Source organism: Perissodus microlepis, chromosome 7 (assembly GCF_051167445.1).
Source record: "Perissodus microlepis isolate ML-2025 ecotype Zambia chromosome 7, ASM5116744v1, whole genome shotgun sequence".
In the NCBI taxonomy this organism is placed as follows: Eukaryota; Metazoa; Chordata; class Actinopteri; order Cichliformes; family Cichlidae; genus Perissodus; species Perissodus microlepis.
Genome location: NC_140467.1, coordinates 51424282 through 51698451, shown reverse-complemented (window position 1 = coordinate 51698451; position 274170 = coordinate 51424282). Strand labels below are relative to the sequence as shown.

The 274170-nt window shown below is 40.2% G+C and overlaps 5 protein-coding genes across 12 annotated transcripts; 4 read left to right on the top strand and 1 right to left on the bottom strand.

Moving 5' to 3' along the window:
• The first annotated feature begins 107450 nt into the window (after positions 1-107450).
• On the top strand, positions 107451-111724 carry LOC146384056 (zinc finger protein 703-like). The gene is made up of 2 exons (XM_084935801.1): positions 107451-108199; positions 108988-111724. The coding sequence occupies exons 1-2, from the start codon at positions 107957-107959 to the stop codon at positions 110539-110541; spliced, it is 1797 nt and encodes a 598-aa protein (XP_084791927.1). The 5' UTR covers positions 107451-107956; the 3' UTR covers positions 110542-111724.
• An 11851-nt stretch (positions 111725-123575) lies between these two features.
• LOC146384055 (GRAM domain-containing protein 2B-like) lies at positions 123576-132340 on the top strand. 2 transcript variants are annotated; one of them, XM_084935799.1, is made up of 14 exons: positions 123576-123881; positions 124418-124552; positions 125024-125111; positions 125252-125321; positions 125396-125499; positions 125590-125685; positions 126217-126288; positions 127249-127329; positions 127479-127590; positions 128005-128121; positions 128670-128760; positions 128919-129023; positions 129166-129250; positions 131482-132340. In XM_084935799.1, exons 1-14 carry the CDS (start codon positions 123787-123789, stop codon positions 131518-131520), a joined length of 1290 nt encoding a protein of 429 aa, XP_084791925.1. In that variant the 5' UTR covers positions 123576-123786; the 3' UTR covers positions 131521-132340. The 2 variants fall into 2 exon arrangements, with proteins under 2 accessions (XP_084791925.1, XP_084791926.1); XM_084935800.1 differs by having other exon boundaries at positions 123580-123881; positions 124418-124543.
• A 4343-nt stretch (positions 132341-136683) lies between these two features.
• On the top strand, positions 136684-233761 carry LOC146384053 (TNF receptor-associated factor 2-like). 4 transcript variants are annotated; one of them, XR_014800800.1, is made up of 12 exons: positions 136689-137044; positions 138602-138811; positions 139650-139728; positions 140121-140219; positions 141908-142069; positions 142182-142256; positions 142635-142709; positions 143069-143647; positions 144232-144409; positions 144632-144780; positions 148020-149404; positions 149685-151047. XR_014800800.1 is itself a non-coding variant. In XM_084935798.1 (11 exons), exons 2-11 carry the CDS (start codon positions 138624-138626, stop codon positions 233744-233746), a joined length of 1683 nt encoding a protein of 560 aa, XP_084791924.1. In that variant the 5' UTR covers positions 136684-137044; positions 138602-138623; the 3' UTR covers positions 233747-233761. The 4 variants fall into 4 exon arrangements, 3 of the variants coding, with proteins under 3 accessions (XP_084791924.1, XP_084791923.1, XP_084791921.1); XM_084935798.1 differs by lacking the exons at positions 148020-149404; positions 149685-151047 and adding an exon at positions 233648-233761 and having other exon boundaries at positions 136684-137044; XM_084935797.1 differs by lacking the exon at positions 149685-151047 and having other exon boundaries at positions 136685-137044; positions 147683-148032.
• Positions 193471-228375, top strand: tnca (tenascin Ca). Of its 4 annotated transcripts, XM_084935794.1 has the most exons (29): positions 193471-193917; positions 200040-200601; positions 201105-202418; positions 202778-203041; positions 203133-203248; positions 203772-203925; positions 205470-205739; positions 205936-206121; positions 206233-206322; positions 206465-206728; positions 207222-207620; positions 208397-208846; positions 210352-210627; positions 212653-212925; positions 213076-213351; positions 213457-213729; positions 216602-216910; positions 217966-218238; positions 218498-218620; positions 221142-221285; positions 221391-221510; positions 221597-221740; positions 222946-223076; positions 223888-224020; positions 224413-224564; positions 224760-224856; positions 224944-225105; positions 227274-227437; positions 227634-228375. In XM_084935794.1, the coding sequence occupies exons 2-29, from the start codon at positions 200124-200126 to the stop codon at positions 227742-227744; spliced, it is 7146 nt and encodes a 2381-aa protein (XP_084791920.1). In that variant the 5' UTR covers positions 193471-193917; positions 200040-200123; the 3' UTR covers positions 227745-228375. The 4 variants fall into 4 exon arrangements, with proteins under 4 accessions (XP_084791920.1, XP_084791917.1, XP_084791918.1 ...); XM_084935791.1 differs by lacking the exons at positions 212653-212925; positions 213076-213351; positions 213457-213729; positions 216602-216910 and having other exon boundaries at positions 193476-193917; XM_084935792.1 differs by lacking the exons at positions 207222-207620; positions 208397-208846; positions 212653-212925; ... (1 more) ...; positions 213457-213729; positions 216602-216910 and having other exon boundaries at positions 193482-193917.
• A 16506-nt stretch (positions 233762-250267) lies between the features above and the next one.
• Positions 250268-270984, bottom strand: pik3r1 (phosphoinositide-3-kinase, regulatory subunit 1 (alpha)). The gene is made up of 15 exons (XM_084935790.1): positions 270729-270984; positions 269070-269703; positions 260572-260664; positions 260408-260482; positions 260069-260200; positions 259202-259403; positions 258808-258890; positions 254274-254475; positions 253998-254178; positions 253769-253894; positions 253542-253684; positions 253275-253451; positions 253086-253160; positions 252829-252999; positions 250268-252675 (listed from the first exon to the last, which is right to left on the bottom strand). The coding sequence occupies exons 2-15, from the start codon at positions 269407-269409 to the stop codon at positions 252486-252488; spliced, it is 2190 nt and encodes a 729-aa protein (XP_084791916.1). The 5' UTR covers positions 269410-269703; positions 270729-270984; the 3' UTR covers positions 250268-252485.
• Positions 270985-274170: the final 3186 nt, after the last annotated feature.

Below are 274170 nucleotides of genomic sequence, written 5' to 3'. Positions count from 1 at the left end.
AGCCACCTGATGAGCATAAAACCAAAACAATAAGGAGTACTATGCCAAGGCGCAGACGAGGACGGCCTGCCATACACACCGGCGCCATCTTGAATAAACATCACCTCATTCAGCCTGCAGTAGAGGTAGGCATGACATTAAACACTATTCATTTAAGATGTGATGGAATCAAAGTAATTATTTTCAATCAAGACAACAAAAGACAAACATAAGAGAACACAGGGCAAGCCTATAGCAGCATAACAGCATAACTAAGGGAAGGGTCAAATGCATGTAGTGTTTTCTAATGTTGTCTAAGGCGGACATGTAGGACATGAAAAGCATCACAGCTCAGAATTCAGAACCAGGCTCCAGTGGAAGGTAGTTTAGTTCTGAAGTTTTTTTTTCTTTATTAGCTTATGCACAAGGTGAGGATTTTTAAATCAAACCACTATCTTGGAGTCAGCATCCAATCAGCTATTGGGTCAAATCATTGCAGATGGCACAGTAAGATGAACAGTGTTTTGTGTAATGCATTTCAAAGTAACGCGTTACTGTAATTACAAGTTTTCCTTGATGCAGTAATGTAATGTGTTTTAGTACTAAATTCGATTAAATTCACTTTTATTTATATAGTTCCAAATCACAACAACAGTCATCTCAATGCCTCAATTTATATTGTAATGCAATAATACAAAGAAAACCCCAACAATCAGACAGCCTCTTATGAGCAAGTGCTTGGCAACAGCAAGAAACCTCCTGCAGAACCAGACTCAGTAATTGCATTACAGTTTTGTTGTTTCTTGAGCGCCAAAGAATAATCAGTTATCTGCATGATGAGTGGATAAAGAAAAACAAACCAAAAAAAAGCAAAACAAAACATCAAATATGTTTTTTTCTTACTGTGCACTTGTGCTGCAATCAGCTGATTTCAGTTCTTGTGCAGGAAGGAGAAAAATATTGGAGCACTCAACAACTTTTGAGACATTGCTTTTATTTTTTATCGCATAAAAGAACAAGAGCATAATGGTAAAATGTAAAGTGTGTACAGGCTAGAAACCGCTGCATTACACTCCCAACAAAAGTTTGGCTCTTTGCAGGAATCTTCACAAACAACATGTTGACAATAAGCTAGAGATAAACCTAGAGTAATGTCAAAGCTGAGTACATGCCGACATAGAAATTACTCCAGCGCATAATTAAGTAACATACTGGATTATTTTCCCGTTTCTCCAACTGAAAACGCTACGTCCAGATGAACAGAATCAACTTTTGGGAACATACTGGATTACTTTAAGAAAAGTAATAAGTAATACATGACTTTTTTGAGTAACAACCCCAATACTAAAAATGATATAATCAAAGAGTGCTTGTTTCTATGATGTAGAAAACTGAAAGAATCTTTGAGAAACTTCACATTTTAATTTTTTCTTTTAATTTCTGAAAACATTTTCTCAAGTTTTGAGTCCATCAACCGGTGGATGGAAACTAACTTGTGAGCATGCTCATTCTAGCATTTAGCTACAGACTTGCAGGGATTTTAGCACAGATTTACTAGACACTGTTCTTGTTTTAAGATACCCACCAATCACATGGTGAGCTGAAACATCTAGGCTTTTGATATAATTACAGTTATCCAGACATGTCCCCGACCCCTTTTACAGTTACCCTTTTCCTCTCCGTAATCTCTTCAATCAGCCTCTTCGCTGATTCCGTCTCTTTTGTCTTCTTCCATTGGTTTTTGCTGCAGTTTCCTTTGCTAGCGACCCTTTCATTACCCCACTTACACCTCCTCTGACCCTGTGTGGACTCATGTCCCTCCCACCCCTTGCTCTTTTTGCCCAGATGAATCTATGCCATCATCCTCTCTTCATCTATCAGGGTGCTCTCATTGTTTTGACGTCTAGTTAATTCTCGGCTCATGATTTATCAAATTCTTATTACCGCTTGGTGAAAGCCTCATTCATTGTCCTGATGTATGATAATGATAGTCCTGGTGTAGCTGCCTGAATCGCAACAAACCAGCTCATTTTTTCTTCTTCTTCTTCCCCTGTTTCCTTTATGATTGCCTTTCCTTTGTAAACTGTTTTCGTTTTACTTTTTATGTGCTCATCTCTCAATTATGTACATGAATCTAAAGCTGTCCGTCCATTCATTTTCTTCTGGGTGTAATACACAGAGAAAGACAACCAAACACACCTATGGCCAATTTAGAATTGCAAATTAACCGAATTGCCATAAATTTCTTTGGACTGTGGAAGGACACACAGAGTGTCTGGAGTGAACCTGTGACAGTATGGGGAGAAAGTGAAAACTTCACACAGAAAGGCCCCGGCCAGATGGTGGAATCAAATCCAGGACCTGCAGTGTTGACCACTACAGCTCCCTGTTGACCAGTAAAACTGGCTTCTGGCAAAGCTGACTCCACCGTAACCTTTTATGAAAATGTCAAAGCCTTCCAAACAGTTTTGTTTGCTATAGGTTGTCAGTAAGGTTGGGTAAACTAGAGTGTTTCTGGTGTTCGTAGTTGCTAGTCTTGACGCCAAGACATCAAACAGAGTGCCCCAACAATGTATTTGTTAGGAAATGGTTTACTGTTGGTCAAAATGAGTGAACATAAACTTTTGTGTTCTATAAAAGTAATTACTATCCAGAAGAATACAAATAGACTATAAAATACATGACCTCAGTGGGAAAGAATTGGGAGTATGCTACTTCTAGATGGAAAATTCCCAAGGACTCACAGCTAAAGCACCTCTATAGTTTGGATCAGTACAAACTCCACTTGAAGATTAAAGACTGCATTTATTAAAAAAAAAAAGTAAAAGTTTTCTATTCATAAAAACTTTATGTAGATGTTAGCTCCTTCTGGAAAAATGTTGCCTTTCATTTGTCCATAAGTATCCAAGCACCAGCTGTATAATTCTGTTTAATGTGGCTAATAAGGGCCAGAAGTTACCATCACCTGGATTCTGACACTAGAATAAGTGGTTGAGTAAGTGCCTGAATGGTGGTGTGTGTGATAGTGAGGTTCCAACCTTGTGTTTCCGGGAACCCAGGAGTGAGGGCAGACAGGATTAGGCAAATTGTGGGTAAGAGAACTAGGGACACAAAGAGATGAGGGTAAATACGAGGCAAGAACATGGCCCGCGAGTGAAGAGGAGGCCTAGTTACCACCGTGAGGTTGCTGATGAACTGGCAAAGAGTGGAGGACTGAGCTGGCCTTAAAAGTCGCTCTGCTGATTGCTGTCGATGGATTACAGGTGAGAGAAACAGGTGAGGAACCACATGGGCGGACACAGGAAAACCACAGGACTCAAATGGAAAAACACCAGACACTCACTCGGATCATGACAAAGGGGTAACGATATAATAATAATAATAATAATAATAATAATAATAATAATAATAATAATAATAATATAATTTTAGGTACTGTATAACTTCATATATTTTAGAGGAAATGAGCAATAATTACATTTTAACTAAGTTTACATTATAAGTAATTCTGTGTATTTTACAGGAAGGGAGACAAATGATGCTCTAAGTAATTTTCAGTACTCTGGAATATCTCAGTCATTTTGTGGAAAAACAAAAATATTTACACATCAAAGTAAGCTGTACTTTTTAGGGCCCTGGCTGGTATTATAGAATGGCTTGGCCTTGCCTAACTTCAAGGTATTTTACAGGATGGGAGACTGTAAACTCCTTTTTAAAGTTATATTTGAAGAGTGATTAAAAAAAAAAAAAAAAGATATTAAGTTAATTTAGCCAGGGAATGAGGGAGCTCACGACAAGGAACTAAGGAAAACAGAGGGCTTAAATACACAAAAGATCATAAAGGAACTGGACACAGCTGGGAAGACAAGGCACAGGTGGACAGAATCAACTAACAAGCAAAACTGAACACAACACACAGGGAGTACAAGACTACCAAAATAAAACAGGAAACACTACGACCGAGACTAACACATACTAACACATAACAAACACAGACATGGGGGAACAGAGGGCCAGAAACACTTGAGAATGACTAAGGCAATGATGAGTGAATGAAAACCTAAACAAAGCAATGGTAATGCTTAAATTAAAAACTACAACAAGGTCAAATGGGAAACATCAGACAGAAAACAATGGGTGCAAACCCAGGATCATAACAATTTATGTTGGTTAAATAAAAGGACAGTTGAATAATGGAAAACCCATCATGAACATCAGCACAGTAAATATTAAATAAAGATGTAAAACAATAAAGAAGTAAAAAGGTAAGTTTAATCTACTCCATAATACGACACAAATTGCACAGAATAGAATAGAATAGAATAGAATAGAATAATCCTTTAATTGTCCCACAAGGGGAAATTTGATTGTAACAGCAGCAGAAGAAAAGCACACATACAAACACAAACACACACAGTTTTTACAGGAATTGATATTTACATCATGGACAATAGTTACAAAAACAGAGTACTGTACAGTTATTAAGATTAAAGGACAGGTTGTTTTTTTTTTTTATATAAACTGAGAAAAATAATGTGCAAGTTAGGACAGTAGTAGTTGTTCAGTTGATTAGTGCAAATTACAGCGCTGATGTAAACATCTATGTTTGTTGGGGGCAGCTTTACTTACTTGATTTACTTACAGTATAATAATTTTTTTGTTTACTGTAAACTTTACCCCTTATTCAGTGTGTCTCACTTTAACTTTACCTTTCATTTTAATTTAGATTCCATTTTCAAACAAAATACTCTGAAATGACATTTAATTACAGGCACTTACGCCCTTAGTGCTGTATTAGAAAGAGTTACCAGACTGTCCTGAGTGGATAGGATTTTTTTAATGACTAATCTGACAGTTAGAGGTTTGACTACTTTGACTGAAAGGTGTCTGGAAAAGGCAGTTCAAACCAACTGGTTATTCAGCGTCACCTTGATTATTTACAGTCACTGAACCGAGCTGGGCACTGTGTCATGTTTTAGGGCAATTTAATGGAATTATCTGACATCATGGCTTCCAAGTAGTTTGTTCTTGTGTTCTGGTGGCTGAAATTCTAGTGTTGTATTAGTCTGTCACGTAGCGCTAATTAGCAGGTATCTATATGTGTGCATAGTGCCTGTACAGTTTATAGATGCCACTCACTAATCAAGCTTTTTAGCTTTAGCCGATGACCCCACTTTTTCATCTAAATGTGGGCACTTAACCCACACAAAAAAACAACATGGCAGCAGTGAAAAAATGCTAACCCGTGGGTGATGACCAGCAAGCTAAGCTAAGTCCAAGTAATTTGATGATACTACTTTTTTAGTTTTGCGTAAAATATTGGCATAGAATACTTTTACTTTTCAAGCGGTATTTTTAACATGGTACTATAATACTGAAGCAAAGTTATATAGTAAAATCTGACTGCTTATTTGCTTCATTGTATATCATTTCATTTGTAAAAATGCTATATTTGTTTCAGCCCAAACAAAGTGCTAATTGAGTGTGCTCACAGTTGGTTATCCTCCCACCAAAAAAATCAATTCTCATCCCTTCATTCTCTCCCTTGTTCTTTTTTTTCCTTCCCTTTTCCCCTCTTGTCCACCCCATCTTCAGTGCCAGTGAAGGACAGGCGCCGGGTTAGAGGAGGTCAAGCATTAGCGAAACTATCTAATCACTAGCTCTACTCTTTCTCTTCCTCCTCTCCCCCCTTTCTCCTCTTCACTGACAAGTCATCTGTCAAACGGGTTGGCGGCTCTGGCCTCTCCATTAGAGCTGTGGCACCTGAGTATTTCTCAGTCCTGCGCCCGCACACACACAAAAACTCACGCACACACAGTTTTCCACGCATCTCCCTGCCCAGACACCCTCCTTGTGAGCGGTGAGATCAATGCAGCCAGCTCCATGCATCATTTGTCACACCGCTGCCCTCCCTTTAATGAGCTTGTCTGGCTTCAGCTCCTCCTTTTTCATTCTCCCTTCTTCTTCTTCACCTTTCATCCCCTGTTCAGCTGACTGTTTCAATCTTTTAACTCGGCTCGCCTGCATGTAGAACAACTTCTCTTCTTACTTGTCCTACTGTCAGTCCCCCCTGACTTACTCTCTATTTAGGTAATGATACAAGCAGCATGCTTTATAGTGGGTGGAGATTACAGCAGCCAGTCTGTGGGCAGTGGTGAAGGAAGTCCTTGAAAAAAAGCACCAAAGTTTCAATGATTTTGATGATTAAGATCCTACTAAAAATGCAGCTGCAGCAGTGTAAGCAGTTTAGTGTCTTAGAGCCTGTAAAGATTAAATCTGATGAAATGATTAGTAAAAAAATAAAGTTGTCTATAAACTTTTGAAATTTATTTTGGACTTTTGAAATTATCCATGAAACACTGATAATTTGAATTGCGGATAATTTAGGGTGGTACAGCGGTGGAGTGGTTAGCGATGTTGCCTCACAGTAAAAGGGTTACTGGTCTGATACTGCTGGCTAGCTTTGGCCAATGTGGGTTCTCTCTGGGTACTCCAGCTTCTTTCCACAGTTTAAAGACCTGCTTGATGGGTTAATTCATGTTTCTCAATGGCTTTAGCTTTTATTTCACATTATTTATTTGCTAAAATCATTTTGGTAAAAAACAAATTACACAGGCGGCTACAACCCTGGTGCCAGTCCCAAGGCTGTGTTGCATTATGAATGTCAAATCAAAGATGCAGATCATAAGTAAGATTTCTCCATGGTCTATGATGTTCACGGACAGCATTATTATCTGTAGTGAGAGCAGGGAGCCAGCAGGAGAAGGCCTGGAGAGGCGGAGGCATGTACAAGAGGAAAGAGAAATGAAATGCAGTAGTAGTAGAAGCAAGGCAGAACACGTGTGTGAATGATAGAGACACAGGTGCAACGATGAAGATGCAAGGAGCAGAGATAGTAAAGGTGGAGGAGTTTAAATATGTGGGGTCAACCATCCCAAATAATGGACAGTGCAGAGACAAGTGTCAGCAGAAAGACAGAAGCGAGAGAAAATTTAGACAAGAGCGAGACCTGCTATGATGTACGGTTTGGAGACGGTGGCACTGACTAAAAGACAGGAGGCCGAACTAGAAATGGCAGAGCTGAAGATGCTCATATTTGTGTTGAGAGCGACTAGAATGGATAGCATTAGAAATGAGTACCTCAGAGGGACAGCTCAGTTCGAGTGTTTCGGAGAGAAGCAAGGCTGAGATGGTTTTGACATTAGCAGAAGAGGGATAATGGGGAAAGGATGATGAATATGAAGCTGACAGGCAGGAATAAAAGAGGAAGAGGACAGAAAAGATTGATGGATGTAGTGAAGGAGGACAAGCAGAGGGTTGGATGCTCGGAATAGGTGAGATGGAGGCAGATGATCCATTGTAGAAACCCCTGAAGAGAGCAGCCAAAGAAGAAGAAGCAAAAATACGCACATACTTACTGGACTGTGTGGACTGCACTTTAAAACCTCTATAATTTTGAGTTAACTGAACAAACTGTGATTTTTTTATACCATGCAAACACAAGTTATTATAATTATTATAGTTAACTAAAATTTAAGTAAGAAAACTAGCTGAAGTGATTTTGTGAACTTGGAAAAGTGTAGTCATTATGTTGTAATAAACAAGTAACCTTAAATAAATGACATTTATACACATGCGTTAATTTTAACATGTTTCATGCCTTACTTCCATGTATGATCTTTGTGCTGTTAGTGCAGGGTGATGATTGTCTAAAGACTTGTTGTTATATGATGATCCTCCAGTGTTCAAAGATAGAAATGGGCTGTCATAAACAAGACTGACACAAAAAAAAGCATATTTTTTGTGTAAACTGCCATTTTTCTCCTGATCATCATCGGTCTTCCCACGTTTGCTTGAATAAACACGAATTCTCATTTCTCCACAACAGCAGCTTCTTTGCTCTCTTTGTCATCCGTTGGGTGGCACAACCTGTTTGTCTGAAAGTAGCTGCCATTAGTACTGGATCATTTTTCGAAAATAACAATAACCGACAACAACAGCAGGTGCAGCAGAGCGTCATCTGGATCTGTACGCTGAATTCTACTTTGTGTTGTCACATGTTTCACATCCTGAAATGTTGCTGTTGTTGTTTGTCACCTGTAGCAGCACCGCTCCACACACAGGGGCCACAAAGGTTCATGTACGCCTGTTTAGGTCAATATAGCAACAGCTCATGATGTGATATGCTGCAGGGATCAAAACTGATAAGGGAAATTTTAAAGTTTATCTCATAGAATCAAACTAATTTCTGGTATTATGAAATCCATACCCCAAATTCAGTCAACACATGCACACACCAGAAAGTCACCTTTAGCATGAGCCGGTCAAGGTGGTGAAATAAATAGCTATCTGTAAAATGAAGTGGTAGTTGAAAGTACAATGATTCCCTGAAATATGTGATTTTTTTGACACTTTATTATACATAAAACTACATAACCAGTTACACAAATAGAGGTGTAACATTTAGTCGGTGGACAGAAAATTATTTGGCAGCAGAAACAATTTCTTCACTGCAAAAATACCAGAAACATTTTACAGTGTTTACACAGTCTGTGTTGGAAGTGAATGTGATAGTAAATCATGAAAATCTTATTGCAGTAGATTCAGAAACAGTCTGTTTGAGGACAGAGGATAAAAAAAAAGATCAAGATGGATTTAAAGAAACCTAAAAAAACAAGTGAATGAAAAATAAACTTTATGCGGCAAGAAGGCGAAAAGAGAGTTTTATCTTCTTGTAAAACATGAAGAAAATGTGCTTCCATTTCTAAATCAGAGGTATTAAAATACAAGCCCTGGCAGTTCTTTTTCACATTAATGAAAAGAGTTCTAACCTTGATGAAGGAAGGTATAACATTCTTCAATTTAACAAGGTTACCGGGAGCACTCTTATCTCTGTAGTGACAAAAGGAGCCGACACAGCTTAATGTTAGATTAATATCTATAATAATTCAGGAGTAATTAAAGAATTGAATTATACAAAGCTTACTTAATTAATGTGAAACAGATCAAAACAACCACCAAATACAAAAATAAAACAACTACTTTAATGTTTGCCTTAATTGTTTTTTCAGTTATTCAAAGGAGGGAATAGATGCTGCATGGCTGCGAGAGCTAATATCACAAATAAGAAAAAGCATAGAAATAAAATCAAGGAATTTCAGTTGCATAATTACATTTATCAAGCTAATTTAAATTTATAACTGTACAAGTGCATGGCAAAAATTCATCTTATTAATTTATTAACTAAACTAGTTTACATAAAAATACATATAATATGTATGAAATAGTTGTTTTGTTCATCTAGTTTATATACAGACATTGTCTCTTTGTACACCGTACACTTATTGAACTTAAGGGCAAATTGCTAATCAGGTCAACACAGAAAGATGAACAACCACACACACTCACTCCTACAGCCAATTTCCAATCATGCTGAGCAGGAGGTTCAAACCTGGAATTTTCTTGCAAAGCCGATAGCAATAACAGCTGCTCCACTGTGCCAGGAATTCCAAAAACAGTATAATGTTTTGGTACCAAAATGGCAAATAGCATTACATACAGGTTAAAGTGGGATGCCTACTAGGTGTCAGGTAGGGCTGCCACAAACAATTATTTTGATAGTCGACCAGTCACCAATTATTTTTGTGATTAGTCGACTAATCAGATCATGCATCCATTGGACATAAAACGTACAGCTTATTGCACCAGCAGCATCTGCTCTTATATAACTATCATTAGCTTACAGCTTTAAGTGTTTAAGGTATGTGCTAACTAAAAATAAAGACAAGATGATAGTTTGTTAAATTTTAATGACATTTGCAGATTGTTTCGTTGGAGTTTAATAAACTCAGCCGTCTGCTCCTTGCTATCTAAAATATAACAGGACACTGGAGTACATTCTCGAGCATCTCACACTTCTGATAATCAGTCGTCTGCTTGACGTTTATTCAGCTGTGTAAAAACTATAACTTTAATCTCAGCCAAACCGATTTACTCAGGAACAAATAAAATACTGAAAAAAGCCAAACAATAACATTTTTAAGTTATCTAAGTGACTTATATTACATGTTTAACCTGAGTAGCGAAAGACGGCGTTGGGTTTGAAAACGATTTGCCGGGAGTCCGGTGTTCTCACCGGCTCTAGTGAGCCTGTAACCCCAGCTAGCTAACGAGCTAGTGGCTAACAGACGTCTCCGAAAACGTTGGAGCGCTTTTGAAAATATGTGGTGTCTTGATAAACTGAGCAGATATTTCAAGTTTACACAGCTACATTCTCGGCTGAAAATATGTTAAACGTTTATTTTATGACCCAGAAAAAATAATAAGAGTAATATTAAAACTAACTAGCTGCTGCCGTTGTTGGAAACTGAGCAGGGATATGAATTCCGGGATAGGTTGGGCCACGAAGTATACACCTGACCCATTTTCCCCCCGCCCTTCATTTCCTCAGATTTGAAATCTGGGGAAATGAAGGGCGCATTTGTCGGCCGCATTTGTCGAATATCTGTCTTCGAATATGGACAGTCTTTGTCGTGTCGCTGTAACGTAATCGGCTGATCAGTGATCTCTATTCCTTCAACTTTTAGCTCCGGCTTGTAGTCCAAATGTTCACCATCTGGTAGCTAACTCTGTCTAACTGCTTACTTCTAAAGTTACTGCCTAAAAAAACAAAACATCTGAAAGACACCCACAGTGCTAATGGGACTGTTCAAATTACTGGTTCTTATATATCCGAAGCGGAGTTGTTCTTGTATAGTGCTTTGCTACTCAAGCACTCAAAGCGCCGTATACGACACGCCTCATTCAGCCATTCACACCCATTCATTTAAGTACGTTTTTCTACACCTAGGTGCTCTCTATCTAGCATTCACACTTCAGTGAAATCATCGGAGAGCAACTTGAGGTTTAGTATCTTTGCCCAAGTATAATACACCTGCTCTACTGTAACTCCTGACATACAGCCACCCATTACCCAGTTATTTGATCCATTTCTAGTGTAAAAAGGGTCTTCCCACCCAACAGTCAGGAAGGGAAGACAATAAATAAACAGCCCCTGAAAAAGGAACCATTCATGCAGTTGATGTGAGCCGTGCACGACTTGTATTCGATGTTCTGATGAAGAGCGATTTTGTTTGCACTCTGCAGCTGTGTAAAGATGCCAACATTGAGAACAATGGCACCACAAACAAAAACCAAGCACACATGTGCTCACCACACATCGCAGCTGACTGGAGTTGAGAGATGCTTAATAGTATTAGTCCTCAACCTCCTCAGCAGTGCAGTACTTTACTGCTCTTTGTGGAAACTTAAGGTAATGCTTAGTCATACTAAGGATTCTCAAACCTGGGATTGTTCCACAGACTGCTTTTAAAATTATGCTGGATGAGACACAGTCTGTTGTATTTATGGTTTACTGTCATTTTGGCTCGGAACGAGTCCCAACCAGTGATTTATGATACACGTGAGGGGCTCAAAGGATGAGAATCACTGCTATAATGTATGATGTCCTGTGGATACAGATACATAAAGACCAGCAGAGCAGGATACCAGATCCACTCGCTGCAGAGGAGAGAGACTTAAGGGAAAGATTTATTATGCAACTCTGTGCTAAAAAAAATGTTTGCGTGATTTAGCTTGTTTTTACTGGAGCCATTTTTTATATTTATTGGTAGATTTATCTTCACTAATACCATTAAATGTGCCTGACATGATGTCATACTGAGATATTTTTTGAGCTCAGTTAATACATTTTTTTCTGCTTCCAAATATATCAGTATTTGTGAGCTGTATCGCAAATGCTTCCCTTTGTAGTTGGATTTGTAGCGATATGAAAAATAAGGAAATAGATATCATTGCATGCATTCATTACAGGACAAACAAGCAATTTGAGAAGAGTGTCCAGAATAATTTGTTATTACTAGGCAACAGTAGATGAGAAGGATTTGGGTGTTATTCTCCCAATATTTCCTAAATCCTGTCTGGCTGTTATCTCTAGCTGAATGTGCTCCTCCATCTCTCTTTCAAGAAATAGCCAGTCAAACTTTTCTTTTGCCAAACTAAGCACTCCTTTTTTTGTCAGCCTGAATCGCATCACATTGCTGGCTATCTAAGGACAAGCTGTCATCTTTTTTTTAAGTGAAGCTTGGAAAATTGTTGTTGCATTTGGTACTCATAATTTTTGTTACAGCTCCCTCTTAATGAGCTTCCTCTGTGTTTGGCATCGCCTTGTCTTTTCCAGGCTGAGACTCACATTTTGTTCCCACTCATGCAACAGGCAGCTGTATTTACCAGAAGAAACCTCGTACTGTGTGCAGTACCTGCTCAGCACCAAATAGCAGATAGACGTAGCTAGCAACTAGCTTGGAGCATTTAGCTGCTAAACTTAGCAACCACAGCTAAACAAACCTATAAGATATGACCGACCTGAACTCTTCAGTTAGACAAACACACGCCTACCAATCACTGCTAAAGTGATTACATATCTGTATAAACATGTATCTGTTTGCTAACATAAAGTTTTTTATGTCTCTCCTGTGCCACAGTGCCAATGTGCTAGTGTCAAAAAACTGTTAGCATTGTACGTCTTTGGATGGCAGTGTCAGTCAGATTGCTGCTTTTGGTCAAGACTATTTAAACATAAATAGTCTGTCAATAATAGTACCGCGTTTTAAAGACCAATTTTATCATTGTGAATTGTTGGTCACATCTCTGGAGTTCATATATAAGTCACAGGGACAGAATTCCTTCTGTACTTCCATGTCTTTGTGTCAAAGTACCATTAGCTAAAAAAAACAACAACAGGAAAAAAAGAACTTATATGCAGGTGCAGATGTTTGGAAATGGGGATCGTAAAAAGCTGGTAACTGTTCTCGACACCTGCTACAAACACCCTGAAGGTCCCTGAAGTAAAAATAGTCTGAGACATAATTTAGACCCAAGGGACAAAGGCACTCTGCCCTTGGGTCTAAAAAAGCCTGGCTCTAAATGCTAAGTTTTTGTTTCTTAAGATAAAATATATTTGAAGATATATTTTTCTTACCCAACGGTGGACCTGAGGGGCCAAACGGACTGCAACTTAAAGAAACACCAGCAAAAAGAAAAAAAGAGCAACACTAAGCAGGGCATGTACTGTTTAGGTGGTTCAATCCCTGAATGCTCCAGTCTCCATGACAAAATATCAATGGGCAAGATACTAACTAACCCTAAGTTGCTCTCCAATGCATCCATTGGAGTGTAAATGTAGATAGAAGGTACTTATATTTAGAAAAAGCAAGGTGTATAAAGCGTATGGTGTGTTTTTACCTCTTAGGGCGTCCCACAGTTGTAATAAGTTGGGAAATTACTGTGTTACAGCAAGACATTAAACACAACCTTTAACAAAATCATTACATAAAGTAGAACAGCTCAATAAATATATAGTGTTTACAACCCCTTACAAAATCAGAAAAAAACAGAATCTGTTAATCCGCTTCTCGTTGTTGTTTCCAGTGGATAAAAAACATCTCACCGTTGTTACCTCATGTCTGAAATAAAAAAAATATATGTGTATATATATTTGAATATTAGAGCTTTAAGTCACCAAACACTGTGATTGGTAGTAACAGTAATATATCAATTCAGCTATACTGACTTATGGCCATTTAGCATTGGCCTCAGATGTTTTACATGGTAAGTGCTAAACTGTAGCATGCTAATACGAGAAATCGAGGTGGTTGAAATGAGAAATTTTTCATTATACTTAATGACAACTACACATTGTTGGTTTTTAGCCCAGTACAGCCTTACAGGGTTAGCTGACATGCTATTAGACTAGAGTACGAGAAGAAAATGATATAAAAAATTAGAGATTCTGTCACAGCTCAGCTTCTTACTGTATTAGCTAGCTTATTATCAAACTTTTTTAGTATTTTTGAAAAACAGTATCCAGACAAACTGGAGCAAAAGCAAAGCCGAATATTGATTTGAATGAATAATATTTGCATTTACTGAACTTTGTGTGGGATTAGCTTAACACCTATTCTTTGAAAAGACACTTACTGTGCATTCCCACAGAAGTGTATTTCTCAGAGCTGTGAGCCTCTCTGCTGCCCCTGCCTGGTCTTCATTCGCTGCTTCCTATAAGTGCTCCTTCCCTCCCTCCTCCCCCCTCCCAGTCCACCAGCTGGCCCATTCCTCAGTGTTATTATTGGATTTCAGAAAGCCGGGAGGGGGCATATATCACATCTCCCTTCGTCACCCCTCCGCTCGTTCACACTCATTCTTTCATTCATCTTTTTCCTTTTTAATAACTCCCTCTCTGCTCTTTGGCCATTAATAAAGATGAACTCACTCTGCTGTCGCCTCTTGCACTCATCTCTATCTCTGTCTCACAGTCGTCCTCTTTCTCTTTGCGCTTTATTGACCCCCCCATCCTAAAATCTCACCCCCCCATCTCACGTGCCTTCCTCCTTACATTTTCCTTTTTCTCCCCCACTCTTCCTTTTCGTCTGCCCTCTGTAAAAAGCTCTTGTCTTCCCTCCATTCCCCTCACCTCTCTTTTCTCCTTCAATTTCTCTCTGCCTGACACAGCAGTCCATCATGTGCTGGGCTCTGGACGCCGGGCCTCCCTCTGACGCCCTCATTCATCAGGACTTTGAAAAGCAGAAATCACTCACTCCTCTCCTCCGCTGGCCGCTGCCACTTATTGCGCTATCCATCACACCTGGCGGATGATCAATACGAGCCCTTCCCCTCTGCTCTCTCCCTCCCGCTCCTCTCACCCTCACCACCTCTCCCTCCTCCTCCTTTACTGCACACTGTATTTCTCTGATGACTTGCTCTCTGCAGCCTGGGTTTATGCGAGAAAACTGAACTTGTTAGCCCTATCTGAAACAAGGAGCAAGGCCAGAGTAACAGACAAGTTCTCGTTAATGTGAAAAATTAATTTAATTACCGCTTTTTTAGGTGGAAATTCACTAACAAGTTATTATCACGAACATTCTTCCTCAAATTTTGCACTGCAATTGAGCATCTGGTAATGTCCACCACTGAGAGATGTAAAGAAATGTGACAGCAAACTGATCTAGCTTCAAAAACCCAGAGAATAAAATGAATCCGATATCACAGAAGACATTGGTTTGTAGACCTAGCATTACAGCCTTTGGTTTAAAGGTAGAAAATCTCATCTATTCCATAATTATAGGATGTAAATTATTCTGGATACAGAAAAATCTTGAGTCATCTTATACCAAACTGGGACTGCTGGAGAAGACATCTGAAACAGATATCTTATCCAGGACCGTGGTTAGTATCAAGATAATCTGGCTTTATATTGCAATTTAATAGAGGTTGTTGATGCAGTCCGAAATGCAAATTCCTCATTGCAAACAGACAGTAACACATAAGCAAAGCTTAACAATGCCACAACAAAGGACAAAGGAAAGAAAGAACTATTCAAACACAAACAGGGTAACCAGGTAAGTGAACACAGATGGAGAAAATGAACCACGTGCAAAAGTAATCAGGGAAAATGACAAAACAGGAAGTCAAACTTGAGGCAAGATGCAAAACACAAGCAATAACAAAATAAAACAGGAAGTGACAAATAAAAAACAAACTCAATATAAACACAGGCACAGCAACTTGACACCAAGGAATGCTGGGGAAGGCTGGATGAATAATTCAAAATAACTAACTTGCAGATCCCAACATATCGAGACTCGTTCAGCTTTCTGCTGGTGTTTTTTACTCACTGCAAATTACAGGTATTACAGCCAGTTGTTTTACTGCAGTCTCCTCCTCTTGTTCTGCAATGAGATCAGAAAATGTGGTGCATTGCTCCCTCTGGCATCTTAATATCCTGTTATGTGATGTGGGTTAAGAAGAAAATACAAGGAAAGGGAAGGAAAGAAAAGCAAAGCCTTCACTGCTAAATTGTGTGAACAATAAGAACGAGTGCCAGGTTCTGTCCTCCACCTGAAGCCACCAAATGACTACAAACTTTAAATGAACAAATCTTTATGTACAAAGCTTGAGAAAAACTTTAGCTTTGGAATCCCTATGTCAAAGCTCGAGAAAGCTTTGTCCCTGTTTTCTTTGACTTAGATTAACGATACCTAACAATATGGTGGCCAAAGTGGTTTGTAAAACAAAAACTATTTGTTAAGATGCTAAATTTGACAAATGGATAAGTTAGAGAGGGCTCAGTTACTTGCTGAGAACAGTGAAAGCAGAGCAACTGGCAACTTGTATAGCATTCTAGTCCAATCCATCTCCCATCAAAGACGCTAAGTTTATCCACAATGTGCATGCATAAACAGTCTAGTTCCTGTATGTGTCAACAGGTCATGGGTACACCCATCAAAATGACACAAGCTTTATATTTCGGTAGAACAGTCAAACAGAGTTAAGCCTGCTTTCAGAGACAATAGCCAACTGTGGCGACTGTGGCAGCCCTTTAAATGCAACTAACTGAGAAGCTTTATGACAGAATACTATTTGACGTTTAAGGAGAGAGAGGCTTTAGTTTTTTGTTGCTTATTGTTAGATTTCACCTGACAAGCACTGTTTGTCCTGCTTGCCCCTTTGGTGGAACAGCACTGGTCTAAGGTTACATTATTTTAAAATGCTTGCATGCACAACACGAACAACTTTTGTGAACCACGTATTGTAATTAATCTAAACTTCTTATGCAGGACAAAGTTTAGGAGTAATATTTGTAATATTAGTTTATATTTCTATTAGTTAATATTTGTTTTCCCAGTGAATTTATAATTCACTAATAATAATGTCCCTCCAGGACATCTACAGGAAGCGGTGCCTGAGGAAAGCGGGGAGGATCATCAAGGACTCCAGTCACCCCAGCCATAAACTGTTCAGACTACTTCCATCAGGAAGGAGGTTCTGCAGTATCCGGTCCCGAACCAGCAGACTGAGAGACAGCTTTTTCCATCAGGCCATCAGACTGCTGAACACTTCATAGACGCCTCACCTTCACTTACCAGAACTTCTACATTATGCACTCCATGGTAAATGGTCTGTATTTGTATAGCGCTTTACTTGTCCCTAAGGACCCCAAAGCGCTTTACACATCCAGTCACCCACCCATTCACACACACATTCACACACTGGTGATGGCAAGCTACATTGTAGCCACAGCTGCCCTGGGGCGCACTGACAGAGGCGAGGCTGCCGAACACTGGCGCCACTGGGCCTTCTGACCACCACCAGTAGGCAATGGGTGAAGTGTCTTGCCCAAGGACACAACGACTGAGACTGTCCAAGCTGGGGCTCGAACCGGCAACCTTCCGATTACAAGGCGAACTCCCAACTCTTGAGCCACGATCGAAATAAATGCCACTTGTTTTGCACATTTCCAACCGCCAACCTCTGTATATTTTATTTTATTGTTTATTCTATTTAATTTTTAAAATATGTACACGCACACGCACGCACGCACACACACACACAGGTAGATATACATATTTAGTATACACATTCAGTAATGCACATACACTCTTATATTGTACATATATTTATTCATATAATTCTCAGATTTACCCATTCTTATAGTTTGCTTGTTCTTATGTTATTGTATTTTTACACACCTCTGTTGCTTGTGAAGCTTGCACACAAGAATTTCACTCGCATGTACTGTACCAGTGTACCTGCACATGTGATGTGACAATAAAAGTGATTTGATTTGATTTGAATTTGATGAATGGCATTAGTCTGACATTGGTATAACTGTTTTAGTAGACCATATCAAAAATATTTATAGAGGTTTATGTATCTTGTGAACACTGAAGTGAGCAGAGACGGACTGTGCAGTAAAACATATTATTTTTGCATATTTACCAGAATTTGCAGTAGATGGACAAAAAATCATGCAAAACCAGGTTCCACTGAAATCTAAAGCTTATGTCAACCATTGTGTATTTATCTCATAGCAAAGGCGTATCTCTAGGTCAGGGATTGATTAGAGCAGCGGTGCCCAACCTTTTTTTGTGCTACGGACCGGTTTATATTCGACAATATTTTCACGGACCGGCCTTTAAGGTGTGGCGGATAAATACAACAAAATAAAACCAGTACCAATACCAAAAAAAGAGAAGATTTATTAATAACACACTAGGAAAAGACCCAGGGAAACCGAGTTAACGATAAAAACTATTTTAAAAAACAACGATAAAAACCATGAAAACCATAAATTTCACACACGAGCCTCAACTCTCGTGGCCCAGTACCAAACGACTCACGGACCGGTATCAGTCCGTTGCCCACGGGTTGGGGACCGCTGGATTAGAGTGTAAGGGAGCAATGGCTTGTTGTACTGAACTTGTGAGCAGCAGTAAAAAGCTACTGATATAATGATATCAGTCATTACCAAACTGGTGGAGCAGTGGACTGACACTATCATCCATAGGACCAGGCTGTAAGTATTCCTTCTGAAAATATGAGGGAAGTAAGTTGAGCTGTAAGCTATAAACGGAGTGAAACTTTTTTCCATGAACCAACTTGTTACGCAGGGGTCTGAATTGATGGTGATATTCCACCGATCCCTCTTCAGGTAGGACCCAGTTAATGGGGGTAGGCAATAAGAGTGGCTAACAGAGGCTATAATTCTGCTGAGGGCAGCTTTACTTAGTAAAACTGATTTGTTCAGGACAGAGTAGTCGTTAAGCACCGCGGCCAAGATTCCCAGATCCTAATGCCTTTCTAATCTCCTTTGGTATTGCTAATTCTTTTCGTTCTATACCGCCATTAAACTTCTTCACAGGTTCTTGGCAATGGATTAAATTACACTGGATGTATTGAGCAAACTAACCACAGATTGGCCTGTGCTGCCCTCGCTGGTGTAGGTGGAAAGCTGAGAATACTTTGGTTAACTGGCTGCAGCTGCACAGCAAATATAAATGGTAAGAAAAATAACAAAAAACCCTTCACTATGCGTCACCTCAGTTTGCACCGCTCATGTATTATTATTAAAGTCAGCATCTACTTAAAGCATCTGGTTCTTTAGGATATAATTACCTTGTGATCTCCGACAAAGCAGTTGTTTATTAATCCTTGGAGACTCCTCAAACCAGCTGGAAGAAATAATTTTTGTCATTTGCATTACGAAAAACACCATTAACTCATTTTCCACTCAGTTTCCTTACTTTCTAAATGATGCAAATAATACATACAAGTAAGTAAAGATGTACCTATTTGGAAATCATCATTGTTTGGATTAGAAAATAAAGGCAGTGCACTGGGGTTAAATCTTTTTGGATTGTGTAGGGAACATGTGCCTACCTCAGTTTGTAATCACAATTTGTTATCTGATATTTTCATATACAGAAGAATGTTTGTGTTTTTTAATCTAAAGAATTCAGTACTGTCCAGTTAAAGGAATAATTTGGAAAAGGATCCAATCAAAACAAGAAAGAGACAAAAGAATACATGGGAAACACAAGAAGGTAATTGGGTGACCAACAAGACTGACAACAAGACGGACGCAACACCAACAACAAGAGAAATAAGCAAGATACACAGTTACAGAGGGTGATGGAGGGCAACAAACAAAGACAGGAAGGAAAACCTGCCAAAACACACCAAGAACATGACAAACAAAAGACATGATTAAAAGGAAAAGAGACAAGAACTGCACACATGAACACGAGGCACTGGGGAAAGGATAGGCAATAAACAACATGAAACAGAGACTACGAATATAAATGCAAGATCAAAACTCAAAAATAGACTTAATCTGGGATTATCTAAATGGACAAAAGATACTTAGTGGAACCTTCTGCCCACTCCCTTATAGGAGAGTCCATGCTGGAAGTGATTTGCTTGTCCCATATTTAATAGTTGGCAGGTTCTGGTAGCCTGTGGTACCCTCTAATGTATTTACAACCCTGTCATATGTCTTTCAGTAGTTTTGCTGGTGGTCGTTTCCATCGCTCCGTCACTTCCAGATGAGAAAGTTTAACTAGTGATCCACACATTTTGTGTTGCCAGCTGTTGCTTGTAGCCACAGAAAGTCACAACTCTCCATGGTCAGCTGCTTCCTGTATGGATGCCTCTTAAGGTTTGCTGATTCTATTTTATTTCTATTTAGTCTTGTACTGTTAATCATTTTCATATTTCAATTTTCGCCTGTGATGCATTAGATTTATGTAAAACACTCAACACACTGACACTCTTTTCTGTAAAGAGATGCGTGAAACCTTTGAGTAATGCAGGCTACCACCACAATGTGACATAATGAGTCAGTGTAACCTTTAATTTAGCCAGGCAAATCATGAAGACCGCATTCTTATTTAAAAATGTCAGCATAGCAAAAGACAAAAAAGGAAATATCAAAAGAACAAACAACAACAGGACACGTTGAAAAACATCTCCAGATGCTGCCCACAAGTTTCAGTTAAGTTCTGCAGAGAGTAATTATAAAATGTGCCTTTAAGCCAGTGCAGTCTGTTTTTTTCAGCTTAATTTAAAACCTTTAAAACTGCATGGTTGTAAAAGTCTAAAAGGGCCTTGTGAGCAACAGTAACTGACAAAAGAGCTTTTGATTTTCAAACATTGCTGAGAACAAATGATGCCTGCGTTTAGCTTTAAAACTTAAATCTAATGGAAGCACACAACAGGCTTAAATTAAAGCTACTTTCGCCCTACTGACACACACTCAAAGCTATGTAAACTGACATGACCCCAGAGTTGCAGAGATGCAATAGAGGTTTTAGATCTTGACATAAAACCAAGCAGGCGGACCTGCCAGCAGCTCAATTATCTGTCATTAGCAGGCAGCGCAGCACAGGAGCAGGGTAATTTGACAATCTAAACTGATGCTCTTTCATGCTGGACTGCTCCACTGGACCAGAGTAAATATATTCTCGGGCTAATGCGTATGAATAGAAGAGCTGTGTTTGAACAGCTGAGAGAATGTAAAGGGCCAGAGAGATCGAAATGAGAGGCTAGATTTGATAGGAAATGGTGATGCGCTCTGACAGCCTGGCTTAGAGTTTTCCTGCAGATTGTTGTTTCAGCGTTGTGAAAAAGGCCAAACCTTCTGATACCATCTCAGCAGACACAGAGGGATGACCAGGGGTTAATCTCCTCTGGACCCCTTGTCTCAGAAGACAGCTTGTTCATGCTGATTGGAAGCTTTTGAACTGAAATAATCCCAGCGTCACAGCCTTATCTCTCTGGTCCTCTCTGTAATTTATTCAGGATTTGTCTCTGTGTGTTGGACAATACCAGGCAGGTGCTAACACTCATACCCTTTGCCTCTTCTAGGTCTTTACTTATGCTGGAGGTAAGCCAGAGATAGAACAAATTATAAAGAGGAACTTCACACTTTTCAGTTTTGACACTGCATGGAAGCAGGATTTTGGAAAATCAGGTGGTTTAGGAACACCCTGGGGGCATTTTTATAAGAAATAACGGATGCAAAGCAATGAACACAGAAATGCATTAGCTTTGTCAATCTGTATCACCCTGGCTGCCCTCAGCTTCTGCTGTCTGGCGGCTGTCAGGACCCTGACTTGAGAGGGGCACTTGTGTCGGACACCTGGGGATCAGGTGGAGGCTGTGACATCAGTACAAATAAAGAAATGTAGTGACAGGGAAACAGGAAGTGACAGAGGTGGAGAGATGCTCCTGCGCAACTACAGCTGTGACTGCATCCAGAAGCTGCAAGAGCCCGCCTCCTCATTTATTACCCACCATATGGCTCAAGTCAATGCAAATGCCTCTTTGTCAGCCATGTTTTAATCTTTTAGATGGTATACAGTCTCTTCCTCCTTTACTTATTTCACCTTTTTAATCTACTGCAGAGCAATGTAAGTACACTTACTCATTTATTACTTTTCCATCATCATACTTCACTTCATCTTTTAGGAAAATATGAGGCATTTTGCTGCCCGATGTTCATGTGACACCTTTTGAGGATTTGAACACAAAAAATAAATTTTTATGTTCAAGAAACTAGTTTGAGATGATATCTTGTGAGCCGGATGAAAGCATCCATCAGTAAAATGGGAACATAAAGGGATGGATATGGTCAACAACCATACTCGGGTAGGTTGCGGTATGTAAACAATGCTTCAGCTGGTAGTAAAGGACAAAAAATGTACCGCTATTACATGAGCAACAGCCTGAACCGTTGATACATGGAAGGATGTTTTAATGTTGTTTCACCAAATTCTGACTTTATCATTTGAATGTCGAAGCAGAAATTGAGACTCAACAGACCAGGCAATGTTTTTCCAATCTTCTATTGAACAATTTTGTGTGTGTGGTCTTCTGCTGCTGTGTCCCATCTGCTTCAAAGTTTAATGAGTGGTTATTTAAGTTACTGTTGCCTTCCCATCAGCTTGAAGCCGTCTGGCCATTCTCCTCTGATCATTATTATACGACCTCTATTAATAAATATAAAAAGTCAGGAGAAAAAAGTGGCATACCTCAGTTCTTGAGCTCCATAAGCTTCACCAGTATAACAATGAATATCTTTCATGTTTTCACTCAACCAGTCAGTTATGATAGTGGCGTGATTGATGTGTCTTTTCTCCGTTAGGGACTCCTCATACTGTATGCCACACAGGATCAGTGACAGAGTCACAGACTGACCTGTTGATCCTCACAGTCTTACACATTCCTCTGCACTGAGACATTTGAACATTTGTGCATATATGTTATATTTAACTTGGATTTCTTTGTTCATATTGACCAAAATCAAGTTTTTTTCACTTCCCTCCTTCTTAGAACATATGGCATCAATTGTTTTTTGGCTTGATCCTCTCTCTTTAATCCTTCTTTTTGTGAGACAGAGCACAAAAATGGGAGAAAGAAAGATGGGAGTGTCAGCGAGAAGCACACGGCAGCTGAGGGTCATTAATCACTGTCATCACAGAGAGAGACGGAGGATGAAAGACATGAGAGCTGGAGCGCAGCAGACATGGCAGAAATCTCTCTGCAGAGATGAGATGAATCAGCCTATTCAGCGGCCTTTGCTTTGTTGTTGATATTAAGCTGTGACATCACATCCTGCTCAAGAGCGAATACTGAAGCGCTGGAGTCAGCGAAGCAGGAACATCCTGGTCAAAAGGGAGGGGAAGTGAACGCATCACGCTCTGACCAACAAAAGCATATGGATTTTGCATTGAATTACTGCCAGTCTAGAATCTCCCAAAGGCCCTCAGTACCTGGTGAAGACAGCAGAGTTATGGATCATGAAAATATTCAGACTCCAGTGGGAAAGGAAACATATTTAAAAACCTGACACTGACATGTATACTGACATGTAAAGCTAAAACATGGTTATATTTGGTCAAATCTAATCCTGTGACATCTTGCCATGGAAATAGTTCTTGGGTCAAAAAGAAAAATTGCGTGTAGAAGTTTACAAAGAAACAAAAAGCATGGATAAACTGAAATGGCTAGTTAGCTGTTAGCCCGAACAACGGCAAAACTAATTGATATATTTTACTTTTTTGCTATGAATTAAAGCCTCAGTTTAATGCTCCTATTACTCTACTAGTGGTGCATAAATAAAATAACAGTGATAATGAAAAAATCAACATAAAATAAAGAACATAAATAAATTTGTCTCCAAAAGCTGATTCTGTTCATCTGGATGTAGCGTTTTCAGTGGGAGAAACGTTTCGTCACTCATCCAAGTGACTTCTTCAGTCTCCAAGTCACTTGGATGAGTGACGAAACGTTTCTCCCACTGAAAACGCTATGTCCAGATGAACAGAATCAACTTTTGGAGATTTACTTACCTGGATGATTGAGCATGCATCAAGATGATAAATAAATTTGTTTTCGCTAAAAGCTAACTAGCCTAGCTTAGTTAACAACGCAACATAACCTTTCACGAAATATAAGAAATTATTGTGTTACCTTAGTGGGCGCCATAAAATAAATTATTAGTTTAAATTAATTTGTCTTAAAACATAAAACCTTACCATACATTTATTAAAAGCATGTATACTGCAGAGTAGCAATAACAGGTTTACAGATGTTTTTGCAGTATTTTACTTCCAAGAGTTAAAGATTCCCAAATGTAACTGGTTGCTGGCATTATAAATTTGACAGGCAATTAAAGCCCATTGCTATCTAAGGCCTCACCTTCTGAATTGAGCTTCTTCACAGATTTTATGCTGCTTTTGCCTTTTTTGAACATTTTAAAGGACTCATCGTACAAAGAATGTGAGCTGATGAGTATTACAAGCCACCCACAAAGTTTGTGCTTAAGTTTTGGTGAGTGAAGTGTTTTGTTAGTCTCTTAGCACTAATTGTCATCAAGCAGTCTAGAGTTAGCACTCTACCCTTTCATCTAAACATGCTAGCATCTTACTCCAGAAAAACAGAAAAACCAATAGCTGACACTACAGTGATTCCATTCAAGAAATTTGCCCAGACCAAAGCCATTTATTTTATAAAGCTGACCCTTTTAATGGTACAGTAGTCTACAGGGAATGACTTGCCCTTGGAGTCAGCATCAAGTGTCCACTTAAAGAACTTTAATTATGTGGTATTTTTGCGTTGGCTTAATCTTGTCCTTTCTCACAATATCCTTGTGATATAGGAAACCAATAACATTTTAGCTAGCTGGTAATGCTGGGAGGCCTCCTAAGCTGTGGTTGGTTAGAGGAATGGCAGAAATAAGTGCTATTCCCACAGCTTTTATTTATGAAACAACGCAGTGGAAATGCATTTTCTTGTTTTGGGTCTTTGTAACAATGACACATCACGCCTGTTTTGTGGTTGAGCAGAGGAGCTCATCAATGTTTGATTAACAGCAGCTTGCAGGCTGAACTCAGTTACAGGTGGCACTGCCAAGAAACTTGATCTGTGCCTTACAAAGTTGTGGGCAACCTGCAAGTTGTTAGTGGCACCCAAGGCCAATCCAGCATCAAGCCTGACACTTACAGTAATGCTTACATGTTGTTTCTTCTTCTTTTTCTACAATTGAGCAGCTAATTGGAAATCTTGCAGACGAAATGACATCGGCAGAGTATTTTATCCCAATGAACATGTGTTTTGATCTTCAGGCAGAATGTGTTTTCATTTTTATTACTCAGATACCAAGGAAATGTTACCAAGAGAGCTAATGTGGGTTGTTGTTTCAGATTAACATCTGGTAGTTAGCATGACCGTCTGGTCTGCCACAAGGCTAACATGTCAAGTATGAAATAGAAATTTCATTGATTTCATTTTTATTCTTCTCTCGATGAAAACACAGGGCAAATGATTTAGAGAACTGATATGCACTAACCAAAAAATTAAATAACATTTCAGTTGAATTAAATTATACTAATTTTATAAAAAGACGAAGTGGAAATGGAGAAGGAGAAAGGAAAAGCTGAGGAATGACCATGACGGTAACGTCTCTCTCTTGCCCACATTTCATACCATGGCTCTGGCCTGCTGCACTGCGGTTAACTCATAAATATGAACCAGATACTTGAAATGAGGATTCTTTATTATTCTGACCATCCCGAAAATCTATAACATCCCTTTGCTTCAAAACTGTAACGACCAGATCGCATGTTCTGTATATATTTTTCTAGCCTCCGGCTAAGATGTTATGGTTGGAAAAAAAAAGAGTTAAGAGTATGATGAATGTGTTCTGGCTAGAGGAAAGTGGGTGGTCTACATCTGTCAGCGCTGCTATTAGAGCAGACAGCAGAGTTACAGGCCAATAAGCCTCACTATCATCACCATCATCAGCAGCAGATCTCCTTACAACAGCTCTCAGCTGTCCACATCACAGCCTTGACAGTCCAAACATGTACTTACTTAGAGAGCTCCACAGCTGAATGTTTTGCATTAAAAGACCAGCCTGTGTTACTGTATGTACTCAAAATGCCAGCTCAACCAAATTATAAAAACATGTTCTCACTAGTTTTGTTGTAGAAAACCATGTAGATAGCTTTGGTCGACTCTGCCAATCCAACCAAATATACTGGATGCCAGGGTAATATTTATATTGTTTTTGGTGCTCAGAACACAAATAGCTAATTATGAAGTTTACTAGTTATTCGGTATGATAAGTCCTCATTTAGTTATTTATATTACTGTGTAAAAGTCTCAAACCATGCTTATTTTGCCTCCAAGGAGCCAGACGGTCTTGTAACCTTTTTTAAAACTATCTCAAGCAATAGTTCTCCAGACTTTCTGAAGGCCTTTGAAAGTTTTTCTTTGGACATTGGGTGCTTTTTGGCTCATTTTCAGTCCACTTTTACCACTTTGACTATTTTAGAGGAGTTTTATTCCTCTCAAAGACGATAAACAGAACTTAAAAGTCATGTCTTTAAGAAATAGGAACAAATCCAGCCAGGACGTGACACAGGACCTGAGAGATGCTTCTGACCCTTCAGCTACTGTTGGCTGAAGCCTCATCACAAATCATCTCAGTGGAAGGGTGGCTGTCAAGAGGCCATTCTTAAGAAGGGGAAAAAGGGAGAAAAGGCTGAGGTATGCCAAATTACACAAGAACTGGACAGAAAATCAATGGCAACAGATCTTATGGAGGGATGACTCTCTTTTAAATCACCATCACAGTTGGGCTCTGTTGTGATTTAGGGCTCCATTTCATCGAGTGGTGTTGGGGATGATGCCAAAATTAATGGAATTATGTCTGCAATAAAAGTATAATTAGATTTGTGAAGTTTGCATGTTCTCCTTGTGTTTGTGTGGGTTTTCTTCAGATACTTTGGTTTCCTGCTACAGTCCAAGGACATGCAGTTAGTGGGGTTAGAGCTTTTGTTTGGTGCCCTGTCCAGGGTGTACCCTGCCTCTTTCCCTATGACTGGATAGGCTCCAGCCCCCCATGATCCTCAACTGGATAATTTGAGGAGAATGGATGAATGTGTAATACAATCTGGAAATCATCTGATTTACAACAGCTTCAGTTTTCAGCATGACAATCATCCAAAACATACTGCCAGGGTAGTAAAAGAATACCTGGACAGAAAAACACACAATGCTACACAATCAGCCATGGATGGGCCTCCCCTCAACATGTTTGAAGCAGTGTGGGATCGTCTCAGTGAATGGAACAAAAAGAGAGCCAACATCTGAAGAAAAGCTTTGAACGTTCTCCATGAAGCCTGGAGAACTATTCCTGAAGACTACTTAAAGTAAAGACAATGAGGTTTGCCTACACGAGTTCAAGCTGTGTTGAAGAATAAACGTGGTCATACCATATACTGACTTAAACACTGTATTTGCATTTATGTTTGCATATGTTTAAACAAATCTCTGCACCTATTTCCCATTTTACTAGAACATATAAAGCAGATGAGGGGTGGCTCCAGACTTTTGACAGCACTTATGCTATATAAAGATATAAAAATTATATTTTTAGAGGGAATAATGAACATTTTCAAGCCCTATGTCCTGAAATTAATTAAACGTGTTAATCAGTTCCTCTAGCACCCAGTAAACTAAATGGTCTGCCAGTTTTAAAAGCTAGTAAGAAATGTATCCACTTTGTACATTAAAAATTTGGAAAACAGTCCTTAAGCTTAAACTGGGCATCCTGTTTCTTCCCACAGACTCCACATAAAACGTTGATACAGCCCCGTGACATCACCTGTTGGTAAAGCGCTGCCTCTTTGGGTAGCAATCTGTAAATCACACCTAATATTCTGGCCTATTATCCTTTTGACTCCCACACCATGTTCTTTCGCAGCATCCTCTCCCTGCTCCTCGTTGTTTACCTGTGTTTTCCTGGAGCTGTGACGCTCGTCTGGTGGAATTTTTATGAGAGATTTACTGGAGCAATATGAGCCTGGGTGTTATAATTACTGAGCTAAGCAGGAAAGCTGCTATCAAAACAATGTGACGCTGGTTTGTAGTGCTGATTCATGACTATGAAAACCCGACTCACACACACACACACACACACACACACACACACACACACACACACACACACACACACACACACACACACACACACACACTTAGACGGCAGTTGTGGAAAATGCAGGCAACACTTTGTTATCCTTGAGATTGGGGAGGAGAATAATGAGGTCACCTCTGAGCCAACTCTGCTGTGTTACATTAATGAGGTTGCTGTCTGGCACGTTGGCCAGCCACAAGGACACACACACACACACACGCACAGTAGATCACCTAGCATTATCTGTGCTCTGTCATTTGGCCTGGCACCCATACAGAGCTGAAGAAAGAGAGTGTAGCAGAGCATGGAGCAGACTGCACCGCTGCTCTATTTCTCTTTCCAGCTTATGTTAGACACTCTGACAACGCAGCGTTGATTTATGACTCCTGCAAACACACACAGCCAGCAGACATCGCCAGCGTGCGCGCCCGTGTGTGTTTTGAACTCATGTGATTGATTATCCTGTCTGTCTTGTCTGTGGCATTTTTTGAAATGTAATCTCTTTGAACAGCATGGAAGGTTTTGAGACCCCAGAGACTCCCCATACCCCACCCTACCCCACAGCCCCCTGCCATGTCTGTCCAGGCTCTTGGTGTATCCTTGCTCATATTGTATTTTGCATACCTTTGCTCAGGCTTCCTACGAAATTGAATTCCCTCTCTTCACGTGAAACTCTCCCTGGGATTAAACTGTCACTGTGTGATTTACTGTATCCTTGCTATAAACAGCGTCAGCCCTCTGCGATTGATGCGCCGGCCAAATGTTTTGTGCAGAGCCCATTGTCACGCCAGCAGACATTTGATTTTGCTTACTGCGCATTGACAACAGAACTTAACACCGTGGAGGATGTTTGCTAGGTGGTGACGAGGAATTTTTAGGAGGCAGAAAAAAAAGGAACAGTTCAACTACCAGTCTTCTAGTGCAGGACACGAAGCTGTGAATTGCAAAGTGTGATAACTGTGCAGACTTTTGAACACCTGATTATTTTTAGCACTATGAAAGCACATTAACCTGTTTCATGATCATTGTTTGCTTCCTAGATTTATACAAACACAACACAAAGTAGCCTTGCAATTTCCAAAATGTCCATAATTTCCTCCCCTCACCCCCCAACTGGTCACAGCAGATGGCCCCGCCCCTCCCTGAGCCTGGTTCTGCTGGAGATTTCTTCCTGTTAAAAGGGAGTTTTTCCTTCCCATTGTCACCAAAGCGGTTGCAAATTGGGGTTATACGATTGTTGGGGTTTTCTCTGTTTTCTCTGTGTTATTGTAGGGGCTTTACCTTATGTGAAGCGCCTTGAGACAACTGTTGTTGTGATTTGTTGCTTTATAAATAACACTGAATTGAACTAAATTAAATTTCCTATGCTCCAACTTTTTATTTTAACTTATGACTGACTGAACCAGTGGTGTCAAACATAAGGCCAAAGACTGTACTCTACTGTTTTGGGAAATGTGAAGGCAGGCAAATATTTTTGACTTTTAACTGTATTTTCATGTCATTTACAGCTTTTCCTCCTGATAAAGACCTCTCTCACAGCCACACCAAAGTAATTAGTTTTTCCAAAATCTATTTTTACACTAAATTCCCACTAAAAACAAAAAGCCAGGACTTTTTCTGTTGACTTTCAGTTTTATAATTACAGGACAATTTCGGCAATAAGTTACTGGAAGTTTTACACATTCATTTCTTACAGTGTAAGCCCAAAGAGTTGTGCTGATAGATTAATGTACTACATCAGCATTTCTCTATCATCTAGAAAAACGACCAACTGTCTTGTTTTCTGTCATACTGTCTTTTGAGGGATTAAAAGTGCAGATAACTCCTTTACAGTGAAGTTGACTTTCAGTGGTCTGGCCCGGTGATAATTAAAGTGAGCAGTATTTGGCCCACAATGTACAATGACTTGGACTAAACCATTGGCTTTATCCAATGTTATTCTTTATTTTGTGTTTCCTGTGGCATCAAACTGCAAAACTGCCACTATTCCACATCTCAGTTATTGCCACCGATGGCAACGCCTAGACCAAAATAACACAAAAGTCATAATAAATTGAAATGATCCTTTAAAGCTTCCGATCTGACGCAATCCCATCGGTGACAGCGTCTCATTTTTCTTCCCGTGTTCATGTGTGTGTATGCCGCTACGTAGCGGATGATAAATGAGCGCAGCAGATCCTGAGAGACCTCGCAGAGGAAAGAATAATGGGTATTTAAGCACACTTGTAAATTACCAACACATTTGTCTTAGGCTGTCCCCTTAGGGATGTCTTACAGCGCAGCACACAAAGTATATAAAGCTCACATACATCTGTTCCACATAGCCTTATTGGATCTGCTGACATCACTTAAATACAAACTGTCATGCCATGTACCATAACTCACACTTTGACAAAGCGCATAAAGCAGTGTTTGCACCTGCATGCATGTGTATATATAATAGAGCCTGCCTCAGCAGGTGTGCGGCAGGTCACGCAGAGTGCACACCGATGTTTATCTCTAAGTACCACGGACAGGCATGCCGGACCGCCTGGTGGGAAAATGGGATTACAGCTATCTGTTCCTCTGCGGCGTGCTGTGCGCCAAGCTTGTGAGTTTTGCAGTTACATATTTCCATCAGCCGCGCACATGCTGCCTGCCACTTAGCTATATGCAGAGGTATTTGACCCAGCGAAAAGGTTGCTCACGTGACCGAAGGAAGCTGTCGATCACCATGAAATGTTTGTTTGTTTGTGACAGCTTTAATATTTTTATTCATTATGGATCTGAAGATAAACAGGACCCAACTTCTCTGACTTTGCGTTGACTTCTCGGCGGACTGCAAAGCTCGGGCTTGTTTTGAGCGCTCTGCCAAAGTTGGGATCACGGCGCACAGCTTTGTGTTCTTCCAGCTGTGACCTGCTGAATGGCTTCCAGAGAAGCCGGAGTCCTCCAATTCATCATCGTCCTTCATAAATAGCCATTAATGTTAATGACAGGTGTCGTGACATGTTTACGGCAGCATTATGTCTGCTTTACAAGACCGCTGTCAAGTCAGGTTTTACAGCCGTGGCACTGGAAGGCTGCGAGGGGATGCCTGGCAGCGCGGCCAAGCGGCTCTGGGATGTTACTCAAACACACTCGCAAATAAAACGAGAGCACAGTGTTTGGCAGGGAAGTCGCTCTGTTTGACAGGGATAGCCATCAAACCTTCTCATTAAACTCTCTGGATCCAGGCTCCCTGAGCTGCCCCTGAGAGTTTTTATAGGAAAATCACTATTCTCAATTTGCTGGCTTTTATAAAAGTGTGTCCCAGGTAGTGGCTGTGGATTCTGGTGAGGTTTAACCACAGAGCCCACCCGTCCCTTCCCTCCTGCTTTATGGCATGCTGTAAAGCTGCTGGCAGGCTGACAGTGGCAGTATCTTTTTATCCGGCTGCTAATTTAAGGAAAGGGATTAAGGTTGTAAATAACGCTCACGGCGTTGGCTTTTTCCTATTTGCTGATGATGAGAAAGGGTTTGGTTTGAGGCATGTGCCTCATACAAAATGTTTTAGCAGTGTTCTTATTTTACGCTAGTTGTGTGCCTCTTTAACGCTTTACAAGTGGTTAAATAGCCATGCATAATTGATTCAAATGTTTGTTTATATATTTAACTATTGGTATCACTTGAAATAGTATCCCATAAAGGCTTTTTGCTTCATTTAAAGTTAATAATTAGCACATTAATAATGCTTTCTAAATTAGTAATAAGCCATGATAACAAAGCTCTTTGATGTAGTAGGCTGGTAAAAATAACATTGCCATGTGACCATTACTTCCTTTCTGTGATAAAACATATTTATAAATGATGTATTATTTCAGTTTCTCAGAATTTAGACTTTATCAGCATATAGAACATATATGTACAGACATATTCAGTTCTTTAGGTATAAGGGAAAAAATTACACATCTTTACTAATGGCAGAATGATTTATTTACTTGAAAGGATTTAGAAATAATGCTTTAAAGATGACCTATCTTGAAATAGCCCATCCTTGAGTTGAAACAGTAGCTGTGTGTCAGTAGAGCCTGAACCTGTGCTGCATCCCCCCAACCGCGCCCTAGCAAGCACTTTACAAACAAACGTAAGCAGTTTTATTGATAGGGTAATCCCAGACTGATTAATGGCCCAATAATCAGCCGTAACCAGCAATAAATCAGCTGCTGATCAATACTGCTTGTGCTCTGCAGCCGTGGCCAGATCATTACCATGTCACCGTATATCTACCATTAGCACAGGAAGGCTGAGTGCTAGAGGGAGGAAGAGGAGTGGAAGAAAAAGTGCTTCCTTTCTAATGTGTTAGAAATGGGATTGATAGAGAGGTCATTTTTTTGATTTCATTTGTCTGCTCGGCCACCTCCCTCCCCCTCTCCTTCTTCTTCTCAGTGTGATTAATGACTGTACAGCAAAGGCAGTGATAAAGATGGAGAGGCTAGAGCAGGATGTTAAATTATGATAATGACAGTGCAATTAATGACACTGAGAGACATTATTCTTCAGCCTTTTGGCATATCACAGCTGCCAGGAATGCTGAAGATGTACAGTGAACTCATGCTAATATTGCTACCAAGATAGCCGTTTATTTGACCGTGTGACTATAAAAAAACCTAACTTTTTTACAGGTGTGCAGCTGTACGTAGCGTTACAGAAGTGTATAGATGAGTGTTTGACCAGCATTTTCTAAGTCTGTTACTTTGCACTGCTTAGCACCAATACAATTTGTGAATATAACTTGCTAACCAGGCTATCGTTAGCTATTAAATTAGCCCTCCACCCTGTCATCAATATAAATTACTTCAAAGTTTTAAAAAAAATGCATATCGGTGGCCAGAATGTTAGGGTTGTTTTGAGTGTCAATGGGCGATGCCACTATGATTAAATGCAATATTTTTGCTGTATATGGTTTGTTATTGTGCTCTAGCAACTGAGCTTACAAGCTAGCAAGCTAGTAGCAGTGAAGGATTACGGTACTTAACGAACTGAAGAAGGCTAAAAAAAGCTACACATTTATAGAAATTTCAAAAGTTTATTTTTATTTCTTATATTTATTAGCACTTCTTGTCAGTAACGTGTTACAACAGTATTATTTGTCCTACTGTTCGAGATTTTACCTTATTCAGGTTTCAACATTCGCAGTTGAAACATGCTCTATGCTTTGTGTTGTTAATAGACTGGTCTGGTATATGCAGTGTTGCCAACTCCTCAGTAAGGAAAATAGCTATTGGTTCTCCTAAAAGTCGCTAGAAGTTGCTAAATGATGTCATCGCCTAATTTGCATAATTGGTCATGCTAATGTAATTGTAACCTACGTTGTTGGAGAGAGAAATCTTGGAAGAGACATAAAGTGAGTAAAATACGTCCTAAATGCATTTAGAATTTATTTAGAACTACAAATTAAATTTTTTTTTAGCAATTATTGTTTTTTTTAATGTCACAATTCCAACCCTGCTCCTTTATTTGGGCTTGGACCGGCAAAAGTGACCCGAAATAGGCACTCTGGTGGAGTTACTTTGTGTGTGTGTGTGTGTGTGTGTGTGTGTGTGTGTGTGTTTATAAGTAGTTTTAAACCTTGTGATCCACAAAACAGCATAACAGTAAAAGAAGAACTGACTGCGTTACAGTCAGTGCGGGAGCAGCGGCTTCGCTCATGCGCGATTCATTTGCAGTTTGGACGCATAGGTGTGAACATCTCCTGCCCTGATAGCATCAGGGGGAGAACTATCCTCCGCCTGTGAGCGCTTTGGCACGGGTGAGGTGCCCACGGCACCCGCTGCTTGTTGAGAGTAAAAGCGATACGCGGTTTCACGTCAAAAAGTCGTCATAAATAAGTCTCCAATAACACCAGAAACAGTCGCCAGATTTGTCGCTAGTCGCTTTTTAGAAAAAAAGTCGCTAAGAGGGTCTGAAAACTCGCTAAATATAGCGACAAAGTTGCTAAGTTGGCAACACTGGGTATATGTTAGCCAAACCCAAGCAGGATTGTGGGGAAGAATTCATGTTTTAATGAAACAGAAATTGTAAAGCATTGTGCAATAATATTAATAGGGCGCCACATAATAACAGCAAAATGTTTTGTACCAATTACCCAGCATGCTATCCGTCTCATCATCCTTCGGTATTTTTTATTGTCTTCTGATAGATTTAGACTGGACCTTTATAATGTGTCTTTTTAATGTGTCTGTTTTTTTCACCCTATATGCTGTTCAGCCTTTAACTTACAATAGCCAATAAAGGGATTATGGCAGGTAAGCTAGGATAACACCCCAGTACAGCCCAGTACAGCCTTTAGTTAAATCTTGTTTGGTCTTAGAGTTTATTCATGATTACCTTGAACAGCAACAAGCTGTCAGAGACATGAAACAGTTGATGTGGGCACAGGAATGTGGAGTGAAGAGCCTAACCCTGACCGTTCTTAATAAAAACAGGACCAAGAATGTTGAATATAATAAAACATGAAATCCGTACCACACACAAAATGTGAGTCTAGTTTTGACGTTTGCTAGGTTTACCACAGAAAGCCTCATGTTTCATTCACAAGTCAAGTGAGCTGAGGCCTTGTCAGGTCTGGTCTCTCTTGTGCTAATGCATGAGCATGATCACAGCAAAAATAAAAATGAGACAATTAGCCTTGCTGTCATAAAGTTTTGCCAGCGTCTGTGGATTATTAATGAACAATGTGTCATTTTACAATCAGCTCTGTTGGCTTCAAGCAAAGCCAGCAGAGGAGACAGGCTGAAATAGATGCACCACATTCGAATGAAGTGTCCCTTGAAATCAGAGATGAGATTAGAGGTCAGAATTTGGTCAAAGCGCATCCCATATCCATAGCAGAGCCGTTTGCTGTGACAGATGAAGAGGAGCAGTGGAAAGGGAGGGTCACCAAACAAGGGAGAGAAGGATCAAATCAACTAAGCGAACAGAGGAGAAGATAGGCCAGGGCAAAAAGGAAGTGAAGATGACAAGGTGCAGAGGAAGAGCATGTGGGGAGATAAGATAGTGCAGACACAAAAAGGAAGGGGAGGATGGAGAAGAAGAAAGGTAATTTGAGAGGGAGGGAGAGTAGTAGAAGAGGTTGAGGCAAGGCTGACAGTGGGCCATTCATCCTCCATGCTAGAAGAGACAAACTGCTGGCAGAGGAAGACAGGCCCCATAAATCACTTGGCAGCACACACACACATACACACAGTAAAACACATTCATGGCCACACAAGCACAGAAACCCACATGTGAACAGAAAACTCACATCTCCTACAGCTTATTTCAACCACATCTGTCTCTTTTTTCTTCCTGACCATCTGTGTGTCTCTCTGGTACAGTGCTGGAAAGAAACTCAGTGCTTAAGTGTGGTTTTGAGATACTTCATTTGAGTAAAGTAGAGCACTGCAATTCAGATCAATTCAAATGAAAGTGACAGCTATTTTAGCCTATTGCGGCATTTTGTATATGTAGGCTAAATGAGTATTTAATGTTTGTCTTGCTCAGCATGTAAAACCACAATTACTTTTGGTTTACATATTTCAAAATTGTTTCTTGATTTTATTAATGCAAAAAAAATCCACAAAACAAAATCCCAAATATCGATATCAACATATCCAATTTTATTTAATCCAGTTCATATACTTAGACAGAATGCAATTATATTGACTTTAAATGTAAAAGTTAATTTTGGAAGCTGTAAATACAGAGGGCCAAAAAGAGGATTTAAAAGAGTAAAGTTTAGCCAACTAGCTGTTTGCTCTTCACATTAGAGTTATAACAGTCTCTCAGATTCTTACCCTGTTTTCCTTAACAATACTTTTGTTTCTGTATCGAATTGGATACGATGTTAAAGTTTTCATTCTGATTTTAAGTGACTACTTATAGTTTTTATCATACTTTTGCATAAGTAAAGGCTTGTAATAATTCTCCCAACACTGCTTTGGTAGCTCTATTGATGTTATAATGTAGGAGTGTGTGGGTGGAAAAAAGAAGCTGCAAATATTCCTGTAACCTTTTGGATTTTCCGCTCACAGCCCAGTAATACTTAACTGGTGGTGATGTGGCCAGGCCGTTCTTCCCTTCCGTCTCTCTGCGGCCAATGCTGGCAGCTCTCCGACTGATGGACTTTGTCTCTGTGGGTTCTGTCACTCACAAACCTCCTGCTTTCCTCCCACGCCCAATGAGGGTGAGGAGTGCCAATTCCTCTTTGCCCAGCCCTGACCTCTCCACTGACACGCATGGCGTGTTTTGACAATGGACCACACGCTGACCACGGCTGCCGGGCAGGTCAGGGAGTGGCTGGTCTTATGTTTTCACTGGAGGACATTCATTTTGTTGTTATTTCAGTAATTAAGGTCAGACCTTTTAGACACAATTAATGACACAGGGTGAAGAAGTGAATACAATGACTTCAGCAACTTAATCTGTGGCTGATATAAAAATTGTGCTTGCAACCTTTCAAAGAATCAAACTGTTAAAGAAATGAATAATACCCCACAAAATATTGTCATCAGATCCTGAGTGTGGTGGTGCAGGGAGGTGGGGGGGGGGGGGGGGGGGGGGGGGGGTGTCAAAGGAGTGGTTGAAATGACACAGAAAAATCTTTTAGAACCATTTAAGACTTTGGAAATACACCATGCCCTTTATTTCTATCTCTAAGTTTGAGTTTTGAGTGTAAATCAACGATATTTACACCCTAACCCTTACTACTAAAAGTAAATCCAAAGTTGCAAGTTCACAAAAATTTGTATATTATTATGTATTTGGGTTTATTATTTCTTATAAATACTTATAAGTACTCATAAGCAAACATGTCAAGAATTAAGTTTTTATATATCTTTTAGGCAGTGACAAATATTAGCTTTTATCTTTCTATTATTAATTAGCTTTTTTCACCTTTATTATAATAGGAGCAGTAAAGAGAAACACCGCAAATAGGCTTGGGTGGCTTCAAATCTGGACCTCACAACATATGAGTCACCTGTTTAACCCGATGAGCTAAACGCGATGCTAAGGTTAGGATTCATCTTGACAGATTTAAACAAAAACATTTCTTTTGCTACCAAAATTCAAAAAGGACTGCAGCACTATTAGAAGCAAAACAAAAAATGTAAATACTTCAAGTACAATAATTAGTTTCAGATCCAAGCATCCTTTAAAAAACCCCAGAATAAAACTCTAACAAAGAGAAAACAAAGAGATTGTTATATTGTTAGTTAGTCATAAGTTGTTGGGGTGGTTTGTTTTGGTAAATTGTTTTCCAAAAACTCATGATCCTAAGCTTAATAGGCAAGGAAATTGTTTTTGAACCATTAAAATATTTGGTGTCGGAACCCATTAAAACAACTTGTGAGCTTTAAAAACTTCGCTGGAGGATATTCTACACACGAATAGTACAAATTAAAAGCTGTAGATGCCTATAATGATATCTAAACAGTCTCTGGAACTTTCAAAAAAAATAACCAACAAAAAAAACACAAAAGACCACAGGACAAAGAAAAAGAGCAAAGCCTGGAAACAGAGTTATGCAAAATCAACCTGAATTTCCTGAAACAAGAGAACATAACAAGGGCTCTGTCTTTCTTTGTAGCAGTTTACAATAAATCATTAGTATGACACAGGTCATATGTAACCCTAAACACAACTCTTTAGGCATCAGTGAAGACAGTGAATTATATTACCAATGTCACAGAAGAGAAACCATAGATGATGGTAAAATGTAAGAGAAGTTTTACAAAGCTGCAAAGATATATTTCCCTGTAAATAAACAAGCAGAATCTCAAGAGACCAAACAACAAAGAGCATAAACAACATTGTGCAAAACATCGAAATCCTATTAATACCTCAGGGATTTTATATACAGTAGTCCCATAAATTCAGTTTCATGTGATCTATCTTTACCTTTCAACTAAATGTGCATGAGCCTATTTTTAAACACCCCAAGTAAAGCTGTACTAAGAAAATATATATGCCTATTACGTGATGTGTAATATATCCAGTGTACTAAAAGCTTTACAATGACGAATATAATTAAATAATTTCCAACCACATCATGTTACAGTCCGTTTGTCAGTGTCCCTTTCTTGCTTTTTCTATAACATTTGTTTTCCTTCCCTTGTTTTCTTCTTCAGTGTAGGGCCAGCAGTTTGCCTCTTTAACTTCATTTATTGCATTCAACCTTCAACCCCAAACCATCCAAGACAGGGCAAATGTTCTAACATCACCTCCCCAACTCCACTGTGCCATTCCTGTACCAGTAAGCAAAGAATGATCATGCTTTGGTTGTGCAAAAAAACAAAAAACAAAACAAAACAGAGATAAGTTCATATTATCTTGAAAAGTGGAAAAATTCTTTGCTTGGGAACATACAGACACCTTGTGAGTTTGTGGTTGGACCTCTGTGTTAATCCTTTGTGGCACAGTTACTGTCACCTATCAATCACCTCAAAACAGCCATTCACGTCTGACCTCTGGCATCAACAACACGTTTTTGCCCAGAGAACTGGATTTTTGTTCTTTTCCAGAACAGGTCTTAAGCAGGTCATCTTGACCATGTCTACACACACCTGAATGCACTGAACTGCTCCTATATGAGTTTTCCATTGGATATTTGCAATAATAAGCAACTGAACATTAGTACCTACGCTGTTTTTAGTGGGAAGATGTCACCACCTTCTCAGGTTGCAGATGAGGCCTAGAATCACTAGCAGGACAAATTAGTGTGAGGCCTCAATTGGGGAAAAAAGTGCCAATGGGAGTAGAAAGTTCTGCGGGTAACTATGGGTACAATTAAATAGGAATGATAAGAGGAACAAGTGGAGGTTGTTACAAACACGATACAGGTGTTTGTGTCAGGAAAAAAAGAAGTAAGTTCAGATGAAGGTGAGGTAGGGAGAGATAAATGATAGAATATTGATATGGATAGATTTATCGTCGGGCAGAAATTTCAAAGGATAGGTCTTGGAAAATAGGGTTAGTGAAAACCTTAAATCTGTCAGTAAAGATACTGGCATCTTGACGACTCATAAAAGTAGTTGTTTTTAAAACAGATTGTCATGAAATAACCTCTATGACACTATGTCCAAAACTATTTTTTTTACACTAAAAAGACATCATGGTCTAGAGTCTTAATATGGAGAGAAGTGCTAATTTTACAGATGCAAAATCTGTGGAAAAATCAGATCAGTCATTTAAAGTGTGCAGCAAATGGTTTCTGACTGATTTGTTGTTTGCCGTCAAACACTGAGTTGATTTAAGCTTTTGGTTTATTAGTTTCTTAACACCTCGCCAACCAATGGCAAACAGGAGCGTCGCTGTGATTGTTTGCCAGTACAGTCACCACCAATTACAGGCCTCAAAAGAAGAGGCATTAATCAAATCCTTAGTACGGTGGCAGACATCAGATTGCAGAAGGCTGCAAAACAAATATGTCACTGTCAGTGAGACCATACAGCAGGCATTTAGGAGATTGCATTAAGTCGATGGCTCAGCTGAATAGCAACCCAAGCTAATGTGGAACAGGGCCTCTGGAAACTATTTGCTCAAGATGGTGGGAGGTGGAGGGTAAGAGTGGAGGAGCGGAGCTGCCTTCCCTCATTTTCTATCTCTTCTTAATTCTTTCTATTTTTCCAACCTTTTGTCTTTTTTTTATTTAAGCCGACAGGCTGAACTGAAGGGCGTGGGATGGCCAGTGGAGGAATAAGGATGAGAGAACAGTGAGAGAAGGGAGGAGACAGATGAAATGAAATAAAAATGAGCTGCAATGAAAGAAACAAGAGTGGAAAAATGCCTGTGGAGGAGAGAAAACAAAGAGTGGGACACTGGAAATGAAAGAGTTCCCCTTATTGGATCAGCGTTTGTGTTTCCAGAGAAATGAAGAGGTGGTCATTGCTGTCTTGGAGCACAAACTGTATTAAATTTGTGTTTTGGGACAAGAATTTTGAGTACATTTGTGGCTACATATCCAAATATGACTACGCCAATTGTGATTGAAAAGTGATTTAAAAGCCTTCCCCTGCATAGCACAACCAAGCAGAACTGCTATTTCCATAACAAATCATATTACAGTGCACTCTCTATAGCTATCGCCATGATTTTCAAATATTCAAAAAGTCATCAAGATTTTAAAAAATGTAACAGTTTATGAGACTTTTTAACCCTTTAAAGCCGGTTGGAGCGGGCACGCTCTGTTTTGCGTAACTATTTTTAAATCCCGGTAGCTCTGCAACCACGTAAGCTAGCGCAATAATTTTTTTTGCATATGAAACCGGAGGAGTTGTACTTACATCTTATGCCATCAGCTTGTCCTAGGTCACAGTTTCCTTCCACATATAGCTTTGCAAAAACTGCATAAAAAGCGCTTGCAGCAACAAAAACATAATATTCCAGAAACACGCTTTGCCGATCCGATCAGCTGTTCATAACACTTCCTACGTTGGAATAGACGTCAGCGCGAACTTTTGCATGTCCGCCAAGACCTGTCCGAAACCGGAAGTGACGTCATTTTGCGGAAATGTGGTTTTTTTTACCATCAGGGCCTCATGAGCCTATTCTGGTGTTTTTAAAAGTTTTCTTTGACTTTATGACTTTCTGTGTCGTTTCTGGGATGCTTAGGACTCATATTGCACTGCTGGAAATAGTTTATTTTGATGCATATGCTGCTTTTTTGCAAATTTGCAGTATAATATTTATTTTCGTTTTTCCTGCAGTATATAAAAATTGGTGTATTTCAAAAATAAAACTATGAAGACACTCAAAATAAATTTCCTGTGGTAGGAAACTATTTTGTGCAACTTTTTTGTATTTACAGTTTTGAGGGATAAGCCTCTTAAATTTCTCTAACTAGAAATATATGTTAAAAAAACAAAAACGATTTTCAATTTTTTTGTAGTTCATTGCACTTTTTTGCAATTTATGTAATTACTATGCACTTAATGCAGACATATTATTAAAATCTGGGCTATAATGGTTGTATTGATGTATAGCAACTTGAAATGCTCCCAAAAATGGCACTACAACATGTAAAAATATAATATAAGCTCTGGCGGACTTGGTTCTATGGTAGGTCTTAAAGGGTTAAATACTGACATGCACACAGTTCTCTTATTTTTACTGATGTTTGGTATGATGCAATGTGCTACTAAACATCTACACATATACCAATAGACTGGAGGAGTTGGAACTATAGGCTCTAGATAAAACAGTATTAGCTGTTCAACTGATATCTGTCAACTTATTTTAGATACTTGGCAAACATTTTGACTCTAAATATATTTAGAAATGCTATATCTGCATTTGAATTCTGTTAAGTACACAAACAGTTTGCTCTGATTGTTTAGCAGATCGGATTATACTGATAGACGGTGTTCTTGGTGATCGGAGATAGCTTGCCAGTCAAGGCCATTTATGCCTCATTTCCCCATGAAATGAAATGAATATTTTCATTATCGTGAGATTCATAATATACGGAATCTGTTCCACTACAGGGAGTGCAGAATTATTAGGCAAGTTGTATTTTTGAGGAATAATTTTATTATTGAACAACAACCATGTTCTCAATGAACCCACAAAACTCATTAATATCAAAGCTGAATGTTTTTGGAAGTAGTTTTTAGTTTGTTTTTAGTTTTAGCTATTTTAGGGGGATATCTGTGTGTGCAGGTGACTATTACTGTGCATAATTATTAGGCAACTTAACAAAAAACAAATATATACCCATTTCAATGATTTATTTTTACCTATGAAACAAATATAACATCTCCACATTCACAAATATACATTTCTGACATTCAAAAACAAAACAAAAACAAATCAGCGACCAATATAGCCACCTTTCTTTGCAAGGACACTCAAAAGCCTGCCATCCATGGATTCTGTCAGTGTTTTGATCTGTTCACCATCAACATTGCGTGCAGCAGCAACCACAGCCTCCCAGACACTGTTCAGAGAGGTGTACTGTTTTCCCTCCTTGTAAATCTCACATTTGATGATGGACCACAGGTTCTCAATGGGGTTCAGATCAGGTGAACAAGGAGGCCATGTCATTAGTTTTTCTTCTTTTATACCCTTTCTTGCCAGCCACGCTGTGGAGTACTTGGACGCGTGTGATGGAGCATTGTCCTGCATGAAAATCATGTTTTTCTTGAAGGATGCAGACTTCTTCCTGTACCACTGCTTGAAGAAGGTGTCTTCCAGAAACTGGCAGTAGGACTGGGAGTTGAGCTTGACTCCATCCTCAACCCGAAAAGGCCCCACAAGCTCATCTTTGATGATACCAGCCCAAACCAGTACTCCACCTCCACCTTGCTGGCGTCTGAGTCGGACTGGAGCTCTCTGCCCTTTACCAATCCAGCCACGGGCCCATCAAGACTCACTCTCATTTCATCAGTCCATAAAACCTTAGAAAAATCAGTCTTGAGATATTTCTTGGCCCAGTCTTGACGTTTCAGCTTGTGTGTCTTGTTCAGTGGTGGTCGTCTTTCAGCCTTTCTTACCTTGGCCATGTCTCTGAGTATTGCACACCTTGTGCTTTTGGGCACTCCAGTGATGTTGCAGCTCTGAAATATGGCCAAACTGGTGGCAAGTGGCATCTTGGCAACTGCACGCTTGACTTTTCTCAGTTCATGGGCAGTTATTTTGCGCCTTGGTTTTTCCACACGCTTCTTGCGACCCTGTTGACTATTTTGAATGAAACGCTTGATTGTTCGATGATCACGCTTCAGAAGCTTTGCAATTTTGAGACTGCTGCATCCCTCTGCAAGATATCTCACTATTTTTGACTTTTCTGAGCCTGTCAAGTCCTTCTTTTGACTCATTTTGCCAAAGGAAAGGACGTTGCCTAATAAGTATGCACACCTGATATACGGTGTCGATGTCATTAGACCACACCCCTTCTCATTACAGAGATGCACATCACCTAATATGCTTAATTGGTAGTAGGCTTTCGAGCCTATACAGCTTGGAGTAAGACAACATGCATGCAGAGGATGGTGTGGACAAAATACTCATTTGCCTAATAATTCTGCACTCCCTGTATATACTGTGTTTCATCTTGCAACACAAACGTGTTTGGGTGTATGCGGGCACGGACACACAGATGCTCAGATTTCTGCATGGTTTCAAATGAAGTGTGTATTTGTGGCGCAGCTACACTGGTCCATCATTAGTTTAATAAAACTAAAGGCCTGCTAATTTAGTAAAACTGTAGGTCCAAGCAAATAAGTAAAGAGCCCCAAATTATATAACTTAATGCTGTTTTAGCTGTTCAGCTTACATCCATCTACTTACTTTAACTCCTGGTTGGCTCAAGTAGCCCACGTAGCTATACACAGTCTTCAACATACACATATGCAACTGCAATCCCCAACAATATAGGATTACCTAGCATAACACCTATGATGAAAATGATCTCATCAATGTCTGTCTGAGCTTTTAGATTTTTTTGTAATTTTTGTCTTTTCAATTTCTTTCCCCACACATTGTGTTTTTATTGTTGGAGAAGAACATCTCTACCTTTCTCCTTAAAGCTGTGGGGGACTGTTCCAAAGCTGGTCCAATATCTGCTAAAATCTGTAGAGTCAAAGATCTTCCTTGTTGCTAAAATGCATTTGTAACAGCTAATGAAGCCTCACGATGCCTGAAGACTTTGCTGCTCCTGTGTCAAGCTGGCCTCATTGAATGAAAGTCTCCACATTGTCTTATTCAGTCTCAATGTAATCTTTCAGTTATCTTTTGCACACAGTGCTCTGACTGTATTGTGTGACCATGGCACAATCCCTCTTTATCATTAAAACATGCAGACCTCTGTCATCCTGTCTGTACTAAAAACAAAACAAAACAAAAAATACCTCATAAGGACAACCTGGTTGTGTGCACCTCAATTTATTGCAGATGTCCACAACACAACTTAACAGACCCTCTGCATTTACAGCCCAGTGAACTTTTCACTGATGAAATGTAGCTCTAACTAAATGAAGTCAGTATCAGTGGTATCAACTTGATGACATATTAGTAAGGACGCCATTGGATGAGTCAAAGTGGGAGTTTATGGATCAATAGCTGTCACAGCTCAGGAGTCCTATGATCTGTAAAGCTGCCTGCTTAAAAAGATTATGACTGCAGTGTGGGTGTTGGGTTTCTGTGGTTATACAGTGTGAGAGTGTGTGCATGAAAAAGAATAAATTACAGGGTAATGATATTAAAAGCACAAAGTCGTTAAGATGCCAAGTTAAGACACAATAAATCCAGTCATGGCTTCTACAGCCTATCCCCACACAGGGTAATTAAATTAGATTTATAAGCCATATTACATCAGTGCAAGATACTTCATCCACCCTCAGCTCCTGCACCATCCCTCCATTCTGCCCTGCTTTATTAGATGACCTGACAGCTGGCAAAAAATATGGTGGAATGTTTCAGGTCCTGGGCTGCAAGTGCTCGGCACTGGGCACTCTGTCTTTGGTGGTGTCAGTCGTGTCCACTGATAATATATGAAGCGCTCCACTTCTCTGCAGAGAGGGGTAGTAGCGGGGCTGCTTATGGTGTAGTGAAACAGCTTTATCACCATCCACAGTGGCTGCTGCCACTGCTTCACTGCTACTGCTGCTGCCACCTCACCCTCCTCCACTTCAGCGGTGTACTCTGCAGTTTTGGAGAACAAAGCAATGGAACCGAAAAGAGCAGTGATATCCATCTTGCACATGATTTGCAATGTTTAGTGCCAGTGCAGGGAATGGGAAGCTCAGGAGATATGTGACACATGCGATTACAGGTTGCTTTTACACTGCAAATATTCTTCCGTATTAACAATGTTTTGTGCTTGAAAAATATGGATATGTCGCCATGGCAACCATGAAAGTAAATGCAAAGAAGTTCTGTTAACAGTATAATGCAGCTGTTTTTGTTCTGGACGCAGTTTGCACTTTATCATCATACGCTTGTTCTTTCGTACAATAAAAATTAAAGTAATGTCCTGATTTTCACTCCTGAAATCAGCTGACTATAGTGCAAGTGCACATGAAGAAAAAGTTTTGTCTGATGTCTTTCTGTTTTCTTTTTATCTGTGTGCAGATAACCGAAGAGCCTTTTTAATGCAAGTAATGACACAATTGTAACGGTAAAGTAATTGTTGATTTTAGTAGAGTACTGTTACATTACTACAATACTGTACAATGTAACACGACTACAGTAACATAGTAACATGTTACTTTGTAACATGTTACTGTAACATAGTTGCTACCAACTGTAACATAGTTGGTAGCAAATTAACCTTTTGTAACAGGTTAATTTGCTACCTTACGAACTAATGCTAACTGCTCTTGAATACATAGAAATTTGTAAGGCCAATATTTAACCTAAGCTGTCAGCTTTAGTAGATTGTGCTGGGTTTTAACTATTTTTAAAACTGTGTTGTTTTTCTTTTTGTGTCGTTCACAAGTCAGATATTTCCTCTGATTTAAACAACCATATTTTTTGGACTATAAGGCGCACTTAAGATCCTTTAATTTTCACAAAAATAGACAGTGCCCCTTATAATTCGGTGCACCTCATGTATAAATTCTGGTTGTGCTTACTGACCCTGAACCGATTTTATGTGGTATACGGCACTCAAAAATCTGTCCAAAAATGTTTTAGTTCGACTTTGGTAAGCTACGAAGCCGCACAGCTTGATGGCTTGTCGGAGCATTACGGCTAACGTAGTTGGGAGCTTCGCGGAGTAATCTGGGTCCAAAACTCTGTCCGCTTCAGGTCCCAAAGTCAAACGAACACTGCAGCATCACTGAGAGTTAAAAACTGTCTGCATTCTTTCATCTTTACTAAAATGATCAGCGTTGCTGCTCTACCAGGTGTAAAAATTGAGTTTAACATCCAGGCATCCATGAAAACAGAAATTATTACATTTAACAGAGTTAGAAGTTAGCTGGAAGTTAGCACGCTAGTTTCCACCTAAACATGATATAGCATGTTCTGACTGAGAGATTTCTGAAAAAATTAAGCTCTGCTATCACTTCCAACATAAATGAAGACAGAAAACTAAACAGCAGTGACTTTTCTAGGGTTACTGAAGTTGGACTAGCTGGTGTATAATGATGTGCTACGTGATCGCTAGCAACACAGCTATGTTAGTATAACATAAACACAGTGAAGCTGGAGGATGAACGCAAACTTTTTTCCACTCAATAAAAGTTAATGTGAGGGTTCCCAATTATAATTATATAATAACATTATAATCAACTCCTTATATATGTCAACTTAAACATGTCGTTTCAGGAGTTGGGAACAAATGACCACTATGATCATGTGTGATGAAACTTGCTTTGGAAGCTTCCTTTTCCTAACTGGAAAAATAAATAAAACCTCAAAACAATGGAGTTTAAAAACACCAGATAATGTGCAGAACACACTATGCACAGCTCACACATCTCACTGGTGAGTATTTCAAGATTTCATGAAGAACACGTGGGCAATGCTAGTGATGAAGAAACCTAAACATATAATGAGATAAATGGATGAATATGCCAATCTGAGAGATGACCGTGGGCAGAAAAGAGCTAACATATTATTATTGTGGATGGAGTGTGTGTGGGAAGACACTTATCCGCCAACATCAGAGTTAATTAGTAAAGATAATAACAAGTATAATAGCAAGTGCACGATTAATATGATTATAGCTGACATTTCAGATATCTGTGGGAAAACTTAACAAGAAGCGATGCTAAAATTGGAGATTTTTAAACATGTTAGGCGCTCTCCACAGAACAAAAACACAGAGGTTTATGGGAGAAACAGCGAGTTAAAGAGAGCGGCAGACAAGTTAAAAGGGACTGGAGTTAAGCCTTGTGTGGTTGATTTTAATGAGCTGTGGCACTTTTATTATCATTATTAATTAGTAGTTTTCAACCAGCCGTGTGTGATCAATAAGGTGGAGTGAAACAAATTTCAATGGGCCATTGGAATCAATCAGAAAGAGTTTTTATCTACATAACTGCCACTAAGCCCCGCTCATTAGGGCTAACAGTAGGAGATGAAAGATTTGCAGCATTTTTAATTAGAATGACGTGGCTGAGCAGCCATTTTTCTTCTGCTGCTGCTCTCTTCTAATCCTGGCAATGCTTCGCTTTGTTTCCCATGTACTAGTTTTTGGTTTCCCCCTCCTCAGCTGCAGTTTTCCTTACAGCTACATGCAATATACAGTGCATTTTACTCAAGGATGTGAGTACACTCAGCACACCACACCACACACACTCTAATCCTACTCACCTCTTAATCAGACAACCATTAAAATGGGATTAGAGCCTATGTACTGAAATCCCACATTTCAAAGCAGGAGATGTTGTTCCTGTTTACTAATCTGTGATTTTTCTCTTTGGAAATCGACACAATCCCTTAGAATCGACATGCTGAGAGATTCGGACCATTAAGGCCACATGTGAGATTCTAGTGTGGCTAAATCTGGGAAATGTTGCAAGCACAAAAACACTAAAGCTGTCTATTATCCAAACATACCGCCTGTTTTTTGAATTGTTAACATGATTTTTCCTAAAATGTTGACCCATAGTTGGAGTTATCTGCACATTTGTGGAAGGGAAAGCAAGTCTTCTGTAAACTAGAATTACTGTGGTAATTATGCATGTTTTTGTCCCATTTTATAAAGAGTAAAAATCCACCTATGTTCAAAGAAAATTGATGCCATGCTGCTTGCAGAGTATGTATGCCAAAAAGCTCTGCACTATGTCCTAGGGAACCATTGTTGTGCAACATCATAGTGGCAGCCAAAGAGTGTTTAAACAAACTGTTGTTTGCTAGTATGCAATGGTATTTAATATTCAGTATTACTGAATGTATACTATTTAGAACTGGGAAATGAGTCATTACTTGTAAGTCTAAAATGACCTAATAGCACTGTAAACTTAGGTCTGGGTGAAAAATTACCAGTAGTGATGAGCTTATGGGAATGATGTGTTAGAAAGTTTTCCACGAAATTTTCTATTCTGCTTCAATAGTTTCATTTCTCTCTAAATTCTCGGCAGGTGAGTCTGCATGTGGAAGCCTGTATGGACCCATCTGATGATGAAATTTATGTCACTCTCACCCAAGTGGATCCCAGCACGCTCACAGATGCTGAAAGTATAATCTAAGATTAATGGTGCCCTTTGTGATTAGTACTAATCTGCAGATATTGCAAGTGTACACTGACATATTCAGTCCAAATAGTTTTAGTTGTTTATTGTTAGGGTGCCAAATTCAAAATTAAAACATTTATTTTTTTAATTTTAATTAAGAGGCAACAAGAAGACCTCTTAGGACTTCTTGCTGCCTCTAGAGACAACAGTCACCCAGAAATACCACAAAAAACATAACTTTGTCCACCCTCTTCTTCATCTTTCTCCAAAATGCAGGGTTATAGCAGAGGTAGGGCTAGGGTTACCACTTATTACTACTTAGATCTGCTGCTTCTTTCACGAATCTACTTGGAGACAAAGTTAGAGAGGCAAGGATGAGATGGTTTGGAAGTGCAGAGGAGGGATAGTAGATACGTTGGACAAAGTATGTTGAATATGGAGGCTCCAGACAGGATGAAAAGAGGAAGACCACAGAGAAAATTCATGGATGTAACGAAGGAGGCCATGCAGAGGGTTGCTGTGACACAAGAGGATGCTAGAGATAGGGTGAGATGCAGGAAGATGATCTGCTGTGGTGACCCCCAATGGGAATGGCCAAAAGAAGAAGAAGCAGACTGTGTTGGACTGCTTCTTGGCTGTGAGCAACGACCAGATGATTTAAAATGCTTTTCTGAAAACATTTTGTACCAGACGTGTTAAAAATGAATAGTTTTAGAGGTGCTGGTATGTGAGTTTTATTGTCTTTGGGCATAGTTTCCAGTTTCCGTGCTCTTCTAAGATAACCTACTCCTGGCTGGAACTTTGCAGGACAGTACAAAAGTCTTATCAATCTTCTCAAGCAGTTGTGGAGCATTTATCACAAAAATGCCAAAGTATTCATTTAAACTTTACAAAATGATGTGATCAATTCTCTCCCCACTTCCATCTCTCTTCCGTTATTCCCCGCTATGTTCCTCCTTACTCCTCTCCTTTCATGGAAGTCGGTGGTGGAGGGCTACTTAGCACACAACAGTTAATACCTGTCTAATTTATTAGCCTCCTGCCCCAGCCCTGAAGGGCCATTAGCAACACACACTGACACAGCACACCGGCCTGTGTCGTAATTTATTGTCTTATTACAGTGCTGCAGCAGCATCAATTAATTATCCATTAAAGCGCTGCTGTCCCAGGATTTATGGAGGGGTCTGTGGGGGCTGTGGGAGATACTGTTGGAGAGGAATGGGTACCATGAGGAAGAAGAAAGGGGTGGAGAAGGAGGAGGTTGAGCAGATATACTGGAAAGGATAAAAGATGGATTGTTGTTTTTGGGGTGCGCTTTAGTTTAAAATTCGGGATAAAAACAAAGTGAGCTGAAAATGCTTTAAATAAAAGTCTACAAATCAAACAGATACGGTTTCATTCTGGAATTATGACTCACATTCAAAACTGAAATATAATCTGTGCAAATAACAGTGGTATTGCATATTTTACTGTAAATATCCAGCCCTCTTTATGGTCTAAAAGGAGGGAAGAAAATACCAAACAGTACAGAATGAGGCCAGCTGCTGTGGATATTAGCATTGTTATCGCCTGTGGTAAAAGAGTATATTCACAATATCAATGAAGACAGCTATATCTGTTGGATGGTTTAATAGAGTTCACTTTATAATGTTTTCATAGACAGTACAAAACATGGACACCCTAAACCTGCATTTTATCTGAAGGCCACCAGTTGGCGATAATTGCAGCTGCAAAAGACTTCCGACCCTACAGATGTTTACGGGAAATCTGTCATGTTTTTGCAGTGACCAGACCCAAGGAGGAGATTCAGCTAAGAGCTTTAAATGGTTTATTTAAAGAATGTTAAAAGTGGCAAGAGTCGCAGGTGTACAGTGGCGAGCTGAGGGAGGTGTAGTAAATGACAGTCTGTGAACTTCAGACTGATGGGACAAGCAACAAACTTCCAGTAGGTAACTGGGAGGCAAGTAAGGAGAGAAGATAACACACTGAAAAGCGTGACCACAAAGACTAGACTTGCTGAGCCAATTCACCACCATAGTTTTTGGGATGTTCTGGTGGAGAGAGAAAGCAGCACACTCTTTTGTAGAGTTGGATGTCTCGAGACCACTTTTACGTGGTCTTGGTCTTGTCTTGGTCTTGCTGTCTCAGATCGACATAGTGGTCAGGAGATTTGGAGTCAACAGTATCCATGACACACAACGTAACGTTCGATAATGTGTCATGCGCAAAAGTATCAACTCTAAGAGCCGTGCTTAGAGAGTGCTTTGTAGTGAATCAGAAGAGTCAACTCCCATTGAGCGAGAGCCAGCTCCTCACTTAATTTCCTTTCACTGCTCAGCTCTCACACAGTGGCTCAGCTATGCTCCAATCCCTCCATATTGTGACCAATCACATGCGAGCATATAGGATAATATCATTATGTGAAAAACAGAGAGGGTGAGAGACGCAACAGTCAAGTGGAGCGTGCGTCTGTCCTCTCAGTAAGTGAGTGAGACAGTAGACAGCGGTGAGGAGGGCTGTGCGAGTGCATCGCAAAAACATAAATATGGTACAATTTTGGGTACAAGAGTATTTAAATGATTCATACAAATATGATTTACAAAGGTTTAAAATAGGCAGTTTACTGCTAATTATGCTATAGCTTATGTACAGTGTGACTGTGTCGTCACAGCTCTACACAGTGGTCCAAAATAAAACCTGCACAGCAGATAAAAGCTTCTGTATGTCTTTTCTCAACAGTGTGCACACTCTGGATCATCACAAACTGACTTCCATCCATTGTTTCTCTCTCTTTTACATACCATATTGGAAAGCAAACAAACAATAATCAAACACCTGGTTTACAACAGGTAGCACACTTTGTAATAATGGAGCTCAGCTGAAAGCATACCAGTTCTCCTCTCATCGATGTGAACTGCCATGCTGTTTCTGGAGAGAAACACTTGTGTAAAACCTACATTTTTACTACCGTATTTTCGGACCATAGGGCGCACCGGATTTTAAGGTGCATTAAGTGAAACAAAACAGTCAGATAAGTCAAACTTATCGACTACTACTCAACTCATCCTTCTTGCTTCCTCCATTTCCATACCATTTATTCATTAATGTTGAATTCTCTCACAGTTGTTCTAATCCCGTGTTGTTGCAGTACATTAATAACTAACCTCGTATTGTGGATGGATTATCTCAGTTGTTCTCCTGACTGAAGTTTGGTCCGTTTACAGCATCCTGCCATGTGATTGCATTTGTCCCTAACCATCGGGAACTTTTATTGAGTGGAAAAAGGTTAGCGTTCATCCTCCAGCTTCATTGTGTTTATGTTATGCTAACATACCTGTGTCGCTAGCGATCACGTAGCACATCATTATATACCAGCTAGCCCAACTTCAGTAACCTTACAAACGTCACTGCTGTTTAGCTTTTTGTCTTCATTACCCGCTCGTTGCACTGCTCATGTTAGATTGTGTCTGTCACTACTGAAATTAACTGCCTGTCTTAAAGTGTTCAAGTTAGTGTAGTGTTAGTAAATGTATAGCTATAGTACAGTATCTACAATCATGGCTGTACTAAGGACAACTACATAAGGGATTACAGGATATATACTCAGACTGTGGTACTTGTTCCAGCTAAATTTTAAGCTTCTTCTGTTGTTTACCTGAAAGGATTCTTGGTATGAATTGTTAACTTTATGATTTAAATTGTTTATAATTAATATTCCCAAAATCAAAAGGTAAATGGACTACTTCTTACATAGCGATTTTCTTCTCTTGTTGAACACTCAGAGTATTTTATACAACATGCCTCATTCACACCCAATCATACAAGCACTTTTTTCTATGCTTTTTCTACTTAAGTGCTTTCTATCAAACATTCACACTCCACTGAACAAATCAGAGAGCAACTTGGGGTTCAAGTTCTTACCCAAGAATACTTCAGCACACAGACTGGAGCAGCCAGGGATCAAACCACCACCAGATGTCCTGCTCTACCTCCTGAGCTACAGCCACCACTAATTAATGAGCTGTAGTTTTTAGTGCTAATTACAAACTTTGGCATGCTATAGGAGGCTAAATAAGCAACATGTTAGCACTTAGCTAACTATTTAATGTATTTTCTTGTATTGTCTTTTTATTTTGGAATTTTTACAAGTACGCTGAACATGTTTATTGTTGTTTGGTATTTACATGCACAAAAACAAAATAAACACTTCATACTTATATACAGTATGTGTGCTGGCACATAAATACACTCAGTTATAGAAGGGGTTTGTACAGTTTGGAAAAGACCTTTGTCCTCCTTTGTTTAACTTTCAACCAAACCAACCATGACACCAACAAACCCATCATCAGTGTTTCCACGACAACAGCTTTATCACGCCCAGAGTTCACATACATACAAATGTGATTCCTGTGCTATTGTAATGTCTTTTCATCGGCTCAGTCATGAGTACAATCACAATAGATATGTTTGTCCTTGGGAGAAATAATATATCCAACCATAAAAAAAAGAAGTGATTTTCCTTCACACCTCCGTTGTGCCATGGTCCCTGGGTGGCGTAGACAGGAAATAGGAATGACTGCTTCCTGCCTGAGCCAGCTTTGAAGGCAGTGTATGAGGGACAATCTCATGGCGAAGCAATGTTCCTGCGCTTTCAGCAGGCTCTTTGTAATGTGTGATTTACAGTTTCCCTCTTGCTGTTTCATCTGTGATTTAGTGTTTCCCGGTCAGATGGCTATCAGCTGTCTTACATGTCCGCTCTGGTCCTGCGGGACAGTACATGGAAAAAGAGAAGCATAAGATTACTTAATGCTACAATCAGGATCTTGCTGATCTGCATTTTTAATGGATAACAATATTGATCTACACTGCTGTTAAAAATGAATTGATTTCTTAGTTTTTTTGCACATTTGTCACACTTAAATGTTTCAAATCATCAAACAAATTTAAATATTAGACAATAGTAACTGTACTAAAAACGTAAATAAAAAAATGTAGTTTTAGAATGATTTCATTTATTGAGAAAAGTGATAAATAAATATAAATTACTCAGCCCCAAAACCTAATAACTAGTTGTGCCACCCTTGGCAGCAAAAAAGCAGTCAAGGGTTTTCAAACATAAATGTTTAAGGTCATGCCAAAACATGTCAATCTGGTTAAGTTCAGACTTTGGTTAGCCCACTCCTAAATCTTACTTTCCATGTTATTTTTTGAGCCATTCAGGGGTGGACTTGCTGCTGCTAAATAACCCAAATACACTTGAACCTCAGGCCTCAAACTGGTGGCCGGACATTGTCTCTAAGGAGTTTCTGGTAGAGAGCAGAATCCAATTATGGCAATTCATCCATGTCCTGAAGCAGCAGAGGAGCCACAGACCATCACACTACCACCACCATGTTTGACTGTTGATATTATTTTCTTTTTATGGAATTCTGTGTTATTTTTCTGCCAGATACAACGGGACTCAAACCTTCCAAAACATCCTGCTGTTGTCTCGTCAGTCCACAGAATATTTTCTCGGGGATCATCAAGATGTTTTTTGGCAAATGTGAGACAAGCCTTAATGTTCTTTTGGTCAGCCGTGTTTTGTTTTTACCTTGGAACTCCTCTTATGAACGCCATTTTTGCCCAGTCTCTTTCTTATTGGTGAATCATGAACACTGACCACATGTGAGACTAGAGAAGCCTGCAGTTCTTTAAATGTTGCTTTGAGCTCTCTTCTGACCTTCTAGAGTTGTCAATGCAATCTTGAATGAGTTTTCTCCATTTGTGGATAATGGCTTCTACAATGGTTCAATGGAGTCCTAAAGCATCACAAATGGCTGTGTAACCCCCTTTCAGACTAAAGTCCATCCCTTTGTTTTTGTTATCTATTGTCTGTTCTTGAATTTCTTTACATTGTGGCACGATGTGCTGCCTTTGGAGGTCTTTGAGCTTTCTTTTCTTTGTCAGATAGCCGGGTATGGCTAGTGAAGTTGAACTCAGATTTCCAAAACATTTGATTCATTATTCATAATTTAATGAGGGGGGCATGTTTTTCTTCCCACACAGGGTCAAGTAGGTTTGGATAGTGTTTTTTCCCTAATAAATAAGATTATTATTATTTTAAAATAGTGTTTTATATTTACTCTGGTTATTTTTGTCTAATATTAAAATTTATTTGATGATCTGAAACATTTAATTATGAAAAAAATGCATAAAAGGAAGAAATCAGGAAGCGTGCAAATACTTTTTCATGGCTCTGTGCTTTCTGAGGAATGCCGGAGACTTTAGCTTTACACTGCCTCTTGCTGCCCCTCTACAACACACGTTCCTGATAATACTCAGCACTTTCCCCCAGCTTAACCTCTGACCTTGTCCCTTTTTTAACCCTCAACCTTATTATAACCTGAACCCCAACGTAATTCCCTGAAACTATAAATCTCAAACTAACCTTAAATTAAAGGCTGGGGTGATTTAGAGGTCAGCACTTTTATCCTTCACTTGTCTTCTAGTTCAAATTTCACCTATTGATTTTTCCCCTCAACGTTTCAAATCAGTTTAGAAACAGCATTAAATTCTGTGAGTATTGCATTTTTTTCACTTAGTCTTGACATTAACTTGACATCAAAACAGACTTTTGATTAAGACATAAATGAGTTGACGCTCACATTTGTAACTCCAGGTATAGACTGATCTTTGGCCCCAAAGCTGATTGTACTCACTCGAGACAGTTGTGTTTTACACCAGACAAACTGCAGCTCATATCAGAAGCATCGCAGAACCGACTCTCCACTCAGCATCGATAAAATTTGTACCAGGTCTTTTTTTTTAGGGAAACTGCACTTATAGAGCAGATGAGGAGGGAGGAAATCAGACACAGGAATGAAATAGAGCTGATTTTCAGAATAAAATACTATTGCATACTAAACACTCTGCGTCTAAAATCCTCCTCTTGTGATATAAAGCCACGCATGGAATAGAGCAAACCATGTTGAAGACATGACGTCAGAAACATTGTGACTTGTATTCCCAGGGTATTCCCAAGGCTGCGGAGTGATGATTTCCTGGAGAAGTTCAGAAATGGTAAAGGAAGCACATATGGCAGATACACTGACTTCCCAAATGCAGGACAGTGGAGGCAAAAATGCTGAACCAATAGCTTTTAATATTAAGTTAATGTGAAAGCTTTAAAAACGTCAGGGTCAAAATAAGAATACAAAGGAGAGTGAAGAGCAATCAAACCGGTGAATGTACTTGTATCTTCGGTCCCTAGATAAATATGCATTATAATGATAATATTAAAATATACTTTAAAAGGTTTTATGTTCTTTGATTTTTCTTTGTAATTATTATTTGAGCTTTGGACTTTTTCACACTTCACGTTTTCTGGTTTCAGTGGATTTAGTTTATTATCCACTTTATTCTTTTAACTACTCCTGTGTCTTTTTTGTTTCCTGTGTCATTGTCTTGTTTACAACTGTGTCTTGTTGCCCCAGCTGTTACCACTTCCCTGATTACCTCATGTATATATTACTATTCCTGACCTTCCTCTTAGTCTCTTTCCTAATATCTTGTATCCCCTCTGGCGCTCCGTTTCCTGGCTACCTGTGAAGACTTTTGTATTTCAGTTTGGTCTGGTTTTTGGATCAACTTTATTAAAGGTTTACTTTTGTTTGAATCCTGCACGTTGATCCTTAAACTACGATAGATGAACACATTCACCCCCCTCCCCCTGATGTATAATTCTGTGATTTAATTGGTGTAGGATTTGATTTGAGGTTTGTTCCATTAAATTGCTTTTCCTGAAGTAAAACTTGGTATTTTATTGCATTTTCATTTTCCACTTGGAACAGACAGTAAGGAAAAAGGAACTTAGTTTAAAGTTCTTTTTTCTCTCATCCACAGTCCAAGCTTGCTCATTTTGACCTTTGACCTTATAGCTGTTCAACCAACTTCATTTGGGGATTTATTATTTTTTTCCATAAGAAATTTCAACAATAGCCCAGGGCTTAACTGTTATTCGGTCACATTTCCATGCTTATGGCACAAACATTAGTTAAAGGAGCTGTTGAATGTTTACACAGTAGAACAAACTCAGCAGCAGAGGTCTCATAAACATACGGTGACCACTGAGTCTGCGCTTCATCTCTACAGTTTATCACTCAGTGGAAGGGGATGAATGACAGGAAGGAGCAGAAAGAACGATGACAGGAATGTGAGAAAGAGCGAATGAAAAATGATCTAGGTAAGTTAGAGGATTTGGAGTGAGAAGAAAAGCAACTTTTGGCAGTTGCTGTGATGGTTTTTGAGTCTCTGTTGTTCACCCTAATTATTACAGTGTATACAGTTTCAAACAAGTCTCAGCCATGTTAACAATCAGCTCATTAAAACTGAAAAATAATATAAATAGTTGATATTTTTCCACGGGATACCCTTTACGTTGCACTTTTTTTATTCACTGAGATAGCAGAAGGGGTCTGCAGCAGCAGCAGCACATTAAATAAAATAGAATAAAAATAAAGTTTAAATATAAAATTCACAGCACTTGAAGAAAAAAATATTTTCGGCAGTCCCACTTTTTTCAGTATATATTGGAGGCTAAAAGCGATTTTATTTTCATGAAGAGAAAGATTTGGCTATACTGCTAATGAGGGCGGTGGTGGCTATTTCCTGAGCCGACTGTTTGCTTTTCACCGAGGCTTTTTGGGGACATTACCAAGGTAGAGAAACGAGTTCAGGTCCAGGATCTCTGAGAAGAGACATCCCACTTCTTTCCAAAAAAAAAGCTGAACAGATGGACAGATCCAAGAAATATGTGCCTGATCCACGGAAACCGATCCTCACTCCCACCATCAGAATCAGATTCTTCAAGCAGAAATCTGTCCAAAACAAGGATTTATTGGAAGCCACGTTTCCTCTAATATTACTCTATCAGTTTAGTTTTCCAAGTCTTGTCTCTTGCTGTTGGTTCTTTTTTTTTTCACTAAGAAGAAGTGCATGTATGATTTTACTATAATGCATTTAATATTTTTTAAAGTTTGGACTCTTCACCTCCACCAGATCAGATAAGAGTTTCTGAAACCGTTTCTTTAGCATGCGGTTGCAATGTAACCTAAACCCTAGCTCTAGTGCTTCACTGGTGACCTTGTGAATGTTAAGAGGTTAAGTATGTGAAAATATCTAAACTGTTGAAGTTGGAGCTACTTATTTCCTTTAAAAGAAAAATAAATGGTGGATCAGCACATAAATCCTCTCTGTACAGATCAATAGATTCACATAAACCCTGCAAATTACTTTTATTTCCAGCTGTTATTATTTGGCAAATGTGATGCCTTTCTCTGTCCGTACCTTTGATCTTGTCACGCTGGAACAAAGCATGGATCACTGGATGCTGGCCAGCTCAGCAGTTTTATTTCTCTGTGGAGATGAATTCTTTTTCTCTCCATTCAGTCTAACACTGAGCACATCATCAGTATACAAAAAAAACTAAACAATGAAATGAGGAACTGAAAAATAAATGACATAGTGTTTCACTCTCTTCTGTCCAATCCAAAGTAATAAACACAGAAAAGTACAAATAAACAACAAATAAAACACAACTGGACTCATTTTTCTTCAAACAGCTGTTCTAACTGAAATTTTTTTTTTTTTGACATTTCAGCATTCGTATCAATATAAAACCTGTACTTTATGCTTTTTTTTTTAAAAAACAAAAAACAAAAAGTAGAAAGACTAATAGCTGACCTCTTGCATCTGGAAGCAGCCTGTTAACAGTTTTGAGTGTTTTAATGGTAGCCTGTTTGGAAAATGTTTTTTGTCCTGCCATGACTTCTCAGTTGCTGTTGCTCTTGCAATCCATGAGTGACCAATCACGGATCAGAAATGTGCAGCAGTCTTTGGACTTCTTTATTGTTGCTTTTCAATAGTTTGCCTTTAGCATGAGTTACACAACTAGCTATATTGTGTCTCATAGCAATGTGACAGCATAGACTGCGTGTAACTATAATAGCGTGGTTATGACTCAGTCACACTAGATTAAATGCAGGATGGAAACCTTCTTGTGAATAGTAAAACTAACGGTTTCTAAGTGATTTCACTGAATATTTTTGCTGTCGGAGAACAATCGCTCGTAGTAGCGACTGCTTTCAATCACTAGGCGATTGCACAGGTTGCCTGGTGGGAGTCTCCAGACAGTTGTGGTCTGACAACCAACAGCATGAATGCCGACAGATTGTCAACATGTTGCAGTCTATGTGAGTGAGTCTGTGCTGATGAGTGAATGTAAATGGTAAATGGCCTGTATTTATATAGCGCTTTACTATTCACAAGAAGGTTTCCATCCTGCATTTAATCTAGTGTGACTGAGTCATAGACTGACCCTAAGGACCCCAAAGCGCTTTACATATCCAGTCATCCACCCATTCACACACTGGTGATGGCAAGCTACATTGTAGCCACAGCCACCCTGGGGCGCACTGACAGAGGCGAGGCTGCCGGACACTGGCGCCACCGGGCCCTCTGACCACCACCAGTAGGCAACGGGTGAAGTGTCTTGCCCAAGGACACAACGACCGAGACTGTCCAAGCCGGGGCTCGAACCGGCAACCTTCCGATTACAAGGCGAACTCCCAACTCTTGAGCCACGATCGCCCCTAGTGCAACTCGTCCGCGACACGTCTCTGTGCAACAGGTCTCAACTTAGCTGGTTGCCAACTGGTTGTATTCTTCTTATATTCCTATGTAAAAGCACGGCTGCCAAGCACCTATGGCACTTTGCAGTTACATTCCCATCCTGCAACAACTACGTCACTATTTGTAGAAGAATTTATTTGTTTTGCATCCATCAGGTTCTGTCTGGAATGAAAGTAGTTGATATGGATTTGCATCAAGATGTATGGAGTATGGAGATGGTAACAGATTTGCAGCAGATGGCTTATTGTGATTTATTACAGTTAATCACAAACAGATTCCAAGCAATTGCCAGCTTGACCCCATTCAATCACAAACTGATAGCAGACTGACTTCTGCTTGTTGCCATTTTATTGCCATCTTGACACACCAAAGCAGCTTTGAAGACAGCTGACAGCAAGTGGTTGCAGACCTGGTCCTCATGTTCGAAGCAACCATTGCAAGGCAACAAGATTGCAAGTGCATTGCACGGTTGAAATAATTTTAGTCATGCTAAACAGATTAAAAGTGACCAAACCCTGTCTTTCCTGGCGTGACCAGGGCATTGACCTCAGCGTGACACCTCGAGCTGAGGGAGCTTTTTGCTGTCGCCATGTTGGTGTTTTGCTTTGAAGGACTGGATCTTACGGAGAAACTAAATGACCAGCTAATCAATAGATGTGTTTGCTTTGAGTCCCAGTATTATAGCTGGCTCAATATACTGATAGGTTACTCTTCAGCCTTTTCACACACATCCTGGCAACGAGAGAAGTACCTCTCTGCAGTACGAGCACCACTGTTCCCTGAAGTAAAATGTATATCCTGTATGTGCGTGCATGGAGCTGTGGTGTTGTGTGAAAAAGTCCAGGGCCAGCCTCATCCTGATCTTTCCCTCTCATCACGGCTGTGTCTGTTTTTAATCTGGGCCAGTGATTTATGAAGGAGCCTGGGCTGTGTATATCTCCTCACTTCCTTTCATTTCTCAAATGGTTTGTGCACCGCAGGATGATAGATTTATCTACACACAACCCCTGCATGACTAATTAACTCTGAAATATCAGGGCCAGATGTGGAACTAAAAGAAAGACCCCAGAGTGCTTTCTCTCTCGCTCGATCTTACTCTTTCCTTTTTCCTAACTGTTGCTTGTGATTTTTCTTCTTTTCTTTGCCCCTTCTCAGCACTTGGCTATAATTCTGCTGATAATATGACAGGCTGTTTTAGGAAAATGTAAATGTTGTAGGGACTGAAATAGCAAATTGACACAGTCGATAGTTTGGATTTTGAAGGCAGCTCAAATAAATGTGTTTGCCTGAAGCAACACTTGTTTTTCTTTTTCTTTTTACAGTCTGGGTTTGTTACACACAAATTTGCAATTAAATGTGCACATGAGGTTCAAATGAAAGCCCAGTAATCACAGACTTAGTGATTAATGGGGGAAATGAAGACAAACATGAGCATTATTACCCAAAGTGTTCTTGGTCCAACTTCAACCTACCAAACCTTTTAAAGCTGTTTTATAAGCAGAATCGGTTTTGAATTTCTTTAAATTGTCAAGAATGATGACAGATATAAAAATCGAATCTGTTCATTAGATTTTCCCCTCTTCTACTTTTGATAGAGATTTACATGCAAATTATACAAATGATGTAGTTTTTCTTCTTTCCTTTTTAGAAATACTTGAGCCAGAACATAGCACATCATCTAGCTAGCTCAGCTAGCTAAGCTAAGATGCTAACATCCCAATCTGCTAAATCTTTAAAATCTTTTTTAATCAAGTTCGATTAAGTATGCTGATCATTTTGTTGGAGCTGAAACAATCTGGTCTGTTTCAGCTCTTGAATCCTTGGTATATTTTTGAAGGAGCTGGTACTTTCACAGTGTTTGGTTTACACGTGAAAAATAAGCTCGGATTTTCTGACTGTAGACTGTAAAACTATTTTCAGCTCCTCACTTACTGGGGATTTATGCTTCAGTAGGAAATTTATGCCACAGCTACATCATAACTGCGCTATAACCTACACCGTAACCTGATGTGTGCTTCCTAGCCCTCCAGTTTTGTTCCCGCTACTTACTTTAGTGTTTCTGGTCAAAATTGGCTGGTCTGTATTAACAGCTTTTAAATTAGCATAACAAACATTTTTCAGCACCAAATTCAGTTCAGTGGGTCATTCAGTGGGTCATTCAGTCAATGAGGGCAGTGGGGTGGATTGAGTGGATTCCCACTCATTTCCTATGTCACTTTTGACCGGGAACACCACAGATGTAACAAGGTTGATTAAAACACTCAAAATTCAATGAAAGAGGTGACCATCATTTTTATATGTTCAAACGCATAGTGTGGAGGATATAAGGCCTTGAGGCAATCGGATGTAAAACACAATACTTATGAGTGTTTTAAGTTGTAAATCAGTCAGATTTGACCCAAGCCCGACAGGAAGGCTAGAAATGTAACCACACATCGGGGACATCAATGCAGCCCACAGTTATTGTGATCGGCCAATTCAGTGCAGTCAGTGCCTCCTGTGAATTTCTGGCAACTTTTTCACAGCTAGTTTTGAATTGATCAGTGAGAGAATATCAAAAAACACAACCAGACAAAGAGTCAATCATGATATCATGTACATGCTGTACCTGTAATGCACCAGCACAAGCATATTCATCACGTCTGCTAATTGACGTGCGCTTAGTTGGACTTTGCTAGTGTGTTTGTGCTGTTGGTGCATTTTAGAGGATTTTAAGCAATTATCTGACAAATAAAATGATTTGCTGTGTGGCACAGACCATCCAAGAAGTTTTCTTGTTTAAGATTTAGTTGGTCAATTTCTAGCATTTCATTGGCATTTTATTAATCTGGAACTTGCCATCCTTAGCTGATAACATTCATCCAAAGATCACTGCATTTGGCAACAAGTGCAATGTAGCTCCAAATGCCCACCAGTACTGAATGTACAATGATACGGAAATAGTCAAATAATACCATTTTACACCAGATACGCAAACGGACATTACTTCAGGTCAATTAGCGCGCTGAAACAATTTCTCTGCCTCTCCACATTTAGTCTCAACTTGGGTTCACAATGTTCTGGGAAAAGTCGACATCGACACATTTGGTGTGTGATCCGAAAAAGTCAGAATTTTGCTTTTTATTTTTATATTTCAGTGTGGCCACGGCTTTCTTTTGAAGCATTGAAGTATGAGAAAAATAAGCTTACATGTCACTTCATCTGTGACCTCGATGAACATTTTCTTGACAAGGTTAATGTGCCAATTGCAAGGTTCTTACTGAACAGTACATGATGTTCCATATTAGAGTAAAAAAGAAGATAAAAGAGGGGCTTTGAGTGTGGCTAGCTAAGTGAGTGATGGCTAAAATGCTCACCTTCAGAGGATCTAAAATGAGCAAACAAAAGACCGTCATGGTCGTTGGTAGTGACGCGCCATTAGCATTGCAAAAAGGGGACATTTCCTCGAAGTACGCTGCCTTATTAGCCTCCACTCACAAAGAATGGTCTCTTATTAGCATTACTGATCTCCAAGGTTATCTTGAAAAAACAACATTTTTCAGACTCCTGACTTTTTCCGCGTGCTTCATTTTTTAAAATAGGTTGGTATGAACTGAGTAAGTCAGGAGAAAGACAAGGAGGTGATGAGTAAACCTCTTCTGGGCAGATCCACCTTAAAAAAAAGCCAGAAGGCCCCTGTGACACGCTGACAGCTTGCCATGAGTGACGTGTGATCTGTACAAATTTCAGGACTAATAAATCTACCTGTCAGAGGAAGGAGACTTGAAAGGGCCGCTGCCCCGCGGCACAGCTTAAATGCAACTGCTGTTGATGAAATTCTGTAGGCTGGAGAATTACAGCTGTCAGGAAAAAACGCCTACATCAGATCTGACGGCTCGCCTGGCTCCTATACCAACCTGTTCTCTGTCTCACAAAGCCTGTATGCTTTCATTTCCTCTAATCCAAAATATGTGAGACATGAACTTTCAAAAACTAGGGTGGGAAATATTATCTTTGCTACGTGCAACCACGCACTTTCCCTACATTTACTATTTGTTCTTTCTCACAACAAAACGTTCTCTGGAAGGAACAAAGTTAAATCATATTGCACACAGCTGTTTTGCTTTTCCATTACAGAGCAGCTCTATTTTCTTTTTGCTTTGAAGTTCAGCTGGACCGTAGCCAGTAAGAGACATATTCACTGCTGGTCCATGACAGTTATAAACATCAGCTCACCCATTCCATCATCTAAAAAGAGAGGCATAAACCAGCTGAGTGTGTTGCTGTATTTATGGCTAAACGAGTGGAAAAGCCATTGCTCCCTCTAATCTGTCATAAAGAGGATTTATGGGTGTGTGATGTGAGGACCTTGTTCAGACTCTGTATTGACTCATCTCATGCAGGCTCCATAAGGCATGCAGCTACCTCGGCTCCAAATCAATGGATGAAGAAGTCAATATAAAAAAAAGTTTTGTATTTCCATTTAGTGAAAAGAAATGTATTACTGACCACAGGAGCCTGTTTTCTTTGTATAACTAAACTACCGAATCTGCAGCCATGCTAACAGCAGGCTACACTTTACATGTTAGCATGACAGCATACATATAACAGCTAGGTGTTGTTCTCTGTCTCTTCCACAGGCTTAGAGGATTAGCTTGATAACATGCCAACATTTGCTTATTTGCACAGAACACTATTTACAGCCAAAGCTTTGACATTCAAATTTTGTCCTTCTGATTAATTAAAATCTAAAAACATCCTGTTAAAGCAAGAAAAAAAGTCAGAGTCAGTCCAGAGGTTTTTCACTGGGGACCATGAACATCTCAAACAAATTCTATCCAATAGCTACTGATGCTGTTGCCCTCCAAATCTTTAATATCATAGTAATGCAAGAACCAAGATTTAGCAAGTCGATTGCTATTCAAACTGGTAGCTGAAAACTGTGTGTGGTGCTAGATCACAATGTGAATATGTTTGCCAGAATTCCATTATGATGTCTCAAGGCATGTCATAAAACAGTATTAATGTTATCATGACACCATGTGATAGTCAGAGGATCATCGAACAATTCTTCCTCAGGGTAGCACAAACATCTGAACCGAAACTCCATGAAAGTTCGTCTGGTAATGCTTCAGATATTTCAGTATGCACTGAAGTGGTGAACTGACTGACAATGTAGACTAACAATGATTTATAATGGGCTTTAAAGGAGAAAATATTTGTATCATGGGGAAAATAAGAGCAGTGCTTCTCTGTTACCCCTCTTTAACCCCTCTATCATGTCAGTGACCTTCTGGCCCCTTGTTTAACTCCCAGCATGCCCTGGGGCTTGAGGTTCACGCCTGGGTCTTGACCAACAGACACAGTCAAAGGTCATTCTCTCTTTGCTTAAGGTATCTTATCTTAAGGCATGTGTGTGTCACCTCTTCAACTCCCAAAACACCCTGCTGGGACCAACAAAAAAACAAGGATACAAATTCCTGCTTACAGCTGAACCATGTTTATTTCCCTACACTATGCTTGTAAATGTGTGTTGACACTTCTCTGTACTTTTTTTTTTTTGCTGATATGGGTGCGATGTACAGGAATACAGGGCCAGGGCCTCCATGTGGTTAAAAAACAAACTTTTCTGTACTCTAATCTCCTTTTACACAAATATGTGGGTGGTGGGTTTTGCGAAAAATAAAAACTAAATGAAATAAATTAGGTAACTCTGTGTACTGAAAAGGATCTGAGGTATGAAAAGTCAACCAATGGAGATGCACCATTGAAAAACAAAAAGGAAAAACCTATCTAAGTGAGATTTGAGTAAAGGCATATATACCCAATAGCTTTTTTAGGTACCTGTTCAGCTTATCTTTAGTACAAATATCTAATCAGGGAATCACATGGCAGTAAATCTGTTTTTTCATTTATGTAGAAGCTCAAACTGAGCATCAGAATAGTGAAGAAAGAAGGTTTTTAGATCTTTAAATGCATTGTGGTTGTCACCGGCACACTGAGTAATTCAGAAAGAGCTGATCTACTGAGATTTCCTGCATAGCCATCTGTAGGGTTTACAGAGAAAGGTCTGAGAGAGAAAATATTCAGTGAGTGGCAGTTCGCCGCAGGGAAAATACCTTGTTGATGTCAGGGGTGAGTAGAGAATGGCCAGACTGGTTTGATTTGTTAGCAAGTCAAATAACCACTCGTTACAACCAATGTTTGCCGGAGAGCGTCTCTGAATGCACAACTCATCGAAACTTGAAGCAGATGAGCGACGTCAACAGAAGACCACACCACGTGCCACTCCTCATAACAGGAAACCGAGCTGCAGTTCTCACTGCCTCACCAAAAACTGGACAAAAGAAGATGGGAAAAATGTTATCTACCAGCTATCTGATTGGTCTTGACTTCTGCTGTGACATCCAGATGACATGGTCTGAATTTGGCATAAAGAACATGAAAGCATGGATCCCTCCTTCCTATTATCAACAGTTCAAGCTGATGGTGGTGTAATGGTGTGGGGAGATATCTTCTTGGCACCCTCTGGGCCCCTCAGTACTAACTGAGCATTGTTTAAACACCACAACTGAATCTATGTCGAATCTATCTCAGCAAGAATTAAGCCAGTTCTGAAGGCAAAACCCAATTATGTGTCAGGCAGTTCAAGAGACCTGTCAGTGTTACCACAAAGCTGACAGTGAGGACGAAACTTTGAAGTAAAAGACTTTCAGTGGGTGTAATTTTCTCCCTAAGTCTAAGTTTTGCTAGTTATTTAAGAAGAACAGTCTGATTCTGTTGATACAAATGAGTCCATTCACCAGCAGTCTTGATGACCCACAATTGAGAGATGATTTTAAAACCTCTGATGTTTAAAATAAAACAGAAACACAAGTCCCAATCAGCATTGTGTGACTGGGAACACTCACATGATAAACAGTGGTCTTAACCGAGTTATAAGAGGATGAATCAGCCATATTTCATTTCATTCACTTAACCACTTAGCAGATGATGGAGGCAGTGCTGCTTTTTGTTTCTCACCATGTTTCTTCGCTTAACCTAAACGAGGTAGAAGTTTCTAGCCTTCCGTCGTAATCTAATTGCAAAGTGTGGAAGGAAAACATTCAAGGCATAAACAGGGAGTTAATCTTTATCTCTGAACTCACCGCCTGCCTGTCAATTGGAGGGAAGGGCGGCAAGAAAAAAAACAAAAAAAAACAACACAGGTATAATTTAGCATGACAGGCTTCTGGTGGCGGCCGGGGTGAAGAGTTCACAGAGAGAAACAGACGCTGTGTGTGTGTGTGTGTGTGTGTGTGTGTGTGTGTGTGTGTGTGTGTGTGTGTGTGTGTGTGTAAGGGACAAAGACTACAGCAGTTAGATTTACTATATGTGGACCACATTTATGTATAGCGGTACAACTCTTCCACTATAGCAAAGGAAGCATCTGAGAATTTGACAATCGCTAAACACAGCGGCGATTGTTCACAGACTTGGGCACAAAAAGGTCAAGCAACTGTAGCACAAGCACATCTATTCAAAGCCTTCAAAAATCAAGTGTGGCTACCCAACAGAACTTCTTTTATTTCAATTCCAGCCCATTACATTGAACCTACTGTCTCTTATTCGCACACTGACACAACGAGAATGTCTTTTGACAAGGGTGAACGGGACGAAAGCGGAGGATGACCCAGGGCTGGGACAGCACGGACTAGACGGGGTGCCTCGGAGGCATATGTTGTGGATCCATGACAGTCGATGGGGCCGAAGAAAGAGCAGAGCAAAGCCGCAAAGAGTATGGGTGTGATAATGGATTCCCACATTAGGTCCGTCAAGGTCTGATGAAAAATGGGATATGGCAGCAGCTTGGCACGGGAAGTAGAAAATCTGGTTTGAAGTGCTACGTTGAGCTTGCTGCTGACTCTATGCTTGGTGGCAGGCACAGGGGACTAGTGCTGGGGATTTTTGGGAGACTGCCCCGGGTCAGAGCGAGGAGTGGAAACACATGGTTTCAATGTGTCTGTCATCTGCAGTACTCTGAGAGCTGTGCTTATCCACAAGTCTGAATTTGTATCTGTAATTACTTATGGTTAGTGAGGAAATAGAAACAAAAAAAGAAAGAAAGAAAAAACCCCAAAATAAAACACAAAATAGAGTCTACATGTTTCAGATGGAAATCCCGAGATTTCACCATATACTCCAATCTCCCTTTAAACACCACTCAGCCTCCTCCACAATCTCATACACGTATGTGCATTGAATTCCTGTAGAGTTCATGAGTAACATTGCCCAGGATCCAGCAGGGTGGAAAGACATAAATTGCCTGAGAGTGATGTGACGACACCACACAAACTTTCACGGAGGTTCAGAAAAGCAGTGAGCAACTTTATGGGGAGGATATCGTTTAGCCACTGAAACAAATGCAAGACTGCCTTAAACATGCTTTGTTTCTAATGAGCAGCAGGGGGCGACTCTTCTGGTTACAGAAAAAAGCCTTATGGTATGATGTCTATTAGAAAATTAACGTTCGACTCCGTGGGCTCAATAACTACTTCTTGACTTGCTGATGTCCAACTTCAAGTCTCATTGAATACAGCAGGATGTTCACTTTGTAAATGATGGTTCCCATTCGAGCTAACAAAGGACAATAAAGCACCGTATGCTGTGAACTTGCAGTGTTACAGCTCAGTTGAACAGAGTAAAAATATGACGGTTACTGATAGCAAGGAGCTGCAGTGAGCAAATGATCCCCCAGAGGTTGAGGGTATTGCATCTTTTCAATTACATATGTCTCCTGGTGGCAGGCAACTCATCTCTTATCACTCGCTATGTGTTTTCTAAACCACTTTAATTATTCAGTTATTAATAAAACTTGTTTCCACAGCGTATCTTTTGTCCCGCCTCCCTCTCTTCACCGTCAACTGGTCAAGGGGGATGGCTCCCCCTCCCTGAGCATGGTTCTGCTGGAGGTTTCTTCTTGTTAAAAGGGAGTTTTTCTTCCCCACAGTCACCAAGAGCTTGATTGTTGGGGTTTTGTCTCCATTATTGTAGGTTCTTTACCTTACAATATAAAGTGCCTTGAGGCTGTGATTTGATGAAAATGTGATTTGAATTGAATCGAATTGCATAAATCATGCTAGGTTCAGTATAGGAACATACCAATTATACAATGACCTTGTATTTTATGATGGTACATTTTTTAAAGGGAAGAGAACTCTTACAAGTAGAAAAGAGTGCTAATCTGTATTGGCGTGTTTGTGGTGGGAAAATGGGGTCCCGCATCTGCTTCACCGGCACTAAGGCAGCACCTGCTGGCTGGCTGTGAGGTCTCTTGGATTTCTTCCCACCTTTGACCAGCTGAAAGAACCGTGATAAACTGTGTTAACCACACCTTTGTGAAAGAGTGCTGTGCAGTGGTGAGTGATTTACGACCAACACGCAGCTTTTATTAACTGTAATTTATTGCGATGTGCCCTGAAAAGTATAAGCCGATTCAAGTAGAGCAGAGAACAATGGCTCTTCTGCCCAGCCTAGATCAATGTGTCGCTTGATTTTAATACCAAGGTGGTTCCAAATGAGAAGCTCAGCTGAATTCCTAAAACTTCAATTAATGTGACACTTCTCACCTCTTTGAGTATGTCTTTACAGACAGGTTTTGATTTCAAACCGGGGGGAATGGGGCAAACATGAAGTAAGATTTTTTTTTTTAAAAAAAGTCCCGTTAAACTGGACTTTGGCTTGTTTCCACCCTTGGTGAAGATCCAAACTGCAAAACAAAACAACCTCTTAAAGGTCTCTTATAAATAACAGTCTCAGTCTGGTCACAAACAAATTATGAGTTGCTTTGTTATTATGGGGTGGGACTGTGATCTGACTGAGCTCTGACCCAACCACATGGCACACTTTGCATGTGAGCAGGTGTGCTTTCCATAGTAGGATGACAGGTATACTAAATACCAGATATTTAAAACACTGAAGGGCTCAGGCTCACTCTGCAGCTGAAGAAGAGGAAATTTGATTCATCCGCAGTATGATTTATCGATTTAGTTAAAAGGCAACGGTATACTGTGAAAGATACACTGAGCCAAAACGCCGGTGAGTCAAATCAGTGTTCTTATGTGGCCTTTGGTGAGTTATTTTTGAATCCTTTTGTTACCATGCAATACCAGGTGCAATATGTAGCCTGAACAGGTACTTCACTGGCCTAGCTAGTAAAAATAAAAATACCAAATAATGCAAATGTCAAGTCACAGGTGTTTGTGTCATTAGACTGCTGTTTCGGGGGAAACAGGACAGTTATTTAGGTCTCCTTTAAGGCTTAAAGTTATATAAAATTAACAGTGTGGCCATTTTGCCTAAAGATGCTGTTCATTCTTGTAGAAAGTGCTCATATTGAGTAAAAAGGTACCAGTCCATTAACCATTTACTATCCTAGATTATTTCTATTTGTTCTGCTTATTATATTTTAGTATATATTTTGTTTGGGCTCACTTTTCAGGAGAGAAAATTGACATCCCATTTGCTGTTACAGTTAATTATAGACCATGGCAAAAAGAAAATATACTTTCTTTTGATACTAAGGCTTTTGATTAGTAGCCGGGTGCTGCTAATCAAATGCACTTGATCGACTGAGCATGAGCAAATGTGATCACATCTATAAAAGCAGAAGTTTTGGCAGCTGGTCCGTGGCATTCAGGTGGAAAGACGTCAGCAGTGATCCTACAGAAACAATTCTTGCTGCCCATCATTCTTGGAAGGGTTATAAGGCTATTTCCAAATGATTGGAAGAAGGTGTTTTTTTTACAAATGGAAAACATTCATGACAGTTGCCCATCTCCTCTGAAGCAGACGTCCTAGCAAATTCACACCAAAGACAGACTGTGTAATTGTCAGAGAAACTGTAAAGAAAAATCAAACAAACAAAGAACTACATCTCAAACTCTACAGGCTTCACTTAGCATGATAAATGTTAAAAGTTCATGACAGTCCAATTAAAACAAAACTGAACAAGTATGGCTTGTTTGGAAGTGTTTACAAGAGAAAAATCCATTCTCTCCAACAAGACCATGGTGGCACAGTTTAGGTTAGCAGAGCTACATCTAAACAAACCACAAGACCTCTGGAACAATGTCCTTTAAACAGATGAGACCAAAGTGGAGATGTTTGGTCATAATTCACAGCACCACATTTGGCATGACAAACACCACAAACTAAAGCATACACTGTACGGTATACCAGCTGTGAAGTATGGTGGTGGAGAGATGATGATTTGGGCTTGCTTTGCAGTCACAGGACCTGGGCGCCTTGCAGTCACTGTGTTGCCCACAAACTCCTCTGTATAGCAAAATGTTCTAGAGTTAAATGTGAGGCCATCTGTCTGATACCTGAAGCCTAGCTTTAATTAGGTCATGCAACAGGGCAATGACGCCAAGGACAGCAGCAAATCTCCAACAGACTGACTGATCAAGGTGTTTCAGTGGACCAGTCAAAGTCTGGGACAGTGTTGATGTTATTAGTATCAAAAGTGGGTCTACAAGCTATTAAATCATGAGACATAATTTTTCTCACACTCCGTTCACATTTTCTTCTGACATTTTACATTTAAATCATTTTAACACCTGGCAACACCAGATATTTTTTATTATGTCTTGCTATATAAAACCTTAGACTTTAAGGTGCTTTTTTGGTCCTTTCTTTATTTGTTTTGTACCATCTACCTGATAGTAACAGTTAAAATACTGAATGACCAGGGCCAGATGGATGTTTTTATGATGTTAGTGGCAGTTTTGAGGCAGCAGGGACTGTGCAAGTCCTCCAGAGCAGGGAAGGAGCATCCAGTAATTTTTCTGGGCTGTGTTGCTAACCCCCTGGAGCTCATTTTCTGTTGTACTGTGCAGCAGAACAAAACATATATAGCCACTTTGAGATTACCCACTGTTTCTTGGTGATAGCATTTTGACTGCTGCCATATTACAATTTTATTGCCAGAAGTAACCAAATCCAAGGAAGAATAAACTTCTGAGATAGTCTGCATCACATCACAAACTCTACCGAACTATGCTAATACCATAAAAAATACTGTTGATATAAATTCATTAAAAATACTTTAAAAGGCACCAACAGTATAAATATAGTAGAGAGGATCGGGCAAGTGATTTCATTTAGTGGAGATGAGTCCGCACAGCCAGGTAACATTTGCTAGGCAGATGGCACAAGTCAATGAAAATGGCCACACTGCCAATAAATCTTATGAATAAATCTTCTTTTTGTTGGTAACGGTACTGGTTTTATGTTGTTGTATTTATCTGTGACGCCTTGAAGGCTGATCTGTGAAAATATTGTCGTACATAAACCGGTTCTTGGTGCATAAAAGGTTGAGGACCGCTGGTCTACAGAGGTATAGCATCCTTTGTGGGTAGTATAAATTAAGTAAAAGGATGCACATGTCTTTAAATTGCTCAAAAATGCTGGTAGTTGGTCACAGAAACATCTTTATCATTACAGAAGGACACACTGTGAGCACATGTTTGTGTTGGATAACTCCTTTATGGCTTTTACCCATCCTATCATCACTATTTGAAGCTTTCCTTGAGTTGAGAGACAGACCGTAGTCTTTCACCCTGAGGCTATGTTCGTGTCAGGATTCAGTTTAGGGTGTGACAATGAGGATCATCTGGCTCATATCAGCCAAACAATCACGGTTCAGTGCCCTCAGACAGGCGGAGAGACAAGTTGGCCCAGACATGCCACAGAGAGGTGCTGACAACACCATCCAGGACAGTCTCTGTCTGCGTGATCCATCTTTATATTCCCCTAGATAAGAAGACTCTGAATTAATTACACTACAGGCATCTCTAAAATGCTGGATAGCTTTGCGCCCTTTACGTCTTGCTGGTGCTGACAGAGAGATGTTCCTCCTTGTTGTCTTCGCCATGAAGCCGCTCTTCAAAGGTTATCAATCGAAATTCCAAGGCAGGAATTAGAGAGACAAGGAGGATGAAATAGATCTGAAGAGCTTTGATGAGAGAGGTTTACCATGAAGGAAGCTTTCAAAGCACAAAAGGCTTCTCCGCTCCTGTTCTTTGCCTTCTGTCCCCCTTGTCATTTTCAAAGATTACTACAACACTCATACTGCCACAGTCATACTGTAGCTTTGAGCTACAAACTGAACTCATACTGGTGGCAGGTTTCATGTACAACGCTGCTCGCTTGTCTCTTTCTGTTTTTGCAGTCTGTAGTGTAGTGACATGTGCAGACTGCGGACCGGCTCCAGCAACAGATATCCTGCTAGCATTTTAATATCGAGAGATGTGGGAAGTGATAAAAGGAGAAAGAAAATAAGTAAGATGTCATCTGTAATCTCAAACACCAAATGTGAGCTTTCATTATTTTCACTGCCACCCCTTGTCTGGCACCTAAGCACTGCCGTAACATTAGCCGTGTTGCTTGGAGCGACACCCTGTCAGGTAGAGTTTAGAGGCTCACAGTATCCGGTAACCCTTCGGCAGGGTGAGTGTGAGCCGCAGAAAAAACAGCAAGAGAGCTGAAGAGAAACATTGAGAAAGACAAGTAGAAAGAAGAGTGAGGATTGATTGTGACAATTTGGAGCTGCCGTTGTCTCATGTGACCGCCTGCTGCCAAGGAAGCCAGATTAGGAATGTTTGAAAGTTACTCTATTGATATTTGCACAACACAATAACCAGGATCTGGGTTTGACGTTGCTCTCCATAATAATACATTAAGCTGCTCATAAACTATTTAAAGTTGTCCCTCTATTTGACTCCTAATCACTTCTCTGCCTTTAAAGGTTCAGAGGGAATGTGACGTGAATGCAAATTTGAATACAAAACAACACCGGCCCTCAACCTTTCAAAGATGAAAGTCTCCATCACAGGTACACTCAGAAGTTTTTTCATTTATTTAATCAAAAAAATGATAATGTCTTTTTATAATTATTCTAATAGGGCGGGGTTTGCTGTTTGTGGAAGCTGTCATGTTTTCCCACCACATTTTAATACAGTGGCTAGGTAAGATGTTCTGACTAACACCGTTTTATGTAAGTGGCTGGAAACCGGCAACAAATGCCAGCTAATGTTAGGTTAGAATGTCCTTAAAATCACACTTTAAACTAAACAAAAAACTGTTTGGTTATATTTGATTATAATTGGATTATTATTACCATTCCCATATTGCTGGCTAACAGTAGCTAACAGAGGCTAACGCTAGCTAACCATGACAAAACAGCAGCGTTTACTGGCACCAAGCTTAAGCATATCCTCAATAACTCACTTCAGTATCACTGACATTGGACAGAAGTCATCTTCACTGACTCATTGACATTAAGGTTTTAAAGCCTCCTCCAGAATAAATAAAGGTGGACACTTCTCAACTGTCATTAGCAGCTAAGATAAACAATGGACTTAGCATCTAAACAATATGGAAAAAAATTTGAGACGTATTTGCTCCAGAGTCACTTTGCTATGTGAGTACACTCACTGCAGATGAAAGGTGGCCAGAGTTTTTGAGGTAAAAAGGTAAAATGCTGTAAAAACTTTTAACTGACCTACCTGTTGATATTTGTCAACCTTTCTGCTGTGTTTTCAAAGTAGTTCTGGACACTCACATCCCATAGAGCAGCTCAGGCTGATCTTTAGTTGTATCAAATAGTCCACAGGACACAGTTATTGTCACCCCAAATAAAGTAAATGTAGGATTTAGATTTGAATTGCAACTTATGAGGTAAATCTTTTAAATATAGAATAGAGATTACATATTATCCTTAGTGTAGATATCAACCACCTCAGCATATTTATATACAGTTAGGTTGTAGTCGGAGGAGTACTGACCAATCAAGTATGATCAGCTTTGGCTGCATGAAAGAACAGTGTACATGAGGAGTTTAGAAAAGAAACTCAACTTTTTACTAGGATATATATATATTTTTTTTATTAACCTTATTGAGTTATTTGCAGTCATAACAAGACTGTAAACGATGACAGGCACATGGAACGGGAAGACATAGATATCGTGATCTGTTATGCAGATATTCACTGGCTTCACCCACGGCCCTGACACATTGGCCGTTGCCGCTGGAAACTAAGTCACCAGAGGTTTGCCTTGGGTTCCTATGCTGGCGAAGATGAATATGGGGAAATTGGATAAAAGTCTAAATGTTTTCAGGAAATACAGTGACTTAGTCTGACTTCTTCCTGACAGGTTTCTAAAAGAAAAAAAAATCTAATTTCCTGATGGTATTCACCTCAGTTTTCACTCTGACTGAATCTATACGTCGATATGTCAGAAAATGCCTTTTTATTTTGTCCACATTAACCCTGACTTATATGTGTCACATAGCTGTGTAGCTTTTTCCAGTCTCAGTTTGGATACTTCCTGTGTGTTTCCCCCCCTCTCTGTCTCTCGCTCTTTGTTTTCTGTTCATTTTGCTGCCTGTGCACAAACATGTCTGCTGTCTGCCTGCCTGCCTTGCAGCCAGCAGGTTTGAGGCCTATATTTAATCACCACAAGGCTTAACTCCCTCCGTCGGTGACGGCTCATTTGACGTGGCGGCCCTGGGCTCTCTCTTTCCGATCCAGTGCCAAATACAATAACTCCTCTCTTTCGTTACCCTGCTGCATTTTATAATTTTGCTATTTTTCAATGTCAAGGCTGGGCCTTTTGAAGAGTTTTTATTGAATTTCCTGCTGGACCCTGCTGTTGGGGCTTTTTTTTTTTGCAGCCTTCACTGCCACCACGCTTTCTCCCAGAAAGCCTTGCATTTTCTCCTGTTCTTTTGTTGTATTTCCCCTTTTGTTTAAACGCATATTTTTAAGTACAGTGTTTCGTTGTCTGTAATAAATTAAAGCCCAGTGCCCAGCGTGCAGAAAATCCCCTTGCATATTTACTATTAAAGGTTCTTGTTACCCATCTCTTTCCTCTGGGTAATATTATCTATCCCTCTTCAGTTACATGTGTTCGCAATTCTTAAGCATTATAAATCTTCTGCGGAGCTGTCATGAGTGTCTTGAAAGCATTAAAATGCCTGTTGTTTGACCAAATGGAAAGAGAGTCGATTCAAACAGTACTTCACTCTTCCTGTCTCCCGAGTTCGTAGGAGTTAATGCATTTGGCAGTAGCAGATGTCTTTCTCCGTTCAGAGTTGTGTGAAAGAATGTCACCCAAGTCTAATCAAATTATGGCTGTTATAGCAAACGTCAAACCTTCGCTTTAAATTTTAGCCTCTTGCCGCTGATGCTTCGTGCACTTTCTCGCCCCCTTTTCTTGTTGTGATAAAGCGGAGATAAGGCCTCAGCGAGGGCATGTATGGGAGGGTGCGCACTTTGATAATGTGGCTGCGGATCATATGGTTGGAATCAAGTGTGTGAAAAAGAAAGGGTTCGTCTCCGTGTGCGCGCGTATGCATGCATGCGTCAGCTCTTGTGACCTCTTAATATCGCATCACATGTCTGATCTTATTCTTGTCTGCCATCTGAACTCCTGTCATGTGCTCCTTTTGCCAATCTGTCACACTTAATCTGAGCGGAAAGAAAAACTTAAGAGGAAAGCCTCCAGTGCCCCAGGAACGCTTGGGGTGGGGAGAAAAAAAAAAGTAAGCGCAGAAACAAAGGAGGAGAAGGGGAAGAAAATCACAACGGCATAGCATTTCAGGGGCATGAATGGCATCAATGAGTCGCTTCGGGGGATAAACGGGGGGAGAGAAAGGAGGCAGAAAGATGAGAGAACAATGTGTCTGTTGTTCTTTAATCTGAAGTAAATCATCTGTCTCTCTCTCTGTCAGGTGTTGAGCTGTGCTCTCATCACACATGTGCTTCAAGGGTTTGTCCAGTACAGTTGCTGTCCTGATGATTAGGCCAGGTCTGTTCCTCTGTCTCATCTTTTCATATCTTTGGTCAATAGCTGGAAATGGCATATTAAAACCTTTTACTTGAATACAGCTTAAAATATAACTTTAAGGGCCACTTTAAGGTGGTCTGAGTCATGCTAACGTTACGCTTTCCAAGGCACATGTCAAAATTCTGGCAAGTTGTGTTTTTCGGCAAACTCTTTGTGGTTTTGTAAAAGGAGAGTACAAACTGAAAACTACTGGACCACAACAACCACACCAAAAGTTACTAACAAATTTTACTTAAGGGTCCCTGGTACATTCTTATGTATTTGATAATCTAGCAGCCTTTCACTAATCATCAAGCCCACAAACATGGTTGAAACGTGGACGTCATATAAACAAAAAAACAAACAAACTAAAAAGCATTTTAAAGCTATTTATGGTTTTGCTAAATTCTAATTCATATGTGGCATGGTGAACTTAACATGTTGGACTCTTAGAATGATCCCGTCTGTCTGTCAGCATTGACAGACAGACCCAAAAGCCAAGGACGTTACTTTGAGTCACTGTTAAAGTGTTTTTTTTCCTTCTTTTTCTTACTACGGCGAAACTTTTAAAAAAAAGTGTATTTCATTTTATTTGAATTGATAAAGAGATAGAATTGAACTGAATTGAACAGAGAACAATTTTTCAGTTATGACTAGATATCGAAATAAGACCGTCACCCGATGGTTATTAAGCACCTAAAGGTTTGCTTTGATGGTGTAGTAATGATCCACCAAACACAGGAAAGAGCTAATTCAGATAAGTATTTAAAACCTTAAAAAACAGAAACCTAAAGCAGCACAAAATGAGAATACTTCAATACTGAACTAGAATCATCTACCATTTACAGAAGGAAGACCGGATAAGGGCTCAAGATTGTGACATCATGACAGGATGTCATGGTGTCCGCATTGTGCTAAACTGTAATTTTGCATGCTTCTTTGTTTGATGCATGTGGGCAGTAAAAAGAAACTAGTCCCTGGGATGCCAGCTTAGCTTACTTTCTTGCACAACTGCAACGTAATAGCCTGGGTTCGAATCCGATCTGGGGCTCTTTACTGTTTGTCCTCTTGGCTTTCCTGTTCAAGTTTAAGAAAAGAGCCCGTACGTGAATTTGCTACCAGTAGTATATAAAAGCTTTGATTCCTGGAGAGAGACACCAGTTTTTTCTGCTTTGTTCTCATTAGACTGATACTCAGGTATACAGCATATACAATAGCATCCCAGATGCCGTACAAGATACATGACAGTACATATAATAGTGAAACATAATAGCGCAGGAAAGTCTTGTCTATGTCTCGTCACTGTTTTGTTCCATGCAAGCATGCGGCAGGTGTGCAGTTCACTCAACGGCAACCGGTGTCATCAGTACCTGTGGTTTTCTGAGGTTACACATAGCCTAATTATTCTAGCCTATCCTGTGAAGATAAACACCTATGGCGGTGTTCTTTAACAGTTCATAGACAGCTCTCGAGAGCCCCCAAGTCAAACGTGTTCAGATTTAAGCTGTTACAGACTTCACTTCCTCTAACTCAAACCATGAGTTCGCTTTGTGCTTGTCTGCCAGATGAGACAGCTGTTCAGGGTGCAGCTGAGCTGAGCTGCACTTCTCTCTGGGTGAAAAGTTCAATTTTCAAAGTGTCATAAATCCATGTGGGAAAGAAGCTTTACCTGTAATCCATTACCCTGCACATCTGAACCGCACAGGAGTACATTTAGGAATTTCATCAGCTACATCAAGACATCATTTTCTTACCACATTTCCATCAGTCAGATCATTTTTTTTTTGATGTAACATGAAATCCATTCTGTTGTAAAAAGGCAGACTTTGTCAGATCTTTACCAACAGCTCTGATCTGGCAAAGCTGAAATTGTTCTTTAGCTTTAGAGTTAAAATAACCTTTTCTACACTATTAAAGCCACAACAGTTTAACTGCACATATAGGTTAATGAATTTGCACTTGCAGCATCTTCTTAAATCCATCCTCAGAATGTGCCAGAACAAAATTAGATCCACTGACGTTCAATCCTGAAACCCACACAACCCAAAGAATGTGCTACCAACTTCCCAGTGCCCTAGACCGCAGCACACCTCTGGGATTCTGTGTCCTTGCCCTAACAGGTCAGAGTTTGGCAGCACAAGGGGGATTTACTGAATAGCAGGTGTGCATCTACTGGGATCTTATTGTTTGGGGGATTTTGTGTGTGTCCATTCTTGTGTCTCACTAAATCAAATTTGTAGAGCCGTCTCCTTGTGCTATAGAATTCCACAATTGTCATAAAGTATGAGTTTGACATGTACATCAAAGTACTTTTTACACTTTTTACCAGGTGCTTTTCTCAGGACTGACAGCTTTGAGTACTTTGGAGGTGCAGCTCAGATGTGATACAGATACAGAACATTAAATATATTAAATATTCACATAAGTCTTCAAGCACTTGAATGCAGCTTAAGTGGATGACCAAAAATCAGAGGAAGTGTTCCTTTAAACATGATCTATTAAGGTTTCCTTTACTGTTAAATAGCCCTTATTCAAATAGATTGTGCTGGCTAGATGTTGTAGTACTTGTCCCGTCCTTTCTCTGTTGTGATTGGACTGGGAAAGTTTTCTGCAAAAACATATATATAACTTGAACACTAGCTTCAAATAGAGAGGAACCTGAGGGTTAATACAGAGGCTGTTGAAAAATGCAGATAAATGTATGCAGAACAGGACATATGTAACATCGCGCCCCAGCCCTGCAACAACCCACGTGCTTACTGCTGAACTTAAAACAAGGATGGAAAGGGTTAACCAATAAATCCTGGATCTGAACCAGATGCTCCAGAAAGAAAAACTGTAAAGGGCCAAAAGCTGACAAATGTGAGGAAGTCAAGGTGGCAGAGGCCCTTTGTTAAGATGGTCAAGGCAAGTTTGGAAGCTTTGGATGGCTGTATATCATGTCCAGCTGTACACAGCAAAAAATGCCTGTTAAGAGCAAATTTGGTCACCTTTATTTCTCAGAGTATAAATAAACATGGTATGATGAAGTGCTCAAATCAGCATCGCAGGTTTAACTAAAGCTGTCAATTAATTGTCATTGCTCTGAAAGACAAGTTCAAGAAAGCCAGATCATTTCTTTGTCCCTGAACCCAAACTGTCAAAAGTCAGATTGATCCCCCAGAGCAGAGTTACTTGTGAGAGCTTGCATGTCCTCAAGCAGTCACCAAAAAAAAAAACTAAAAGTGAGGCCACTGAGTTTGAGAAGCTTTTTTGACCTTGAACTGGGAAGTAATGAGGGTTACATGCAGGACAATAAAGTTCCACTAGTTTAATAGTTTGTCCTTTATAATGCAACTAGCAGTGACCAGTGGTCTTTTTAAAGGATGAGGGTGTGGAATGCAGAAACTCACCGTGCATCTTCTGGAATTTGCATTATGGATTATCCTGTGATCTTTGATGCGTGGCTAGCTGAAGCTTCAGAGGAGTTTGCTAGTCAAGCTGCCTTCGGCTTAGCTTCCTGTGTTCAAAGATCGCTTATGACCTTGCACGCATCAATACACGTATGCGATGGATGTGGAAACGGTGTACATTAGAAATTACTTCAGCATTCTTTATTTCACTGTCCCTTACTAATAGCAAGTAAACAAAAAAAGAAATTACACCTTGATTTATTGCCCCTGTGTCATGGTTCCTAGGATTTTTGTGGATAAGCTGTTAGTCACCATTGTCACGATGGACTTACGGTCTTGTGTGGAGCAGCTTTCATAATAATTCCTTCCTGGAGGAAAGCCTTCAGACAACATACAGATGACTTCTGGTCATCGAGGACTATAAACAGGTTTGAGCCTTTTGAATCCACTGTGGTTTTTCCTTTCTGTTGTGTAAGGTGTGCTGGGTTTTTTTTTTTGAGCTCCTGGAAGCTACAGTTTTAAAGACACACTGTCACTTCAAACTGGTTTATAGACTACGATGCATGGCTGTACATTGAACTACTTACTAGTATATACGTTTAGCATTAAACATCTGCTATAGTAAGAATCAGATTACAACAGAAGTGAAGAATTTTACTGCCAGTTCAAAAAAATTGTGCTAATACAAGACGTGACAAAAAAGTTCAGGTTATTGCCACCCATTCGCAAATACTATTTAGCATGATGACATGCACCACAGATGAGGTAGATTGCACTTAACAGTCTCCTCCAGATTCCTTGAAGTGTCTCCTCCACATCGACAGTCTCACCCAGTGCAACAAACCCCATCAAGGTTAAAACCCTCCCCAACAATAAGCACGCTCCTGGTCACCATCTTCACCTGACACGCCTCCATCAGGCTTTGAAATCCTGGACTCTTTAACTGGATAGTTGAGTACTCGGCACTGCTTGCCTGTAAAAATGCTCTCATTTACAAACAGACCCAGTGCTGCTCCATTCAAAGCCTGTTTAAATGTTTTACAAGGGCAGCTGAAATTATGGACCCTTACAAAACTGAGAACATATGGCGGTGTAGCTGCGTTTGACCTGATCTGTTGGCACCAGCAGCTTGCAATAATAAGTCAAATTAAACCAACAGCGCTGTTGACAGAACACTTTTGACATCAGTCGGAGGAAGCGTTCCTCTTCGTAAAGCCGAAGGCTCTTTACAGACTGCCCTTTTATTATACTGCTTTACACAAAATATTTTTCTTTGCGACATTTCTTCCCCCCACTTCCAATTTAACATGTACATAATTTTCTCATGACTTCATAATAGGCGGTTTTTGAGGAGAAGTCATTCAGCTCAGACAGCAATCAAATTTTTGTCTGTAGCACTTAATGTCGTCAGCATTTTGTCATTGATGGGTGCAATTGCTCTGCTCTGCACTTTGTCTAATGGTTCCTAGGGCTCGTTCATCATACAAATTTTAATGTTTTATCTGAAACACACCGAATCCTGTCTCTCTTTGTGTCAGTTCTTCAAGCCACTCACTGGTATTCCAAGGCTGTTTGTCTGTTTTACATTATCATGCTTAAATTGGCCACATTTAAATATTTTTTTTATTTCCACTTTTATTTCAGCTTTGCTAAAGACTAAGATGGAGTTTGTGCTGAGCAGCACATAGCTCTAACCATGCAAGAGTTTGCCCTGCTGAAGTACACTCACTGGCATCAGTTGGCATCATAGCAAGTTCAAACCAAGCATCAAAATGGTAAAGTTGATTTAAATGACTCTAAACCAGGTGTGTTTGTTGTGGAATTTTCCTGCACAACCATCTCTGGCATTTACAGACAACGGTTAAAAAAAAATCAAAAAAAAAAAAAATCCAATGAATGGCAATTTTACACAGCAATATCAGAGTTTATAGAATGAAAATGTTGTTTTTGGCTGATAGGAAGGTAACAGTAACTCAAATAACCACTTGCAACAACAAAGGTTTGCACAAAATCATCTCTGAATGCACAGTACGTAAAAACCTGCAGCAAAAGGCTGCACCAGGTGCTCCTGTTGTCACCTAAGAACAGGAAGCTGAGGCTACAATTTGCAAGAGCTCACCAAAACTGTAAAACAGAAGACTGGAAATGTTGCCTCTGGAATCCTGATATGATATTCAGAATCAGTCCAACTTTGGCAGATGCAACATGAAAGCCTAGATCCATCCTGCTTTGTATCAATATTTTAATCTATGTGTTGCTCGTGTAATGGTTTGCAGGGTATTTTATTGGCACATTATGGCCCCAACTGACTATTGTTTACAGCACTTTTGCATACACCACAGTCAACCTGAAGTCTCGTTTGTTGATCATGTCCATTTCCTTTGTTTCCAGTGCAGAAGCTCAGATTATTTCAAATTGTTTTTGTAAAATGTGATTATCAGTTCACTGTGCTCACAGTCACCAGATCACAATCCAGTAAAGCACAAGATTCCCATCATGGATGATGACATCTCTGCAGCAGGCTGTCATGCTATAATGTCAATATGGACCATTGCTCTCAGAGGAATGTTTCCAGCAGCTTGTTGACTCTGTGCAGTGAAGAAATAGACTGCGCTGAAGGCAAACGAAGGTCCAACCCAGCGTGAGCGAGGTGGACTTTGCTAAGTTTCACAGGGCTGCAATTATGGTTTTTAAAACTGAAGTTAGTTAAAAACAGTATAATTAAAACTGACATTGTGTAAGAGAGAAGTGAAAATTGCAATAATAAATAATATGAAGGTATAGCTAAATATATCTACATATCTTTAGCTTGCCAAAGTATGCATACATTCTTTATTAACAGGAGTTAATACTATAAATATATCTCTGACTTGTTCAGACCTATTACTCAATATTGAACTGAGCTCAAGATTTTGCTAATTCATAAGCTCAAAATCACAAATTATAACTTCCATCCAGCACTATCTGTTCCAAGCTTGTTAGCTATGATGCACCGCCCACTTCTGTTTGACTTCCAGGATATATCTGCTTCTTCTGTATACTATAGTATACTTCATGTCTTTGATGATTAAACTTATTATATCCTAGATGAGTGAGCGTAAGAACTAGCTAGCTCTAAGACTCACTGGCAGTTCCTGTCTCTTTAAAGCAGATGAAAAGGACTGTTCACTGTGGCAAAAACAAAAGTCAGTGGAGAGAACAGTTGTGCAGGTGTACAAATGCGTGTGGCTGGTCTGAGACTGTACAGGCTGTGTGTGTTCGTGTCTCCTATCCTCCTGCGTGGGCGTTGATACACCGGCCTCCCGTCGCTGACAAACACTTCACAGAACTCCATCAAAGAGAGAACAGAAGAACGGAAAAGCAGAGAGGTAGAACCGAGTGGGGGACGCATCAAAGGCCAATTCCCCCCACGGTTTTCACATGCTGCAACATCCCAGTGGTAACAGCTGACAAACCCCTCTATAAACAGCCTGCTCAGATCCTGCCAGCAGGATACACTCATTCAAAAGCATTGTGCTGCCTTTTCTTTGTTTATTGAAGTGCTGCCTGGACAGCAGGCCAGAATGAGGAGGGAAAGAGGTGGGTGAAGTCAAACTAGTGTCTGAACGCAGGAATTAGGAAGGTTAAAACAAGTCCATAACTGATATTACTGTAATGACTATGACAATAATCTATGAAATGAGAAAACCATGTAACAGGTTGCTGTAATGAAGCTGTACTTTTAATGTTTTGGTTCTCTTTGTGCATTTGCAGCATAGAGTAAGCGCTTGCAGCTGCATTTGTTATTAGAAACGTTGCATGAACAACTGTACACCACTTGATGTTGAGCAACAAATATCAGGGACAATTAACAAATAGCCAAATATTTCAATCTGGAGTTGGAGGAGACCAAAAACAGAGCTAAAAGAGACCAGAGATGGGCAGTAACTGTAATCCGATTACTTTTTTCAAGTAATGAGTAAAGTAAGGGATTACTATTGCAAAAACGGTAATTAGATTACCGTTACTTTCCTGTAGGAACGCTGCGTTACTGCGTTACTAAAACCGTGATTTTTTGCGAGAATGTCTCATGACAGTGACGTAAGCAAGTGCGACGTTCGTGACAACAGCTGTGTGCAGATCAACAATGGATAATATATCGAGTGCAGGAGAGAGTATGAGCGTGCAGCGTTTAAAGCGTGGAAGTACTGACCTTACTTTAAGTTTGATTCCATAAAAAGTGACTAAAAAATTAGTGTCCGTTGTGCGTGGAAAGAAAACTTCTTTTTACAGCGAAAAAAACCCCCTAAACTTCCAAGCAAGCACCGAGTGCGCTATGACATAATGGGATCTATTTGAAACAGTGAGTGTAAACACACAAAAAGAATTTATTTTATGTGCTGGAATGTGCAGAAAATAGGTTTAAATATTAAACAAATTTCTTCCAGTCAGAGAATGTTGCATATAATTAAATTTTTGCTTGATGCATAAAGTTAAAAGGTTAAAACTAATAAAACAAGTTTTAAAAAGAGACTTTTCCATTTGATTACATTTTGTATGATGGATTATGTAGAAAAAGCAGAATTGGGCTGAAAGATCTATTGCTTTATCACCTATTCAGGTTGTAAATCATGTTTTTAAAAAGTAACTAAGTAACTAAGTAATTAATTACTTTTGAAAATAAGTAATCAGTAAAGTAACTTGATTACTTTTTTGGGGAAGTAATCAGTAATTAGTTACTGATTACTTTTTTCAAGTAACTTGACCAACACTGAAAGAGACTATTGGATCTACATTTGTCTGATTCCAAAAATGCGACTCTAGTACCTACTTATGTCGACTTAGCACAGCTCAACTTGGTTTTACGGTTTTCCATTGGTGGTAGAAGCCGGTATCAGGTACTTTTTAAATACCTAATTGATCTGGGTTCCAAGCAATCTGAGGTAATCTGAGACTGCATGCACCAATTGGCTACTCATTGGTGTTACTCAATGAGTCATGAGTGTCTCTTTTACGAAAATCTAAATTGCTACACAAAAAAACACCGAGGTCCCAGAGTCTGACAAAAAGCCATACAGTGAGCAAATGGTATCGACGTCCTCCATTGTGTTCATGTCGCATACAAATGACACGACAGGACAAATCGAGTGTAGAAATAGAAAGGGCCTGTAAATAAATCTTCTTCTTGTCATGCTGTTTAATGTTGCCTGTTTGCACAGAAAGACCTGAGAAAGCTTCAGGTAAATATTTGCTGTCAGCCTGCTAAATGATCTAAAAATATGTTTTCTTGTCAAAAAGACCAAAGAGAGTGGAGATTCCTTTTCCAGATGTCTCTTTAATGAGTGTAAACAGAATGAAACCCTGTGCTTCATTTCACCCTGATGGCTGAAAGGCGTGCTCTTACATTCACGTCTTCCTCTCGCCCACATCAAAGACAAAGATGGGTTTTCCAGTTTTGAGCAATGCCTCCACTTGGTGCGCCGGGAGGTTCTTCTTTCAGCTTTATTTTCATTTCGTTGCCTACTTTCCCACCTTCCTTTTGCCTGGGCTTGCTTCCTTTGCTTTGAGATGGATAGTTGAGCAAGAGCACGAGTCAGAAAGACCCGGTGAGAACAAGACAAATTAAACAAACAAATGGGCGTGCTTTCACAAAATCCACATCTTATTACAACTTCCGCTTTGGGTCAAAAGATCCAAAATCTTTAACCAGAGTCCATCTATTATTGTTCCTGTGCGTGCCTGTGTGTGTGTCCCAATTACACTTCAAAGATCGAAACAGTGGACATGACAGAATGAGTTGCATTCCTCTCAGGTAATGACGGTAATAATCCACAAGGCAGTGTGAAATCAGCCGAGTATAAATGACAGGGTTGGAGTGACACACTGACAGATACTGATACACATTACCTGAAACCCTCCCATTAGCCTCAGGCCTAATATTTAAAAAAATGTGGGTCATGGGTAAAGACTACAAAGTGTAACTCACAGCTGCTGCACACACAACTGTGCACAAATCTTTGTGTCTGCAGCTCTAATCCTTGCTGTCAAATATCGTGACAGCTTGATGGACAGAGAGAGACTGAGGGCGGGAGAAGTTGTGCTCAATGTTAAGTGGCAGGGTGACAGCAAAATGACACTCCTGAGACAACACGCACAAAAACAATAATCACACAATTCCTTCATCACTTCAAACCCTTTACTGGACGCGTTTTACTCCAGCACACAATCAGAAATTTAAAAAACATGAACATTCACATCACTTATTCATGGATGGTTCTTATGTGTATTACATAAACAAATAAATGTGAAAATTTACACGTTCACATGGTACTTAATGCTAAAATATAATTATTGTTGTCATCCATGAACTGTCAAATTTGCTGTTTAACAAAAAAACAGAAAAAATAGTAAAGCATATTATTATTTTTATAAATTTTTTTTCATTAAGAGGCCAAATTACAGCAATTTACTTGCATTTCAGGACAGAAAAATTGATTTAGTTGAATTGTATGCTTGACTAATTTATGACTTGTCACAGAAGTCCAGTGTGCCGGCTCAAATGTAGATATAAAAACATGGATTCAGTTATTTTTAATTTTTAAAGATTTTTTGGGGACAAATTTTAAACATGTATCTGTTTTCTTCTTTTTTATGACAGGTGGTTTAATAAATTTGTATTTAATGTAATCATCTTATAGTTTTACTTCAATACCTTGTGGTTGTGTTTTACTAATTTTGTACCTTACTGTCATCTTGTATCATCTCAAGTAACACATATAACAGATGTGTTATAATTATGATTTATGTCAAACATTTGACTTTAGCTTTTAATAACTTGTTTCTTTGAGGGTACGATAATAGAGCAATAGAGTTTTATGGAAGTGCTAGCTTGTGTTGGTGCAACGTGTGTGCAACAACGTTTCCATTGTGTAGTCTCGTTAAGTGTGGACCGTGGAATAGTTGAAGCACCGAGTGTGTCTCCGACAGATTTCACTGTTCATCCCGTGGAAAGCTCTATACTCCATTTGCTGTTGGATTGATTGACTGAGGAGCCACTATTTTTACGCTGCTAGTTTTGTTTTGTTTCCAGAAGCGTTTGTATCAGTCGCAAATTGTCACGAGACATCTCTGGGTACTAGAGGATGGAAAGTTTGGATAATAACCTGCAGTAGCAGTGGGTTCTTCTTCTTCTTCTTTGATCCCTAGCCGGCGTTAGGCCTGGATCGGCTCCTAAGTCCATATGCTGCTCTGGGCGCCAGTGGCTGCAGAATTTCCTTCACAACTCGTTACAATGCATGGCGATCGTTGGCGATTGTCCTGGCCTCGTCGTGATTTATTCTGCGCTGATGTCATCTTCGACCTGTTTTAGCCATGTTTTCTTCGGTACCGTTCGTTGGATTCTCCACTGGGTGGGTCGTTTTCGCCAGAGGAGTTGGTGTGGTAGTTGGCTCACGTCCATTTGACACAAATGGCCAAACCATCGCAATCGGCGTTTTTGAATTTGCTAATTTTTGCTATTGGCGGTTGGTTGTCGTATCTCTGTCGGATGTCCTCATTTTGAAGCCGATCTCAAAGTGATATTCGTAATATCTGCTGAAACAGTACGCACAGCTGTTAATTGGTGAGAACTGTCTGACAATTTTTTTCTTCCTTTTTAAAACCTCCTTGTTACCATCTGGATACTTACTTTATCTTTAGGATTCTTTTAATCTGAATTATAATCTGTGTCCTGTGCTGGTTAATTTAGCCTAGCTACATATATATATATATATATATATATATATATGTGTATATATATATTGTTCATATGGTCAGAAATGAACTTCATATCCACCTAAAAACTCTTCAACGACTTGTTTTGGAGATCACAGTTATCATCCCTCAACTGCAAGTCATTTCCTGGAACTGACAACCAACTGGGAGTGATAAAAACCTTTAACGATTCCAGTAAAGCACCAGTGCTGGGAGTCACAGCTCCCCGATACCTTGTGTACTCTCTACATGGGTTGATGTGCCAGAGGCACCACCCTCATTTGTCACTCTGTCAGAAAGATGGCTGTAATGCTGGTAATGGTGAGGATATGAAAGAAGTCGGGATCCCTAGATGGAGCAGTGTGGAACAAACGGTGCCTCTGTGTGATGGCTTTGAGTCATCAACAGCTCTTAAGTGTGGCAGAATTGAAATTTACAAGTGCAGAGGTCAAACCCAGGATACATGCTAGTTACAGTGTGTGACATGGAACAGAAGTTTCTTGTGTACAGTAGGCCTTTTGTCTCTCTTTTCTCTACTTTACAAATGAAGTATAAGTACAAGTGGCATCATGTACTGCTGCTTTATGTTGATTGCTCAATGCTGAAATTATTGTCAGACAGAAAATAGTCCAAAAATTTGTATGACACACACCACAGCCCTCTCCCGTTGTACGCTGGCTCCCACCCCCTCTTCCAATCATCGCTTCTCTTCTTTCCAAATCATTTCCGCCAAATCCGTTTTGATACGACACCACAACGCAGCGCAAAGCGAAGATAATCCTTGACATTTTTATCATTCACACACCCCCCACCCCTCCCCTTTTATTTAGTCTGCGCTCCCCTTGCCTGTCTTGTTTGCTGATAAAATCTGCCAGCCGATGCAAGCCTTGGCGGATCGCACATCAAAAAGGTCCATTTCTCCCCAGAGGGTGACGAAGTGTCAAAATAATATTCCTCTGTGTGCTCTGGGTGGCAGCCTAATTTAAAAACTTCATTTGATGATTGTCGCCATTTACATGTTGTTCTAGGCTGACTATAATGCTCAGATCCCCTTGCATTCTGGATTACTACTACAAAAAAGCTAGTGTTAATAAATAAAAGATTAAAGCTTCTTTTGACAGTGAAAATAGGTATTCTGCATAGATCAGGACAAAAATTATAAGAGGAACTTACTCTTACTTACTTTATTACTTTTTGGGTCCTTTATAGGTTGCCTCACAGCTGTCATTTTATTATTTATACTGATTATAAAAAAGATAAACAGTCATATAGACCAGCGGTCCGCAACCTTTTTTGCACCACAATATTTTCACGGACCAGCCTTTAAGGTGTTGTGGATAAATACAACAAAATAAAACCAGTACCGGTACCAAAAAAAGAAGATTTATTCATAACACGTGGCAAAAGACCCGGGGAAACAAAGTTAACGATAAAAGCAATAAAAATAAATAAATAAATAACAATAAAAACCAATAAAAACCCTGGAAACCAAAAAATAACAATAAAAACCAATAAAAACCCTGGAAACCATACATTTCACACCCGAGCCTCAACTCTCGCGGCCGGGTACCAAACGACTCACAGACCGGTTCTAGTCTGTGGCCCGGGGGTTGGGGATCGCCGATATAGACAATTTAAGTGCAACATAATAAAGGCAGAGGTTTTTTTTGTTAAGGTTAGCGTCATTAAACGAAAGCCTGTTGCTGACATTTCATCTTAAATTTTAGCACCCCCCAGATTTCAGCTGTTTGCTTTAACTTCCTCTACTGCCACAGGAAAGCTGGAAGATCAGCAATAATTTTGGTTTCTGATTTTAAATTCTCTTATTAATTTGCCATGTAAGGTTATTTGCTGAACTTGAACTTCCCACATTTGAATAAAAACCAAAAAGAGTTCTAAAAACTTTTGACCTCTAAATCAAAACCTAAACTTTAGGCAACTTGCAGTATGTAACCTTGTACAAAGCGATATAAATTACCTCTGGGATGCAACATTGTCTCATTAAAGAAATTATTGTTGTGGCATGTATAGGCTTCCATATGTAAGAAATTAAAGATGAAAAGTAGAATAGTTTGAGTCTTGGACCCGAAAGACTTTTCACACAACAATAATAGTCCTGATTAATAAAAAGAAAAGTACATGTTCAGAAATATTTTCAGTATTCAGTCTGTGATAAAGCTTACAGTCACTGAGAGATGACAAGAAGCAGAAAAATCAGGGGGGTAAAAAGCCAAAAACCCACTCAAAGTTGTCACACTCTGCCTTGAGAATTAATCTCATCTGTTCATATTAAAGCAAAAGAATCCCTTTATTTAAGAAAATGTTGCAACTTTTCAATGCTGGTCCAACATTTTAAAGCTTTCCTGTAATATTGCACAGATTTTTCCCAACTGGTTCAGCGGAATGAACAATCCCGGCCAAGGCCATGGTTTTGATTTTAATAGCAGCGAGCACAAACACTATAAATTTACAGTCACCGGAGAGAGTTTTTTTAATAGGCGCTCAACTTTGCAAAGGCAGTAACTCTCCCGGTGTAACTTTCACTCTGAAATGCTCCCACTGTTTGCTGAGGTAGCTGAGGCAGCTGGCAGGACTCAGTGCTCAGCCTGACAAGGTGCTTTGAAATACCAATCACTGAGTTTATTCAACAGGGAGTGCTCGTAAATATGTCGAGTGGGAAAATATACAATGCCATACTTTGGGTTTTTTTCTGGTAACGAAGGAGAGTTATGGTCTCAGCAGTGTGTACACCTTTCAGGTGATATAATATATGCTCAGTCTTGTTCTAAAACCCATTTATCAAAGATGACAGTAGAAAGAAGTGCTAGTTCTGTTATCCTCCTGACACTCCCCAGTAACCTCACTCCAGCACCACCCACATGATATTCACAAATGCACATGGATACATGAGACACCCGTGCAGGCTGGCTGTGGCCACGATGTGAGTCATTTACAGCAGCATGTGGCAGGAAGTGAGGAGAAGACAAAATAACACCTCAAAGTGTACGTTTTTTCTTCTCATTTCTAGTCAGCACATGTTATTTTTATTTTTGCTGAAATGACAAGAGCTTCCCTTTGTAATTGTGATGAAGTTGGTTCCTAATGATCCCTGGGTTGTTTTTAAAAAGAGAAACCAAACTATGTCAAATTCTGTAGATGTAGACATAAATAAAAGAAAAAGAAAAGCAGTTTTTCCCCACTACAAGCAAGGGAGAGTTGAGCCAAGACCTCTGCTGATTTTATACATGTGTGTAGCATGTTTATGCTTTCCAGTCAAATCTCATATGTACCCAGTAAAACATCAAACTACAGTAGCTTTTCTCTCTTTAATCTGTCTGTCTATTAAAATGAAGTACTTTTCTAAGGTCTTTCAGTTTTCAAGGCAATCCACAAAACCAGCTGTCATGAGGAAATGAGATTCTTCATGCCTCGTGAAACTACAGCTTGCACAAAGAAACTACAACTCTACTACACCGTAACATGGTTTTCTCTCTATCCATGAACCTCCAGGACGCTCCTAAAATAATCGTTCCAACTTTCTTTCTGTAATACCTGCTGTAGAAAACCCAGGATGGAACTGCAAGTTACCTCTTTAAGTCTGTAAGTTACCACCTAACATCCAGCATTAACTGTTAAAGACAGAGGATGACAACACCCACTGGTGTCAGTGATTTGAAGCTAGAGGATGGAGCGAGATAAAGCAGGGAGGAGTGAGGCTTACAAATAGCTAATGCATCTTCAGGATGTGAGTTAATGGGAAAGTCGCGCAAGTAATTGTAAATATAAAGTGCAATTAATGTGAAAAGACCATGTTGTTGGTCTTAAAGGTACGGTTTTATCCTGGTTTAAATCTTACCTCTCAGAGAGGTCGTTCTCTGTTGCTGTGGGGCAACACTCCTCGTCCTCTGCCCCTATTTATTGTGGTGTGCCCCAAGGGTCCGTACTCGGTCCTGCTCTTTTCTCTTTGTACATGTTGCCGTTGGGATACATTTTTAAAAATATATAACATCTCCTTTCACTGTTATGCCAATGATATCCAGATTTATTCACCTTTGAAATCCGATGTGTCTGCTTCTTTGCAACCTCTGTTCAACTGTCTGCATGAAGTTAAAATTTGGTTATCACATAATTTTCTTACACTGAACGAGAACAAGACCGAAATCGTAGTTAGTTTGATAGTCACATTCTGCCAGACCAGTTAGCTGATGCCCTAGGCCCTCTTGCTAGCCATCTCTTGCTCACTGTAAGAAAACTCGGAGTTTTCCTGGATAGCTCTTTTAAACTTGAGAAACAGGTCTCCACTGTGGTAAAAAAACAAAAAAACAGCTTTTACCAGTTGCGTCAGATATCCAAAGCAAAGCCGTTCCTTCCTTTAAAGGACCTTGAAAAGCTTATCCACGCATTTATCACATCCAGATTGGACTACTGTAACTCCCTCTACTTGGGCCTCCAACACTCTTCTCTTTACCGGCTTCAGTTAGGTCAGAATGCAGCTGCGCGTCTCTTAACAGGTACTAGAATCTATGAACATATCCCACCAATTTTAGCCAACTTACATTGGCTCCCTGTTAAATATCGCACAGATTTAAAATTCTTTTGTTCACGTTTAAAATTCTAAATAATTTAACGGCCAGCTATCTTTTCGAACTCCTCCACTTGTACAATCCCAATAGAGCACTTAGATTGTCCAATCTGATGATCCTAGCACAACCTAGGTCTCGAGGTGACCGGGCCTGTGCAACCGTAGCACTTAGACTCTGGAATAACCTCCCTGTTCATTGTACCGCCGAGTCTATCCAGTCTTTTAAATCACGTCTTAAAACCTTTTTACTTTGGCTTTTGATTCTAACTAGTTGGCTGTTATCTGGCTTGTTGTGTTGTCACCTATTGTTTCCTATTCTGTTTTTATTGTTTTGTTTTAATTGTCTCATGCTTTTACTGACTGTGAAGCACTATGGTCAACTTTGTTGTTTTTAAAATGTGCTACATAAATACATTTTGATTTGACTTGATACAGTGAGATTAATTCAACTTTATAATGTATGTTTCTGTTTAGGGCTGTACTAACATAGTATACAGCAACTATATTTAATCTATGTAAGGAAACAAAATGTGAACTTCTTAGAATAAATCAAGAAAATCCAGCATTTAAAACAATGCAAATTGTATGTATTTCTAACTGTTGACTCTTTGTTCTATTTTGTGCATGTACATGCTACAGAGATTATATTGTAGTCCAGCTCCTTTGTTATGCCACATCAATACGTGCCATAGCCAGAAGGTTTGCTGTGTCTTTCAGCACAGTCTCAAGCGCATGGAGGAGATTTCAGGAGATAGGTAGTTGCTCTAGGAGAGCCTAACAGGACCGTAGAAGGTCCTAACCTGTCAGCAGGACCTGTATCCTGTAACCTGTAACCGACCGCAGACACTAGTGTGAATCAGAAATAGAGTTCATGTGGGTAGCCCAATCTCTTCCAATGAACCCTGCCCAGGACCGTGGCACCTTTTTGGTATTTGTCATAGAATACCAGAATTGGCAGGTCCCCTAATGCCGCACAGATGAGAGCTGGTTCACCCTGATCACATAAGACAAAACTGAAAGGGCTTGTTGAAGCTGCGGAGAACTTTATGCCGCCTGTACCATCATTTAGCATGACTGGTTTGGTGGTGGGTTAGTGATGGTCTTGGGAGGCATATCCATGGAGGGATGCACAGACCTCTACAGGCTAGGTAACAGCACCCTGATTTCAAGATGAAATCCTTTGACTCATTGTGAGGCCCTACACTGGTGCAGTGGGTCCCGGATTCCTTTTGGTGCATGACAATGCACCGGCCTCATGTGGTGTTTTCCCCCTGAGATCTGTTTAAATTTTTTTGAGGAGTGTTTAATCAAACATTTAACCTCCTTGTAATGAAGCCACGTGTGATACCTGCAAAAAACACCTTACTTTTTTCTCAGCTTCACCAGTGCGTGGCTTTTGTTTTCATTTCAGGCAGAGAACTTTCAAACATAGCACGTTCCCACATTTTTATAAGGTGATCGTTCTCCCACTGTCATTGTTTCCCCTGGAAATTTGAAGTAATTACACCATATGCTGTGGGCTGTAATGTAAGGTGTTGTGAAACTGTGAAACCAGCAGCAAACAAATTGTGTAGAGATCCATTTCGACTTCCAGGGGTTATATGTGTGTACTAAACAACAGACTTGTGATATTTTTACCAGATGTGTTATCAATGTTTCTGCCAATAAGCTGAGTGACACCGAGGGGAAAAAAAGAAGAAATAACTGAGTCAACATCCTGCATGAGTGGTAGAGAATCGGTGGGAGGTGAACAGAGGGGAAAGAGCGATCCATTCTTCATACATATCAGGAGTAATGTGTATTTATGATTCTGTGGAAAATCACGACAGCATCTCACCCTCTAAAGTTCTTGTGGGCTTGGAGCTGGAGGGGAAACTGCCCTACTTCAGTAGAAATCTGAGGTCAGCGCAGAAAATATTTCACGGTGTGTCAGACGGCTTCTGCGCACGGTGAATAATGTTCAACATGACACTGTAATGCTTGTTCAGGTGAAAAACGGTTCCTTCCTCAACTTTCTGGGGCAGTGGTAATAATATTCCATCCAGTGGTGGGGCTCTGTGTGAAATATGGCACTACTTCAAATTCATGTATTCATCCTGGAGAGATAAATTAGACCCCAGACATTTCAATCTAACTTCCTAAATAGAGCATTTTGTCATCACTAACTAAAGGAGAGAGGGGGTGGGGTGGATGTGTGTGTGTGTGTCTGTGTGTGGGGGGGGTTGGCTGATCAGCGGAATAATTCATGATTCGTGACATTTTTAAGCATCAGGAACAGCAGTAAAATATACTGTAAATAATTACCACGCACAACAGGAAGACAAAAATACTACTTTACTGTGAAATAATTCCTCATCCTCTTCGAGTTTGTAGCCGAGCATGAGCTGCGTCCTTTATGCGGACTTCTGCAGTCAAAAATCGTGCAGAAAACAAATTAAGAGTGCTGCAGCAGCCGGGTAAGATTGTTTGTTTGAGGTGACGTGGCTGATAGGCGTTGATTTACTTACACAATAATGGCCTTTTAATTGAGCTCTTCCGTCCTTTCTAACATCAAAGGCTGACAAGTGGTTTGACAACTGCGCTTTCTCTCCCCCCCTCCTCTCTGACTGACAGGCGCAATATGGTTGCCTTCTTCCCACTCAACTTCCCTCTTCTGTCACGAAGCCTGAAACTCGACACCTTTGCCTAAGGGACAAACTGTATGTCCAAGAGAATTTGAAATTAAAGCAGAGTTTTCCCTGTAGAAAACCGAGAGTAACTGCAGGGCAGTTTGATTTTATTTGGCTCCGCATTAGGCAAAATGTGCAACATGCACGCTCTTGGTTTGATTTATTTGGAAAGACAGAAGTACAAATAAAGAAAGCAATCTCATTTACCACCTTCTAGTGTTGCCATAGTCTGTTAAACCACAAGTCAAGTGTGATGACAGACTTTGTCTGTGTTGCTGGCATGTCTTGAGGGAGAGCAGAGGAGGCGTGTGGTGTGTGGAGCGATGACAGATGTGGGACGAATGCTGAAATGCATCCCTCCTCTGTAATGGTGTGTTTTAAAGGTGGAAATGGTTGCCACTGACCAGTGATTATGTGGCTGTATGCATGCGGGAACACAGCCTACGTTTGGCATAGTTCACATTTGGGTTTCTAAATGGTGCATGGATTCATTCTTGACATTTATGAATGAGGGTTGTGCTGAGGGTTAAGTAAATAAAGCCATCAAAGTGGGGCACATTCAAAGGACAGAGTCATCTCTGCTGCTTCCTCTCATTCTTTCATTTTCTCCCTCGTTCTGCTCTGTTTAAACAACCTACTGGTTTTTCCATCAAAGCGGCTTATTGAACAGGATGAATCAATATGTGACAGAGATCCTGGTCCAGTGCTCTGTTACAGCTAACTGCTTTTTCTTTGATTTCATAGACAGGCCCAGGATTAATGGGATCCAGTATGAGAGCAATTGACTCCTCTGTTACTTGCTTTCTCATCATTAGCACAAGGAATCATTACCAATTTTAAATGGCTCAAAGAGAACACATTTACAGCTCAAAAGACTTTCATCTCACTGTCTGGCATTACAAGTATTTTTTTTTTTTTCATTTGTATGGGGGAAAAGGCAAAGTTTCAGTTAAGTTACAGTGAAAAATCGTGATTTCTTATCTTTGTGCATGTTTGTCACACTTACAACCTTCAGATCACCAAACCAATTTTAATATTAGATAGAAAAAGCAAGAGTAAATCAAAAAGCACATAAATTGAACCTGGCTAAAAGTGAAATAGGTTAACAGGTGGGAAACAAAGTCATTAACATCTATCAGCCTGGAAAGCCAGTTCTAAGGCTTTGGGACTTCAGCGAAACACAGTGAGAGCTTTTATCCATAAATGGAGAAAACCTGGAATAGTGGTGAACCTTCTCAGGAGTGGTCAGCCCAGTAAGAAGTAATCAACTCCTCTCATCTAGAAAGTCAAAAAAGAAGCCAGATCAACATCTAAAGAACTGCTGGTCTCACTTGCTTCAGTTAACATTCATGATTCAACAACAGGCAAGAAACTGGGCAAAAATGGCATCCAGGGGAGAGTTCAAGGAGAAAACCATTGCTGACCAAAAGGCACATAAAGGCTCGTCTCACATTTGACATCCCCAAATGATCTCCCAAACGTTTGGGAAAGATTTTTGTGGACCGACGAGACAAAAGTTAAACTTTTTGGAAGGTTGAGTCGCGTTATAGCTGGCGTAAAACTAACACAACAATTCATCCCAACAGTCAAGCGTGGTAGTGTGATTGTCTGTTCTATTTTTTTGGACAGAACAGTTCTCATAATTTGGCTAAAAGCTGTTTTCCATAACACTTTAACAATCTCCAGTTGGCTGCATGTCAGGTGGTTACGGAACATTTGTAAATTGTATCCACATCACCCATCCCCACAACTACATCCTAAAGACTGCAGTGGAATTTCGGCACAGTTACAAACTGACTGGTTGTCACCACAGTCGACTTCGTTCTTAGTGGATATGTCAAAGTAATCAACAAATACAGGATAAGGTTCTGTTTAGTTATTTAAGAATGGACTTTCTTGTCTATTTGCAGGGACACATCCACACTTTTAATACCTAATGTGATTCATGTTGTGGCACATCAAATGACTGCTTGCACGTGAGACTTGTAGAGATTAAACTCCATGAACAGGCGTTGTTTAAAAATGTAGGCAATCCCTTTCATAAACCCTTTTGGTGAGATTTTCCCAGACGATGAACACTGGCTTTAGATAAGTCAGTGGCATAAACCCTGACAAATGTGATAAGCCTGACCTCCGCTTTGCCTCTGTTTTGAACAGAAGATCAGTTGTAAATGATTACGTGGTAAAGGCAACAGGGTGCAAAGGAAACCTTTGTTTAGTGCCTCCAGGGTTGCTCTGTCACAATCAATTTCCCTGCAACTGTCAAGAAAAGGTCTGGAAGACTGTTAAAATGCCTTGAAGAGAGATATTGTTTTTGTGGTTTAACAAAAGTCTTCCTACTTATGATGTGCTCATACCAGGCATGAAACCCCATATGGCGTTATTTTTGTGCCACTATTCTGAGCGCAGGTAAAAAAAATTTGAGCGCACGTAAAAAAAAGTTTGCAGGTGCAAGTGTTGCATTTTGAGGAGAAATTTATTTTGAGCGAAAAAAAATGCTGAATTTGAGTGAACAAAATTCATTGCTGCGTGCAAAAAATGTATTTCAGTGTTTGCTATTATCCACACACACACACAATAGCAGCCCCTCTCGCTCAGTTTTTGTATTTGCGCTCGCTCGCTATGTCTCATGCTCTCAACATTTCTGCCCATGCGCGCTCAACTCTTTCTGTACACCGTTATATTTGTGCCACAAAACCAGCCAATCACAGACTTGGATGCAAAAAAATCTGATTGGCTGTTCTGGTCTCCAATCAGCTCGAAATGACGAAATGCAATATCCCAGAATCCATTTTGTCCAAAACTCAAACGAGGCAGCGGCGGAGGAACACAGGGTGGTGGAGTTTGAAATATTACTCTGTCTGGGTCACAAAATAAACTTTTAAGATATTTTCATGCGAGAATGGTGCTGTGTAAACTTCAAATACCTGCTCGATTTATCACGACATCACATATTTGCAAAAGTGCTCTAATGTTTTCGGAGATGCCTGTTATGCTCGGGGGGAGTATATTGGTTGGGTCTGATTATTAGGGGGGGTCATAACCACCTACCCCCCCGGGAAATTACACCCCTGCACAGAACAGAAAAAGGGTATAACTGCAAATTTTTAAACAGTATTTTAAAGGAATCACTTTTGGAATAAATTTAGTGAATAACTAAATTAAACCTGTTGTATTTAGCCTTTCCTAAAATGCACCACAAATAGTCTGCCAACAAAAAGAAAATCAGATCACTGGTTTTTGCTATAATAGCTTTAACTCAGTCTATATGATTAGCAATAAAACCATAAACTCAGCCTAATCCCACATGTTGTTATGTAAGTTAGCAACTTGAAATGCTCAGTATAATTTGTTCTAATCCTGTCTTGGGAATTATTCAATTGAATTATTCAATTCAATTTCAATTGCACCCTTATTTTCACAATAATCACTGGGAAGTTGTATCATTCAACTTAGATAAAACAAGCTGCATTAAACGGTCTACATAATTCCATCAAATCAGTTAAAACAGAATTCCTGCTTTGGCACTCCAACCTTTTTATTTTAGAGTACAGTCGCCAGCAGGCAGCTCAGAGTTTTTGGAATAAGATCTCCTCCCAAAAAAAAGGGAAAAAGCACCAAATCTCGGGGGGTGTGAAAAAACATCTTTGATGTCAGATTTCACTGAACAGCAGAGCAAAATCTGATTGCAGGCTGGCATCCTCTGGCAGCCTCATCTCCCTGGATCGTTCCACCCACAGGAAAAATGCATCTGTGCTTCTGAGAGTGTGAGTCTCCTGCACGCTCATCTAGGTGTGTACAGAAGATCTGCTTCGCTTTAAGTGTGTAAGAAAGAAATTTTAAAACAGTTTGAAAAACAGTCTTTAATAAAATTTAAGCATTAAGATGACAAATCTGGTTAATTGCCCAATGAATTCATTTTCATTGCTGAACAGTATTCATATGCTTATGAGAAGTATAAATTATATATATTATATATAAATCTATAAATAAATATTATTTATAAATATTGATAGAATACAGTGGTCCCTCGCTATAACGCATTTCACCTTTCGCTGTCTCACTGTTTCGCAGATTGTTTTGGTGCAATTTTGCATGCTTTTTTTTTTATGTGAGGGTGGTGCAGGACATGTATGAGGACAGCGAGAAGGTGCCATAGGAGTGACAGATGAGTTTAAGGTGGGTGTGGGATTACATGTTTGTAGTGGTCATGGGCAGGCTGGCAGGTGAGGTCAGGAAAGAGTCTCCTTGGGGCTATTGGTCTATAATATTGTAATCTGCAATGAGAGTAGGTATATACATACATGTATGCAGGCAATTCTCTTAATCAATTTCACTTAATCTTGATTTAGAATGAAAACTCCAAAATAATGAGGTCATATCTGCTGTGTTTGCACAGGGTTACCACATCAAAGACAAAAAAGAATAGACTATCAATCAGTCTTTGGCTTTTAGCAGAGTGCAAACAATGTTTATGATATGGTGTCGTAGAGGGGCTCTTTAATAGTTGTTTTAGTCTGTCTTTCAATTTTAGTTCCATTGTTTTGCCAAGTGTTGCTCCTTTGATTATTTTGAGATAAGGGAACAAGAGGAAAGTCATTTTAAATTAAATAACAGGAAGTAGTTATCGCTGGCTGTGCCACAGCTTGTTAATGATCAACCTCAAGGAAAGTCATGGAAGGTTAAAGAGAAGAGCTTGATTGTTTTCTGGGACCTCTTTGTTAGTATTTGACCTTGGCTATTTTTTCCTCTCTGCTCACCTACCTTTTGTCTTTCCTCGCTCCACAAAAGTTCTCCAACTTATATTATGAATACATCCACACTTTTGCTACCTTGGAATTGATATACAAGACTGTATATACTGTGTTGGAGGGCTCACGGGTATATTTATGTATTTTATTCCATTATAAGTTTAAGATTATTTATATTGGATTTTTTCCATTTAATATGTTTTAAAGAAAAACATATTTTAAACGCAATGCAGAAACCACAATGTTTAGTCTGCCTGGGGTCTTTTATTTTGAAGGTTGATCTAGATTCTCTACTCTCTTCCTCTGTCTGACTTCCTGCGCCCCTCACCTGCTCCATGCTGCTTGATGTGATTACTTTAAAATATACATATAATAAATAATAATAAGTAATATTTTAGTAGTAGTTCTGGCGAAATTCTAGGAACCAAAACACAACATAACCACACTTAATGTATTCCTATGGGTTTATAATGTTAATGTGCATATTTTAACCCAAGCCACAATGCTTTTTTTTCTTTAAGTCTACCCAGTGATAGTAAAAGCAAAAAAACTTCAGCAAATTTGGACTTTATCACTCTGCAAAGGATCTGATAACTCTTTAAAAGGCGACTGTCAATTGCCAGCACCCCGTTTTGCTGTGTCCTGTTCACTAAGGCACCAAATTTAAAGACACTGCAACACTAGCATCACCTGACAGAACAGCAGCATTTGATGCCTTGGATATGTGGTTGAGATGTTGCCTGTTATTAGTTGTTTAAAGGTTATATTTAATATGACCTGACGCACGCTCCATCATCCAGGTAAGGAAATCCCAAACAGTTGATTGTGTTGACCTGGATGTAGCGCTTTGCCACGCTGCCCCTCCTTGAGCCTGGCTGGCTGAAGGTTTCTTCCTGTCAAAAGGGAGTTCTTCTTTCCTGCTGTCACTAAGTGCTTGTGCATAGGGGGTCATCCGATTGTTGGAGTGTTCTCCGTATTATTGTGGGGTCTTAACCTTACAATATAAAGTGCCTATTGCTGTGATTTCGCATTTTATAAATAAAATTCAATTTAATTATCCTAAATGGCCTGTATTTGTATAGCACTTTTCTAGTCCCTAAGGACCCCAAAGCGCTTTACACAACCAGTCATCCACCCATTCACACACTGGTGATGGCAAGCTACATTGAAGCCACAGCTGCCCTGGGGCGCACTGGCGGAGGCGAGGTTGCCGAACACTGGCGCCACCGGGCCCTCTGACCACCACCAGTAGGCAATGGGTGAAGTGTCTTGCCCAAGGACACAACGACCGAGACTGTCCAAGCCGGGGCTCGAACCAACAACCTTCCGATTACAAGACGAACTGCCAACTCTTGAGCCACAATCGCCCTCCCCCCCCCACAATCCTATGACTGTCTTAATATCTTCTCAGTCTCTTGTAATGACTTGTGTACTTTTTTCTCCTATTGGTACTTCCCTACCACCATTAGACTGTTTTACCAACACATACATCAAACTGCTCCTCTGGTTTCCCTGCTGTGTGCTCCACAGTGGTGCAGACTCTGACCTTGTTTCCTGATGAGATGGTGCTTCCATTCTCTACTTCTTATCACAAATGTGACATTGATGGATGGTTGTGAGTAGCTGTGCTGCTGTTTAATCCATGAGTTCAAGGTACCAGCTACTCTAACCAAATATTTGCTTTTTTAGGGATCTGCTGATTCAGGGGTAGGCAATTAATTTTCTCAAGGGGCCACATGAGAAACTTTGACAGTTGTGGGGGACCACACCATTATGCTTTTAAAGATATAAAATTAATATTAAGAAGAACTTAATTCAACTTACTGATGTGGCTCTCTGCAACAGTTCCACATGTGGACCTTTGGGAGAATAAAACCCACAGCTCTGTAGCAGATTTTAGATCACTAGCAAGAGCTGGAAGGAATGCCAAAAAAAAGAAATATTCATAGTTGACAGCATTTCTAGAAGGAACACAGGAATAAACTTATCACCCTCTCTTTATATTTACATGGGAACCATTGCTTTTGAAGATTAAGGAGGACCCTGCGAGATATATACAAAAATCCGTCAGCTAATTCACATTATGCACCCTTTTGCCCACAGGTTATGAAGGATTAGGAATGATTTTGCACTCAATTGAGGCTGCAAAGGATTCAGAGAATCAAAGCCCCTTAGATTCAGACTATTTTGGGCTTCTGCTAATAGTTCTTGTCAGCCATAATTTTTAAGTACTTTAACCAATTCATTGTATAATTAGGTTAACAAAATTAGCTCATTGCAAAGTCAGTCAGCAGGCGGTAATGCAATAAAGTTATTAACATTCCAGATTTATATAACCATTAATATGGAGGTGATTTGTCTTTATCACATTTTTCTTCACTGGTGAAAGTGGCATAAATTAATAAAAGAAATTAGACTGCAGTGTGACACGTTCTGTATACTTTATTGATTTTTGTGTATGTAGAGTTGCTCAGAGCAAAAGCCAGAAGACAAACGATGTGTCACTCCGCACGTCAAAAGTAAACGCAAACCTAAAAGTTGAAGCAAAAGGTTAAAAGCAAATGCAAAGTAAAGTGACATTTGAAGTCTTAATGCAATAAGAATGACTCAATGTGAAGCAGCTTGTAAACAGACAGGTACACTTTAGAAGGGTTAGCATTAAGTATGTGGTCTTCTCTCAGCTGCCTATTATGTTTGCTCCATGTGTTTACTTTTATTATTGTAATAATACCCTGTATAGCGTAATGTATGCAGTATGCGATGACAGAGATATGCAAAAAAGAAAGAAAGAAAAGAAGTAGGTCACACTATTAGATTTACTGCACAGCACATAAATGATACGGTTTTTCTGGACACCATACAGATATAAACATTTCATATCTCCATATTTAGAGATCAAATTACAATCACCAGTGCAATGTCTATGTTTATAAATGATGCTCAGTGTGCCAGGATATCCAAGAAAATCCATCCATCTGCTTGTTCTTTTCAGGGTCACACTGAAGCCTATCCCAGCTGTCATAGGGCGAGAGGCAGGGTACACCCTGGACAGGTCGCCAGTCTGTCGCAGGGCTAACACACAGAGACAGACAACCATTTGCACTCACATTTATTCCTGCATTCATACCTATGGGCAATTTAGGTTAAACTGCATGACGGTGGGAGGAAGCCGGAGTGCTCCCACGCAGACACGGGGAGAACATGCAAACTCCACACAGAAAGAACCCGGCCTGATGGTGGAGTTGAACTCAGGACCTTCGTACTGTGCAGCAACAGCGCTAACCACCGTGCCACCGTGCTAGCCAAGAAAATGTGCAACAAAAATGCACCTACATTCTTACATCAGCAACACCAGCCTGAACTTCTGATATACTGCAGGATGGATCCATGCTTTGTAGTGCTGTCAGCGTTAATCTTGTTAAAGTGACGTTAACGCTATAACTGCATTAACGCGGCAAATCTCCGTTAACGAGTTACTGTGGATCGCCCCATGCATGGGGCTGCACGGTGTCGACGCGTTAGCGCGGTTAGCTCATTAATGCATTGATGCTGTGCATCCCCACCATAATAGTGTAGTTCAGAAAATATCAGCATGTTAATATGCTAAACGATGTGCAAATTATTGAATCAGTGTTAAAATATTACCATCGGTTATTGGGATTTTGCACTAACTTTTAGAAATACAGTACCCACAACCAATGACTTTTATTTTGTTTATATTTACAGTGTACCCAAAGTTAATGGATTTCTTTGATACTGAGGAACACTGTGTGCACCAGTGTGACAAGACAAGAAAAATAAGGACATAAACATGGGCTCTTTTTTCCTTTTTCTAGAATGATGCTGTTAGCAATAATGGAGGCATGATGATCTCTGGCAATGAAAAACAAGCATCTGGACTCACAAACCCCCTTTTGGTTTTTGTCCTTTTACGCAATGCTTTGCTTGTCGTCAACTGAAAGATGACTCATGTGTCTGCACACTTTGTTCTCTGCACCATTACACTCACAAAAGAGCATTTTTAGTTTTAATAAGAGGTTTCTGAACCGCGTCCCAGCAGACTCATGGTATCCCCTCTCTGGGAAGTTGACAGCAGACTATTTTCTTGTTTTCGGTGAAAGTTCTCGCCCTTCCCTTTGATCCTTGTTTCATGAAATGATACGATTCGAAATGCCATTTTACTAAAGTTTCGTCTTCCAAATTTGCTTGTGATTGTGTGGTTTTATTTAAACGCTGAAACGCCACATGCCAAATATTTGTTGCACACAACCTTATGATCCAATGGTTGGGATTTTGTGGTCCCCACAGAGCGTCTACTTTGTTGCTTAAACAAACTTGTTTTTCCATGACCTCAAAAAACTTCGATTATCAGATATTTTCTTTTAATCATTAACTGCTGACAAGACTTTGGAAAAATGCCCACCAATTTCAGCCTTTATGTTTGTGCAAATTGAGATGTAGGAAACCATAGATTGAGCAATTTTGGCTTAAAATGAAGGATAACATCTGTCCAGGGGTTTAGAGCATATAATTATCTGATTTGAAGATGCAGATTATTAATTTGTCTGCCAAAATAAATATTATTACAGTATTACTTTGGAAGTTCTTTTGCCATTTATGGAAAACAAAGTCAAAGAGTTATAAACTCCTGTATACAGTAAAATAAACACATTTAGTTTACCGTACTGTTTTCAGTTTCTTCCATAAAATCGTAAGACTCGAAGATGTAATTTGTAAGATTAAAATCGTGGTTGGAAATCCTTAGATTGTGACCCTGTAGGAAAACGTTGTTTCAACAAAGTTCTACAAATGTTCAGTATATGCGAAAAAGTCAACACTGTATTAAAATCTAATAGAAATTTATCTTGCTCATTTTTACTTTCCATGCCTTTAATCATCTCACAACTGCTTAAATTTATTGACCTACTCCTTGAAATAGCCCAACCTCTTGGTTGGTTGTTTTTCCAACAAGACATTTTTGGTTTATTTTTATTTTAACTCTTTTTATGGATTCTGTTAATAATGTTAATGGAGTGTTTTGGAGTGTTGCATTGTTACTTTAAGTAAATGGTTTGAATACTTTATCCAGTTACTTAACCTTCATCATATAAATGTCTTAAATGTAGGATATAACAAACTTATAGTATCAGAAGTAACATATTCATCCAGCAGAAGGTCAGCCCTGTGAGTAATACATTATCATTAATTAAATATTGAAGCAGCTTTAGAGGGAGTTCTTTTTTTCCCCTACAGTTAGTGGTTTCTGACCTTTGGGTTAAGCTTCACCAATGGGCCAACAGAAATATCTGGGGTTATGAAATTATTAATGGAAGGGGAAAAGTAGAAAACACAGTAAAACAAAGTAATTATGCATAAATTTAAATTAATTTAAATTGATTTTTTTCTGGGATCATGTTGTGCCTGGGGTGAATTTATTGGGACTTCCAGCAAATTTACCAGCTGGGCTCAGAAAAACTCCAAGAACCCCCCTCCCCCTCCAAGAACTACACCTTAGACTCTAGTTACAGGCTTCAGTTAGCATGTTAAATGTTAAAGTTCATGACCGTACAATTAGAAAAAGGCAGAACAGGTGTGGCACATTTGGAAAGATTGCCAGGAGATAGGCCTCTGTGTTTGTGAAAAGAGCATGGCAACATGGCAAACCTTTGCAAACGTCTCACCTGAACAAAGTACAGGATTTCAGGATTAATGTCCTTTGGACTGATGAAACCAACTTGGAGATGTTTGGTCACAATGCATTGCCATATTTGGCAAAAACCAGGGTGAAGATTTGAGCTTGTTTTGGAGCCGCAGGACCTGATACCTTGCAGTTACTGAGTAGGCCATGAACTCCTCTGCATGTCCAACTATTCTGTAGTTATATGTAAGGTCATCTGTGCATAAACAAATGTCCACATTTTCTTTACTCTACATATGTATTTTCTGTAGAACACAGTGGAAGACATCCACATTATCAAATCACACACATGGAATTTTGCAGTGTGAGAAACTGTGTAAACAAAACACGTTTCATATTTCAGATTCCTCAGAGTTTGCCTTGATGACAGCTTTGCACGCTATCAGCTGTATCTTAAGCAGCTTCATGAGACTGTCACCTGGAATGGTCCTTGATAAACAGATGAGCCTTGTTCACAGTTAATATGTGGAATTTCTTGCCTTATTGGTGTGTTTGTGCTGGTGTACAGCAAATAGGCCTATTCAGCCACTGCACTGATCCATATTATGGCAGGTTCTTCTTAACTAATCAGAGTGGATTGTAATGTAATTGAGCATGTGGAACGGTGAGTGTGAGGGAGCTTGAAAGTTGTGTGCAGTTTCAAAAACCATGAAGGGACCATCACAGGCAAGTAAGATGACAAGTTAATTCTGCTACAACTGACACATTACAAATGGACACAAGTAGACACTTTTCACTTTAAAATGTATGTGCATATGTACACTAAATATGGACATTTAAATACAAATAAATTGTTTCTTGAAATCCTTTTTTAAACTGTAAAATGTTTGAACATTGCTGCAGATCTGCTGAAAGACTATTCCATAGTTTGATTCCACAAACACAAAAGGTTTTCACTGTTGTGTTTGCTTTAAAAAGTTTTACTTTATTCTTTGCTTTAGATTATTATCCCCATCCGACAGAACTTTTTAAAATATATTTCCTGGTAATAGTTTACTCCATGCTTTATAGAGTACTTGTGCAGTGCCAAAGCAACATCCTATAATACTGTGGTAAAAACTGCTGTTTTTGCAAACTCACACCATCATTTAGTATTTATTAGTAACTGGGCCTTTTTTCATTCATGTTCTCTCAGTTTTTAATAAACAAAAACAACAAAATGGTCACTAAATTGTATGGGCATATTGTTTAATGCACATGGGTTTGTATAGGAACCATGGACTAGCAGTTTATATATGCATATATCTGTTTACAAACAGCTACTTCCTGCTCATTTGTATATGTATCTTTAAAAACTATGATTTTATCTAATAAAAATTTATACAACTGTTATTCTTCAGAGCCATAATAATTAGCATGGTGTCAACAGAACCCTTTGGTATTGTGGTCCAGTTCAGATTTAGCCGTGCACAAACCACGAATGCCAAAATGAATTAAATAAACACATCATTCAATAATTAACTGCATGTTCTTAATCAGTTATAGTCCATCAGTTGATGGACTATAACTGAATGACTCTAAATTGTCAGAAATCTTTCAGTCCGGCTTTAAGCCAATCCACAGTACGGAGACCGCCCTCATAAAAGTTATGAATGACATCATGATAGCGACAGACTGTGGTAAATATGCAGTGCTGGTCTTGTTGGACATGACCGCTGCATTTGACACAGTGCTGATCTCCCGCTTACAGCACTGTGTGGGAATTTCTGGTTCGGCACGTTTGTGGTTAAAGTCCTATCTCTTAAATAGGACCTTTTGTGTTAAGTTGGGGTCGGCTTCATCCTCTGTGGCCCCTCTGCTGTGGGGTGTGCCACAGGGATCTATTCTTGGGCCGTTATTGTTTTCACTGTACCTTTTGCCTCTTGGGCGATTTTCCGAAAACATAAAGTGCCATTCCATCTATATGCAGATGACTGCCAGCTCTATTTACCTTTTAGTCATTCTGATAGTCTCCCAAGTCGACCTCTGCTTGAGTGTCTTACTGATGTCAAAGCATGGATGGCAAAAAACTTTTTAAATTTTAATGATTGGAAGACAGAAGCGATTTTATTTTTTGGCACAAATCGTTTTTCTCATACTCCAGATGTTGATCTTGCAGCTTTGACTTCCCAACTAAAGAGTTCGATCACAAATCTCGGAGTTAAAATTGATTCTGCACTTACCTTTGATGGTCACGTAAACATCAGCATTCTATCACCTCAGACGTTTATCGAAGGTTAAGCCCTTTCTTTCCAAGCGTGACTTGGAAAGTGTTATTCATGCCTTTATTACTTCACGTTTAGATTATTGCAATTCTCTTTTAATAGGGGTTGGGCAGGGCACTCTGTCACGCTTGCAATTAGTGCAAAATGCTGCGGCACGATTTTTAACTGGCAGAAGGAAATTTGATCACATCACTCTGATTTTGGCCTCTCTACACTGGCTTCCAATTGAATTTAGGACCCGTTTTAAAGTCCTTTTATTGGTTTTTAAATCTCTAAATGGTCTGGCACCTGTTTATTTGTCTGACTTGTTGAAGCCCCACGTCCCCGCTCGTTCCCTTCGGTCAGCTGAGCAGTTGCTGCTTTCGGTGCCAAAGTCACGGCTGAAACTTAGAGGAGACCGAGCGTTCTCTGTTGCAGCGCCGATGCTTTGGAATAACCTTCCTCTCCATATTAGACAGGCTACATCAGTGCCCGTTTTTAAGTCTTTATTAAAAACCTATTTTTATTCCCTGGCTTTTAACTCTGTGGGTAACTGATATTTATTTATTTTATTTTATTTTTTAATTTTATTGCTATGTCTGGTTTTATTACTATGTGCATATTAGTATTGTACAGCACTTTGGTCTACCAGGTGTGTTTTTAAAGTGCTATATAAATAAAGGATGATGATGATGATGAATTAATCAAATCTACGAATAATTATTTGATCATCAATTATTTCACTTATTCGTTTAATTCATTTTTGGCACTCGTGGCTTTCCATATCCTCCACATACTTGAAAATGATATTTCAGTATAGTATTTGAGTAAATATACCCTGTGACACCCCTCCCCTCCACGGATGATCATATAAACAAATCAAAAGAGTAACGATCGTCACTTGCAGACCGAGGTGGCTCCGCCTTCACGAACGTCCTCCCCGCCCCGCTTATTACCGATGCGGCCACCCAGCGGACGGACGGCGGCTGCTGCACTTTGAAGTCCGCCAGTTGTGATCAGTGAGCTGCTGAAGTCCTGCACGGAGACACGCAGTGGGATGTTTCCCGAGCACTCGGACTCTCAAGTGGCTCTTTTCTCGTTTGCACCTTGCCAGAAAGGACACCGTGCTCTTCTTTGTGGACTTTATTGTTATTTATTTATTTTTTTATTTTGTGGGGTTTGAAGTCGGAATACAGGAGCCGTGTTTGGGACGAGGATGCTCCAAATGAAGTAGCGCACTGGGGCTGAAAGGCTTCTCCGTCCTTCGGGACATTTAAGGACGCCCGTCTGTGTTTCATGTCCGCTGGATTATATTTACCAAACCAATTTTGAATTATTATTTTTATTTATTATTTTTTTATTCTTTATTTTATTACTACTGTTTTTTTACAAGTTTTTTTTTATATAAAGTAACGCACGTCCACGGCCACCCCCTGCGCCCTCTCTCCAATGAAATATCTCCCTTCAGGATCAGCTGCTGATCGAGTTAGCGCGCGGATCGAGCTCAGTGAGACCAGCGTTCCTAAGAAGTCCCGTCCCGGTGCTGCGCTCTCTTTGTTGACCCCTCTGGACCCACTTCGACAGGCAAAGCGGCTTCCTATCCGAGTTATCAAGATGTTGACGGCGCACACCGGACACTTGCTACACCCGGAATATTTACAGCCTCTAACACCCGCACCAGTGAGCATCGAGGTATTTATGGACCTTTTTATTTATTTATTTATTTATTTAGCGTTCCTTTGTAGAGAGGACTGTTCTTACACTGCAGATCTGTGGATATGTCGCAACAAAGGGCTGAAATCTGCTATGACAACAGATAAAAACAATCCCGCATTTGCAGGGAGCTGATAATATGCTCTGGTCTGTGTTTTTTTTTAAACTCCACAGGCTAACACACACACACACGCACTGCGATAAACTGATATCTATTTAATTTTATTCGCAATTTACTCCAAAATTAAAAACTGATTTGTTGATAAATTGTTAAAGTTTATGAAGATTGTTTTAGATAATCAAATCCTTTTCTTGCTTTTGTTGTCTGCTAACATGTGATGTAATAATAATAATTATTATTGTTTTTTAAACTTAAGTGAATAGCTTTTTTTGTATTAGCCTACTTTAGTGTCTAAAAGAAGCCATTCCACCTTCCCAGAGCACAGGGTGAAGTTCTCAAATGTCAGATGTTTTCCTAAAGAACAAAGGCACTGAGTGCAGTGTAATCGATGTTACAGAAAAGCCTTTTTTTTCTTTGTTTTTATGCTTAAAGCTTAAACACCCCCCCCCCCCCCCCCCCCTCCCGACTTCTAGGAAGTTACAAAGACCCCTCTGGCATTTTATGCACAGAGCAATAGAGCATTTGGTACATAATAACCGTCAGCAGGCCTACACAAAGTCACACAAAACTTCTGGGTGTTTTGTTGTTTAGGTTTTTTTTGGAAAGCTTTAAAAAATGTAGTAAAACTTGTTTAATTTTGTTGTAGCTGGATGCAAAGAAGAGTCCCCTTGCCTTGCTTGCTCAGACCTGCTCTCAGATTGGTAAACCGGACCCTCCTTCTTCCTCCAAGCTCAATTCCTCCTGCAGTCAGGGGGACAAGGAGCCCAGCAGTCGGTCATCTGTCTCCAGCCTGAAGCTCGGCGAGCACCGCCACACCCCGGAGGACAAATCCAGCTTCAAGCCCTACAACAAAGGCAGCGGTGAATGTCGCAGAGACGGAGCCACCAGCAGCAGCGGCTCCGGCAGTGACAAAGTCGGCTTCAGGGTGCCCAGCAGCAGTAGCACTACAGCTAATGGAAATTCAACCAGTGGCCAGCAGTCCTATCCGCCTCACGCTGTGTCGCCCAGCTCCAGAGCCAGGAGCAGCACCCCACCGGGACATGCTCAGCAGCTTTCCAAACAGAGCCACTCTCCAGGTGGACAGCACGCCCCACACTCCCAGAGTCCCACTGGTGAATCTGCACGTGACCAGAGCAGTCCCACCAGCACGAGCAGCAATAATAATAACAACAATAACATAAATCCCAAAAAAGACGCTGAGGTAAACAAGGCCAGCTCGGACAGCCCGCACCACGCTAACTCCAGTCACGTTCGGGCCAGCACAAACTGCAGTAACGGAAGTTCTGACGGAGGCTCCAACCATGACGCAGGCAAAGCAGAGCCCACCCAGCCTAACCTCGGCCCTGGACACGTTACGCCCATTTCTCCTTATAAGACCAGCCAGCCGCTCTTCCCTCTGCCTTCCTCAAATATGGGCTACCACGGATCTGTAGTGGGGGGCTACGCAGGCTACCCATCCCAGTTTGTTCCTGGGCTGGACCCGACCAAGTCGAGCCTGAGCGTGGGCAGCATGGGCGTACCAGGAAAGCACCCAAGCTCCAGCCCTCTTACGGGCGCCTCCCCTCCCTCCTTCATGCAGGGTTTATGCAGGGACCCCTACTGTCTAAGTTACCCAAGTGTATCCCATCTTGGTGGAAGCAACTGCAACTCCTGCATTCACGACCCTTCCTCCACCCTCAAATCCAGCTTCCCACTGGTGTATCCCTCCCACCCCCTCCACTCTCTCCACCAAAGCTCCTTGTCATCCAGTGCATCCTCCTCCCTCTCTCATCCCCTCTACACGTACGGCTTCATGCTCCCCAACGATCCCCTGCCACACGCTTGCAACTGGGTCTCAGCTGGAGGGCCGTGCGACAAGCGCTTCGCAACATCAGACGAACTCCTGGCTCACCTCCGCACGCACACAGCCCTGCCGGTGGGGATGGACAGTAAGCTGCTCTCTGCTTCCTCCTCAGGGCCTGCCTCCTGCCACCTTCACCTCCCACATCAGAACAGTCCAGGCTCCATGCCCAGTTCTCTTTCTCTCAGGGCTCCCCCCAGCCTGGGTCTGGCTCGCTATCACCCCTACAGTAAGGTCCATCTCCCCTCTGGACCCTCCTCCATCTCCCTGCACTCTCTGCCCACCACAGGTCCATACTACCCTCATTACGCACTCTACAGTCAAAGACTGGGGTCTGCGTCGGCTCTGGGATACCAGTGATGCACCACCTACTTAAATCTTTAGAGGAATGGTTTAACGTGTTGGGAAATAATGCTTATTTGTTTCCTGGCTAAGAGTCAGATGAGAAGATTGACGCCGCTGGCGAATTTCTATTTTAAATATGAAGCCAGTTCATTTAGCTTAGCTTAGCATGGAGAAGGGGTAAAATACTGAACGAGCTACCAGAGATTTTAGCTGAGGAGCAGGTTAACACGTGCCCCTCACAGAGTTCACTCCATCTTCAGCCTGTATGCTAAGCTTAGTATCTGCTGGCTGTCGCTTCATATTGAGTGTGTGTGTTCATCTGCTCAGCCAGGACATTAATAAGCACGCTCCCCAAAACGTCTTGATGGTTACTTTAACTTTAATCACTGCAACTTGCTGCTTCCTCTGACTTCGCAGCAGCTTCAAGTGGAACTGGGAGGGACTTGCGACTCCTGGATTTTAACTTGAGAGCATCTTCATCTTTTTTTTTCTTGGTTCTTTATACATTATCTGTTTATACAAGATTTGTTGTTTCAAACCAGGACCTATTGCTAACATTCAGTGGACACGCAGCTCTTGCATGTCTGCACATTGCTCGGATGCTTCTGCAGCAGGCGCGACTGCTCTGAGGACACTTGCCGCCCTGTGGACTCGCCTGATTGATGGATGGACGCTGCGTGACAGCTCTGGGATTTTCAGGGTTCTCGTTGCAAATGTTGATGATGATGATTTTGAAATGGCAGCGAGCTCCAGCATCGGGATCGGTGTTAGTGTGACTGCAGTGGCTTTCTCCCTGCATCAGATGCCTGTAAGCTCAGCGCAGTGCAAACACTTGGTTCGCCCCCGTGGTTTGTGATCATCTGTTTTGGTTCCTTGTTTTTTTTTCCCTTTTATTCCTACTGAGAACTTGTATTTATTTTATAAAAGGGGAGCTGACTGTAAAGTTTACCACATAAATCTCTCCTCGTTTTCAAGTGCACACACGGCAGGTGTGGAATGCGTTGTGTCTTAAAACTTCTCCGAGAATGAATGTTACAGTCACATCTCTCTCTGAGCTCCTCGCCTCTTTTGATTGTTTTTTTTTTCACACGGCAAATCGACTGAGATGTGATATTTTTTGTAAACTTGGAGCACCCTGTGGTGGGATCCAGTGAAAGGGGAGGTCATATTTTAGTAAATAAATAACACTGAAGATGTATATTTTGTTGTCTTCATTTCTGATGTGAATGGCTTTCAGTCAAAGATTTCTCTTTATTAGCTTTTTGTAGTGCATTTGTTAACCCTAGGCTTAATTCACTGTGTTGCCTTTGTTGGAAATACTTGACAACCAACACCTGACAAATGATATTTCTTGATTAATAACAAGACGTTTACTTATGTCAGCACTTCTCAGAAAAATCAGTACCGACAAGAAAAGTGTCCGAAACATTTCCCAGACCAGTTCTGCCACTTTGCAGATTCCTACCTTTTAAAGGAAAAACAAGTGAAGTGGTGAAAGGCAGGCGTAAACCCTTCTGAGCATATATGTCAGCAAGGCGACAGTATAGGTGATCCAGATGTGTACAGGCAGCTATTCTTGCAGCGAAAACAGTTACTTGATTGACGACGTCGGGTGTGCTTTACCGTTGAGCTCCAGCTTATTCCGTGTCAACCTCAAGCTAAAGCATCCTGATTTAATGCTCCCAGATTTAGCGTTCAAGTGCGCTTCGTGAAAAATGGTGACATTTGTGCCTGTCGAGCCTGTCGAGATGTAATGTATATACACTGTAGCCACTAGCAGCAGCTTTCCGTGCGATCGAGACGGAGCCCTGACAGTTGCTCAGGTTACCGCAGCCAGCGCGTGATTGGCAGCAGTAATATGCCATTTCCTAGCAACATGACTCCGTGACACCCTTGGCAAAGTATAGATGACCCATGCTGGTCAATCACAACTCTGACAAGGCTCCCAGAGGGGTCAAAGAGGCCTGTAACAAGAGAGAGCGCTCCTGTTTCAGTGGTCTGACTTGCTGTTGTGGGGCTGTCTGAGTTCGGCAGGCCCCCCCTCTCTGAGTGTTTTATGTTGTCAGATATGCCCCAGAAAACAGACACGCTTTAGTTTATTAGCTCTAAGAAATAAGTTGGCAGTTGTTACCAGTTAAGTTTCACTTCTCTCTTTCAGTGCCAGACCCGAGGATATTTTGAGTTGTTTTCGTTGGATTTCTCTCCACATTTCCTCTTCAGGTGTTATCAGTCACTTGTGTTTACTGTAGCAAAGATGCTATGGCGGTGGATTGGGATGCCACCTATTGGTGACCAGTGATATCTGTATGTTACCAGGAGGCAACATCACCTGCCTCTGTGGTAATCTTCTACTCATTTGCTTGAAAATGGTTTAAGTAATGTTAATGAAATTATTCAAGAAGCCAGAAACGGAAAAAGGCCACGCACGCCTTTCTTTTTGCTGAAGGGTAGGAAGCCAGTTTTTTATTTCTTTCGGAGGTGAAAACACCTCTCAACAGTTTGTCATCCCAAATTTAGATTTAACCCTTTCCTTGTGAAATGTATCACCTCAGTTTAATATTAAAGATCAGTTATAAATTTTAGGTTACAAAATATCAGCAGGTCCACTTTATATTAGTTTAGGGTAGCAAAAAATGTTAGGGGGTTCAACCCCCAGTGGATGTTTAGCTCATTCTACAACAGTGATAATAACTCATTCACCACCACAAGTTATTAAAAAATATAGAGCGGCTTTTGGCAACTTCTAATTACGTTTGTAATATCCAATCTGGTGTTTAAACACATTTACAGTCTTCAAATATTAAGGTTTAAATTAGACTATGACTTTATATTTACTAATGCCGAGGCAAACTGAACCAGTCCAGTGCTGTGATATTATCACAGGACACTGAGGGGGTGTTTTGCAATGAATCCTGGTGACACTGGTAATTTGTTTTTCCTAGTGGTCCCATGAGGTTAGTATGTTTGATTTAGAGCAACTCAACACCTATGGGATGAATTACCAAACAATTTTCTACAGACAATAACTTTTCTGCGGTGACCTGGAGGTGAGACAAACAGCATCATTACACAAAACAAAACAAGACGAAGAACACGGTTTCACGAAACAAAAGCATTCAGGATATGTTTCCATTTTATTGCTTTGTGAAATATTCTTTATTTCTTTCTAATTTTTCATTTTAGGTCCACCATACCTTGAAGCCTGTTTAGCTAGCTTACAAAAAACAAACAAAATTCTCTGTAATTTAATATATAGATAAAAGTTTAGATCTAAATCAACTAATTTAAATAAGGCAAGTGACATTCAATTAAAATTTACTTATATAGCGCCAAATTGTAACAGTCACTTCAAGTTGCTTTTTTATATTGTAAGGTAGAGACACTAAAATCATGGAGAGAAACCCCCAACATCCAGCCAACCATCTATGAACAGGCACTTGGAGACAGTGAGAAGAGAAAACTCCCTTTTAACAGGAAGAAATCTCTGACAGGATTTTCATTATGAAAACACAGAAAAATGCTATGAAAATAACTCAGTAACCACAGAGGTCTTGAGGCCCGCCCAGCTCTTAAAAAAATAACCACATTGTAATGTTTTTTTAAATCTCATTTTAAAAGAAAAATCTAATTAATATGTGCAATAATTCTAATCTCAACTTTTCTTCTTCAGAAACTCACAATCAAATGCAACAATACAAACAGTTTAAGATGCTAGCATTAAACCATCCTTCCACTTGTTTGGCCAGTTGTACCGTTTATTTAACATTAAATATAAAAAAAATGTCAAAATGCATTATCATAAAATACTGTTAGTTTAAAGAAAGAATTAATAAATATTGCACTATAGTAGATTCCAGAGAAATCACACTGTTTTGTTGCCAGATATGTTTTTTTTCGCTTTCTTGTGTCTGCAGCACTTTACCCTCTTCTACCCACATATGAAAATCACTAGACAGCGATAAAGACATCCTATTCCACTGATGTCTTGATGTCCAAGTTTGAAGTGAATAAATGTGTGGAAAAAAAGACTCGCTGCATGAATGAGTCAGTAAATGAAGCAGCGAATGATGGTTAGGTTATGGTTGATCTTTCCACGAAGGAGCGTGACTGTTCCCCTCTATCAGCCCATCGCAGCACCTGCACCATCACTTGCAAAGCCAACAAACCACGTGCACAACATTTCTTCTTTCTTCAGCGATGGCCCTCACACCAAGGCTTTCTAGCTGCAGGATGTTACAGACAGCAACCCTGACTGCAACTAAATAACATGAATTAAAAAGCTGGACGGTCTCAGTTAGCGTTAGCTAGCTTGGTTAGCAAAACCATTAACAAACATACAGGCTAATTAGTGCCACGTAACAGACTAATGAAATATTTCAGTTTTATGGTAAATTCTAGGATGGTCTGCACCACATAGCACATCACACTATTATTCAGATAAACCATTAAAAATGCTCCAACATAGTGGATGAGGCCTAGCAGACACATGACCGCACTATCACCTGTCAGTCAATGCGGTCATGCACCCAACTCCAGTATTCAGATAGATGTGTTGTTAACAAAAAACAACAAAAAACTCACTGAGATGTGTTACACATGAGAAGACTATACATAGAGGCCAAAAATTGTATTCAGGTTGTCAATATGCTTTTTTTTTATGCTGTATAGTTGAACGTTTTAACATGGGAGTCTAAGGACAATGACTCCATTTAGCAGCCAGCCTTAAATGGCACCGAGAGGATCTTCTGCATTGGGTTCATGTTTTTTATCTCTGGAGAGTACCACTTGGCACAGCTCATTGACTGTATAAAAGTCAGTGAACACAGTCATGTGTGCGCTGACTTGCAGCAACCTCACAGAGCTGCTGACTGTATGAAATCTTCATAGAAAGGGACACAATGTTTACAGTTTTTGCATTTTAAACATTGTAAACATACTTTACTTATTAACCACTGATTCGGGTTTGTTTTGAGTAGTCATTATATTTATTTCTTTTTTCCTCAAACCTTTTTTGGGGGGACGAAATGTTCTGTGCAAAGGGAACTGAGAAGCAGCAGGAGGGGAGATGGAGGGCACCCACTGACTATTACATCTATATTTAAACAATATGGTTTACCCATGGTTTCATCCATCACATAACAGCGCTGCTTTTCCAATGTGTTGGTTGCAGACATCTTTGTTTTCTTTTTAAATTTAGCACTCTAATTTAAAACCAGTGTTGCGAACACATTTCGTTGTAATGTATAAAAAGCCTTCTGGTATTATTCTGGTTGATATAAGTGAGTCCTTGGAGCAGCCTGACAGCCCTGATGATTAATGGTGACAGACTGTGGAGCTGCCCCTTCATTACATGACAAGCCTCTAACCTCTCTATCAGCCCAAACCGGTGCAGATGAAACACTGGGAGAAATTAGATTTAAAAAATGCAGATTTTTTTTAAATCGATCGATTGATCTCCAGAATTTTTTGTTGTGTCTTCTCCTTTGCTGTCAGACGCTGTGAAATTTCCTGCATTAAAATCATTAGGCGTAGTCACAAATTACAAACATCTGCCCCGATGCTTCTTTTCTGACTTGTCTCTGAGTTACAGATCACACACTGTTTCCCAGAAATGGACTCCTCTGCTTTCATTTTGTCTTCTCTCCAACTTTATCACTTCATCCATCATCCGACTATGAGGGCTTTTCAAGCAGTCCAAAAATAAAGCGGACACAGATGTCAGCCATGCTGTACTGATGTTTCTAAACCACCATAAACCCATCACTTACATCCACCCACAGGCTGGGAGAAATGTTGAAAATACACTTTTCTCGCTTAAAGAAAAAAGAAAAAAAGCTCTGTCACCCCATCCACTACACTACTACTCGTATGTTAAATTACCCACATCCAACAATAAATCTGCCTGCACTGGAGCTTTTTATTTCTGAAAAAAAGAATTACTGAGACCTCTCTTGCCTTATGGCTTTTTTTTTAAGTCAACAGAATGAGTTTAGTGGTGTACAAGAGGGCAAATGCAATTATGGCTTCTCTGCTAATGTGCATGGCCCCAGCTGGTTTTTATCTGGCTGAGCTGTAAGGGCTCCTAGATCAGTTGTCAGCTCTCATGCATCATAAACCCAGTGCTTAACAGAGAAACGTGCTTTGGCAGTGACCAGTGGAGGCCTGGAGGCCAGCAGCGGCTGCCGGTGGTTTTGGCACATGGAGAGAGGGGGACACGATCCTCTGCCTTCTGCATCTGGATCCTCACGGCCACATTCTCTCATTCCTCGTGGTTTTTTATCCTCTTCACGAACACAACACACCATAATTGGCTAGTGTGACCCATAGCAGACGCCACGCCGGAGACTTTGGGAGGTCAAAGAAAAGGCTCCAAAATACACACATGTGGACGGCAACATAAAGCAAGGCAGAGAGAGCTATCTGATTGAGAAAGAGAGAGAGAGAGAGAAGCTTCATGGAAATAAGCAGACGTGATTACTCAAATACAGTCATTAAGGAGGAAACGTTGTTTTTCAAGCTGTCAGGATGATTAATGATCGAGAGCAAATTCCACTCAAATGCTGTTGTTTAGTCTAACCAGCAGACCTGATCTTTGCCACTATGTTACAACAGAAATGATGTGTGCGTCCAGCAATGTGGTGTGTTGAAGTGAAAAAAGGCGAAATACTGAAATAGATACAGGGAAAAAAATGTGTCACACGTTTTGTCATTCCTGTAGTGACTGCTAGACTAGTATTCCAAGAGGGATGAGAAATGCACGTCACATAATCTGCAAATAAAAAGCAGATTTGCAAACGTGCACAAGAATTTGCATAAAATGTCATGTTTATAACTCCATTACCCAAACAAATGCTGCTCAATTTGGGACACACTGAACATCAAGTTGCTTTTAAACACTCACTGATTTAGCAGATCATTCGTATGTAAACGCACAGTCATATGCTACCTTTCCACATGAAGTATGAAGGAATACTTCTTTTTTTTTGCGCTCATATTAGCATCTTTTATTAGCATGCGTGGCTAGCCACAAATGAACATGTTGTAGGCTAATGTTAGAAAACCAGTACATTTAAAAAAAATCTCAAACGGCACATTCACTAATTAATATTTACTAATTTTATGCCAGATGAAAGCTAAGCTAATACCATTAGCAAGGAATGCACGCGTCCTTAACAGTTACCTTGCTAGTAGCTACTTAATAATCATTAACCCGCATTTGTATTTAGGATAAAACAATAAGTGCACTCTGGGGTACATACCTGGAGAAGGGTCAGGCAGTCAAAAGCTGAAGCAAAACACCCCTTGCATTTGTGACAACGAGCACTGTCAGCAAACTGCAACTGCACTTTTGAGTATTCAATTCTCAACACCATCAAGCTATTTTAAGCCTGCACCACTACTTGTTGATATTTCCATCCATATACAATTTAGCCCTGGGGACTGTTTAATACCAGGTTTTTGTACCCATTCCTACATATGAGCTGCTTCTCTATTTACACATTTTCCACAAAGCTAGCTAGGATTATGAAAGCCATTTCCACGGAAGCCTGCTGTTGTTTATTCTAAGCTGAAATCAAGGACCCATTGTTTGAAATATTTAACAAAATTTCAAGAAAAACCTTGCCAGCATGATCACAAATTGCATGCACAAATTGTGAGTTTAAAGCAGGACATGTGTAGACCAGCAGGGCTTAGCAAACGGTCAGCTTCCAAAATGATTTTTTTCTTCAATATTGGTTATAAAGAAAAACGTTTCCTGCAATTTCAAATGTCGATTTCTAATGAAAAGCAATCTAAACATGCTGTCTTCTGGTTTCCCTCATGTGCACCACATTCATTCAAAGTTCATGTTATGCTGCAATAGATCACCTGGCCTGAAGTTGTAAGTGTCAACACATTCTAGAAAATTAGCCTTCTTTGTGAGTTTTCCAGTGCACACTATGCCAAAGTCCTCAGAAACTCCAGATGTTCGGCAAATCGCGCTGGAAGGCTGATAAGGAATCAGCTTTCAACAGATGTCTTGTGCCTGGACTCGCTGATTTAGTAGTTGTGAATGATGAAACAGTGTTTCAGTGTCTCGCAGCCTGACTGTCTTTTATCATTATTCAAGCAGCTGTGAATCTGGGTGACATCATGTCAGCGGATGGGAGTGAGAATGAGATGGTACATTAGGTTTTTCGCATTTTTGTGTGTTTGGATATTTGATGTATTTGACTTGAAGGAGTCTCTGCTGGCTAACGGGTGACATACAATGATGGGAATGTGGAACTTAAGCATAAATAATCCTGCTCCAAGTTGCGTTCATCAGCTGTTAAATGGCTAAAAGTTTCCTACTGATAATGAAAATAGCAAGAAATTCACACCTGAAATATGGAAGGATCCAATAATTAAATACGCATCCGCTAGCCACTGGCTAAAAATATTCCAGATATCAGACTGACTGTACTAACAGTCTAATCAGGGTAAAGTTATCAATAAAAAACTGTGAGCATGAAAGGAAACAGCACCAGAAGTGCTGCTGTTGATCAAGAGGAGGTGGTGTCTGACAGCACCAATGACTGACACAAACAGTGAGGGAGTTGAACAGATGAGAGCCACAGGCGCTGGGAGCGGGGGCGTACGAGGGTCAACACATCGCCTTTGCAATGAGTGTGGCCCAGCAGCTGTATGCATAGGGGAGCCTTGGCCTCTTGCTCTGCATGTCAGGGGCCGTGATTAATGACCCGCAGGCCTTGCTCTTAACACCCCCGCTGCCCCGCAGAAGTCACTGCAGCCACTGCACGTTTAGCTAATGGGCATAGCCAGCGACAGACAGGCACAGGAGATGAGGGGTTACGTATGAGTGCACGTGCGTATATGGAGGCAGACTCAAAATGAGAGCAATTTACCGCTTACAAAACACTGCATACCACTGTTACAGTCTCTATGTAATTTCAGGGTGAGAGCAATGATTTTTTTAGATTAGTGTGTGCCTGTGTAGTGTCGAAGCTGAGAGGGTGCCCGTGCCTGTGTACTGGTTCCCAGCTTGTCAGGCAGCTGTCGAGGAGTGATTTATGACCACTAGACTCCAACCTGTCTTCACTGCCAGTTCAGTATTGTTACAACTGACAGCTAATGAGGCCAGACATGCTTTCAAGCAGAGCACTTAACAGGACTTCAATCTTCCCCCGTCACAAGTACCATTTTTGCACTCTCTCTCTCTCACACACACAGCAGCCTCCTTTCTCTGTGCTTTCCTTGTTCTCTGTCTTTCTGTGGTGGAACATATGACAGGCACTGAAAAGGCTTCTGCCTACAGAAGATGTTTCTTAGAAGGCAACAGCAGCAGAGAGCAGCACTCTTTCTCACACACATGAACACATACTGGCTAAAGTTCGACTTCATCTAATTATCACCCTTTTTGATTGGGCTTTAAAATAATGAAAATGTGTTCACGCACTTTGTTGCTGAGTGTTACGTGAGGAGATTGGTAATGCTCTCTTGTCCTGTAAACATTATTTAGCTAGAGCGAGGCAAGCACTAGCTTAGCTTTGCTTAGCATAAACACAGGAAGGAAACAAAGATTTCAAAACACGGCTCCACTTCTTTTACTTGACGTGTACAGCAGCAACTCTCTTTTAAAGTTGCCTCAAGTACAGTGAACATAGCAATTAGCTGCCTGGAATGGTAATTTTGCTAACGGCATTAGCTTTGTCAGTATCTAGAACTTGCTAACGTACCTTGAAAAATCCTCTGCTGCTTTATACATATTCATTTTAGTGGGACCTTCAACCAAACTGTCATGCATTTCCAGTTATACTAAGAATTCAATTTCATATAATATTAATTTATTTAATTGTAAATTTTCATATACATTTACCACTAAATAGCACATGATGCATTTATAAAATTAAATACTAAATATTAAAGATTAAACTCCTTTTTACCCAGTAATTCACAACTGGTGTCAATTCCACTTCATTCAATGTCAAAGGTACAGAGACTTAAAAAACAATAATTAATAAGTCTGTAACGAGATTTTCTAACCACCATGTATGATCTCACAGTAAATCTGATTCTCTGGAAGGGCTAAGGCCTTATTTTGGGAACTCCTGCAATAAAACAGCATATAGTAGACTGTGAATACAACAAAATAAAGTAGTATTTTGAAAATAAAATTGAAGTAGAATTTTAAAATTGAAGTAGAATTTTACACATTTTTATACAGATTCCTGAATCAGGAACACGTGTGTCTTTATTGTACGAGTAATTTGTTATAATTTGTTCAAGGAACAAAGAAGGACAAATATTTCACTAAATCGTACAGCTCCTTTAAGTCTGGACAAATGGTTATTCTTTATATTATGTATTCACACTTGCATTGTTGCATGCATTATTATCAGCCAAAACAGCGAAACTGAACATAGTTTTGGCTGTTAGTTATTGAATTCCAGTATTTATAAAAAAAAAAAAAGAGAGAGAACCAAACACACAGGATTGCTGTTTTCCAGCGCTCATTCAGCGTAAAGTCACTCTGGCAGCTTTCCTTCCTTTAATCCCGAATTCCTTGTCAGCCATGATTAATGGCAAACCTACTAGCTGCTAGCTTGCATTGCACTGCTGGCCGTGCCATTGTCTCCTGGATACTTATTGAACTCTGACAAGTCTTCTGTTCGTGCACTGACTTTAAATGCAGCAACAGCGACCCCTGGAGGTAGAAAAGGGCGTTTCATTCAATTTCACAATAAATTACATGCAGCACAGTGACACTTTCTTCTGTTTTAGTGATAAAGACTGCAGTTATCTGAACTCAACTAGCATAGTTTATAGCAAAATTAGGTTAACAGTACAATGAAAATTCAATCTTCTTGGGTGTATCCACTGTAGTGACATCCAAACATAGGCTACTTTGAGCTGCACCTTTGCCATAAAGCATTACCACAGGAGATAACTCTGAATTATAGATTTTGCAGATTTACACTGGGAGTTGTGTTGCCTCCTAAATCAAACCAGGGATTGTTTTAGTTAATTCAGTACAATGTAATTCACTACACTGTAAGCTATGGTTGTTGGCTGCGCGCATCCATGACGCAAACATCCCATTCCACCAAATCCCAAAGGCCCCCACAATCAGCTGAGACCAGGTGATTGTGGGAGCCACTGTGAACTCAATGTCAGGTTTTTAAAAAATCAGTTTGAGATGCTAGAAGGACAGGAGGATAGACGTGGCCAGCAAAAATATCTCATGTGAGCTGTGGTGTTTAAATAATGCTCAGAGGGTCCAAAGTGTACCAAAAAATATCCTCCACACACCACACACACACTCAAAGGCCACTTCACAGAATCACAGGTGATTTAATCACAGGTGATTTAAGTGACTTCAGATGCCAGATGAGCTGGGTTGATTATTTTAAAAACTGCTGATGTGCTGGGATTTTCCCATAAAACCATCTCTAGGGTTTACATAGATTGGTCCAAAAAAAAAAAGAAAAGAAAAAATATCCAGAGGGTGACAATTTTCTCAGAGATATAATATGTTGAGAACAATGGCCAGTCTGATTCTAGCTGACAGGAAGGCAACAGCAACTCAGATATTGTTACAATCAGTACGCAGAAGAGCATTTCTGGATGCACAGCACATAGTACCTGGAAACAGATGGACTGCAGCAGCAGCAGCAGAAGACCACATCAAGTGTCACTGCTGTCAGCTAAGAACAGGAAGCTGAGGATCATTCACACAGGTCACAAAACTTTACAGGTTTGAAGTTGGAGTCTAAAGGAGGCCAAGTTCATAGACAGGGATGGTTCTACCCATGATTACTGAGAAGAGATCGGCAGAAGTAAAAAGACCAACAGGCACGTGTGTTTTTTACTCCACAAATAAAGAGTCTTGATTGCATAATACACAATATTATCCAAAGTGGATGTGATCTGAAGACTCAGTTGCAATTTTTTGAAACTATTACATATTTTAAATGTAAAATCTTCTGGAAACTTTCAAGTTTGTTATAGTATATCTGTTACATGACATGTACAATTTTCTCTGCATTACCTATTTACTTGCATCCTTACAATGTGATCATGGATTGTCTCTCTTTGTTGTTGTTTCTTTCAGCTGCTCTCTTATTCATAAGGGATCACTACTTCAGATGGATTCGCATATTTGCTATGGTACAGGTTTTTCCCCCTATTCCTAATACAACCCTCCGGACTTGTGTCTCCTCCCCATCTCAAACCAGAAATGTTATTGTCGACAATTGCCAAAATAAATAAATAAATAATACTGGTATTTAAATTGTTGTAACTTTCTAGCCTATAATCTGTACACCAAGCTAGAAAGAACACTTCTGTCACAGAAACTGCATTCATTTTTTTTTTTGGTAAACTCACTTTTATATAATCTTTCAGCTTCATAAATAATTATGAAGCTGAAAAGTGTCACTGACATTAAAACATTTCTCTTTTAAAGAGAAATTGCAACAAATATAACAGCACAGTTCTTTGAAGATATTTTAAGCAGCCAAAAAGGAGTGCCCTGATTATAATGTAGGGACAACAAGGGGCATCGGGATGTCAAACATAAGGCCCAGGACCCAGAACCAAAGACTCAGATGACGCCCACTGATAAATTAAACTTTTTCCTCTTATATTGGGATATCTGAGAGATTAAATGTGCAGTTAAACTTCTCTGCACTGAGAGAAAGATGAGTTTCACTTGTCTGTCCCCCCTAAGATCATAGATCAAAAAGCATTACAAATAGAAAACAAATAGAAACACTGGGAATCACTTTTCGGCACACAGGCGATCTTTGGTGAACGGTTAACCGAGAGTTTCAGGTAATCTCACTTGAAAACACATTTATCACGGTTTACACTCTGCTGCCCTCTGCTGGAGGTCTACCATAAGTACAATCACATTTCTGGAGTTTTAAGCGTATAAACAGTTGGTGAGGGAAACAGTCACTCTTTCAGAGGAGTCCTGGAAACCTTCACTTAAAGCTTACGCAAAGCTTTGACGTAACATTTAGTGTGCGTGAGCATTTTATTACAAGCAGATAACAGCCTGTCCCAGCAGGAGTCCTCTTTGCTCTTTCCCTGTTGCTCCTGACGTTGGTCCCAGCTGCTCCCTCCCCCTTCCCGGCTCCTCCTCTGTGTGGCTTCTTGGTCCACAGACCGATTGTCCCAAACTTTAAATCCTTCCTGAAGCTTCTCCCTTATCTGTGGCGCGAGAGCGAAAGCAGAAGCCGATGGCAGAGGCGAGCGAGAAATGAAGTATGAGATATGGTACTGATGACCGAGCAGGCGGACAGACCTCTGACCCCGTTATTCTCAGCAGAACAACTTCCCTGCAAGGACTCCCGAGGGAACCGCTCGACGTGAGTGTGGGAAAGATGCAGCCAGGGCCCGGGGCTGCCTTTCAGTTTAAGTTGGGGGAAAGCGATTGATGGGGGTGGGGGTTTAAGCGTTGGGCTTATTTGCATCTGCATCCTGCTTCAGAGTGTGGATTTGAATTAAAGGCCTCTGCTGGCTCTGTAAAAGCACGAATTCAGCGAGTACGTGGCACGAAATAGAGCCAAGATAGGGTTAATTTGCATTCCAGATGGCAAAAGTTATGTTGTTGCGCCGAAGGCCAATTTTACGCCTGCCCCGTCTCTTTAACTCAAAGAGATGTTTCTGTGCGTTTGAATGGGAATCTCCAGAATCTCGGTGCCCCAACATGTTTTGTTCCTGTGATATAAACCATTACAGCAACACCGGGTAATACGAGCACGGGGAGAGACAAGTGGAAATCTGAGGCAGCTGCTTTTTGAGAACGTTTAAAGATTACGTGAGAGGTGTTCGCTACGGCACAAGTTTGCCAGCTTCTCCCAGGAGAACAGAGAGCAGCGACTTAACTGTGTCATGTCTGCAGGTCCGAGGTGGACAATGGAGGCGAAGGGAGGCAGCGGAAGCGCGGAAGGTCACCTGCAGACCTCCAGCTCTGTCTGGAGACAGCGTCCGACCAGTCCAAGAGCAGGAGGAAACCAATCGGCGTCAGGTGGACAATGTGTATATTTTTATTGTTTATAAGCACTATATAAACTTTTAATGACAAGTAATAAATTAATAATAAGTTAATTTTAATGTCAAACATAAAAGGACTAAATTAAAGGGAAAAGAAAGTTGCAAGTGACTGAGAGAAGCTTATTGGACTTTTTCTTGTTTTTTAGTTCAAAATGTGCTAGTTTTCCATTTTTTCCATGCAGCTGCGCCCATCCTCCTACATACCTGCACGACCAGAGAGCTGTTTGCTGATTATGTTGCTGCTGTTCAAGCAGCTTTTACTTAACCACCTATGACACGCTGCGGAGCCAAATTAGAGGGGTTTACTTTTTTGCCTGATAACAGTGTTTAGTGATAGTTTGAGTTATAAATCTGTGACAGTACTTTTCCTTCTGTAGCCACCGCTGTCTGTTACCCGTCCTCCTCAGGTGTTACCATGATAGTTAACTGTAAACACTGACCTTTCATTTGCCAGACTGAAACCTGTGGAGCAGCTTTCGCCAGTGCTAAGTCCATGTGACTTAGAAACAAAGTTTGAAAGGAAGAAGTGGCAGCCTACCCAGGTAAAAGAACAACAACAACAAAAACAACCCACATACTGATCCATTGACAAATACCACCAAACCCCAAACTGTTTTTATGTATATACAATTTTTTTTTTTTTTTTTTTGCCATTTTCTTAATTTAAAACTTTGCCTTTCAGTTGTCAAAAACAAACACCCAGTTCCATAAGTTATTTAAGGAGGTCAGCAAAGATGAGCAGCTCAAGCAAAGTAAGTTTCACCTTTTGCTTTCAGGCAAAAAACAAAGGAATGTGAGAGTATTAATGTGAAAATGTAACCAACAGGTTACACTTGTGCCCTCCAGAGAGATATTTTGTATCAGGGCAAGTTGTTTGTCTCTGATAACTGGATCTGCTTCCACTCCAAAGTCTTTGGCAAAGATACCAAGGTACGTCACTGTTAACTGCAGTGAGGAATTTATCTGAAATCTTTGCGATTAGCTTGTTTGTTAAAGAACATGAGGTCTTGTCCTTCACAGATTTCAATCCCGGCGATGTCCGTGACACTTATCAAAAAAACGAAAACAGCGCTGTTAGTGCCAAACGCCCTCGTGATCGAAACTCCGAGTGATCAGGTAAGAAAGCATTTGATGCAGTCAGCTTTTCCCCGACTTTCCTCTCAACCCGCTACCTGGCAGATGGGGGGCTGTAGTTGAGTCTTGTTCTGTTAGAAGTCAATAGGGCAATCGTGGCTCAAGAGTCGGCAGTTCGTCTTGTAATCGGAAGGTTGCCGGTTCGAGCCCCGGCTCCGACAGCCTCGGTTGTTGTGTCCTTGGGCAAGACACTTCGCCCGTTGCCTACTGGTGGTGGTCAGAGAGCCCAGTGGCGCCAGTGTCCGGCAGCCACGCCTCTGTCAGTGCGCCCCAGTGCAGCTGTGGCTACAATGTAGCTTGCCATCACCAGTGTGTGGATGATTGAAAAATGTAAAGCGCTTTGGGGTCCTTAGGGACTAAGTAAAGCGCTCTACAAATACAGGCCATTTACCATTTACTTCCTGTTAAAAGGGGAATTTTTTATCTCCACAGTCACCAAATGCTGCTTCTGCAGTATACGCTAAAAGTAAAATGGAATTAAAATGAAAGTGATGCTAAATCTCTCTTTTCCAGCATGTGTTTGTGTCATTCCTCTCTCGAAACGCCACCTACAAGCTCCTGAAGTCAATCTGCCTTCATTTAGAGGTAAATGACATCTTCTATACGGGTTATGCAACTTGTTCTAGCGGTATTCATTAGCTACATTTAGTCTTCTGCAGGAAATCTACGTCCTAATTTACAACACAACCATTGTAAGTTAGAATATATTACTTTACAAAAACACTGAGCATTTTCTCTTCACCCTGCACTACAACCTTCCACACCATTCGAGTCATTGCAGGCTACGTAAGCCTGAGGTGTTGTTACATTTGTCGAGATGTGCTCGTCAGGTCATGTGGAACGTTCCAGTTAGAGTTCCTGCTGAACCATAATTCAGGCATTACTGCTGAAACACGTCATGTTCTTTGCACTTTAATAAATCAAATTAACTACATTTTTTAGAGAGTGTCTGTACTTTCTTTCTCTTCTGTGTTTCTTTAAGACTGGGCAGTTACCAGAAGTTACTTTGTATCTTGGACGCAGTATATTAAACATTAGTGTGTTCCAGCTTCCTCTCTTGTTACACTGTAAACTCTGTGTATATTAAATTATGTGTCTAAATTCAATACTGGGCTCTAGCAAAGGCCCAGTTAGCAACTAGTTAGCAACTAGCTAACAGAGACAGTTTAGCATTTAGCTGCTAAAGAGCCAGGTACTCAATGCAGGAATTGCAAGCAAATGGAAGGGGGTGATTTTTAATTTAGTCAGCTAAACAGAGAGAAATATGTTCACCAAGTGCCTGTGAACACACAACTCTAGCTTAGCTTTTTTTCTCATGTGTGTTTAAATAGGCAACTGTTTGCTAATGCAGATGAAAACTTTGCTAAAGCAAATAGTGAAAAGGCAGCGTCTAACCAAAACGAAGGGAGTGACTTCATTTTTGTGTGCGTTGCGTGCATAGAAACAGACAACCAAATGAATTCTGCTGCTGGATTCTGTCTGAATAGGCAACTGTTTGCAGACAGTTTCATAAGTCAATACCAGCTAAGTCTGTTGTCATTACAGGTGGATAAGTCATGTGGCAGCCCCGTGACTTCCTCTTGTGAAAACAGCTTCAGAATCAAGTGCCCATCGTCACTTCCTCTGGTCAGTAAGGGGTCTGTTCTTTTTCTGAGATGTTTATTTGTTATATATTTATGTTCTGTTGCGATAGAAAGAGCTATACACATACCTTGTTTTCATGTGATACAACACCCACATTGTATGTGGTGACCCATGTTTCATGTGGGCTGCAGGACTTTTCTAGAGACTTCTCTGACCTCGATGGAGTTGTGCAGCAGAGACGGCAGGAAATGATGGAGAGCAGCAGCTCCGGGTCTCAGACTCCAGATTATGACAAGTTAGCTGGTGTGTGACCCATCTTCTTTCCTCCTGTGTAATTATATAGCTACTGTGTACTCGCTCTAATCTACTGTACACAGTTTGTAGAGTCATTGTTTGTCTCTGTAAGGGGTGTCAGGTGTCACTGTGGCTTAGACAGCCTTTAGTATTTAGCTGGAGTCAAGCCAAGTGAGCCTCTGGGACTTTGTTTTTATTATAGTGAAGACACTTTTCACAGAAAGAAATCTCATTAAATAATTAACGTAATCTCCATTTTATTCTCAATGACAGCCATCAGCACTGACACGATTAGTTGTTTTTTTCTATTTTACAAACTAAAAGGACTTGTCACGTTTGCAAGCTTGTTTGTTAGCCTCTTAACATTTATTCAAAGTCGCCAGCCACTGGAGTCACAGCGTTTTTCTCTGTTGCTTTGAGCAGACTTCAGCGGCCTCCCAGGCACATTTCTGAACACAGCGAAGAGCGGAGAAGTTTCAGTCCACGCAGATATTCACCTCCAGACTCCCAGCCAAAAGCACGGACCCGCCCTCAAGAGCGGTACTTTGATAATGGCTTTCTAAAAAAGAAAAGATGCTTTGTTGTTAATGCTTCTGTAGTCTTCGATTTCACTGTTTAGCAGGAGCTATTGAATGTTGATAAACGGAAAAGTTTCAGTTGGATATCAGGATAATCCACGCTTTTGCCACTGACCTTTATTAAAAAACCTATTTTGACGAAATTAGAAGAATCATATTTGTACATTATATCTGCAAACTACAAAAGAAGGCCTGAGAACAGCTCAATATCCCAGCCTGCCGCTATCACACCCCAGCTTACCAGTCAGCATGTCATATCTTCTTTGTTTGATAACCAATAGTTTAAAGACCAAGTTTAAAGACAGCTGAGATACTCATACTGTTGTATATGCTACAGTTTGAGGCACACGTGTCTTGTGGAAACAGATGCAGAACACAGAAATTAGAAATTTGACATTCTGTCATAAAGTATTTGTAACATTTCTTTATTTCTTTCTAAATAGTCCCTTGCCTTGTTGATGAACATTACCAGAGATACTCATTTTGTTCCTTTGTTGCTTTCACATGTAGACCCAAGCAAGCCAACGCGGGGAGCTTCTCCAAAAGACAAGTCCTCACAGCCGATGTCGTTACAAGCCATCCTCCTCATCTATCTGTTTCTGTGAGCAGCCTCTCATTATGTGGAATTTGAGAAGCCAGAGCAGTCTGACAGACACTTGTTAGGATGTCAAAGTCATTTACATCATTTGGCTTAGTGACTGTTCTTTTTGGCTATGATTTGAATCCTCGTGTTTCACTGTGTTTCTGTGTATTTAACAGAGTCGGCGTTCTTGTCTTGTCCTCCTGTTACATGGCGTTCAAGATTGTGGCTCTCGAGCAACGTTTGAACTCTTTGGTTTCGACAGGAGAACATATGTACAGTGAGTAAGTAAGGATTTAAACTTCTTTAGAAACTTTAAGGATTGTGAAATACACATATTCACCACATTTCCATATGCATGGTTTTTCTTAGGTAGCGCAACTTTCTCATTATTTGGTTAATAATTTGGTGTAAATCTTAATGCAGCAACACTGGGAGCCAAAGGTCACAGGATGAAGTGAATGCTGAGATCTACGGGGAACTGTCGACCAACCTGTTCAAGCTGGAGAAGGTTTGTCAGATTTTGTGAGCTAAACAGCAGTTATAGTTGCTAATAAAAAATGTATTGTTAGATATAATATTTGAACTTAAAATATTGCAAACTAGATCTGGCTGATTTGTCATTATAATAGAGTCAGCAAAGCAATAATTAGAGCCTGAACAATATAGGATTTTTAAGACTGATACTGATATTTATGTGATTAAGAAATCTGGAGTATTGGCTGATATTTTCTCAGATATCCGAAACAAAATAGATATTCATAGCATTTGTTATATATAGTAACTTACGAGTTATTTCTAAGATTATATGACAATACAGTTTAAAAATATTCTTCCGTTATTGTGCTATCAAGTCGCTCATTTACCTTCTGGCCGATTCTTGTTGTGTTGCAGAGTGCCCCCTGGTGGACAAACTGTGCAAACAGTTATACCGTAGCTGTAGGGTTTTTTTTCCTGTTGCTTCTTTACTCTTTAAATTTGTATTTACTGGCCGTTATAAATGCTGATACTGATATATCAGCAAATAGCTGATCTCGGCCATTATATCGACGGGGCCAATATATTGGTCGGGTTATAACTTCTGGCCAAACTAGTGCATTTTAAAGTAGCCAATCACACCGGAAAGCTGTAAGCAGCTGTGTCTGGATGTGCCCTCAGAGGTGCTGTCCTCCTCATCTGACATCATCTTAATATTGATGTCCCTCTGCAGCTAGTGCACTTTGCCTCATTCCAAGCAGCTGTAAATGCAATCAATACAGACAGTCAGTACTGCGCAATGCACTGTTGACAGGAGACTTTTAGCAGTGTGATAGAAAAATGTAACATATACCAGTAATGCTAAAACAAATCCAGGGAATCCAGTCTAATAAATTGTACCTTCTTCGCTTTACTGTCACTCTGACTGACACTGACTGTGCTCTGATTGCAAAGTCAGGATTCCCTTTAATACTGAAACAGGTGAAAATACTGAAAACATGTATAAGGGTGACAGACCAGGGATAGCAAACTCATTTTACACTGTGGGCCACATACAGCCCACTTTAATCTTAAGTGAGCCAAACCAGTGAAACTCCTCTTTTTGTTACTGTACAGAAGTATAACTACACTTTTAACCCTAATGAGAAAGAAGTCATTTTTCTAAACGACAGAGAAATGCTAATGTAGTAAATGAAAGAAAGCACGACTGGGAATTGATAAGAATTTAGCTGATTCCACTTTCAATATCAGTTATCGATTCTCATTGACCCTGCCTGACAGTCACCGCCATCACCATCAGTAAGGACACAAATATGATCTTTCTCTTAGATATGAACACAAAGCAAAGATCAAAACCAGCACAAAGAAGCTTTAAAGCGATCACAAACAGGAGGCTGCAGACTGACTGCTCATCAGTCTGTCATCAGACAGTACCTGTTGAAGTTCAGAGTCTGGCTGCTAGGCTGGGGTCAGGATTCATTCAGCTAACATCACTCTGGGTTCTTGGCTAGCTTAGCATTAGCATGCTATCTGTGCAGGTGCCTGCAAAGAGTTGAAGTTGTGTTAACAGCATAATGCAATTGTTTCTGTCCTGGATGCAGTATGCACTTTACTATGGCACTGTCATAATAAATTGCAAAAAAACAAAACAAAACGACTATACTATATTTATTTACTACTTAAATATTTATTTATGCACATGGATTTAATTATTGGGGCCAAAGCGCTCACCGTGTGACAATCCTTGTACGTGCTCGACCGTGTGTGCACCTCTTGACCTTTGTAACCTGGCGCAGCTGGATTGAAGATGCGAGTGTAGGATCATCTCAGTTTTTACCCCCATTTTAATGACATCACACCCAGAAATGTGACTCCTTGTAAAACCACAACATTTTTGTTTTTTTTGTTTATAGTATTTTTTTTATTTATTTACATTACATTCATTCTGATAGAAACAGAAAGGTACAAAAAACAAAAAAACAGAGATTCAGTAAGACAAAGGAGTAAGGTGAAAGTGACTTTTATTAAGATGCACATTTTAGAAAAAAGAAATTTCAGAAGTCCTGGCTTCAGAAATATTTTACTGGGAATGAAATGATGATTGATGGTGTCACATTTTAAATCTAACCACAGTTGTACAAAGCTAGCTGTTGCCTTCAAGGACCCAGTCTTTATGCTAAGCTAAGCTAATCAGCTGTAACATGTTTAACATAATTGTGAATTATAAAGTATCCCTCACTTGCGTTTGTTTTTTCCACACCACAGATTCAGAAAAACCTCCAGAAACTCCTGGAGGAGACTTAAAAGAAGACTGTGGTCTGTTGTAGTGTCCACACAGAAGAGCGAGTGCTGTGTAGAAGAGATCATGCTTGAGCTGTGCAGATCAGCCGTGATCAGATTTGGTCATAACTCTCTTGCCAAAGCATGGACAGCTCATACACAAAGCATTCTTTAGACTGTGTGAAGTGAAATTGTGCAATAATGGCTTCTTTCCCTTTTGCACTCAGGACTATTTGATCACTTTTTAAAAAAAAAAAAAAAGCTGTGCTGAAGCAGTGTGCTAGTTTGCTAGTGGTAGTGTTAGCGAAGTGACTATGTTTTATTTATTTAATAGCTTTCATGTTACATTTCACAGTAGTAAGATTGTTAATAAGTTGTCAGGTCCAAAGGTTCTATTTCATGTCAAGGTCAATGTTTTTGTCAGCAGTAAAATGTCAGTAAGTTATATTTTTATCATGCTTATGACTCACTCATCAAAAGATTGTACAACAGTCAGCTTGTTCTTGTGGTGTGATGTCAACAGATATGTATGAATATACACTTTGCTTTGTGAAATCACACAACAGTAAGAGCAAATCAGAGTTTAAAATATATTTTTTATTGTAAGTGTAGAATTTTTACTTTTCATACGAACCAACTGCTGTTTCATTCAGATGCAATTGTATAGTTTCTCAAACCTAGCAGCGTGTACTGCATTTACCCTGTTCCCATTCTGTTTTCACTTTGTTTGTGTGTATGAAAAACAAAAAAAAAAATTGTGTTTAACTTTAGTTGTGACCCTTCAGATCACAGCTTGTGCCTTTGTGATTGTATCACAGCTCTAAAATAAACGGTTTTTCATGAAGTGTTTCTTGAAACTGGCGTTAACAGCTTTTGTACTTAGGAGCACCAGGTTACATAAGGCTGATCGCTCAGCCAGGTGACGCGCCTGCAGACCACAGACAAATGAATGCAAACAGCACCGATGTAACCCAAGAACATGATGACTGGCCTGCTCACAGCAGTGAAAGAAGAACTCTCTTTACTACAGTGTACAATAACACTTTACCACAAATAAAAGACTAATGTGTGCGCTTTTTTAAATTCTGCAGTGGGAGTTTGTTTTTGTTGTAATTTTTTCCCTACAGTGTTTTTATTGGGTGACAGGTAAAGGTAGACCAGTTTGGCATGGAGTAATACATGGAGAAAGTGATTCGGAACTGGCTTCTTGACATAAGCCACACCTTGCCTGAAAAAGACGTCATCTGGATGGCAACATGTCACTCCAAAATTCCCATCTTAAACAAGCTTGGCCTCAGAAAACATATTGATCTTGTTTTTTTAATCTTTGCATTGAATGTTATCTTGCATTTGTGAACTGCTGTTCAGTCTCACTTCAGTACAGTTCAGTAATGGTGCTCAGCATTGTCCTTGTGTAGTTTTCTCTGATTTCAATTCAGAACAGTATGCACCATAATCGTTGATAATACCACATTCTTTGTAATTTTATGTTGAGAAATGTTATCCAGAAATTGTTGGAATCACACACACCTTGCTGCTACAGCAGCGTGGCTTTTCATTAATAGCCTAAAACACTTTGGTTGCAGCAGAAAGAAGATAAAGATGTAATTTCATGACACAAATAAGTGACGCCCATTAAAAACTGAAACATGGTTCAAACCTTTCTGATGATGAGGATGCTGCTGTGAGTTATAAAGTGTCTGCTTATTTTTATTTGTTCTCTAAATAGTGTCACCAACATTAGCTACCCCAAATCACTAGATTATCAGTTCATTTTAACATTCCAGGTGACAGCAAGTCAAAATTATTTTACCTGTCCAGCAGCAGCCTGCATTAAGCTTTAATATTGCTATAAACTGAAATGGATCAGTGTATGCCTTTTATTCACTGTTATGTTTAAGTTTTGGGTGACGGCACAAAGACTGAGAGAGGAGGATAGAGAGGGAGAGAGTAGGATGAACACAGCAAAGAGAGAGCAAAAAGAAACAGGTAAGAGTGGACATGTGGTCAAATTCACCAAAAATTATGTATATAGGCCTATTGTATGCCTCTTTAAAATGTGTGACATTTAAGGGATCTTTATTGTGTGATTGAAATTAAAATTGTCCTTAAGGTAAGTTTACTCAGTTACAACAATAAAGTACAAATTCAGTTCCATTCAGTTTTATTTATATAACGCCGAATCCCAACAACAGTGACCTCATGACATGGTATATTATAAGGTAAAGACCCTACAACAATAGAGATAAAAACCCCAAGAATCAGATGACCCTCTGTGAGCACTTGGCAACAGTGGGAAGGGAAAACTCCCTTTTCACAGGAAGAAACCTCAGAGGTGGCTACCATCTGTCGTGACTGGTTGAGTGTGAGGGGAGAAAGACAAGACGAAAGACACACTGTGGATGAGAGCCAGAGTTATATTAATAACTAATGATTAAATGCAAAGTGGTGGGTGAAAATATATACATGTTTCTCTCTGGAGTAAAGTAAAATGTGAAAAAGTCATCATGTAAATGAATGAAACATTACTTTAAAAAGAGTATTTACAGTGCAGTGTTCAGTTACAAAATGGGTGACTTTCAGTATTTGTACTTCATTCCCTACTTTGCATTGTACTTTGTAGAAAGAAAAAAAACCTTGAGCAGCTCAACATGCTAATCACACTAATACATGTACTTAGTCATTCAACTACTGTAACGCTGTAGTTTATTTTAGGGCTTAATGAAGATTTAAATACAACCACAATTGTGAACTGGAGGAAGTAATGCAAAAAAGGACTTTAAATATACAAATATACATAAATAGCCAACATAAAACATAAAGATGCTAAATTACACACAAGAGGAGTGAGGGCAGTGTGCATCTCTAAGTCTGTGAAGGTTCTCAGTCATCCAGGTCATCGTAGTCAAAGGAGCTTGCAAAGAAAAGTGTCTGGACTTCTTTAAGTTACTTGAAGACGTTTCACCTCTCATCCGAGAAGCTTCTTCAGTTCTAAGGTCAAATGGTGGAGAGTCCCAGATATAAACCTAGTGGGAGTATCCCCCCACAGAGGGACAAAAGGACCCCCTGATGATCCTCTAATCGCCTGAGCCAAGGTGTGAAACTGGGTGTGGGTCCCAATCAGCCAGAGTTTCGGGTGTGTTCATTGTGAAACCTGGCCCCACCTTATCATGCGAATTCCTGAGGTCAGATGGCCCAGGATGTGAGTGGGCGTTAAGGCGTCTGGGAAGGGATCTCAAAACTGGATTATAGATGGCAGAGAGTTGGTGTTGTAAACCCCCGCCTCTGTTCAAAGATGGTCGCTCACAGTGGACATAGATGGCTTCTTTCACTCCTCTTTCAAACCATCTGTCCTCCCTGTCCAAAATGTGAACATTGGCATCCTCGAAAGAGTGTCCTTTATCCTTAAGATGCAGATGGACTGCTGAGTCTTGTCCTGTGGAGGTGGCTCTTCTGTGTTGTGCCATGCGCTTGTGAAGTGGCTGTTTGGTCTCTCCAATGTAGAGGTCTGGGCATTCCTCGCTGCACTGTACAGCATACACCACATTGTTAAGTCTGTGTTTTGGCGTTTTGTCTTTCGGGTGAACCAGTTTTTGTCTGAGCGTGTTGCTGGGTCTGAAATGCACCGGGATGTCATGCTTGGAGAAAACTCTCCTAAGTTTTTCTGATACACCGGCTACATAGGGGATGACAATGTTGTTGCGTCTGTCCTTCTTATCCTCCCTCGCTGGTGTCTGGTCTTCTTTTCTGTGCCTCTTTGCTGACTTTAAGAACGCCCATTTAGGATAGCCGCACGTTTTGAGTGCTTCCTTTACATGTGTGTGTTCCTTCTTTTTTCCTTCAGGCTTAGAGGGAACATGTTCTGCCCGGTGGTGTAGGGTCCTAATTACTCCAAGTTTGTGTTCCAAAGGGTGATGGGAGTCAAAGAGGAGGTACTGGTCCGTGTGTGTGGGCTTCCGGTAAACTTTGATGTTGAGTTTGCCGTTCTCTTCAATGTGCACAGCGCAGTCCAGGAAAGGCAAACAGTTGTCCTTTGTGTCTTCCCTGGTGAACATTAACGCTGTGGATAAAAACATCAAGTTCATGCGGCTATCCTAAATGGGCGTTCTTAAAGTCAGCAAAGAGGCACAGAAAAGAAGACCAGACACCAGCGAGGGAGGATAAGAAGGACAGACGCAACAACATTGTCATCCCCTATGTAGCCGGTGTATCAGAAAAACTTAGGAGAGTTTTCTCCAAGCATGACATCCCGGTGCATTTCAGACCCAGCAACACGCTCAGACAAAAACTGGTTCAAAGAGGAGTGAAAGAAGCCATCTATGTCCACTGTGAGCGACCATCTTTGAACAGAGGCGGGGGTTTACGACACCAACTCTCTGCCATCTATAATCCAGTTTTGAGATCCCTTCCCAGACGCCTTAACGCCCACTCACATCCTGGGCCATCTGACCTCAGGAATTCGCATGATAAGGTGGGGCCAGGTTTCACAATGAACACACCCGAAACTCTGGCTGATTGGGACCCACACCCAGTTTCACACCTTGGCTCAGGCGATTAGAGGATCATCAGGGGGTCCTTTTGTCCCTCTGTGGGGGGATACTCCCACTAGGTTTATATCTGGGACTCTCCACCATTTGACCTTAGAACTGAAGAAGCTTCTCGGATGGGAGGTGAAACGTCTTCAAGTAACTTAAAGAAGTCCAGACGCTTTTCTTTGCAAGCTCCTTTGACTGTGCATCTCTAATGGGCCCAATATGAGGCCATGAAAAGCGCAGCCGACACCAGTGTATGGTTTTTAAAGCAAATTTAATGATATATCAGTACAGATGCTCAGAAATTTACAAAGAATAGAAATACATATGTTGAAACAGACTGAAAAAAATGGTTGTCAGGAAAAAAAACTGTCTTAAAAAAATTCGTGATTTTTTTGCTTCCGGTTTTCACCTCCTATTTCAATTGAATTGTATTTATACAGCGTCAAATCACGACAACAGGTGCCTCAACGCGCTTTATATGATAAGGTAGACTACAATAATACATAAAGAGAAAAAACACAACAATCATATGAGCAAACACGCACACCAGCGCTGTTGTGGCGGTTGTGCCTAAACAGCGACACCTGCCGTTCAGGAGAATACTGCAGGGAGTACTCGCGCCCTCAGCTCTGGAATAAATGGTACCGACGTCACTGTTTGCGGCCAGTGTAAACGGGCCCATTACATTACAGTCTCCGGCAGCAGAGCAGCCCGCCTCCTCTGGATTGTGGACCAATGACTCGGACGCCTCTACATCTCGTCTGCCCCTCAACCCGCGTTCAGCCCCTCGCATGACGTAACGCCCAATCTGAAAGTGCAATGGCGATATTGGACAATAACAGCCATCGCGCTTGGGGTCCACATCTATATTATGTGGCTAAGGTTCAAGAAAACACCTCCAGCCGGCTGCAAAACCACATATAATATCGGCACAGAGCGCGAGCGTCAACCTGCGACCAGGAAAGGTGATCTCCCAGCCTCTGCACGCGATGACAGCTTAGAATAAATCGCTGGTGAGTCCAAACTCTGCTCATTGCAACAGCTTAAGCCAAAGGGAAAAAAAGGCTTTTCCAGTAAATGGTCTCTTGCAGGCAGAAAGCCTGAGATTTCAAAGGGGCGTGGCGGTATGCTGGGTACTACTTCTGACTAACGGATGCTGATAGCTTAGCAACAGCGACGGGGAAGGAGAGCAGAGACAATGGATGTGCCATTTGTCAGCATCGTTACTGGGCAGGCTGAGCTGAGCGCGTGTTTGCTGGACTAGAGAGAGAGACACGATCCTCGCCACTTTGTTCCAAGTGAGCAGCAAGGAGCCGTGGATGCAGAGTGGAAATGTAAACAAAGGGTGTGGGCCTTCCAGCTGGCCTGTGATGCTCTGCCACACACATGAGCATCATGTAGTCATGTCAAGAAGAAGGCCAGCCAGCACTGGATCACAGCTGCTCCAGAGCCCCAGAAACCCAGGGGTCCCAAACATTATACTGGGTCTCTGCAATAGTTTTCAAGCTGCCAGCTTTTATTTGCCGTGCTGGATTGCTTTTCTATTGTTGAGCAAGCTATTTTAAATTTCATTGCCTTGGACTTCAGGACAGTCTAAAACGATTTTCACTATTTTTGACATTTTATAGATCAAACAGCAATGCTTCCTTCATTTTAAATAGCTTTAATAGCCGTGCAAACATCAGTAAGCCATAGTTAACACTGTATTAATTAGTTTATCTGAATTCAAAAGTACAACATTAAAGTTATATTTGTATTGTTTAATAGCAAAGCCACTGAAATACGCTCACATCATAAAACTCTTCAGATTTTTTGGTTACAGTAATTCTTGTCCATGCGTCCACCAAACTTTTAGGTCAATGAGTTAAAATCCTAAGATTTTATATATATCTTATTGTGCTTGGAATAAAAATAAAACAATGTTTCCATCCATCCACCTGTTCATTCCCCTATTTATCCATCCGCTGGATTGGTTGGGCTTAAGTCTACCTCAGCCATCATATAGCAAGAAGTAGGATACACCCTGGACAGGTTGCCCGTCTGTCACAGGGGGAACGCAGACAATCACTTACATTTACTGCTGATTTAGGATCACCGGTTAACCCTGTATTTGGACTGTGGCAGTACACCACTGACTGAACACACTGAACCCACACAGAGAGAGGACCTTATGAGGTGATGGTGCTAACCACTGTGCTGCCCTGAAAGACACTTTTATTACTTAAAAGTAACAACAGCACCCACAGTATAAAGGTAACAAAGTAACATCCATGTAAATGCCATTGTATTCCAATGAGAAAACTTCTATTAGCCACTTGGCCTGTCAGGTGGTTTTAAATTTGTGGCTAATCAAAAGAATAATGAATGTGAATATGAAGGCATGGGTTAAATACCAACCAGAAAATGCAATCCTGGACTTTTAATGGCCATATGAATATTGAAACTTGGTTTTTAAGATGTAGAGTATTGGTTCCCTTTTGGGTGTGATTAAAAAAACAATGACAATCCAAATGGACTCTGAAAGTGAAACTGTTGCACCTCCCAGGCTTGACATTTCGCTTGTTTCCTAGGTGTGACGTGTGAACAGACACCATGGCCACACAGGAACCGTCCCCTCCTTCATCCATGGAGAGCAATAAGCCCGGCTTCCCCAAGAAGATCCTGGGCAACAAGCTGGAGGACAAACACCTGTGCAACTGCTGCCACAATATCCTCAGACGGCCTTTCCAAGCCCAGTGTGGACATCGCTTCTGTTCCTACTGCTTTAACAGGACTGTGAGGTGAGGAGTGGAATGGCCAAAGGCTAAAATAAGTGCTTTGGAAGTGATTGTAAATATTTAGATTTAAAAAACAAAACAAAACTTTAATCATTTAATTTATAGTAATGTTGCTCATTCTCCTTTGTTCAGTTTCAGGGAGCTGCTTTTAGCTTTTAGAGCTTCTATCGGGCTAAGAGAAATGAAAAAGTTAATTACTACTTAAATGATTCTAATCCAGCACTATTTAATTCCAGCAGTAATTAGCGCTCAACTGGTAATAAATTAGTGCTTACACTGGATTAGTGTTATTAGTGTCCCACTGAAGTGGGAGACTGATGTGTCACTGATTCTTTGTGTGTTGCTTATTCTTTGTCAAAAGCTGTAAAACCACATTGTCAGCGGTTCAGTATTTTTTGAGTGGATCTCTTTGCTTTGACACCATTGATGCATCTCTGTAAAATATCTTCGATGACAGAGACTTGATCATATTTGGATGAGGGCGTGGAGCTGAAAGTAATCAGCTGAAGCTAACGAGCTTGATTTGCAGTGTTCTTCCATAGACTGGATGGGTCGGCTGTAGGACAGAATCCTGCCTAACATGGCATAAAATGCTAGATTTTTACTCATGAGCCCAGTGGACAGAATGTTAGCATAAATAACCATGAACTGACTCTATTACTGTTCTGATAAAGTACATTAAAAAATGCACCAAAAGCACAAACATGATCGGGAGCTGCTAATATTATTTATATCTTTAAAGTGCATATAAATCAGCAGCTAAATCTTTAACTCATAATTTAAATTGTCATAGCATATATCAGTAGCATAAATTATTGGCTATGTTGTTGTTTAATTGCAGTAATGGACCTCAGAAATGCAATGCTTGCATCAAAGAGGATATTTTTGAGGACCCTACCTCGATTTTAAAACAAGGATGTGTGAGTACTCTTTTTTCGATTACTTTTTAAAAAATTAAACGAATCACCTTGATTTGAATCGGTGAAAGATTAAAAGAAACAGAGCAGAAAACAAGCTTCTGAAGTTAAAATATGTCTGACGTGAGCTCTGCGTGTTGCCCTGTTTACATCATGTGCAGTCTGTGCAGTAGTAACAGCAGCGTGGTGATGCTGGTGATTATGAGTTTCAGCTACTGCTTAGATAATATAATCGTCACCAAATCAAATCATATGTAAACTTACAGTAAAGTAACTGCGTGCATGTGTTGAATGTGCAGCTTTTCTGACACTGATGAACACAGCAGCTGGACATGCGTTTCACAGATGCAGCTCAACAGCAGATCCCTTTTTATTTTCTCTCGGTTTTTTTTCAGGCTTTTCCAGACAATGCGGTTCGAAGGGAAGTTGAAAATCTGCCAGCTGTTTGTATCAATGAAAGCTGCACTTGGAAAGGAAGTATAAAGGAGTACGAGGTGAGGCGACTTTTTTTCCTTCACTTGTTTTTCAGTAACCAGGTAGCCTAATGTTTTGCCTTTGTCACTTTGAAACGCTCGCTAGCCCCGCCTTGCATGGAGAGTACTGTGTGCATGAGACAAAGCCTTTCCAGCCTTGGCGCTCTTCTTGAGCAACCATAATCTGGATTGCAAACAGATGTTTAACAGAGTTTCTACGGCAGCCTGTGGGAGGTGGAAATGAGGCTGGTGCATTTATGAAACGGTGTAAAGGAGGCATTTGGATAATCTGGGAATGTGCAAACAGAGCAGATATTTCTACTGCTTTCAAGAAGTGGGAGGAAAAATCGATAAAGCATAGTATCACAAATTGTGACATTGCATCAATACAGGGACACCAAATTTTTTGATTAAATAAATAAAAAAAACCCTGGGAATACTACGAACAAGAGGACTCATCTCATGCACCATCATACTGAGATAACGTTAGCCGAGCAATCTTACATTAAGTCAACTCAGCCAACAACAACACTGGAACCACTCAGCTTGACAAAGTTACCAATGCTCCTAATTCATAGCAAGCTGATGGCTCAGTCCTCCTTGCATAAAAAAAACAAAACAAAAAACTTGTACTGACTAAGCAGTTACTCAGAGCTTGCAGGTGCTGAACACTTACGAGCACTTTTGATTGCAAGGCCATTGCACAGGCCACCTGATAGCAGGCAACCTTTCTGCAAACAGTCACAGTCTGACTTGGACTGATTACAGTCACTCAGAGATTGTCGAAGGTTTGCAAATAATTGCTGTCTACTTATATAAAGGCAGATTGCCAACATGTTGCCATCAGTCTGAATGAGTCAACAAGCACAACTTGAAGGGACTCGACTCAACTGGTTGTATTCTGGTTATGGTTTTAGAAAATCATAAAATCATGCGGTTTGCGGTCATTTCCATGTGTGCTGTTTTCCACAGCATAGAATGAAAATTAAGACATCAACACTATAAAATAACAAAAATAAAACCTGCTGTAGTGTAAAAATGTACACAGAGCAAAATGTGTGTCATATTTTACTTTGCACACATTCCCAGACTTGTGACAGAATCACAAGTAGTGACATTTAGTGGAATTTCTTGCCCTCTTCGTGCATTTGAAACCATCAGCTGGTTTGTTTGGGTGTTGCAGGCAGGTTCCAGTAGACTACCTCGCAGCTGTGGATGAAGTTCAATGGGAATAATGGCCACGGTGCAAATAAAACTTGTACAGCTTGTTGTTTAGATTTGAAAAACAGCACAATCAAGTTAAACAACTTAAATCCAGTCTCCTCCGTACCACATGTCCAGCAGCTGCCTTTAGACAAATGCATACATTATGTAAACATATCGCTGTCACACTTCCTGTCTTTGTATCTACCAGTTTCTTTGTGGGAAATTGTGTTTGCATGTTTTTCTTTGGTCTCTGGGGGCCGTAACATCTGCAGCTGTTGTTCTCCTTCTTGTGGCTGAAGATGGTTCTTTATAGCTGTGGTTTTTACCTTTGGACTCATCGTCCTGTTACAGAATGGTAGTGTTGCGTGAAGGATAAGACTCTGAACATCTAACATTGTTAAAGCTACAGTTCTGTTCTGTATGTAGACAAATAAGCCTCCCAGCGCAGTACAGAGGTTACCATTCTGCCACAGCACCTCAGCATAAGCTCCCACTTTCCACAGATGAACCACGAGGGGAAGTGTGAGTTCATGATCATCCCCTGCCCCTCCTGCAAAGAACGAATCCGCTTCAATGAACAGGAGCGCCATAATGAGCGAGAGTGCCCTGAGAGGACGCTCAACTGCAAGTACTGCAAGGAGCCATTCCACTTTAAGAATATCAAGGTTGGAAATAATTTATTTAGACCAAAGATGCTCGTCGGGGCCTGTGCGGCAGATCAGAGCAGCTATTTGTGTGGCATTAAAAGAAATGCTGCTGCCTTTTCGTTTTTTCCAGGCTCATGATGAGATCTGCCCCAAGTACCCGATGATCTGTGAAGGCTGTGCCAAGAAGAAAATACCCAGAGAAAAGGTAAATCTGAGACCAACGTGCAGAAAAGGTGGAAGCATTATGCTGTAAAACTGACCATAGGCCATGTAGCTGCTGTACACTCTCTCTTTTTCACTAATCAAATGTGATGGCAGAGAGTATGCAACTGAGCTTCTGAAAATAATGAATGTACTTTGTCATGTTTACTTATGTTTAATAAAAAAGAAACTGTAGATATTCAGACTAAAATGAGCAAACAAATTTGAAGATGCAATATGTAAAATGTCACAAGATACAAAGTAACAAATATAAGAAGAAAAAGACACAACTGATTCATCACTCGCTGTTAATACACAGCAGATGGAAAATCATTTGTATCGATTGTTAGAAATTGAATATTTTATTTCTTTTGTTTCCCAGTATGTGGACCATATCAAATTCTGCAGCAAATTCAGAACTCCATGTCGATTTCATGTGGTGGGATGCGATATGTCTGTAAGTAGCCCGTTTGTTTTCTCAATAACGAATTCAGTATTTGAGCACACAGTCAGCTACGAGACAATAGGAGCGAAAACATCATCTGAACCAAGACGGGGAGGAGTGAGGAGGTATCTTTTTTCCAGTGACTGTATATAAAAGATGAACAGAGCCACTGTGATGTCACAACTTGGTTTGTAGACTATTGTTTAGAAACTTTGAGCATTAAGGATGACCATCCTGCTTAGTTCTTTAAAAACACAAGTTCTAGTTAGCCAGTTTGGTTAGCAGTGTTATTCATTGTAATGTTCTCCTTTACTTCAGTAATTACTCTGTGCATTCATATATTGTTTCTGGTTTCTGTTGCACTTTTGCAGGTGGAGAAGGAAAAGATTCATGACCATGAGCGTGCATATGCCTATGAGCACCTCAATCTTCTGCTGCATTACATTATGGGCATGAAAGTTAGCATGGAGGGCCTACAGCCCCAGGGACTGGAAGTAGCCGGACACAAACTGGTGGAACTCCAACAATCCCTCAAGGAACTCGAGGCCAGAGTCTCCCAGCTCAGCACCACCTCCTCTGGGCCTCCCGTGCAGGGAGCCGCCGCCGCCGCCGCCGCATCCTCATCATCTTCCAGCTCTGGACCTCCTGGTCCACCTGCTTCAGTTCCTCTACCTCCACCTCCCACTCTGCCTCCCACTCTCTCTGTGTCCACATCCTTCACGCCTCTGCCCAGCTCCGTGGGCGCAGCGCTGGAGCTCCAGCTTCACAGCGAGAAAACCAAGGTGGCCGAGCTCGGCCGCAGGTGCACGGAACTGGAAGTCAAAGCTGGCACGTTTGAAAATGTGGTGTGCGTCCTGAACAGAGAGGTGGAGAGGTTCGCCACCACCATGGAAGCCAGCAACCGTCAGCATAAACTGGACCAGGATAAGATCGAGGCTCTGAGCAACAAGGTAAGCTCGAGTCATGACTGCAGCATTCCTTGTTCTCTGAGTTTTAACTCAGTCAAATCTTTACACACAACAATGGACCGTTCATTTTTAGATTCACCATTACTTTTTCTTCCGTATCGTTGTAATCCAGAATCCTGGAGAGATCTTAGGTTGTGGTTGAATCTGTGTATTTGCATACAAAAAAAGGTGTGACTGGCTGATTTAAGGATAGGCGAGTCTAAAAAATACTTTTAGCACACACAAAATACCTGCACAGATTTTACACTTCCGGTGTGTAAAGGCTGCTACTTTGAGAAAACTTGTTGCCTGCCAATTTATAAAATCCTAGAAAACCCAGGAAAAGGTTTGGAGATGCTTCAAAGTGATACTTTGAACAAACTCAGTCTTTTCAAAATATTTGTAGTTTCTTCCTTAAAGGCAGAGTGATGTTGATCACCTTGAATTGATGCTTAGTCATTTGTAATGTCTGAGCATGTTTGTGAAACCAACCAAAACAACTGCACTTTTAGTTGGTTATTCTCTCAGCTGCAGTTCAGTCACTGCTGGAAAATATCCAATTTAATGAATATGTGTTTGTTTTCCAGGTGCGACAGCTAGAGCGGACTGTGGGGCTGAAGGACCTGACGGTCGCAGAGATGGAGGGACGGCTGAGAGAAATGTCCGCCACCACCTTTGACGGCGTCTTTATCTGGAGGATTTCAGATTTTGCCAAAAAGAGACAAGATGCCATCGCAGGCCGAGCCCCTGCCATGTTCTCGCCCGGTAACACTGCGCATTATCACGGTGTTGATCCAAAATCATCAGCCTAGAATACCAGGAGCATGATCAGTGAACTGGTTTGAGAAGAGCAGCAATAGATGCCATTTGTCACAGCCATGATTTTGTCCTGCAAAGATAAAATCGTTGAAAAAGTTATTACTAAATTACTAGAAACTGTTTAGATGTCTTGTGCGAATAATCATTCTCTTTCCCGTTCTCTTCCAGCCTTCTATACCAGCAAGTACGGCTATAAGATGTGCCTACGGATCTATCTTAATGGAGATGGGACAGGGCGTGGCAGCCACTTGTCCTTGTTCTTTGTGGTGATGAGGGGGCTGAGTGATGCCCTGCTTAAATGGCCCTTCAACCAGAAGGTAAAAGACTAAGAAACAAGCAGGCATTGAAGTATCCCCTTCTGGTTGTTGAACAGTCTACTGTTTTTGTTGTTCTTATTAATGAAAGACCAAGACAGACTTTTAATTCATTTGAAAGCCTGATGCTTAACATTGTCCACCCCAGCTGTGAAACTCAGAAACCAGTCTTACTTGTTACCATCTATCGTCCACCTGGGCCTTACACAGAGTTTCTGTCTGATTTCTCAGACTTTATATCTAATTTAGTTCTGAGCTCAAATAAAATAATTATTGTGGGTGATTTTAACATCCATGTAGATGCTAAAAATGACAGCCTCAACATGGCATTTAGTCTGTTATTAGACTCAATCGGCTTCTCTCAAAATGTAAAAGAACCCACCCACCACTTTAATCACACTCTAGATCTTGTTTTAACATATGGCATAGAAACTGAACATTTAACAGTGTTTCCTGAAAACCCTCTCCTGTCTGATCATTTCCTGATAACATTTACATTTACAATAATTGATTACACAGCGGTGGAGAGTAGATTTTATCAAAGTAGATGTCTTTCTGAAAGCGCTGTAACTAAGTTTAAGAATATAATCCACCCACTGTTATCATCTTCAATGCCCTGTACCAACACAGAGCAGAGCAGCTATCTGAACGCTACCCCAACAGAGGTTGATTATCTTGTTAATAATTTCACCTCCTCACTACGTACGACTCTGGATACTGTAGCTCCAGTGAAAACTAAGGTCTCTAATCAGAAGTACCTGACTCCGTGGTATAATTCTCAAACACGTACCCTAAAGCAGATGACTCGTAATCTGGAGAGGAAATGGCGTGTCACAAATTTAGAGGATCATCATTTAGCCTGGAGAAATAGTTTGCTGCTTTATAAGAAAGCCCTCCGCAAAGCCAGAACATCTTACTATTCATCACTGATTGAAGAAAATAAGAACAACCCCAGGTTTCTCTTCAGCACTGTAGCCAGGCTGACAAAGAGTCAGAGCTCTGTTGAGCCAACCATCCCTTTAACGTTAACTAGTAATGACTTCATGAACTTCTTCACAAATAAAATTTTTATCATTAGAGAAAAAATTACCAGTAATCATCCCACAGATGTAATATTATCTACAGCTACTCTTAGTACCATTGATGTTAAGTTAGACTCTTTTTCTCCAATTGATCTTTCTGAGTTAACTTCAATAATTACTTCCTCCAAACCATCAACGTGTCTTTTAGACCCCATTCCTACAAAACTGCTCAAAGAAGTCCTGCCATTGATTAATTCTTCGATCTTAAATATGATCAACCTATCTCTAATGGTCGGCTATGTACCACAGGTCTTCAAGCTGGCTGTGGTTAAACCTTTACTCAAAAAGCCATCTCTAGACCCAGCAGTCTTAGCTAATTATAGGCCAATCTCCAACCTTCCTTTCATATCAAAAATCCTTGAAAGAGTAGTTGTCAAACAGCTAACAGATCATCTGCAGAGGAATGGTTTATTTGAAGAGTTTCAGTCAGGTTTCAGAGCTCATCACAGCACAGAAACAGCTTTAGTGAAGGTTACAAATGATCTTCTTATGGCCTCTGACAGTGGACTCATCTCTGTGCTTGTCCTGCTAGACCTCAGTGCAGCGTTCGATACTGTCGACCATAATATCCTATTAGAGCGATTAGAACATGCTGTAGGTATTACAGGTACTGCACTGCAGTGGTTTGTATCATATCTATCTAATAGACTCCAATTTGTGCATGTAAATGGAGAGTCCTCTTCACACACTGAGGTCAATTATGGAGTTCCACAGGGTTCAGTGCTAGGACCAATTCTGTTTACATTATACATGCTTCCCTTAGGCAGCATCATTAGAAGACATAGCATACATTTTCACTGCTATGCAGATGACACCCAGCTCTATCTGTCCATGAAGCCAGATAACACACACCAATTAGTTAAACTGCAGGAATGTCTTAAAGACATAAAGACCTGGATGGCCGCTAACTTTCTGCTTCTTAATTCAGATAAAACTGAGGTTATTGTACTCGGCCCTGAAAATCTTAGAAATATGGTATCTAACCAGATTCATACTCTGGATGGCATTACCTTGGCCTCCAGTAACGCTGTGAGGAACCTTGGAGTCATTTTTGACCAGGACATGTCCTTCAACGCACATATTAAACAAATATGTAAGACTGCTTTCTTCCATTTGCGCAACATCTCTAAAATTAGAAATATCCTGTCTCAGAGTGACGCTGAAAAACTAGTTCATGCATTTATTACTTCCAGGCTGGACTACTGTAATTCATTATTATTAGGATGTCCAAAAAACTCACTGAAAAGCCTTCAGCTAATCCAAAATGCTGCAGCAAGAGTACTGACAGGGACTAGAAGGAGAGAGCATATTTCTCCTGTTTTGGCTTCCCTTCATTGGCTTCCTGTTAAATCCAGAATTGAATTCAAAATCCTGCTCCTCACATACAAGGTCTTAAATAATCAGGCCCCATCTTATCTTAATGACCTTGTAGTACCATATCACCCTATTAGAGCACTTCGCTCTCGCTCTGCAGGCCTACTTGTTGTTCCTAGAGTATTTAAAAGTAGAATGGGAGGCAGAGCCTTCAGTTTTCAGGCCCCTCTTCTGTGGAACCAGCTTCCAGTTTGGATTCGGGAGACAGAAACTATCTCTACTTTTAAGATTAGGCTTAAAACTTTCCTTTTTGCTAAAGCATATAGTTAGGGCTGGACCAGGTGACCCTGAATCCTCCCTTAGTTATGCTGCAATAGACGTAGGCTGCCGGGGGATTCCCAAGATGCATTGAGTTTTTCCTTTCCAGTCACCTTTCTCACTCACTATGTATTAATAGACCTCTCTGCATTGAATCATATCTGTTATTAACCTCTGTCTCTCTTCCACAGCATGTCTTTTATCCTGTCTTCCTTCTCTCACCCCAACCGGTCGCAGCAGATGGCCGCCCCTCCCTGAGCCTGGTTCTGCCGGAGGTTTCTTCCTGTTAAAAGGGAGTTTTTCCTTCCCACTGTCGCCAAAGTGCTTGCTCATAGGGGGTCATATGATTGTTGGGTTTTTCTCTGTATCTATGAAGCGCCTTGAGGCGACTTTTGTTGTGATTTGGCGCTATATAAATAAAATTGAATTGAATTGAATTGAATTTCTTAAAGGACCACAGTGAGGTTTGTTCTGCTGAAACTTGCCTATTTTATCCCAACAGTAATCGCTTACTTATTTGACTTCCAGGTTACGCTGATGCTGCTGGACCAGAGCAACAGAGAGCACATCATCGATGCCTTTCGACCTGATGTCACTTCCTCCTCCTTCCAGAGACCCGTGAGCGAGATGAACATCGCCAGCGGCTGTCCACTCTTCTGCCCGCTCTCTAAGCTCGATGGCAAGAACACTTACATTCGTGACGACACCATCTTCATCAAGGCGATTGTGGACCTCACCGGCCTCTAGACGACCTCCATTGGGTGTTACAGTTTGGCAACCAGGCAGCTCTTTGACCATTAAAGGCTTCATTTTGGCTCAGTCGCGGTCCCTTTCAGGGCGCCATTTGGGCACCTTGCTGTCCCCCGCAGCTTTGGGGAGACAGACATGCTTGCGACAGTCTGCTGCATGTAGCTGCTCAGACCATGCAGGCATTCTTATACCTTGGTGGTCTCTGTGTGAGAACCCTCCCCTCCGTCATTGCTGTACATTTGGGTGCAAAACTTACTTTCTTGACATCACAGCATCACCATCCACGGTGATAAAGTGCCGTTTCAGTTCTGCACGCGAGTTTTCAGTTAGAGGAAGCAGGCAGCAGTGCGATGTAGTCAGAGCGGTGTTGAGCAGAAGCAGAGGGGAGTGAAAAGGTAGAACTGCGTCTTTGTTTTTCGTCCCCTGCTTTCGAAGGCTGGGGGATGTTGCAGAACATGCAGAGTGTGTTAGAGCAGGGCTGTAGATGTGTTTTATGTGATCACTCTGGTAAAGCTGGCAGTAGAATTATAATAGAGTTAGAGCGTGGCTTGATGCAGATTTTGCTTCCTCTTAAAGATTGTGGATATTGTGAGCGTCTCAGTTCCAGTGTGGAGTAAATTTGCATAGACAAACGTGGAGTTATGTTATGAATAAGATTACAGGCATTTCTTTTTATTTCTTCATTTCTTTTAAACAAAATGCATGCTGCTGGAGTTTTAAGTATAAAGTATAAAAATGCTCTTTTTTGGGAGGGGGGGGGGGTTGTTTTGGTTTTTTCTTCAACTGAGCTTCACAAAGTTTCATCATTTGATATTAAACTTGTTAGTGATTTATCCATCTGTGATGGTGGACATTGCCTGCATGTCTATGAAGCCAGGCTATTTACATGTAAAGTCAGTGTTGCGTATTTGTTCCTAATAAGGGGGTCGTGGTTCTGATTGGTGGTTTGGTACATCTGTGGAAGATACAGTGGAGTTACCAAGGAGTCAGGGCAGCTTGCCAGTCAAGCCTGAGGTGTAAAACTTACATGTGGTTTTGTCTCTGACAAACATACATTGCTGGAGTTTTTCCCAAGGATATGCTCACTAGCTCACATCTCAACACATAGTACCGTGCCCCACCACAGACTGAGGTCAACGCAGATTCCACGAAATGAAGGAATAGTATGTTCCTTGTTTTCTGTCCTTACAGTATACAGTGCGTATGTGTTTTTGCTGCTATATGATAGAATACTCATGTGAATTAATATATATATATATATATATATATATATATATATATATATATATATATATATATATATATATATATATATATATATATATATATATATATATATATATATATATATATATATATATATGTCGGTGCAAATATAAATGAGCTATGTGTGTGGAGGTAGAGAGGATGGAGACAAGAGATTGTATTGTTGTGTTGTTGCAGATCGATGTTCAGCGCAGCCCCCGAATTTTTCGTTTTCCCTTTTCGTGCTCTTTCACCGATTTTCCCCATGGAACCACACATCGAACAAAAACTCTGGTTAAACTGGGATGCACTTTTTCGGCACGCATCCTGAGGTTTTAAGGTTCACGCTGGCCTGTTTGGAAACCAGTCTCGACCTGTATTGAAACCTCTCTGTGCATGGGAGGCTTCGATTCATATTCACTATGGAGTTTCACAGCGGCTTTCCTCGTGGGCCACGTGTGAATGCATTTATTTGTATTTGTTTGGATGAAAATACGTAGAATAGTTATTATGTTATATCTGGCACCGCTTCCGTTCAACAGAAGCAGCTGCCTATATTCATAGCAATGTATAAATATGTATCTTTCATATCATAATGTTGAAATAATCTATATATCAATGTTAATATACACAAGAGGTTATAATAAACATAGTATTACTGAATACCTTATTAATTCTATATCTATATACCAACTTTTTGTTTGATGGTTTGAACAGGCCAGGACAACCCCTTTGTGACTTGTGATTCTTTCTAGAGTGCAATATATGATCATGTCTGCTAGGCTATACAGAGGTCACGCTCGACTCATTTGTTTACATTACCCATTCTGGCACCGAAGAACCGCAACCCAATTCTCCGAGGAAATATGGTGCTTTCCTTGTCATAAATCATATGCTATTTTATCAGTAACATGAAAATCACAAGTCAGTAGCTATCCGTGAGGATTACTGGCTCTGTGGGCTTTTAGAAAGATCATTTTATTGCTGAGGAATTCTTGTTCCATACAGTGAGTTTATACTCTTATCTTAGAAACCTTTCAGTGAAGGCTGAGCATGTAATAAAATAGGATTACATGGACTTTTTAAAGTGTTCTCGTAATGTGCCAAACTCAAATATTACCTCCATGTATGAACACTGTTGTACTGCAAGTTGAATTTTATGTTCTATGCTAAAATATGGTGCCAAATATGTTTCTATTTAATTTTCTATGAAGATGCGTGTGTGAGATTTTAATATGAGGCGTCATTACTTCTGTAAGCACCAGAGGAGCTGATTAATACTGTCCCATTTAAAATGTCCTCAGATGAGGTTTCTGAATGTAAGCTTTAATTAAGTTGGTTTTCCTTTTCAAAAAACACACAACAGCCGTTCTGTCTTGTGATGCAGTTGACTTGAACCAACTTTTTTTGTGCACTTTCTATCGTTTGTTTGTCCAGACAGGGTATTTTGTTGAGCGATTTATGTACCTTGAATTCAGAGCCATATGTATTCTGATGTTGATAATTGATGTATTATGCTGAAAAAAGGACATGCAGTATGTAATAAAGTGTGGTGGTTTCAGCCTGTGTTGATTTTTTAAAGTGCATCTTTAATAGAAAGTATAGAAAAAAGAGCATTTTGAATCTTCAGTTAGCATTTTGATAATCAGCCTTGCCATTTTTTAGGGATAGATATTCATAAAGTGCTATGGGTGGAACACTGAGACTCACCTTGTTAGTGAGAAGTAACAGGCTAATCAAATGCTAGCTTTTCACACACCAGAACTAAAGCACAATCTACTGGAAAGTCCTTATAACACTGCAGTCCATTACATTAGATAATCCGATCGCAATGCTCCAAAAGGCACCGACAGCACAAACACAGAGGAGAGCTCATTGACTACAATTAACAGAGGTGAGGCCTAGTGGACACCAAGTAGCTGTAAAAGACACAGCAAGTATGACTCGCTGGAGGGGGATTTGCACGTCAGTAGAGATCACACTGTGTGGAGTGGTTGTCTGATGCCACTAAGCACTGCTGTTTCAAGCTGAAAACTACTGTTAACTTAATAAAAGAGAAATGATTTCGAAAAAGAGAAACTCTCATCAGAATTCTCTTCAGCTTATTTTTATCTTGTTGAATTACAGTTAAGCACTGGGGCTTCCATCTGCAACAGAAAGACTTGCTATAAAGGGTTTTCTGAAGAAATGTTGTGATAACGGTTTGGCTTTGCAAGTTCGATAGAGAGGGACAGTCACACTTCCGTGTGAACATATTAATCCTAAACAGACTTTCATTCACTATGTTGTTACAACCTGTGCTACATGATGAGCTGAGTCACTTTCGCATGTTTATCCTTAAAGTCTCCAACTAAAGGAAGCTGGTTCCTTTATTCCCTGCGGAGAGTTATGCAGACTTTCTTAGGCTGATATTTAGAATCTACTCTATCAGAATATTTATTCATTATTTTTTAAACTGGATTTTGCACGTTGTTGTTGCATTTTGGAATGATTTTGTCAAGGCTGCCGGGGCGAGGCGTGTGGTGTCGGAGGAAAAGGACCCAAAATGCAGGCAACGACTAATGATATGAGTGAGAGTTTATTTAAAAGTGGCAGAGTGACAAAAAACAGGCAATGAGACACGAGAAGCTACTGAAGAAACCTAAACTGGGAAAACTAAAGCGCAAACCTGAAATCATAATAAAACCCACTGTATATATATATATATATATATGTGTGTGTGTATATATATATATATATATGTGTGTATATATATATATATATATATATATACAGACACACACACACACACACACACACACAAGGTAATCAGGCAATGACACACAGGAGGGAAGCACAGCTGATCCTAATTCACAAGCTGAACACAGTGATAACAGACACAGACCTTCAAAGTAAAACAGGAAATTCATAACACAAACTCCGGGACATGAACAAAGCACCGGGGGACGACACAGGAAATAAACCTTAGGACTGGAGACCCTGAGAATGAAACCTACATACTAATAACCATGAAGAAATTAATATCAAATCAGATAATAATAATAAACATAATGACAAACACAAAACGCTGGGTCAACGACTCAGCAGCATAACAGATTTTATAACAACTATTCAAGTTAAATGAGTCAAGTGGCCACTAGAGGAACACTGGCTTCATTTTTCAGCTCATAAGAAGTGTTCTGTTAGACAGCCAACTAACTGTATCTTTACTGTATCTTTAAAAGTATTTAACAGTATAACAGTATGGAAAGTGTGGTGCATAACTTGCGAAGGATGGTAATGCAATGTAAGCTATAGTCGATGATCAAACAGACTTAGTTTTAAATGAAATTTAAGATCAAATATGTCTATTTAAATAAATACTGATAATCATACCTTTCATGTACTGAAATAGTTCCCTCATCCCTGAGAGTAAATAAGCAGATAACATTGTTGCTGAGTGAACAGATGAGATACCAGTATAAAGTAAAGTTATTGTGGTTCACTATTCAATTCAATTCAATTTTATTTATATAGCGCCAAATCACAACAAAAGTCGCCTCAAGGCGCTTCATAGGTACAGAGAAAAACCCAACAATCATATGACCCCCTATGAGCAAGCACTTTGGCGACAGTGGGAAGTAAAAACTCCCTTTTAACAGGAAGAAACCTCCGGCAGAACCAGGCTCAGGGAGGGGCGGAGACATCTGCTGCGACCGGTTGGGGTGAGAGAAGGAAGACAGGATAAAGACATGCTGTGGAAGAGAGACAGAGGTTAATAACAGATATGATTCAATGCAGAGAGGTCTATTAATACATAGTGAGTGAGAAAGGTGACTGGAAAGGAAAAACTCAATGCATCTAGAACTAGAACCCCATTCACACTCAGAAATAACAGAATCATTTTTTATTATTATTTATTAAATTAATCTTAAAATAATTTTTATTATTATTGTTTTCCTAAATGCAAACTCATCATGTCTTGCTCCAAAAGCAAGTTCCTGAAAGTACTAGAAGTTACGTGGATCTCTGCTCACTAGAGGGCAGTATATGACTTTCAGTTAATTTCTCAATGTGAGCTCTTCACTCTCCTTAAGAATAAGAGTCTTAGCAGCAATCATTGCACTATAACAGGCAGGGTAATTTAGATCTGTCTCTTATCTTTGAATAAAGCCTTTCATTGCTTTAGGTAAACATCTGGGACATTTTCATTAGGTGTAAATTATGTACACAGGACAGTTTGACCCACATGGTACATTGTGCAAAGCTGAGTGCCTTTTGCGTAACCTTTCGTGCAAAAGAGAACAAATCTATTTTTGTTATATTACTTATGTCATCAATGTGATCTGAAGAGGTTGATGAGCTCTGAGTCACACGGTGTCAAGGAAGTAAATTGACGCAGAGTGGTTACTTTGACAGGATGTGGCTGTGTGTGAAGACGGGGACAGTCATTCAGTTATTTCTTCACACCTTGAGCACAGAAAGGAAAAAAAAACTTTCTGCAGCTAAGTCTTTTTAAAATCATATTACAAACTCCAATGCAATTTAACCCATTGCATATAGATCTGTTTATTTTAACACATACATAAATCTGTGATTATAATCCATTATGTGATATATATAAAGCGGTCGGTTTGTTTTTCCCACAAAACAAATTAGCTATGTTTAGGATTTTCATCTGTGATATGGAATTAGTTTTTATTTGGATGGCAAAGAAGCCTGTTAAAAACGTTCATGGCCTGCTCAGTAACTACAAAGTATCCTAAAACAAGCCGTCTTCATCCCTCCTCCAACATGCTTGACAGTAGATATGAGGTGTTTGTGCTCACTGTGCAATATGGCCAGAAATTTGAAGAACAATCATTCATGTTTTTGTGCAGCAGTTCCAGTGTTGGGATGCTCTGTGAGTTTGGTGGTAGCGCATTAGTATAGTAATTAGAAGCAGCAGTAATTAGCAAAATTAGCTTCTGCCACCTGCACTGTAATATAAATGTCTCGGTTTTGTCCCTTTTAGATTTGATGGAATCCTCAGTTCCTATTGGTTCACCTTGTCAAACTAAGTCATCTGTTTTCTGTTTGTATAAATATCCTCCTACTACTATATATAGGCAGATTTAGAGCCTTTAAAAGTTGTTGTTTCTTTGACTGCTACTATCCAACCTGTTTTTATCTGTTGTGTGTTCATTTTATTTTGACTTTGCAGTGATACTCTGCATTGATTGGCTGCTTACACAACTCTTCAGTGTGAAGGGCTCCAAAAACCATCATTTTTAAAAACTCAGTATGAAGAAGCTCTTTGTATTTGCAGCAGAACAACAGCACAAACTAGAGTAGCCCAAAGACAGGTTGTACCACATATTTTTAACCCCTGGTGACGATAAATAGCTACAACATGGAGAGTTACAAAACTGTGTTTGTATTCTGCATATGTTTATGACTTTTTGCACAAGTCTATGGATTTCAAGTGTTTTTTTCTGAGAAAAACATGACAATAATTTAATGATTGTATCCTTTAAGGCGTTGTTAATTGTCAAATATGAGCCACAGTATTATTGTTTTTTCTCAGTAATGACAGCTCCTCATGTCTGGTCTGGTTTCAAAACACAAAGATGGTGATAACCACAATCCTGAAGCTGAGGTTTCAGAAAGGGAATTCACGATCAGATGAGTTCGCATTTGCCACGTCCATCTTTTATATACAGTTTATGGTGAGACAGCAATGATGGTCCCACAAAAAGCGTTTGTGGTGTTCAGGAGTTTTGACAACATATTGCTGGTTCATTTCAATCTGACGTCTGATTGAAACTATTACTGCTCTCATGAATAATTGAATTTCCTGGTTTTGTTGAAATAGTTTCAACATTTTGCACATTTATTTTAAATGTAATTACATTTTGTGGTTGTGTAGTTGCACAGGCATTCTGATGGTGAAACAACCGGGATGTAGCCACATGTAGAGCTGGGACTGCTAACATAACACAGTGTGGAAATATCTCCTCAGTAAGTGAACCTGTGATATAAGTTGTCCTTACTTCTCAGTGGGTGACAGGAACACAGATGGAAAATCAAGGAATTGTTGACATATAAAATCTGCTTTTCCTTCCACTCTAAGGTGAAACTGTAAGAATGGACACTAGCTTTAGTAATAAGAGTAGTGTTTATCCTAACAGAAATTGTTTGGCACTTTAAATTAAAGATGTATTTATCCACTTCTATTCAGTTTGAATTAAATACAGATACCTGAATGTGGAAATAAACACATAGACTGTCGGTAAGGTGTCGTAGGAATCTGCATTAAATCGAGGTGGACACAACCAGGTTGTCTTTGTGAGTTTTATTTACCCTTGAAAAGAGGTCAAGCAACTGTACAGACAGCCTGAGAGCAGTCTCCTATTGTGATTGGCCTGTTCAGAATTGTCAGGTCTCCTGTATGGCTTTTCGTACAGGATGATGATGTCTGCAGATTTCTCGTGTATGATATTTTTGCTCATTTGCCAGCTCCTAATTAGTGCATGAGCAGGTGTTGCAATTCTCCCATAGTGGGGCTAAATTTTTAGCAGAAAACCTCCAACTCTCCTGCAAACTTCTCTCGGGTGTGCCAAATGAGTCACTGCTTCCTTCTGATCAGGTTTGAAAGATGAATGGGGGCTGTCTCTGGGCGCCCTCCATTTCAACCACGGGTAGTTGGAGGCTCTTCGTGTCGCTGTCTGTTGTGGTGGGCTAGTGGAGAAATGGTGGAGGTGGCCATGGTGGACTGTGGTCATTAATGAGTCACTGGAAGAGTCTGGTGGTGCCACCATCTTTATTGTATGATGGTGATGGAGGTGGTGACACACCGAGGCTCTAAAGAAGGACACAGACAATTGTTTCTCTGAGAAGATTTATCTGTTTCATCCTTCTGAGGCTTTTCTTTAGATTTCTTTCTGTCCCTGCGTTGTGTCATATTTCTACACATACAATGTCTTCAGGTGATTTTCCATTTTAGTAAAATCTTTTCTTCTCATTATTTTTCCTCGGCTTTTACCTTTTATTTTATGGTCTAGTTTTTTCTTCCAACTCCATTAGTTGACTCATGCTGAATGTTCCCACTTGTGGACGCCTGAAATGTTATACCCAAAACATTCATAACACTTATAGCTCTGTCTTTATATTTTTCCTTCAAATAAACCACATTTGGATATATGAAACCTACCTCTTCATTGGGGTTTTCCTTTACCAAACTCATTTCCCATACTCACAGATTATCTATCTGGCATCTTAATCTCTGCACCCAACCCAAATTTTAGCAATTTATTTCACGTCTTTCAGCTTTGAGGACAGCATGGTCTGTTCCTGGAAATCCTGGTGTGATGAGACTATCTGAGGTCTAAGAGGTTAGCCATCTTCAGTGCTCGGGTACAGGCTGGAAATTAGGTTTTTGTAAACCAGCAGTCCTTCCTGTCCTGGATGTGCACATCCTCATCACTGAAGGAGTGGCCACTGGTTTGTAGATGTAAATAGATGGTGGAGTACTGGCCTGAAGTAGCTCTTCTGTGTTGTGCCATTCTCTTACCAAGAGTTTGGTTTGGTTTCCCTGATGTATAAGTCACAGAAATCCTCTTTGCACTGAGATACGTACACTGTATTGCTCTGTTACTGGTGGGTGACACGATCGGGCTGAAATTTTTGTTGTAATATGTTTTGGGGTCACAGAGATGCAGCGTTTTTTTAAAAAGTATGTCAGCTGTTCATGCTGTTGCCGAATACCATGAAAAAGTCACATGGGTAAGTGTCCATCTAGATTTGTGCAGAAATTTATGGTGCAGAAATTTATGATGAGTGAAAATAACCTAGCTTATAAGTGCAGTGTTGCAACAGAGACCTTTAACTGACAGGTGTTTCTAAGCTAAACGAAAGCAGCTGTAGCTTGCTCCAGTTAGTTCACAGTAGTTTAATTCCCCAGAAATTCACAAACCATCATAAGTCAGAAAGAAATGGGGATGAATCTGGACCTACCCTGTATCTTTAAAATAACAACAGTATCCTAAATTAAAACATGGATATCCGCATGTTCTGTTTCAGACTTGGCTTGAATAAAACAGACAAGACAGATCATCCAGTTTAAAGGTAAATGTACGTAAGCCAGACAACACAAGATCAAGCAGCACATTAAATAGCTCAAACACCTCACCACTTTGGAACGCTTCTTTGGTCAGACATTAAACACTGATGCCAGCAGCATGCTTCAGACTAAACAATCAGAGTAACAAATATGTTATTTGGTTTCATGGAATGCACTGATCCCCTGTGAGGGGTCACAGGCTCGATTGTTGGAATGACTGTTGGTATTAAACTTTGTGTACAGAATTTTATTGACTTGCATTGTCCACATTTCTTCTCTTTGTATGTTCCATCAGTCATTTTCATGAATGTTGACTGGATAAAATAACTGGTCACACACTTGATCTATAACATGAAAGCTAATTAAAGACTGTCTGAGAAAAAGAAACTCAGTTAATTCCAAACAAAACTGGAATTAATTCATCTTTGAAACAAAAAGCTTTTGAAAAAAAAAAAAGGTTTTTGGTATTTCAGCCTGTGACAGAGTGGTACAGAGAGTAGTCAGAAAAATGGTGGGGGCATGGAGGACTCTGTGTTATATTTAATTCAAATGAGGACCCAAATGCAGGAACTGAAGTAAGCAAAACAAAAACAAAAAAAAGAACATTAATAAAACTGGAAGGAAATTATCAAAAGATACTACAGGTCAAGTGCAGGAAAGTACAACAGAAGTCCATGAAAATATAAAAAAGTTGGGTAGAGAGCACCATATTTCTCATATTCGTTTTGAGGCCTGATCTAAAAGATGAGCTCTTAGGTTTTGGTTTGAAAAGTTTGTACTGTAGGAGCTGTGAGAAAATCTTGATTTTGAAAGTAAATTTAAGTGAATCAGAGACCCCTTTTTGTCTGCAAGAGGCCCGTTCTTCAAGGACTATACTTTAGGCGACAAATTTTGCCATCAGTTTCCACTGTATCCTAAAAGAAGCTGGACTCCAGCCTCACTAAAATGCCTTGCAAAGTGGGTAGTCAGGCCACCCAGTTATGTAATGGTAACTTAATCAGGCAAACAGCGGGAAAAAATGTCAGCAAATATTAGCCTAAATTAAAGTGTGACGCTAAGCTGAAGTACTTAAATGAGCCAAAAGCTGTATAATGTAACTACAGCTTTGCCTGAACTGATGTTTGTCCCTTTGATCATTCTGCGCTCTTCTCTCTCTCTTGCCTAAACATACGGTTAGGTGTTTTGTGCTTTTGCCTGTAATTGATGGAGACATGCAGCAAAGGGTGGATTCCACAGCGCACATGCTCTCCTTGATTCTACTGTGCTAAGTGTGAACTATAGTTAGGGAGGAACCAAAATGACTCAGATGAAAAGATCAGTTGCAGTACTCGGTGTTACCGCAAAATACAAATGAAGTTGAAATATTGCCTCTGATTTGAGTTATATAAATGACCTGCATGCAAAAGACTCATTTTGGAGCCACGTTGAGGCATAAGTTGATGTACCTGTTAATCTAGCCATTTTCTGATGCATCTCTGGTTTAAATTATGGAGTTAGTGAGGCCAGAAGGAAAGTGTAATGTTTCCCCCACATTGGCTTGTTTTCATTGGCTTCATGTTAAATGCATGATCATGTTAAATAATCAGGCCCATTCTTATTTTAAAGACCTCATAGTACCATATGACCCAAATGGAGCACTGTGCTCTCAGACTGCTTACTTGTGGTTCCTAGTTTTTTCTACTTTATAACTACTAGTACTTCTATTATTACTAAGGCTAGTACTACTGGAGGCAGAGCCTTCAGGTTTCAGGCCCCATTTCTGTTGAGCCAGCTCCCAGTTTGGATTCACAAAGTGCTTTGAGGTGATTGTCGTTGTGATTTGGTACTATATAAATAAAGTTTGATTGACTGAATCCCTTGCTGAATAACAATTCAAGACTATGACAGGTGGAGTCTAAGAGGTGAGTCTTTGCAGAGAATCTATTCTTCTTAAATTCAATATATTCAATACAAAAGTTTATTTGAATTCCTAATAAGCAATTATATAATTACTTATTTCATTTGTTTTAACTTTAAAAACAATGCATTCAGTGGATGGTGTTACTTTTAGCCAAGAAACACTCAGAAAACATGTTGGGAGGTTTTGATCATTTGAGACATTTTTTCACATTTTTAAATTTAAAAAAAATGCATCAGTTCTACAAATATAATTTTAATGTAGTGCTTTTAAAATGAATGCTTGAAATGGAAGCTATCGTAGCGGCTTTCTGATGACCTTAACTTTTCCACGATAAGCACAACATTTAACGCCCTTGCCTGTGTGTTAATGACGAGTTTTTACACTTAATACATATCAGGAAATACGTGGTTTGGCAACCAATAAAATAGTTATTTTGTTCCATAAGCAGACCTGAAATATGGCACAAAGCGCTCAGTTTAGAAAAGAGCTTCAAGAGTTACTCCTAGGCGACTTTCAAGGGTTAAATAATTAATGAAACTGTTGAATGTAAAAAGCTGCTCAGTTGACATCATGTGCAATATTTGACACTCCTTTGTTTATTTGAGCTTCGGCAGCTTGTTTGGTAGTATGGTTGGTTTTATGTGGAAGTGGATCCCAACATTTCCCTCGATGATGCAAAGAAGGTAAGCTTTGTGTCATATACATCATCCTCTTTGCCTTTGTAATATCGTTAATAAGAGTCACAAAAGTTAAACTAGTCATAGATATATAAACAGAAGCAACACGCTATTAACTGCTGATGTCACCACTTCAAAGAGTCTATGTAGTGCAGACCTTTAACCAGACAAGAAAGCTGGAATGTTCAGTTCGTTACTCTGATATGTTACTGTTTAAAGAGTGTGGCTGGAGAGTGCTGTTGAAGTTAATGAAGTGCATTCATTCCCAGTGATGTGAATGACCTTCAAGAAAGAGCAGTGTCTGCCTGTCCATCTTGTGCACGAGAGAGGTGAAGAAGAGAGTGCAGGCAGGGGCAACCTGGTAGGGAGGAGCATCAGGGGTGCTTTGTGAGAAGGATAGCAGTGAGATTGAAGAATTAGGTGTACAAGATGCTTGAGAGGCCTGCTATTATGTATTTTTTGTAGGCAGAGGAAGAGCCGGATGTGGCAGACTTAAAGAGGTTGCTATTTGAGTGACCAGAATTGACAAGATTATAAATAAGGGACAGCTCAAGTTGAGCAGTTTAGAGACAAAGGTAGAGAAGTAGGGCTGAGATAGTTTGGACATGTGTAGAGGAAGGACAGCAGATATACAGTGACTGTTTCTCTATAATAAAGGCCAACAGTGCAAATAACAACAAAGCCTCAATAGTCCCAGTTACAGCGCTAACACAGAGAGACAGACAACCATTTGCACTAGAAGCAATTTAATGCCGCCCCTGTGGATTCCTCTTCTCAAACTAATAGTGACAAACCTATGGGAAAAAAAATAGTCTATTCCTTTTGACCTGTATTGTTTGCCCTTTAAAATTTGAACATTTACTTGAACTGTCATGGTTGAAGTCATTGCGTCAGAAGAAGACACATTTCCGTAATAGTCATCATATAGGTATGCCTGGACTCTGATGTCTGTTGGCAGTCGGTCTAATGGGGATTATAAGAAACACCTGCAGTTCTTCTGTTTATTTAGCATTCATACTTTTGAAAGACATATTTCAAAGCAATGCGGTTAGAGCAAAGGACACAGTGGAGCTGCCAGGAACGACTGCGTTCAACTGAAAACAGACTGGAATGGGATAAAAGTGCTATTATTGTCCTCACATTAATGTGCTGGAGACATCCAGCAAGTCAGACACAAACCAAGTCAAATGATAATGTGTGTGCAATATGATCAGCAACATAAGCAAGACAAAAAAACATCAGGGGTGTCAAATATAAGGCCTGGGGGCCAAAATTGGCCCAGCAAAGACGCCAATCTGGCCGTCCGAACAGCTTTACATAATGTGACAAAGGGCATGAGGGCATTTTGACTTTTAACAGTTTGTTGTTTATTATTTGTTCATTAAAAAAAAAAACAGTTTAACTACTACAACAAAGTAGTACAGTAATAGATAGGCATATCATTTTTTCAGCAGTTCTACTGTTAAAAACCATGAACAAGTTAAGTCTATGATGAACTATATTTCTATTTTATAATTACACTATAAATACACTCTGAGTAATGAGCTTCCAGAATTTTCTATGTAGTTTTAAACACTTATTGCATATTTAAGCCCAAAACAGTCAAGCTGACACATTTCCTCATTCACATTCACTATATTGCCAAAAGTATTCCTTCATCTGCCTTCACAAGCATATGAACTTGAGTGACATCACATACTTAATCCATGGAGCTTAATATGATGTCGGCCCATCCTTTGCAGCTCTAACAGCTTCAACTCTTCTTGGAAGACTTTCCACAAGGTTTAGTGAGTTTGTGGGAATTTTTGAGCATTCAAAAAAGCACATTCGTGAGGTCAGACACTGATGTTGGAAAAGAAAGCTCCTCGGATTCATCCAAAAAGCATTCTGTTGGGCTGAGGTCAGGCCTATGCACAAGCCAGTCCAGTTTTTCTACACCAAACTCACTCATACATGCTTTTATGGACCTTGCCTTGTACACTGATTCACAGTCATGTTGGAACAGGAAGGGGCCATCCCCAAGCTGTTCCGACAAAGGTGGGAGCGTGACATTGTCCAATAGTGGTGTGCTTTAAACCACTGGATCGCGCTTGGGGATGTAGGGCTTGGATGCAGCTGCTCGGTCATGGAAACCCATTCCATGACAACCTCTACGCACTGTTCTTCAACTAATCTGAAGTCCACATGAAGTTTGGAGCTCTGTAGCAATAGACACTGCAGATGTCGACAACATCTCAGCATCTGGGAGATGTGATTTTACGTGGGCTACCGCTTCGTGACTGAATTGCAGTCATTTTCAACCACTTCCACTTTTTTATAATACAACTGCCAAAATAATATTTAGTAATGAGGAAATTTCACAAAGGGACTTACTCCACAGGTGGCTTCCTATCATGGTACTACGCTGGAATTCCCTGAGCTCCTGAGAGTGACCCACTCTTTCACAAATGTTTGCAGAAGCAGTTGTTTCAGTCTGACCGGTTTCACTGGTCGAGCCCACTCAAAATCAAAGTGTGCTGTATGTGGCCCACAATGTAAAATGAGAAATCAGGACATCCTTGCCCTGTAGGAAATCACCTTTAATTGGTTGCAAAAAACAAAAAAAATAGAAACCTTGTACACAGCACATTGTATGTTCTTTGTGAAGATGATCTGTGGATTTAAAGATCATTAAGAAAAAGAATCTACACATAAATTCAATGGACATTTCATTAGGTACACCTTAATTTTCCATGGCATCAATTTAGTAAGGTGCTGGAAACATTGAAGATATTTTGATTGATACTCACATGACACTAAAACACACTTTCTGCAGTTGCTGCAGATTTTTAGGATGCACATCCATGACGTGAATCTCCTCTTAGCCTCTTCTTCCAAAGACGCTTTGTGAAGTTTTGTGACATGGTGTGTTACCGTGCAGCAAGCAGCCATCAGTAGATATGTACACTATGGTCATGAAGGGATGGACATGTTTACTACTCAGACTCAGGTAGTCTGTGGCATTTACATGATGTTCAAAGTGTGCCAAGAAAACATCTCCCATACCCAAACCATCGATACAAGGCAGGTTTCATGCTGTTTGTTATTCTACTATCTGAATGAAGAAATTGAGACTCATCAGACCAGGTTAAGAGTTTACAGTCTTCCATTGTCTAACTTTGGTAAGCCTGAGTAGTCTGTTTCCTTTTCTTAGCTAACAGGAGTGATACCCAGTGTGGTCTGTTGCAAGGTTTGAACATGTTGTGCACTCAGAGATGGTCTTCTACATTCCTTGGTTGTATCGAGTGGTTATTTGACTTACTCTTGCATTACTATCACAATGGCCATACTGAAGCAGTCTGCTTCACTGTTCTCTGATCTCTGGCACCCAGAAAACTGTCACTCTTCTTTTTTTCCTGTCCATTTTCTGTAAAACCTAGAGATATGCGGGAAAATCCAGCAGATCAGCAGTTACTGATCTCCCCAGACCAGCCAACCACCAAACCTGTTCAAAGTCACGTAAATCACCTTTCCTTCTCATCCTGATGCTCAGTTTGAGCATCAGCAGGTTCTCTTGATGACGTCTTCATGTCTTGATGAATTAAATATTTGCATTAACAAGCAGTGGTAGGTGAACGTAAAGCATTCTAGCAGCTAAATGTGAAAAGTCCTCAATAAAATGACATTGTGGTAATGACATTTTCCAGGAAAAAAACCCCTGCCAAATGGTAGCTGGTACCAGATAATTACTAACAAATCCTTCTTATAACAGGGCTTCTGTGTAACTACATTTTATTTTTGTTCTTTTTTGCTTTTTGTCACCATCACCTTCTTCAGAACAGGCCATAAACCCAGGTAGTTTCTGCCGTTCTGTTTATAATGCTCTTGAGATATTTTAACAATCCTGCCACGTTAGGTCATTTTAGTTTCAGGAACATTTACAGACTCTAACATTGTGAGCTTCTGCTGCACGGAGTAGTAACAGCCACCTCCCCTAGTCCACCCCACTCCATCCATCTCCCCCTCTCAGTATGGGATAATCAGTTGTGTTAAATCACAGCCTGTCTTTCCTCTGTGTTCACTGTCAAACAAGATGACTGAGTTCTTCGAGGACTGGACTGCAGCTAAAGTAACCCAAACCCAGAAGACCCAGATCGCTAGGCTTTAATAATTCACTTAATTCTGAGAAAGGGAACATACATGTTTTTGCACATTACCATGTCCCACACTGACTAAAAGCTTGTTGGGATTGGAATTGGGTCACTCCCTGGGGTCTTATCAATACATAATTAAAAAGACAGGATACAGTCACACTTCTTGTGCACTCTCTGCACAATGAACCACTGTGGTGTGTCAGGAATTGCTGTTGCATAGTACTGGGTTAACAATGGCACATTATGGCATAATAACTTTTTTTAAAAAACACCCCACTTTTACAGCGAGTCTATGGTTTCCTCTGAACACTGAGTATTTTTTAACCAGATGAAGCCTGTGCGCTGGGTAAGAGAAAAAGACACGAAAGTCAGTCTCTTGCACGTAGAAATACAACAGGATGACATAACTCATGTTTATGGAGATTTGTCTCCATAAACACGAGTTATGTTATTGTGTTTAGAATATTGCTCTTTCCAAAATAGCAGTCTTTCACTAAGATACATGAGGGCTCCTGCAGCTTCCAGGAATGGACTGCATTTATTGGTGTTGCTGAATCAAGCTGTAATGTTCAACAATTTCCTGACTCTGAGGGTCATCCGGGGGATCCTGGGGCTTTGTTGTTTTTGGAAAGACTCCTGGAATTAAGTGAGGGAACATTTATGGTTCGATCTTTTATATCCATTACGCAATTAATGAGATTGCCACGGGACATTCACACAGAGATATTGGTAAACAGAGGTCTACCTTCTACTCGGGTGTTGCATTAAATAAACTGTATCAGGGTGGCTATAAGATTTGTTCGTAAAGGAGTCTGTTGTAAAAGCTGCACTTTTCAAGATTTTTAACATCGCCTAGTGGCGCTCATCACCCTGTAAGAAAACAACAAATTCAGGTATACATTGCCATTGCCACATGTTTATACAATCTGTAGTCTACTTTTGCAAATATTTATAAAAAGAATGGGTTATTCTAAAGGGCACACTGAATCCAAGCTTGATACTGTAACAGTATCAAGCTGCTTACCATGGTTGAAAAAGTCAGTTTGTGAAATTCTTGCCTCCTAGAGGTCAATTTTCAACTGTAAGTGGTATCACTGGTACTGACTGGATCTGCAAGGAGAATGTTACCTGTCTGACTGCATGGTGCAAAGAATAAAGTTTGGTGGAGGAGGGATAACACTATGGGGTTGTTTGTTTGTTTTTTAGTTCCCTGAGGTTGGTAATAAAGGGAAATCTTATGTGTCAGCTTCCCAGGACATTTTAGACAATTCTATGCTTCCAACTTTGCCGTAACAGTTTTTGGGAAAACCCCTTATCCGTCCCAGCATGAATGTGTTCCAATTCACAAAGCAAGGTCCATAAAGACATGGTTGGATAAGTTTTGACCGGCTCACACAGAGCCCAAAAAAATTCCAACAACACACTCCAGGATCTTATGGAAGCGAATGCAATGCAAGAACGACTCCATATTAATATGTGTGGATTAAGAATGATGTGATAAAAGCTCATGTAAGTGTATTGTATAGGTGTCCCAATACTTTTGTATAATCTCTCACAATAATCATAAAGAAAATAATTTGGTTGATTATTTTTTTGTGTAACGAGGCTTCTTGGCAATAAATCTTATACCGTTGGAAAACCTGCTTATTTATCCTTAAATTGCACCACATTTGTGGGTTGAGCAGCAGAGTTGAGAATGTGGGATGCTCCTATGAAAACTGTACAGTGGTATCAGTTTGAGTGTTTCTCCACTTAATTGATCTAGCAGGCTGGCTTATCTGATCAGTGTCAACTTGGCCATATCAATTCACAGCAACTTAAAAACAACTTTATAAACACTGTTTATGTAGAGAGGTTTGATGAGAGGGTACTTTACAAAATTTAGAGAAGCATTATTACATCATCCCAATCAAAAAGCCAAAAGTTCTTCAGTAGCTGAGACTGTTTAGATTTATTTTTTTGTGGTTTTTCCCCATTTCCATTTGAGGATATCTACTAAAACTGTGTCCAACACTCATTGTGTCCAACATTCATTTCAATCTGTGGAGCTTTTGAAACGTGTATGCCATACTTTATCCAGATGTATGACCCTGATGGTTGTGTATACAAAACTACAAAAGTTTGAAGATGAGCAACAGTGAACCCAGTGAACCCAGGGACCGCACAAAGCAATTTTGACTAGTTTCATTTTAGCATGTGATCAAATTTTTCCATGAATTAATACAGTTGGAATTGATACAGACAGTGCTGGGCATCAAATGGCTACATTGTGTCTCTCTTCCACAGCATGTTTTTTATCCTGTCTTCCTTCTCTCACCCCAACCTGTCACAGCAGATGGCCCCGCCCCTCCCTGAGCCTGGTTCTGTCGGAGGTTTCTTCCTGTTAAAAGAGAGTTTTTCCCTCTCTCGCCAAAGTGCTTGCTCATAGGGGATCATATGATTGTTGGGTTTTTCTCTGTATGTATTCTTGTAGGGTCTACCTTACAATATAAAGCACCTTGAGGTGACTGTTGTTGTGATTTGGTGCTATATAAATAAAATAAAATTGAATTGAATTGAATTTTCTCCATTTTGCAGCAATAGCACAACATGTACGTATTTATGCAGGAAAATGATTCTCAAATGTGAAACGCAGTTTTTCGAGCAAAGGATCTCTGACCCATTGTTTTCCAATCCTGTCAGCACTGTCTGCAGCACATGTAGCAGAGCAGCATCACAACTGAACAGATGGTGGAGCAGTCAAATGATGTCTTTGCAGCAAGATGCGATTTAGTTTGTGAAACACCTTGCCAACAGGTTAATCTACAGTGACTCCATCATACATCCCGGTTCTATATATGTATGAGCAGACATGTCAATAACGTTACTGCCAAAGTCATGCTTTTATACAAAAATCCCCAAATAAAGAGAAAGCTTCTGAGAAGAACATCATGCTGTTCGGATTCTTATGATTTGTGTTCATTTGCGTTAGTTTTGTTTCAGCTTTCTGCACAAGTATAATCCTGCCTGTATAATCAGATCATTATCAGAAGATTGTTGGCACCCTTGTTTTCCTCTTAAAAACCTGCTCAACCTTTTGCCTTGGTCAAGTTGATTCCTTCTGAAAGTAAAGGCCTGGTGTTGCTGCAAAAGTTATAAACCATAGTTCAGCGCGGTGTCAAACATCCGATTTGTGCCAAATAGGATGCTCTTTTATGGTTAGACTGTTTACAGCTTATTTAAAAATACACAGTAAAAGCACTGTTGTCTGCAACTTTTAGAAACAAATGATGCTTTGTCAGAGGGTTTTTCATGGAAACAACCTCAAAAAATAGAAACATTAGCCATTGGGGATTTTTGATGAATTGAGTGAATTGACAGCTGTTGACTACAGATCATTGTCTGAATATTACAAGACAAGGGAACTTACTGGCTTAAAGGTTATTTTGTGGAACGACCTAACAATGGACATCATCTCAAATGGTGCATTCAAAGTTTCCAGTTGTTCCCAAGATTAGCTTATGGCAACATCAGTTAAAAGACAGCTGGCTCAACACAAACTGTTTATGCGTTTCCATGATTTTTCTCTCAGGCAGGGAGAATCCCGGCGTGTGGTCATGGTGAACTCACACTGCTGACAAAGCTAATGTACCATGCTGCTTTGTCAATGAATAAAACCCAGTTACAATATGCAAACTATTTCCTATCCAACACTAATCATACTTACTAGACCGCCAGCAAATATCTGCAGCAGCGTCTCGTTGCACCACATATTAAGAATGTCACTCTTGCGCATTTAATTTGTCCACCACTTTTGCCAAACCTTCCTCCTTGTTTTCCCATTTACGTTCAATTCAATTCTATTTTATTTCTATACCAAAACATCACAACGGTTGTCCCAAGATGCTTATATTGTAAGAAAGAGAACTCCAACAGTCAGACCATCTGGTATGAGCGAGCACTTGGTGACTGTGGGGAGGAGGAGCTCCCTTTTAACAGGAAGTGACCTCTACAGATGCTCAGGGAGATGAGGCATATGATGCAACATGCGTGGGGGTGATGGTAAAAAGCAAAGACAAAAGGACAACAAACAGGACAAAAAAGAGAAATGCAGGACAGAATAGAAAAAAAAAACTAATGACATGCAATAATGGCACAGACAAGCACAGGAAGTGTTCAGTGCATTATGGGTAGTCTTCCAGAAAAGACTTCTTGTGCTTTATTTTCACGTAACTGAGCCTATAGCAGCGTAACTTACAGATGCTGGTTCCACAGTAGACGGGCCTGATAACCAAAGGACTTGCCTTCTATTCTACTGGAAACCAGAGGAACCAGTAAGCCTGCAATCTGAGAGCGAAGTCCTCCTTTAGGGATAATATAATTGTTATAAGTCTTCAATTATGGAAGAAGTGTGACAACTAAGTGACTTGTCCTAAAAAAAGACCACAAGTATGTGCTATGTCCTAATCATAAAAATGCTGTCAGTTTAATTCAGATGAACAGCACTATTATCTTTACAGTGTCTGGAAAACAAATGGTACCTCCGATACCTCTGTTCTGTTTTCACCCAAAATGAAAGCAGAAAACCAAAAACAGCATAACCTGATGTGCAGCTCATTAGAAATTTTGGTGACATTGGGCCGATGCAGCTTTTGTGACTGGCCAGTTCAGTATTTTCTATGCCTCGTGTTGATTTCCAGCTACTTTTTCCACCCTAGTCTTTGAATCTATCAGTTAGAGAATCATCATAATACAAGCAACATGACTTGGACTTGATGGAGTGTATATAGAAGTTGAAACACACACACAGAAACACACTTATTTTACTTGTTTTTAACAGCTGGAACCACAACGATGGTAATGACATCAGCCACTTACATTGTAGGCTCGAGAATATTCCCTGCAGAAGTCTAAATCAGACTTTACCATGTATCTTGTACAATATATTTCTGCAGTAAGCAGGAGAGCAAGCTCCACTGTCATGTTAAACTGTTCAAAATGTTCTACTTCAAACATCGAGAACTTTGACCGCTGGCCTGCAGGGCTGACACAAGTGATCAAGACCTCAGGCTGAAAACTCCAACTTGGAAGCCAGTTTCTATCCAAGTGGGCATGTACAGTGTGTATTTAAACAGTCAAGCTTTTAAACAAAACTCAAGTTTGTTACGTGTTCCCCCTAATAGCTCTACTGATCGAAATTTCTTAAATGAGGCAAAGAGGTACATTTTTGTGATGTATTGATATAAAAGTACTGGAAACAATTCTGTTAGAATGTCCTCCCTGCTGTGTGTTAGGACTGGCAGACTCTGAAACAAGACGAAACACAGGAAGTCAGTTTAAAGTGTTTATGTGCACTGCGAACTGTGGACTAAACTTAAGAGGTTGTAGGAATCTGAAGTACAAGAGTGCACCTGGTAACTTGGAAACAACTGGAAAACTGTTATCACTAAGTGAGCTGAACGACGCCACCATGAAGAGTGATGGAAGGATGTGGCGGAGAGCTGGTCCTGTAACACCGCAGGTAGGTGATGAGCAGATAGAGATCAGGTGGGCGAGTAAACACAAAGGCAGCATACACTCACATGTGGAGAGACAGGAAGAGAGAGAGATAGAAAGTGGCGGGTCTATGTGGGGACCATAACAATAATCGATGAGTTTTTGCATCCATCCTTGGCCCTCCCATTGTTGCTTCCATGATAGAGGCTGTTGGAAAGCATGGCAGCAGGATATACTGCAATTCCTGTGACTAATGCATGGAAGTAAAGTTGAAAAAGGGGCCAATTGTTCCTTTTAGGAATAGGAAGTCAAACATTACACTCAGAGGTAAAATTCAACATCTTTGGATTTCATGTAAAAAGGAAACCCATTAAAAAAATATTTATTCATCTGCTTTAGATAACCCCTGAGAAGCACATTTACAGTAGAGAGAAAAAGGAAAATTCTTAGTTTGCTCCTGGAACCTGTACATTATCCCAAGTTTTTGTTTTTAAAAGGGTACAGTGTACTTCCCAGTGCCCTTTATTTGTCCTGACCAACAGAAATCAGTCTAAACATCCAGCTTTACCTTTGACTCAACTAAGAAACAAAAAAGAAGAAATGTTTAATGCAGGACATCAGGAACACATCAGTTACATATTTTAAGTTAAATAAAAGGTCTATTATTTGCATATTTAATCACATTTCTGATAAAATTATTTTAATATTAGACAAAGCTAACCTGAGTAAATCGAACAATGCAGTTTTTAAATAATGATTGCATTTAAATAATAAAAACTATCCAAATCTATCACATTTAACCACATTTTAAGTTGAGATTAATTTCACTAACCACGATTACTGCTGATTATTGCCAGACCTGCTGAATCAAGAAATCATATAAAAAGAACCTGTCTGAGAAAGTGATGTAGGCTCAAAGATCTCTAAAGACAACACATTACAGCACATTACAGTATATCAATATGTAACCAAAATCACCAACATCTAGCAGTCTGGAAAGGGTTACACAGTAATTTCTTAGGCTTTGGAACTCCAGTGAATCACAGTAAGAACCATTATCCATAAATGGAAAAATCTGGCATAGTGGTGAAATTCCCAGGAGTGGACAGTCAACCAAAGTTACTCCGACAGTGCATCGACGACTCATCCAGGAGGTGACAGAAGGACCAGAGCAACATCTAAAGAACTGCAAGCCTCACTTCCCTTAGTTAAGATCAGCGTTCATCATTAAACAAAAAGAAGGCATCAATGGGAAAATATTCTGTGGATTGATGAGATAAAAGTTCTGCTACATCTGGCATAAACTATCAGCATTTCATGAAAAGAACATCAGACCTACAGTACAACATGGTGTTGGTAGTGTGATGGTTTGGGGTTGCTTCAGGATCTGGACAACTAGCTGTAACTGATGGAACCATCTCTCTAGAAGAAACTCTTGAATTTCCGGCCATTATTTGTCCTGAAGGTCAGGTGCACTTGAGTTATGCATCAGCAAAATGATCACTGTAACCTTGAGTCCATCAAATTGCTGCTCGATTGTTGGAAGATGTTTTCTTAGTCCTAATAGATTTCTTCATAATTTGATTTATTTGCCAATAAAAGTCAATTGAAGTCCACCCACCCAACCATCCGTCCGTCCGTCCGTCTGTCCGTCTGTCCGTCCGTCCGTCCACCCACTCACCCAACCATCCGTCCGTCCGTCCATCCATCCGTCCGTCCATCCATCCATCCGTCCGTCCGTCCGTCCATCCATCTATTCTCTTCCACATATCCAATTCAGGTTCATGGGGGGACTGGAGCTTATCCCAGCTGTCTTAGGGCAAGAGGCAGGGTACACCCTGGACAGGTCACCAGTCTGTTAAAGTAAGAAACAAAATCTGTGTTACTGCCAAAACTTTTGTTTTGACTGTATTGAGTGTCCTGGATACTGATACTACTGTTACTGTTAATGTTAGCAGCATATTTAGTCATTGGGTGGTTTCCAATCCCCACTGGATACAAGGGGCAAATTCTCAGCCCTGTATTTGACAATTTATTATGCTTACGATTTATTTTGTATTTTTTAATTAGCAGGAGGTCTTAGTTTCTAAACATGACTAGCTGTGGTATAAATACTGTAAGTTAGTTATGTTTTAAAATGTGATTAATTTACCATATTTACACCACAATGCATTTATTTCTAGATTAATAAGACACTGGAAATTTTTCAAAAATGTTCTTTTTTCCACTCTCTTATTATCCATTCGATAATAAGAAACCGAGTCAGTGAGGTCAATGTTCATTCTATATTACCAATGGTAATTATCGGAGACCTGTTCTTTTAATGGCACCGTGAAGTTTAAAGGTAAACGTCAAATCTGTCCAATAAAACTTTTTATTTGTTTAACAGAATGAAATTAAAGTGAAGTACAGGTATAACCAAAAGGCTGTTAAAATCCAGTAACTTAGTAATAAAGAGAAGTCTGGAATTTCATAAGTCACTTGTTTTTATAAAATGAAAAGGCTCCCAACAGGAAGCTTTTTAGGTCATAGTTGCAATATGTGTGTTTGTAATGTTGCAAATATAATGTCTGTGTGTGATGCAAACCTAATTTTGACATCAAATAAGACTGCTTCTTATTTTTGCAGCATACACAGTACACCAGATCTAATAAAATCAGTTGCAATAGTTTTTTTTTTAAAGAAATAAAGTAACCCATATTTGCAAAACAGTAAAGTCAGGAGGAATTCAAAAACCTGCAAAAGCAATCAGGTTAATAAAATCTTAACTGTCAACTCTGTCATCTCTGCCTTTTGTCAGGGAGACAAAAGATTTTACAGTAAATCCAATAAATGTAGATGAATGGCATTCATGTCACTGTATCCAGACCAGCCTGCCAGCTCTAATCTCTCTCTGTCTGGGAGCACTGACCTCTTTTGTTCAGTTGATGGCTTATTAGCTGTATTGATTTTGGCTTCTTTACTTTATAGACCTCCTGCAGAGAGCCAGATGACCCGTGCACATATCAGCTACTGTTGGCCACCGAGAGCACCAACAAACTTTGCCAGTGTTTCTTGCTCAAGATAAATTCCCAATTTATTGATGTAAATTTTGCTGTTTTTTGCTTTGATTTCAAAGACAAAAGGGGGAGTACTCCACTGAAGACTGGATCTGGATTAAGTGTCTCCTGTTATACTGGATCATGTGTTAAAGCCTTGCATGCTGTTTTCCTCCCCCTGCAGTCACTTCATTGATGGAAGCTTCTCACAGAGGACTCAGTTGCATCTGCTGCATGAGCCAAAGTGGCCGACACATTGTGTGTTGTAAGTACTGAGACTTTTCCACTCATTTTAGTGAATTTCAGACAAATCGAGGATAAGTTTGGTCAATACTGTGTCATACGTACAAAGCATCTAACTGAAAACACTTTTCATGTCCCTGCTGTAATGCTTTCTATAGTGTTTTAAATTTTAGTGAAGTATGAAAGCTTTATGGCCAGCCTGATTGATTTGAAGGACATCTGATATCCAGTGACACTGTAATATGCATAATATTTTAGAGTGACGTCATTAACTGAGTATTAAATACCTTGGCTCCTTATTTGCAGGTTTTTTCGTTCATACACACACACACACACACACACACACACACACACACACACACACACACACACACACACACACACACGGTTTGTAGTATCCATGTAGCTGTTAGAAACATTGAAAAACACTTGTGTGTTTAGGGTTAGTATTATAGAAAAAATCATAAATGTTGCGTAACCCTCAGCTTTGTTTTGGAGTATCTGAGAATTGCAGTTGTCTGATCATGATTTATGTCAACAGCTGGTTGAAAGCAACATCTTTTCCCCGATGGGTCTATTTGAGATGTTTGTGATTTCCTCACCATGGTTTCTGAATCATGTTCTCTGTGAGATGGAGGGCAGTTAGAGGCAGAACAGAAACTGATGTTTGATACAACCTGGAAACACTGTCAGGGTTTCAAATTTTAATATCGCCAGGGGACAAACGTCAACAAAGAAAACAGACAGTTTGTCATGGCAATTCTTATGCAGACTGGTTTGTAGGCAAAAATTAAAGATAGATTCCAGTTTTAAAAGAAGTAATAGATAGATTTCACTGCTTTTTGTTTCATAACAGTTTTTGATTATGTTAATAAATGCTTTGTCTTATGCATTTACTACTTCTGGAATGGATTATTGTAGTTAATTAGCATGATTTTGTCCTAAAATCTCACTGAAAAGCCTTCAGTTGATCAAAGATGCTGCAGCCAGACTACTTTAGGCACTAGAAAGAGAGAGCTCTTTTTCTCATATAGGCTTCTCTTCACTGGCTTCCTGTTAAATCCAGGATCCAATTTAAAATCCTTCTCACAGTTCTTGAATAATCAGGGCCTATCATAACTTAAAAACCTTACAGTACCATATCGCCCCATCAGAGCACTTTGCTCTCAGAGTGCTGGTTTATTTGTGATTCCTAGGGTATTTAAAGGTAGAGTGGGAAACATAGCCTTGAACTTGGAGGCCTCGCTTCTGTGGAACCAGAACCCAGTTTAGATTCAGGAAACAGACACCATTTCTATCCCCCCAAAAGTCAAAGCATATATTAGCATAACTAAGGGATGGGCCAGAGTCACCTGATCAGATAGGCCTGATAGACGGGTCTGCCTCCCATTCTACTTTTAGAAACTCAAGAAAAAAGTAAACCTGCAGTTGGAGAGACTGGAACATCAGTCTTTGCTCTGGTATGAGGCCCTCAAGATATGTTGGTACCTGATCATTCAGGATGTTGTACACTGTAAGGATTTTAAATTCAATTCACAGGGAGCAAGTAAAGAGAAGCTATAAATCTCTGTTTGGAGACCCCATTTGTACTCTCACTGTAGCATTTTGGATCAACTGAAAGCTTTTCCAGGGAGTTTTTAAAACAAGAGGAATAAAAATAGTCCAGCCTTAAAGTAAATTTTTTAGATTAGTTTTCAGCATAATTTTAGCTCAAGGCACCATCTTCTCTTTAAGCATTATGTTTTATTCAAAAAGAGGACCCAAATGCAGACAAGAGAAGGCAGGAATAAAACTGGCAAGGAAACCATTGGTTGCTAACACAGTTTACAACCCAGGAGACCAGAGAAGTGATTCAAATCAAGACAGGAGTGAAGGAGAACCCAGACAGTCTTAACAATTCATAAAAAATAAAAGAGAGCTATAAATACACAGGGAACTAATTGTGAACAGGTGGAACTAATGAATATGGGTGAAAACAATCAGTTCGGAGCAGGCGATCATAAGGAGCAGAAAAACAGGCACGGACAGGAAGTAAAACAACAAAGGCTGTGTGAAGAAAGCCAATTACCAAAATAAGACAGGGCACAATAACAAGGGCAATGAGAAGTTGATGCAGGCAAAGGAGCAGACAAAACAGGGGAAAAAAGACACCGAAGATCAAAAAGCATGTCAGAGTGGGCGCCTGTGTAAACCTATGCAGGGTTTGCCATGTGTCCCACATTAACTTCCTGTATGAGTAACCTCTACGGAAATGTTCCCACTCCTACTGTCACCCACATCTGAAGGCAAATCGTGCAGTTGTCGTGGTAACAGCAGATTGTTTTGGTTGGTTGCGGTGGGGCTTTCGATGAGGGAAACTGTGTCATCAGAAATTTGTCTTGTATAGGATTTAGGACTCTCTCGCTGACCTGATGTGGGTGAAAGTCTTCTCAAACAGCTCAAAAACCTTGTCTTTTGCTAGTTCATGTGTACGGCTTCCTGACTTCCTGGAGCATCTTGGTCTATGATGATGGATTTCAGCATGCTTTATCAAGGCCAGTCATTAATATGTAGCAATTTTAACTAAGCACATGCCTTTACATTAGAGAAACTTTATTTTTGGGTGGAATAATGGCTGAGTCTTTCTCATCTTTCTTGCTGCTTTCCTGGAAGTAGTGCTTGATACGTCACTGAGAAATATATTAACTGAAACTTCAAGGCCTTCATCCTTAAATATATACTCGCTCTCATTTCAAAACAATTATCGATTACTATGATTATCCCTCTTGTAATTATTCCTCATACGTGCCAAGTCATAACATCAGGTCTTCAGCCAAGGATGTGCTTGCCATCCCACAATCCCAGCTGATGAGAAAGGATGCCCAGGCCTTTTATGTTAGAGCACCCACTCTCTGGAACAACCTGAGGAGAACACATTGGCAAGCTCATTATTTTATTATTTTATCTGTATTTTTATAAGCAGGCTTTCTCAGTGTTTCCAGTTTTAGTTACTTTACATCTTTACATCTGTATCTTGTAAAGTTTAAAGCTATTAATTTTAATTTCATTATGTTTTTCATGGAATCTCTTGGTGCTGATAGTCCTCCCACAATGTTGCATATCTTTTATTATCTGTCATTATCACTCTAAGACTAAATGACTTTATCTCAATTCGTATTTCCCAGAAATGATGACTTTCCACTGGAAACAGGACGAGATGACGGTATCTCATGTTTTATACGCTATGCTAATGAAACAGCTCCACATTAGAAATATCTCTACTGCAAAAGAGAAAAATATCAACAAACTGACACTTCTAAGCTGTTTGTAACAATAACACTGAAGTGTTTTGACTCGTGTCCCATATTTAGTGTGACTATGACAGATGAAAAATATTGTATATGAACTGCGAGCTTAACATTTGTGTGTGATGTGTAAATACTCCTTCCTCTTGACCTCAGTTTGATTGCAAATGTTTGCTGAAAACACAACACGTGGAGCTGCACGTGCAGCAGCTGCATGAAGTTGTCCTTGTGCAGGAGCTCATGCAGCATTTCTGGCAACACTTTATACAAATAGAATCAGGAGCCAAAAAGTAAATAACTTTTCAAGGAACTACTGTGCTGAAGTTGCTTCCTGCAGTACCTTTGATTTATTTAGTCAGACATACCTTGTGTAGAAAAATAGAAATTATACTTAAAGGATCTAATTGGCCAGCTGGGGATATGGTGGAAACGAGGAGTAGAGGTTAGCATTTGGATCTCCTTCTTTGCTTAGGCTGCTACCCACTCTGCCCTGTATAAGTGGCCCTGCCAGATAATCAGCTTTGGTCAGTCAAGTCTAAAGATTTTCAGGGTTTTTTATCTTTTCTGGGTGGGTGTCAGTGTGACATATGTACATTTATAAACTAACGACTATGATACCTTCAGTGATTCTGCCTCTGGTAGCTATTTCATCACTTCCAGGCCTGTTTGGATTGACAGCTGACATTTTTTTTCCTTTTTATAATTAGACAATGATGCACATACCTGTGAGATTTACCACCAAACACTGATTGGGAAAGTATTTATTACTTGTATTACTTTTACCTTACTTCATGAAGAACATTCAAAGCTCTTTTTTTGGATATTGGCTCCTTTTGTTCCCTTCTCTGTCAACACGATCCCACACTGCTTCAGTAATGCTTCTACTGCACAAACTGAGATCAGTTTCAAGCTGAAAAATGAAACCACTGCCAATCTGAAAGATTTATTGCATGGTGAATCAAAACCTGTGTTCATAATTCCATCAATTTGGACAAAATCCCCAACGTCACTGGTTGATATGCAGCTCCAAACCACAGCACAGCCTTCACTGTATGTTATAGACGGCTGTAGACTCTCCATGTTGCCTCTCTCCTGACCTCTTCTGTACATGCTGATGATGATTCTGAACAAAATATTTCAAATTTATATTCATCACTTCATAAGACTTATTGGAAATGCTTTTCAGTCCAGTTCTTGTGTAACTTGGCGTGCCTCTGCCTTTTATCTCTGTTTCACTTCCTCATTAAGGGCTTCTTGACAGCCACCTTTCCACTGAGACCTTTTCTGTTGAGGCCTCGGCAAACAGTAGATGAATCAACCGAAGGGCCAGTTGCATGTCTTATCTGTTTCCTGTCTTAGGTCTTTACTGGAACCCTTTCTGTGTGATCTGCAGGCACCCTGCACACCATACAGAGATATGACAAGTTTTCATCTAATAGCTATTTGGAAATCAAAGGCAGGTTCAACAATGCTATTTTGTGTCTCTCAAACTGTGCTGACACTGCATCAGTGACCTGCCTCCTTAAAAATCAGACTTAATAAATAATTGATTTGTAAATGTTGCACAAAGTGGTGTCTCCTACTTCTTACCTGTGTTTAGCACAAATACTTCCTAAAATGTATTCGTAATCGCCAGTTTTGTTTGTTTTGGGGGGGTTTTTCTTTACAAATTTACATAGGTAGGATCTCCAACTGCAGCCACAGTGAGTGGGATCAGTGTAATGGGTGTTTTGTGGGTACTTTGTCAACCCTGCAGGACAACATCACACTTCATAACAAACTAGCACATAAATGAAAACAGAAAATACTGAAAAGGATGAAGGCTAACAGCTCACAGCTGGACATATACAGAACATGTTGGAGACTGCCTCCTGGACAGAGTAAAAAGACTTAAAGAGTCATAAACCCTTAAAACAATCTGTACCCACAGTATTATACAAAACAGCAAAGTGCAGTCTGAAAGAAACTACAACATGACTCAACAACAGGCATGATTTTTATTTTCTAAGCTAACAGAATATCTCTTTTATGTTGACCTTCATGCTGTTTACCAGGCATAAAAGGATCCTGTAAGGGTTATGCCCAGACATCTCTGTCCTTCCTGTCCAATGCAGAGACAAATGGGGTGCTGTGCTGCCTCAATTTGGCGTGAGAGCAAGTTTGAAATGTAGCCCACTGTATTTACATGATGTATTTACTTTAACCTGGCTGTATACTTTAAGGCATCTGTACAGCAGAGCCACTGTTGACAGCAAGTGGTGGCTAGCTGGCTCATCAGCACATCGTTATAACAACAGGCTGACTGACTGTGGGGTGGCTGTTATGTTAGTGCTCTAGTATTTTATCCTGACCGGGTAAATTTATTGTTTGAACAAAGGATCTTAAAGTATATCCAGGGTTAGAAGATTTAGTTACTGTTTATATGTCCCTGCTAGAATCATATTTGGTGTCATTAATCTTCATATTGAAGCAAGTTTAGAAAATTTCTCGTAGACTTAGCTCATTAATTTTTATTAGACTACTTCTCATATAATAATAACAATTTAAAGAATTGTAACAACTGCAGCCTGAGCTGTAGAAGACGTCACGGGAGTGAGAACAATCAAATTCGTGCTCCCACACATTTTCCATATGTCCCTGTCCAAGTGGAGACCGCAGAGTTCCTGCAGCTGTGTGCATAAAAGAGCTGAGTAGCTGCTAACTAAGGCCAGACTGAATAGCCTCTGTGAAGACCAGCCATCTCCCACAGTGGGGAGATGTCAGCTAAAAGGAATGAGGCAGGCCTGCAAACCAGGGAGGCCCTGCTGGTTCAGAAGAGACTACCAGTGCTATAACTCATCCAGGCCTGTTTTCAGCTGTGTGCTATAACTTCTATACACAATAGGCCCATAGCTTCTTCTCTTGTTAACTCTACAGGTCATTAATAAGTGACTGAAATTAAGCATTATAAGATTTAAATTTGAACGTCCTTTGTTCAAACTTGACAAATATGTGTTGACCAATTTTTTCTAGGCAAATGTGATTCCAGTTTTTTTCTTTGGAAACATTAGAGAGAAGGAGAACTATATTTCATTTTAGGTATCAAAAGCACTATAATTTTCATTTTTCACTAAGACATTGATCGCTCCCTGATACCTTAGATCATTATTTCAGATATACATAACCAGTTTGACATCACCCATCTGTTTGTGGTTGTTTTTTGTTTCAAATATGAGCTAAAACAAACAAACAAAAACCTAAATTAACACCTAAATTAACACTAACATTCATATGTCTAAAAAGACTACTGGATCATTTATTTAGGATTTTTTTTTGTGCAATGAACACCGAACAAGCTGAAATGGGAGCCACATGTCACTCAAGTGTGGACATTTTCATTAATTCTGCAGATTTGGACATTATACCATGACAGGCTACGGATGTGACTTGTATGTGGAGCACATACAGCATATAACACGTGCTTATATCTTCCAGGTCAGAAAAATGAAGCCAATGTGGAAGTGTCTTAAACCTGAATTCTATCTGGAGATCATATGGTGATGCCTGGTTGCAAAACAACTTCCTGTCCTGTAGATGTCTGTGGAAAAACAGCTTTCATTTTTTTAAATCTTGGTCATGCTATGGAGGATTATCTATGCTCTTTGGATAATGACTGGTCAGTCACAAGCTGTTGAGCAAGAAGCTTCACAGCAATATCCCCAACCACTATTTTCTGCAGGCAAAAAAGGGACTTTGTAAACCAGTGGGTGATGTCATGGTAGCTACATCCATCTTTTACACTGTCCATGGTTTTTGGAGCCAACTTTAAGTGGCTATTAGAGGAACTGCAGTTGCTGCCACTTCATATTGGTTTCATTTTTCAAAATATTTGGTTTGAATTTGTGGTGTTGCTTGATCAGCACTCTTGATCAGCAAAGACCTAAAGCAGGGAGGAAAAAAAGGCAAGTTTGATGAGCAGGCGACCATATGCCGTATGGCCGGAGAGCAGTAGGCCCGGGTTTGAGTCTGACCCGTGACCCTTTGCTGCATGTCTTCCTCTTTCTCCCCGTTTTGTCTGTCAGTCTACACCATATCTATCTAAAAAACTTAGGTGGTTACCAGGTGGTTTTGTTTGTTACCTTTCCCCACAAAAATACGATGACAGTAATTAATATTTCAAATTTTAATAAACACATTAAGTGTCTTAGTTCAGAATCCTTAGAAACTTTAGCTAAACAATTCTTTCTTAATTCTTTATATTCTTAATATACAGCTTATGATGAAGAGGGAGTCATCATCAAGTGACTGAAAGCTTCACTTTCACTTTTTTTGCCTTGAAAGTTTCTCTTTGCCTTACACAAGTTACTGCATCTGTATTTTTTTTTTTTTTTTTGTAGATATAATATTGTATGAATAAGAAATCGCAAACGTTGTGTCTAAGCATCCTATCTGAACATTTTTTGGCATGGCCTGTGGACTCTCCATGCTTCTGTTCTCTTTAAGATAAAGTGAATATCTGATTTTACATACAAATGTCTTTGGGGTTGCATTAGGAAGGGCATCCGACGTTAAAAAAAAGTGATATGTCAAACATGCAGAACTACGCACTGTGGAAAACCCCTGTGAATTTGGGAGCAGCTGGCTGTAGCTCACTTGTATGTATTTTAAAGCAGTGGTAGAAAGATGGTTTCAGAAAGTATGAGCTTTAGACAAATTAGGAAAAGGTAAGTGTTAAAGAAAACATCTGCACAGCTTGTCCTGATAAGCTTTTCAAATTAATTTACCTCCTCCAACTCAAAGATAAATAAAGGCTGTGATAAGGGGGGGCAAGCGGACATTACTTTGGTCCAGTAGGTTGTTTAAAAGTTGGAAGCTCCTCTGTGCCAAACAAGTATTTTAAACAGAAAACAGAGTCTTAGCAGGACTGCAGCTGGCATGAATGTCATCGACACTCTGGAGAGGATTGCAGTTTAGTACACTAACATAAACACCAATAGATTATGCCAACAGTCTTGGCATAAGCGCGTAACATGATATCAGAGTTCACACATTTACAGCTTCATTCTGGATGATATTTGTCAGCTGAGACTTTGGCTGATGTTTTGGGACAATGTGTATTGCTTGTTCTCAAATCCGAAGAAGATTTATTAATGGAAAGAAAAATCACATTTCCACTGTCTTCTGGAGTTGGCAAGCTTTGCTGTTAATATGACAATAATGCTGTGCGAATGTTTGGAATAATCCATGCTTGTGATTTTCAGAAAAATACATCAAAGAGAAGCAATGATATTCAGTGCTTTGTCACTGTTTGAATTATTAAGTTATTTATAGTAAAGCAATCATGGCAGCCGCAGCCTACGGTAATGACTTCATTTTAAATTTCTCAGAGGATGATGATATCTGCTGCTCAATTTTCTCCGTGGCTTTCAGAAATCTCTTTTTGTGGTTAATAAACCCCGAACATCTCAACTTTACAGCACCGAGATCACTGAGGCATGCAGCAGTGACAATAGACATTCCTAATGCAGTCGGTGCATGTCATGTACTTCTTTGTCTGTTTTAATTGGCAGATATTTTCTTTCCCTTAATAACGATAACTCGGTAAAACCATTAACTCAGGAAGCTAAACTGATCAAAACATGAAAGTGAAGTGAAATCGGGTGATGTCGACTGCAACGGCAGATGTGTATTTCTCTGTAGTTTTATTGGAGTAGATGTCATAAGTGACTATTTGAATTGAGACTTATTATTTGGTATGATTAGACATGTTTTTATTAGTTATGCCATGACTCCTGGGACTGTGAGCTATTGGATGGATTGCCATGAAATTTTGTTCAGACATGTAGCTGCTAAGCATGCTATTCCTAAAGTCAGGGTAGTTTTCTAGCATTGTGAACATGATGGCATGCTGTGGTTTAGCTCAGCACACCGGGCTGGACTCTTAGGCTGTGTTTGGAACTGTTCACTTGTGATCTTCACAGTGGGCTTAATAGAGAACAAGTGCAGACAGCTGGTGAGACATTTTGGGCACTACATGGATGCCATTTTTACAGCAGCAACCGGAGAACATGTGCACCACACGTGCTATTATGTGCTACTATTTTTAGACAATAGGAATACATACAGTACATACATCTAAGCACACATAAGTATATTTACATTTACTTGGGCTGAAACATCTTGTTAGTGGACCCAAGTGCAGGATGTAGAGGCAGGTTAAACAACAAAAAGTGATCAATTATTGACTGATAATGGAATCCACGAAGTAAACAAAGAGGCATGAGAGGTAGACACACGGAGAACAAACAGCTAATCTGACAAGTGATAAGGGACAAGACCACACACAAACTTATAAACACACACACAGACACACACACACGGGGACCGGGTTTCAGGGGCCTTCGGTAAGTACAATCAAACACAGGGCAGATCAAACAGTCAGAAAGGGACAGAAAACAGACACCAGTGGAAACAATTATGGAATCAGAGGGACGAGAAAGACCGAAACCTTAATCACAGCGCGGAGACAAAGAAAAGTGGGAAGCACTACTTGATTCATTCAGAGCACTTTGTTTCACTTCAATAAGCACTTCAGGGTTTGGTATCTTGCCCAAGAGTTAGTTGGCATGCCAGGACTCAAACCACCAACCTTCCAATGAGGAGATGACATGCGCTACCTGCTGAGCAACATCAACCCTGTTGTAAATGAAGGAGAGACGTAGTATCAAGGAAAATATGAACATGAAAACCACAAGAAAGAATATTGATTAAGTTGAGATAGCCAACAAAACCCAACAAAAACCATGTCGGCCATCAAAGTAGTAAATATTAAAAGAAGATGATAATTTTTGGGTTGCTAAGCAGTTGCCAGGCGATCTAATTATGTGTGATGTCGTGTAATATATTTTTTGTACATAACAATACATGGGATGCTGACAGTTAATTTGTTTTGACAGTGTAACAAATGCTACATACATGTACATATGTATCCATTGTTTTATGAAATTCATTTTTTCTTGTAGTCTCCTGTAGCTCAGCCCGAGGATCGATACTGTGTGTCACTGTGATCTGACTTAATAATACTGCTTTGATGAAAAGGGATTGATTAGTAATTTCATCATAACTGCAACAACGGCAGTGATGACTGACTGGTCACCGATCTCAGTAAGCCTATCAGACCCGGAGGTTGATTAAGCACCAGCTCCACACAGACAAACACAGCTGGTACATTCAGTACATATCAATGACCCGTGTCATTAATCCTTCAACTACGCTAATGTCTGGGCCTGCAGATCCTCTAATCTGTGAGGAGCAGAAGCTCATTAGAGCTATTACAACGAGACAACAAAGGGAGGTGATCTCCATCCAGCCTGTCAGTTTAGTGTCAGTTAAAGCTGCTCTCAGCAGATGTTGTGGCAAGCCTCAGGAGTGACCTAAGAGAGGTTAGTAATGCCTTCAGAGCCATATTAGTTCATGTTTATGTGAGCTTTGACACCTCTGGTCTGCTTACTGTCTGCTGGTAGAGAATCCAGTGGCCACATGAGGACGGATCTTTTATAGAGGCTTGTCACTCTTGTCATCCGTGTTAATAATAATAATAAATACAGGATGCAATATTAAACAGTGTTTTTATGTCTTTAGATGCTTAATTTTAGAGCCTCAAACCAACAGCATTTACCTTTTCCTGCAGTTCATCTGCTGTTACAAGCAGCTAACTGCAATTATTTCACCTTAGAAATTCCTAAATCATTCTTCTGATATTAGCCATGAATGAACCAGCTGTTGTCATGAACTAAATAGATGGCAGATGGAGCTTATTAAACGTTTCCTGCAAATGTCACTGGGCTGTAAGAGTTATAGCGGATCATAAAACTAATGAGGTCATCAAAGAGTAAGCTTCCCTATGTCACTATGTTTACGCGTTACTCACAGTTTGTTGATTATAAATCCAGGAGACCCCTTCTGGAAAAAAAACCTTACAATCCGATGTCTAGATAAACAGATACGGCTCAGCAGAATATTAGACTTTAACTTGGTAACAGAGCATAAACACTGAAACTGGCAACAATCTGAATCACAAAGAGTATAAAATGTTCTAGATTATTTTGTTCCGTAAAGAGGCCTTTAAACAAGAAGACTTCCTAACATCGCAGCTAAAATAGAAAAAAAAAAACAAGACTGTGGAAGACCAAAAGATGAGACCACAGACATCTCCAGCCCACAGAGCCACGGGATGTTCAGAGTCAGTGTCAGCCTGAGCTGTTTAAGAGATAAGATAAGATAAGATAAGATAAAACTTTATTAATCCCTCGGGTGGGTTCCTCTGGGAAATTCGGTTCCAAATAAGCACAGCACCGACAGAAGTTATAGAGTTACAGAATATTATATATATATATATATATATATATATATATATATATATATATATATATATATACACACACACATATAAATACAAAGACATATATAGATAAAAATATACAAAGGGGATAAATAGAATAAATAGGAATAAATAAAAATAAAAATACAAGTGGATTGCACATTTCAAGTATGGAGTCTATTGCACCGTTGACTATTAACAAAAAGTATTGCACAAAGGTAATTGCACAGTGAGGTGAAGAGGCACTACAGCTTAGTTGTTCCCCCCTCCTTTGTCCTCCTGTTTCCCCTCCCTCTCCCCTCCAGAGAGGAGTTAAACAGTCTGATGGCGTGTGGGACAAAGGAGTTTTTAAGTCTGTTGGTTCTTGTCTTGGGGAGAAGCAACCTGTCACTGAACAGGCTCTTCTGGTTGTTTATGGCCGTGTGCAGAGGATGCCCAGCATTGTCCATAATGTCCAGCAGTTTCTTTAGTGTCCTTTTCTCTGCCACTGTCACCAGAGTGTCCAGCTTCATGCCGACCACAGAGCCAGCCTTCCTGATCAGTTTTTCCAGCCTGGATGAGTCCTTCTTTGCTGTGCTGCTCCCCCAGCACACCACAGCATAGAAAAGTACTCCAGCAACCACCGACTGGTAAAACATCCTCAGGAGCTTCCTGCAGATGTTAAAAGACCTCAGCCTCCTGAGGAAGTACAGTCGGCTTTGGGCTTTTTTATACAGGTGCTCTGTGTTGCATGACCAGTCCAGTTTGTTGTCCACCCACAGCCCGAGGTACTTGTACTTGTTGACCACCTCCACCTCCTCCCCCTCTATCTGAACGGGCAGTGGACCTGCTCTGGACCTCCCAAAGTCCACAACCAGTTCCTTAGTCTTTGAGGTGTTGAGTTGCAGGTGGTTTGTGTGACTCCATGCGACAAAGTTCCTCACCAGACTTCTGTACTCCTCTTCCTGATCATCCCAGATACACCCCATGATGGCTGTGTCGTCTGCAAACTTCTGAATGTGGCATAATTCAGAGTTGTAGCAGAAGTCAGAGGTGTACAGGGTGAAGAGAAGTGGGGACAGCACAGTTCCCTGTGGTGCTCCTGTGCTGCTGACCACAGTGTCAGACGTGATGTCCTTCAGCCTGACGTACTGTGGCCTGTCGGTGAGGTAGTCGGAGATCCAAGTGACCAGGCAGGGGTCCACCTCCATCCTGTTCAGTTTTTCCTGAAGCAGACAGGGCCGGATGGTATTAAAGGCACTGGAAAAGTCAAGAAACAGGATCCTGACCGTGCCTTTTCCCCCATCCAGGTGTGAGTGGGCTCTATGCAGGAGGTACAGGATGGCATCCTCCACTCCGACACCCGCCTTGTAGGCGAACTGTAGTGGGTCCTGGGCATGTTGTACCTGTGGTCGGAGGAGGTTGAGGAAAAGCCGCTCTAGAGTCTTCATAAGATGTGACGTCAGTGCCACCGGTCGGAAGTCATTCAGCTCATTGGGCCGGTTCCTTTTGGGGACCGGGACGATGCAGGATGTCTTCCATAGGGCGGGCACTCTCCCCAGTCGCAGACTGAGATTGAAGACTCGTTGTAGCGGCTCCCCAAGTTCAGCAGCACACGCCTTTAGCATCCTCGGACACACCTTGTCTGGACCTGCTGCCTTTCTGGGGCGAAGCTTCCTCAGTTGTCTCCTGACCTGATCCACTGTGACACTGGGAGATGATTGGAAGGAGGGGGGGGAAGATGTCTTGCTGTTGAGAGAGGGATTGGAGGAGGGGGGTGTCATCATAGTGTCAGGAAGGGGGGGGAGCGAGGGAGGAAGGAGAGTGGGGAGAGGGATCTGTAGTAAAGGTGAGGGTGGGGGGGTTGTGGGCTGGTCAAACCTGTTGAAGAAGTTGTTGAGTTCGTTTGCCTTCTCCACAGTCCCCCCCACTGTGCTTTTCTTGGTGTTGTGGCCTGTGATGGTTTTCACACCATTCCAGACCTCCCTCATATTGTTCCTCTCCAACTTCTGCTCCACCTTCCTCCTGTAGGTGTCCTTTGCTTCCCTCAGGCAGCGTTTCACCTCCCGCTGTGCTGCTTTCATCTCCTCCTTCACTTTGCTCCTGAAAGCCTTCTTCTTCATGTTGAGGACAGCTTTGACTTCCTGTGTTACCCACGGTTTGTTATTAGGGTAACACCGTACCGTCTTAGCAGGGGCGACCGTGTCCACACAAAAGTTGAGGTAGTCTGTAAGACAGTGTGTCGCCCCCTCTATGTCCTCACCATGTGGGCTCAGAAGCACATCCCAGTCTGTGGTGTCATAGCAGTCTCTCAGAGCATCCTCCTTTTCTGGGGTCCATCTCCTGATGGAGCGTGTTGTGACAGGCTGCCTTTGGACGAGGGGTGTGTATTGTGGCTGTAGGTAAACCAGGTTGTGGTCTGACTTCCCTAGTGGGGGGAGGGGGGTGGCTCTGTATGCATCTCTCACATTGGCATACAGTAGGTCAATTGTCCTGTTGCTCCTTGTGGGACAATTCACAAACTGGTGAAAAGCAGCCAGAGTAGAATCCAGTGTGGCATGATTAAAGTCTCCAGATATAATGATGAAAGCCTCTGGGTTTTGTGTCTGAAGTCTTGCTGTAACTGTGTGTATTTGCTCACAGGCAGCTGTTGCGTCGGCCCTCGGAGGGATGTAAACACACACACAGATCACGTGACTGAACTCCCGAGGTAGATAATATGGCCGCAAGCTAACAGCTAGCAGCTCCAGGTCCGGACGGCATACCGAAACTTTAACAATAAACTTTAACGTTTATTGCACTATTTCAGTGTTTGCTGTTTATTATTCCACTTGTAGGCCCACAGGATCTCAATTTCAACATTTTATAGCCTCTCCATCATCTCACAAACCATTACTAAAAACGTTTTACATTGTTTAGTTTAGTTTTTTGTCTCAGTGAATCACAGAATTTTTTGATAAGAATGTTTAGAATAGATACAAAGTGATAGAGGGCTTTAAATGTTGAGTGCAATAATTCTGGAATAGTTGAATCCATTTTTGGTGTTTTTTCAACTTCTATTAAACTTAGGGATTTGTGTGAGGTGTAAATATACATGTGGGGCTTTGTCAGGTCAACAGACTAAGTCTGTTCTTGGTTGGTCTATACTTTGAAATTATAGTGTCCTTATTAGCAAAGGTATCCAGCATAAACAATATTCCAAAAGTGGAACAAGGCAATTAGAAAGAACCACTAATGAGGACAGCTCATTAATCTTAGTCAGTGGTGAATCAGACCCTGACTGTAGGGGTTCTGGCTGAACTTTACTGGTAGCGTGACTGGCCTGAGTTTAAGGCTAGCTAGTAAAATCAGGAAAATGCTGCCCTTCTACTGCACTGCATAACTGCATAAATAAAAAGTACTTAATTAATCATGGCATTATTTTGACACACTGTAGTCCACTTTCAGTTTTAAATTGTGACTCTGTAACCATTTATTTGCTTTGTTGTTCATTTTACTATATGATCCAATTTAATGCTAATGTAGTTTAATCTTTACAGTTTCCAAGTTAAGACTTATGAACTGATTCCTTTTAGGTAAGACGGAGCTCCATGATTACATCTCTGTCTTAAGGTGGGACTGGAAACATTTTGCTTCTCTTTATGCCAGTTTCATTGTTTAGATTATAGAAAACTGGACTGAGCAGCGTGTCAGTATGAATGTTCAGTCTTTGGTGACTTCTTAAAGCAGGAAAAAAAAACATGTCATTTGAAGAAGAGATAATAATACATAAAAAACTCCCATCCAGTCATATCTTGTAATGCTAGGAGAAATAAAGGAACCATAAATTTAATGAGCTAAAGCCAGATAGTAATTGTTAATATTATCTTTATAATTAACTCTTTGGCTGATAATACTAAAGAAAGTTAGATGTATGTTTTGTCGGAGGCCACACACAAAGCACACAATGATAATACGTTATTGTCACGCAGCAAATGTGGCACTTAAGGACTGACAGCTTTTGTTAATCAGAAGAGCTCATAAAAATGTAAAAATCCACCAATGGCAAAACAAAACTTATTTAATATTATCAGAGTTGAACCGAGAAGCTGAAGCTTGTATAGTTTTGGCTTTTTTGCTTAAAGAAATGATATCATTAATCAAAATCACACCAGATTATTGTTCTGTCGTTGAACCAGTGTTTTATGTACTTCAGCCAGTAATCACAGGATGCTTTCTGTGCATGTAAGCTGTTGTTCGTTTGTTTTTTTAACCTTAATTTTAAGCCGAATTCTGAACATTTACTTAAAGCTCAGAGCGTGTTCTTAGTGTCGTCTATACTATAATTCGACCAAAGTGATGATGTTGTGAGTTGTTATGGCCGTGCATAATTTAAAGCTGTGTAGGTGTGGCTGTTGTGGTGACAGTTCTCTTGTCCGTCAGTTGGTTAGTCCATACTGAAAACCCTTTGGAAGCATTGCAATAAACAGCTGTGGCTGGACCTCAGTGGGTGATTTAGTGACTGTGGTTCCTGACCTTTCTCTTTCTGCCACCATGAGGTTCCCATTTGTGGTTCTGGGAGAACAAATATGAAATTTGGTACTGATAAACCATAATTGTTACTGTGAGGACAAATTCATTTGATGATCTCTTGGCTTATTTTTAACTGATTTAGGCTAAGCTAGTAAAAAGAAGCCAAATATGCTTTGAGTAAGCAACTGTTAACATGATAACCTGAAATGATGAACTCTATGTGCCTGCTAAACATTAGAATCCTTGCATTGTTATTACGAGCATTATTGTTATTACGTGTTGGCCGGCTGACATTAACATTAAGTCAAAGCACAGCTGGTCCTAAGTACAGCCTCACAGAGCTGCTGTGTTGGCGTCTTGGAAGTCGGAGACATGGTTGTTTAACTGTTTTGATCCATTGGTGGCAGACATTCTTCAGTTGCAATCATAACGGACATTTGTTTATAGTTTCCGTAGCAGCGGCTACCAAACGTTAAATGGTTTGTGCCTGAACCAAATGAGCCGTATTGCAGTGTGTAGAACATGTGAAACACGTGCAGTCTTAAATTAAAGGGGACCTAAGTGTCAACTATTTACTTCATTCCACAGACATTTTGTCCATCTGCACGGTTCCCCTTCAGACCAAATCCCTGGGGCCTACTTATGCTTGGGAGAAGATTTAATTTTATGAATGCTGATAGATTTATTGCGTTTCTCCTCAGGCTGTGAGTGGACTCTCTTCAGCATATATTTAAACTTCCTGTTGAACATGTAAATATTTCCTTGCATCACAGGATCTTGAAGTCCAGAAATGTTTTTTTGTTCCTTGTCAGACTGTCCTGCAATGAAAAGTGACAAATCTACTTTGTGCCATTGTAATAATCCGGGTTTATGGTTTTAGTCCATTAACTGAACCCTCTGAGGTTCCCTTTTCTTCTCAGCAACAAAGCCAGACCTTCCTGTATCGACTGGATTTTGTTTTGTTTTGCTTGGAGAATGCAGACGTCTGTTTCAAATCACATTTAACATTTTGTTCAGAAATGTAAACACCATATGGAGCCGTAATAGTATTGCACTGGTGTAAGAAAAGCAAAAAAAGCCTCACAAATCAACAATTCATTTATACACAAAAAAGCAGCAATGTTGAGGCGCAATGAAAAAAATTTTTTTTGATAAGGACTCGCTGCTTTATCCAAATGTTATTGTACATCAATATGAGTCTAGTATCTCATTTAAACACAGTAACAAAGAAGATGAGGTGAACCTGGATCAACAGACTCTACCGTCCCATATTTTTTAAATATAATTTATATAAAATTTATCTGCAAAATTTTGATTTTTCATTTTTTTATTTGTAGGATATTTAACTTGCACAGTAAAACGTCTTGAGGTGACTCAATGACTCAAAGATGACTTTGGGAACTGAATTGTGGGTAAAATTGAGGCTACAATGCTTCAAACCTTCAAACTCATTTGCTACCCGTTGAATATCACACTGACTGCTGGTCTGGGATTGGCAGACACTCAGCTTTAACACAACTCTCAGTTATTAATGACTAGCTTCTTGCTAGCATGCAGAGACTCGCAAAGAACTGGTATCCTATGAGCAGACAGAAAGTGTTTTTCCTTTCTTCCCCTTTTTTGAATCCCGTGCTGTCTGGCAGGTTTGCAATCAGAATTGCGATCTGAATGCACGGTGGTGCCAAACACATTTTGCTTTTACAAGAACCCCTGCATAGAATCTCTACAGGCTCCTCTTGTTCTTGGGACTCTTTACTATGTTTATTTATTCCTTTCTTTTTGTGTTACTTCAGCATTATATGTGAAATAGTATGACAATGTCTATGTCAAGACAGGCAAGAGACAAAAACAAAAGTAGGAAAAAAGGTAGCAGACAGTGATGTTAATCTCCACTGCTCAGATATTGAGCCTCAATCAACCATTTACTTCCTTGGCTGTAGCTCAGGCGGTGGAGCAGGTCATTTACTGATCGGAAGGTTCGTGGTTTGATCCTGGCTCCTCCAGTCTGCATGCCAAGTACCCGTGGGCATGGTACTAACCCTAAGTTGCTCTCTGATGCATCCATCTGTGTATGAATGTTAGAAATCTTAGAAGAAAGTGCTTGTGTGATTGGGTGAATGTGACATGTTGTATAGAGTGCTTTGAGTACTCTGGGAGAGTAGAAAGAGCTACATAAGAATCAGTCCATTTATCATTCATCCACACTAACTGTTTTGTGTTTTTTTAAAAATTCTCAATTAACACAAACGATATAACCTGTAACACGGAGAACATGACACTTCTCAAATATGCAGACGACACTGTCTTTGTGGTGAACCTGGTGATTCTGACAGTTTTGCATGTTCTCATGAAAACAGTGCTTTCATTTTTATAGTGTGCTACATCCCTGTAAATGAGTCTTCGTGTTCATTCACCTAGTTTAAGTGTGTCTTCTTACAGGAAAATAGAGTCTTTCACTCTATTAATTGTGCCTATATGATGGACGTGAATAAAAAATCGTAGCGAAGCAATCAACACCTGTGAGATGCCTCTTTATTTGCGCCGCAATGTGTTTCCTACAGCACAGGCTTTGCCAGTGAGTACTTATTACTCACTGTGTTTACTGGACAAGTGGAATATGATTGCACTGGCTATTTTGGATATTGTTTGGAAATCGCCTTTTCATTGTGGGAACGCAAAACTGTGATTGTGGCTAAAATTTTAAATGAACTGTGCAGCCTACGGATACGTCTTTCTGAAACTCAGAATGAAACATAAAAAGAAATTCTATAATGGGTGCTACTGAGCGAAGACATTAGGAAAGTGTTTACAAAAGTCAAGCCTAAGTACCATTTTCTTATACACTTTGTAGGATTTAAAAGATGTGTGATCTTGACTGTGCACAGATATATTTCAAAGCTCACTGACCTGAAGTGCTGCTTAGTGTTGTGTAGACCAGCGGTCCCCAAACTTTTTTGGTATGACAATATTTTCTGGCCTTTAAAGTGCCGCGGATCAATACAACAAAATAAAACCAGTACCAGTACCAAAAAAAGAAGATTTATACATAACACAGGGGGAAAACCCAGGGAAACCGAGTAAATGAAAAATGATTAAAAAAAAAAAAAAAGATAAAAATCATAAAAAACATAAATTTCACACTCGTGCCTCAACTCTCACAGCCCGTTACCAAACAACTCATGGACTGGTACGGGTTCGTATATAGGCATATAGTGAAACAATGATGCTGCCAAAGCATAACTGTTTGATAGAAAGTCAAAGAATCTCCAATCTCAATAGTGGAGTCGGAATAACAGCAGTAGCAATAATCACTGAGATACAATATTTTGTTTTGGACTGACATGACTAATGTATCAGTGAGCTATCCCTGCAGCCATGCTGCTAATAAAACCTTTAAATAATTTAGTCTTTGTATGATGTAACCCATTTCTGTCACGTCTTCACAGAATGTGTCCAAGTAGAAACTCAGAAAATTATCATTCAAAGGTTCCACTCACAACAGACTGCAAACTGTATATCTTAACAGTCCCACAGACTCACTTAAAAGATTTAAGCTGATTCTTCCCTTATCCTCATCTAATCATATTAAGATTAAACTGTGGAAGCTGCTTCCATATGCTGGCACATTGCTTTTTCTCTCCCTGGGCTTCAGTTATTTAGTCTTTATATAGTTTATATTATATTTATATATTTATATAGTCTTGCAGTTATTGCATTCCTGTCTGTGGTGACTGCAAGATACAAGATGAATTCCATTAACACATGTTTGTTTCTCACCTATTCAGTTAAATGTGTTAAATGAATGACTTCATATGAAAAATATTTGTATGGTAGCAAAACACTTCCTTTAAGAGATTTCCTCCACTGTTTCATTTTGACTTTTATCCATCACCTTTATTATATAATTGGATAGATACCGAAAGTATTTAATCAGAAATCATGTTTTTTGTTGATTTTTCTCATCTTTGGTTTAATACTCTAACAGAGCTGGAGAACGATTTGTATTTCAAGGAGGATTAGAGTGAAGCATGGAAATAAGTGGAGACTGACGATGGAGGGGTAACATGAAATGACAGTTTGAGCATGCTGAGCAAAGATTGGGATTTATTTTTGCAGCCTTAATGATGTAGGAGAAAATCATAAATCATTATTGCAAAGTGAGTCTAGTTGAAAGCTACTGTCTGTCTGCTGTCTACGGTCTTCCTTCACTTTCTTCTTATTGCCTGGCTTTCCCCTCTAATTTCCCTACACAACCACAAGCACCGCTCACTCTGTCATGACTCCCGGCTACAGTGGCATCTCATTTAAAGGAAGCAGACCAGCCCTTGTATCCATCAGTTACAGCAGAGGGAGGGAAGACGGGGCTGTGAAGGGAGGGAGAAAACGACTATCTAAGGGCTCGGGTTTAAAGCAATGGGAGTCTGACCTAAACACTCCTCACACTTTAAAAGACATTTCCTCCCACTCTTTCTCTCTCTCACTCTCTCTCGCTCTCTCTCTCTCTTTCTCACTCCTTGTCTCCCGCTTTTCACTTACTCCCTCTTTCAGCTGAACCCCAGCCTGAGCTGTGAACTGTGAGGGAGGATAAAGAGCTGGACTGACAGAGCTGCCACCTTGCTGGAGAGGCTGTATGACGGAGCAGTGACACAACAGAGCGAAGCATCATCTTTTTTTTTGCTGCACTAAATTTGTGAAGACCCGGAGGAGCTCCTCATGTTACCCGTGAGGGCTTGTGACAAAAAAAAAAACAGGTAAGAAGATCTATTTATGAATTTCTCTGAGTAAACAGTTATTTGAAAGGTCAGTTTTCTCATTTCCTTTTGTTTTTAAGTGAAAGTAGTCAACTTGCACGAGTGAAGCATACTACAGAACCAAAAGGCACAATTATTATTTATTGGAAGTACATTCTTGGTGTATACTGCAACTTCTTCCTCTGTCAGACTCACACAGCAGCCAGTGCTGGGAGCAGCGGTGATGACTGACTGCTGTGGGAGTGAACATGTGGAAGAGTTATCCCAGGCTTTGATCGCCTCCGTAGAATGGCCAGCGCACTTTGTGCCAAAAAGAGACCCTTGCAAAAAATGTTGTCAGGTTGTAGATCAGTACTGGGAGAAAATGTAAAAATAACAGCTGTCCATCTGTGTGTGTGTGTGAGTGTGTGTTTCTGCACGGGGCCAAAAAAATGCACAAATATCCCTGTGTCTGGTGAGGTTTGCAGCCTGATGATTCATCATATTACTCTGGGCAATGCAGTTCAGACTTCATCGTGCATCATTTTTCCACCACTGAGATTAAATGAAAGGAAAAATAGGCGATGCTAGTGACGTTGCCAGCATGGGTAAAGAGAAATCAAAAAATTACATCCTTCAACCACTCAGTCCATTAGCTATGCTTAATTGAAATTTAAGTCAAAGTCAGTGGTTTTAACTTCTGTTTCATCCTTTGTGTGGTTTGAATCACCAGTTCCAGTCCACATTCAGCAGAAAGGAATATTTCAGCTGAATGAGATTATAATCATTCAGTTCCTCCGATGTGCAGTTTTATCCCCCTCACCCACGCTACTTCAGCTCATACCTAGAAGGCACACTGTTTCCCATCATATACAGCTATAGCTATTTAGGAGAGTATTTTTTTGTATTTTCTCTGCTATGTGCCGTGTGTCCTGGGATGATTGTGTGCAGCCGAGTGAGAAAGGTGTCCGTGACAAAGGGACAGCTGGTTTAATAGCCGGAGCCCAGAGGGCTCATACGACACTGTTTCCCTCTACATGACCTTGACACACAGAGTCAGGGGTCATAACTCATGCCTCTTTAGTTTATGTAAATTATATTTTGGTTCCTGTTTCTTTTTCTTTTTCTTTTTCAAGTTTCTGGATTCATTCGAGCAGCTGAAGGTTAGCGAGAGTAGTGAACTGGGTTTAATGAAAGTCTTTCCTTCTTTTAGGTTAAAAGTCAACAAGTTAATTTATACAACACATCAATAAATCTATATTTTCTATCACATAACTGCAGGCTCTGTTTCAGGCCTGTGACTGTGTCAGAGTGTGAGACTTTAACACTGTAAATCTCCCACACTGTCTAAAATCAGGTATGTTGCTAATAAGCGGGACCGACACAGATGGTTGTTTCTGTTTGTGCCTGTTCATGGAGGAAATATCTGCTGGTAACATGCACAACAGTAAAATGCCCACGCTTCACTCACTCACAGCAGATTAACTAATTTAAAATGACACATTTAGACACTTGCATAGTATTTCCTCCATTTATTAACATATATAACACAGCACATATCTGCATTTAAGAGCATGCAAAATCAAAAAAATTACTTTTTAAAAAATGTTTATTTTTGCAGAGACACAGTAACTGCTACTGAAATTGCTGAAAGTCTGCATTCTAGTCAGGCTCACCTGCAGACACGGTGAAACTGCTTTTTGGTCCCACAGGATAATATCTGCCATGCTGCAGTGGGAAACTTTGTAATCTGCTAATGAGGTGCTGCTATTTCTCTTACTGTATCAGCTACATTAACTACTCTAATTACCTTTCCTGAGATGATTTCCAGCTGTTTCTGATGCTGTCGACAATCGGGCTTTGTATTTTGCAATGTATGGAAAAAATAGAAATGTTAATATATCACAGATGAACAACTGGATGCACTCGTTTATTGTTGACCACTGACTGAATCCTGACACAAAGCTGTCAACCACAAATGTTTTCCATGCAGACTGTGTCCAGACTTGCTACACATACAATCTGTGAATGGATGCTTGTATTTAGCATTAAATCTGCATGCAGTAGCACTTTTGGCTCGCCAAAGGTTGAGCTATTATATGGACATAAGACGAGAACCTCAGTGCCTTTATTTCAGTTTGACTAGGCAAAACAGATGTGATCAGCCCAGGGCCAACATTCCCAGTTTCTCTTTTCCACGTGGGAAAGTTCCCTTTTTGCTGCCAGCATGGGGAAAGAATACTAAAGCTACGGGAACTGGATTATAGCTTAGTGAACAGGTTATATTTATTTCAATTTTCTCTCTAAATTGTCTTCCCATGTCCCATAGTCAAAGGAGATGTCCTTGGTCAACCCCAGGGCTTCTGTGAATGATGTGTTCTTGGCTTTGTACTGTAAGCACTACCGTTCTCAGTAGTTTAACAAAAACATCAGGTCACATTTATATAAACAAAGTTTCCGCTGGTTTTGAAAAGTTACAAAAAAGAAAAAATGTGCTGGCAGTTATCTTTTTAAAAAGCCTTTGAAGTTATTTCAAGTCTGAAATTTAAAATGTAAAATTTAAGTTAGTGTGATGTGTAATGTGTACATAATTTACAATTACTGATATATGAGTGACATTTCAGAGCCTTTGGCACTTTCACAGCTGCCTCATGCAGCTTGCTGCACGCTTTCTACCATCCTTCCTGGCTAAAGAACTACTATTTACTATTAGTGCTGTAGAATTTTTTAGAACCATTCCTTCAGTACAAGTAACAATAAAACACAATGAAAACACCTCACAACATGTAAAACTATATTAGTGGTAAACGGTACACATATTTTTAAAAATAAAATGCAGAAAATTGTGTTTTTTTAGCAATGTTATATGGATTAATGTAACTGCTTTAGAAGCAGTTTATATTTTGTTTAATCAGCAATCAAAAGGATCCTGGGAGGGTCATGTATTTGTAAATAAACACCTGTTAATGAGCTCAAACACAGATTTACAGCTTGATTTTGAAAAAAGTATATTAAATTTTTTTTTTTTTATGTAAAAACAAACAAACAAACAGGTTGGTCAAAATTAATTAACAATTATTTTAATTAATTTAATTAATAATTGAAAATATTAATGAAAAATAAAGGGGGTGTATGAGGAACACTGTTCGTTAAACTTGCTAATTTTAAAATGCTAGTGGAGCAACAACAAGGCGTTTCTTGTTAAGGTGTTGATGGAGTTATTAAAAACATTTTCACACTGTATTCTAACTCTTCTATATATTATATATACATATTGGCCAAGCAGTCACTAAGTCATTTCTAATGCTACTTCTATTACCGCATAACCCACTGATGCTAGCTGATCTCAGAGCTTGTCTACTATGCTCCCATCAATCTCCCATTAGAGACAGATGGAGGACTATGAACGCACATGCACATCAACCAGAAAAAGGTGTTATTTCCCAACTTGACAAGCTTAAGCGATTGATAATGGAAAGAAGACCTTTGCAAAAACTGAGGTGCACTACAGATTCCTGTGGAATTGGACACAAGCGGAGTTAATCCTGCTTCCAGAGACTATTGCCAACTGTAGCTATATGATGGATGAATGCAAACAGGCCAGAAGCTTTAATGACAGAATGTTGTTTGAGATGAAAGGAGAAGGATCACTTTAACTTTGACATTTTAATTGATGTCTGTTTTTAGATCTCGCTACACAAGCACTGCGTGCCTTGCTTGCACCTCTTATTTTAAGAATGTTTTTTCTGCTCTGTACAACATGGAAAAGTGCACCCAGTAAGAAGAAATGAATCAAAACAATTAATTAATTAACCTAATTAACTTCAATTAGTCTTACAATGAAAAAGGGTTACCAGCCAGTATTTTCTTAAAAATATGTTGAATTCCACTGCTTATTATTTCAAAAAGTCCATATTGTACATTTATGTTAGTGGCAGTGAGCTACCTGTGGGCATTATCAAGAAGATTTTTTATTTTTTTTGCCAGACTGACTGTAAATTACAAGTGATATGTGTTGTAAAGGTTTCAAGAAGTAGATCGCAAACACATTGTAAGACCAAGAGTTCAGATTTACAACTTTAATCGTAACCTACCTTTATCCTGCCGCTCACCAGATGTGTGAGAGCCTCGTGAAACTTAAGCTGGGATTTTATATGGGCGTTTAAACAGGTAAGATGAAGAACAGTGAAAATGCTGGCAGGGGGTGTGGGACAGAAGCCAGGTCAGGTCAAAGGTGGTCATGATGAAAGAAAGGAAAGAGGACCGATGAAAAAGCCCTACCTTCAAACCTATATCTCTGAAGTAGCAACATTTTACAGCCTTTGTATTGCGTGCGACCATTGTGATTTAAAGACAGCCATGCTGCCTGTCATCTAAGTATAACAATAAAAAACAAAGGAAACATTCAGCTATCACTGCAAACTTTTTTCAAACTGTTTTCAATGTTTCAAAAAGTCCTTGACGAAAGCCAACAACTCTTGATTCCTTTACCAGCTTATTCTATTTTATTGGTTTTCCCCAAATATAAAATCTTTGTGCTTCCTCACAGGAAGGTTCAGCACAACCTGTAGAGAGTCCATCATATTTTAAAAGAAATATATTCATATTTTACTCTCAAAGTTAACACGCACATTAACAGTGAACTGCTTGATGTGCAATAACAAGGAACTATAATTTTTCTGAGCTCAGATGACATCTTGAGTCAAGGTAATCCGGTGATTATATATTTTACTGTTACCCACCTTTAGATTTTTCTACAAAATTGTGAGGCAGATTTTGTTCTTGGTATAGGTCTCACTATTTTTTTGTGTGTGTTACTGCAAGTAGTTTTATGTATATCTAGGCTTTCTTGTGTTGCTTTAAGAGGATGAGGATCAGCCACAGGTGTTTTGATTTTGTGTCTCAGAGGATAAAATACTTCTTGGTCATAAATATATGAATGTGCAGTCATGGCAACCCTGAGATCCAGCAAAAGCTCAGCTGAAGCTTTTCTGAAGATACTTTCCGTTATACGATAGCTGATCATTGTGTCAATAAACAGTTTCCAGAAACTCTCGGGAGAACATAAATCCAGGTGCACCACATGTCTTTTTAAGTCCATAACTGCATTTTTGGAAGTAATTTTTCACTGGTTTGCATGTGCAGGTGGCTACCAATCAAAGAGTCTGGACAAAATCCTCCTGTGCTGCCAGAAATGCAGCTTCTTTATAGAGGTATTGTTTGCTGCCTCCCAGGTGTGCCAGCAGACAAGCATGTGAACCTGAGGGCCCATCTGGATGACGTGATTTGCTGGCTATTTGTGGATGCACTGATTATTGACTGATGAGTGAAGGAATTTAAAATCTAAAGCCTGCAAATGCAGTTAAGTAACAATAATACAGCTTTTATATATCATAAAACTCCATGAAGGAAGAATTTTTTCCAGTAATGAGGAAGAGTCAGCCACTGTGGGCCTTACTATTGATTTTCAGTATCTCGTGCGAACTTAGATCATTTGGAAACTCATCACTGAGTAATCCAAGAGGGCTTTCCCACGCTGAGGAAGAAGCTTGTCATTTTACTCCCATAAATTATAGTGCTGTTGGTGTCCAGATAATGAAGTTGGGCAAGGAGTTTTCACACATTTTTACCTAATTTTATGTGGACACTAGAGAATTGGGATTATAATTTTTTGAGTAAAACAGCAGATTTTTTACATTTACGCAAACACCGTGGCGCAAGTTGATGTACCAGGACACCTGCGGATTATTTGATAATAGGGTTGTTGTTTTTTAAAGCAGGGCTTTAATAAAAAATACCTTTCCCTATTTATTATGCAAACTATGTACAAGATTATCAAAAATGATCAAAAACAAAACTAGTCACATGTAGTGAACTTACACCAAATCACCAAACCCTATTCGCATGTACAGTTGATTGTTATGAAAGACAGGCATTATGAAAAACTGTTTTAAAAGACTTTGTGAGGCATTGAATGTTGTGGACGGCTTTCAATTCGTTAACATTTCATCTCAATTGCTGGTTTGTTGTAATTAGAGCAGGTATAACACGGTTCTTCAGATGTTTTCTCATATATTTATTAATTGTGCTACAAAGCATTAAATACTAAATTGCTGTAACAATGTATCTATCTGTCTTTCCAGAACATTCACCGTTAACCAGGATTGAGCTTTTGTCTGAGGTTCGCACGGATATTTATTTCACTAATAAAGCGCTACACATCTAACATGGGTACACAAGGCCTTCTGGGCTGCGTTCTCCTAATCACTTGCCTCACCTTATCAAATGCTGGGCTTGTGAAAAAAATCCTACGGCATCGACGACAGACTTTGGCATCCCCTGAAGATCATAACATAACCCTCCCGAGAGCAGATCATCCTTTGGTTTTCAACCACGTCTATAACATTAATGTTCCTGGCAGTTCCTTGTGCTCAGTGGACCTAGACGCTACAGAAAGTACGCACCTTCATCCCAAAGATGCACCAGTCTCCTCAGGCCATCACATGACCGAGCACACGCTCGACGGGGAGAACCAGATTGTCTTCACTCACCGCATCAACATACCTCGGCAGGCCTGCGGTTGCACCGACCACTTGCCCGGTCTAAAAGCCCTCATGAGCCGGCTTGAGATGCTTGAGGGAGAAGTTTCAGCTTTGAGGGATCAGTGCCACAGTGAAGGGGCCTGCTGCAGTGCTCAGGTCAAAGGTAGGTGTAATTTTTCCATCACGCTGTGTCAGTCACATTTGCCTGTTAGAGCCAGCAAAGTAAAACAATCCTTTATTTATCAGACTCTACAATGAAAAGTGCTTTGTAACCCCACAAGGCTCGTTCATGAGTCACATCTGTTCCCTTCATCTGCTGAGAGTTCTTTGGAATTTAACGTGGGGGTGTAATTTTAGCTGTACAGTAGAGGACACCAGCTCATCTATTAACTTTGCATGTTTTTTTGTTATTTTTTGGATCAGTAAGGGATTACATAAAGTTGTGTCAGTACCAATGAAAGAAGGAAAACAGTAGCTGCTAAAATAAGCCGGAATAGTTTGGCATTTTAGGAAATACACATTCGCTTATGCATCTGTTGGCTCTTCATAGCATACAGAAAAGTCTTTCTTCACTGCCAACTCTCAACAAGAAAGTCAAAAAAGCATGCTTTCTCCAAATGTCAAGTTGACTGCATTTGTCATTGTTATGCTGCATTTTTTTTAAAGGTGAAGTGGGAACAAAACCTTACTGTAATGGTCATGGAAACTTCAGCGCTGAAACCTGTGGCTGCATATGTGAGCCTGGCTGGAAGGGACCCAACTGCACCGAACCCGAGTGCCCAAAGAACTGCCAGGACCGAGGCCAATGTGTGGATGGAAAGTGCAAGTGCTTTAAAGGCTTCGCTGGAGAAGACTGCTCATTTGAGGCCTGCTCTGTGGACTGCAGCGTGCACGGCCAGTGCGTGGGTGGCATTTGCGTCTGTACGGATGGTTTCTTTGGCGAAGATTGTTCTCAGAGCAAGTGCCTCAATAACTGCCTAGGCCGTGGGCGCTGTGATGACGGAGACTGTGTGTGTGATGAACCGTGGACTGGCTTTGACTGCTCTGAGCTTATCTGCCCCAAAGACTGCTACGACCGTGGACGCTGTCTGAATGGAACTTGCTACTGCGATGAAGGATTCGCCGGGGAAGACTGTGGAGAGCGCATCTGTCCCAACAACTGCCGTGGTAATGGTTTCTGTGTCGATGGCCAGTGCGTCTGCACAGCTGGCTACAGTGGAGAAGACTGCAGTCAGCTCACCTGCCTGAATGACTGTAACGGTAGAGGAACCTGCTTCAGTGGGATGTGCATCTGTGACACAGGGTATCAGGGTGAAGATTGTAGCCAGTTGGCATGTCTGAACAACTGTAACAACAGAGGCCAGTGCATAAATGGACAGTGTGCGTGTGATGTTGGCTTCCAGGGAGACGATTGCTCCGAGCTGTCCTGTCCAAACAGCTGCTTGCACAGGGGGCGCTGTCTCAATGGTCAATGCGTATGCGAGGAAGGCTTCGCCGGTGAGGACTGCAGCATCCGCACATGCCCTTCAAACTGCTACGGCCGTGGAGAGTGCTCCGAGGGGCGTTGTTTATGCCACGCAGGCTTCACTGGTGAGGACTGCAGTGAATTGAGCTGCCCCAACAACTGTAGGAACCATGGCCGGTGCATCAATGGTCAGTGTGTCTGTGACGAAGGGTTTGCAGGAGAAGACTGCAGTCAGAGAGCTTGTCCCAACGACTGCCTGACCCGCGGTTACTGTGTGGACGGAGAGTGCATTTGTCACGAAGGCTATTCGGGAGACGATTGCTCCGTGCTCACCTGTCCAGATAACTGCAACAACAGGGGGCGTTGCGTCGACGGAAGATGCATGTGTGAGATCGGATATGAAGGAGAAAGCTGTGCAATGATGAGCTGCATCAACAACTGCCAGGACAAAGGGCACTGCGTGAACGGTCAGTGTGTCTGCGATGAGGGATACATCGGAGAAGACTGCTCACAAGGTAAGAGTCTCTAGACAAAAAAAAGGATTTGACAGTTCACAATTTTAGAAAGTTTCCATGTGTTAACTAAGTGCACCATAAAAGCAAATGCAGAGTGATGTAATTTCCTTCCGTTCTCAAAATTCACTCACCACTCTTCTTGAAAGAAACTATTCTGGTGAATATAAAAGAGGGTTTCGGTTTTTGTGCTGCCCTTGTCTGTACTCGGTTTGTGCTTTTTTGGCAGTTCTTCACACCACAGCCAGATGTGCATCTGGAGTTTGCATTAGCTCTACGTGGTTGATATTCACTGACTTGAGGGCCTGAGAAAATGTCTAATACAACACCCTCAGCTGTTTTTTTATCTTGATTTTTTCCAGTATCTCCTCCAAAGGACCTAACTGTTGGGGAGGTCACCAGTGAGACTGTCGGCCTGTCCTGGAACAATGAGATGCTGGTCACAGAGTATCTCGTCACATATGTGCCCACAATTCCTGGCGGTCTTCTCCAAGAGTTCACTGTGTCTGGAGACAAAACCGCTGCAACTGTTAAAGAGCTTGAGCCTGGTCTTGAGTATCTGATTAATGTCTACGCTGTTCTGAGTAACAAAAGGAGCATCCCTGTGAGTGCACGGGTGGCCACAGGTATGCCATATTTGTTTCTGTGTTCATTTGCTGTGAATAGGTTTAGAAAAAGATACTAAACATTTATTCATTCTCTCTCTGTCCCCCCTAGACCTTCCGCAGCCAGAAGGGTTAAGATTCAAATCAGTAAGAGAGACCTCAGTCGAGGTCATTTGGGACGAGCTGGACATCCCCTTTGATGGCTGGGAGATCTATTTCCGCAACATGGTGAGTCTCCCCATCTCTGCTGAGGACTTGCCTGCATTTTATTAACCATCAGGGGAAAAGTCAGAGGTGATAAGCTACGCCAGCTTATTGAAAGTCTCAGCAATACAAGGATTTATTTTAGTGGTAACCATTAAATTTGCTTTGACATATGGAAAAGTTTAGTGAGGGCAAATCTGGATGTTATAGAACTGTGGCTAAAACTGCTGCTGAGATACTGAGGCAAAATCCAACCAACTCTTCGAAAAGGAATGAATGTGCCAGCTGATAAGTCCTTTTAATATTCTGTAGCCTTAAATTGTGTTGTCCTTTTCTGACCTTCAAGCTCCCGCTCCTGCCTTTTTGTGCCTTGCATGAAGAAATATACTGCCTGCGGTACACTAAACATAGCATAACCTAAACGGTAATGAAAATGCTAAAGCAGAGGCACCATATTTTAATGCCAAAAGCTGATTTTCTCACAGCAGTCAAGTTTAATGTAAATTTTCTACTTTAACTTGAATTGCATATTATGTAACTTTTACAGAAAGAAGAAAATGGAAAAGTTTCAAGCACCCTTCCACCCTCTCAGAACCAATTCTTCCAATCAGGGCTTGGACCAGGACAGGAGTATGAAGTCTCCATCAACATCATCAAGAACAACACCAGAGGACCCCAAACAACCCAAACATTCACTACCAGTGAGTTTCCTGCACACAGAATATTTACAGTCATGCAGTTTATGGCTGCCTTTCATCAACTCTCGACCATAAGCATCACATTAGAGTCAGAGAAGATTTTAATTTTCCTGCACTATGTGGCAGCTATTAGTACTTTTGCACTTTGCCTGTGCAATGTGACCTAGAGTGAAGAAAGAAAAGAAGAACTACAAGAAGAAATCCCAGGTGGCTCTCCATAGTTCCATCTAACAGATTCAGGATAAAGAGTAATAACTCAAACTAATTGAAGCTAAGCATAGCATGTCCATGTCATAGTTTTTTTTTTCTCCTCTTCCAATAAATCTTTTGCTCTTAGCTCTCGTCCTTGTCTCGTTGAAACTTTTATTGCCGAGTTACTCCATACATTAAGTTATGAAATGGTTCCAGTTCCTTACGCCATCAATATGGCACGCCAAGCCAGACAACTTCCTTTGAGCATGGAAAAATCATTTAGTTAACAGGACTGTGTTGATGGACTCTCTGGGTATCACACCGTTTTGTTTCTGATGTCATTTATTTGTATAGGCTGAAAGTCGACACAGAGGAATGATATAAGCGAGGTTAAACTTTTCATACCCTTGTACCCCCAGTGGTCCTTTGTTAGCATGGATCCAAAATGTGGAGGAAAAATGTCTCCTCCACATGTTAACACAGGAGATTTGTCAGGTAGTGATATGACGTCAGACTTAAAGGGAATCACATTATGTTTCATAATGACTTTTCCTGTTGTGGTGGTTGATATCCAAGTTGAGTTATGCAAGATGTATTTTATGTTTAAACACGTACAAACAAAACAACGATTACTTTCTCTTTATCCAGGTTTTCTTTGTGAATTTGTATTGTGAACTCTGTATTTTTAGATAATGAATTACACATACAGAGACTGATTAAATCTTTGTTAGAGACATTTCTCTTCTTATTGACACCAAAGGTAGACATAGTTTTTTGGAAAGGTACTTTTTAGCTTGCAAGATGACACTAGAAGAGATGGACATAGCTTGCGGTGCCATGAATTGGTTTTGATGTTGCTGTTTTGGTGCTGTTTTTTTAGCCAAACAAGAACATATTTGAAACACTAAGCAGTTGCTTGGTTAGCAAGCTACATGTATTAGCATCTTCTACTACTTTATGATGCCGAAATACCTTTAATCTTCAGGATAACCAAAGTGGAAACCAGCAGTGATACTTAATATTTTTGCACTGACAGTGCTAACTTGCTGATTTTTAGCAAAAGTGTTCACCATACTCAACATCTTAGGTTAGCATGATTAGCAAAATTAGCTAAATAGAGCCAAATATACAGCTTACATTGATTACAAATAAGTTATTATGTTTGAATATTAAGCTAGAAAAAAATAACCCCTGGATGCATCCGTTTCTAGGACAATTACCACTCTTCACATTTTTTGTCTTTCAGTGAATCAGTACCTCTGTTGTGGTTAGATGACATCATGTTTCTTCATGCATCTTTTCTTCCCTCTATATCTCATCCAACTTTCCTTCTCTTACCAAATTACCCAATCTAGAGATTGATAGCCCTCAGCAGGTGGAGGTGAAGGATATTACGGACTCCTCGGCTCTGATCAGCTGGTCTCAGCCAGTGGCTCCCATGGATGGAATCACCATGTTTTACATGCCCAGCTTTGACCCTTCAGATGAAAATCGTGTGGATATATCCCCCCCAGACAAGCAGTATAGCATTGATGGTCTGAGGCCAGACACCGAGTACACAGTGTCGCTCATTTCCAGGAGTGGAGACATCACCAGTGACCCTGTCACTGCCACATTCACTACAGGTTGTCTTGTGATAATAACTGTATTTTCTGTTTTGGTTCACTGTATTGTTATATTTTGAGACTTCTACGCATTTGTACACTACAAACTAGAGCAGTCTAATGTTGTATTAGTATGTATTTAAGCTTATTGTATGATTGTAGGTCAACAAGTGTCAAGTCATTACATAATTAATGAAAGAAACTCTGTTTATGTTAGCACTGGATGCCCCCACGAACCTTCAGACTGTGTCCCAGACAGACAACAGCATCACCCTAGAGTGGACCAACAGTGAAGCTGATATTAGCAGCTATCGGGTAAAATACAGTCCCATCTCTGGGGAAATTCATGGTGAGGAAGTGTTCAAGCGAGGACCAGGCGATAGCACACAGGCTACCATCACCAGTAAGTATCACATGGATTAATACAAATTAAGCTTGACCACACACATGCAATATCCAGAATTGCATTTGTCACCCAACATGGATATTTAGCTTCCGTCTTTCTGCACCGCAGGGCTAAAGCCAGGTACAGAGTACGGGATCGGAGTGACTGCTGTGAAGAATGAGAGAGAAAGCCACCCAGCTACCACAAACGCAGCAACTGGTGAGAGACACTGCTGAACAGCTGTCCAAACACTCCTCCTTCACACCGCTTCATAAACACACAGACAGATAGGATGTGTTGAAACAAATTGAGTGGTGAAATGACACTAATGAGCTGTTTATCTACCTCATTTTTCTGTCAGACCTCGATCCTCCCAGAGATTTTGAGGAAATTGAATCCACAGAGACGTCTCTCAGCGTCAGGTGGCAGAAACCTCAGGCCAAAATCAGTGGATACAGGCTGGTGTACATCTCCAGAGACGGTCAGGTTGGGGAGGTGGGGTTCCCAGCTGCAACGACTACCTATCATTTGCCCAATCTGACTCCTGGGATGAGCTACACCCTTACCTTGACTGCAGAGAGGGGGCACAAAAGGAGCACACCCGTCTCCCTGTCTACATCCACAGGTGGGTAGGGAACCATTTTTCCACAGTTTAAATGAATAGAATGAATAAGAACGCATGCATTTTTAGTTAAAGGCTCTGTTACGTTTTTCAGGATTTCATCGAGGAGCTAAAGTTAAAAGGATCTACAGACAGGTTCAGCTGTTGGAGTTCAGGGGTGTCAGCATCATTAATTCTCTTTTATCTTACTGTTCATTGGACAACCTGAGATTGTTGCCCTCCACTGTAAAAAGATCCATCTCCTATTCTTTTTTAAAAATTAATTAAGATTGGTTTATAGTAACAGCTGCGTTTTTTGCATATATAATGCTAATCGCAGCTTTGTAACCAAGGCAACCAGGACTGAAAGCTTGAAAATGATCATTTGTGTACATGTTTAGAAATACAAGTAGAGATTTGCTGGCTGGAAATAAATCTGCTGCCGACCAGCACCAAGAAACTATTATTTCATCTGTTACTAAACGATGCTTTCTTGATTTTCTTGTTTTCCTTGTAGCCTCTTTCACATTTTATTTAGCTGACTCAGATGACCGTGAGCTAGCGACTCCTACAGGCTTGGAGGACAATGTCATTAGCTTTGTGTATCTAGACCCCTCCGAGTCCCAGTTTTCTGGGACCGAGCCTGAGGATGAGCCTGGGGTGCTGACTGTCTCAAGTGTCACGTCTGATGGATTTGATCTGTCATGGAAACTAAAGGCTCGTGGTGTCTATGATAGTTTTGCACTAGAATATAAAGACACTCAGCGATTGTGGGACATGAGAGAGGTTCAACTTCCTGGAGATGCCCATGGCTCTAGAATCCATGGCCTGACGGCATCGACAGAATATCTAATAAAACTTTATGGAATAACAGGTAGCCAACGAGCTGCGCTACTTGAAGCTGTTGCAATCACAGGTATAAGTCTCTCTTTTAGGGTTTTTCAGCTTCTCCCTTCAGTGGAAGCTTCTGATTAGAGGCCAGACTGATATGGTTTGCATGCTGGATTCTTTGTTCCCAGATTTCACAAGACTTTTTTTTTCACTGAAACCCATCTGCATAACCTTTGGCATGAGTCCATTTGAACCTAACAAATGTCTTTGTTTTTACAAAAATCCATCTCGTTTGATTCTTTGGTTCCCAAAGTTCAAATGCAAGAAGAAATCCACAGTGGCATCAGTGTCTAGCCTGGATTATTAAAGCTATCAAGCACACTGGTTTTCTACTGAGCTGGTTGTCCCAGTTTCTTCTTGTACCTGAGCTTTTAAATTAAAGCCTTGTCCCATCATTAACCCCGTTTAGAGAGATGAGTGATTCTCTAATAGCAAATTAAACCAGGTCGCCTGCATGTCTCATGACTAAGACTCCTCAGTTGTGTTTTACAAAAGCCGAAAGAACGTGGCTGTGCATGGCTTCAACTTAATTTGAAGACAACTGTATACTTTCACACCAGTGGACTATACAAGAGTCTTCAGACAGTTAATGACCCTGCTTCAGGTGTCATTAATGCCTTAGCAATGGCTTGATGATTTAGCCGTCATAATATATCCACGATTCAGGTAGAATAAAGACAGCATTTTGTGCAGAATTATTATATTTTTATGTTAACCCATTGTTTTTCTTCACATGATCTTTTACAGTTTCCAGCAGAGCCAATAAGAAATTCATTCTTTAACCTTCTTTTATTCACTTAGCACCCAAGCCCACATCTCCAGATGTGCTTACGCTGAGTATCAAAGATGCATCAACGCTCCCACAGTCTGTTCCGGATAATGAAGCTGTTCAAAACCCAGACATCCTCGATACTCTAAATAATGAAGTAACTTCCACTTCTGATTCTGGCGGGATAAGCTCCGGTGCCGAGCCTGACAGCTCAGGCTTGGACCTACTCGGGGATCTCACAGTCAGTGTTACCGCCACTAGTGTAAAGCTGGCGTGGTCCGCGCCCGATGAGGCGTTCGATAGCTTTTTGGTGGAGCTTACTGCTCCGTCAGCAACAACGCAACCTCGTGTGACCACGGTACCAGGAAATATGAGGAAGGCTGAAATAGAAGGGTTGTCCCCTGCTACACACTATGATATTACATTGCAAGGGCTGGTGGAAGGGGAGCGATCTTTACCTCTCAGAGTTTTTGCTACTACAGGTACATGGAACAAATATTTCTTATTGTAGCCCTTCATCTCAATCCATCATCATCATATCTTTTATCTCCTATGTCTGAACATTTCAGAATGGTTCAATCATTTCTTTTTCCACAGATACTTCATGTTTTATTGTAAAAGATAATCCTCATTGATCTAATCTTGTCTTTTGCTGAACTTTTAAATCCTCACAACAAAGTATTAGGTCCACAAAAAATCGGAGATTTTGAGATTTAATGTGCATTTAACAAAGAGACTTCTAATTTTGAAAGTTGTTTTTAGTTGAACTTAAACGAACAATATAAAAGTGATGTCAAATGAAGGAAAGTTCCAACATGTTGTTGGTAGAATTTGTTAAAAGTTAGAATACTTCAAATTATATTAAGAATATATTATTTAATTCTGATAATGAACTCAAAATTAAATATTAGTATTCAATTTTCACTCTAATGTCAAATATATTATAAATATACAATATACTGCAATATTTCAAATATACAACATTCAATACTTTAATATCAAACATTTCAATTAAGAGTGTAAAACGTTTTTTGAAAAATTATTTTGTGATTAAAATGAAAGGGATTAGAGTTCAATCTTGTTCAATATTTAGGAATTTTATTTAATTTTTTTATTTCACAAGTCCCTCGAAGGACTATTACTATACTAAAAGTTTGATGCTTTATTATGTTTTTATTACAACATGATGATGTCAGCCTGTGATGTTCATATGATATATTACTTAATATGGCTTCTTGAAATATTTTAACTTTGTCCTTGGGCGCTAATAGTAAAGGTCAAGGTCAAATGCTTAGCCAATCTAGGTACTCGTGTCCCCAATGCCTAGTTTTAAGTCAATCCATAAAAAGATTCTGCATAATATTAAGTTTGTACTGATTTTTATTATATTTGGCAAGACCTTGACCTTCACCAAAAATGTGCTTAAGCTATTATTGGTACCCACCATTTGACAAAATTTCAAAATAATATCTTGAAAACTGTTGATTTTAGACTGCTAACTAACTAACAGGCAGACAGACAAAAGACAAGCAAACAGAACCAATTACACATTTTCCGCCCTTCGGTGGGACAAAAAGATGGGGAGAATTTAACCCTCCAGTTTTGTGCACCCCACCCCCTTACTTTAGTGTTCCTGGTCAAAATTGAGCGGTCTGTTTTAAATTAACACAAACATTTTTCACCACCAAATTCAGTTGAGTGGGCCGTTCAGTGGGTTGTTCAGTAGGTCATTCAGCCAATGGGGGAGGGGTTGACCGGTAACACCACAGATGTAACAAGGTTGATTAAAACACTCAAAATTCAATGAAAGAGGTGATCATCACTTTTATGTGTTCAAGTGTTTGCAATTTTATCTCAAAATCTGAGATTTTTTCCCCACTGTGCTCCTCATACTCCTGATGTACTTTTTTTTTTTTTTCCCTTAAAATGAAATGCATAATCCATCTTCCTGTCCAGCTGACCACAGTCTGATATGTCTATCTACCAGAGATGCTGACGCCAATGGTGGTGAACCTCACCATCTCTGACATAACATGGGATGGCTTCACTGCATCCTGGAGCCCCACGAGTGGGGACTTTGACAGCTTTGTGATTGAGGTAACAAACCTGGAGAATTTTGCAGAGAGCCAGAACCTCACTCTGTCCGGAGACGCTTTGAGCCTGGGTATCTCTGGGCTGAATCCCAACACCAGCTACATGGTTGGCCTGTATGGGATGTATCAGGGCTCCTTCCTTGAACCTGTGTACAGTGAAGCCACCACAGGTACCTGCAACTTGCAGCGTTGCAGCCTTTTGTCCTCTAAACTGTCCTTCTTTTCCATGAATAATTTCTACTAAACTCAACATCTGTGAAGCATACACATAAATAGCTCTGTTGTCTCACTCTCAGTGGAGCATCTTCACCTCGCAGCATGAAACAAGAACATCATGATAATAACCCAATTGGCCTCAATGTCCAACACCCTGGACACAGTGCACTTTACTGCTTCATCTTAACCAACATGCCGTTTACCATTCCTCACCCTCCAGCCACTGATTCTGTCTAGCTGAGAGAGGGCAGGGTGATGCGTACATGTGCCTCATCACTGACCCAAACCCCTTGACTTTCCTCCAACTGCTCCCCTTATCCCAAAGTGCATGAAGCCCCCCCCTCTGCCATCCCTGCATCGTGGTCCGGTCTGGCGCTGATGTGCTGCAATGATTGCAAAAGCAAACCATTAACTCTCAGCCTCCCCCGCCAGTCATACAGCAACAGTGCGATAATCTCATTTCATCTCATCAGCCCTCATTCAGCGTATAATTGATTAACTATGACCCATCATTTGCCCGTCGATGTGCAAGCGCTCACAGTATGCGTGAGTATCCATGTCATCTTTCAGTTTGTGTGAATGACGCTGGGGTGGTTTTGTGGATTCTGATGAAGTTTATTTTCACGGAACATCAAAGTAAACACAGGTCATTTCCTTTTGGACTGCTAGGTGGCAAATGATTAAATCTTCTTGTCACTATCAAGGTAAAAAGCTAATAACATAAAATGAAGCTAACAGTAGCATCACCTCGATTTACATCTGAATTTTGTTTTTAGTGCATGCTTGCATGTAAGGACTTTTCCTGCAACATGTAAATGAAGTTTAACTAGCTCTCTAACTCATCTGCTTTGAATTGCTTTGATGCAGCGTTATGCATTGAATTGATCAGCGTTAACATGCCCAAACCATGCTACATATGCATGAAATCTGCTTAATCACATTTTCAAATTTAAGTCAGTGATTAACAACTCAAACTTGCAGGTATTTTTGAAGGCCTTTTGAGTTTCTCTCCTTGGCTTTACAAGTTGCTTATATTCAAGGTAAAGAAAAGAGTATATTTGGTTTCCAGTCAAGAGCCTGGAAATATTTTTACAGTGACACAATTCTCTTAATTTTGAACACGGCTCTACAAGCAATATTAAGGGACACACTGAGATACAATTCAAACACAGACTTTCAACTTTAATTTACAAGGTGAAACAAGAATGCTGCATTGCCACAGCTGAGAAATCACAGCCATTTTAATGCACAGTGCTTTTTAAATGTTGAGTTGAATTGCTTTCATAGTATTCTCTGTAAAATGCTATCCAATCAGCTTTGCTGCATTTGGCTGAATCACTGGAGACAATAAAGCTCTGCATACTTCAGAAATTGTCCAGCTGCTTCTGTGTTCGGTCACATTAGCAATAAACACGTCTGGCCTGGTAGCTTTAGAAACCATGCATGGCTGTACATACTCTCTTCACTGTGTTTTACGGCGTTTCTATATGTTTGAAATCATCGGGTATCTCCATACGCTTTCAGTTTTAGAAGTGGTCCAGCTTTTTTTGGAATCCAGGGAACGGGCGGATTTTTAATATTTACCTCATCATTCTTGTTCCCCTTCAATTAAATTTGAAGTCTGTGCTTCAGTTGCCTCATGGTTGTGTATTGCAAACCTATTGCGGTGGCAGCCACAGTTAGAATTGTGAAGATTGTGTTTCTGTTTAAAAAATCCTGGATCTAATTGTATTTAAATAACTGTGGTGCAGGATTTTTGCTTTGCGTTTAATGCAAAAAAATAAAAAAATACATGCATGTATTTAATCACAGCTTCTCAGACTGTCAACAGTTACTGTTGGTAGTGGTGAGCGTCCCGTAACGCTAAATGTATTTCTTTCTAGAAAAAGATCAGTTTCTAATCATTTACTTGTCATTTAATAATAACATTTTCTGAATAAATGCCTTGGTGACAATCTAATCATGGTTTCTTTCTTTAGTGAATCAACCAGTGGTTGGCAAAATATATATCATGAACTTAACGTCAGAGAGCTTTTCAATCCTCTGGAATGGCACTGAAGGAGAGTTTGATGGTTTTGTCCTGGAGATAATTGATTCTGATTGGCTGATGGAGCCAAAGGAGTATAACATATCCCATGATGTAAAGTCCTATGATGTCACAGGGCTCAGGCCCAGCACTGATTACATAGCCTACCTCTATGGAACGTACAAGGGATCCAGAACAAGTGCAGTCAGTATTGTTGCATCGACAGGTAATTGGTTTTATGTGTATCAAATCATTAGTCTCCAAGAGAATTGTTGTTACCTTCACTCTAAAGTTGACTTGGGTTTTAAAGTGACAAATACATGTGTTATCCTTTTTTTAATAAATGCATATATTTTATATTTTCTCTCCCCTGTAGCTGAAGAGCCTGATTTGTCCAAGCTAGTTGTTTCTAACATTACCTCAGACAGATTCTCTCTGTCTTGGCGGACAAGAGAGAAGGCTTTTGATAAGTTTATAGTAGAAGTCAGAGAGTCTGCTTTGCCCTCGCAGGCAATGGGGCGCGCTCTGCCTGGAGACATGCGCTCCACAGTAATGGCGGGGCTCAAAGCGAGCACGGGCTACAACATAAAGCTGTATGCCACTGGTGTTGATGGCCAGAACACACAACCCCTATTTGCTGTAGCTACAACAGGTATCACATGACTTGCATTTCTTGACACTGGACATGCCGCCTACATTGTTATGTACATGTATGCAGGACGACATAACTGAAAAGCCGTGTTCTTTTTTTATTCAGAGGACATCCCACAGTTGGGGCCCATAGCTGCTTCATCTGCGAGTCCACATAACCTCAGCTTGTCCTGGAGCACTGAGTCAGGTCATTTTGATGGCTTTGTTATCCGAGTCAGTGATTCTGAGCAGCAGTCTGAGACACTGGAGTTCAGATTGCCTGGTGATGTCCGTAACATTACCGTCACTAACCTGATGGATGCTACAGGCTATGATATTGAACTATACGGTATTTCTCATGGGCGTCACACCCCCACAGTGTTAGCCCACGCTGTCACAGGTACTACGTATTTTACTCATATCTTTTATTCTAATACTTGAAGTATACTTTTTTCCACCAAAACTAAAAAGGAATTTAGCTCCTTTTATCAGTTTAACTTAGCAGAATAATTAAATGAATTCAATATGCAGGTCAAAATCCCGAAACACCTTAAGAGCAAAGCTGACATGCATCACAAGCTGCTATTGTTTTTTTTCTGACGCTCATAATCAGCAAGCATTTGTTGATGCTTGAAACATCCATAGTCAGTATAAAACAGATGTGGTGTCGAACTCCAGGCCTCGAGGGGCGGTGTCCTGCAGGTTTTAGATGTGTCCTTGATCCAGCACAGCCGATTTAAATGCCAAATGACCTCCTCAACATGTCTTGTAGTTCTCCGGAGGCCTGGTAATGAGCTGTTCATTTGATTCAGGTGTGTTGACCCAGGGTGAGATCTAAAACCTGCAGGACACCGGCCCTCGTGGCCTGGAGTTCAAAACCCCTGCACTAGGGAAACCAGTATGGAAGTGCTTTAAACCTGCATTCTATTTAATGGCCACCAGAGGGCAAACCATCACGTTTCAAAAAGACTCAAGACTCAATAGGAAAATGGCACAATGCCCTCTTCCTGTATGAGTGCAATAAACCTTTTTACTTAAAACTTCTTGGGCTTCAAGCCATTCTGAATATTTTACACCCATTTTGAAAATTATGGTCATTCAAATAGTGAGAAAGAAGGATAATCGTTTAGGATACGCTAACATCTTGTAATGGATACATGCACCTTTTAACCATCTTTCACTCCAACTTATTAAACAACCAAAGAGCTAGACAGAATTTAGAAACCCGACTCTTAGTCTTGTCCACCCTAACCGGAGAAGTTATAAACCATTTTTATGTGTTAATAATCATCCACCTTGCTTGTCCTCAGAATTTGAAGTTGATTTCTTTGACTTTTTATCTGATTTATTTCTCAGTTCAGATAAAACAATTATTTCAGGCAAGTTTAACATCCATGTAGTTGTTCAAAATGACAGCCTCGTTTAGTTTTTTATTAGGTTTTAGTGGCTTCTCTCAAAGTGGAGCCCTCCCATGCGCCACTTTAATGTTAGAGAGGAAATATTATCTTACTAATTTAGAAGATTTTTGTTTGGCCTCAAAATAGTTCTTGTAAGAGTAGCTGACAAACAGTTAACTGGTCATTTGCAAACAATGGTTTATTTCAAGAGTTTCATTCAGGATTTAGAGTGCATCATAGCACAGAAACAGAGCTAGTAAAGGTTTTGAATGATCTTTTTATGGCCTTTGACAGTGGGCTCATCTCTGTGCTTGCCCTGTCAGACCTCAGTCCAGCAATATTTTAAAACATGGTGCAGGTATTAAAGGTACAACGCTGCAGTGATTTAGCTCGTATCTCTCAAATAGACTCCAATTTATTCAACTAAATGGCTAGTCTTCTTCCCACAAAGACGTTATTCACAAAGGATTTTTTGCTGGGACCAATTACATTTACATACCTATTATTAGGAAACACTGCATACATTTTAATTTCTATGCAGATGACACCCAGGTTTATCTAAATATAAACTACAGACATAAAGGTATGGATGACCTCTAATTTCCTACTTTTAAATTCAGATAAAAATGAGGTTATTGTAGTCATTCCTAAAACAGATATTTGCATTAGATGATATTACCTTGGCCTCCACTAACACTGTGAGGCATCTTCAGCATGCACATTAAACAAATGTAGAGGACTACCTACATTCATTTTCACAATATTGCTAAATTCTGAATCATCCTGTCTCAGAGTGGTAAAGCTAGTTTATGCATTTATTACTTCCAGGCTGGACTTTTGTAGTTCATTATAATCAGGTCACTCTACAAGCTCCTTCAAAAACCTTCAGTTGACCACTGCAGTGAGAGTACCCATTAGGACGAGAAAGAGAGAGGATATTTCTCCCATAATAGCTTCTCTTTGTTGGCTGTCTGTTCAGAGCTGAATTTAAAATCCTTCTCCTCATGCGCAAAATAACAATAATGAATATTCAGGCCCTGACATATTTTAACCCTAACAGAGCACTTTGCTCTCAAAATGGTCCCTACAGTTTTCAAAAGTAAAATCGGAACCAGAGCCTTCAGCTATCAGACTTTACTATGGAACCAGCTCCCAGTTTGGATTCAGTATATAGACACTTACTCTACTTTTATTAGGCTTAAAAACTTATAGTTTGGGTCAGGTCAAGTTAAGGAAGCTTTGGCTAACATAACACCTCCGACAACCAACTGAAAACCAGTTAGGGAATTTGCATTTTTCTCTAGCAACCAGTGGTTATTATGTGTTCACTGATAGGTCTTAGACCCATGTAATTTGGGCTTAGTGATTGATTTCAACTTCGAACAACCACTGGAATACTTGTTTTTTTCCTCAGCAACTATTGGTTGCCAGTAGAAGTCTCTAGGACTGTGTTACTGGGGCCTTAAGTGGCTGCTGGTTACAACCGCCTGTGTCAGCATATCTGCCAGTCAAAGTGAGCAACGTACGTACAATTGTCATGAAGAAAACCAATATACAAAGACACCAAAATTGCATTTGTTTCGTGCTCTAACTCAGTCTTAAGTGGCCATTCAAGGAACTGCATTTTTTTAGCACTTCTGTGTTTGCCACTTTAGATAGTGTGAGGACAAAGTACTAAATTATGATGCATGCTAGATTTGCCCTTAGTGTGTTTTGGCCTATAACTATTACCTTGTAAAAGAACTGTGTCTGTATTTGCTTTTGCAACCATTGCACACGTTATCCTCCTAATGAAGTCTCGTCCCCCTCCTGCCCTTCCCCCTCCCCCCACACACACTCCTTCCTCCCATTCAATTAAACCCACATTCCTCTCAGCTCCTTTGCCTAAAGTGGAAAACTTGACCATTTCCAACATAACTCCCTATGGCTTCCGTGTGTCGTGGGGGGTGAAGCATCAGCTACCGCAGGATAATCTAACCCCCTCTAGTGGTGGCTTCAGCCATTTCCACATACTGGTGACAGACTCTGGCTGGCTGCTGAAGGCTCAGGAGTTCACTGTGCCAGGAAACCAAAGTCACCTGGACATCGGGGGCCTCATTACCGGCATAGGCTATGAGGTCCGACTGACAGGGGTGTCAGAGTCAGGGCTTCTCTCTCGGCCTCTGACTGCAGTGGCTGTGACAGGTACAACTCAGTGCACTGTAAGCCCTCCTGTCTTACTACAAAGTCCAGTGTCTGACTTTGTTGAAGCTACCATGGGTGTATACGTGTATAACTATTATAACCATTTCAGCTCTGCAGTTTCACTATCACAACCTGGTGCAGTTCTGTGATATTTACTAATCACTGATATTCATTTCACGCAACAAAAGACATTGTGTAACAATGAGGACGGATATATCTAACTCAGTGCCACGTTTTGATGGTGAGACTTCAGTTCAGTACTCTTACCTAACCCTAACTCAGATGAACTTTTTTTCCAGTATGACCTCACTTTTCCTTGGTTTTAAGCATCTCCTTGGTATGCAGCTGTGTCACCGAGAGGAAGAGGTGTTGAGCTCCCGTCTGTTTCTTCTTACCTCCAAAATATGAGCAAGCACATTTGTTTGTCTTCATATTTTAAAATGTGTTTTCCTTCGCATTTTTAATCGCTGATAGTCAGACAGACATCTATGGACAAAATCCAATTATTGCACCATGTTGCTCCCTAGTGAGGCTGGTTTGTAGATCAGGTTCAAACTCCCTGGATGGATATGAACCACTCAATCGAAAATGACATTTTCATATGCAGGAAAACACGGATAAATCAGCAGATATTCTGAGCATGAAATGTCTGTTGATTTAGCTTCTAATCTCGTTTGTCACCTGCCATTACTTTTAAATGCACTGAATGCATCCAGGCTGGCCTTGAGGACGCATTTCAGCAAGTGTATGCTGAAATCCTTCCGAAAGAATCCTTCTGTTGACTGACATCTACAAAAAGCATCTTGTCTTTTCATTCAAGCATATGCCTCTGTAGTCCATGCGCTGAATTTTTTACTGATTAACACTAATGGATGCCTAAGCATGGCAGATTGGTGGCGGTGGACAAGAAGGCCCTCAGGCTGGAACCTAATCCTGTCTTGCCCGATTTCTGACCTCTTCCAAACTGATCCCTGTGGGTGTTTCTCAAAACGTGATGAAAATTGCTGGGAAATCACCAGACGCGCTGCAACGTTAATGTTTCCCTGTTTAACCAGAGGCTGAGCCAGAAGTGGAGCATCTCTTTGTCTCAGACGTCACAGCTGACAGTTTCCGTCTGACGTGGACTGCCAATGAAGATCTGTTTGACCGATTTGTGATCAAAATAAGAGACAGCAAAAGGTTAGCCCATCCTCAAGAGCACAGCGTCCGCGGCGATCAACAAACCAAGGTCATAACCGGACTTATGGGTGGCACCGAGTATGAAATCGAGCTTTACGGTGCCACACTGGATCGACGCTCCCAACCTATTACAGGGGTTGTTCAGACAGGTATATTGAAAAACTGCAAAGTGTGCAGTCTCATGCTAACTACCAAACTTTCTGAGTTTTCAGTGCGACATTCGACTTCTGAGAACTCAACCCAGTGTCCCACTAATCATCTTTATTCCTCTGGTTTCTTTGAAACTTCACGTCCGTCGAAAAACATCCTTTTGGGAAAAACTATGTGTTTTCACATACTTACTTACAATACTTACAATTTTTACTTTGCTTTTTTGCTCTCTGCGCAAATCCATTTGCTTTTTGTTAGGCCTCAGCACTCCCAGAGGACTTCACTTCTCTGAAGTGACTGACTCTTCAGCCGTAGTTCACTGGTCCATGCCTCGCTCTCCGGTGGATAACTACCGCATCACCTATGTGCCATTTGAAGGAGGTAAGAGGTCAATCATTGTTTATACAAGTTACATTTAAGGTTGAATTTAATTAAACAGTTTTAATTTTAGCTTCATTGTTGTGTCCGTGTTCATCAGATATACTGATGTTGACATGTCAGAAACATGCATGTGATAATATCACAAATAATCCACTTATCAGTTCAGTTTCACTTTCTAATTTCAGAAACAGACTTTCAGTAACAGCGTTCACTTCTCTGTGCAGCTCTCACACAGTCAGAATGTGAAGAAGAGCGACTCTCTTCCAGCTAGCAAACCCGCTAAACTAGGCTCAGTGTAACGCTGCTAAGCACTGGAAACAGGCGGACCGCTGAGGACTTAATTTGCATGTCATTTGTTGTGTGCTCTTCCTGCGGTGTTTCCATACCGTTCGAACTACAGTAATGGCTGACATTCTGTTAAAATACTGCTGTGCAATGCACTCACAGGTGTGATGAATTCTGAATTCTGTACAGATCAGTGACATTTATTTATGCTTATTTGGTCGAGGTTTTTTATTTATTTATTATTGCACCGTTCAACATAATAGTGAATTAAAATCTTTTTGATGTTCTGTTGGTACTTCTGGTGCGTTACTATGCTAATGGCGTCACACTGGCAAACATTTGGTCCAGTAAACAATGAATTTTATACATTTAAATGTATAAAATATCAAAAATTCTATAGATATCACTTTTCAATAAATCTGAAAAAATGTATCAACTCCTCTGACATCAGTGATGCTGATGCTTTTCTACTCTCTGGAAAACTAAAATTTTCCAGGATTTTTTAAATCCATGTCAGTGACATTCCCCATCAGGCTTAGGAGCAAAACTTCCAACATGCTAATCTAAGATTGCAAACATTGTAAATATCTTGAGGAAAATAATTTTTCTTTATTCAAGAGGATGGTCCTTTTGTTTGAAAACGTGTGCTTTCATTTTCATCTTTAGCTACTCAGTGATCTTCCCAGAACTGAAATGATCCCTCCCTGTATGCAGATTTGTTCTGCTCTTGCTCAAAGCTGCACGTCTGCACTCAAGTCACATGCCTGTCATGTGCTGCTTGTACAGAGTTCCTGTGCTTCTGCTATAGCCCTTCATCCTGCCTTTCTTTCTGACAGCTGATTGGTTAGTGGGCTCACCAGATGAAATTAAGGCCTTTAACAGCATGTCCTTGGTTCAATTACTGGTCAACCTTTTACCACAGTTCAGTGACAGAGTCACATAGTTGTCGAGCTATTCTGAAAATGGTGCAATATGTTTATTGTCAATGCAAAATCTGTACAAGAGGGAGCTATATATCAAAGTTCAGAAAGAAAGGAAATATAAACCCTTTTAAAGGTAAAATACCTGCTCAGGCTAACCGGGAACATCTCAGTGTCAACATCATTTGATACTATTGGCACTGCACTACTTGGAGATTTTTCATCGTATAAAAATATTTTTTTAAGAAGACCAATTTCCAGCTCAATATTTTTTTATCCACTCTGCCAGAGTAGTTGTGCATGATTCAGTTCAATATAATAGTTATTTACTTGATGCAGCCCCTCAGTTCACCCAGTCTGTGAAAGAAGGTCCCTTCCCTTTAAGCCAACTTTCTTTCAGCAGGTGGGTAAGGTTACTGTTTAAACTGTCACAACCTGCTAATCGATCCACTCGCTATGCAATCAGTGAGAATCAAGAGCAGACACACAGCGTTTTGTGCAGTCTGAAGTCTGAGCCTTTGACTCACAGGGATCATTTACAAATCTACTGACCACATTATTAGAAACTTTAGCCATATTTAATATCCATCAATGGAGCCCACTAATGAAATATGCAATAAATCCTCTTTAATGATTGTTGCTTTTATTAGATAATAATAGATAGAAAGGAAATACCAAACAAGGTATTATTAATAATAATATTAATCAATTTTATTTAAGAGCGCCTTTCAAGACACCCAAGGACACTTAACAATAGAGTAAAACACATAGTGTAACAATGACAAAACAAAGAAAAAAGAAAAATATTTTGGATGTATGTATTTAGCTCTTGTGTCACGATTCATAGCACACAAAGATGATTTGTGAGTACATGAGCATGGATGAGAAGCTGAACACAGGAAATCTACGCACGCCTGATCTACAGAGTACAGACATGCAGTTTGGAGCAAGAGCAAATTTGTTTTTAGCTGCTAGTTTTGAGGAAGCTCACTTCATCATCATAAATCATAAATTATAGGACCATGCTCTTGAGTAATGAAAGTAATACACTGTCATTAGCAATACGGCGCACTGTGATTGCAATCAGTTTGTCATTTTTTAGTTGATGTAAGCATTTATCTCAGCCTCACAAAGGCTTCTCTTGGCCTCAATCTCCAGTACTCAAACATTTATCACCACCCACCACAAAGTACGTGAAGAGCGTTAGTACATCTTGTTCAGTACAGTGGAAATACACAGATAGATAAAATCTGACACCTCTTGACAAGCTTGTCTTTGAATCAATAGTACATGTGTTTGTTCTCTCTCCCCCACAGGAAGCCCAATGACATTGACTGTAGATGGCAGCGTGTTCGAGGCTTTGCTTCCCAATATGATTCCCGGAAAGACGTACCAAGTAACCGTCAGTGCTCTGAAGGGTCTGGAGGAAAGTGACCCCAGCACAGACACTGTGACCACAGGTTGGCTTTTTTCTCTTATGCAGCCTTGACTCCGGCGACACTGGAGTCAGTTAAAAATGTACTGACCCCACACGTTTTCTCTGTGATCTTCCTCGTGCCCTGCAGGTTTGGACAGACCTCGTGGTCTTACTGTTATCAATGTCACGGACACTTCGGCCCTGTTGCTGTGGCAACCATCTGTCGCCACTGTTAATGGCTACATCATTACCTACAGTGCTGATTCTGGTGTGTCTCTGAGTTTAAACGAGCTTGCTTTCTGTTCATTTTAACTGACTTTGTATTGATTGCATAATTTAATTCCTGCCCTATAGTGTCCCCAACAGTGGAGCACGTTTCTGGGAACATTGTGGAGTTTGAGATGAACTCCTTGGTTCCAGCAACCCACTACACAGTGGGAGTTCATGCTATGAAAGAAGCTCAGAGGAGTGCTTCTGCTGTTACTGAATTCACCACAGGTAAATACAGAAAGATGTCCAGATTGTATAAAAGTATTGCTTAATATAAAAGATGGGGAACACTCTATAACATGGCCTGTTACTAAAGATGTAATTCCCTGGAATTAAATGGAATTTCACTTTATTTTATTTGAAATTCTAATTTAATTATACAGTCCCGGTCAAAAGTTTAAGACCACTGGAAAAATGGCAGAAAATCCTATTTTGCATGGTTGGATCTTAACAAGGTTCCAAGAAGAACTTCAATATGCAACAACAAGAAATGGGAGTGAGACAAAACATGTTTTTGAGCATGCGATTTATTGACAACAACACTTAAACTGAAGCAGGCTGCTTTACAGCTGATCAAAAGTTTAGGACCACATGCCTTTAAAAGGCCAAATCTGTGCAAAAATGTGGATTCATTGTCATTTTCTGGCAGGTAGTCACACTGTGATGACGTTCTCATGGCAAAGACAAAAAAACTTTCCTTTTTTTGGACATAGTTGGGTTGTTAAACTGCATAACCAGGATCTCTCGCAGTGCGCCATCGCTGCTGAGGTGGGACGCAGTAAGACAGTTATTTGGAATTTCTTAAATGATCCTGAGGATTATGGAACAAAAATGTCAAGTGGAAGACCCAAAAAAATTTCACCAGCACTGAGCCGGAGGATCCAATTGGCTGTCTGTCCATTACTGGTGCCGACTCCAGCCCCGCAACCATCATTTTCTGTAACTGTAGCAGTTCTTAACATTACTTACACATTACTTAAATTTGCACACAGTAAAATTATTTCTTTGTTTCTTGTTAAAGACTGACTTGTTACCCCATTATTCTGGTGTACCCAGCTTTAAGAATTTGTATATATAATTACATTGTAATTTCAAACAAAATACAGCAAACTTCAATTTAATTACACCCATATTTCCGAGCCATATTATAAACAGTTTCCTGATGTGTTTATGGTCTCATTTGCTAATTTAAAGTCTTGTTTTTGTAATTTAGGGGCCTCATTAGAGTAAAAAAAAGATTAAAAGTAGCTTATTCTTCGAGGTGAATCTGCCTGTGATTGAAAAAATCCTGCCATAGAAACATCTGGTTTTCCCACGTCTCTGTCTATCTTTTATATGTAGTATATCAGCGTCAATATAACCTTAAGCAACATGCACTGATTTCTTAACCACATCAGCTGTACCGAATGATTAATGTGATGCTGTATTTGCAGATGTGGACCCTCCTCGCGATCTGATAGCTATGAATATTCAAACTGACAGCGCCACTCTGAAGTGGAGACCACCTCATGCTGCTGTCACTGGATACATGCTCAGCTTCTCCTCTGCTGATGGAACAATCAGGGTACGTACATGCCCGTGTCATTTCATCGTTTGACAACAGATATGTTTTGCCGTGTTTTTCCAGTTTTTCTAACTGTCGTTGAAAGCACAAGTTTCTGATCATTTAGCTATGCTGCAATAGGCCTGGGCTGCAGGGTTCTTCCCATAATGCTCTGAGAATTTCATCTTCGCTCGTCTCTTTTCACTCTCCATTTTGCATTTAGTTACCCTTCTCCACAGTGACTTTTTTGTCCTGTTTCCTTGCCTTGCCTGAGACAAAGTCTGCCAATGTCTTCCTGTTAAAAGGGTTTTTTTTCTTATCACTGTTGCAAGGCTTCTTTGCTGAGAAAACCTTTATTTGTGAAATTTAAAAAGTAAAATCTGGAGCTCTGATAGATTGTTAGGTCCTAATGTGCATTTTGCACAACATTTCAGAAAACAGAAAAAAACACAAACAATAAGAAATGATATCATGATGAGTTCTGGATGATTTCCAAGAGCTGCATGCCCTGAAACAGAAACAGACACAGTGCAGGATTCCTTCTCCTTTTTTTCACCATCTGTAGTTTATGAAATCCAGCTTATCAGTGTTCTTTGTTAAAATATTGCCTTACGATTGCAATCGCGTCTTCTTTCTTTCAGTTTGAGGGAATAGTATAGAACAAGGAAATGACATCAACCCATCATAATGCTCTTGGGTTCAATCCATTCCAATGTTCATGGTGTTGTCATGTTTTCTGAAATGTTTCTGTGTCCTGCACTTCGAGCTGCTATAGTAATCAGTTAAGAAATGCCATTGGTGTAAATAATGTGTGTGTCTTGCATGAATTCAGGAGGTGATGCTAAGCCCAACAGCATCATCTTACAGTATGTCGCAGCTCACTGGCTCCACGGAGTACAATGTGAGACTGCAGGCTGCCGCTGGAGCCCAGAGGAGTCGCCACGTGGCCACCGTCTTCACTACCCGTAAGCATTAAAACACACACAAACCTCTTCTTAATTAATGTGTACGTATAGCTGAAAATTGGGAGCACTGGACTTGTTGCTGCTTTCTCAGAAGTGAAGGGTTAGGCTGTTATGCAACAGTCCAGATGCACATTAGAAAGAGATCTTCTAATGTGCATTCCTTTCATTTGCACTGATATTGGAGCCAGATCACCTGTGCTTGTTTTTCTTTCTGTCTGAGCTCCAGATGGAATAACCTTCTTTCTCCTTTGTTTGGCCCTCCCCCGTTCCGTAGTCCTCTCTCAGGGTGCTATATACAGCCTCATGCCTTGTTTATTTTACAGGGACAAAAAATAAGTGAGCGCATCCTTCAGGGTCTCTAACGTGATGCCTTTTTAATATGTGCTTTTCAGTCGGACAGTTGTACAGACGCCCACGGGACTGTGCTCAGATATTACTGAACGGAGAGACGACCTCTGGTCTGTATACCATCTATATTGGAGGAGAGGAGAGCCAGCCCATCCAGGTTTACTGTGACATGACCACAGATGGCGGAGGATGGCTGGTGAGGAAATCAGCCTTCTGGAATCCAAATAAAGCCCGTTTCACACCATTATTCAAACTGAATCCTGATGATTCTGCTTATGTGGCACCTGTTTTTCTGATGACAAATGATAGACAGCACCACAGTGGCCTTAGCCTAGCTTCTTATGATTGCCGTGAAGCTGTTTTGACACTCATGAGAGTCGGTACTCTTCAGGTTTTCCTCAGACGCCAGAATGGAAAACTGGAATTCTTCAGGAACTGGAAGAACTACACGGCTGGCTTTGGTAACATGAACGATGAGTTCTGGCTGGGTAAGCTCGCTCATTCTGGAGCCGTATTTGCTTTCTTTCCCTCGCTCACTGCCCTCCTGACTCACACATATTAAACTTGGGTTGTAGGTCTCTCCAACCTCCATAAAATCACATCTTCAGGCCATTATGAGCTGCGAGTGGACTTGAGGGATAACGGGGAGACCGCCTACGCGCAATATGACAAGTTCACAATTGCAGAGCCAAGGACACGCTATAAAGTCTACATAGGAACATATAGTGGAACAGCAGGTTGGTATCACTTTAATAAAATAGCCTGACATGTTGGGGAGTACAAGTATTTACTTTGTACTTTAACGTTAGACAAGAGAATGGTATTCACTCTTGTTTCCTTCCAGTAAGTGTAATAAAGGCTCAGTTCAGTTGAACCTCTCAGAATAAGCAGATTTTTTTTGTCTAGTTTATATAATGAAGCCAAATTTTATGTTTATACTGTCAATATTTTTTGACTCACAGCCCATTAATTACAGAGTATTTGCTTGAAAGTTTACACTAATCCTTTTGAGCCCTTCGGGTTGGAAAAAAACACTCACTCTGAGTGTCACAATATAAATTTTTCTTTTCGTTTGGCACCTTTGTTGGTTGCTCGATCTGTTCTGATGACACAGGAGAAATCCCTGAAAAGAGCATTTTGATCACCTTCAAAGGATTTAATAACCACGTGAAATAGCTGGCACGTCAAAACAAATGGAAACTTTATAAAAGGTTTTATTGTTCGCAGCGCGTCTTCTGCTCGTAACTCCTCCTGTGTCAAAATAATGTTCCATTCTCGTCATATATTAACACTCGTGAATGTAGCTTTTGGATGTAAAATGGAGAAACACCACTGGTGCTCACAAGTTCTTTGTAAAAGTTTGGCTGATAGTTTGATTCAAATATGAACACACAGAGGTCTGGATCACACCCACTGATCCGGATCAGTGAGTTATCTGAGTCTGAGCCAAGACACGAGGGCACTGCACTGAACACAACTGTCTCAGCAGCTATATCGCCCTCTTTAAAGTTTAATAAAGTGAATACAGGGACATAAAATCTTATAATCCTGAGACACTCAGTGATTCAGATGTAGGCACCACGAAAGATAAGATAAGACCAGATAAGATAAGATAAGAGACTTTATTAGTCCCATTGTTGGGAAATTCAGATTGCTAGAGCAGCAGAACGAAGAGACCAGGAATAAATAGATGAAACAACAACGGAAGAAAAATGTACACTATACAAGGCAGAAGAAATATTATTTACATATATATATATATATATGGATATGTAGATGTAGATGTGATACAGTGATACACTTGGCATTTCAGATCCACACTGAAATATGTACAGTGTGTGGTGCATTTTCACGTGTACAGTCTGACAGCAGCTGGAAAGGAAGACCTCGGATATTTCTCCTTTGCACACCGTGGGTGCAGCAGCCTGTCACTGAAGGAGCTGCTCGGTGCTGTCAGGGTGACCTGCCTGGGGGTTGGAGGTGTTCTCTAGCAGGGATGACAGCTTAGCCACCATTCTGCTGTCACCCACCACCCCCGCTAGCATCCCAGAACAGAGCTGGCCTTCTTGATCAGCCAGTTCATTTTCTTCCTGTCTCCAGAGCAGATACTGCTGCCCTGCAGAGCAAACCATAAGTGAGGGTCGATGCAAACACAGAGTCATAGGAGGTCCTCAAGAGATGCCCCTGCTCTCCAAAAGAACCGAGTCTCCATAGCAGATACAGCCTGTTCTGTCCTTTCCTGCAGATGGCCTTTGTATTGTTAATCCAGTCTAGGTACTTAGGTACTTATATAAATCGATGCGCTCAGCATCCATTACCTGGATGTTCACGGGTGTAAGTCAAGGATGTTTGTACCTGTATACTTCTGGATCCTTACATACTGATGGCAGTATGGACTACCTGGCAAGGTAGTCCAGGATCCACGTGGTGTTGGTCGACACCTGTGTACTCCTGCTTCTCCCTCAGGATTGTGGGTACAATGGTATTGAATGCACTGGAGAAGAAGAAAAAAGACATAATCTGGAAATACTAGAAAATGTGACACTATTCCCGTTTTGATCACATTTTGTCTGCACAGTTTATTTAAAAAAACAACAAATAATTCAAAAGAATTTTTTTGGGAATTATTTTTTTTCAAAAGAAGTTTTCTGTCTTAAAACCTTAGGTTTATCTTTCCAGACTTTTGAAGTACAAACGAGCTCACAGCTGTTTTCTTAAAGACATAATTTAATCCTGCATTTTAAATCGTGCAGTTTCGACAGTGACGAATGTTCTCATTAAACTCTTGGCAATAAACTGAACGTATTTCCTAGAATGTCAAATTATTTCTAAGAATAGTCACTTTGACAAATCCAGTTAAGCTCATCAGACTGCCTTAATTGAATAATACTCATTTGTCCACCAGGTGACTCCATGACCTACCACCAGGGTCGGCCCTTCTCCACTTACGACAATGATAACGATATCGCTGTGACCAACTGCGCCTTGTCCTACAAAGGCGCCTTTTGGTATAAAAACTGTCACCGTGTCAATCTCATGGGGAAATATGGCGACAAAAGTCACAGTAAGGTACGAACGCTTTCACACGCATCGCAGAAAATGAAGTGGTAAACCATAACACGAGCCATAAGCAGTTGAATTATCTAATGAGAAAATCAGATTTTTCCCAGTGAAACTTGCTCCCTGCTCACTGCTGGATGTGTAGTTTAGGAAAAGCTGATGATTTGTATTGTTTGGGGGGGTTGTTGTTGTTTTTTTTCCACAGGGGATCAACTGGTTCCACTGGAAGGGCCACGAACACTCGATCCAGTTTGCAGAGATGAAGATAAGGCCGGCCAACTTCAGAAATTTTGAGAGCAGAAAAAAGCGATCATAGACTCATCAAGCCCTCTCTCCTTCACACCTCATCTCCAGGCATCAGCATCTGTGCTCCCCCATCTTTAAGACACTCTCGAACACACAAACACACGTACAGGCAGTCACACCACGCTGTGACTGAGTTTTCAATGTGGGGAAAGACCCTGGAGAATCATTAACTGGGGTTTTTTTGTTGTTTTTTGTGTAGTTCTCCCGTGTGTGATTGTATATTTTTGCATTCCCAAAGAGAGTAGATGCTAAGTTTGATTCACGAACGGACATATATGTGTTGTTGGGACCAAACGCCTGTAGAAAAATTTAAGTAAATTTAAAAAAAAAATAAAAATGGGTCTGAAACGATTCACTGAATCAGTAACATGTCGAAAGGCACATCCCCTGAAGTCATGCATCAGAGTGTTCGCCTCATCCATCTCAAACTGAAACACTGACCAGATGCATCACATGAAAACTTTAAAGCTTAAAAACTTAAATATTGTCATATGTTTACTGTACAAACCCACTTATCCCACCCCCAAGAAGCTATTGAACTCTTGCTTGAATTTTGATTTACTTATTTTGATAGGAAAAAAAAAAGACCTGATGCTCTGTAACCTTCAATACAAATAAAAGAAGATGTTAGTTTGATACAAGCGTGTGGTGGCTCTTCTTATTAGTGACCAGCTGAACCACGTCCACCCCAGCAGATGGCGGTGTTTGCTCTGTGCAGTAATGCACAGGGGCGCCCTGTGTGTTGCTGCTAAGTGCAGCTGAAGGACTAATATTACCAGGCACCTGATGGTAAGTGTTAAAGATTATTCACAGTGGCCGTGGGTCTTAAAACAGTAAAAAGCACCAAATTTTAAAGGTCTTAAATTGCATTTATTCTTAGGTAGAGTAGCTTGGAAAATAACTGCAACATTCATTTATCAGGTGTAGTAGCAATTACTGTTAAACACAGCTCAGAAGGTCTGATAAAAAGTGTTTCATTGTTAATAAAAAAAATAGGGGTTTTAAAGACATGACTGGGGTTTGGTCTTTCTTTGATTCAATGTGTTACTAAAAGATCTTAAATTTAGGTTATTACCTGTTTGATGCTAATATAAATCTTTTTTAAATTTTTGCAGAAGGGGCGTTTTGCTTTCGGTGACTGCATCTGTTCAACATGCCAAAGTTTAAAATGTGGTTTATCTTTTCTCTTTTGCAATTCAAGGCCTTTGGATCCCCCCCAGCTCCAAGCCACACAAGGTTTGCAAAGTCAATACCTTTTCTGCAGTTGTCATCAAATCCAAATTTGATCACCTCTTAAAAAAAGAACAAGAAAAAAGAAAAAAAAAGACTTTGGAGTTGAAAGATTTGACTTTAATGAGAAAATGCAGTTAAAGATAAGTGAGCCACATGCTCTACTTCCTGTCAGGGTTAGATGTCTTTTTTCAACATTAGCACGTGGCCGAACGATCCGACCCTTCCTCGCAATCTGCAGCCACTTCTATGTCCTCTCTGCACCCTCTGGCACAGTTTGTTTGTTTTGCAGTCCAATTGAATGGGGACATTTTGGCCTCTTGCATCTGATCCTACAAGGGAATGATCGAAGAAACAGTTTCTGAGTATTGGTGTCCATGTCAGCCTTTCTGTGTGCTCACAGAAGACTGACGCTTTCAGTTGTTGGAAGTTTAGGATGTTGGAACTATATGTTTGAATATTACAATTAAGCATGCAAACCCCAGGACACGAGATGTCGGCTGGCACAGAGCTGGGAGTTTTCCATGTTAAGTTCAAGATTTAGAAATAACTTCTGACCTGGATTTCTACTAATGCATGCTGCTAATATCTCATTTCATCCTGAGGTGTTTCTAAATAAGGGCTCCACAAGTTGGGTGTCCTTGTAATCTATCTCCAGACAGACTAAAGTGCTCAAGTAAGGCCTTTCCAGGGATCTTGTGTTTGTCAATAACAGGCTAACATTTGTCATGGCAGAAGGGTTGATTGCAGACACAGTAATGCAGATATTTTCTCAGATAGTTTAAGTGTTTACATCTCTGCCTGAAATCTGTCAGATTTTATAGAAAACTATCCCAGAACAGGTTTAGCTTTCTACTGATGTTCTGAGTTCTTCAGGCTCTGACGAAGGAGCTGGCAGGAAGTCCGCCACTTTGTTCCAGACTGAGATACTTGAGACAGTCAGAAGATGGATTGGTGTGAAATTTGTGGTCCCAGGAAGATAAATAACATTATTCAGAATCAGAATACTTTAATAATCTCTAAGGAAATTATGTGGGTTACAGTTGCTCCAAGACAATAACAGTAATAGACTGAACTAATTAAATTATACAGGTGGGCCATTTATATGGATACACCGTAATAACATGGGAATGGTTGGTGATATTAAAGTCCTGTTTGTGGCACATTAGTATATGTGAGGGGACAAACTCCTCAAGATGGGTGGTGACCATGGTGGCCATTTAGAAGTCGGCCATCTTGGATACAACTTTTGTTTTTTCAATAGGAAGAGGGCCATGTGACACATCAAACTTATTGGTAATGTCACAAGAAAAACAATGGTGTGCTTAGTTTCAACGTAACTTTATTCTTTCATGAGTTATTTACAAGTTTCTGACCACTTATAAAATGTGTTCAATATGCTGCCCATTGTGTTGGATTGTCAATGCAACCCTCTTCTCCCACTCTTCACACACTGATAGCAACACCGCAGGAGAAATGCCAGCACAGGCATCCAGTATTCGTAGTTCACTTTACTCAAATAGCACCTGCAGTCCCAGTCACCAGATTTCAATCCAAAAGACCCAGCATCTTTGGGAAATGCAGTCAACAAGTCTGCAACAACTGCGTGATACTATCGTGGCAAAATGGACCATGCTCTCTAAAGAACGTTTCACCTTATTGAGTCTATGCCATGAAGAATTAAAGCAGATCTAAGAGCAAAATGGGGGCTCAACCCACTATATCCATAGTACTTCATGCCAATAAGAGTATTTCTAGGAAAGCTTTCGTTACCTGTAAGGGTCTCTTTAGCTTCCAGCATATTAGTATCAGAATGTGGCCTGGTTCCTCCACTGAGGATTTCATCTGAGGCCTCTTTTTCATGTTTGTCTAAAGAAGTCTAAGGACATTAATGTGCACTTAGGAGTGTACATTACAACAAATTCATCCCTTGATCAGACAATAGTATGTTCAGAGAAATTGAAAAAATAAAAAAAAACCATGAGCTACATCTCAGACTGAACAGCATGTTAAATGCTAAAACGTTCAACAGTACAATTAGAAAGACTGACCAGGTCAGTCTTTCTAATTGTACTGGGTGTAAGGGTTTGGAAGCAACCTTTCCTAACCCTTGTTTGGAAGTGTTGCCTGCAGAAACCTTCATCTTGTACAAGAACAGGTCAGCATGTCTTAGCTTTGCAAAGTTGCATCTGTGCAAACCACAAGATAACTGTAACTATGTGAAAACCAACACTGCTGAGCATTGTTGGTTTTCACCAACAATGCTCAGCAGTGGCAATGGTTGGTGAAAACCAAACAGCATATCAGCACAAACACATCATACGGGTGACGATCTCGGCACCTTGCATTCATTTAGTTAAGCATGAACTCCTCTGTATACCAAAATATTCTACAGTCAAATGTATGAGAGCTACAGTTTGGCTCAAATTGAGTCATGCAACAGGACAACAATTCCCAGCACAGCAGGACAACTACAAAAGAATGGCTGAAAAAGAAAAGAAACCCGATATCGCAACAGGCCAGTTAAAGTTCAGACCTCAACCTGATTGAAATGCTGCAGTGTAACTTTAAGAGAGCTGTTCTCAAACCTCTGAAATGAAGCAACGCTGCAAACAAAAGCATGCCAAAATTCCACAAAGTGACAAGACTGATAAAGTGAGAAAATGAACTAATGATAAATTCAAGTTATTGCTGCTAAATTTTGGGGCATTTTTCACAGGACTGCACAGATTCCTGTAAAAACCTTCTTTTTCACATGACTCCACATCCCACAGGGTAATGCATACACCCCTTCAACAGAGATGCCTCAGTACATGTGAACCAAAATTAGCCAAGAGTTCTCAGAACTGTCATGCAGTTGTAGCACATTGTGATACTCTCAGTATTTGAACAGTGTTATATCACTGTTTGTTCAAAGAGCTGTCTCAGATTTACACAGCCAGCTCTCTCCTGCTGATGCAATGACCTAAAAAATAACTGGTTTCTATTCAGTAAACAGAAATGAGCACATGATGTTCTGTTTTATGTAATGTTGACTGTATAATTTGATTCTATTTTCATAGTGTGCCCTCATGTGAAATATTTTCTGCAAGCAACATGAAGACAGAGCTTTTACTTCATGAGGTCAAATGGGAGCCAAAATTTTAAAAAAAAAAGGATTTCTGCATGTGCCAACTGAGCAAAGGTTACTGTGTTGCCTAAGAAAATCTGTTTGCATTAATCACGCCATGCGGCCTCACTGAATCACTCTGGACTGTCATAAATCAAGTTTTTCAAGGAAACTTTTCCCCAAGAGTGTGTGCTATATTTGAATTGGCTCTGCTTTCAGTGCAGAGTCCCTGGCACTGTGCGAACATGTATCTAAATCATCGGCCACAGTCCTTTCAGTGCTCAACTCACTACTTTCCACTCCTTCTCTGGACATATGTAATTGAAAAATAGGTATTTTATGCTCTGTCTGATTCTTCTACATGCTGATGGAACTCCTAAAGCTAAAGATGATGGTGGCACAGCACTAAAAATATGAAAGCGCATACACAGGAAGTTTGACCTAAAGCTCATTGTAGAGCAAATGGACATGACAGACTGCACCTGGAGGTGTCCACAAACAAATTTTACACAGGAGACAATTCACACATTCCTGCACACTACAGGGCAAACATTACTGGACAGTGATTAATGCCGTGTTGCTGAATTCAAGCAGCACGACACAGCAACACTGCAGAGCCTTTAGACTATTGTCTCAATAATGGTAGTGTGCAGGATTGTTACTGACCTAATTTAAAAGGTTTATGAAATGTGTTGTGACAGTTTTATGAGTTATACTATTTACCTGAAATGTAAGAGTGCTAATATTGATCAATAAACTTCAAACCTAACAGACATTTTAGTTTATCAAATGATGATAAATAACAAGGAAATTCACAGATCGGGTAAAAAGTAAAGCATCTGTCCTTACAAGGTTTTCAAAGTAGGTAAGTGCAACCTGAGATGAACAACAACATAAAAACTAAGCCAAAAGGCAGACGCAGTGTGTGAAAAGCTAAGAACACCCATGACTCGGTAGCTTGTAGAAGCACATTTAACAGCAAAAACTTTACAAGTCTCCTACACTGTTGTGAAGGAAGTTTGGCCTCCTCTTATTTACGACATTGCTTCAGTTCATTGAGGTTTGTGGACATTCATTGACAGCTCTGTTGAGGTCATGCTGTTTCAATCAGGTGGAGGTCTGGACTTTGACTGGACCATTGCAACATCTTGCTTCTTTTCTTTCAGCCATTCTGTTGTAGATTTGCCGCTGTGCTGTCTTGTTGCAACACACTATTTCAGCCGTGCCTCAGCAGTCTAGAATACTTTGGGATTGATTTGGTTCATGGTCGACTCAGTGACTGCAAGATGCCCAATTCATCACTGCATTTTGGTCTTGCCTGTCCAAAGAACATTGGTCCAGAACGACGATTACAATTTGTTCAGATGCAACTTTGCAAACCTGCTGACGTGTTCTTTTTAGAGAGAGTCTTTCACCAACTCTTTCAAACAAGTGTTTTAGTCTTTTTTCTGCTTGTACTGTCATGACGTTTAATATTTAACACGCTAACTGAGGCATGTGGAAAATGAGCCATCGCTCTTGGGGTTTTTAATGCTGAATCACACTACTTATTAATCTGTGGCTCTCGTCCACAGCATGTCTTTCATCCTGTCTTCCTTCCCTCACCCCAACCGGTCGCAGCAGATGGCCGCCCCTCCCTGAGCCTGGTTCTGCTGGAGGTTTCTTCATGTTAAAAGGGAGTTTTTCCTTCCCACTGTCGCCAAAGTGCTTGCTCATAGGGGGTCATATGATTGTTGGGTTTTTCTCTGTATGTAGTATTGTAGGGTCTACCTTACAATATAAAGCGCCTTGAGGCAACTGTTGTTGTGATTTATATAAATAAAATTGAATTGAACTGAACTGAATTGAGTCTTTTGAAACCTACTGCCTTTTAGCATGAGCCAATTTCAATTCAGTTCAATTTATTTTTTATTTTTTATTTTTTTTAATTCCTCCATAAAGCTAGGACATCTCACTATTCATCACTGATTGATAAAAAGAAACAAAGCCCAAGTTTTTTTTCTGCACTGTCGTCAGGCTGACAAAGAGTCAGAGCTCTGTTGAGCTGAATATCCCTTTAAACTTAACTAGCAATGCATTCATCTATAATACAATATATCTGTCGGCCAGAAAGGCATATGCCAGATACTGTTATTACTATAATTATTATTATTATTAATAGCAGTAGTAGTGGTAGTGGTATTATTATTGTTATTGTTCTTTCAATATCATTCCATGGAACATGGAACAAATAAATCCATCTAAGTCTCATTCATTAAAGTGCTTTGAGAATAATGGTGCGAATTGAGATGAATTAATTCACAGCTATTTATGTGCAGGATAATCCAAGCAATACATAACATTGTGGAAAAATAATGACATTATAGTCATTAATCATTCTAACTATGCCCTGATGTCTGTTGGCACAACAGCGCACACAACCATCTGATGCGTTACTCAAATTAGAATGTAGAAAATAAGACAGAGCTTAATACGCCGTGGCTGGCTGAATGACCTCCGATGTACATGAGATCATGCTTCGGGGGGGTTCCTGCCTATCAACGTGGAGCATGATCTGCTCGAATGGATCCCTGTTTCACAGATTAACAACAGAGCCTGTTTAGTTAATCACTGTGGATTTGATCAAATTTATAGATTTGATGCTATTGTCCATTTTAGATAAGCAGAGTAATTACATGAAAGCCTCGAGGCCAGATGTCTGACCTCTGATTAAAAGCCAAGAAATCAGAGCTGACAGTTACATTAAACTGAACTATTTGACTGCACGGTTGCAGTCATTTTAGTTTTAGTCTCTTCCGTCCTGTAGACAGTGGCTTTCATTTCCTTCCTTCATTTCCTTCTTGCTCCAAATTAAGGGATCTGTTAATCCTTATGTTAGTATGGATGCTAGTGCAAAGTCATCCCTCCTTCATTTTACAATGAGAGCATTAAAGACGAAACACATTTCATTAGATTGCTCCAGATGTATGTCAACTTGGACCTGAGCCTAAGAGGATTTCAGCCGTGCATATTGAACTGCACATATAACCTACTCAAGTGGTTTCAATGCAGTCCCATATAGTGCTGCTTTACCTCATCAAGTTGCCATCTGGACTTTTAGGCAACAAATGCATTGGTGAAATATAAAGTATGTGTCATGTATGCACACAGAATTTTAATAGTAGCTATAAACCTGATTTAAAAGGCCAAAGAGATGTTTTACTTTGCTGTACTTACATATAATGGTGGCATATACATATAAGTGAAATGTTTATATCATGCTACCAACCTGTTATATGGCTAACACACAGACAGACAGCCATTCACACTCACATTCTATGGCCAAATTAGATCCACCAGTTAACCAAATCTGGTGGCACTGGGATTCGGGGAGGATTCTGGACGACTGCGAGAACCCACTGAAACCCAAGGCAAGGATGCAAAAGTGATTTGAATCCTTTTTAGACCAATGGTAAAGACAGGTGCTGCAACATGAGGCATGTAGAATATGAGAAAAATTATGTTTGTGTTTTTGCACCTTAAACACAACCTCGTAGGCGTCAAAAAATTTAATAAGCATAAAAACAAACCTAATTGTTTCCATCCTTACAAAGAGATAGATGAAAGTAATTAATTGCTGCTTTCATCTATAGTATTGCTGTACACTACAGCCAGTTAGCATGCACTTTACATACACATAGACTGAAAGCAGGGGTATCACTCTAGAACATGTTTGTGCAAAGTTAACAAAATGTATTTACTGATGTACGTGAGCTGCATCATAATACATAAACCATCCATCCATTCTCTCCCGCTAATCCTTTTCAACGTCACGGGCGGGCTGGAGCCTATCCTAGCTGTTTTAGGGCAAGAGGCAGGATACACCCTGGACAGGTCGCCAGTCTGTCACAGGGCTAACAGATAGACACAGACAACTATTCACACTCACATTCACACCTACGGGCAATTTAGGGTTACCAATTAACCTATCCCCACTAAATGCATGCTTTTGGACTGTGGGAGGAAGCCATAGTACCCAGAGAGAACCCACGCAAGCACAGGGAGAACATGCAAACTCCTTATGTTCCACCTGATGGTGGATTTGAACTCAGGACCTTCTTGCTGTGAGGCAACAGTGCTAACCAATACATAAACCTAAATTTTGGCTTTTTTGTTGTTTTTTTAATATATAAACCTAAAACTGGAATAATAGTTGGTTGCAAAGACTGTAAGAGATTTAACATGATCAAAAAACAATAAATAAATAAAATAAATGAAAACCAATTTATTTTACTGCTCAACAGTCCAGTGAAAGGTCAAATTCTAGTCTGTACTAACCAGCTAAACTAGTAGCACCCAACGGAAGTCCTGCCCTAAAATAAGAGAGCAACAAAAGACATAATGTCAACCACAGCTAAAAGTATAAATGCGAACAACTTAATGCATGATAAAAATACATTGAAAGAAGTCGATCCTCTACATTATTTTGTACCTTATAATAAATCTCCTGCTTGTGCGATTGTGTATCAGTGTACGGTCCTAAATCCACGCCTTGACTTTGTTTCATTTATACTTTTCAAATCATCTCTAAAAATCCCGGGATGATATTTGCTTTACCTGCTCGTATTCCCCTCCGTTGCACTCATTTGATGAAGGTTTTAACTCTGCGGCTCTGACTGCAGTGACATAACATCCCGGCTAAGAACGGGAGCGCACAGAGCTCGGTGATGGGGATTACAGCTCATTCTTTAGAGCGCTCGGTTTATTTTAGGGTCTGACTGGATAAAACAGGATTAGCATCACAATGAATCTACAAGCATTCAAACTCAGAGGCCGGCTCCTTCGTGGCCTTTGACACGCATTGAAATGCTTGTAAATCCCCATCTGTGTTGTGATAGTTAAACATAGATTTGATCAGCTGTCATTCCAGCGAGGAGCCCATTTTTGATAAGTGCTCATCTTTTTTAGAGTCGCGGCAGTGCTGACAGCTTTTTATTTGCCAGCATATTTTCTCCATGACAAAGCTTTAATGTAAAGCAGCTATTGGTCCATGCAGTCGTTTTTATATGTATTGTTCTGGGTGGTGATGACCTTTTACCTCTGAAGTCTGCAGCCACACTGGCGGCTCTCTAAGTAGTTGAATAGTTTATTATAGCCGTTTCCGACATCTATGCCAAAGTCAGAAGTCAGAAGAATAATGCTATGATGAATCTTCTGGGTAATGTGCATGTGCAAAACTTTCAATAGCATAGGTCTTGGGATGCATCACTGCATATTTTGACCTGCTAGGAGCAGAGATCATAGTAGTTAGTAAGATTCATCCTCTGGGAATCATGAATGTTTGTACACCGTTCCATGTTAATCTATCCGGTATTTGCTAAGCCGATTGAAAGATTTGCAATCTGTAATTACTGATGTGCATGTGATAGAGCCGCCATGTATGTCATGTTTAACACTGGAGAGCGTTTGCTTTGTAAAAGTAGGCATGGCAAACAAATACTTGTTAATGTGACTTGTAATAATAAACTGAACGTGATAAATCTTGAGGGAAAAAAGGGAAGCGTTATTGTTGGCAGAGAAGCTTTCTATCTTTCAGCATCTGCTCCTATTTTCACATATTCTTGCTCCGAAGCTAAAGGAAACACTGTCTCTCTAATGCTGGCCTCAGAGGAGCAGTTCTCATTCCACCCCAGGTCAGATTATCAGCAAGGTTACAACACAATTTCTATCGCCTTGCTCTCATTAAAGAAATGCATCATTCTGTTTGCTTTTGCCAAGAGTGAGGACTGTTGCACTCAAAGACATGAAGCTCTTCAAACAAAGATGGAGTGCAGGTGAGACAATTGGTTATTACCTAACATGTACTGCATGCAAGCCCTCGAGTCATTTGCAATTTGTTTCAGTATAGTACCTGTAACAACTCACTTCACCCTGCTTTCCTTTTGGCCTGTTTATGTGGCAGGTCTCATCTGCAGGTATTAGAGAGGTGGGGTGGTTTGTTTCCCATCAGTGACATTGCAATCCCTTGGCCCAGTGTGCTAGTGCGCTATAAAAGTTATTTATCTCAGGGTCTTCTCCCCAAGATACCTCTTGGATTTTGGGTTCCGTACTAAACAATATTTTTTTGTGCCATTTCTTCATCCATGCACTGGATGGCTTTACACCACTGAAATTAAGTTCTTTCCCTGTGTGCATCTCCCTTTTTGTCATGGCCCTGCAGCTCTTTCTGTGAAGACTGGGGGCTCATCCATCTAAATTTGATTAGTTTGTGACCGTTTTGTTGTGGCGTTGTTGGCAGGATTCAATTCTGTTTGCTGCATCCTTTTTCTAGGAGAAGCTGGAATTAAGTCGTTTGAATTTGCTCGGTTAATTTGAATCGTTTGTCTCAGTTTGAACCTGCAGCTGGTGTGTGGTGACACCTGGACAGGCATGAGCTGTTAGCTGTGACTACATGGTTCTCTAGTGTGGTAAGTCTTGGTTTCTGTGGAGTCTCCATCCGTTTTGTTTTTGTTAGTTTGTTTTATTTAAACTTTGGTGGGGTGTGCGGTCTGACATTTGGCTCAAACACTTCCAGAGCTGTCGTCAAGTGTGCAACCAGCTTACTCGTAGCCTAACCTGGTTACTTGGTTGAGTGTTAAAATCGTCCACTGTTAAACTCAATGAAGTGGGTATGTTGGTATAGGCATGTAAGCAGAGGGAGAGTTTCCACTTTTTTAAATAACCCGGGTCTGGGTGTTTTTCTTTTGTATTTTTTCTCTTCCTGGGCCTTGGGCTGTATGGCACATATAGAGGAATTTGCTGCTGCACTATGAGCAAGTTTTATGCATCGTTGCACTATAGAATATCTTTTGAGAGTTTAAGAAAACTATAACTTTGATTTTGAGTGGTAACAGTAGTGGAGTAGTTGACCTCTTTCAGTTATGTCATACAATGCATCTCATGCTGAAAGGAACACCTCTGTGGCATTGACTGCTATGGGCATAAAAGGAGAGAAACTCATCCTATCCACCCCTGACTTCAACCCTATTGAGAACCTTTGGAGCGTCCTCAAGCAAACGATCTATGAGGGTGGGAGGCAGTTTACATCAAAACAGCAGCTGTGGAAGGCTATTCTGACATCTTCTAAAGGCATTCAACCAGAAACTCTCCAAAAACTCACAAGTTCAGTGGATGGAAGAATTGTAAAGGTTATATCAAAGAAGGGATCCTATGTTAACCTATAACTTGGCCTGTGACCTCCTAATACTCCAAATCCAACAAATGACCATTTTCAGTTCTTTACAACCAATACAATGTTAATTTGGTACAATGCATTTTAATTTTTTTCATTTTTGCAAAAACATTGGGAGGTTTGTTCAATAACATTTTAGTTGTGCTCTAACAGTTGATGACTTGAAAAGTATATTAACTTTCATTTGCATGGACTATGTAGGAAAGTCAGCGACAAATATCATTTGTATAATAATTTGGAATATCGTTTATAAGATGTATGCAGCTTGCAGGTTTGAAAAACGTAATCCGCGTAAACGTGCATTCTTTCTAATGGCCTGGAGAGGGCAACTCTTATGATTAAAATACAACTTTTACTTCTAATGAGGTCTGTGTGAAAACAGTCCTTGGCTCTCCTGCTGTGTGACCTCAACAACAAAAAATTAGTGGTCATATTGTATAAAACTCAGTGAATCAGATGGATTACAGATGGAATTATATCTATGTCGAAAGTCAAAGACGAGAAAAAAAAAACATAATTATTAACTAAGTGCATGATTAAATGTCGTTGTTCAAACAATGACAACTAATATAGTGGGTACATCACTGTGAACAAATAACTTCTGTACATATAGTTTAGCATTACTGGCGCCTGTTTTGTTTTGTTTGTTTGTATTTTAAATAACAATGCCTTTAAGCTGTTGACAGGTTTGGACACATAAATTCTATTGCATCTCAGTCTTAGAATTATCCCGTCTCTGTTCATTATGTTAGCATCATAAACCCAAGCATACTGTTATTTAGCTGGATAAGTTTCTCCCCTGTTCTTTCTGTCAAGAATTGTTTTTAAATTCCCAAAGTCAAGAGTACTGCTGCCACTTAAAAGCCAAAAAAATGCCATGGGTCCCATACATCTTAAATATTTACTCTAATCACAATACAAGAAAAATAATTATTTCCTTGAAATTCCTATTCAAAAATCATAAACAGCAGAGGCTGTTGTCTTTAAATTGCTAACGCCATATAAACCCAGTCATATGCAAAGGATTAAGGCCAATTTGTGACCCACCCTCCACTGGAACACAAAATTCAATGCAAGAGCAGTAAATTTAGGTCAGAATAAGGAGTAATATCATAAACCTCATATTTCCAGTTTGAATTCTCTTTTTATATATTTTTTTAATAAATATGTAACTGCCCACCAGGGGGCCCAGGCCCTCACTTTGGGAACCAGTGTATAAAAAATTATTTCATACAAATGTTATCTTCTTAGAAAGTTTAAAAAGGAAGTCCAGGCAACATTTAAGAAGCACCATGAACCGACTTTATGGTATCGTCCTTAACGTTGGTTTAAATCAAATTTTGAAACTAGTTTTCAACTATGACTAGCCGCTGAGAAAAGACCGCCAGCCAATGGTTATGCAATGTTGAAATATGTGCTGGGTTTGTGTGGTCATGTAAGGATGCTCAACATTGGTGTTGTGATATCTGAAAGTACATACTGTTTCTACCAACTTCTCACACATATATAAATAACAACAGAAACTGAAAATATTTGACTTTTAATAACTTTACATGAAGCTTTGAATGAGGAAATGACTCCAGCAGCAAAGTAGTAAATAGAAAATGCCATTGACTCTGGCAGACTTGTTACTCCTACTAAAGTCAAGTCTATGCTCCCTGCTTCAGAGTCATCAGTGATTCTGTTGCATTTGCTGTTTCTAGTTTGTCATGACAGACTTGCTGTGAAATGAATAAATTCAGCACTAATAGAATTGTGATTTATGGTGTTGTCTGCTCTGATATAGCAGTACTTTGACTTCCATCCGCACACATTTACTAATCAGAGCTGATGTCATCGCAGCTGGGTGAACCCTGCCTCGTTAATTATTGAAACACTCACATTGCATTAGCAATTAGATAACTGCCCCAAGCATTATCTTTGAACATAGTGTGGAGACAGCATTATGGATTTGCATTGCACTCGGGCCGCAACCTCCCTGCGTTTAAACACCCCTGAAAGCATAGCTTCGAATCTTAAAATATTCATCATATTTAGAAACTAAGTGCTATGTAAAACTGCCTCTGGATCTGCTTCATCCAGATTGGGTGTTGCGTCACCTGTCAGCTTTTTTTGACAAACATAAAAATATATTTCCTGTTTCATGCACTCCTTGCAAAAAATGAATCAGTTTTCAAACTACATCCTACATCCATTTTATTAACCACTTATACAGTGTGGGGCTGCAGAAGCCTATTCCACCTATTAGGGCAAGAGATACAGTACACCCAGTGTACAGATCACCAGTCCATCACAGGACTAAAAGAGACAGGCAACCATTCATGTTCACACCTAAAGCCAATTCAGAATCACCAATTAACCTAACATTTATGGCTTTAGACAGTGAAAGGAAAACTCCACATGGAAAGGCTCTAGGTTGCAGATTCATACCCATAACCCTAACCCAAGCACCTGCGCTAACCACTCTACGGCTTTTATAATCTGCAGTTTCAGTAGTTTCACTGATTTCCAAGTCTCCATATGGATGTGATACTACTGTTTATGGTTTTAAAAATATACCAAGTCCAAATTAAGTCTTTCACTTGTACAAATTTAAACGCTACAGAAACAATCAACATTATATTTTAGACATGATGATCCATAAGCAGTCACAACAAAGGTGTCCAACTGGTGGGAATCACCCAATGTATTGCAAGAAGTAAGATAAGGCAAAATAAGAAAAGATAAGATGTCCTTTATTTATCACAGAGTTGAAAATTTCCTTAAAATGTAGTTAATATGTAACAGAATTGTAAAGTAGCAAGGTGTATTAGCATTTTCCAGTGTGTGGTTTCCATATGTGCTATAAATAATGCTTGGAAATACTTGAGCTAACACGCTAGGCAGTATAATGACAAGTTGTTGCAAGGGCAAGTCACAGCCAATTATGATCAGTGGCCTGCTCTAATTGATCATAATTGGCTAGTTAGCTGGCTAAGTTAGCTGGGTAATTCGCTAGTTAGCCAGCTAAGTTAATACAGCACTTAGCTAGCTAGGTTGGTACTGCAGAAGTCAAAATATCCTAAACTTACTGTTCCTCAAACAAAAAGAATGACTGTTATTTTGTTTTCTCAACATTTAAACTGCACTTCTCTTACCTCCAAGTGTTGCCTTAATGGACAGATGGACATTTTAAAGCAACATTGCACAATGATTCACAAAAGCTAGAAAGCTTTCCAAATTAGAATACTGTGAGTATGGAAGAGGATTGGGGCCACAAACTGGGAACCTCTTCTTTTCAGAATTCTGACATTAAAGTCAGAATTTTGAGAGTAAACTTTCGAAGAAGATTTTGTTGATGAGCTAAATGTAATTTTCAAATATATATTAATAATTGGCAATGCCAGGGGTTTGCAACCGAAAGAAATGTGCTTATGTGAGTGGTAGTCACATCATGTCTTCAGAATGTTTTTTAGAAAAATTAGCACAAAAGAAGTTCTACGGGTCAGTTAAAGGTTTACACAAGGTGAAAACATTTTTCACACTTTTTTGCAAAAATTGCCCCTGTTAAAGCTCATCTCCACCACAACCCATGGTGCTCCAGCAATAGTAAATCATGCAAGTGTAATCTCTTGGATTATCCTGAATTATCACTGTTTAAGTTAGCAGCGAGTATGTTTTACTGCTTTCAAGCCAGTGGTTGACAAAGAGCACACAGTCCTGCAGCTGGCTACAGATGTTTTATGACTTAGTTGAGTTTATGAGGAGTTGCCTGAACTGAAAGATTTTCTCAAAACGTGCAGTATGTGCACAGCTACCAGTGGCTTTTGGATTTAGTGTTCCCAACAGATCTCAGTGACCTGCTCCATGACTCTAATTTAGAGCTGCAGGGTCAGGATAAATAATGTAATCCACATAATCAGTTCAGTGAACAGTGAACACATTTAACAGCAAGCTACAACAACTGTCACGTAGGCTGCAGCACTGTGACCTGCGTAACTTTACTCACATGACTGCAGCACTGTGCGTAGCCTAAAAGTACACAGCGTGAGGATCAAATTCAGAACATCTTGTCAGTATCTGAGAAGTGCTTCACTGAGCCTTGTGTTGCCTATCTGTGTTTTCAATTTGGTGAAAGTATCGATGTGGATTGCACCGCTTCAGTAGTTTTAATGTTCCACCTGGATAGCTCTGCTGCTGAGAATGAGATTCTTACTCTTCAAAGTGACATTAAGCTCAAATCCAGGGCAACACTTTGGCTGGATTTGAGAGCTGTGGAATCTACTGCTGGAACAGAAGTAACTTAACCAAGATTGCACTGAACTTGGCAGCCCTTTACAGATGAACCTATTTATGTGTCTGCTTTCTCTCACAGAAATCTGTAAAAGCACAGTTACCGATGACTGCTTTGTGACCTGCCTAAAGCTTGCTACTGCTCAAACTGCCTAGATTACAAGAAACTGGCTTTCAACCCCCGAGTCCCAGCAGTAATGTAGAGAAATACATTTATGACCACTTTCCAAATAAGTAAAGTGTCCTTTATAATAACTGGATTGCCTTTGTGTTTGCCAATTGCACAAGGGAAAATAAAGGTAACTGCTGTCCATACTAGATGTTCCATGACTCTTCGGTCACAATAGTTTATGGACAGCTGGAGGAAAATGCACAATCCTTTGTTTAGAGGAATAACAGCAGAGCAGACCAGCATCAAAACCCTGTCTACATGTGAAGCACGATGGAAGGAGAAATAAAGTTTGAGGCTGCTTTGAATTATGAAGAAAGAATTTCAAATTGTATCAGATTTTGAATAGGAGCAGCAGTCCATGACCTGAAGATTGTGCACGGTTGGCTGATGCAACAAGACAGTTTTGGTGTTGCAATCATCATATCCAAAATCTGAATGTAACCAATTGTACGATTTGTGCAGGACTTTATTCTGTGCACTTAAAACACATCCGCAGCCACAGCCAATTTAGAAGCATCAGTGACGTAATATCTATAATGAGTTTTCCATAACTGCTGTAGCCACCCACACTTTAACAAATTGTGCCTATCTCTTCAAGTTGAAGAACCTACAGTCACCTTGGTTGTCAGTTTAACTGATTGCGATCCAGATAGACTAAATGCCTTCATATCTGCCAGACACCACATATTACTCTGACAAGAGACGCTCAGTCAGTATAATGTCCTTGATTATTGATTAACAATCTTGAGTATTTACAGTGCGCACACTTGTGCTGTGCAACCACATGGTGAGCTCAGCATGCGACAAGATGGTCCTATTTCATTTGAGACATCCTGTTAATGTGGAAGCTGCAGTTGTTTAAGCCTGGCTAATTAAGCTGTTTCTCACTGCGGTCAGATCTCGATACAGTTGTGCACACTGATAATTCCCAGTGTGACCACGTGTCCAGCCCAAAAGAAAGCAGTATGTTTGTGTCATGTAGCATACAGGGTACTGTGTGTACCTTTGGAGGGGTTGATTGGAAATAATGAGGCCAAGTCTAACATTCCCGGATTGTTTTAATTGTAACTGCCATCCGTCTAAGCTTAAGCCAATTAACTTAGAGGTTACTCAGCCTCATACTGGGAAGCACATTTTCTGAATTATCACTGCTGGCCAATACGTGACTCTTCACCAGTCCACGTTCCAGATTCTAGGCAGTTTAAATGATGGCGCTCATCCAGATGATTAAGATAACTCAGTGAATCTAAGCTACTCTGTGGATGTACGCTGCGATTACATCTTATCTGAAAAAGCTGGAGAATGGACTGCTCTACATTTGCCATGAAATGTGATTAGAGGTTCAAAGTGTGTGAGAATACGAGGCAGTTTATTTACAGTGACAGAAAAATAAAAACTAGTACCAGTGAAAAATACCCACCCTCCCCCTTCAAAAAAAAAAAGAAAAAACTGTGGTTTTATTCATAAAAAAAGAGGCTTAATGTTAAAATAAATTATGTGTGTAGACTGAAATAAGTCTGAAATGTGATCATGACAAACGTAATACTTTCCGAGAGGGTAAACCGATGGACTTTGGTGCCTAATTACTTCCCTGAGATCTCTTTCTTTGAGCTTCTCATCAATGCTTCAGATATATCTGTGAATATTTAACAGAGTGCTGTGCAATGCCGGAGCCTCTGCTCCCTCTATCAGGAGTTTATAAGATAAGCCGTCTGAACTCATTGCCTTATCGCTAAACCTCATTCTTTATGGCTCTGTAACTAGTATGGCTACATTACAGTCAGAGCATCTGACCTAAAAGAGGAAGAATTCCCCTTCTAAAAGAATCAGAGATATAAAAGAATTGAATGATTGTATTTATTACAGTGTCCACAATTGAAATAAAAGGCAAAAAAGAGAGCGATATTTCACTCTTGTTGCTCCATGCGTGACAAATTATATCAGTTAGGATTCGTCCAGTTCTTTTTCTTTTATGTAGGACATGCTGTATAATTTGTCAACCCACTGATTCCATGCTTATGTAAACTCCGAGGCTCTTTCATTAAATATTTTCCAGAGAATATGACTATTAATCACAGATGTAGGAGGCCATTAACACCAGCCTCTCCTTATGTGCCACCACAATAGCTTAGATGATTAATAATTGAGTTAAGTTGGCATACCATGAAATGCTTCACTTCTTTAAATGCCATATACTGATTTGAACTGAGTCCCTTTTGAACAGATAGGAGTGTCCAGGAGGTGTGGTTTACCGCTGACAATGTGCCTTTTTTTCTCTATTGCACAAGTGTTGCTTCACGTATGCAGTGAAAAGTCATGCAGCCTGCACTGCAACTTAGGCACAGGAATAATAACATTTTTAACACACAGTAGTGATTCCAAACCTTTGAAAGATTTTTGAAACAAGAATCTTTCTGGTTTCTACTTGTAGCCACAACAAGTGGTAAGTTACAGATGAAGTACATTTGCAGAGAAGCAATTTCAAAACACTTTTTACCCATCGACAATTATTCCGATTTTGGTTATATTTAAGTTAATGTGCAGCACTGTGCAAAAGTGGTCTTGTACAATGGTTCTCCATGTTTTCTGGATGCCTTTCAGAGTTTTCAAAGTTTTCCTTTGGACATGGTATCATTCTCAGAGGAATGCCCTTTTTGTTGTTTGTTTGTTAAGCTACTTAACTCTGACCTATGTCACAAACACTCATAATTTGTTCCCATTTCATCAGTTGAGTCTATGACAAATGGTAACGATAAGACAGTTTGACAGGCGTAAAAAAGTATTTGTTCACCAACAAGGTGATTCCCAAAGTGCTTTTAGCTGAAGACCTGACAGATCTTGGTATGGTGTGCCATGCGGCATTAAAAAATTTGAGGAAACTGGACAATTTTGTCCAGGTGTAAAAAACTATCTACAGCAGAAAAATGAAAAAAATATATATTCATATACTGTATTTCCATATCTAAATATACAGGTTCATAGGTTAGGTTTGATTAGTATTTGTATAATCTTTAGAAAATTACTATTACATCAATATTGAACGCTAATATTTTATTTTAAAATGCATCAGTCACAGAAATGCATCTGCCTGTTCATTTTCTACTGCTTATCTGAGCCTGGGTCATCGGGTTGAACAGTCAAGACAAAGGTTCCCAGACCATCCTGTCGTCCAACCTCCATGTTTCCCTCTGGGAGACAAAAAAGCATTAAAAGCCAGCTATGAGACGTATACTCCCTAGTGTCTTCTGGGTCTGTCCTCAGGTCTCCGTCCTGAAGGAAACACTACACCTAGTAGTCATCCTTGTTATGCTTCGCCTTCAGGCTCAGCTCTGTCTGACCAGCACCCACACTACTACTACTATCATCCGCCACCCATGTCTGGGCACTTCACTGTTTCCCAGATCAAACCTTTGACCTCACGCTTGGAGATGCATGGCCACTTTATATTCAAATGCAAGACATCCCACATCCAGCTGGAGGCAACTGCTGGATGAAACCTAAAGGACTGCTTCATCTGCAAGTATTTTCAGTCTATTAATAAAATTGTGAACTAACACCATCAACTCAAAGTCAACATATTCAGTTCTACTCAGGTACTACAATCAAGAATATAATTTGATATGCTAAATATACAGTTTCATGAATTTCTGAAACAAAATGCAAAGTCACTGGAAACAACATTTTCTCCTAAAATGTCAACGAGGCCATCTTTCAGCATTTCTGTAAACCTCCATGGTAATTTTCCACTAGCTAGTACATGTGCTAACAGATATAATCTATTGAAAAAGTTCCAAACTGACAGTGTGTTCTGCTTTCTACATCTGGTATGACAGTCATGCTCACCAAGTTTAGGCCTTTCAAACATCAAAAGCATTTCACAACACTGGCTGTCAGTCAGCAAAAACTGGTTTGTACACCAGTAAATGTCTGTAACGCACCACAATGCTGGGGAAAAACCTCAAACCTGTTCAGAGATCTGAATCTATGATGCTGGAAGATCAGCTGTATCAAAATTTAGCAGAAGTCAGTTTTGCAAAGTTACTTGGAAGTATCTTATCGTTCTTATAGATGCTTCCAAGTAGTTAATATACTTTATAGTGTTTTCATATTATAGTTGTTATAATATAGGAACTCGTGAAATTCTCTATAGTAAGGCACCCCCTGGATCTCCTTTATGAAAATGAAAGGTGATAAGACCAACCCATAAATCGCAGGGATACTTCAGCACAGATCATTCAAATGTAACTGAATTTTCAACCACAGGCTCTTAACCCCACAGGTGAACTCTGAAAAATATGATGCTGTAATAAAGTCTGCTTCTTGTCCACGTATTGCCTCTCTAAACCAAGATTAAAAGATATATTAACTGTATCAAAGTGCGTTCAGGGATTGCTATAGTTAGGTCTGTTAGATTGCTAGGATTATCACTGAATTCATTTTCCTTTGGATCAGCCCTTCCCCTTGACCTCATTTTCCATCAAAATCAAGGTCAAGGAGGTAGGCTGTCACTTTTGGAGTGTTCAACACTGCATTAATCTCATGTTTAGCTTAGCATGTTTTGGATGCCGATTTTAGCAGTAATTATATACGAATGTTCCTTTACAGTTAAATGGCTTTCCTGCAGCAGGAGGAATGTGTTTCAGATATAGTAGTGGGAATTTCCATGTATGGATATGGCAAAGGATTTGTGATTTCCATGAATTTAAAGTTAATTGCTGTATTATCACAGACAGATGTGTAGATGTACAGGAAGTGCAGAATTATTAGGCAAGTTGTATTTTTGAGGAATAATTTTATTATTGAACAACAACCATGTTCTCAATGAACCCAAAAAACTCATTAATATCAAAGCTGAATGTTTGTGGAAGTAGTTTTTAGTTTGTTTTTAGTTTTAGCTATTTTAGGGGGATATCTGTGTGTGCAGGTGACTATTACTGTGCAGAATTATTAGGCAACTTAACAAAAAACAAATATATACCCATTTCAATGATTTATTTTTACCAGTGAAACCAATATAACATCTCCACATTCACAAATATACATTTCTGACATTCAAAAACAAAACAAAAACAAATCAGCGACCAATATAGCCACCTTTCTTTGCAAGGACACTCAAAAGCCTGCCATCCATGGATTCTGTCAGTGTTTTGATCTGTTCACCATCAACATTGCGTGCAGCAGCAACCACAGCCTCCCAGACACTGTTCAGAGAGGTGTACTGTTTTCCCTCCTTGTAAATCTCACATTTGATGATGGACCACAGGTTCTCAATGGGGTTCAGATCAGGTGAACAAGGAGGCCATGTCATTAGTTTTTCTTCTTTTATACCCTTTCTTGCCAGCCACGCTGTGGAGTACTTGGACGCGTGTGATGGAGCATTGTCCTGCATGAAAATCATGTTTTTCTTGAAGGATGCAGACTTCTTCCTGTACCACTGCTTGAAGAAGGTGTCTTCCAGAAACTGGCAGTAGGACTGGGAGTTGAGCTTGACTCCATCCTCAACCCGAAAAGGCCCCACAAGCTCATCTTTGATGATACCAGCCCAAACCAGTACTCCACCTCCACCTTGCTGGCGTCTGAGTCGGACTGGAGCTCTCTGCCCTTTACCAATCCAGCCACGGGCCCATCAAGACTCACTCTCATTTCATCAGTCCATAAAACCTTAGAAAAATCAGTCTTGAGATATTTCTTGGCCCAGTCTTGACGTTTCAGCTTGTGTGTCTTGTTCAGTGGTGGTCGTCTTTCAGCCTTTCTTACCTTGGCCATGTCTCTGAGTATTGCACACCTTGTGCTTTTGGGCACTCCAGTGATGTTGCAGCTCTGAAATATGGCCAAACTGGTGGCAAGTGGCATCTTGGCAACTGCACGCTTGACTTTTCTCAGTTCATGGGCAGTTATTTTGCGCCTTGGTTTTTCCACACGGTTCTTGCGACCCTGTTGACTATTTTGAATGAAACGCTTGATTGTTCGATGATCACGCTTCAGAAGCTTTGCAATTTTGGGACTGCTGCATCCCTCTGCAAGATATCTCACTACTTTTGACTTTTCTGAGCCTGTCAAGTCCTTCTTTTGACCCATTTTGCCAAAGGAAAGGAAGTTGCCTAATAATTATGCACACCTGATATAGGGTGTTGATGTCATTAGACCACACCCCTTCTCATTACAGAGATGCGCATCACCTAATATGCTTAATTGGTAGTAGGCTTTCGAGCCTATACAGCTTGGAGTAAGACAACATGCATGCAGAGGATGGTGTGGACAAAATACTCATTTGCCTAATAATTCTGCACTCCCTGTAATTGCCAACATTCAATAATAGACTGACTTCATCTTGTTTTAACATCAGTTTACCAAATCTGCAGCACTAATCCCCGTTTTTGAAGCAACTGTTTCAGTAATTGTAGTTGTCAACCACCCTCTTAAGCTACAGTTACTCTAGTTAAGAGAATAGAATCAGTTACATACTGTCAGTTTGGCCAAAACTGCCAACAGAGCAACACCAATGTGAACTCATTTTACTCATCAGTCAAAACAAAGCCATTGTTTCGTAAAAAGAAGAGTTTTATTTCATTTTTAACAAAGCCCAATACAGATTCAAAGCAAAACTGGGGAACACTGGCAATCTCAATCCAATCGTTTTTGGGACGCCAACACCAAAGAGGAGCTTCAAATAAAAAGGACAATAAAACAACAATACTACCCAGAAATGGGGTAAAGAAATAATGGTGCATGTTGTCAAACTTAAGAAAAATTGACAAAGGGAATCAAAATGTTCATGCCAGCAGCTGCTGAGGATCTAAATGTCAAATATGAGACACACCTGTTAACAGCTTTGGAGGAAGGGAGGGGAAGAAAAAAGGAAAGACAATTCCTATAAATGTGTTACATTTAAAGTTGTGAATGAGTAATTTGGTCAAATGTGTTAAACTAGTCTGTGTGTAAATAACGAAAATTGTGAATTAAAACTAAGCTTTCCTCCGTGGTTTGTACATGTAGACTGTTCCCAAGAGAACAAGTTGTGTCCAAGATGGAAATTAAAGTAAAGTGTCACGGCAACAAAAAACGGGAAAACTATCAAAATCAGATTCTGTTAATGTCTCTACAACTAGTTTTCTACAGATACGTTCAACAGGGTCACCTGACAGCTGTGATGACATGTTGAAGGGTTACAAAATATATTGTGAGTAATACAGTTTGTGATTTTTCACGTCATAGTTTACGTGGTCTGGCGCACTTGTATCGTAGACTTGTAAAAGCCAAATTTAGGGTGTGGGAATAGAGCACGTGGCTCTTTGTTTTCCTTCTTTTAGGGGTTATGAAATATTATGTTACCATCTGAAATGAGCCGATCCACCCATGTAAACAGTGATTTTCTGATACAGAAAAAATAGTAAGTGTACAATGCATATTGATCTTTAATAGCAATATCCACCAGTTGAAAACACCAGTCTGCTTTGATATATTCTCATATGGGAACAAATATATTTTATAACAAAATAAATCTATACTGTTTCTGTGATGGTAGATAAGGGTCGTACAATCCCATCAGCCTGACCTTCTTTGTCCGTTTTAACAAAGAACTGCATGTAGGCTTAGCTCTGTCGGAAATAGTACTTGTGACTAAAGCAGCTCAAATACTCAAAAGGCTCTGCCTGAGAAGAAAACATTAGTTTGAAGCCCAAAAAAAACTTTCATCTGTATACCAGTTGTTAAAGTAATTTATAATAAAGTATGTTTCTATCATCTTTAAAAATCATAAGCATTTTTTTAAACTGTATCTTGGCATTTTGACAAAATATCCTCTTGGATATTTACACAGGAACAAAAAATACTTTTCAAGCACTAAAACAAGCTTATATTGTGGGTTTGCAACAGAATAAAACAATTCTGAAATAAAAATGGAGAAAGGTTTGCATAGCAGATCAGGATACAACTAAAGAGGAACAAATCCTTTTTGGTATGAGTCATGACTGCACATTTTCACATATGTACATGAAAGAATAGTCCATTCATAGTTTCTCTCTGCCCACAGTTCAAATCAAGTTTACGTATGCACTGTAATGCTCATCAGTGAGAAGGCAGAATGTGGGTACTTGTCCTCTCTGCTCTTCTAATAAAAGTCCATAGGAGTTTCTTTTTTTTTTTTTTTTTCAAAAAAAAGAAAAAAAAAGAAACTTTGTTTTGTTTTTTAAAAAGTGCCATTTTGCTACATTTGTCAGCTGATCCATGGTCTGCTACTGAACAGTTAATACAAGCAAAGTGTTACACAGCCCTCCAATATCACAGAGTTTCCTGATTCTATGAGATTTGGTCACATGGACAGTCTCACACACACACACACGCACACAGACACACACAACAGGGGAAGAAGGGGAAAAAGGAAAAACTAAATTTGTAGCCGGTGAGTTCTGTTGCGATTTGATAATCCAGCTGGTAAAGCTTTTGGGAACAGGGGGAAAAAACAAAACAAAAACAAGCACCATAAGGAGAAGGCCTCAAATGTCCTCCGCTGGGCGAGTTCAGCAGTGTTCGCTCGATTCTGTGCTCCCACAAAAAGCAAAAAGGGAAAAAAAATCTACATTCAGACTCGCCTCAGGCTCATGGTTTAGGCAAAGTCACTGAAATGTTTCAGGCTTTGTTGTGTCTTTTCCTCCAACTTCAAGTCTGAGTCCGGCTATCGAAGCCTTAATCATGGTGGTCGAAACATGTCTCCAACTTCCATGGGGCCTTAATCGTCAATATGGATACGTCCGGGTCCTCATCGTCTCTGTTGAGCGTACACAGGGTACGCTAGTGTCACATTCAGAGAGTCATTGTGCTGGACCAAAGACGTGTGCTGGTAGTGAAGAACGAGTTCTTTTAATGAGCTGTACAGGTTATAAGGTTCAGCGAAGCCGTACCCTGTGGGGGTCTTGTTGATGACGCAGTGTTTCACCTCGCCGTCCACACTGCAAAGAGAGGACAGGAGTCACAACCTGCTCTGTGATGCTCTCCATCAACTTTAAAACTAGTTCATTCAGTGGTGGCTGGAGCCGTAACAGCAGGTAGACATTTCAACACTAAAACTACAATTCTTTGCTACGTAACAGCCAGATACGTACACCACACTGCAGGCGTAGCATCCCGCTTTGCTGCTGTCTCGAACCAGGAATGTTCCGTCTCTCTTGCCCTGGAGGATCGCCTCCGCCTGTAATCGATTGATGTTGCCCAGCTTCCAGGTCCGCTCATCATGATGAGGAAGGTCTTCATCATCGTCCACCATAGAATATTGACTAAAAACACAAAACAAATATAAGTTGTCATGAAAAACGCACATTTTTTTGTCCAGCGAGTGGATGATTGACACTCGCTAACTTACTCTTCTGTGCTCTCGTTCTTGATTCCCAGCCACTCGTTGAGTTTTTTCTGCCTTACTCCCTTCTGGGTCAACCACCTACAAAGAGAAAAGTCATGGACATTAGAAAGCAGGACAGACCAATTTTGATTTCCCTCAGAGGGAAGACTAGTTTCCGATGTAGCCAGGATGCTGTTCAGGCGCTGCACTTACATGAGATACTGGTCTCTGGTCTTGCGGAGCTGGATGAGGTCAGGCTTGATGCTGTTCATCCTCTTGTCGATCTCCCTGTAGTCTGCTGCCTGTTTCTTCAAGTCTTCTTCCAGCCTGCGCTTGCTGTCTACTATTTCACTAATCCTCGATTTCAACTTCTCGTAATTTCCCATGATCCTGGAAGGAGAGGAAAAAAAAGGATGAGTTCTGAGCAGAGCAAGCATTTTGTTATCAGCTGATGCACAACAAAGTGTGGTCTGTTCTTACCTCTGAATCTCTTTTTCATTGCCTTCTCTCCTGAATTTCTCAATATACTCCTTGCTGTAGCGCTCTTGTGTTTGGCATTGCTCCTCGAATATTTTGATAGTTTCATTGAAAGCCTCTATTGCCGTCCTTTTCATTTGGATTTCCTGCGAGCAGAAGCACAGTGTTAAGCACTTGACCTACAAACACTGCAGTAACACTCTTGATGCTAGGTGTGGGGTGGTACTCACTTGTGATGTTCTGGTGTACTCTTCATAGAGACGATCGTACTCTTTGTTCTTTTCTTGGTATTGCTGGTGGTACTCGCAGAGCTTCCTGCCCACAGCTTCGATGTTGTCCTCTTTTACCACTTGATCCTGAAGAAAGAGTCACAGTCAAATACAGAAAAAGTTGAGGTTCAACTGCTTTAAACACGCAGGTGTTTTAATTCTGCTGGGATGCATTGAGCTGCCACCTCACCTGCTGGTGTTTAGACACGGGGTACAGCAGCTTGACGTCTAGCTTGGGGTTGTACTGAGCCAGGGACTCGTTGCGATAGTGGTTAATGAGCTCGACGACTGAGTTGAAGGTTAGTGGATCAGAGAAGCCATATTTGCCATCTCGATGGAATATCTTGATAAGCTTGTTGTTTCCTCCTTTCCTGTAGACGAAACAGCAGCGGCGGTTAAACCAACAGGTCACTAACTACAAATGGATAAACAGTCAATTTGAGGAAACAGAGGACAAGACACGTACCTCAAAGTCAGAGTGTAGTCTCCGTGCATTTTTGTAGAGGCGTCCCGCACCAAAAACGTACCATCTGCAGTGTCCCTCAGTTTCTCATTGACCTCCTCCCTTGAGATGTCTCCCCAGTACCATTCAGCATCTTGTAGCGCCATGTTGTTGTTCATACCGTTGTTAATCACAGATGTGGGCTTGGGTGGCTTTGGAGGTAGAGCTGCAGGAAAAGGCAGAGAACACAGAACGTAAATAAATCGACTACAATGTGATTAGGCTTATGAGTGTTTGTGTTAAAATAAAGCCGACTCAGAGCTCGAGATCTGGACATTTTAAGGCAGATTTTTAGGGGAACGCTTGCACTGCCTTTAAAATGTTTACTTGATCTTCTTGTAAATAATTAAAAATACAAAAAAACTTTGCTCTTTGAATTTATTTAATATTTCAAAAGAATGAACCCTCATCTGATAGCACGTAGGCACACATGCTCGCTCGCATGCATCCTATTCCATGAATTGGGTTGTGGGGAAAGGAAAAAAAAAAAAAAGAAAAAGAAAAAAAAAAAAGGCTTCCCATGTCCAACAGAGAGGCAGCATTGGTGAGGCAGTGGGAGGAGAACTGAAGCGTGAGTCAGTTAGAATGAATTTCATTCAAGAAATGGAGCCATCTATAAATATTTCCAGCTCCTAACGCAGCAGTGAATCCTTTTTCATGCAGGGAAAAAAAATGCAGAGAGAACAGCAGAAAAAGACGGCTGCACAACATTTTACAGTAAAATAGGACAGACTAAAATCCTAATGACCCTTTAAGCCTTTACCAGCAGGAAAGGCTGCGCTTTAACGCAGGATAACCAGATTCTCTTCTACCATCAGTAAATCAATTAAACTCTTAAAGCTGGAGCTCACCGTGAAGCTACCAGTAGCAGAGATAAGGCAGTCGGCTATTTTTAAACCCCACAAATCTGCACTGCCGTTGTTCGCTGCCACTGCATTCACAACCCTCCTGCTGCAATGGACCTTGCAGAACTTTGCACGCTGAAACCACAAGCACTGTGCACACAGCTACAACCGTGACATAGATTTCAAATGTTTCCATTCTGCGCAAATGCAACCTACCAATCCGACCACAGCGCTTCTCTGCATACCGCCTGCCTTCCAACCTGATCACACTTTGTCTCCAGATTACTAGAAATTTCTAACTCGTGTGAAGAAACCAAGCTTCTAAAATCAGAGCCAAACACCTCCACAGACAGACAACTTGCGCTGATCCAATCTCGCCTCTGCTCCACACAAATACTTTATTACAGCCACTTAAACACGTACTTGAAAAGCCATTAAGGGCAGCTTGCTCAGTAACGTGTTACATCACTTACCACAGCCAATCACACAGGGGGTCTGTCACCAACCGCTCCTGCATCTTTCATTTCCTGTGAGCGATGAGATCATTGTAAAAGTGTCGCCTTTTTAGAACACTAAATAGATAAACTGAAACGACTGCGTCTCTGCATCAACCAGCACTGCGTTCCGGTGTGCATCCATCTGCGAAAGCAAACGCGCCGCATCTCTCTGCTAGCAGAGGAGAGAGAAAGGACCTGCTCCCTGTTCCATGCTTCTCCTCTGTCATCCTCTCGCTCTCTGTTCAGCTTGTCCACTTGCTCCCCTGCAGGTTACTCGGCCCCTCCTCCCCGCGAGTGTCGTACGGACATTTAGTCCGTCCCACTGCTGGCACTCGTAAAGCCTACTCTGCTGCAGCAGCACGTACGCAGCTAAATTATAATGCCTGGCCCGGTCAGCGGCACCCAGAGCTCCAAAATACGTCTGTAATCCCACAGCGTGACGCTCAGCACGACAGGGATAGCTCCCTTGATTTCCTGAGTGAAATTAAAATAGCCCCAGTTCTTGGTAAAGGTAGAAGATTCAAGTGAAAGCAATCGTTGTCCTTAGTTCAATTGAGGGACAGTTGGTGGAAATTTTAGACGCTTAAGTTATATAGTTCACATCAACTACAAATGAGGAAAAAAAAGAACAGGTTTTAATGTTTCAGTAAGACCTAAGTGAACAAACCTGTTCCACCGCACTTTGATAGAAGAAAAAAAAAAAAAAAGATACAACAGTGGATTTAAAAAGACTTTAACATCAACTAGCCATTGTCCACCATAGCTATAAACTACTTAAATGTTCAAGAGCCTCTTTTGTCTGATCTTAATGCAGAGGTTCATGCGCACTCTCCAAGTATGGCCCATAACTCATAAGCATGAGCAGTTGCCCGAGGCAAGTTTGCTGCTAGCAAAGATTGAAGTCTTACTAAATCACAAACCTATTATTCCTGTTCTGTCTTTTCTAAGCTGTGACATTTGTGTCTTAATCTTACGCATGAGGCCCATTTCGTTATAGCCTGAAGGCAAACGCAGCAGAACACACAATGTTCCACTTTTGACACCTTTATAAGACAAGACCTGAAACATCAAACTTACGTTGCAAGTTGTGCATGTCTCGAGGAATCAGTTCTCTCTTCTTTGCAGCTTCTCTTTTATTCCCAAACAATAAAGTAAATCCAACAGAGTTAGTTTCAAGTCCTTCTGTAAAGCTCCATTTCATAGTTTAGACCAGTGAGTACATGGACGTGGTCTGTTTTAATTCTTAAAAGGTCACGGCTTTGTGTGCCTCTTAATGAAATCCAGGTAATCCGCTCGACGTGAAGCAGGTGCCGCATGCAACTGTCTTACTGACTGACTGCTCAGTTCCTGCTGAAGGTGCGGTAAAGGGCTGAGTCTCTCTGTCTTTCCCTTTCTGAGCCCTGTGAGGCGGAGGCCTGCTCACGTGTAGTCACAAAGTTAATGATTAGCAGGAGCTGCTCCAGTGTCGATGCAGCCTGTTCTGAAAGCAGCCACTTGTGCCAGCTGCGTTGGTTTGTGTGTCTCTCTATGCTCTTTGGTCACTCCCTCTTTCTGTTTGTAAAGGCGGAGGCTTGGGGGAGGGGGTGGGGAAGGAGGGGGGCAGTCTTATGATTAACTTGCAAAGTTTCAAATATTTGCTGAGTTGAGCACTTTGAGACAGGGAGGACATGTGGACATCCACTGAAGGGGGAGGCAAGTGGCCCTAGAACTACAAGCAGCCCTGAGTTAACAAGAAGTGCTCTGTGGAGCAGGCCGACTTTCCAGCCAACCAAATCTAAGTGGGCCTTTTGTCGCTTACTTAAAATAGGAACGCAGTAACTGGGAGGAGGCACACACACGCGCGCATACAGGTCATTCACAGAAATGCATGCATGTTCCGTACATGTGTGTTTAGAAAGTAGGTTATTTACCCGTACTATTTGCATTAGACAGGTGACTGAAACCAGTCTGGCCCGACTAAACATTGCCATGTGTTACACTGGGTACAGTCTTTATGGGTATGTGCAGAACCAACAAAAAGCATTTCAGGGTTTCTCTCTTGCCTGCCCGACCATTCAGTCAGCCATGCATCAAGCCTACAGCCAAAGAGCTCCCTGCAGGTGCAAATCACTGACAGCTGAGAGCAGACCATGCACAGGAGCGTTATAAATAGTCCTAACAGGTAATAAAAAGTTTAAGCAGCCACAGTCGGTGCTGAGCCTCTGGGCCAGCCAATGACACCGCTCCCAACTAGAGCTGTAAAAACAGAACTGCCATGCAATGCTGTGCTGTCTCAAATCACCAGACCAGCTTTGTCTGTATGCAGTCCACTGCAGTAACACGAACAAAATCAGACTTGCACGAATCTGTCATCTATACCGTTGGAGGCACATGCTACATAACAGCAAAAGCCAGAGGAGAGACGAAAAAAAATAAAAATGTGCTCCAAGAACAACCCAGAATCTTACTGAAGATTTTACATCACATGCAAATTCCCCAATTTTCATATTCATGAGGCTGACAAAAATAAAGCTAGACAGAGAAATACTGTTCTAACACAGGTTGCTACTTTGTAGTCATTAAATTCCAGTGAGAACCTTTTACATAATACATAATACCATTTCATTGCATAAAAAAAAAGCACTCATCTGCAACATGGAAATATGCTAGTTCAGAAAGAAAACTTTTCATGCTTTACAAACTGAGCAGACCTAATTCAAACTACTCCACAAAGATTCAACTTAGAACACTTGTTTCTACTAATAAGCACATGCTAAAAAAAAAAAAAAAAAAAAAAATCAACTCGCTTTAGCGCCATAATATGAGTAACTTTCCAATCACTGGGTACTTTGTGGTTCCCTACAACTGCAGCAGCACTAAGTCTCGACCCTCCTCTTCAAGCTATTAATAGCTCAGGTCTCAGTCTGTGCTGTGCACAGTCAATGCAGAGCATACATTTATGTTCTCCTTTCAATGTAAATCCTGCACAAGTTCCTTACAGCTTTCAGTTAGATCAGTAATGCAATGCACAACATCCTTTCCATCTACTTTTCCTTTTTAACTGAATTCATTTTTTAACCGTTTACTTTCATGCCCTGAGCACCCACAGTAGTAGGAACAGCACTTAGTAGTTTTGTGATGGGTGAAAAATCGAGCAAAAATACAGCAGTCAATTACCTGGTGCAGCTTGACTGTCACTCCACTCACTGGTCACCAGAACCTCAATGATCTTGATGTGAGAATCCAGACTGGGTTCACAACTGTGAGGGGGACAAAAAAGCAAGGTAAACAAAGTTTGTTTCAGAGCCAAGGTGACAGTCACTGCTGCTCTGTGCGGTTTTCAATCAGATAGCAATTCAGGCTTAGCTACTTTAATTGTGAAGCACAGCTGGTAAGCAGAAAAGCTCCAACCTACATCCGTGTACAGCTAAAACACATGAATGTGTGATACACTGCAGTGCGTGTCTTGCCATTTCTTGACTAAGCCTGCATGCTTATCTGTCTGCTGACTGAGTGCCTATCTTTTACAAACCAAAATATGCAGCATAAGCCTTACACTGCCAATACCCACCTGGTGGCCTGTTGTCTGAAAAACACAGGGCTGAAGATCTCGCCCAGCGATCTGGCACTGAGCAGGTTCTTGGAACCGTTTTGGCACACTCTAGCAAAATGCCTTAGCAGACAGTGGAGAGTCAGCCAGTACTGGGGAGGCCGGGCTGGGGCGCTGGCAAAGCGACGTAGTAGCTGGGCACATTCCTCAGGATTCACCACCTCTGTTGAAGATGAGAATAGCCAAAATGTTCAGGAAGACAGGAGATAAAGTGCCCTACTTTAAAGTCTTCTGCAGTTAAAAAGCAGCACAAAATGAAAGCTCTCTTTACACAGTAAAGAAATGGAAAAAGGAGTCATGTGCAATAAAGACTTGAAAACCGCAGAGACACTGTGTGGTTGACAATGAGCATAAGGTACACTGGCAGGTGATTGGCTGCTCAGAGATGCTAGAGATAAATTTCAGGCTTGTTTTAGTTCCTATTAACCGCAGATATCCTGTTTCTGGCCATGTGACAGCAAGAGAATGCAGCGCGGCATAACACTGAGAATTTCTTCTTTTCCCCTCTGCTTGCAACAGACAGCAAGACAAAGGTTAAGGAAATGTGCTAAAATACACAATTAGAAATAAATTCATAGATTTCTATTTCTTATTTTCTTAAAGGACCCATAGACGTTTTAGAAAAAGCTCATTTTACACAAACAAAAAAAGAAAAAAAAAGAAGTCCTCAGACACAATGGGTACTGATGAGGTCTTGTGGTTTAGTGTTCATGAGTACACGATGTTCAGCAGCAGGGCACGAGTACATTACGTCAGCACTTCTCTTTAGGCCAACCTGTACAGTCAACAAATGACCACTGAAACTGTGAGGGAACCTTCTGTTCTCACCTTTAGCACTGTGAACCATCTGAGCATATATTGCAGTGGGGATGATGGGTTGGGGAAGATCCTGCAAGTACCTACGCAGACCGTCACACAGGACTGGAAGCTCCAGGTGATCCAAGTCTGCAGATGGGGGGTCTGAAATGCAGAACGGCACAAAGACGCACGCTTGAACTCACTTCAGTAAAGTGAAATGTAGGTTTAACTATAGCACAGACTCTTCTGGGCCAACAGACTGTTATGCACACACTTAGAAACCTTTTTTTATGCACCCCACTCATTTTTTCCACTCAGACTTCCTCTTCATATAGGCTTATAAAACACATGATAAAAAGAGCTACTTACCACAATCAAAATACTGCCTGACTTCAAGTCCAGCACCAGCGGTAAATGTTCTATATAATGTGGGGTTATCCAGACCTACAAAATAATTAATGAAACATACTGTAGAAACATAACATGCCAAATAAATGCCAACAAAAATATGAAATTGATTCAGTCAAGCTCACCTTTCCTCTCAATTGCTTCCAGCAGTTTGATCAAAATGGGTGGAGCAATCTCTGGAAGGCAAAACTGCTCCGTCAAGTCGGGCAAGCAGAAACCTAAAGATCATTTAAATAAATAAATAAATAAATAAATAAATAAATAAATAAAACAAGCAATTTCAGTTTGTGTAAACGGAGTGAAAATCCTCCCTCCAGCGTCATACCTGTGAACCAAATTACTCAGTCCAATAAATATGCTGGCACCACACAATTTGCTAATAACAGTTGAATAATTACATTTTAGCACCCCTGCCCTTCCCAAAACACAAAAGCCAGCAAAGCAAGAAGAGAAAATGTTTCTACATCCAACCTATGCTTTCCAAATCAAACAACAACACAATCACGACCAAGACAATCAGTTACCCTATACTGTTGGCTGTTTGCAAAACAGACACTGCTTTAAGGGGATTTCACTAAGCTCATTTCTTCGAGGTGAGTGCTGACAATGGCTGGTTTTACTTTCAAAACTGAGTCCCACACGGCAGAATTTAGTTACACTTTTTGGAGATTGTTCTATTTCTTACTCTTATGCTACTGTACCACAACGAATTCCCTTTGTAAGATCAAAAAAGTATCTATAGTTTATGTGTAACCAAATAAAGATATCAACTGGCCAGTCAGTTAAATACAGTTAATCCTGTGATGACTGTTCATGTGACCTTAAATGGTAAGGGGCTGCCATTCATCTGAACCAGCAAAGACTGATTAGATTCTTGACTCCTCAGAACTTCAAAGGAAGCAGGTACAAGACCAATGAAGTGGCTTCAAAAGTAAAATGTGAGTATTTATAAAAGGCTGTTTCAACAGGAGGTGCTGAGCACTGAAGTTAAGGTTTGGCAGACCAAGGAACTAAGCAAATATCCTGTGATATGAGGTAAGCCAGGTCTGACTTTTTTTTTTTTAAACTTATTTTTCCTTCAGAACTTTGCACCCAGGTGTGGACATGAAAGCAGGAGGGGAGTTGGCAAATCTAAATAAAATCTTCGCCAAGGCATATTTTGAAAAGGCTTTTTTATGAAAGGCTCAACTGTTTAACATCAGGTCTGCAGTTTCAAAATGCTGCAAAACTATGAATGGGACCCTTTCTCTTAACATTATTTTTTCTTTCCACCTAAAAGTGATTACTTTTTTGAATCAGGCATTAAAGGCCAAGTACTGGTGTGGCTAATACATAGACGCATAGGGGTTATTGAAAAGCTACCCTTTTGCATGAAAGAGGGTTCAGTCAGTTAAATAATAAATTCTGAACCACATTCTCTGGCTAGGAAAGGACCCAGGCTGCCTTGTTGTGTGTCAAGTACATGTATTAGTAAAGCCTTTCAAACCAGAGAACACACAAAAATCCACTTTGGACAACTGGTCATCTGGAAGATGTTATTGGAAATACAAACTGAAAGGGAATGGAGGGGGGAGGAAGATTTCTTAGAAGTTGGTGTTCCATCTCAGACTTTGCAAAGTTTCCTGAAATAGAGATCGAGACATGCAGTGCAGCCATCACACACCTTGGAAATGTAATCTTTCTCCCAGACAAGATATCCAACACGATCTTCCTTCTACAGCCAAAAGGTTTTCTGAGAAACCAAATTCACAACCTGAAGTTAAATTTAGAACACCGACCCACCCGCTGTCACAATGTTCAAAAAGCACATGACAGCACGATGCCTGGAATTTTTAAACAATAAATCACAAATATGTGTAAGGAACAAGCAAATTTTCACACATTTACTTGGACTAAAAAACACTAAACACTTGAAAATGATTAATACATTGATATACAAACATCTGCTCGTACTTCTGTACAGCTTGGAGACAAACCAAAAAACAAGGAGAATCTTCCAAGTGATCCTCCAGCCTATTTATTCCCACCACAGTCAGCCTCTGAGGGACACGGGTCAGGAAGGATATAGAGTTGCTTCTTGGTACTGTCGACAATGTGATAGTTTCGGCACCAATGGAATTGTATCAAGTAGCCGAAGAAATATGGCGGAAATGCTACAAGGTATCAGTGATGATTTCTGAGATGCCTTGGCATGAGATCAAGGCTCAACGTGCCCATACAGGCCAAACCGCAGAAACATAAAGGGGAAAGGAAAACGAAGAAGAAAAAGCCAACCTCCAACCTATAATTGATGTGTTCATGGAAGGCAAATTAATTCTAGAAAAACTTTGTAAAAATTGATAATGAGTAAAAATTGGCTACAGTAAAATTTATCCATTTCTTTTCTACTGCACATAAGTATACCTAACTGTGATAATGGCACAAGATGAATGCAGGTTCTGCAAAACTCCTTACTGTAGCTTATGCAAACTGAATCTCCAACTCTCTCTGGAAAGGTAATTTTAATTCTATTAAACAAACAAACAGGGCCCTCTATGGTTTACAGTAGCATTACTGCACTATTAACACAATGTGCTGGCATTTTGCTCTATTTACAACAGCTGACAGGCTACACTTCCTCAGACTCTCTCCAAGACTTGAATAGAAGCTGGTTTCTGTGGTAACTAGGGTATGGAGACAGAGGCCCCTTGGACGTGCCTCTACACGTCTGCATGTTTGGCAGACCTCATGATATCCCCTAAGGCCTCAGCCCGTCAGTAGTCAGTTAGACAACCGCAGGTTGAGGAAGTCGATGCAGCTGCCACTGGTTCTGCTGTGGTGTGGGGAACAATCTGTCCGGTTCAAACGGCACGTCTGAGCCGAAAGAACTGTGGGCAGAACAGAGCTGGGGCACTACCAGTGCACTAAAGATAGCACTCACTTTGGATAAATTTAGAAGGCCTGCTCAGGCAACCAACGTTTTAAGCCTATACATTTCTTCTTGTCTGGAAAAAAGGTCTAGCCGAGGCACATTGGTGATAGATCACCACCTAACACATTTTAAAGTAAAAATTGTGCAAAATGTACAAAAAAAAATTCAAAGTTGTTTGTCTCTACAGTAGCATTTAGTAAGACTAGGTGCAGCTAGTTTATAGTATTACCAAAACCTAAAACCTTTGCAATGCCAAATTCTCTGGATTTTGTTGGTATGGGCAGCACTAACATGTCTGAGCATGACTCTGCTGAATAGTGAAGCCCTGAGCTGAATTAGGAAAAAGGGCAGGCAATGTCTCCTCCTGCAGGCTGGAAGATGAAGTGCAAAAGCAAAGTAACAGCCAATGAGGAGACTGTTGCTACAGCTTGGCAATTAACCCTATGAAGCACAGAGCATCAGTGAATCGCAAAAGTAATGCAAGCAGCCAGTTTCCTAATGTGAGATCAAATTTAAGAACCAATGAAGCCTCTCACATCAAATTAAAATAAACCAACTCCAAATCTGATTACTTAAATGGCTTGAGCACAATTGTACAACCTACACAACTGCCTCACTTTAAATTATAAAGTAAAAATGGATGATTAAACAGTGTCTTCATTGAAAGATTAGCCACTTTGAATGTGAACTAGCTTGTAATAGTGCACGGATTTATTAAAACCACAGCTACAGTATATTATTTAATTTGAGAATATATTTAAGTTATCAAAAGGTCAAATCAAAACAGGACTAAAACTTTTTATTTTTGTTTGTTCTGATGCAAAAGCCAAATGTCACCAGGGACCATAACTATCATAATCAAATTATTTTTGTTTGTTGGCAAATGACTTATTCAAGAACTTCAACAAGTTGGGCTTGAAAATTTCCAAGAAGAGGTCATCTTAGTCTTGCACCTCTAATAGTACGAAAGTGGGGCATATCATGATGGCTGCTTAACCGCAATAGTTTTGAGATATGCAACTGCAAAGGCTCTTTTTCTGATGACACATTAAGAGGCACAGGAGGGAAAACACAAATATAGCAATTCTTGCCTTAACAGAAGTGACCAGGACTTTTGATGCAAAACAATGCAAACAAACTTCCAGGACAGATATAACTGAATGGAGGAGATGATTTATTGTGTCCACTCCTTAATGCAATGCAACATCTCCAGTGCACAAGAGCTGCCCGCACACCACACACAACTTTCCTGGCACCAATGAAATTGTGTTACTCTCCAATCTCAACTTTGTTTAATTGCACCGAGTCTGTCTGTCTGCTCCTCCCTGCCTTATTTGCTTGCTCCATTTCTTAATCCTGCTAGCAGACATGCTCCGACTCCCGTAAAGAAGATTTGGCAATTCAGACTTCAGCCTCTGAACGGCCTCATGCAATGAAACAGTTATGCACACTTTGATGCACACAAGTCTCACTTGCTTAAACACACACCTTTTTTTTTTTGATGAATCTGTTATTTTTTTGAGTCCTAGTCTTTTTCCCTGTCATATACTGAGCAGCAGTAGAGTTGTCCCCTTAACTGTAGTGTCTATAACCTCAGTCTGACATTCTCTGAAGCAGACAGAAGGGGGGAAAAAATAAATGTCATGTCTAGCACATCCACACAGATTAAGAACAGGTCACCATTCTCTCCCCCCCCACGTCACTGTTATTTAAAGCAGTTTAACAGTTTTAAGCAATGCTTAAAGTTAATTTTACATTATAATCCGACCAAAGGAAAAATTAAATGCAAATAGTTATTGAAGCTACTACATTATTTGTCTCTGCATCATATATCAGTTTACAATACAAACCATCCATGGAGAAGGCTACAAGAAAAAAAAAATTGATTAACACTAGATGGGAAAGGGTAGCTGGTTAATACAGACTAAACTTTAAAATGAAAAATGAAGGGACTGCTCAATAGTAAACTGATGACAAATGGAAAAACTAAAAATGTGAGAGGAAAAACAACTTTGTCATCTTGGGTTTGAATCGGGATGCTAAAACAAACAAAAACACAAAACTAACAAACCCCCTTTCTTTAAGGACAGTCAAAACTAAATTTTATTATATCTGCAATTTAATGATGTGAATGCAAATTTCCTTTGTCACGTGGGCTGCTTTAAACACTGCATGTGACAAGGCTCCCCTCCCCATTCTGGAAACTATGACAAGTCATAATATATTTAAATCCAGCTCAAGTCTGAGATTCACAGGCACTGGATTTGTCACTGACACGCTTCTCACCTCTGACTAAAGCTTTTTTTTTTCTCTCCTCTCAACAGCTTCTAAACATACTAATATTCCACCTAGTACAAAAGTCAAATATATTTCCTTTTACCAGCAGCTTGTCCACTCATAACAATGACAGCACAGAGCAATCGCTAGGATGCTATTCATCATCCACCCATTTGTTGTATAGCTGTATTGTGCGTCGAGTTACAGCAATCAGCACTTAGCACAATACAGATTCATCACAAAGGTACAAATCAGTCCACTATGCAGTCTGTACGTACCCCCAACCACCAAATTCCTGGCCCCAGCTGCCTTTAGTCCCACAGAGGAACACTACATCAGAGCAAACTATCACACGATAAACTTCTGCTGTGCTTATTCTGCTGCTGACTTGGATGGATTTAACGAACTGTGACTGTTCTTTGGACAAATGAAAAGAGTATACCAATTTGAAACCTACGCCAAAGTCATTACATGTATAATTTAAGAGAAAAGTGAGCTCTTAGCAGGGGGGAAAAAAAAAAAAAAAAAAAGCGAAAAAAATGACACTACCAACAGAAAGTGTATTCAATCTAGCAGATGTCAGCCTGAGTGCTAAAGAGGCCCCGAGAAGGAGAGCTGCATTATCTCAAACTCCAGCTATGCAGAGTGCTCTCCCTGAAACGTCTCCTCTGTACAGGCTGCACTCAGCCTTCCAGTAGCCAGCACAGATGCTCCATTAAGTACATCCATTACTAGTTCTAAAATCCATATTTCATTTTTTGGTAACCAAAAAAGTCTACATACACACCAGGACGCATATTTAGCAGAAAGCTATAAAACATTTCACTGCATTTTTTTTTTTTTTTTGGATAAATCCCACGTACCATAATGTTGTGCACATGAAAACTTCAAACATACTGATAAGGTTCAGACAAGCAGGGGAACACAGCCCGATGCCATCAAATATATCCTTAAACAAGACCGAGCGTGTAGGCTGTACCTAGTGATAGCGTGCCGAGCAACAACCGGTTATTCATACTTATCTAACGTTTTGGGAAAAGAGGGGGAAAAAATGCTCATGCTGGCCAACAGCTGGGAGGAGAAAAATAAAGTAATTACACACTGAAAACACTGAACTGAAAACACCGAGGTTATTAGGCCATAACATAGTCGCTGTCTAAACAATTTTAACAAGCAAAGTGCTTGTTGGGCATCAGGAATTACACAATTGGCTACAGACTAAAAGTAGCTGCTTATATTTTTTATTTTAGTACTACTCTGACTCAGTTAGCTTATTCGAAATTCCACTTCAATGACTTCTTTTTCACCATTAAAAGCAACATACTAGACGTGAAAGGTGTGAGAAGTTTTTAAACTTGGAGAATTTCAGTTTGGGAACCAACTGTGGATTTTTTTAATTAAATCAAATAAGCAAATGGAGCTCTGAGCTGGTTATTTGCTTTCCAAGTTCCTTCTGCTTGGCAGCACTACACATGTATATTCAGTTAACTGAGAGGCCTAGTAAAAGGAGCAACACTTTAATGTTTATTTTTATTTTTTTTTAAGAAAAAGAATGGCTGAACGCTGGAATGAGGACTAATAGTTTCCCAGCCCAGCCCTTTAGTCTCTCTCTTTCCCTCTCCACATCTGCTGCACTCATGTAAACCCCCCCTGTGGCTAAGGGAGGAGAGGCCCCTTTCCAAGCCCTCCATTCTCCACCCTTTTCCTGGGACCAGAGCTGATGGTGGGAGCTATCAAAACATAAAAAAAAAAAAAAAAAAAAGGAAGAAAAAAAAAGGAGGAAGAAGGAGAAAAAAATCTGGAGTAGGAGGAAGGGAGCAGGATCCCTTGGTGGTGGGCAATAAATCACAAACACTCCGAGCACAAGACCCTCTTCAAAGCCCCCTTGAGCATGCAGATCCCAAGCTCCTCCCAAAGCCCGCAACCTACCCCAATCCCAGCTGCAGCCCCTCTGCCAAGCCCCCAGCTCCACTTCAGCCCTGATCCTCATGCACCGATCCTGAAACTAGCACAGGGACTCTCTTCCCCTTTTACCCACAACTCTGGGCCCTTTCTCCTTTCCCCCCCACCCAGCTCACACCACCACCCAGGACACAGCAACTTTTCTTCTCTCAGTGCTACATTCACACTTGGCAGCGCTGCCACTCAACCACAACACATCCATTCAACATATGCCCCTTTTTTAACAAAAAAAACAAAACAAAAACAAAAAAAAACCCGAAAAAAAAAAAGAAAAACAGCTCCTCATTCGCACTGTAGACCACAGCAAAGAATTTCACAATAGCACCACAAATGGCCTAAAAACTAGAAACCTGGCGACTACAGCTGCTCTTTAGGTGAGCAAAAAGCTTCAAGTGCACATTAACACAAGCCACAGAGTCTTTAAAAAGACGAGTTTTAACTGCAGTTCATAGTTGCGGCCTGAGCTGTAACACTGACTCACATTTCAAAGGGTCATTTTGAACTGCAAACATCTCGAAATAATTTTTTTTTACCCACAAAAAAATAAATAAAAATAAAATAAAAAATAAAATAAAAAAAACATATGGAGACACCCCCCCCCCCACCAAAATATTTCAGCTATAACTTAGATATTCTGTGATATTAGTAATATGTAATTGATATTTTTAGAGATTTAACAAGGTGTTTAAAAAAAAGACCAGAAAATGATTGGTTACATTGCTTAAAAAATAAAAAATAAAAAAATAGTTTAAATGATGACACAATCGATCAGTTTTGCTTGAGCTAGCTTAACTGCCCCCCTGCTACCAGTGTATACATTGAGCTACACAGGCTTCTCCACACTGGTACGAGAATTGCATTCCCTTAAGATGCAGTTTGAGGACAAAAATAGATGATCTCGGCTGGTAACATATGGCTTGCAGAAAATGCCCTGGTGTACTATATCCAGCATAAACACCAGAGCCCGTGTCCTCTGGGACTGAGCATGGTTCACATTCAGTGCAGCTGTACCGCACCAGGCAGAGTTGTTAAACAAAACCCTGTTTTGCAGCATCAGCATCCTGCTGATAACAGATTCACAACTCTGACTTGCTAAGGTTTTACTTTAACACTTAACTAGTTGTCTGTGTCAGTGGACTACCAGAGAATGCACAAAGCGACATAACAGTTTGGGGGGGAAGGGGGGGGGGGTTAATATTGCTAACATCAGTTTACACCCTCAGGATTTTAATACATTCAAATTGTCACAATTAATAATAATGTCAAGACAGATTATGAAAACCGTTGTAGCTTAAACTAGCAAGATATACAGATAGCTCATGCATGTGTCCCCTTTTTCGTACCGAGATCACACTGCCGTGTATTATGTTGGTAATCCCGAAAAAAAAAAACCTTCAGAACTTTGAGATAAAGGAGAACACCCATGAATTTGATACCAATAAACATGGTTTAACAGTTCTTGTTTAAACTCACCTTGTTCTGAGTCCGAGTCCATCTCTGACTTGAAGGAGGAGGCTGGAGCAACAGGTAAGGGTCTCAGGGGCCTTGGCTTGGGTGTAGGGGGAGAGATCCATTTCTTCCCAATGTACTCTACATAGGTGCCAGGAAAGTCCCCTTTTTCCTGAGTGGTCTCGTTAAAGCCTGGCAACCAGCCAATCTCATCTGGCCGCTGCTCCAGGCCATCGGTGACCCCGAGAGCCACCAGCTCTCCTTTGCTTACCAACAATATATCCCCAACATGCAGATCAATGTCCTCCTCCCTCTCTTTTTTATAATCATAAAGTGCTCTGTACTGATACCCTTCAGCACTCATGTTTGTGTGTTTAATGTTCACTTGTAAAGATGAGTCTGAACCAGTCTTGTTATTTTTAAGGGGTTTTTTTCTGAGTAACTTAAGCCCAGCTACTCATTTGCTGGTTGAAATGGCTGTTGTTCCAACAAAGCTACAATTTATGATTTTACAGTGAAAACAGTCTCTAGCTTGTCTTCATTCTTTCACAGTTCCCGTCTCTCGCGAATAATTTGCAGCTCTCTTGGTGTGTTGCCTCGCAGTATGTACCCATCAGTAAATGGCCTGCAGCTGTGATCTTGATAATGCTGCCCAGACCTGTAAGATGAGATGTAAGATGAGCATTTACAACAGGCAGCACAAGACTATGATGGGCTCCTTACAATGCCCAATGTGAACGAAATGGGTTATGCCAAGTTTTTACAATATAAATACAGTAGGCCCACAGTATACAGTAAATACATTTAAAATGCACACTTTTATAATGATACGCCATAATGCATTTGTGGCCCTACTTTGCCACATGGCTTCCAAATCATGTCTGCAACAGTTCTAATGTGTGTCATCACTGACCCACTCAGTATTTTTTTTAAATTTTTTTTTTTTAAATCAGCTGCCAACAAAATAACTATTAAAAAGTAAATAATTTACTGAAGAGCAGCCTCCATATTGATGACAGTGTAGTTTTATTGGAACATTTACAGTTTCTGGCACACTGAAATCGACTTCTCTGCTGCCCTGCCAACATATAGTGGGCTAGCGTTAGCATTATACTTGACAGCTTTATTCTAATGCCGACAGAGTTATATAAATAAATATCACCCTTATTCATAGGTTTAGAGTTTTAAAACGCGCAGGGAGCGAATTTGTGCGTTTAAAAACGTATGCATGGGTCCAGTTTATTCTGCTGGCGGCTTTACAGCCCTGCGGTGCAACTTTACAGCCGCTGCAAAAATGTCGGGGGAGTAGTCAGCTAAGTTAGCTAGCCAACATCAGCCTGCTGCTAAACTAAACCACAGCCTAATTAGCTATCAGCTAGAGGAAAACAGGATAAGGGTTTACTAAACGTCTCTATTTAAAACCAGAATCAGATAGCTTAGGCTATTAGCAAGGTTAGAGTTGTAACGAAAAAGTTAGCAGAACAGGGAATTGGGAAAAAAAAAATAAACTTCAATGAAAAAAAGGAGTGCATGTTAAACCGAGGATGATGATGAGTCGCTTTAAGTAGTTTTAAATAACTCAACAAAATTTAAGTACTTAACAAGAACACGCTTTAATTGTAACTTCATAAGAAATAAATTATTTGTAGCGAGGTTAAAAAACACTGGAGAGCAATAACTTACTCGTACGCGGATCCGTAGACGAATGCAACGAGCCCTCTTTCTTCCACACTAAAACACTTCCAATTCCTTATTAAGCTTTAGATTTGCGGTGTGCGAAGATTTAATTGCAGCCGTTGGTGGATCTCTTACGCGCACGGTTGAAAAAGAAAAACTCTCGGCTCGACTTTAAATCCGATTTAATGAGAAGAACAAAATGTTACGACCTACACCCTGCCGACGTGACGGTACAGCTTCACCATCCAGAACAAATGTTCCCTTGAACGTCGCCTCCACGGCCAACAAGGGGGCAAGCACAGAGCGGCATCTCATTGGTCCAGCTTTCTGTCAATCAAAAACGCCTCATAATCTATCCAATCGTATTCCTGTTGTGGTGGGCACTCCCCTCTCTGTATACTCTTGCAACTTGAAACACCTGTGGAAATTACATAACTTTTGCACGCAGTCCTACCGTTACCTATGTTCTGTTGGCTGGTGAAATTAAACATCTAGCATATTATTTCCAGAGCTGTATGATTTTAAATCATGCACACTAAAACAGTGTGAAACTAAAGCATAAAAGAGCAAAAAATATATTGGGCTGGCTATATTCTTTATTGGCTTATTTTTAATCCACATCTTGAACCTGAAAACTGAAATCCACTGAAAGATATAATTGGTATGTGGTAGAGTTGTAAAGAAACAGCCTAGAGAGCACTTGGTGTTTCGTCACCATAGTTTCACTTTTTTGTTTCTATAAATCATGATATCTCCTCAGAATGGAAGGTCCCATAATCTCAGTCACCATCAGAAACACATGACTGTGAATGTGGGTGGCCTAATTATGGCAGGGAAAGAAATCCCTTATCAAGCATAAACCCCACTGTCCCGATTGCGCTAAAAAGAGACTGTAAGCAGCTTTGTGCAGGGCTAGGTGCCTGTAAGTGTTTCCACTGTCACACAGACATCAGAGGCCATGACCACTCAGAAAAGAGGAAGTAGCGTAGAAATCAGGAGTTGATGGTGTTGAAACTAACAGTAACTCGGAACTTCAAGCTGCTGATTGACATCTTTTAGACATCTTTCCTTGAGTCATATTAACATGCAAAAAACAAGCTTTAAAAGTACAAAATTTCAGTCCACTATTACAACACTAACAGGAAATGTAGCTTTCTTCCTTTTCAATGCAAAAGTAACTAACCTGTGTCCACTGAATATTAAAGATGGGTTTTATATTTCTGCTGCAGATGACAGAAATGAATATTTGAACCACCAGACCATATAATCCCTCACTGTGCCAGCACCACACCTCATCCCCTGATTAAATAGTCAGGCTCTGGTGACCCATCTGCTCCCCCTGCAGATAACCAAACTACACCTCTGCCATAGCACAGTTGCTGGACCGGAACTTGTTGATATTTTCCCAAAAGAAAAATTAAGAGTAAACCATGCAAATGTGGATTTCATGCTTCCCATAAATGCCTTATGGCTTATTGGCTTGTTTATACAGCAGAATATCACACAAACATGCCAAGCGGTGTTTGCTCCGAATGAGTAGTTATTCATTATATGTTCTTCACTGCCACAAAAAGCAAGTGGAAGTGTAAATTTAGCAACCATGCTTTAGTAAAGACATAGTTAGAATTTAAGCCTTTAAACTTGTGTTTCCTTTTTCACAGGGAATACCTGCCTATCATTACAAACTGCTGATATTTCATTTGTTCAACTTTTAATTCAGTTCAATTTAGTTTTATTTGTACAATATCAAATTACAACAACAAAATTTGCCTTAAAGCACTTCATATTGTAAAGACGTAACAATAATGTATAGAAAACCCCAACAATCAGATGACCCCCTATGAGCAAACACTTGGTGACAGTGGGAAAGAAAAACTCTCTTTAAACAGGAAGAAGCTCAGGATCAGGGAGTGGCAGCCATTTGTTACATCCAGCATAAAACAAAAGCTCATCTTTTTCCAGCTTATCATCACCATCATCATTTGCATCTAGTTTGACCCACTGTTGATCTTTTCCGCTTTTTAGGGACTGTTTTCCCTTTATGCAAAGCTCAGAAGCTCGGAATACAAACCCTCTGTATTATTCATGACAACCTGCTCTTTAAATGGATACTGAATACTAGGTAATTACTGTGAACTTGATCGGTTCTGCTTTGAATATTTTGCATTTATATTGTATCCTTTGAACAGTTAAAAATATACGAGAGAAACTTTGCTCATTTTGTACTCAAGGTCCAAGCAGTCACTTTACCACGGCTGGACTGGGACAAAAAAATCGGCCCGGGCATTTTGACTAGAGACCGGCCCACCAGGTATTAAAGCCATAAAGCCTTTGAATGAAAACAAAGGCTGTTGTGACAGTGATGCACGCTGTCTTGTTGGTATATGTATGATTCTATACATTTTACGTCAGATAAAAACTTTGGCTGTAAGATTCAGATAATTATTTAATAAAAGCTAGACATTTTAAATGAGAATAAGAAAGAAAAGTATTTCTTTGTGCCCCCCTTTCCCTGTTAATGCCCTACCTGCCCCCCCCTGGCAAAACTTTTCTAGACCCGCCCCTGCACAGTTACCAGCTGTCAGCTACTTAGAAAAGGATCCTGGTGTTATTTGTCTCTCAGAAACAGTTTATAACTTCCCTTCAACTCATTCATGTCACCTAAAAGGTAAACCTGTTTCTCCATCACCTGTTCAGTTCTGATGATTCAGTAAGGACATCTCCTGGTTTCATCTTCATGTTTCCCTCTCACCACATATCCAAACCACTATCAGGACCAGCAGCTTTTACAGCTGTGGCTCCAGCAAACATCAGCTGATACTAGAAATTAATATTAAATAAATTCTAACAACAGCTGATCAAGCTTAAACTTGCTGCTGTTGTTTAGCGCGACATCCGCCGGTTTCCCATTCTGGCGCAAAGTGGGAGATAAACAAACAAGAGAGAAAAGCCGATCAGCTGATCATTGATCAGTTTCATGATTGAAGTAGCAACAGGAGAGGGAGGGGGGAGAATGACAGAAGAAGAAACAGCTGCAGCATAAAGACACAGAATAACTCCAGCTTTGTGTCTTTTTCTATTCTAGCTGAAGTCCGGGACAAACTGTGTTCCTTTTCACCTCAATACGAAACGCCTGATATTTTCTCTGAATGCAGGACGATTCAGTTTTTTACGGGACGGTTGGAAACTCTACTAACTAACCTTATGAATAAAATAAAGTTCACTATCAGTAACATCATAGCACCCACCCAGCTGTATAGAAACTCTGTCATGCTAGCTAGCACGCAGTAAGAGTTATTGTAACTGAGTGTAAAAAGTCAGCACAACGAAAATAAACTCCACCTAAACTTGGTTTCTATCTGACCCAGACAGACTGCAGGTCATAACTTCTTACCTGAAGTTCAGTTCACCTGACACTCGGACCTGCGGCTGCCTCGGGTCTCTCCTC

Excerpts from the sequence above, each read along its gene's own strand:
- pik3r1 (XM_084935790.1), bottom strand. The coding sequence starts at position 269,409 with ATGAGTGCTGAAGGGTATCAGTACAGAGCACTTTATGATTATAAAAAA. Across the intron at positions 253,452-253,541 it reads AATGAAAAAGAGATTCAGAG|GATCATGGGAAATTACGAGA; the intron begins GTAAGAACAGAC and ends CTCTCCTTCCAG. Across the intron at positions 253,161-253,274 it reads ACCAGAGACCAGTATCTCAT|GTGGTTGACCCAGAAGGGAG; the intron begins GTAAGTGCAGCG and ends TTCTCTTTGTAG.
- tnca (XM_084935794.1), top strand. The coding sequence starts at position 200,124 with ATGGGTACACAAGGCCTTCTGGGCTGCGTTCTCCTAATCACTTGCCTC. Across the intron at positions 203,249-203,771 it reads AGATCTATTTCCGCAACATG|AAAGAAGAAAATGGAAAAGT; the intron begins GTGAGTCTCCCC and ends TAACTTTTACAG. Across the intron at positions 213,730-216,601 it reads GTTAGCCCACGCTGTCACAG|CTCCTTTGCCTAAAGTGGAA; the intron begins GTACTACGTATT and ends CATTCCTCTCAG.
- LOC146384053 (XM_084935795.1), top strand. The coding sequence starts at position 138,624 with ATGGCCACACAGGAACCGTCCCCTCCTTCATCCATGGAGAGCAATAAG. Across the intron at positions 140,220-141,907 it reads GAAGTATAAAGGAGTACGAG|ATGAACCACGAGGGGAAGTG; the intron begins GTGAGGCGACTT and ends CACTTTCCACAG. Across the intron at positions 142,710-143,068 it reads TGGTGGGATGCGATATGTCT|GTGGAGAAGGAAAAGATTCA; the intron begins GTAAGTAGCCCG and ends GCACTTTTGCAG.
- LOC146384056 (XM_084935801.1), top strand. The coding sequence starts at position 107,957 with ATGAAATATCTCCCTTCAGGATCAGCTGCTGATCGAGTTAGCGCGCGG. Across the intron at positions 108,200-108,987 it reads CCGCACCAGTGAGCATCGAG|CTGGATGCAAAGAAGAGTCC; the intron begins GTATTTATGGAC and ends ATTTTGTTGTAG.
- LOC146384055 (XM_084935799.1), top strand. The coding sequence starts at position 123,787 with ATGGTACTGATGACCGAGCAGGCGGACAGACCTCTGACCCCGTTATTC. Across the intron at positions 125,500-125,589 it reads TCTTTGGCAAAGATACCAAG|ATTTCAATCCCGGCGATGTC; the intron begins GTACGTCACTGT and ends TGTCCTTCACAG. Across the intron at positions 129,251-131,481 it reads ACCTGTTCAAGCTGGAGAAG|ATTCAGAAAAACCTCCAGAA; the intron begins GTTTGTCAGATT and ends TCCACACCACAG.